The sequence below is a fragment of the Nesoenas mayeri genome, assembly GCF_963082525.1.
Source record: "Nesoenas mayeri genome assembly, chromosome: 18".
Taxonomy (NCBI): domain Eukaryota; kingdom Metazoa; phylum Chordata; class Aves; order Columbiformes; family Columbidae; genus Nesoenas; species Nesoenas mayeri.
This window is the reverse complement of record NC_137566.1, coordinates 10,448,843-10,689,553: the sequence shown is the minus strand read 5'-3', so window position 1 is coordinate 10,689,553 and position 240,711 is coordinate 10,448,843. Positions and strand designations below refer to the sequence as shown.

At 51.2% G+C, this 240,711-nt stretch overlaps 9 protein-coding genes across 25 annotated transcripts; 2 read left to right on the top strand and 7 right to left on the bottom strand.

Annotated features, from left to right (window-relative positions):
- Positions 1–11,414: 11,414 nt before the first annotated feature.
- Positions 11,415–67,967, top strand: GPSM1 (G protein signaling modulator 1; the record flags this gene model as incomplete). Its single annotated transcript, XM_080355852.1, has 14 exons — positions 11,415–11,470; positions 29,210–29,431; positions 29,693–29,828; positions 30,104–30,246; positions 31,089–31,212; positions 32,344–32,459; positions 32,733–32,888; positions 34,614–34,722; positions 37,505–37,631; positions 49,055–49,125; positions 51,320–51,499; positions 65,624–65,783; positions 67,212–67,420; positions 67,779–67,967. The coding sequence occupies 14 exons, from the start codon at positions 11,415–11,417 to the stop codon at positions 67,965–67,967; spliced, it is 1,998 nt and encodes a 665-aa protein (XP_080211978.1).
- Positions 67,968–71,776: 3,809 nt separating this feature from the next.
- DNLZ (DNL-type zinc finger) lies at positions 71,777–74,656 on the bottom strand (the record flags this gene model as incomplete). 2 transcript variants are annotated; one of them, XR_013923012.1, is made up of 4 exons in its annotated part: positions 71,777–72,606; positions 73,048–73,291; positions 73,951–74,090; positions 74,471–74,656. XR_013923012.1 is itself a non-coding variant. In XM_080355862.1 (3 exons), 3 exons carry the CDS (start codon positions 74,654–74,656, stop codon positions 73,120–73,122), a joined length of 498 nt encoding a protein of 165 aa, XP_080211988.1. In that variant the 3' UTR covers positions 73,012–73,119. The 2 variants fall into 2 exon arrangements, 1 of the variants encoding a protein (XP_080211988.1); XM_080355862.1 differs by lacking the exon at positions 71,777–72,606 and having other exon boundaries at positions 73,012–73,291.
- Positions 74,657–75,133: 477 nt separating this feature from the next.
- CARD9 (caspase recruitment domain family member 9) lies at positions 75,134–83,416 on the bottom strand. 4 transcript variants are annotated; one of them, XM_080355853.1, is made up of 14 exons: positions 83,374–83,416; positions 82,361–82,476; positions 81,094–81,267; positions 80,670–80,807; positions 79,914–80,239; positions 79,343–79,522; positions 78,999–79,148; positions 78,408–78,533; positions 78,100–78,291; positions 77,509–77,550; positions 77,103–77,148; positions 75,946–76,013; positions 75,665–75,747; positions 75,134–75,270 (listed from the first exon to the last, which is right to left on the bottom strand). In XM_080355853.1, the coding sequence occupies exons 2-14, from the start codon at positions 82,461–82,463 to the stop codon at positions 75,180–75,182; spliced, it is 1,719 nt and encodes a 572-aa protein (XP_080211979.1). In that variant the 5' UTR covers positions 82,464–82,476; positions 83,374–83,416; the 3' UTR covers positions 75,134–75,179. The 4 variants fall into 4 exon arrangements, with proteins under 4 accessions (XP_080211979.1, XP_080211980.1, XP_080211981.1 ...); XM_080355854.1 differs by having other exon boundaries at positions 78,100–78,270; XM_080355855.1 differs by lacking the exon at positions 83,374–83,416 and having other exon boundaries at positions 81,094–81,317; positions 82,361–82,426.
- Positions 83,417–84,216: 800 nt separating this feature from the next.
- On the bottom strand, positions 84,217–99,403 carry SNAPC4 (small nuclear RNA activating complex polypeptide 4). Of its 2 annotated transcripts, none has more exons than XM_080355848.1 (23): positions 99,184–99,403; positions 98,263–98,303; positions 97,126–97,284; positions 96,857–96,982; positions 96,145–96,223; positions 95,543–95,624; positions 95,192–95,296; positions 94,530–94,602; positions 94,113–94,277; positions 93,766–93,913; positions 93,260–93,366; positions 92,893–92,987; positions 92,086–92,180; positions 91,718–91,803; positions 90,985–91,365; positions 90,239–90,328; positions 89,787–90,024; positions 89,612–89,682; positions 89,188–89,286; positions 88,921–88,948; positions 86,198–88,302; positions 85,497–85,636; positions 84,217–84,728 (listed from the first exon to the last, which is right to left on the bottom strand). In XM_080355848.1, the coding sequence occupies exons 1-22, from the start codon at positions 99,371–99,373 to the stop codon at positions 85,523–85,525; spliced, it is 4,677 nt and encodes a 1,558-aa protein (XP_080211974.1). In that variant the 5' UTR covers positions 99,374–99,403; the 3' UTR covers positions 84,217–84,728; positions 85,497–85,522. The 2 variants fall into 2 exon arrangements, with proteins under 2 accessions (XP_080211974.1, XP_080211975.1); XM_080355849.1 differs by having other exon boundaries at positions 85,512–85,636.
- Positions 99,404–99,632: 229 nt separating this feature from the next.
- On the bottom strand, positions 99,633–104,026 carry ENTR1 (endosome associated trafficking regulator 1). Of its 2 annotated transcripts, XM_080355859.1 has the most exons (7): positions 103,900–104,026; positions 103,587–103,820; positions 102,458–102,531; positions 101,605–101,716; positions 100,947–101,009; positions 100,437–100,576; positions 99,633–100,097 (listed from the first exon to the last, which is right to left on the bottom strand). In XM_080355859.1, exons 1-7 carry the CDS (start codon positions 104,011–104,013, stop codon positions 100,004–100,006), a joined length of 831 nt encoding a protein of 276 aa, XP_080211985.1. In that variant the 5' UTR covers positions 104,014–104,026; the 3' UTR covers positions 99,633–100,003. The 2 variants fall into 2 exon arrangements, with proteins under 2 accessions (XP_080211985.1, XP_080211986.1); XM_080355860.1 differs by lacking the exon at positions 100,947–101,009.
- Positions 104,027–104,233: 207 nt separating this feature from the next.
- On the top strand, positions 104,234–109,224 carry PMPCA (peptidase, mitochondrial processing subunit alpha). Its single transcript, XM_080355857.1, has 13 exons — positions 104,234–104,306; positions 104,381–104,583; positions 104,672–104,751; positions 105,020–105,102; positions 105,375–105,469; positions 105,628–105,728; positions 106,134–106,397; positions 106,593–106,685; positions 106,948–107,066; positions 107,545–107,635; positions 107,747–107,809; positions 108,039–108,183; positions 108,455–109,224. The coding sequence occupies exons 1-13, from the start codon at positions 104,254–104,256 to the stop codon at positions 108,622–108,624; spliced, it is 1,560 nt and encodes a 519-aa protein (XP_080211983.1). The 5' UTR covers positions 104,234–104,253; the 3' UTR covers positions 108,625–109,224.
- INPP5E (inositol polyphosphate-5-phosphatase E) lies at positions 105,851–119,076 on the bottom strand. Of its 2 annotated transcripts, XR_013923011.1 has the most exons (12): positions 118,908–119,076; positions 117,112–118,170; positions 115,863–115,986; positions 115,271–115,368; positions 114,475–114,599; positions 114,216–114,335; positions 113,739–113,846; positions 113,171–113,332; positions 112,486–112,601; positions 111,995–112,131; positions 110,623–110,909; positions 105,851–106,056 (listed from the first exon to the last, which is right to left on the bottom strand). XR_013923011.1 is itself a non-coding variant. In XM_080355851.1 (11 exons), the coding sequence occupies exons 2-11, from the start codon at positions 117,957–117,959 to the stop codon at positions 110,777–110,779; spliced, it is 1,971 nt and encodes a 656-aa protein (XP_080211977.1). In that variant the 5' UTR covers positions 117,960–118,170; positions 118,908–119,076; the 3' UTR covers positions 109,575–110,776. The 2 variants fall into 2 exon arrangements, 1 of the variants encoding a protein (XP_080211977.1); XM_080355851.1 differs by lacking the exon at positions 105,851–106,056 and having other exon boundaries at positions 109,575–110,909.
- A 1,466-nt stretch (positions 119,077–120,542) lies between these two features.
- SEC16A (SEC16 homolog A, endoplasmic reticulum export factor) lies at positions 120,543–147,137 on the bottom strand. 9 transcript variants are annotated; one of them, XM_080355838.1, is made up of 33 exons: positions 146,945–147,137; positions 139,745–143,331; positions 139,471–139,660; positions 138,756–138,898; positions 138,189–138,274; positions 137,162–137,297; positions 136,171–136,369; positions 134,921–135,098; positions 134,040–134,182; positions 133,508–133,569; positions 133,133–133,271; positions 132,644–132,886; positions 132,230–132,327; positions 131,461–131,542; positions 131,155–131,272; positions 130,807–130,918; positions 130,504–130,609; positions 129,889–130,029; positions 129,661–129,774; positions 128,859–129,063; positions 128,429–128,668; positions 127,614–127,702; positions 126,839–126,886; positions 126,513–126,671; positions 126,207–126,284; positions 125,933–125,989; positions 125,166–125,277; positions 124,697–124,834; positions 123,950–124,050; positions 123,526–123,600; positions 122,859–122,918; positions 121,908–121,982; positions 120,543–121,125 (listed from the first exon to the last, which is right to left on the bottom strand). In XM_080355838.1, exons 2-33 carry the CDS (start codon positions 143,257–143,259, stop codon positions 121,057–121,059), a joined length of 7,311 nt encoding a protein of 2,436 aa, XP_080211964.1. In that variant the 5' UTR covers positions 143,260–143,331; positions 146,945–147,137; the 3' UTR covers positions 120,543–121,056. The 9 variants fall into 9 exon arrangements, with proteins under 9 accessions (XP_080211964.1, XP_080211965.1, XP_080211960.1 ...); XM_080355839.1 differs by having other exon boundaries at positions 139,471–139,989; positions 140,098–143,331; XM_080355834.1 differs by having other exon boundaries at positions 139,471–143,331.
- Positions 147,138–152,674: 5,537 nt separating this feature from the next.
- On the bottom strand, positions 152,675–193,259 carry NOTCH1 (notch receptor 1; the record flags this gene model as incomplete). Of its 2 annotated transcripts, none has more annotated exons than XM_080355846.1 (34): positions 152,675–154,147; positions 154,590–154,687; positions 154,776–154,923; positions 155,223–155,518; positions 156,251–156,416; positions 156,677–156,767; positions 157,123–157,339; positions 157,965–158,113; positions 158,885–159,313; positions 160,038–160,609; positions 161,153–161,265; positions 161,374–161,631; positions 161,919–162,051; positions 162,246–162,430; positions 162,670–162,823; positions 162,966–163,167; positions 163,310–163,538; positions 163,948–164,100; positions 164,262–164,381; positions 165,335–165,448; positions 165,713–165,858; positions 166,085–166,277; positions 167,000–167,110; positions 167,422–167,655; positions 168,671–168,784; positions 169,355–169,468; positions 170,210–170,395; positions 170,486–170,641; positions 170,766–170,999; positions 171,157–171,279; positions 174,011–174,349; positions 174,728–174,990; positions 191,474–191,555; positions 193,202–193,259. In XM_080355846.1, the coding sequence occupies 34 exons, from the start codon at positions 193,257–193,259 to the stop codon at positions 152,675–152,677; spliced, it is 7,653 nt and encodes a 2,550-aa protein (XP_080211972.1). The 2 variants fall into 2 exon arrangements, with proteins under 2 accessions (XP_080211972.1, XP_080211973.1); XM_080355847.1 differs by having other exon boundaries at positions 161,374–161,493.
- Between the last annotated feature and the right edge of the window lie 47,452 nt (positions 193,260–240,711).

Genomic DNA, 240,711 nt, shown 5'->3' with positions numbered 1-240,711 from the left:
CAAGACAGGAACCGCAGCAAGTGATAAGTGCCCTAATTGGAGCCGCAGGGTTCCCGGGCAGCCACGTACCAAGTAAACTGGTCCACCCAAGAGACAAGAGAGAACAGTAACGTGAAACCTCAGCAGTGGGAGGGCAACTTTTGGTGAAGTTTTGGTAAAATGGGAGGCTGTGACAGGAACCAGGAAAGCCCAGGGCTGATCCCAGCCTGCTGGGATGGTGGAGGAGCCAGGCAGAGCTGGAACCCACGTGCAGTGACAGGCAGAGCTCTTGCTGCACCCAGGTGATGCTGCTGAGGTCCCTCAGGTCAAATCAGCATCTATTTTGGCACCATTTTTTCTCAGCAAGCTGTTGGAGCTAACGAAAGCCAGGAGAGTGATAGATTGCCAGCGTGTTGTGCTGCACATCTTGGAGTGTTAGACCACAAATCTGTTGAGAGATGAAGTGAAACCGATCGCTGGGCCAAATCCCACTTCTGCAGTGTAGGAAACTCCCAAGTCAGGGAGCCAAGTGTGAGACAAGGGAGATAGGAGCAAATCCATTTGGATTTGTAATTTAGACCTGTATGAGCAAAATGAGCCATTCATGTACAGCTCTGACCTGACAACTCCACAGCTCCAGTCACAGATTTAGGCTCCATGTTTTCATTCATATGGCGTTTATTATGTATCAGTCCTCAAACACCGAATTTCCCCTACAGAGATACTCAGGCTACCGCCTACTGCTTTTAGCAAATTACACTATGGGCTATCGCATACCCAGTGGAGGTTTTACAAAAGCCGTTTTAGGGTTTTTTCTGGAAAGGATATTGCCAAGTTTCTTGCAGCTAAGGATCTGCCAAGAGAGGCTGCTAACCCACCGCATGAGATTATCCCACACAGCGCCCATTGTCCAGATATGAGTCTCTGCTTTTCCCAGCCAGCAGTTCCTGCTACCATTACACTTGTGTGCGTGACAATGAAGGGGGATGCACAATGATGAAGGGAGATGCACGAGGATAACGGAGGACGCACAACACTGCAGCAGGTCGAGTTGCAACCCGGTTTTCTGGTGCTTCTGCAACACAGAGGCAAATGGGGTTGGTAATTGCTCAACCCCATACAAAGCTGTTTGGAGCCTGGAGGCTGGTTTGACATGGTCCAAGCTGCAGGTTCACCTCCCAGAGGCTTCAGTTTCCGCCCTTGGGCACTGTCGCTGTTTAGGAAATATTTAAACCAATAACCCACAAGGCCTAGCAAAATTCAGGAAGTGCATATGTATGTGAACCAAACCCAGAAATTCCTCCTAAGTCTCTGTGTTTTGAAATAGCTGCATATCATGCAGCTACACTTTTGCACCCAGCAGATACACTCCAAGGCACATATAAGCGATAATTCGCAGCTGTGGCAGACACATTCCCTTCTTACTCTTCCCGGTTTGCTCTGTGTGCCTGGCTTTGCGAGAGCGTTGAGTTCCCTCACTTTTGGGAAACATGACCCGCTAAAAGGAAAGGAAATGGTACTTGTTTGGTTTTGACTGGTGGTGGTTGCATTTTTTTTCTCCCAGTGCCTGACTAAGCAATTTACATTGTAAACCACTTTTCACAGCAATTCTCAGTTAGCAAACAATCGAAGCACAAATTTAGACTTCGCTTGCAAGCTGGATGTGACATACATTTTATAATAAGCATATGGTGGGAAGAGGCAGTTGATTAAAAAAAAAGAAGTGTACTGCTCTGAAGTGTGTCAGCCCAGGGCCAAGTGCTGCACCCACTGAAATCTGTGACAAAACATGAGCTGAAAGGAAAAGGGACAAAAAGAGATAAATTGGGACTTGATTTGAACCTGCAAAGGGCACGGGGTTGCCCATTACATATTTAAGTCATTCTTGAGGGTTCTTATCAGCTTGTAAATCAGCAGCAAAATAAGACTGAGATAAATGGGCTGACCCATTAACAATTCCATATCACAGCTCCCAAGATAAGACACAAATTTCTTCCTCCACGGGTAATGTTGTAAACCAGCAATAATCATGTAAAACACTCAGAGACCCAGAGGGACAAGCCTGACCCTGGCTGCAGAATTTTTGCTGGTACCAATACAGACACACTTCCTTTGTAGTGATTACAGCCAGAAACACAAGGAAATATTAAGCTCATATTTTCCTGTTGATGTCCTTAAAAACCAACAATAATGTGTGTCAGAGAAGAACTAGACCTTGGGAATATCTGAATGTTGTGCTGCATGCCAAACAATGTCTGGAAAAGGGCAAGTGTTCTCTTTATATACTAAATATGTATCTATCATCCAGTTATTGGGGAATGGGTGTTAAGATAAGAAATGACTATCCATGGCCTATTTGGGTGTTTTTCCTATCAACAGGAGACCATGTGAGTGGAATGTGAAGTGCGGAAGGGGGGGCTGCCCGCACTGTGCAGCTGGAGGAGGGAGAGCGTAGCATTGCCATGGAAACCCGCTGGAGGAAACCCGGCTCGCCAGCTGCATGGGAGGATTTATAGCACCGAGCTGGGACTAGGCAATTTAAATCAACAATCTACAGGTAAAATGGCACATCTCCTTGCACACTGTCTCCATGCACTGTAAAATGAAAAAGGAAGGGTAGGTGGGTGGGGAGAGTTGCAGGAGTACAAAGTTATGAGGTGTCTTAAAGCCTCATCTAAAACCCATAGAAGAGGATGCAAAGATTCTTGTGGGTTTTGGTGAGGGCTGGGCCAGGCACGCAACAAGCAGGCACCTCTTTGTTCCCTGTACCCCAAAACACAGCAGTGGGCTCAAGGATGCACCACAGCGGTGCCCAACAAACTCAGAGAGAGGAGAAGCAGAGTCCACTCCCTGCTTGCAGGGTAAAGGCCCTCAGACTGGCTTGTTACACCTATAAGTGACACCAAGCGTGCTATAAGCCACAAACTGCTTCTGTAACAAGAGAACAGATGAGTGAGGAGTGATTTACTGTTTTCAGATTCTCCCATTTATTGACATTCAAGTACAGCAATATACGGAGTGGTATGAGACAACATTATTTTCGCAGTGCTGCCTTCATTAGCAGACATCACCAAGACCTGGGTGACAGTGCCACATAATCCTCTCCTGGATCAGACTCCACACATCTGGTGCTGCTCCCAGCTAAGGGCAACGGTTAAATCTGATGTACATGGAACTGACATTGTGCTCATTAGCTCCTACAGAACTGCATGTGCTTAAGTAACTTGCCTTGTTGTCATATCCAGTAACAAAGCTCAAAATCTCCTGATTTATGTACCCCGGGCTTACTGTGACTGGATTTAAATATGTAGTTTAGTACAAACCTGGGTATATATGTGATGTTAAATATAAGAAGGAAAATTCCTTTTGAGCTCGAGAATAGAGCCTCCTTGTCAGCAAAGACTCAAAGCCCTGTATATTCTCTAAGTGTGTTTTACTGTGTTCCACAGCTTTTTATTTAAATGCTACTTTGTTCTGCTTCAACCTTTCAACAAAGCATCAAACAACTACCAAGAATGACAGGATTTCAGCCTCTTCCTTCAAGAAGAGTTTTATGTTCGAAATCCAAGTAGTCCAAACAAAATCTGGTTCCACTTCCCTTTTGTGTGTTTTCCTCTGTAGAGCTTTCCCTGGACCTTCAGTGCTTCCAGAATCCCTCCTGCCACCTTGTAGTTCTTTATCTCCACGCAACAATGCGCAGGCCATTAATCTCAGACCTGTATCACTTGCAAATGACACAGTGAGAAGCTTATCTGACTCCCTAGGCAGAAACTCTTGGGCAGGCTAGGACGTTGTGGTGTGTGCGAATGCACCGTGACAGCTCGTCTGGATGCAAAACATCTGTCTTGCATCAGAGCTGATCTGCTCAGTCCCGCTTCAGTCACCAGTACGGGTGACTACGAGAGGTTATGAGAGTAAAAGAGCTTTATATATCCCTGGGGCCATTGACCCTTTGCTCATAAATTCACCCAATTTCCCCTTGACTGTATTTGCTTTACTACTAAGCGCCAATCCAATATATTGTCAATGGAGAAGCAGCAGCGTAAAGTCAACACAACAGACTGTCTTCTGCCTTGTTACGCTCTGTCAAGTCAGGTTGCCTTCAGATTTGCCACGGTTGCATTGCTGCTCTCCCCCGGGATGCCAGGCAGCACAGTCATTTAACCTGAGATCATTTGCGACTGTGACTGGAATTTTTCTGTCTGGACTTGTGGGGTTTTTTTCTGTCTCCTTGGATAATAATTTAAACCAGCAAATATATTCCCCCATTATTGACAAAATTAATCTATATGGAGCTAAGTGCAAAGGAAAATAGATAATAGCTGCACACCCATCTCCAATGGAAAATAAACATAGCATATGTTCGGAGGCTGAACTCTCTGCTGATGTGAAGTGGTGCAGCCCTGTGACAGTAAATAGAGGTTATGTAAGTAGAGAAGCCGACCCTGAGGAATTTCTGTTTGCTTGCAGCAAAGTTGGTAGGCATGTTACTTCACTGAAAGAAAGAACAGGCCCTGGACAGCTGAAAATGACAATTATTAGGGAATGAGCCCCTGTGAGCAAGGACTGTCACCACGATGCAAGAATTGGGTAGGAAAACCTGGACTTCATGAATTGTGCTATGTGGCAGAAAGGTAGTAAGTTTATAGACCTCAGTGAAACAGCCCGGACAGGAAGGGTTCCCACGTGCCCCTTTTATGTTTCTGTGACAACATCATTAACAGCTCTGGAAGTCGAAAGCAGCAGCCGGGGTGGACACTGCCCTGAGCAGCAGTTTCGCTGCTTTCACTCACCTCCTTTGCTTTCCCAAGCAAAACTGAGGGGACGGGATTGCAAACATAGACTAACACTACACATTGCACCCCGCAACCTTCCATTCCGAATCAGGACTCTGTTCATTTCCAAGAGGCCAACACAGCCTTCAGGCTGCAATCAACAAAGGACACAAATATTTGATCTCAACAGACAACTCGAGCAAACATTAATATTCATTTCATCCCTTAGGCAACACAGGCTGTTAATCACATAGTGTGATCGATACTGCAGTACACATTACACTAAAAACACGACTGTCATGTCAGCCTTAATGTTGAGATTTGCCAGTCCAGGGAAAATATCAAATATCAGTAGACAAAACTGATCAATATGTAAAGCAAGACAAGTAGTTTTACAGATAACAGAGCAGATTGTCTAATTAGAGTTCTGACATAACGCAGAGTAAACACACTCACTCAGCGGATGCTGAACCTGTGTTTGAACTGCAGCATATTTAAACACCATTATTCCAGATACCAACTAATGGAGGGTGCACCAGTTCCTAAGTAGTTACTTGTTCCACTGTTTAATTACCTACATTTAAACATCACATCTTATTTCCAGTCTGGATTTCCTTAGCTGCAAGTTCTGGATGTGCCTCTTTCTACTTACCTAAAAAGCTTCCTATTCCCAGAAAGGTTCTTGTCTATGAAATTAACTGTCACCTGAGATTCAGTCACAGCTTAAAATTCACTTAAGCAAGCTCAATCAATTGAAGTGCTGATTCAGCATCCCTCCTGTAGCTGATGTTTCTGTTCTTTGCTTTGTGCTCTCACTTGGTTTGTCGCATCCTGAAGCCCCGAGAGCCTTTTCACAGCCCCTTTATTTCAGCAGGTGCTTTTTCATCTTGTTCTTGTCATCAGAACTGGAAATGCAGAGATGTTCGGCCGTGCTGGAACACACGCTCCATAGCATCCCAACCTACCAAACAATCCAATCCCACTTCTCCCATTAATTGTTACTGTTCTTCCGAATTTCATTTTTTACATGAACTTTACCATTAATGGCAGATCATTGATAAAAATGTTGAATAACACTGTACCAAGAGTAAATCCTTTTGGACACATTAGAAATTCCTCCATCAGATAATTACTTTTAGATGCATGTTACCAAATTTTCCACTCATTTAACATAAGCTACATTGATTTTGTTGAGTACTATTTTTAACAGAATGTCATGCAAGATTAAGTCAGCTGCTTTGCAGAAGTCTAAGTCTATTATGTCAGCAGAATTATCTTTATTAACCTAATTTCTAATCTCCTCGAAAGAAAGATTGCAAGTTTGATGAGCAGTTTTCTGGAGCAATGGATTGACATTCTGCAGCCCTTTTGACTGTGTCCCACATTACCATGGCATCAGTATTGGACTAACGAGGCTAAAGTTACTTGAGTCATCCCAGTTACTTTTCTAAGATACTTCATTTCACTATTAGTCTCTCTTCAGGCCTTTGAAACTTTCCTTGTGTTCTGTTATTTGCTCAGAAATCAGCATTAATGGTGCGGAGTGTACTGCGTGCCAGCCATCAGTGCTAAAATGAGCATTATTACTTTTAGAAAATGCTGCTTAATGTAGAAATGTAGAAAAAAAAAAAGTATATCCTGCCATAAACACTTAGCAGAGTTGAGCCGTAAATGGTGATATTTTCACATTGGTTTTCATTGCTGATCGAGAAATGGGTTTAGACCTGAGCCTGTGTGGTTAGACTGCAGCTTTGGTTAGAACCAGAATGTGCTTCCTGTCACAAGGGGCTGGTTTGGGGGCCAGGGGGATGCAGGCGGGTGCTGCAGGAGCCTCTGTGACCCGGCGGGGTGGCTGGTGACACGGAGTCACTTCATCTGCTCCTTCTGACGCCCCGAGCTGGTGGTTGGTTACCCAGAAATAAGCCCTGTCAGTTCCACAGCGAGTGTTTGCAAAGCCCTTGCAGAAGCTTGACTAAACAAGCAATTAAAGTGTAAATATTGGCAGTCTGTTCTGAAAACAAACCCAAACAGGCTTGTTTGTAATTAACGTCATTAGCAACAGTTACAATTTAAAAAGGAAATAAAGCCCCCTTCAAAGGTGAAAATGTGTATTTTTTCCCCCCAGGCTTTCAATTACAACAACAGAGTGTTTCTTATGTCAGTTAATGCTAACAGGAAGTTTTCCCAGACTTCCAGCAGGAGAAACAGATTTTCGTCTGTTGACTATTGGAAATTGAAGCTGGTTAAACAAACCCATTGCCATCATTGTAAATATGAGCCGATCATGACTTGGAGCTCTGGGGTATTCGCCTGAGCAATGAAGCTTTGATAAAATGCCTCCAAGAAAAGCTCTCTGTTACCGCCACTCCAGTCTTCCAAGCCCACAAAAAGGCCAGAATATTTCTGCTGAAGCACAAGAGAGACTCCCATCCCCTTCTGGAGCTTTGGTAGGAGACCTAAGAACACCTCTTGGAGTCAGCACCTTGCAGGCTGTTAAATTCTGCAGGAACAGGAGCGCACGTGCCCTGAAGCAGTGAGAAGCGATGGGAATTTACCAAGACATGAAAAGGCAGCAGAAATCCATGTGTTGCTCGAGCATGTCCAGCTTGCTGCAAACATCACGGAGCTGCCTGGGGGCACGTGAGAGGCAATTAATAATGCCAAAGCTGTTCACATCCCCCCAGCTGCTTATCCAGTATCATCTCTCTTGGGTATCACAGTCAGCTCCAGATTTCCCTCCAGGCCCATCGGTCAGACTGGCTCTCAGGGAATTTGTGGCAAAGCTGAGCTGAAACACCAACCACACCAGTGGGATTCCAGGAAAGGAGGAAGACGAGGGTGTCTGCAGACTCAGCACCCTGCGCTGGGGCAGCGCTGAGCTGCAGTGCCAGGGCAAGCTGGGCCAGTCTCCCCAGCAGGTTCATTTAATGTTGTTGTTTTAAATAACAGGAACGGCCAAGTGCTCCTGCTGAAACCCGTCCCCATCCTCTCCCAAGCTTCCTGGATGGCTCTGGGCTCTTCTGAGGAGACCGTTGTTGAAACTCATGTAATTATGTTTAATGAAAATCCCAAAGCCAAAGCAAATGTTCCTGGTTCAGACAGGCTGTGTGTGGCCCCAATTTGCACACCAGCCTTTGCACCCTCCAGGGGCATTTCTATTATTCCCTTCTTTTCTTTAAACAATGCTAACTCCTCTCTTACCCATCTTCACGCTGTTTTCAGGCTTATTCAAAATACTTTGCTCACAGCTCAGTAACACATTTAAGATCTTCAGACATGAATTCTTATTCCTTCCCCAGGAGGGCTAGGTAGACATTATTTTGTAATCACTTTGCAAAAACACGGTGCACGGTGATGGTATTTACTTACAGCTGCTGTCAGTAAGAGCTGACAATTACAGTGCCAGTTCAGCAGAGATTTCAGCTGGGGTCTGTCAGCTTCGGGAATTGAACCGCAGTGCTCCTTTTGCACACAAACCCCAGCAGAGGCCACCAGCAACCCATGTTGTGAGCCGCAGGAAAGCTTCCCTGCTAATTAAGAGAGGTCTTTGTGTTTCGGAGGGAGTGCCTGACTCCGTGTGTCTGGATGATGAAGACATGGAGGCAGTAGAGGAATGTTCCCAAGCCCTAGCAATCCTTAAATGACTGGCCAGATTTGCTGCTTGACCATCACAACTCTGTGTTACTGTCTCGCTGTCTTCCCTTCAGCTTTCTGTGCCTTGTTGCTTTCGTGGTTGTCCCTTCCAAGCGGTGTGAAGTGTGACAATAGTTAGAGCTCTTTCGTGTTGTGTCGTGATAGATTTGGACATCAATTTTTAAAAGAAATATTAAAAACTGCTCAAGAAGTTTGAAGGATCCTGCAGTCCTGTTGCTTAGCGTTGTGATATAGAGACCTTGAGTAACTGAGAGGAAGAGGATGATGTAGGTAATTTGACAAGTCTCGCTCTTTATTAGGAATCAGTGGTGCCTTAAGACTGCAGAAACAAAAAGCTGTTGGAGGTGCAGAGATAGGTAATGTCTGACTAACTAATGTGACCCCTGCATCTCCTGTGATGGATTCTAGACTGAGGATTTTGTATCCTACCCCTTTTTGTATGATCCATTTCTCCTTTATGCTGCTCTTTGCAGCAGCCCTTTTCATGTTTAAAGATTACTACTCCACCTCCTCTTGATCTTATCTGAAAGGAACAAATCAATTTCTTTACCTTTTCCTCATAGGTCACACTTGTCACATTCATCTGGAGTCTTTCTATTAATAATTGCTCCACGTCCTTCCCAACACATGACATGCTGTGGACACAAGTCACCAGATGAATTAGTGGCATTTTTAAGCTATTGGGGTTTCTTTTTCTCTGTACTCTTGTAATTTTCCTGTTTCATTGCAGCTGAGGTTTCATTGCAGCTGACAAATGGATCCGAATTGTGGCTTAGGTCCAAGTACTTGCAGGGAGCTTCTTGGCATGAATATGTAGGGTTAACCAAACCCAACCCACAGCAAAGTAATTGAATTATTTCATCTAATGAATTCAAATCTATTGTGACCTGTTTACCACTTCTACAGAAGAAAAAGAAGCTGAGTTTGTCAGATGATAAATTGTCCATTGAAAATTCATGGATTTTAAGGCCGAAGGGGACCATTATGCTCATCTTAGTCTGACCTCCTGCATAACCCAGGCCGTGGAATTTGACCCAGTGATTCCTGTGTCATTAAAGTCTGGGTGACCCATCTGCCCAGAGCTCTGTGGAATACTGTATGTCTGGCTAGAGCCCAGATTGGAAGCTGGCCTCCACCCGCCTTTCTTTTGCTCCCCTTTCCAGCATTGTTTCTCTAAAGGCCAGTTCCTCCATCTGCCCATATTCATTAAACGCTGGGCCGAGGGCAGCCAAGCCCCCCTGTCTCCTGCGGTTGAGAAGGGCTGTAGCCAGTAGCAACAGCAGCTGGTTTCCATCTTTTGCACTAGTATTCTTGACTTCAAAAGGGGTTAGCATGGAGGCACAGATGGGCGCACCCCTGGAAATACCAAAATCTCTTAAGGCTGCACAGTTACTCGTCTCCATGTGCTTGTGAGCAGCTGGTTGCACCAGGGTGTTTGCTGCTCTCAGTAAAACCTGGCTGGTGTGAGGAGTGTCCCAGCCTGCCGCATGGGTTCGACTGCAGTCCCTCCAGCGGCGCTATTGGAGCTGATTGCTTGAGGGCACAATGGAGTTCCTATTTTGGGGTGCCATGGCATGTACCTCGGACACCAGCGTACCTCCCTGGGTGAGGAAGCAGCTCTCAGCAGAACAGTTTCAGCTTTCTCTGCTGTGGTTTATCTACGGAATTGAGACAATTCCTAAGCTAAGACACAGATGCAGTTTTGTTTATGGGGTTTTGTTTTGGATTTAAATGCCCAATCAATTAGCTCTTGGGGAAGAGGCTTTTGTGGTTTGCTAGTGGGGTGTTATTGATGATGTGTTTTCCTGAGCAGGATCTCTGCTTGCTCTTGAGAGGGGTTTTTGTGCAGGTCCCCAGGGTGAGACAGTCCAGTAAGTAAGGCATGGCTCTGAATTCCCTCTGATCACAGGGCTCTCGTGTCTGCAGAGCAAGCTGCTAGAATCTGCTGAAAGCCACAATTTATATCTGTGCTTCTTCAGGATATCTGTGACAATAACGACGTTTAATTTAGTGTTGCTGGATAAATGGCACTAATTTACAGACAGGCTTCTGCTGAGTGACTGGCTCACTAACTTTTACAGAAACATCTCAAGCCTTGGAAAACAGAGGGAGCTGGATGTGGTGTTTAAAGATGACCTGCATCCATCTCTAAATGTGTCTGACAATAAATAGTGAAGGCCCGAAAGTTCACAGTTAACAGAAAGCAAACTGCTGTGGGCCAGAGGGAAACATCCCTTTTCCTGGTGAATTCTTCACTACCAAAGACAGCAGCCAGGCTTTGTTTTGTAGCTAAGCCAGCCTGTGCAGACTTACCGGGAGAGCACGGGCCTCTGTGGCTTCCCCCGGTGACTCAGGTGAGGCAGACACAGCTGTGCCAGCTGTGCTGCTCACCCTGACTGCCTCCAGGTGTGGGTGTTTACTCGCTAGGACAAAAGAGCTTTCGCTAAACAAAACTAGAGACTTCTTATTGTGAAATTATGTGGCTACATAGGGTGTGGGTCAGAAATCAGTAATGCTATGCCACAGCCTTCATGTTATTATGCAGGTATGGTGTCTGTACCTTGTTGTGTGTATGCAATTGCTGTGTTTCTGTCTTTCCCTGCTGTGGTAGCTCTGGAGGTGAGTGTGGAGACACTAATCACACAATGTTAGGGATTGGAAGGGACTGATATGCAATGTTAAACACGGGGGATAAGTGTGCCCTGTAGCCCACTCTATTGCAAGGGCTGCTCCGATGCTCCCCTGCACAGCGATGGCAAAGCCAGCCCGGAGGCTGCTCAGCCCCGCTCTGCCCGTCCCGCCGCGGCCCCGGGGCGGGCGGCAGCGCCGAGCACGGCGGGCCGGGCGGAGGAGGAAGGGCCGCTGCCCGCCGCGGGCTGACATCAGCCGGAGGAGGGGCCTCCCCGCGAGTTTCTTTGCTCGGTGCATCACTTCCCGCCGCTGCCATACTCCGCTGCCCGGTGCCGGGCTGCAGCCGCGGCGGGCGGCTCGGCGGGGCCGGCGCCCATGGCGTGTCCCGGCGGGGACAGCCCCGGCTCCGCCGCCCGCCGGCTCTACTCGAGGTGAGCGGGGCCACGGGGGAACCGGCCCCGGCCCCTCCCGGAGCGGCGCCCCCGCCGCGGGCAGCGCGTCCCGCGGAGCCCCGGGGCCGCTCGGTGGCCGGAGGGAGCGGGGAGGGGCGGGAGCGCCCGGCCAGGGGAAGGGAGAAGCTGTTGCACGGCTGGGGACCCACCAAGAGTGCGAGAAGGCGGAGGGGAGGGACGCGGCTTTTCCTCCATGGGGCAGCTCCTGTTCGTGCGGAGGGTGGTGGGTGCTGAGGTTGCTGGGAGGGAAACTGTGGTTTTCCTTGGCACCGGCCCGGAGCGATCAGCTCCTGATGGTGAAACCTGGTCTGTGCCGGGCGTTTGCATGGGAGGCTCATGATCGCACTGCAGAGACTTCAAGTCTCGGCTTTAAAATTGGGCGCTACAGAAATTCACACAAGGCTGGGAAAAAAATAGCTTCAGGCTGTCTGGTGTTAATGAAAATACCGTATCTCGCCTGTTCTCTTCATTTAGATCAAAAATATAGAAGTCTAAACTGGAGTCAATTTGGGGCCTTACGGCATTGCTTGGCGCATTGTTGTTTATGCTGTTCATCCTCATTGTGTTTTATTTCTCCTCTAGCAGCCAGAAGTGTAGAGGTAATGCAGTATCTAGACTAGAGAGAGAAAAAAACAACTTGAAGTATATGCAGTGTAGTAGCTTTTCATCAGTTCTCTTGGCATGCATTGCAATAATTAGCATGGCAGCTAGTGGGTTGTCTAGTTTAATGAGTATTGGTTCATTAGGACAGCAGGTGTTTCTTGTTTTTATTGTATTGTGTAGCAGCTCCTGGGAAAATGAAAAGAGAATGCAGAGTTAAAACCATTGGTCTGCCTAACCTGGTGGAGCTGCTGAGAAAAACACTCGCTTGGCTTTTAATCACGTTGGATCTTTTTCTTTCTTCCTCTTTTGTTTTTCTTGAAAACTTTTTAGTGAATGTGCTTCTCCCATGGCTTGGTCTGGGTGGTGTGTGCTGTTAAAATCCCTGCAGTGTTCTTCAGGCCTTGGCTGTGCACGACCATGGAGACTCTCTGTCTTTACTGAGCTATTAACTGGATTGTAACTTCAAGTTTCTTCCTTAGTTTGTATCACAGTGTAGAAACTTCTAGCCTGACATAAATTACTCCAAACTCCATGCAGTAGGAATATCTAGGGTGACAGGTGAAACCTCCGGTGACTGTTTGGGTGGTAAAGCCATAATGACTGGTGTCAGCCTTCCTCACTGTATTATTGTTATTATTTTGGTTAGGAGCAGTAACTCAGGTGTAAGACCTGTAGAAGGTGCCTGTGCACACAGGGAGTGCAAGATCCCTTATCTGGGGGTGGTGAATTCTTTCTAGGAAGAGGGATGGGGTGGAAGGAAGCGTGTCACAAAGAAATGAAAAGTGTTTGTTCATTTCACTATACCCCTTGATATTTCCCTAAATTCAGCCCCTCTTAAACAAAGGCATCTATTCTGTTGTGCTCGCAGCTGACAATCCGTGTGCTGATGGGGCCAAACTCTTCTATTTAGAGACCAAAGTCAGGAGTATCTCTGCTGCAGCAATAACACACCATGTGCAGTTTTGGAGAAGGAGTCCTGTGCTGCTCGTTACATCAGCTCTTGCTAACCTTTCTGGTGCCTTTTATTTCAATGCTGTTGCTACGGCAGGACTGTGAGTCTCAAGGGGAGGCTCATTGGAAGTCCAAAGCTCTGGAAGCAGTTGAGTAGTCGTGAGTCTCTGTAGGGTCGGCACATCCGCGGTGACCAGCGCCTGGTGTTGAACGCAGGATCTCCGATGGGGCTTGGGGAAGCGCTGAACTCTGTGACAATGCTCTGCAAACCTGAGCTGAGCAAGGATTACGTGAGCCTAAGCTAATGCTTTACTTCCCAGGGGGTTTTGATCTGGTACTAATTTGAGCCCATCCAGTTCAGCTGTGTGTAACCTCTGAGGACTTCTGTTGGACAGAATGTGGGCTGTGGAAGCTGTGAAACACCTGCTCGCAGCAGCTCTATAGTGCTGCAATCAGACTAGAAATGTATAAATCTGACATGAAAACTTGGCTAAAAGCACATCGTGTTCCTCCCTCTGGACCTCCCTTTCCCTTCCCGTGCTCTGTGTTCTCTTGCAGCGCCTCATCCTTTCAACAGAGCTGTTGGCTTTTGTAATGTTTACTAACTTCTCTTGATTGTGGCATAAACAGTCTCAGTCTTGCTCATTAATGTCACTACAGTGGGTACCTGACCTGAATGCGCATCGGGCAATTAGAGCGCTCTGAGCTCCACAGATCTTTGTGGAGAAGGCAACTTTCTCTTATTCTGATGGGAAAACTGGGATGGAAGAATTGTTGGCCTTCTGACATGCATGGCAGTGAGAGAGATGGTAGCTCAATGTGGGGGTTAAGACGGGATAAACCAATGTTTGCAAAGCAGATTGGGAAGAAGGTCCAGCATTGAGATATTCCAAGGGATTGCAACACCATGAAATATTCCAGTTATTTTCCAGGTGCTTGTACTTGCAAAGTAGTTTCAAAACTTACAGTCTGGACTTTATATAATGTTGGAAGCAGTGTTGCGTTTTGTTCATTGAAAAGGAAAAAAGAAAGTTACACATTGCTTTCTTTTAAGATACAATTAAATACCACCTCCTAGGAAGATGATGTTTTCTATCTCCCTATGCACGGACATGAAAATTAGCAGCACCAGCAGTGCTCGTTTTGGTGTTCATTAAGAATTTTACCGAACACTCAAGTGAATAAGCCTTGTGGTGATAACTGCTGGGCTGGATTTGAGCAGCAGTGTGGTGACAGGGAGCTTTGTGCCTTCCTGCCAAATCCTCTGAGCCTCAGGCTATGGAGAGTTGACTCATGGGAGGGTGGCAGAGTGTGATTAGCTGGTTCTGTGGGACTGGAAGGGGCTCGTGTGAAGGGATCGCCTTGAACTTGGTGGATCGCCTTGAACTTGGTGAAGGTTCCTCCAGACTCTTGGTATAGGGAGTGAGGAGCTGGCAGAACTGGCCTGGGGTGCTGGTGCTGCGGGCAGCTCTTGGGTGGGTGGGAAGTAGCTCCTTCCACATATTTTCCTTCTAAAAACATGTGGAGTCAGTGCAGGTGACTTCTATTACATAAGCAGGACCTACGTATAAAATATAATGTTTATGTGATATTTTTATATATATATATATATATATTTTTTTTTTTTTTTTTTTAACCTGTTTGAGCTTGCGGGCTGTTTCACCTGCTGTTTATGTCTTTGACCTTCTGGCACATTTCCCCTGTGTCCCTATTCTGATATTCCACATTGTCACAGCTGTCCTCTTCTTGTCTTCAGGTACAGATTTTCCTGCTGAAAATGCCACAGTGTCACGAGTGCTGTGACTGGAGATGGTCTATCCTGGATGGGCAGGTTTGGGAGCAGGGGCTAGTTGGCATCACAGTGAAAATGTGGTGTTCTCCACTGCCAGAAATCCAGGAATGACCCCTTTTTGTCTCTCTCTACTCCATAGATCAAACCTGAAATTGCTTGATTATTAAATCTAAGAATGCTGTTGTAGAAGTTTCTAAAATATCACAATTTTTCTTTCGTAGGCCTATGCAGTCAGTGTCCGTTAGACTGAAGGATGTGAAAAACATGCCAAACATTTCTAAAATAGCTGTGCTGCATAATAGGTGGCTTGAGCAAAAAATTATATGATAGCTTAGCACGCAGTCTTGGTTTTGTTGACATCTGGTTTGGGACATTTTGAACAACTCGCTCGTAGTTTCAGCATTTGCGAGTAATGTGGTCATCGGGACGCGGAGCCAAGCAGAACATGGAGTCTCCACCGCAGCCGGGAGAGGGGACGGTGGCTGCTCAGACCTTGGCCTGGGAATCAGTGTCTGCCTTTGCTGCAGGTTTCCCCAGGAGCTGGGGCATCCTTTTTGATCTTCCGTGTTTCACCTTGTGGAATGCAGCGAGAGCAGCTCTTTCCTTTTCCCTTTGGTGTCTGATGTTAAGCAGGTAGGGGATGTGCTTTGGACCCGCACAAAGCCATCTTCATCTTATTTCTGACCTCTAGGTGCTGCTGCTGCAATACAAACAATTGTTGCCTTCAGGATGTTAATTTGACTTTTATGTGCAGGTGTAAATCACCTGGAGATGATACACTGTTTGTGTGGGGGTTTTTTCTTCCCCTGTGCTGACTTGTACTTCACTGACTCAAGTTGTGCCAGACCTGCTCGTTTTGCCTTGTGCTTTGGGTTTAGAGCTGTCCCTCAGAATTCCTTATCCTGAGATACTTTGCATTGGATAAGGCATTTGTGGCCAGCAGACTTTCAGGTGATGTCCACACTTGCATTCAGCCTTGCTTGAAGAGCAGGTTTGAACCCCGTCAGCTCTTATGCTGCAAGGAGCCACCAGCAGCAAGTTTCTTGAAGTGGAGGGATATATCTATTGAACTCTTGTTCTGCTTTAAGAGCAGTTTTGTCTCCAAGCTGCTGATCAAGTATACCTAGTTCCACCCTCCACAGCCCAAATCCTGCGCTGTGTATCACTTTGATCAGCAGCCCAGCTTCCAGAATTCAAAGCCACTTCTCTGTTATAGAAAACATGCCAAGCACAGCCATGCATCTGGGCATCCGCAGCCTGACCACAAAGTAGGGCTGTTGAATCCTGGGCTATTTATATTGTCAGTGGGAAAGCTTTCCATTGACTGAGCTGCTCCCTCCCTAAAGATTCTTTTAATTAAATGTTATTTGACAGATATGACTTTTTAACTGGTCTAAATGGGATTTTTTTCCCCACTGAAAGCTGATGAAAGTAGGAATAATCTTGTTGGAAGGCTTGCATGCAGAGTTGTGAGTATCTATCATTTAATGAAGTAAGCTGATGAGAGTGTCAAAAAAACCAAAAGCAACCAACCAAAAACTACTCAGCTAGAAAGGTACCAGTCCTGCCAGCACTCGGGGACAGGGATGGGGACAGGGACAGCAGCTGCCAGTGGCTGGGAGGCAGCAGCTCTCTGAACAATGCCCAGCAATTATGCAACTGCCCAGGGAAGGAAGTGAAAAATTGTCATTACAATGCAGTTTCAAGGGCAATATTAAATGAGCAATTTGTAGTATAACCCTCTACTTAACTGACTTAACATCTCCTAGGATGGAGTGGCATGGTGGGCAAGGGCAATAGCTGTGGCCTCTGCTCCCACCAGGAGTGGAGCAAATATGGTCTCTTTTTAGAATAGAATTTGAGGGGTTGGGCTGAGAGCCCTGAAAGTGGGCAGCTGAACCCGAAACAGGTATAATGGTCTAATCCTGCGAGTGCCCAAAGGATCCCTGGTCTGTGGAAGCCTGGGGAAGGGGAAACAAGCACGTGCTGAGGAATCTCGTTGATACCTGATTGCTCCCACTGGAATAAGGAATGGCAATCAAAAGATCCCTCTGCAAAGCCTTCGATGTTGGAGGAGCAACACAGCCCCCGAATGAATTCTAACTTGGAAGGCTGTGCTACTCTCTGATCACAACCTTCAGGGTAGAAATAAATAGTTTAAAAATCTTCTGCTATTCCCAGTTTTCTTTAAACAAGAGGATTTTGCTCAAGGATGACAGGCACTGGAACCACAAGTCTTTCCTTTCTGACTCCGAGATTAGAAATGATATATCTAAAGAAGCTTTGCCTTCTGCTGCGAGTCAGTAGCTCTGTGCAGCTGCTGAACCTGAAGGAATTTTGAATGAAGGAAGTTGGAGTGTCTTGTTTCCCCTCATACTTTACTCTTTACATTTATACCCTCTGGAGCAGCCAGAGGGGCTCTCCTCTGGGAGCTGGGGACTGGTACATCTTTCCTCCAGCTGCTGCAGGAGAAATATGAAGAAAATGGATTTAAAACAACTTAATTCACTGTAGAAGCCATTTCATGTTGAGCCCTGGCTCCTCCTGAGAGCAGATGTTTTGTCTTGGAAGCTGCTTTTAAAAATGCATGGCTAAAACTTAGTGTCGTGAGTTGATATATGCGGTTTGCTCTCTGAGCTGCAGAAGGTGACACTTGCGTGATGCTCCTGGGATGCAGCTTTGAACACACGCTGTGTGACAGGATCCCCTGCCCTGGGGATCCAGCTCCGTGTCCCTCCCACGCTCTGGCTACTGGGGAGCAGACCCAGATGACTCTTGCAAAAGCAAATAATCACCCCTCCGATCCCCGTTCCTGGACACACATCTGGCTGCTGATCCATGATGAGACCTGGGGCAAGTGATTTGATTTGCAGTGTCGCTTGTGCGCGCCTGCCCCATCCAGCCCGTGGAGGAATGACTTTTGCTGTAGGGTGGCAGCAGACTCGGCACAGCGAGACCAGCTTTGCTGTGGAGCTTCCAAGTGTTGTGGGAACACAAATAATTCATAGTTGTATGGGTTCCCAGGGGAAGCTCCAGCGTGCTGCTGGGACAGGCAACTGGTCTGTGCGTGCATTGATGTTTCTCCCTATGAAATGAAAGCTGTGCATGTTGATGGGCAGAACAGAGGGGTTTGCTGTACAAAATGGCTTTGCCAGGTTATACATTTCCATGGCTTTTTTGGCACTCCTATGATACTGCAGGTCACTGGGCTGTATTTGCTTTTTGGTGGGTGTCCCAGCAGGTGCCTTTTGTGACTGTTTGCCCCATGCAGCACCCGGGGCCTTGGCTGGTGATACCTCCCTGCGCACTTTGGTGCAAATGGCTACGATTTCCTGTGCTCTGGCTCGGAGCAGCTTGAGTCCAAATTAACTGTGGGGCAGGTTTTTCCTGTGATCCCCGCTGCAGAGTTGAGGTTGTTTTTTCTGTGCTCCATCTGTGGAGTATCCATTCATAGCTGAGGAGAGCTGGAAATTACTGATTAATATTCATCTCTCTGGGGCTACTTGTTAATTACTGTTATTCATGGTTTGTGTTACAGCACTGCCTGGTGTCCCGTGCCGCTGTGCCAGACTGAGCGGGTCCTGGAAGCGTTATATCCGTTCCAGGGTTTGAGAGTGCTTGGTAAACATCAATATTTTATTGCAGCCTTTCTGGAAAATGTTGTGGTTCTTTTCAAGGGTGGGAAATTGTACAGTCTTCAGGATGAAAGAGAATATAGATGGCAAAGCTGGGAGCTGAATGTCCTGACTCCCACTCCTCCCTTCAGCACTTCTTTACCCACAGCGCAGTGAGGTTAATTGTGAATTGGAGACCTTGGGTTTGGCTTTTGTTGAACTAGACAGGGCAGCGCAACACATGCGTGGCACGATATTACAATGGTTCTGCTGTTCTGCTTAATGTGGGAGGGAGCAAAAGGTTGTTTAGAAGGAAGTTACCAGCTGGTGAATTAAATACCGGGCTCACCTTGCAAACGTGGTGGGAACACTGCAAACCACGTCCCCCAGGAGAGGAAAAGCAGCAGCCTGGGAGGCCATGGGGTCTGCTCATCATGAAAAGCCCAAATCCAGGTATCGGCTTTTAAATACACGAATAGCCCTGAGTTGATAGAGTGGGCAGGCACTTGTGACTCTGCATAGTTATCTGTCTCTCAGGTTTTGAAGAGAGAGCAGTTAATTCAAAAAGGGAGAGAGGGACACAGAGAAAAACGGTTCCTGTCAGAAAATTGCCTGCCTGCATCACATAAGAATTGAGTGGAGTTCCTGGGTCCCTGCCCTGAGGGGTGGTTGTCTGTGGAGAATGGTGAAAGATGGAGAGAGAAAAATGCACATCTCAGTTCCTGCAGTTGGGCGGGAGCTTTGGGGATGGGCAGCGGGTGCCAGTGCTTTGGGCAGGGTCCTGTCGCTACTGTACTCCAGCTGTGCTCTTGTAATCGTAGCACAGCTGATGTGGTGTCAGAAAACAGCCCCTCTTTTACCAGTTTGTATGGAGAAAATGGCACTGGGGATTGTACCTTGCTCCAAAACACAGAGGCCATCAGATCTGACTTGTTTACTGGCCAAGCTTTCTGCAGCATGAAGACAGGAATATAAACCACCAGTGACTAAACAGATGAAAATATCTCACATCGTAAGCAACATGTGTTTCTCTTTCCTTTCTGACAAATAAGGCTGCCTGATTTCAGCAAGGAGTAGCTTGCTTGGGCCAGTGTCTTGTGGCGAGTGAACTGGGACTTATATAGATACATGCAGATGAACGTCTTGGAATTGTGAGGCTCCACATGTGCCTTGAGGCATTTCCTGGCCTCCGAGTTCAGCCGAGTGTCTGGGCTCCTGCACTGGTCTAAATAATAAAACATATGAGTTCACTGCAACACACCCAGAATGTTAAGGCTGTAGCCCTTGGCCAGCTCTTGTATCAATTGCTTCCATCAGGGCTGTAATCCAGGAAACTGCAAGTATGAGCTCGTTGGGCGCTTGAAGTCTGTGGTTTGGTGCTTTCCTGGGTGAAGGCCCCGGAGAAAGGGAGGCTGTTGTGTTATCTGCGTTCATCGCTTTTGCGTGCACCGCCAGGAGCTGGAGTGTGCCAGCAAATACCAGGAGATCCTGTTCGACAGGGAGCGTTGACATTGTGTTCAGGTGTCTACAGAGTTAACAACGAAATGGTTGAAAATAGCCGCTTTCTCCTCTACTGTTCTGGAAGAAATTGAAAACTCATTCTGCAAAATGTACATTTCCTTCAATGAAGCCATTCTTTGGCATTAGTATTTTTGGCAGAGTTGTCATCAGTCATGCCATTGACTGCGCATTTTGCAGAGAGCTCTGTGAGAGATCAGCAGTGAAAAAAGAAAACCCATGAAACCTGCATGGGCTCCAGAGACCCTGGACTCCCGCAGGGTGTCCTGCTGTGCCTTGTGTCCCCAGGAAGGAGCAGCGGGGCCAGGTGCTTGGCTCTGTCTTACTGTGGGGCTGATGAGCACGTTGGCAGGAGCAGATGTCTCTGTTACAACTGTGCTCGCTGTGACCAGACTGGTCGCCACCACAGCATCCACAACTCACCCTGACCCTGATTTAAAGCCGAATATGCAGTGACACAAGGATGAAGGGTGGACAGAGAAAGCCTTTGGCTCCTCACCACTGAGCAGAATTACATTCTCCAGTGATGGAAACCTCTCTGAGAGACCTTAGGTGAGCGTATGATGGGTGTGATTTCAAGGGGTTGTTTGGGGTTTGCTGAAGCAGGGTCAGGCTCCAGCTGTGCTCGGTGATGCTCCGAGCCCATGTGCAGAGGGCAGGGTGGCTGGGCTAACAGCAGCCTTAGGGAAGGAGGTGCTGCACAGACCTGGCTCCAAGTGACAACTGAGTCATTTGCCAAGGCTCTGGGAGCTGCTTGCCTGAGGCTAACATGGCACGCAGACAGGAGACGTGAAAATCTGTCTATCTATATGCACACACAGAGGAGAGAAAAGTAACAGCTCAAAACATGTGACTAGAATTAAAATTAAAACAAATTTTCCCAATTAAAGTCGTGTGTTGGAAGATGTAACTGCTCCTGAAAGGCTCAGAGAGGCTGTTTGTGCAGCACAAATGCAGCCGCTCCATGATGCCCTGGATTGAAACAGGCAGGCTACCCCGGCACGCAATCCGTGTGGGAAGCGGCGTCGTTCCTGCGTGTCAGCGGCTCCCACTGCCCTTACGGGTGAAGGTAAGGAGCTGCTTCCACCCGTCTCGTCCTCGCTGCCGCCCGTGCTCCCGCAGCGTGTTTCTCGGCGCAGCCTGCTGTTGTGTCTCTCGCTGCTGGGTGAGGATGTCTCTATGCAGGAACAGAGATATTTTTCTGCAGACATGCATTATGTAGTAGTCGGGATAAATGAACTCCCTTGATTTGAGTACGTGTTTAACCCCGATGCTGTATCCTCCCTCCTTCCACCAGTATAAGGGAGGAGGGGAGCGGTGAATGAGTCTGGGATATTCTGCTGGAGCTGGATGTGCTGTGGACCTTTACCCCACTTTGTGAGGAAACGTGAAGCTTTTTGGCATGGAAAAGCTTAAAAATCGGGTGCTTCATCCATTTATTCCCTGTACCAATGGCTCAATTCCAAGAAACACGTAAAAGACCGTGATTTTCTTAATTCTTTCATAACAAGTTTTGCAATTCACTTAAAGGCAAATCATTTTATGGACTTACTCAAGATTTTGTGATAGTAAAAAAAAGTATTGGGGAGATCATTAGCGTTCTTGCTGTATCCAGGGAGACTTTCCAAGAAACGAAATGCTTCTACCAGTTCCTCCTGTGGAAGAAAAGACCAGAGTCCATATCACAGATGCAAAGATGTACCATGCTTTGATGTATGTGACAAATTCCTATAGCGAAATATAAAATAAATAGCCCGCTATTTACGCAGGTGATTGAATTACACTAATACCGCGGTGTCGGAGCAGAATCTGGTGTGTGGTGCTGTGTCGGGGAAGAGCAGGGTCTTATCTCCATGCACTTAATTCATACAGCTGTTCAGTGCAGCGGTGCTGAGGGTGGATGTTATCTGTGGGGCTGTGCTAGGGCAGAAGCGCTAAGAATCTGGCAAAATGCGGCGGAGGACTGAGCCACACGATCCTCTGGAAGAAGTGAAACCAGCTTGCAAAGTGCTGGAGCGGAGGGTTCCCCGCAGAGGCAGCAGACGCCCAGACTGTGCCGCACAGTGCGAGACGGTGGGTCTGTTCTTGGATGAGCAGAGCGCAGTTCTCACCTCGTGTGGGAGCTGTGTTGCTGTGAGGCGATGGCCTGGCCTTCTGGGGACCCTGCCACGCTCTGATTTATAGGCTTACAGACTAATCTGATGGCACACAGAGGTTTGTTTTTTTTTTTTTTTCTGTAACCCCATGAAGAACCCAAAAGTGCTCTTGCTGCTGTTCTGTTGAATCAGGGTTTTCACGGAGGAGTTGCAGAAACTGTGTCTAGAGATGCGCAGGACCCCTGGCTGATATCTGAGCTCTCGGGAAGCCTGCGGTCCGTGTTTCTTTCAGACAGATGTGGAATATTACCTTTACAGAATCCAGAGGGCTGCCCCATGGCTGTGCAGCCACCGGGGAGAACAGCAGCCTCCTATGCCTGAGCTCTCGTGCTGTTTGCCAAGGCAGCCTTTGAAATGTGTGCATGTGTCTGGGCGGATTGCTGATTTTTAGAACCACTTAAATGTTCAGGGAGAGCATGACAATGCTTTTAACAGCCCTTGGAGCACGAGACAGCTGCAGAAAAACAATGAAGAATTGGTGCAATCTGCTCTGCTACGGTTTTGCCAACCAAAATCTGTTCTAGTGTCTGGCGTCACTTCCAGCCCGGGTGTGAGCTCTGCCCACCTGCTCTTGGACACCTCGGAGAGCACCGTGGCTGTTTTCCTTTGTGATTTTCTCTGGTTTGGGCACACAATCACTGAGGTGGGAACTATCATGGGCTCTCACTGGTGTGCTCTGACTCCATGTCACCATCTTCACTGGCTTTACCAAGTGGAAGTTTAAAAAAGGAATTGTTGCCTGTTTGCATTTGCTGAACTTCATTGCTTTGCTCCTGCTAATTGTTCTCCAGTGAGTTCTGCAGCAAGAGGGCCAGGTTCATGCTGATTCTGTTGCTAAGATCAGATCTAAACCCCTTTCCTGTGCAAGTGTTGGTGCTGCGGAGCATCCTGAGCCATCGTGAGCCTCGGGAGCTCAGCACCTCCCTGGCTCAAAGCCTGGATGGCCCAGGAGCAAATCTGGGGTGTTTGTTTTCAGCCAGATCCCAAAGGGCTTCAGTCTTGGACTGAAATCCTTGGCTCGGGTCTGAAGGGAAGCAGATGAGACAAGAAGGGAACAGAACCAAATTAGCTGAAGGCTGCTGGGGAGTCAGTAGAGAAACTGTGGTGTGAGCTTTGTCACCATATTCTTTTGCCCCTCCTCGCGATGATGGTTTGTTTGCCATGCCCTGAGTGTGGATCCGTCGTTGACATGGGTAGGACAGAGGAGTGGGTGCAGCCTCGGACTGCTGGTGCTGGGCAGATGCTGAGGGGCTTGGGATGTGCGTATAGGGGGGACAGGGTGATGGGATGAGCAGAGGTGTTTTCCGTTGTCCGGCTGGGTTTAAATGCAGTGCAGTCCCTAGTGTTGCTGGGACTTGGCAGCAAATTTTCACTCTGCAGTTGTTTTCCTGCTCCAAGGCAGGAGCAATTGGCAGGTGGAGAGAGGAAGAAGGGGGTGCTGCAGTTGAAGAGGTTTCCAGGCAGCTTGAATTGGGGAAAAAACTTGAGCCTGTGGCCTCTGCATTTCTGGGAAAACAAAGTTTGCTTTCACTTGGCTTCAGAAAAGTACTCTGGGTATGCAGGAAAGGAAATGTCGTGAGGCCCCTCAGCCTGTGCAGTTGCACAGCAGAACAATTGTGCTGGGTGGCATTTGTGGAGCTGAGCGTGACCCTTCCCGCAGCTGGGGGTGGCAGGACCCTGCGACAGGCATTGTGCTGTGATGCCTTAGAGTCAAAGCTGTCTCACAGCTCAGGTCCGGGGCTGCACCCTCGTTTTGTCTCACCTGAGCCGGCACCGCTGTGTTGTAGCTCCGTGATGGTCCATGAGGACTTGTCTCCAGCTCTGATGGAGGTGACAGGAGGGGCCAGGCTGCCCCCCTCATCCCAGAGGTGGAGAGAATAGGGGTCTGAGTCTGGATGTCTCCTGTCTCATTTACAGTGCTTCTGAATTTGGAAAGATCCACCTAACCAGACTCCAGCCGTTTTCAGTAACAAGTTTGGCATCAGTGAACCCCTGTATTTGTTGAAAGCAATACAAACTAAATAGTATAAGTAAAATGGGTGATAAATAAATTGCCTGTTTTCATTGTATACCTGCTGATAAGCTGACTATTTATTATTCTGCTGTATACTGTAATTGTAACCCAGAGTGTTTACTAGACGGAGCAGTATACTGATTTAAATCACAGCATATGTTTTAGTGAGAGGATATGTTGACCTAATTGCCAAAGCAATGTTACAATGAAAAGCCATTCAAACGGCATGTCCTCTCTTGCCCCCTGGTTTCTGGAAGTGACTGAAGGAAATAACACTTCACTTCTGGTGAAATCATCCCCAGAGTGTCGTTTCATTGCAGTTTGATGGATTTTTTTATTTCACTGAAGGCACTAGCATCGTACATGGGAGCAAAATGCTCTTGGAAAACTCAGGAAGTTTCTCTCATTGTGCTGAAATCACTGAGTTCATATCAAGTATCCTCAGTGTCCCCAATGCCTCTACACTTACTTTCCTTTAACTCAATGGCAGGTGGTGGTGGTTGGGTTTGTAACCTGCTGCTGAGCCATGCAGAGAGATTTGGATCCAGGCTTCTCTCTTACTCTTCTTGAAAGTGGATTTTCCTGTACAGTTCTTCTTTTGAGGCATCTTGTTCAATTCATCTGTTCAGTGGATTTTTTTTTAAATTATTTTGGGAATCAGAACATGTTTTTATGAATTAATTTTCAGATAGGTATCTCCTTAGACCCTGGAAAGTATTTGACTCTTATAATTTAAGTGCTTTGAAAATGGGCATCAAGTGAAACTGTTACCCAGGACAAAATGAAATTCACATTTGCACCTTAATCCCATCTGAGCTTTCTCAAAACCTGCGAGTTAATTACATTGCATCATGATCCTTTGATATTTGAGTAATTTTGGAGCACAAAGTCTTACATTTGTGCTCATTGCCTTCTAGAGGTTTCACTCCTCAAATGACACAGAAAAATCTTCATTGTGTTCTCTACTCTTCCTATGGGTTAAGCTATATTTGTGGGCAAGATTTGGGATATGGATTCAAGATAACTATTAATGCCCCCGGTTTGCACCATCCTCGCAGATCAAAGCCACCGAGGTCGCTGTTCTATGGGCAGAGGGGTTGGATGCAGTTGTGTGGGGACACACAGGAGCACTGGATGACTTTTGCTTTCAAGCATGCAATGGGGAGTTTGAATCTGAATTTCTGACAATGACGCAGCTTGTTGGAGCCATTATGAATGGAAATAGGGTCTTATTCAGCTCTGCTAATAAGAGGGTAAATGCAACTAAATACAGCTGTCTTCCTTGCTGTCATTTGGTATTTATTAGCAAATATGCAGTGGAATTGAATCCCGTGTAAGTACTCTGCAGCTAATGGTAGATAGCAATTAACTGAAATGACTACTGTTGAGCACTGATGCTGCCATCAGCGGGTGGAGGAGGAAATCTGGAGCCAGCGCGCAGACCCGGCAGCTTCCAGACCTCCCTGCAGTTTTCCCCTCTGGGTTCTGTTTCATGCCCTTATCAAAAGACTGCAGTGGAAATCGCTTCAGCTTGGTTCTCCCTGGAGCTCTGGCTTGAACAAACATTTCTCAGGCAGTGGTGTGTCTGTGTATGTATATATATATGGCTTTATTATCTGCAGCTTAGGGCAACTGAAAGGACTGACAGCAGTCTGAGCAGTGAAGGTGTGTGAGGTGGAAACTCTGTCCCCTCCAGATGTGCTGGTGGCACAAAGCGGCCTCTGCAGCACCTCGTGTGCCTCGGGAGATGGGAAGGAAACTGGCCTGGAACTAATTCAGGAGCTGGGAACGACGGGGCGCAGCATTCATTGCTTCATCTTTGGCCTTTCCAAACAAAACAGGAGGGAAATTTTATACTAAGGGGGGTTTTTACTACTGTTGTCGTTTCTGATAGGGTGTTTTTCCACCTTATCTCCTGTCTGTGAGCTTGGTTTTTATTCCTGATTTTAGAACTACAGCAGCTCTGATTGGGAATGCGTTTTGCAATTGCCCCCACTCATATGAATCAAATACCTATAAATATCTTTTTTTTAAAGGCAATTTCACCTTGCAGGCAGAAAAAGGTTCTCTTGCCCTGTGAGCTTTACAGTATTTAAGGCAGCAGCCGACTGTTTCCTAGTTGTGTCTTGTGACATGATTGTTTTCTGATGGATTAGTTGTCAGTGTGGTAAGTGCTGGGACCAAGACAGTCCGGGCAGGGCAGCCCTGCGTGTGTGGGAGGGAGGGCTGGAGTAAGACAAGCGTAATTGCTGCATGCGATCTGCTCTTTTCCTGCCCAAGTGGACGCGGGGCTGCGCTGCAGACCCGGGAGGTGGGATGTCACTGTGTCCTACTGCGGCTCCTGTGGCCGCATCTCCTGGGTGGCAGGAGCTGTGGCAGCCTTGAGCTTCGGGTCAGCGCACAGCCCGTGGTCCTGCAGAGCGGCTCTTGGCTGAAGTCAGGCTGTACGGTTGTTTTCCAGCCTAGCAGGGGAGGACTACCGCCATGTTATCCACACAGTGTTATGCTTTTGGAATATTTGGCAGGGGAGACACGAAGATTAGAGGGAGAGCAAGGTGTTGGGGGGGTTGACTGCAGCTCCAAGCTTCTGAACACACATTGTGCAAAGTGTTCCCCCTCTGGGGACCTGTATCATCACCCAAGTCATAATTATAGCGCTGTTTTGACAGCAATCATGGTGATTGTTGTTAATGGCACTGATAACACCTTGTGTTGTTAGTTTCATTTCCTACTTGGCAGTGTTCTCAGCATCCCTGGTGCTGCACCCTTGCTGCCTTCTCTATATTGCTGTGCGGCTTGAAAATATTTGATGTGTAATAGTCCTTGCATTTTGCCTGTGCGCCTTTTGTAAAGGAAAATTTTTGCTCTTTAATTCTTTCAGCCAGCTTGCAAGGCAGCCAAGAGGCAATCTGTGATACAGACCATCATTAGCTGCTATCTGACAGTGATGAATGACCCTGGGAAATCTTGTTGTTAAAGGCAATGTCTGTTCTTCCTGTTCTTCTCAGCTCCTTCTGCCTTCAGATCAGTTATCCTTTAAAGAAGTTGATGGAGAGGGAAGGTGGCCCTGCCCTATGTTGTATTGGAAAGAGATGTTCTCGTCTCTATCACCAGATGATGGAAGGTCACCCTTTTCTGGAAGCCACCTTTATTGCTATTTTACAGATTATGTATGTAACCCAAGGTGTGGAGGAGCTGTGGGACTTGCTTAGCACTCAGCTGGGAACCAGTGCTGGGACTCTTTGCTGTGTAGACCAGCACTGTTCTCATTGCTAGATTACAACTGGTGTCTTCAAAACTTTATTATTCCTTGGCCAGACTTGACACAGTCTGTCATCTCCACGCATTCACAAGAAAACACTTCACTATACATGTTGTAGTCTTGTTTTGGTGCAGGACTTGATCATCTGGGAAGGTCAGACCCTCCTGGCTGCTTATGGTGAATGTGCAGCCTGGGATGTGCCTTCTGCCAATATTTGGGAGTTTTTGCTGATCTGGAGGTATATACAAATCAGTATGAGTGGTCTGCACTGATTTAGGGCGAGGGTGGTTTTTAGAAGTGGATTGTGTTTCTATTAATAGAAAATCACCATCCTTGACTATTGTCCCTTCACATGGCAGTAAAGGCTTGGCAGAGCGTGGTGCAGAGAAAAAACCTTCTCTCCCTTACGCTTGTTTGCTTTGGTCCCAAACGGAGCAGTGATGTTAATTAGATAAGTCAGCTACTCTGCAAAGCAGCCTGTTCAAGGACAAACAGATTTTAATTAAAGGCTCTGTGCATTGGAGGGTCATGTCACTGCCTTGTGCCTGAACAGTTACTATGGGAACACCAGGAAAGCACCAGCGGGTGTGAGTGTGTGCAAGGGGGTGTGTGAGCGTGTGGGAATGCAGGTTCCAGGGCACAAATTTCACTTCTGGTTATGTTTCCACTGGCACATATAGAAACCACTTTTGGACATTTATTATCTTTTTTTTCTAACCCTTCCTTTTCTGGCTCTGAACAAAGGGGCTGTGTTTTTTCTGAGCAGATGCCCACCTCTGACCTAGATAGTTTTGACTTTTAAAAACACATTGGGCAGAAACGAAAAAGCCAAAAAGAGCAAAGAGAAGCCTCTGAATAGATGAGCAGGAGCACTGTGTCCATCTGCCTCGTGAAGGGGGTGGATTTGCAGCAGGCGAGATGTTCCAGATGTGAGCTTTCAGACACATGAGAACTGGAGGATGCACATGGTCTAACAGGGACAGCTGTGGCTTAGAGAGGACTCGGTGGAGCCCTCAAAGGAGCATGTTTCCTTTCTCCTGTAGCAATCACTGGTCTCGCTCCTCTCTGCTGGGTTGCAGAGTCCTCGCTGACAGCACAGCTTGCACCATTGCCAAAGGTGTCGAGAAATGCAGGGGAGGAGAGCGAGCCTGGGGGCCGATGTGCAGAGCACCTGTGGAAAAAGTGACAGCAGGAGAGTTAATGAAAAGCAGACACTGAGCACTGGAAGCTGCTCAGCCAAGAAATTCTGTGCAGTCCGGGGTTTGCTCTGGTGTCCAATAAAAACGTGTTACAATTTGGCTACCCTCTCTGCTACCCTGGGGAAAGGGAATGTGGCTGCTGAGCTGAGCACCCCCTGGAAGAAAAATAGATGCTGCGTTACTCTTGTGATGCGAATGTGCATCCCGAGAGCTGGGAGGCCAGAGCTGCTTGTCTGGTTCTTACCGGCAACCCAGGGGCTGCCTTTGGCCACTTGCAGTCTGTAAATCAGGATGCTGCTGTGGCTCATGCCCGAGAGGCTGCGTTCTCCGAGGGGCTCAGTGCCCACTGTGTCCACGCTGCTGAGCTGTGCCGGCTGCGCGTCCCAGAGTTATCAGCCAGTGTTTGACATGGGGCTGAACGCACACGCAGCTGCTGCCTGGAGGGTGGCTCTTTCCAGGCTATTTTTTTTTTTTTAATAGTTGTTTTTCTTCTTTTTCTTGTGCAGTAAATAATTAAAAATGTAGAATGAATTAAACTTTTTAACCGTTGCATAGCAGCGTGGGTGCATTGCAGCCTTAACTCCTCTAGAAATTCTCCTCTCTTGGCAGGATGGAGGCGTCCTGCCTGGAACTGGCCCTGGAAGGAGAGCGCTTGTGCAAGGCTGGGGACTTCAAAGCCGGGGCAGCCTTCTTCGAAGCAGCGGTGCAGGTGGGGACGGAAGACCTGAAGACTCTCAGTGCCATCTACAGTCAGCTGGGCAATGCTTATTTCTACCTAAAGGAGTATTCCAAGGCCCTGGAGTATCATAAACATGACCTCACCCTGGCCAGGTATGCATGTCAGCAGTGCTTCATCCTGATCGGGCACAAGGCAGGTTCTGTGGGGTCTGAACCCCCAAGAATCTCTCTTCAAAATGGAGAAAGCTTCTATGAAGCACTGCAGCCAGGCGTGCGTGCTGGGGATGGCTGGGTGCGGTGTACGTACCGTGCGGTGCTTGACGCGCTGCAGCTTCAATTCTGCCTCCAACAGCTGGTGAATAAAAGTCTGTGAGCTCTTCAACACCTCTCTTCATTCCTCTGGTCATATTGTAGAACCATTGGGGACCGCATTGGAGAAGCCAAGGCAAGCGGCAACCTCGGGAACACATTGAAAATACTTGGGCAGTTTGATGAAGCTGTTGTGTGTTGCCAGAGACACTTGGACATTTCTCAGGAGCAGGGAGACAAGGTAATTGGTTCGTGGCATCCAAGAGGAAATATTTCCTAGCTTTAAAAATAATCTGTCTGCAAGTCAGTAACTGTGCTATGGTGAAGGTGGGCTTTGGAAGGAGATGGAACCGTCATGGTTCTCATGCTGCTGACAGCAACGGGTGCCTTGACAGTGAAGATGGGAAAGGAAGATGTGGGCCTCCTGGCTTTGACCATCTCTGTCCAGCAATGGAAAGGTTCATATTGGGATGTGAAGTATAGTATCTTGCTGCTCAGTGTTGTTCTTCCCTTTAGGTAGGTGAAGCCAGAGCACTCTATAATATAGGAAATGTTTACCATGCAAAGGGAAAACACTTATCGTGGAACATGGCCCAAGACCCAGGCTACCTGCCTCAAGAAGTCAAGGAGACGCTACAGAAAGCTTCAGAATATTATGAGTAAGTATTAAAGGTTGTGCAGTGCTTTCTCCTGCAGGGAACAGGGTGGTCAGGCATCAGTGATTGTGAAAATGCACACAGGTAAACCTTTGAGCTTATCCTGCTCGGATCATAAACTGTATTTGTGGTGTTGCTGTTCTGCTGACAGCTTGCAGGGTCTGCAGGGTGGCTGAGCTCTGATAACCATTAGGTTAGCAATAGCTGCATGGGGTGCAAGACAACAGGTTTTACTGGGTCCTGTTGGAAGCCTTTCTCGTGGGGGGTTTGAATGAGAGTGTGGGCTCAGCATTGTTGAAAACTGGGCCACTGAATGAGATTTTGCACATTGTAATGAATTAGGAATATTCCCTTGAGATGCAGAGTGATGACAGCAAATTAATCTCAAGGAAGGTGAGAGAGGGACTGCAAGCTAAAATTCATCCTGGCATTGCCTTGGTAAAACTCGGTGTATTTTGAAGTATGATCATGCAATTAAGTTCGATAGTCTGCTCCTCCTCGGAGCTGTTTGGAAGCTCCCGTGGCCCCTGCTGCTCTCTGCTGGCCTTGGCGAGAACAGAGCCTGCCGTGTCTCCATAACTGGGGCCATGCATGGAGTCCCTCACCCGAGGGAAGAGGCTTTCACCTGAAGTCCTGATTGTCCTTCTCGTGGATCTGTAGTTTATCTTGCTTGTAACATCCTTTCCTAAATAGTTTCAGAGGTCACCCTGCCCCACATGCCATGGGGTGCACAGGATGGGTGGCTGGGGCGGGGAAATGCTTTCTGCAGGGTTTGCTTTCCTCTCTTTACAAGTGCAAGTTCTTCCACTGTGTCTCACCAGACCTACTGCTCTGACTTTTTTCAGGAGGAACTTGTCCCTGGTGAAGGAGCTGGGGGACAGAGCTGCGCAGGGCCGTGCTTATGGCAACCTCGGCAACACCCAGTACTTACTGGGCAACTTCAGTGAAGCCATAGCCTTCCACAAGGAGGTAGGGAACTGCTGTGCCTTCTTCCAGGAGTCAGGGGCTGCGCCTGGGAAGCAAAGGGACACATTTGCCCTCAGCTGTTTTTTCTCCCTCCTGTTTCACCTGGGGGTCTGGCCCTGCTGTACTAACTCATGCTGAGCACCGTCTTACTCCAGTCCCTGTCAGCACCTAATGAGCAGCATGAGGGAAGGGTCCTGTTGGCTTGGAAACCAAAGGAGGTATCAAAGGGCAGATTGCAGCTGGCCTAGCAAGGCTTTTCTACTCTTAATTTGTGTTGGTCTAGATTTTAATAAATTCAAGCCATGAATTTAATTAAGCTGCTGAAGGAGCTGTTGATCAGAAATAAATGTTGCTTGTAGAACATAATAACTCCCTGTAAAGCTTTACAGACAGGTGAGGTGACACAGTCCCTGCCTCAATTCAAATGCAATTTAGCTTGTAGTTCAGAGTACATATCTGCTTCCTTGCAGTGGAAGGTGCTCAGCACCTTGGAAACTCAGCCCTGTCACAGCTCTTCTGATTTCTAAGTGCTGGAGGACAGCAGGCAGCAGTGCTTTGGGAGAACAGTATTTGGGGGTGCTACAAAGTGGAGGGTGAGAAGTGGGTAAGCCTGGGGAGCAGGGGGTGTGAGAGGCAGGACCAAGGTGCGGGCAGGGGCAGAGCTCCAGGGAGCAGCTGCAGCGCAGTGGGTGAGAAGGAACATGCACACGTGCTTGTGCATTCTGTGGCACAGCACCACGCAGAGTGACAGCCTTGTTCCTGCTCTTGTCTGCTGATCAACCACATCCCTTCACAGCCTGACCTACAGCTCTCCATTTGCCTCTTGGTTCAGCTGCTGAGGTATGTGCATAACTCCTTTTGCACTTTAGCTGGAGAGATGTGTACTGATCAGGCTGGAGTAGGAGTTAGAAGAGGATGTGACATTACTCCCACTCTTCCAAAGACCCTTCCTGATCCTAAACTGCAAAAAGAGGGAGAGATTTCCTGCTGCCTCCAGCCCTGGTAGGCATGTGCACCACCACCTTGCTGGGTGGGGAGCTTTGCAAAGCAAGAAGTTAATCTCCCAGAAGCATTGCTGTGTAACTGAAACCTGGTGGTGGCCAGACTGTACTCACTAATCTTTGTCTGCTACAGCGCCTTGCTATTGCTAAGGAGTTTGGGGACAAGGCAGCCGAGCGGAGAGCATACAGCAACCTGGGCAATGCGCACATCTTCCTTGGGAGGTTTGACATCTCTGCTGAGTACTACAAGTAAGTGCCAGGGGCTAAGGTAGACTCCGGGCAGATGTCCCCTGGAAATCCTGACCTATTGCAGTGAGTTCAATGGCTCAGGAGAATGTGACAAGGGACTTGGAGACCAATTGCATGTGTGGTGCTCAGCAGTGGCAGGTGAACAGCCACCGGCCAGCCTGCGCTGTGCCACAGGCATCCACTTCACCACAGCACACGCCAAAGTGGTGATTTTCCTGTCGCAGAGGTGCCCCACAGTGACCAGATCTCTTCATTTCCACCCATTCCATGCAGGAAAACACTCCAGCTCTCCAGACAACTTAAAGACCAAGCAGTAGAAGCCCAGGCTTGCTACAGTCTTGGAAACACATACACGCTGCTTCAAGACTATGAAAGAGCAATCGAGTACCACCTAAAACACCTGGTGATAGCACAGGAGCTGGGAGACAGGTAAGGGGCTGCCTCAGGAGAGGATGTTTCTGCTCTAGTGGCTTCAGACCCTTTCTTGTTGATTTATTCTCTGCTGCTGGGGCTAAACAGCAGTTACATGTATTCTTGAAAGTCTTTAGAAATGTCTCTGAAACCAGGCCTTAGTTCAGTCATCTGTCAAAAAAGGTAACGTGATTGGCACCTTTATTGTGTGGTTGAAACCTGGAGGTTGTGCCCTTAAAGCTGTGCATGTGTGGGCTGAGTGTTCTGATAAGAGGAACTTAAAGAAAATGCTTTGTATTTGGCATTTTGCAATGTGGCTACTGCTATTTTATCCCAGAAGGGCCCCTCTAAAGTTTCCTCAGGTTCACAAGAATTGCATCTTCCTTGGAAACTGTGTGAATAGGACATACATACATACATATTTGCCACTTTGTCCTGTTGCTCCAAGATGATGCTAGACACTTCCATGTAGAAAGAAATGAAATTACATAGAGAACGTGGTGATGTTATATGTTGCTTCTTGATTTCATTCCTTGTTCTTTAGGAGGCTTGGCCTCTGTTGGTTCCTTTCTCCTGGATACATACTCTGTCATCCTGGAGCCTTCCTGCAGCTCAAGTGACTTTGCAGCCACCTCGTACCGTGTTGCTGCTGCTGGCTCTTGGGAAGCTCGGTATCTTCCACTAGATGGAGCAGAGACATTAAAATGGGAGCTCTCTGGCAGTCTCCGGGCGGTATCTGCTCAGGGAAGGTGTGATCCCACCCCAGGGTGAATCATGCTGTGGGGGTGCAGGCCTGTGGGCTCCCGCATTTCTGGGAACACACCCCATGAGCAGAAGGTATTGAATAGGGTGACAAGAAAAACGTTTAAATGCTGATCAACCCGCCCAAACCTCTGAAAAGGGAGTTGCAGTCACGCTGAACCTCCCCCTGCGCCCCCATGTGCTTTTTTTATCCCATCACCCCCCACATCTGCTCGTTTGCAGAGCTGAACAGGCTCTGAGGAGCCCTAGGTCTCTGCCTGCTTGTGCAAGCAGGTGCTGAAACCTGCTCCAGAGATACCTGGGTGTCTGCTGGGGGCTGCCCCGGGGCAGGTTTTTCCTTCACCTGCTTTCTCTGGCTTCTGAAAACAAGCAGCAGTGCCCTGGAGGCCTTGTGGAAATAGGTCGCTATTGGCTTGGCTGTCGCACGCGGTTTTAGTTTGTGTGTGCATCCTGGGCGATGCACTGCTGGTGTTTAGCAGGAGAGTGTTGCATTCCTGCAATGTTTTCTCCTTGCCATATTCTTGCTAATTTAGCTCTGGGCTGTTGTTGAACTAAAGGGCTGGATGTTACATGTCCTCTTGCTGCATTGCGCACCTCTGGAGGGGAAGCCTTGCTGTGCAAGGTGGAAGCTGCACAGGAGCTCTGGCGTCTGCTCTCAGGCTGATGCTTGTAGGGGAAGACAAACCATTCTGGGCCCTTCCAAATGGAACCAACCATTCCTAAGCCCCCCTACACTGCTTTGCCCTTTGCCACTGTGGGTGCAAATCTGCTGCCGAGGCTATTGCTCATTCCCTGATCTTACTGACCTCAGCATGCAAACTGTTTAATATGGACAGTGCATTTGATTTTCTTTTTCAGAACACTTCTGTAGCTGAAAACATAACTAGGAGGCCTGGCTCTAGAGGAGGAGGCCCTGAAAGGGCTGCTGTGCTGCTGGGTTCTGCCCAGCATTTCTGCGGTTGACGGTTTCCTGTTTTGCAGGGTGGGAGAAGGAAGAGCCTGCTGGAGTCTTGGAAATGCCTATGTCTCTCTGGGGAGCCATGAACAGGCTTTGCACTTTGCAAGGAAGCATCTTGAAATCTCCCAGGAGGTAAGAGAAGCTGATTGAGATCAGAGGGGATCAGTCCTCTCTGTTGAGAGGCTTTATTTTATGCCAATAAGTTGTATTAATGTAGTTCTTCTCTTGCTGTGACTGCTCTGGAAAGCCCTTGTCTATGTGGTGTTTCAACGGTGTCTTTAGGAACTGTAGAGCTTGGCTGGAAAATATTATTTCTATGGGAGGCTCCCAGCCTTCACTTTAATTCCAGATAGGCTGTTTGCTCTATGTTGCTCTTAACCAATATTCCTAGGTGAGAAAGGACCTGGGCACTGGTTGTCCAGTCTGCTGGCCAAGGTGTTTTGCACCCAGCTGGAGGGAAGGAACTCAGATACCTCTTGGTGTCCGGTCTGGTAGTGAGACTCCCCTTTCCAGAGCACAAGGCTGCAAGATCCTGACTGATATGGCCCTTGTGATTCCAGCTGTGGTCTGACCCAATTTGCTGGCGAGTTAAGTACCTGGAGAAAACAAGGGGTTTTGTGTGTGCAGCCACTCTGGTTTTAACAGATGTTCTTGTCCAGCTTGTCATGGCTTCCCTGGTGCAAAAACATGGCGTTTTTAGGTGGCTCAAAAGTATGAAAAGCAAGATTGCCATTGTTTGCTCTTTCCAGTGTGTTATGAGGAAATCGGCCGTGGCCTCTTTAGTCTTCCCCAGATGAAGAAATTGCCCTAGTGAAGCACTAATTGAAATCACCACATGTAAGTGCTTTGTGTATTCTCCTGCCTGTCTGTTAGGTTGGCTAAATCTTGGGATAGGGCTGACATAACCAGCCTAATTATGTATTTAATTATACTTATCAGACATGCAGAAGAAATACTGTTCTTTGGCACCGTGCATTTTAGGACAAATTAACTTTTCCAGCGTTCGTCTGCTCGCAGTGTTGCAGCAGCGGCTGATTACTCAGAAGCAGATGGCAGCTGGGTGATGTGCAGTGTGGATGAGGGGGGACAGGAGCAGGAGTGGTCCTGGTGACTTTTGGGGGAGGAGGGGACACCCCACAGGGTGGGGGTTCACAGTGCTGTTGTCATTCTGGGGTGACACTGTGATTACAGGGCATGTCAGGAGCAGGTTACTCATGGCAGGTGGCTAATAGACTCCCCCACATCATTAATTATGGAGCAGTGCAGAGACTGTCCATTTGTGAGGAGAGCCTGCATTAGCTTCTAGCAGCTAGCGATTCTGTTCTAAGCCTAACGTTTTATTTTAGCCTTGGGAACCAAGTGAGCTGCTTGTGTTATTGTGGCAAGTGCCAGCGTTTTGCCCAGGAAAAACCTGGTGAAGTTAAACCTTTGCACACTGTGTTGAGCTCACCTCCCATCGCTCTTTCCCCCTTCTACCTCCACGTAAATCTGACAGTGACATTTGAATCCAAATGAAATCTGCTCAGGGTACATTGGAAGCTGCTGCAGGGTGATCAGAGGTTACTGAAAAATTTCTTCTGGAGTGAAGGATGTGTGTCTAGAAACCCTGCGAGCTGCCCCAGCTCTCAGACACACTCTGCAGTGCCTTTCCTATCTCTGTGTGTCACAGCGGGCTCCTGGGGAGCTGAGACATCCCAGCTGAGGGGAGAAAACGGGGCTCTGCTGTGCTGAGCGTGGTAGGTCCTGCCTGGGATCATTGTCCTGCCGGTGTGTTCCTCTGATGTTATGGAGATGATCTGGAGTGAGTGGAAGTCAGGGAAGCATTTAACAGGGCAGCAAGGACTATGAGACCAAAGCAGGACATAGTAATTTCTCTGGAGATGGTGTCAACAGCAAATCTCTTGTAACTGGCAGGGGATTTATGCTTTGTGATGAGCTGTTTGATCTTGCCTGCCTTTACTAGTGCTTGGGACTTTGTCATAAATAATGTAGAGATTTATGATTTTGTTCTAGGATGGCTCATGCTGCAGTCTATCTCCAAGGACCACAAAAGAGCTGTTTGCAGGGTATTTAATAGAGAGTCAGACCCCTCCGAGGGAACGGCCAAGGTCTCCCTCTGTAACAGAGGCTGCTGTTCCGGAGATTAGAGGCTGTTTGAGTGACCTCGCTGTGCTCGCTGGTGATGTGCAGCACAGTCATTTTCTTGTTTGGTTAAACTTCAAGGAGGGCCCAGCAGCACATCCTGTGATTCCCAATTTTAAATAGCAGGAGCCGTTGGACAGATCTCTTCTTGAGAATGTAACATTGGCTTCCTTGGCCTCGGGCCGGTGAGAGCTGAGAATCTGGAAAAAGTTGGACTGCAAGAGATTTTGGAGTCTTGCGTGGGTAGATCACTAGGAACAACTCAAAGCTGCACAGATCTGAGCCAGGACAGGAGGGCTTTCGGAGCATCCGTGCCCTGAGTGTGCTACTGCCCACATGGCTGGTGGTAATGTGGCTGGCTGGTGCCCAGTAACTATGGAAATGCTTGAGGAAAGGGGCTGAGAGTTTTGGGGCTCTCTGCCAAACTACGGGATGGTCCAGATGAGCATGTTTACCTCTATCCAATTCTGTAGCAGTGGGCGGGCTGTGCCCCCTAAGTTCGTTGACTCTGCAGAAATTCCAGAAATGCATCTTGAGGTGTAGCCAATCCACAGCCCACCATGAATGGACCCTCTCCCAAATTACTACTGACAAACAGTTTTGGTGAGTTGCTTTGCTATTGAAAGCTGGACTGTATGGTCCCTCCAGGATGTCTCCAAACTTGCTTCTGTGTGCTTGCTTTGATATGGGACTTGCAGACCCTTTCCTAGGGGCTGTTTGCTTAGAGCATGTTGCCTTTTAACCAGCTGCCCTGTTGGTTTGCACCTTGCAGATCGGGGACCGGACCGGGGAGCTGACAGCACAGCTGAACATGGCCCAGCTCAGGGCGGCGCTCGGCTTGGGCCCCGGGGACGAGGATGTGGGCACAGCTCAGCGCTACTCTGGCTACGAGGCACAAGGTGAGTTTCTGGGCTTTGGCTGGCATGAGAAGGTGTTTGCAAGTGGGCAATGTGGGAGGAAATCTGAATGCCAGAGCCAGATGAGGCTGTTGAGCGCCTTTACCAGAAAGGATGCTGTATGTTTGCTCTGTGCTTTCCATAAGCTGCAAGGGTAGGGAAGGATCTGTCCCAAAAAGCGTGCAGAATGAGTTAATAGAATTAATCTGCGTTGGGAATGAAGTTCCTTGTGCCAAGCAGAAAATCAGCTTTTGTCTCTTTTAAAGCTCTGCAGGGCCCTTTTAAGTGATTTGACTGATAAAGCAAGCTTTCAAAAGGTGACTGGCAGGGATTTTTGTCTGCTTGCACTCTGATTAGCATCCAAGGAACAAGCCTACAGCATGGGCTGAAGGCAGGTTGTGAGCGTCAGCGTGCTGGGTTCTGCCTCAGCCCTGGAGCACCTGCAGCGATGCCCAGCTTGGAAACAGATGTGGCAAGGCTTGGTCACAGCAGACGAAATGGCTTTATTCACTGCACTGGGTCATCCTGCCTCTGCTCTCCAGGGAGCAGGAAAGCACAGCGAGTCCTCGCCGCAGTGTGCTGCCAACCTGATGTGTCCCCAGCCTGGGGACCATCCGTCTGTCCTGGCACTGCCTGCTGCAGACATCCCTGGGTGTCCAGCATGGGCCATTTCCAGCTGGTTGCTCTGGTGCTGTGGACAGACTTACTAATTCACACAGATGAAACCACATCCCAGGAGGTGCTGTCTGATTAAATATGACCTTGTTAGTGCAGACAGGCTTTCTCAGGCGATGTGTTCTCTTTCCAGTTGGTAAAACTGATGTAGAGAAGATGATGCTCGGGCTGAGGGACGCTGTTCTGGGAGGGAGGAAGGCTGGCTCTGCTGTTTGCTCTCAGTATTGATCTCGAAGGTGTAACCTGCCGCACCAGTGCTAAAGCTTTTAGTGAGAAATCCAGCTATGGATGAGGGAGCTGATGTGCCCAGCTGTGCTCCATCAGCTGAGCTGTTCCTCAGAGGCCATGTGGGACACAACAGCTGCCCCAGCCTCATTTTTCACATCAGGTCCATCTTTATCACGGAACGGTTGGGGTTGGAAGGGACCTCTGGAGATCACCTGCCTGTGTGTATGTGCTTTTACACACACATCTCAGGTGGGGAAGGTGCTGCCCCTGTTACAGAGAGATCTGGAGAGTGGTTGGGGCTGCAGGACAGCCTGTGGAGAGGAGCCTGGCTCCCTTGATTGCTCCTTGGCTTTTATTTTGGCTTCAGCTCTTATTCTGAACTTCAGCGGAGGATAAGAGAGGCCACCAACATGTCTCTGAGCCCTTGAGAAGAAAGCAGATGTATTTAATTGCTGCCAGGAACTTTGGTACCCTACTGTGCACCTATTAAATGATTAGAAAAGCATAATTATTTATATTATTAATAGCAGCAATTTACAGCAAGAGGAACATCTGTTTCTGTAACAGGAAGCAGGTGAGAGAGCTGGGGTTCAAGTTGACTTCTGAACCAGCCGTACCTTTTGATGTCAACAAATCTTGTGGTGAGGAGAGCTTCCACATTTTTTTACCTTCAGATTATTTTCCCTGCTTAAGGTTATAAAATGTCCACATATTCATTAGGATGCTAAAATCATCTGTAAGGGCAGGCATGTTATAAACCACACTCATTTCATCAAGTGAGTAGAATAAAGCTTCATAGCAAACTTGAGTTCTGGGAGAACCTGTACCATCAGTTGGGAAACCCTGAGCCAGAGCGTCGGACTGTGATGTCCTTCGCAGGTTGCTTTTGCTTCTAAGTCTTGGATATTACCCTCCACTGAGGGCCTGAGGGAGGAAACAGTGTCTGATACTTTCCTCTGCTGTTTTGGCTCCTCTTCCTGAGCCATTTGTGATTTTTAATTAATATTCTGAGAACAATTGGACGTCAGAAGACAAAGCTGGAGGCCCGGGAAGTGGGGCAGTGCTGCAAAAGTCTTGTGAAAGCAACGACCTTGTCAAGAAATGCAAACATAGAGAGCTTAAAGCAACAAACCAAAGCAAACTAGAGAGTAGCTAAAACATGAAGCAGATAAACAGAGGCTGTGTCTGTTTCTCCAAACACCCAAAAATGTGGCTCTGAAAAGTGGTCTCGCCCTCTTTCACATAATACAAGTGAAGGATGGAGTACTAGTAGGTTTTTGCTTCTGGAGCAAAGTCAGGGAACTCGCTGTGCCTGTCAGGAGGGTGTTTTGTAGGGGTGAAAGCACCTATGAACAAGAAGAGGTGCCTTCCACCTTGTGAACAAGGTGGGAGATGCCCCATGGTGCAAACACCATGCAAACAGCCCCACTGCGGGCTGTGGGGTGGGAGCGCTGGCTGTCCCATGTCACCCGCACTGGCCACCCTTTTTGGGATCAGTCTGTTTGGACTGAGGCTTCAGCATCTGCTGAGCAAGGAGCGGGCTGTGCCTGGTGCTCAGTGGGCAGCAGGGCACCTGAACCGTTCCTAGACCGAGCCCAGTGGGTGACCGGGATCTCCAGCATATGCTGAACGGCCTTGCAGAGTTCCCCCTTCAATTCCTCCTCACCACCTCTCCCCTCTGGACCGACCGGGCAGCTGCCAGCGGGGAGGGGGCGCAGAGTGGGGAGCTCACCCACCATCCGCGGGGTGGAGGTGCTGGATTGAAGGCAGAGAGCAGCTCTGGCCAAGCCTCGGTGCCTCTCCAAAGTGAAAACTGACTCTGGGCTGCTTTCCCTTTGCTCTCAGCAGCGTGTCAGCCTCAATCATCATCTCCGACAGCAGCGGTTGTGTTAGGAGACACTGAGCAACATCTCTCCTGGCAGCTGGGTGCAGGTGTGGGGGATGCAGGTGTTCCAGAAGGTGTTGGCATGTAGATGCACTGGAAGCTGGTTCCTGGCACGGTGTGTGTGCTGTTTGCTGTATGCAGACAGTGCTGCCCAGCCACGCTCAACCGGCTCTGAAGGCAGGAAAGGACTCGGCTGTGAGCCCGGCTTCCCCCGCTCTCAGCACATCTGCTGAGAAGGGGTTGGCAGAGGTGAGGCCGCTTGTTTGGTGTTCAGGAGCCGCCGTGCCGGGCGCTGCTCGTCCCTGTGAGAGGCAACCGCGCTTCAGGTTGTGTCCTCAGCTGGTGAAGTGGGCAGCTGAGGCTGGGCGGGTGTGAAACCCCACTCCTCCTGAGCAGTCCTCAGCTCTGTGTGGTTTTCAATGTGAGTCTTTGCGTCCCCAGTGCAGTTTTGAGCTTGCCTTCTTCACAGGAATTTTTGAACCCTTGGATCAATTAGACAGGGATAGAAGAAATCTGCTTTCATGTTTCCCAGCCTGTTTGTTTGCTTGGTTTAAATATCTTTGAAGTATCTAAGAAGCGTTCAGGGCTGCTGAGACACGCCAGATTGACCAGCCCTCTGACACGGAGCAGGAGGCAGCGGTGCTGCCAACCCCTGCCGGCCTGTGCCTCGGGCTATCCCTTCTCTGTGCTTTGCTCAACCCTCCTGCATAGGACTGTGTTGGGTGACAGCCGAGAGATGTGGCCCTGTGGGACCAGTGTCCTTCTGTCAGTGGGACAGCCCTGCTCACTGGGATGTAATTTTGGTGTGTGCGTAGCATTTGCTTTCTGCTCAGCAGATGAGTGCAGGGGTCACATCGCTGGTGGCTTTGGCAAGGAACTGCCCTGTTCTTGCCAGGCTGAGTAAGCATAGCAAATGCAATTGCTTAACATTAAATATCCTCGATTATATTTGATTTTTCCCAAGAGCTGATGGGCTGCAGCTCAGCCTTTTTTCATTTGGAAAGCGAAAGCCTGAGACTGTGCTGGTTAATTGTACCAGCTTATGCAGGGTTTTGATGGGTGAGGTTGAGGACTGAAGCAGAGCAGGTTTTGGCCAAGTGGAAGGCAGGATGCAAGGTGGTCTGGGTGCTTTACTGTGCTGTGATGGATGCTCAGGAGAGCCTCAGCTTCTGAGCTCAGAGCAGCGCTGGTGCAAACGTTCCCATGTGCCTCCCAGTAGGAAGGTGTCCAAAAAGACCCGAGTCTGGGGCAGTCCTTGCTGTGATGCTTAAAGTAGCACAGCAGGAGAGACAGGAGTGCTGCTGGCATGGGGACTGCTTGGGTGAAGATTTAACACTTCTAAAAGATGCCTCTTCATTATCTTTGTAATGAGTTTTTTCTCAATCTGAGTAACCTCTGCTGTTACAGCTGTTAAATCATTCCAGCAGCACTGATGGGGGGATGAACCTCTGAGTTGTTTGGATTTAGTCTGAGTACTTCAGCACTCAGGCTACCCCAGGATTGGCTTTATGAAACTTTAAAATATTCTTCTCAAACTGCTAAGAGTATTTAATGTTCTTCTCTCATCTTGCTCCTTCCCAGCCTCAGTGTAAAGTACAGCAAGAGATCTCTGCTCACGGCAGAGGAAATATCTCGATGCTGGAAAGGAGGGTGGGGAAGAGGCCAGTTCTTAGAGCCTGTGGTGGAGAAGGTACAACGTGGCATTTGGCAAAACCACCCATTAAATCAAGGGATGTGTTGTTGTGGAGAGGGCTCGCTGTTTTGGAATTGTTGGTTCTTTACACAAACTCCTGCCCTGGGCTGGGAAGCCCCGGGTTCGCTCTGGCTGCTGTTCCCGGCTCCTGCAGCCGTCCCAGCCCCGCGCTGTGCTGTCTGCTTCCAAAATGCACTTTCCACAGACAGTTTCCTTTGGTAGCCAACGTGTAGGAAATGCCTGTGATTACCATGATCTTCTGTCTGACAGCGCAGTATTACTATTAGGAGCAAGACACCTCTGCTTACTGTTTTTTCTTGCAGAGAACTGAGAAGAAGTCAATTGTCTTTCTCTCCCAGGTAGAATTATTTTTATATCTCATAAAGGTTTTTGTATGGAGGACCATGGTCTGCTTTGGCACTTCACCAAGTGAGGCAAGGCCATGATCTCTGGATGGTCCTTGGGAACCACTCTCCTTCACCCGGAGGCTGGGACAGGAACCAGACCTTTGCTCAGCAGAGACCTGGCAGCTTGTACAGACAGAGCTCACGAATTCAGCGTCCAGTGTGAACAGCCATGTTCCAGTAGCTGCAAAGTGCTGCAAGCTGGTGACTGATTCCCAGCAGCGCCCAGGAGGAGGGATCAAGTACATTGCCCCTCTTTGTAGAAGATTTTCTTGCCACTGTTTGACCGCTGCAAGGCTCTGATGTGTGGTGCTCCTTCCCTTGACCCCCTGAGTCAGCCTGGAGGACACAGCTGCTGTAATTGGGCTTGTCTAGCTGCTGGAGATGTTGCCCGTGTTAATTACTGTGTGTCACTTTCTAGCTCAAACTCAGTTTCTCTTTGATCTCTGCTTGTTCAACACAAGCTAATAATGGGAAGACTGGAGGTTGTGAGGCTCTGCCATATACTGGCAGAGAAAATCCTGCTCTGAGAAGAACGCCAAGTGTTCCTGCCAAGCCTTTTGGGGCTGTTCTTGAATTACCCCCGAGGTTACGTGCTTCCTCCACCCGGTTCAGTTTATCTCCCAGAAAATCCTCCTGTCCCCACAGCTGTTGATGGGACCATTGCCTGGGGAGGCTGTGGTTATAGAAGGGTGCCTCTAACATGGCTCTAAGCTTCCCACAAGCTCCAAGGCACGGATTTGACTATCTGGTAGGTGTTGCGTGATGAGGTGCTCTGCATTTCCGGATCCTGCAAATACAAACCTAAATACTTCATTCTTTGGCCTGAATTGCCAACGCTTTATTTGCAAATACGCCATATTCCAGCCTTAAATAGAATAGAATGGACTGTTTCAGTTGGAAGGGACCTTCAGTGATTATCTAGTCCAACTGCCTGACCAATTCAGGGCTGACCAAGTTAAAGCAGGTTGTTAAGGGCAATGTCCAGGCTTGGGGCCTCGACCACCTCTCTAGAAAGCCCATTCCAGTGTTTGACCACCCTCTTGGTACAGAAATGCTTCCTTTCTCAGTTGGAGAAGAGCTAACACCCATTGCTGTTGGGAAGGAAACTGGAGTCAAAGATCTACCCAACATCATGGCAATCAATAGTAGTTTGAAAGGCTGCAAGACACAAGATCACCTCATTCTCAAATACTGCAGCTTTCCTGAGCTACCTTGGTTTTGTCCCCACTGGGGGAAAGTAACTCCCTTGTGCCACCTCTGTCCCCAAGGAGGACATTTGCACCAAGTCTCACCTCTTCACATGAACGTGAAGGTTCTTCTGATTTGTGGTCCAGAGCATCTCTTCGTTCTCTGTTCCCACCCGAGAAGCCTCTGAGCGAGCTGCTCACCCTGCTGCAGTCAGGCAGCACCAAGGGGCTCCGGACGCCGTGTGGCCGTGCGATGCTGCTGTCACCGTCAGCCACTTGTTCAGCTGTCAGACTGGATTCTGGAGGATGCGGAACTCGGCTGACACATACACAAAGCATCTTCTGCCAAATCAGGCACACGAGCATCTTGATTTGGAAGTAACTTCTCTTTATTACCGTGTATTATATATACTTTTTTTTTTTAAAGGATCAGTTTTGCCACAGAGAAAAAAAAACAAAACAACAAACCTGCAAAATTGTTATTCTGGAGAGGGTTTTTATAGTGCTCAGGGCCTGTCTGGAAGGCTGATATTTGCTCAGCTGTGTGCTGTCTGTGTGCCAATGAGCACAGTGTGTCAGAGCAAACATGCTGGAGCCTGAATCTTCCCAGCAGAAGAGGTTTCATTCCTGTCCTTCTGACTCGCGGTTCTGAGGATGGAGAGTTGGGGCTGAAGGGCCTTGCGTGGGACCGAAGTGTTCCTCGGGAGGTCTGATGTGACAGCACACTGGAAACAACCTCCCCACAGCTTCCCCTGCTGCTTAGCTATGGGTCAGCTTTATTATTTTCATGTGTGCTATCGTTTCTGTTGTGAGCTATAGCTGCTTGTGGCATTTTTCTGGACTGGGCAGCCAGAACAGCCCTCAAATAGCTGATAGGGACAAAAATGTTTTGCCCATGTAGCTGTATCCTCAGAAACAGAAGGGCCAGAGCTGTCAGGATTCCCCTGGTCCTTTTCTGTCTCAAGGATGAGCAGATGGTCCTTCCTATGGATCGACACACAACGGCTTGGTGCTGGGGATTTATGGTGCAGTCATCATAAATAACTGATATTATTTGCTTTCTCTATTTAGAGAAAAGTATTGTTCTATCCCAGTAACAACTGGGAAAACAACTGCCAGCATTTATCATGCGAGTGCTGGAAATAATAGAGGTCAAGTGGATTTATAGTGCCAGAACCCATTATGTGTTTGAAGACTAATTAAAGTCTTAAATGAGATGCTTGTCCTACTGGAGGCGGATTTTTTTTCCTTTTCTTGATGCTGTGCTGCTTTCTTTTTTGTTTTAAATCCTTCCTCCTTTGAAGAGCTTGCTGCAATAATGGAGCACTAGCTTGACAGAGCTTTCCTGATTAGATGTCAGCAGAGCATGATTTGAGATGCTCTGTGTGCATTTGGATTGCTGGACCATATCTCTGCTGTCACTTCTGAGCTTGGTAGGGTTTACAGACCAGTCTTCTACCCCACACAACTGGCTGGCTGGTCTAATTTAATTATATTGAGCGGTATTTGGAGTTATCTGCCAAATTCAAGGTTCTCAAATGCTGGGGTCTCTACAAATGTGGGGAGGCACTATCCTGGGCTGCAAGAACTCACCCAAAAGACGAGCCAGTATCTCCAGTTAATACAGGTACAGAGAGGAATGACCTTTTCATGAAAATACAGCAAGCGTTTATGCCAAGATTTGTTGTGTTCTCTTTGCGGTGCAAAGCTTGTGCTCCGGGGGTGACCTCTGCCCAGCTGGGGGCTGAGGCAGAGCGGGGTGATGTTGGCCGTACAACCTTTCCCTGTTGGTCTTCTGTGGAGTGCGCTGTCAGGTTTAATTCTGCTTCCTCTGGTACAGCCACCCCAGAGGGATACAACGTGTTCCCAGCCTGCAAATAGAACTGTCGCTCGATGGCTTCGGGGGGGTTTGCTTCGGCTCGGACGGGGATGGAACAGGCAGCTCTCCACGCTGCTGGAGAGGGGGGAGAGCCCAGGAGTTATCAAAGCACATGTCAACTTGATGAGAGCCCCTGGCAGGGCTCCCGGAGTCGCTGCTACACATGTTCTGCTCGATCTTGTCAACTCCGAACCCTTAGGAGCACCAGTCGGATATGGAGACTGTTCACAGAGGAACACGACTCTGCCCACACTGTCTTACCCGCTTTGCCCTACCGCACATTTACATGGGATGATTCCATTACCACCCTACAATAAAACACTTCCTTGCTAGGAAATTTTTGCTATGTGAGCATTTCTCCTATAATTGCACCCTGAAAACCGAGGACTTGCTCATTGGAGGACCTGCCTTGTGGCCCAGGAATTGAGTCCTTCCATCTGGAGAGGGAAAAAAAGAGGGTCTAGATGGGTGTTTGATGTGAATATGTGGGGTTAATTTCCCAAAGACAGAAGAACAGAAAGTGTTTGCAAGATGAGGGGATGTAATGGGGCTGGGGGAAGCAAGGATCTCCTCCTCTGTGCAACCAAGTGCACGAGTGTCCCCCTCTACTCTGTTGCAACAAACTTCGCTCTCCCTGGAACTCGTTGCTCCCTCTGGGGCAGGGAGGTGACCGCCTCATCGACTTTTAAAATACGAGAATGTGAAAACGGTTAAACGCACCTCAGCAACCAAATTGCCAAAGCAAAAAGGGAATAAAAAAATAGGCCCTGGTTGATGGTGGTATTGAGATCATGGGCGGGGGAAAGAGATTTTGAAAAAAAACATTTAAAAAAGCAACAAGGACCCTGAGCCTGAGCACTGAAAAGAACAACATCCGAGGAGCTCCGGGAAAACAAGGCATGAATGCAGCCAGTCAGTAGCGTCGCTCAGCTGATGTTCACAAGAAGGTTTCAACTTGCTCTAGCGGAGACCTCAGTAAACCTTACAGACAGAGACAGCATTTAGAAATACCCCTGAGGTTTTCCGTTACCCTGCAGTAGGCTTGGTAAACATGCCAATAAATACTGGAGAGAGAGGAAAAAACCTTCCAGAGGAACAGACACAGGTTTTCAGCTGCTCAGTCTTTTGCATCCACAGCTGCTGCTGTTGATCGGCACCGAGGAAAAAGAGGCAGAGTTGAAGTTTTGCTCGGTATTAGGCAGCGCTGTGGGGGTTACTGGGAAAAATAGCTTGGAGGAGGCTGAAAATTGTATCTGGAGCCATCTGAGGGAATGTCCTGGTTGGAGACAGAAAGTTAATGGGACTCCTTCTGTTGTGGGGTGCTTGTGAGTATGGAAATCCCTCTGCTGTCCTGGACGATGGGTCTGTGCGGGTTCCTGAGCTGCGGAGGGAACGGGAGAGGCTCCCGTACGTGGGGTGGGAATCGCTGCCTGTGCCAATCTTAACATCTGTGCTTCTTAATTCCTTCTGGCTGCTCATTTCAATGGTCCTGCGTGCCACAGCTGGTGGGGATGGCAGAACGAGGGGCTTTTGCGGGGCCAGCGTTTGGCCCTGGCACTGGTTGTGTTTCCTTTAGAAAGCAAATAGCTCAGTTGGGTGGCTCTGAAGTTGGGTTTGTAACTCCTAACTTCTTCCTCTCTTCGCTCACCCGAACGCGAAATCCACACGGTAACAGGAACAGCAGCATCAAAACAGCTGGGAAAGACAAATTGTTCTGCGTGTCCTGGTTGCTGGGATAGTCGCAGCTGACTGCGTATATTAAATTAACAAAGGGGAAGGCAGGCTTTCTCAGATCAGAGATTAATGGTTTCTGGCCAGCGGTTTAATGTACAGAAGCACCTGAGGACGGAGGTGTATAATTAACGACTCTCTAGGCTGTTGGAAACAATGTGTGTTTATCTAATCAGGCACACTTTGCTTCTTTCTTGCTTTCCTGGAAGTGGCTGTTAAAAGTCTCTGTGACGCACGCTCACTTCCAGATGCCAGCCTTGTCTCTTGGGCATTGCTTTGATACCCAAACGTGCCACCTGATGAAGCGTTTGTAGGTGTCTTTTATTCCAGACCCACCTCGCTGCTCTGCACATCAGACCGTAGGTTATTCTGCAGGGAGCCGTGAGCAGCCATAGCGATGTTCGGAACGTCACCGTGCGTAACCGGGAGCCACCGGGCACAACCCACCGCTGCCGCCCCTCGCTGAGCTCCTGCCCGGCCGACGTGGCACCAGCCAAAGCCTTTGGTCAGTTGGCAGCGTGGGAGGAGACCTGGGGCTGCTCCGTCCCCATGCCCACGGGTTGCTGGTGGAGCGACGAGAGCTGCTGTGGGGTGTCCCGTGCATCCCGCTGAGCTGCTGCAGGACTTCAGCTTTGTGCAAAGAGCTCTGAGTCTGTGGGTGCTGCTGTAACAAAAGCAACGGCGCTGTTAGGCGGTGGTGGGAAACTGGGGAATCTTTAGGTTTGGCGAGTTTGCTGTTGCAGGAACCACACGAAGCTCCGTGGTTTCCGTTCTCAGGGCTCAGCACGGGGATGGGTTTCCATTCATATGTGTTCATCCATCCTCCCCCAGGGTTTCCCCCAAAGCTTGGAAGTTGTCATGGGACCTCAAGGGCTTTCATTGCTGTATGTTGAGTGTTGTTGGTGTGGATGTCATGTGGCGCTCGGCTAAACCGAGGGGGGCAGGAGTTTTCCCAGGCATGGTGAAGACATCCCAGGGCCGTTTTGTAAATCCTGGCTGTTAGGGAGCAAGGCAATAGCAGCTGGAAGCAGGTTGGAAGGAGATGTGGAGTTCAGGGGAGTTTGGAAAGCAGGAGTCAGAGCTGAACTGTGTTTCACCCACTCTGTTATTGCTAGAATACTACATTGACATGAATTTTATGAAATCTCAAATAAATATAATGAGTGCTGCGAAGTTTTCTGATTTCTCTGTCAGCTTCAGGGCAAGGTTTTGCTCCCCTTAAGGCTGAGCCTATGATAATTAGAAAATATTTGCTCTTTCACTTAGTTTTCCAGCCCTCATAACCATAGAGAAAAGCTCCAAGCTGCATCCCAGATACATTCTTTAAATTCAAAACATGAAGATAAAGCAACAAATCCACGCATTTGCCAAAATATATTTTTGTGATGATTTTTCTCAATGTCAGTCCCATGAGTTTTGTTGTTTAGAGTGGGGTTTGTAACTCCTGGGTTCCAGAGATGTCGGTTGAGATCAGGGTCACAGTGTGGCCCAGCCTCTGGTTTGATAGCAAACGCTTCATGCAGCCCTGGCTGTGCTGTGATTGTGTTTTGAAAAACACCCAAAACAACAGAGAAAAAAACCCGTGTTTGAATCTCAAGGACAGCACAGCTGCAGCATCTCGTCCTTTTGACTTTGTAGTTAACAGGAGCCGAGGGTCTGTCCTGGTTTGAAGTTTATCTGTGTGACATTAGGGCTGTCAGTGAGTGACACCCTCTTGATGCGAGAGTGCGTTGTTTTGCAGGAGCCAGGCCAAAGAGGTTCCAGAGGATCAGCATGGACAGCTTAGACCTCCTGAAGTTCCCTTCTGAAAAGGTAAGCAAAGATGTCTGGCCTTGGAGATTAAGTATCAGTGGGAATCTGTAATGGCTTGTTGACCGGCTTCATTTGCAGGGAAGTGTGCAATTAGCAGATATCACTGGAGTCAATGGGATTAACCAGAGAGGGTTTCTAGAGAGCCTGGAGAAGAGGAACAGCTGGTCTAACTAAAAAGGCACTTAACAACTGAAAGCTGAAAAAGCCTCTTCTGTGCTTTTCTGAAAAAGCAGCCCTTTATTGAGAGGATAATCATTAGCTTTTTAGCCCCTTTAGTGGCTGGTGGCTGATCCCAGTGCTGCGTTAGCCCAGCGGAGGCTGCGTCCAGCACAAGGAGGGAAGGAGAGGTCAGAGCAGGAGCTGGTGAGTCGCAGAGGGTTTGTTCCAGGGGCTCTGAGGACCGTCTCTGTTCTGCTTCGCAGCGGCAGATCCAAGCACATCAGCCTTTTCTCAGTCTCCCCAGGGCAAAGGCTGTTTCTGCAGTCAGCTGGCAGTCACTGAGCCTTCCCACCTATGGGAATCATTTATGTTTCTCAGAAAAGCCTGCGCAGGATCGCTGCGGGCACTGGTGCTGCCGTGGGGTCAGTCCTGCCCATTCCCAGAGCAGGCGGCCAGACCAGCAGCCCTGTTCCCCCCTTTTGGAACGTCATTGGCACAAATGATTTAAGTTCATGCTGCGCTTTCCAGGCACAGCTCTCCTGAGTGTCCCAGGGAGCATTCCCCCTTTTACAGAGGCATCACAGAGAGAAAAAACACCCAGGTTACAGGCAAGTGCAAATGGTTAATGGGAAGCAGCCTGGGGCTTGCAAAACCAGTTGAGTGCCTGAACATCCCAGTAAGCGCTGGGAGGGCCTGACAAAAACTCCTCTGTGTATTAACTCTCTTCAGGAGTTAAACTCCAAACGCTCTTATGTATTTTTATTGATTCTTCCAACAGCCCGCTGTCTCTTTTGGCTCCTATATGCTCTAACTCCATCTCTGGAGCGTTGGTGACAGTGTCAGGGGGGTGTTCTGCCCTGTGTCCCCATTGGAGCAGCGTGGCCCAGAGGACTGGCAGGGAGAGTTTTGCTGATGTGATTTGCTGCTAATGCTGCTGCTTTCCTGCTCTTTGCTGTAAAAGTTGAGCCTCGTTCGATAATTCAGGCAGGGTTATGGGATTTCAGGGATTTCGCAGGGAAGATGGAGTAAACAGGAGCTGTGGGTAGTCCGTAATTGTCCTGTTCCCCTTGCAGTGGCCTTGTAGGCTGTGTACAAGTTCACCTCTCCTTGTAAGAGTGTTTTGGATGCAGTTCCCCTGCTGCAGCTCCAAGGGAGAGGTGATTACAGTCATGGGAAGGGGTTGTTTGCTTCAGGCTGGCTATGGTGAGAGCGATAAGATTGTAAAGAATAAACCAGTGGAGTGACCTGTGATCTCTGCAGCGCCCTCTCGTTATCATCTCACCCTCTCTGCCCTTTGTCTCTGCCAGCGATGACCTTCAGCTCAGCAGGGACCCCTGTTAGTGCCCAGAACAGTAGCTCTTGGCCGAGGTCTCTGCACCGAGACGTGTCAGGGCAGAGCGACCCGCCAGAACTCACCCAGCAGACGGGAACGCTGCTTCCCCATCATCCTGCGCTCTCCAGCCTGTGCCTTATGCCTTGTTTTGAGCTTCTCTGGTTTTACCTCCCAGCCATTGATTGCTGTTTATTCCTCTCTCTACCAGACTAGAAATCTCTTTATCACATGCTGGTTTTCACCCTGAAGGTGCTCACGCACTGTAATTGAGTCATCTATTCTTTTTGTCATGAACTAAACAGTTTGAGGGCTCTAACTAAGGCAGTAAGGCATTGTAAGGCAGTTTCTTTCCAGATCTGAAATCATTTATCCATCATTTTATATGCCTGTAAATAAACCAGCCACGCTTCTACCTGCGTACCTGGGGTTTTTAGGGGGTTTCTGCTTCTCCCTGTGGGCAAGTTGACTATTGTGTGTTGTTTGGGTGATACTTCTTCTCCACTCATTAAAATCTCACACTGCAGTGACAGACAAGGTGTCCTCATTCAACCCCTCACATGTCGAGCAGCAACTCACACCATCTAAACTCCACATTAACTTCTCGCTTCTGTGCGTCTCCTGTTCTGTGGCTACTTGGCAACAGATCTCCACATAAACCTGAGACAGGCAATTTGTGCAATGACTGTTTCTTGCTTTCCCAAGGACCAAAATGGGGACAGCCATCACGTGGGAGACCTGAAGATCTCTGGAAAAGAGTTCTTGTCATTACCTGCAAGGTCAAAGAAATACCGGGAGCACCAATCCAGTTCAGGAAGAAAGTCCCAGGGGTCAAATACATCACCGCTGGATACCAGTGAAGTCCGCGTCCAGGTGTCACAGTCGGTAGGAAGATGTTTTTTCCTCCAGTACTGATCTGGGAGTTTCTTATATGCTTGTTTGTACCTCATTTCTAACCTGATATGGTGTTGGATGGAAAACAGAGCCTGTAACTACATTTGCTGTTGACTGTTTGGGGAACTGTGGGCAAATCATTGTGCCTTTTTGAGCCTCAGCATCACTGTCCATTATACAGAACAATTGTACCAACCTCCATCATGAACTGGTTTATGAGAGCTTGGTGTTTAGTGGTGGTATTTGTAACCTGTTGAGGGACACAGGTCTAGACCTGAACTTTCCTGAGTTTGGGACTGTCAAGATGTGATGCCTTGAATTCCAGAAGAACACAGCAATTCAGAGCCCTTGCTGGGTGGGGCCTGATTTGATCAGTCTCCCTGGGTTCCTGAGGGGTGGGCTTGTTGCCGTCAAGAAACAGCCCTTTTGGGGTTTCTGATGAGCAACTGAAAATGCTGGTTTTCTTTGCCAAATCTGGGACCTTAGATCCTATTCCCTTTCATCTCATTGGTGGCCTCCAGAGTGGCAATGTGCACAGTGGTCTCTTTGAATTCATCAATCGTTGGGGCAGAAGTGACAGAAAGTCATTGTGTATGAGCTTCTCTTTGGAAGCAAGTTAGGTGGAGCTGCTACCTGAAGAGCAGGAGCTGGCCCTGCTGTTGGTGATTTCTGGCTTACTGGCATGGAGCAGGTCCTGTGTTGAGTGTTGAGGAGTTGTGCTTGGCTCTTGGGAGGGCGGTGGGGATCCATGCCCTGGAGAGCTCTCCATGAGCCTTTTTGATGTCTTCAGCCGGAACAACTGAGCTGTTTGTTAGGCTGTTATCTTCTGGTTGTAGTGATGTCTGTTGTGACATGCAGCAAATACAACCTACCGGGAAGGTGTCCTGCAGCTGTGTTGGTTTTGTTGTCAGTCCTGGAGACAGGGATCACATCCATGAACCATGGCGTGTTCCTGGATCGTGGGAGGGGGCTTGGAGAAGTTCGAACTCAGTGATCTCAAGTGAGAAGCTCCAGGTTCTCAGCTTGTCGTTGCCAGGAGATGTAGCGTAACAGCAAAAATTTAATGATGACATGCGTGCTTAAAAGTCTTTGGGCTCTTGCTTTATACTGAGACTGTACCACACTATCACAGCCCTGTGATCATTCAGTGATTCCAGATGGAATAAATCCAAGCCAAGGAAGACAGACCTATTTTTTCCTAGCAGTTAAGAAAAGTGATATAAAGTGTTTTCATCCTGGGTGAGAAAGGGTCTGAGCTGCAGAGCTCGGGATGAAGCCCGTCTGTAGAGCGGGGATGCTTTAAGTGTTTCTAGCACAGAGCCCTCTGTTTCTGTTCTGCGGATCACGGGGAGAACATGTCCCGCTGTACCGGGCTGCATGTGCGGATGTACACATCCCTTTTTGACAACAGGCATTCCTGATTTCCACTTCTCTGACCACTGGAGAAAGGATCTTTACACTAACAGGTTTTTTTTAGGCAGCTCTGAGCTCATTCTTCATTCCCAACAGTGCTTGTGGAGATGTTCTAATAGGAAAAGCATTTCCTACTGCTCACCGGTGCAAACATGATCATTGGGAAGGAAAACAAAGTTCATCCGAGCTAGAAAGGAGACAGCAGCACAGGGGCATCCGAGGCAATACAAAGGCAGAAAGGAAAAAGACAAACTACTTCTGCCAGAAATAAACTTGTATTTTTAACTCAGACATTCAGCCAGAAACCAAACAAAAGTCGTGCTCCATCAAGAGCAAGGCGAAAAGCATTTCTTGGGAGTGTGGCTGTGTCTAAGAACGGGCCCCGTGGGACATTGCCAACCCCCAGTGACCTGGTGACAGTACCCGTGGGGTTTTGGGGAGTGTCCATGAGGAGCAGGTGAAGATGGACACACCCCAGGGGCAGGAGGAGCCTTCTGGACACGGGTGGTTGATGCTGTTGCTGATTCTGATGGAAACCTGTGAGCAGAGGAGGCACATGTGGCTCCTTCTGCCCTTCAGGGGGAATGCAGAGCCCTTGCAGAGTGTGGCTGGGCTTATTTGAAAAGCCCTAATTCCCATCCATATAAGACTTTTAAAATCAAGTGTAGCAAACTCCACCCAAGATGGCAGAGCAGCTTTCTCTGGCCAGGCTGTTCAGACAAGAAACCCTGCAGATTCCTTATTTTCTGAATGCTCAAAGCAAAAATCAGTAAACAGCAAGTCCTTAATTAGAGCTGAGCTCTCATGGTTGATTTAAGGTGCTTTAATGGGATGCGACAATACCCGCTGTCCCATCAGAAGGTGAGAAATCATCTCCTGGGGATGCCCAGGAGAAAAACTCATCCCAGCGCTCCGAAGACGAGTGATGTAACCTCTGGATAAGTCCTGCTGACACTGACCTCCTTCCAGAGAGGCCTTTCTGCATTGGGCAGGTCCCTGGGATGGGAGGTCCTGTGGCTGTGGTGGCTGAATCAGAGCTCTGGGTTCGCTGCCCGTCTCTGCCACCCGCTGCCTCTTGTTTATCTCCCTTTTCCCCATCTGCCTGATGGGTGATGCTGCCTCCCTGCCTACCCCGGGGAGGTTACAGAGGCGTGATGATGGCTGTAAAGTTGTTTGAGCTTTGGATGGCAGGAGCTGTGGTGGTGTTATTAGCATTGGTGATGATGATGCTAATTACTGAGCTGCTGGGAAACTCCCCGTGGGAGGAGGCGAGAGAGGCAAGGGGAGGCAGGAAAGTGAGCTCGGGGATGGAGAGGAGCCTGTCCCTGCTGGCAGCTCTGTCCAGCCCTGGGAGAAGGCTCATCTTGTTGGCAAAGCCGTGGGGATGCTGGACTGGATAGGAGAGGCCATGGCCCAGGTGCTGCGTAAGGTAGGAGAACACGTCAGGGCCCATGGCAGGTCCCTCCGTGTGGCTTTAGACCTTCTGCTGCTGCCATGCAAGTTGCTGGTGTTGCACATGATGGAGAGCTGGTGCAGGAGGGCTGCATCGCTGGTGGGGCAGAGAGATGGGCTTCCCCACCCCTCCCAAGGCTTCCTTACCCCTTTCTGTCACAGCAGAGCCTTGAGCAAAAGTAGCCGCGTTAGAGCTCAGTCCCTGTGCCTGTAGTCACGGGTTGCTGGATCCAAGTGCTCCCTGGGACTCGTGCACTGCACACCTTCTGAGTTTCCTCCCTTTTAAAAGGAACATCAAAGCAGAAGGGTTTGTACCACATGAAGCTTGCACACATCAAAGGCTGGCTTATAAATTTAACCCCCCTGCTCCTCTGTGGAGAAAGGTCATAAAGCTCCAGCTCTGGATTGACTTGGTAACAGCTGTATTTTAGAGGGATGGGGTTTTTCTAACACTTCAGAAATATCAGAAGTTTTGTGTCACTCACCCCCCTCTCTGAAAAAACAAAAAGGAGAGGGTCTGTGTAAGAAATGGGATGTGTATTCCTGAAAAGACTGTCTGGGGAGGGGCTGGGGACCTGCCCAAATCTGGGACTTGGGTTTGAGGTCAGCACCAAGCTAAAGTCTCTGAGGTCAATGGGACTGTGCATGTACCAGAGTTCAAGGGCTAAAGCACTTTCTTAGGTCAAGGTCCAACAGCTGGAGCAAAATCCAGGGAGAGAATTAAGGATCAAACCAAATCGTCTCCCCTCCTTGGGGATCTGTGCCCTGGTTCTGTTATCTGGACCCTCCTCTTCCCAGGGAGCGCGTCCCTGCTCCTCAGACCTGTCCTTAGCAAAGACCATTTATAGTCAAGACAAAGAGGAGCCGCGTTTGATTACAGTGACAACTTGCAGAGATGGGTTGCTGATGTATTTAGACACCGAACAATTTGCGAGCACACTGTATCGCCAGACATTCCCTAGGACAAATGTTTTTAAAAGACTTTTTTTATGGTTACAGTAAAAAACACCCATAAAAGAAGGGAAAACATCATAGATCATCCCCCCTCGCCCCAAATGCAGATCACCAGAGCTCTTTTTATGGTCTTCTCTCTCATGATTTACTGGTGGGCTGTCAGGTTGCGGGAGCGATGCACGGAGCAGATCTCATGGTTGAGCCTTGGTCTGACATCCAGCTACGAGTGTTCTGGTCCTGGTGCCAGGGGCAGGGAGCAGAGCTGGGGGGCAGCGTGGGGTCCATTGCAGAGCCAGGCAGGAGTTCCTGCCCGTCCCTGCCGAACCGTGTAAGGATGTTGGGTCCCCCATCCATCCCTGTGACTTCACCGTGGGTGCGGACTTGGCCGGGTGGGTGCTGGAGCTCAAGGATAAATACAGCCTTGGTGGCTTCCTCCAGACACTTATGCTCTGGCCCCAAAGAGTCTTTCCCTGGTTGTCGTCTGTTGTTTGAGAGAAGGTTAAACTGATATTTCCTTGCAGCCCCCCTGGAGCTTGAACGCAGGGGGTTCACCAGGCAGGCTGTGCTGCTCCGCGCTGCATGTGCGTCATCTCTCTTTCAAGATGAGGTGTAACCTCTTTGTCTTATTGATGTGTAAACTACCTCAATGCCAGGGCAGTGAAAACGCACGCCCTCCTTTATCTCACAGCCTTTATGTTTTGTTTAACTGCATGGGTGTAATTATACCATTATAATTGGTCAGAGTTTCTGGTGTAAACGTGCTCCGAGAATACAAGAGCGAGGGGGATGGAGAGGAAGAGAGAAGACGGAGTCAGGGAGAGGGAAGGCGGCTACTGCTAAATTAGAGACTGTTCCTATGACACCTGGGGGCTGCTGTGCTGCTGTCAGTCCTGTTGGAGTTGAGCAGGTAAACACTGAGCCCTGGCTCATTTTGTAATGCTTTGTCTTCCTGTTTGGTTTGCGGGACCTTCTGTGCTGCTTCCAGCAGACACAGACCTGGGGGAGACGCTGCGCTGAGAGATTTTCTAGCTGGAGGCACGATGTGCTGGAAAACTTCTGAAGGGCTTGAGCCTGGCAGGTATCGGGAGACTTTTCCAGGGATTTGGGCTGTTTGGTGACCTGGTTGCCTCCCCAGAGTCATCTTAGATTGTCTGACCTTTCTTCCTATATATCTTTATAAGGTTTTTTTGTTAAGCTCCAGGGCCCTTTACTTGAGCTGCTCTGACTCAGGTGGGCTGGTTGCAGAGATGCTGCATGAACCAGGGCAGATTTAAAAAGCGTTCTCCCAAATCTAGAGGTGCAGCAGGGACAGCAGAGCCAGAGCCAAGACTCTGGGCGAGTTTTGGGGTGCAGAGCCCTGGCAGACACTGTTCCTCGCTGGGACTTTGGTGGGGAGGCAGGGAAAGAAACGGGTTGATAGAAAATCTCTGCAAAGAGACGGTGGGGGTAGGCAATAGCGTTCTCTGGCTTGCACTGCCTCTGCTGCATTCGTTGCCTTAGAGGTAAATTATCAGTTTCTTCCTTAAATATTAACAGCTGCCAGGTAATGAATTCCCCCTCTCTGTTTTATAATGGCACTAAAATTGGGATTTGCATTGGTTTTATCTGTAATTATCCAGTGAGAGTGTGTGAGAGAGGGGGAGGCACGGCAGGCTCTGCTGCAGGCAGGTATCGTGCCGGGGGGACCCATCCAGGTTGGACTGCATGATCTCCAGAGGTCCCTTCCAACCCCAACCGTTCTGTGATCCTACGAGCGGTTCTGTGAACCTCAGCACGACCCTTCGTGACGGCAGCTCCGGTGTGCGGGGCCGCACAAGCGCTTCTGTGAGGCTTATGGCTTTACCATCCATCATTAAGTTACTTTTTCTCATGGAGAAGGATGGGGTTGGGGGGTAGGGTAGCACACACAGCTGGACTAAACCCAGAATTACCTGCCAGGCTTCTCAGCATCCCAAGGAGAAGCTGGTCCTGGCAAGGTGTGGCTGAAAGGGTGCGTGGGGAGGGAGGCTGGTTTTGGAGCTAGAAAACTGTAAGGAAGAGCTTCTTACCAGAGGAACCTGCTCTAGGAAGGAGGTAAAAACACAACTGGTTGTCCAAGGTCCCCCAGCAGACTCTTGTTGGAGGTTACGACACAAGGTCTGCAGGCTGGAGCTGACTAACCAAGCTACCAAAATACATCCTTCTTCCCTTGACTCATTGTAACTGAATTTTCAGTTATTGGCACTTTGAAGCCATAATTGAAGTTTGCCTTCCTCCTTGCACAGCCTTTTCTCCCGGCAAATTGTCAGCCGTCAAGTGGTATGAGACAGTAAAAGAGATGTTACGCTCACCATTTCCTAGAAACTGTCACTTTAAAGAGAACAATACTAAAAAGAGGGATGAATCAAAGCCAGATCCAGAGCAATAAAACTCCAAATGTTTGTGTTCCCTCAAAATCTGGAACTCTTCATTCATTTCTAGGGTTTCTGTTGGGCCTGGGGCACTTTGTACATTCGCAGTTCCGGCCTCTCACATTTAATAAACTGCACATTCCAGAAGAGCTTAAAAAAAAATTATAGTCCAGGTTCTCTTTGGGTATAAACCAGCAAAACTCTGCTTAAATCACTGGAGCTGTGACGACACCAGATGACACAGGAGCCTCTGGTGACTGGGGATTCTCTTTGGTTTTCTTGCACGGCTGTCTCTTGCTGGGGCAGACGGAGCTGCAGGAGGTGCAGGCAGGTCCCAGGGGATGGGGAAGGTCTCCCCGCTTTGGCCGTCGCTGCTGCTGCCGCTGGGCAGGACACAGCCCGTGTCCAGGGTTAGTGTGGCCATCACGAGCCTCCGCTCACTCCTCGCCTTCCGCCTGCGTCCACGCTCCCATTAGCAGTGCTATTTTCGAGCCTCCCAAGGCGATTAACACCAATTAATCTAAAAACGCCTAAATAATGGTTTTTCAGAGCCCCTGGCTCCTTCCCATTCCCCTTGCAGCCACAGGAGTCTGCAGCCCGACCCTGGCACGGGGCTGAGCCCGGTTCGGCGCTCACATGCTGCAGGGGCTGCTGGGGAAGCTGTTTGCTGAGATGTGCAGTTAGAGAAGGGCCCTAAACGATCCCATGGATCCAGCTTTTCCATCCCGTGTGTCCGTGCCACAGAGGCAGCTGCAGGTCCCTGCAGTGCTCGTTACACTGGAGGAGGGGAGAACCAGCTCCTGCAGCGGTGCAGCCCCCTCCCAAGAGCCAGCAGAGGCTGGGACCGCTGGGCATGCTCAGGTGCGGGATGCGCAGCTCCCCTGGGATGTGCAGAAAAGCCCCTGGAGGCTTTTTTGCCTGTATCTAAACCTATTTGCATCCTGCTGTTCTCTGGGCACCGTCATGTGGAGCAAATCAGCCTCCACATCTTTGCCTTCCCCAGACGGGGTGTAGTTTCGTCTTGCCCTGTTAAGCAGCATCTACCAGAGCAAGAGCTGCTTTTTGCTGATAGGAGAAGCTATTCTTGTCTTTGCATGTGATTTTTGTCTTACCTGTTTAAGCGCTTCTGAGAAGGGCTGTGTCTGACCATGGCTGAAATGGCAAACCCGCGGGTACCAGCCCCGGGACCCTCCCTGCCCCCAGCAGCACCAGGATTTCGTGTTTTGTGGGGTGTCTTGCATAACAAGGCCTTGATCTTGAGCATGGCCTTCAGGCATTACTGGAAAATGAGTAAATAATAATTAAGATTTGGGCGTTTGCTGCAGCGAAGGGTGTTTATGTGGAGGTTAGGTGTGCGTTATGGGTGCTACTGCAGGTGGGTGTGTGCGGATCCACCGACGACCTTCACCCCATCACCACCACCCCAGTGAAGGTGCTGCATGTATTCATCTGCTTTTTAACACAGCGCTGTGCTGAGAGCAAGTAGGTGTCTAAATAAAAGTACGTTTCAAGAAAGCGGCTCAATTTTGGCAATCCAGAGACGAGCAGGCTTTTTTTGCAAAGCGTTTTCGAAGCAAATTGTCGGGAGGTTCCGATTTCAGATGCTCCGAGAGCAGTGTGTTGTGGGTTGGAGGGCACAGCTGATGGGGGAGCGGTGGATCTTCTCCATCGCTGAACAGGAGCGTGTCCTTCCCCACGTTTATAGACACCTGTCTCCTCCATCACCACCTCCTACTCCTCGGTGGGGCTGGAAGTGGGGAGCTCTGGTGGGTAAAGTAGGTGACTGGGAGCTGAGTGCTGCTTATTAACCTTGGCTTCTGTGCTAATTAATCAAGAATATGGGTTATATCGTTTAAAGCATTGGAGTTATTTCGGCTGAGCAAATTACTGCTGCTCAGCTGAGACTCAACAGCTGAGCGTGGTCCTAGTTCCACCCCCTTCCAACTGCAAAGTGAATCCCTGCAACCTGTTTCAGCTGAAGCCTTGTGCTTTGCTGCTGGGTGTGTTACGGGGTGCACGGACAGGTACCCCAGCTCTGAGGGGGGGGGAGCATCGGTTACGCTCCAATAACTCACTGTTTGCTGGCATCTGCCTATAACCTGAATTTTTTTTGAGCAAGTACTTCATGTTCGCTCTCATTTCTGGTATTTAAGGGATTCTCCAGTTTTTTTGGAGGGCAAAATTGGCCTCTGGAGCTTCCCATCTTCTGCCATAGAGCAGACTGACTGACCTGGAATGAAAATGCTGCCAACATGTCTCCTTGGTTAGTAATGGAAGCTTGAGGTGCTAAATCTAGACTTGTGTGTTTATGTTGAATGGTGACAGGGAAACCCAGCCTGGCATGGTAAATGCTGTCAAAACCTATGTGGAAAAGTTCCTACATTAACTGCAGGGTTTTGCTGTAGCTTTTTGAGGACTGTTTGAATACGCTGACAGATAAATTGCCTCCCAAAGAGAAACCAGAGGTAATTTCCATGCCGTGGATGCCCTGGTCTCAGCAGTGAGGGCTGGCTACCTGACCCGTGATCTCAGGGTAAGTTACCGTGTAGCTGGGGAAGAGGTATAAACCCAACATTAATACGGTTGTTGCACAAAGTGGCCCAATCCGAGCACGGTGACACCGGATTTGGGGCAGTCGGATCCGTGCTGCAGGTGGCCGAGGTGTCAGTAACACTTCAGCCAGACACACCATCTCAAAGCGACATTGTCACCTGCTATCGATCCAAAGGAATGGATTTAAGGCGCGTGTGGCAGTAGGGCACGCTCCCAGCAGGTCAGCAGTTGCTGTATTAGGGAAAGAGGGAGCGTGGGCGAGTTATTTTGATTTTGTTTGAAACAATAAAACCCAAGTTATTTGAAATCTTACCAACAGAACCAGCTTTTAGCACCGGCGTTTATAGGGGTGAGTGGGCGAGTTGTTTAAAGGAAAAAAAGATCTTTGAAAACAGTCCAAGTGAGGGTGGTAGTTTCATCCTCCGAGGGAAGCGCAGCGCTCGGGGGGTGTGGGGTCTGCGCCAGGGTTTGTGGGGTTTGCAAAGCAACGGGGGGCACACGGAGGACACACGGAGGGCACACGCGTGCCCAGGGCACACTCGAGGACACGTTTGCAGCTCCCAGTGTGGGAGCTGGGGTCTGAAACTGCCGGTGGTGTCTGTGCGGATCATGGACACCGCGCTCGCTGTCCTTTGCTGCATCCTAAACTGGGGTGCAAGACGTCGTTTCCTCTCGCACTGACCTCTTGTGCGTGGGCTCTGTTCCTGTGTTATACCCTCCTCAGTTGCTGTAGCATTTTTACAAATTAAATCACAAGCTAAATTGAAGTTTAGCGTGTGAGCTCCCCAGGCAGCAGCCCAGTTTGCGGCTGATTCCCAGTTGTCTCTTACCTTCCATGGCCAACGGCACCAGAACAGAATCGGTGCGCCGTAGTTGCCTTTTGCCCGCCCTGTCCTGATTCCGGGGTTTTGCAAGGTCCTGTGTGATGGAGAACAGCCCCCAAAGCTGCATTTGTTCAGGATAAAGAAATTTCCTATTTTTGCAATGAAAGGTGAGAATGAAGTGTAAGAGAACAGCGTGGCCAGGGAGGCACGAGTGCCACGGGGGCTCTGTCCCCACTTCGCCCCTGCCCGCCAGGTGCTGGTTGTCAAGCTGCTTCTCTTTCCAGTGACCCCTTTCACAGCCACAAATTCACGTTTCATGTTCACATTTCACAAATGGGAGGTAAGAAGAGCTCTTGGGCTGTTGCATACCATTTCTATCTTTCCATGTTTAAAACCTCATTGCAATTAGAAATTTCCCTCTGTTTGGCAGTGGTACATTTAAATTAAAAGATGTTTGTGGCCGAGCATCTTTGGCTTTTGCAATAGGTAAAAAAAAATGGTGTGTCTAATAATATGAGGAGCAGCGGGACTATCAAGAGCTAAAAATGGTCCTTCAATATTTTGGTGCTTTAAATCTGAGTGATTATAATGTGTCTGTATGTGCACAGGGCATTTACTGTCGTGGTGCGTGTGCCTGTAGAGCTGAGTGTGTTTGCAGATGTAGTTTAGGAAAATTGGTCCCAATCTATTTTTAAGGTAAAGTGTGTGTGGCGGGTAGGAGGTGAGGAGGTGGAAGGAAAGCTAAATATTCACATAGCTCCGCTGTGTGTTTAAGAGCATCATCTTAATAACACGGGGATGGTGGCAGCGAGGTGAGGGAGAGCGAGCGGAGCCCACCCCCTCGTAGCAGGGCAGGGGTGACGCGGGAGGAGCGTGACGAGCGGGGCTGGGGCTTTAAGCCGCATCTCGCGCCGGGTCAGCGGTGCTGGCAGCGCTCTGCACATGGCTGCGCGCTCCGCATAAATCCCAGCGCCGGCAGCCGGAGCGGAGCCGGCCGAGCTCTGCGGGCGGCAGCTGAACCCACGAGCGCCGGAGCTGAAGAGCATCGGAGCGGCAGCCCCGTGTCCCAGCCCCGCGTCGCCAGCGGTTCCTGTGGACATGTAAAAGCCGGAGTGTGGGAAGCGCTGGCTGCTGAGCTCAGTGAGTACAACTCGGGTTGGTTTGTGCTTCCCTTCTGTCCTCTGAAATGAGAGGCTACATCAGGGGTAGGAGAAGGAGGGGGATGCAGAGATACAGAAGAGAGATTTACTCGGGCCAGGGGTTGGGTATTGCCTGTGTGTGCTTGTTTATTTAAACTTTGTAGGTGGCTTCAGTTTGAACTTTTTATTATTAATATTTTTGCAACTTTGTGGGAAATAGATGCAAGCAGCACACAGCCTGCTCGCGTGTGTGCCGGTGTCTCGGAGCAGAGCTGGCGAGGGCGGCTGGTGGTTCCACGCTGGCGGGGGCGGTCGGGGTGTCTCTGGCCAGCCCTGTCTTTTTGGGGGTGCTGAGGGGCCGGCGTTGGAAGGGAAGTGCCGTCCTCAGCAAAGGCCGGGCGAGTTTAGCAGCTCCTCCGGCTCTAAAAAGAGTCTTGTCAAGGAGCGAAGACTCCAGCCGAGGTGCTGGTGGCCAGGGACCAGGAGATGTGCTCCCCAGCACAGAGGTGATGCTCCAGACATTTCAGCTCCCGGTAAAACAGGCTGCGGCTTTTGGCCGGGGATTTGCTTCCACTCCTCTCCTCTCCTCTCCTCCAGCCCCTTTCTCTGCAAACCTTCCCTCCGATGCTTTTCCCCAGGTGAAGCCATGAGGTGGGGATGTTAGTTCAGGTGTCCCTGCGAGGGGAGGGGGTTTGGGGTGCTGGCCCCCATGGAATGTTGCTGCGGGGTGAGGTCCTGGGGTGATGTGGGGATAAAGCGAAGCCGTGTGTGGGCACTGGCGGGACATGGGCAGCTGGGGATGAAGTGCTCCAGCACTGTCACCATCACCACCCCAGCTCTGCCTGGGGATTTTGAGGTCATCTGCCTGGAAAAGAGAGGAGGTGAGCAGTTGTGATGTGTTTGGTTTAGAGAGGGAGAGACAGATAAGGCATAGCACGTGGGCACAGATGTGATGGAATGAAAATCTGCCAGGCCCTGGGCAGATAAGCACCTGCTAGAACAAGGGGCACAGTTTTTCCAAGAACTGTCCGCAGCTGAGAGCTCGGCCCTGGAGACTGATCGCTGGGTCGTGTCCCAGCTCTGCCACTGCGTCACTGAGGGACTTGGACAAGTCACTTCATCTCCACATTGTCTCCACCCTGAAATAAGGTGGGGAGGAGGAATCGTGGACACATTTAAATGCAGTGCTCTCTGAGGGAGTAATGGTGAAAACTCCTGCTGCCGTCCTCACCTCGTCCCTGACCCGGCACACACCCCAGAGCCAGATCACCTGGAGCAGCAGCTTCTGAGCCGGATCCGCTGTGCCAGAGCTGCCGGGTCCTGCGCGCAGGTTGGGCAGCACCAGCCCCTCGGAGGGCTGGACAAAACCGCAGCGAGCCATGTGTGAGCTTGACAGCTCCTTGCTGCATCGGGGCAGGTCTGGGAGAAGTTGAGCCCGCAGGAGCGAAGGGACCAAAGGCAGGTCTGCGAGAGAAGCTGATCTGACAGCGGAACAAGGTTTGGCCCTTTGCGCAGCAAAGCAGAGCTGCTGCCCAGGACCCACTGAGGGATCCGGGTCTTGGGCCCGTGGTGACCGGTTGTTGTGTGTCTGTGCTGTTGTGGGACTGTTGCTCGGTGCCGTTAGGGGATGTCCTGGCTCTCAGGAAGCCTCCTGAGCGTCCCGGACATGCCAAGCGCTGGGCACGCAGAGCCCAGTAGCAGACGGTGAGCCCCGGGCTGTGCCTGTGCATCCATCTGCCCTCGCAGCTCAGTCCTCATGCCAGGAGCAGACTGTGAGCAGAGGGAGCCAAGAGCTCCGCGTCGTGTCGTATCTGGGCATTTAAATTAGAGAGGTGCAGGCCGGGGGCAGCGCTGGAGGGAGCTGGCGTCAGCGGGTGCTGCTGCGCGCCCCACGGCACCCAACATCCCAACACCAGCTGCTCTGTGTACCAGTTCAGAGCATCCTGTCCTCTCCTGGGCGTGTTTCGAGCAGGGATCCTGACACAGGAGAGCGCGGCGTCCCTAGCAGGATGCGCCCCGGGAACCCGCGCTCTGCTGGGGCTCTGCCCGCTGCTCCTGCCCAGGCAGAACTTGGGAGGGTCTGCGGCTGCTCCCATTGACTCCGTGCGTTTGCGGGGAAGCCGAGGTGTGAATGAGCTCCTTGCTTCCTTCTCCAGCCTGAAATTTGGGTCACACAAGCCAACACAGCAGAGCAGTGATAGATGGAGTTCATCCTCCACTCCAGCCCGAGCAGGCTTTGATTTCCAAGGTGCAACTGTTGGTGGTTCAAAGGGTCTGTCTGAGCCGCTGTGTCATTAGCGGGCTGGCACATGGAAGGAGACGAGAGGGGTTTTTCCCTTCCATGCTCAGCTCTCACATTGCTAATGTTCCTCTCTGCCCGCTGCTAATTTTGACACTGCCCTAAATAGAAGCTGAGTGCATCTCATCTGCTTCACTTAGCACACGGGAAAATTGTTTCCCTTCATTTATTGAATCCAACTTGTGGCTGTAACCCTGTCAGCACGAGGCGTCCCCCAGCCTGGAAGGGCTTCGTGTCCGTCTGTCCCGGTGCAAAGCGGCACCGAACGTGTAGGAGAGGGACGGCTCCTGCCTGCCTGGGACGGGCTTCACTTCACGAACCGCCACGGAGATGCCACCTCTGCTGTTGATGATGTTGCTGATTCCTGGCTGTCCGGGGGGTGTGCTGCTCCCCCAGTGCCCCTTCCCCACCCCGTGCTGGAAAATAGCTCAGCACAGGCAGACTGGGGGAGTTTTCGGTTGGTTTCTCTTGCGGTATTTTTTCCAGCACCTGGTGGGAGCAGCTCAGCACGCAGGGGCTCTTCCTGCGCCTGGCAGGTGCCCCTCTTACTGCTGTTGAATTGTATATCCCGTTCTGAGCGGCTCCTTGGAAGGATCTGTTCTCCAGAGCAGGACTCTGGGTTCATTTTCCAGCACGGGACGCGCAGCCCCTGGACTCTGAAAAGCTGCCTTGAACGTGAACCCTTCTGCAGCACGACTTAAATATATCACTGTCTAGAGCAAGGTGCTTATTTGAGGCTCTCGTGAAAGAGTTGTTTTGTGAAAAACTGTAATTTTGTGTCATTTGCAGCTCGGTGACTGTTCCGAGTGGTGTGCTGAGGACACAGCAGCACATCTCGCTCCCACGCAGGGGTCTTGATGCTTCATGATGCCTGTGGCCTCCTCTAGGATGGAGTTTGATTGTCACCGAGGGTGAAATAACCTCTCCCTTGTTCTCTTGGCAGAGCCGGGAGCACAGAGGGAGCTGTGCCTGCCCTGAACGGAGCAGGAGAGGGCACGACGTGTTGCCCAGACCATGCCAGACAGAGCGATTGGACACGGGGAGCTGTTTGGAGCATTCTGACCCTCTTCTGTATTTCCCTGTCTTTCCAGAAGATCAACCGGACCCCTTCGGATGAGGAATGCTTCTTTGACCTGTTGAGCAAGTTCCAGAGCAACCGGATGGATGATCAGCGCTGCCCGTTGGAAGAATGCCCGTCCGAGGCTGCAGAGGCGGCTGCCACCCCGGTCCCTGCGCTGGAGGAGCGGATCTGTAAGTACCGATGTGTCCGTCTGTCCCTGCTGCTCCTATGGCCTGGCTGGCTGCTGTGTTTTTACTATGAATCTTGTGATGTTTTCCCCAAGCCTGGGCTCCCCAAACTGAGCGGTTCTTTGGCAATCTGCATCATTACTTAATGAGGAAAGAAACATTCGTATGTTAATGGTTGCTGAGAGAAAGGCTGGGGAATGTGAACTAAGGCTTGGAGAGGAAACTAGCAAGAGAAATGCAGAATGTACTTGGATTTTTTTAGTATTGATCTTTAGGTCTGGATCTGTGAGGTTGGCAGGAGGGGTTTTGCCTCTGCCAGCGCGTCCAGGAGGACGATGCTGATGTTTGCTGGGGAGCTGGGGCAGGCAGAGCGCCGGCACGGGCTTCCACGGGCAGGTTAAAGTGTCACCAGTTTTCCTCATTGCGTTGCCATGGAGGAAAAACTTCTGGATTTTGTAGCATTCTTGGATGCTGTGGTGTGATAGGTGCTGTGGAAGAGGAGCCAGCAGGATGGGTAAACAATAGGAAGCTGCAGAAGGCAGACAGCTCGCCCGCAGGAAGAACAGGGATAAATTGAGGAAGCCTCCTGACAAATAGATGGGACAGGAAAGCCAGGTTGGGTCTGTGTTTGCGCTTCGGTTTCATGTCTTTTTTTTTTATGATGTGGTGTTGAGGTTCTTTGTTTAAACCAAGCTGGAGAAAAGCACTAAAATGCGCAGGTCACGCTTGCGTGCTTAAGCACCATCACAAAGGGCTGAAAATACACTTCATTTGAAGGGATGGTTTAGTGGGTTGCAAAGGAATGGGGAGTGCAGAGTGGAGACCCCTGACAAGAGCCACAGTCTGGGGCTGCGCGGGAAGCGGGTCCGGCTGCGGCAGCGCAGGCTGGCGGCGGAGTGGGTTTTATCTTCTAAGAACCAGCATCGCCTTTTCAAGACACTCCTTTCTGATACAGAAGTGCATTTGACTGTAACAGCTGTGTAATTTAGGGGACTGAGTTTAAAACGTGAAGCTTTATAAAGAATGTACAAGTAGGCATACGTTCTGTTCAGCTCTCATCTGGTCTCTGAGCCTTTCAGACGTGTTATTTTCAAGGTGTCTTTGGGAGCTGAAGGGGAAGAAACTTGCGTTCACATCAGTGCAGAGATTTTGATGTATTTCTGCAACTCCAGGAGCAGGGGCTCTACAACGAGCACGTTGTGTTAGGAGGCTTGGGACACCCTCTGCTCAAGTGCTCTGTGCTCCCTGGGACAGTAACACCAGTGGGGTCGGGTTTCTTATCATTTTCTGTTGCTTGTCCTTGTCCTGGGCGCAGCGTCTGTTGTCCGGGAGCGTTTTGCTGCCGGGAGCCAAGAGGCTCTTGGCCCTGAGCGCTGCCCGGCCACGCGGCGTCCGCAGAGCTGACGGTGCTGTGTGCCCCTGCTCCCGCAGCCCAGTCCTCGCTGATGGCATCTCCGCAGACCGAGGAGTTCTTCGATCTCATCGCCAGCTCCCAGAGCAGGCGGCTGGATGACCAACGCGCCAACGTGGGCAACCTGCCCGGCCTGCGGATCACGCACAACAACCTGGGGCACTTGCGTGTGGAGGGGGACGCCCAGGAGCCCGGGGACGAGTTCTTCAACATGCTCATGAAGTGTCAGGTACTGCAGGGCCGATGCGCTGCCGAGCTGGAGAGGGGGGGCCCTGGTTTCTCCCCAACTTGCCAATGCCACCCCCTGCTCCCAGCTGCCCCGCGGGGAGGGGCTGTGCCCAGCAGCTGCGCCCACAAGCCCTGGGCACCCCGGCGGGCGCTGCCTTTGCCTCCATACCCTCTTTTAACCCTGTACTGAGGGCTGGGTGTCGTCACCGCTCTGCGAATGAGAGCAGCTGAAGAACCCACCATCCAAGCGGTGCCCGCTGCCCTGACAGGAATGTGCATCCTTGGGCGCTGCCCACAGCCTTTTATTTTTACGACAGAACTTTTTTATTGGTACCCTAACGCCTGTTCTCCCCGTGCAGTCCTCCAGGATAGACGACCAGCGCTGCGCACCACCCGACTCCATTCCCCGCGGCCCCACGATGCCCGATGAAGATTTCTTCAGCCTCATCCAGCGCGTCCAGGCCAAGCGCATGGACGAGCAGCGGGTGGATTTGGCCTCAGCCCAGGAGGAGGCAGCAGAGGAGCAGCAGAGGTCCGGTTCCAGCTAAGAACCGGGGTTTGGCTTGGGGGGGTTCTTTTGATTTCATTTTGGTCTTAAAAAGTTTTTAAAAGGGTAGGGGGTTTCAAAGCCGAGCGCTGCCCCACCTCTCAGGAGCTGCACCTCGCCGGGCTGCTCTGCGGGGGCAGCGCTACAGGAAGACCCATCGGATGGGGGACGGTTTTTAAACAAGGGGGTTTTTCAGGACTCATGGCCACTGTAACAGTGGGCACAGCACGAGGGAAGACGCCTTGGGCAGCCCCTTTGCTTACTACCTAAAAATCCAGGAACTTGTGCTGTCAGCCAAAGGAGGAGCCCAGAGCGGGTACTTAACTCCAGCCTTTTATTGCCACAACATTTTTGATTTAAAGGGGAAAGGGAAGAGCACCTTTTCCATGTGGAAGTCTTGCCTGCATCACGAGGTGACACAAACTGCTCTGGATCCTTCCCTGGAATGTCTTGCTCAACTTTCTTCTTTCTACAGGAGGAAATGAGCCCAAGTCAGCGGCTACACTGGCCCTTTTAAACCTCACCCAGCTGCAGTCACGGTCCCACGCACCTTCAGGTTTATTTTAGGTTTGCTGGGGACTCTGCTGCGAGCCCTGTGACAGCCCCTCGTGTCCCCAGCTGCAGGTCTGGCACCTCCCGTGCTGGAGCAAAGCCTTGCTGAGCTGAGCTTTAGTGGGATTTGCTACCTCTAGAGAATAGCGGCGCAGCAAAGCCCAGCCTGGGCTTGGGCCAAACCCTGAAGAGCAGCCGCCAGCTGTGCAGCCCGGGGCCGGGAGTCCCTGCCCGTCTGCTCAGCACGAGGCAAACGTGGGCGACTCGTCACTTCTGGTGCCGCTGAGCCAGAAGTGTCATGCAGGTCTGTCCTGCGTGCAGGTGAGTGCGCCCGAGGCAGAGCCCGTGTTCTGCAACGCCGGGCTTGGAGCCAGCAAAATCTTCTGGCCATGACTTATCAGGGGGGCGAACAGAAGCATCCTCTCCTCCCTTTGTGTCCGACAGCTGGCAGGATATGAGCCCTGCCCTCCCCTGGCTCTCCCCAAACCAGTGCTGAGCTCCATGTCCCTGCAGAGCTGCTCTTGGCCAGGTGCTCCCATTTTGCCTGATCTATCTCCAATAAATGGAGCGTCATGAGAGTTCCAGACTGGGTCAGTTCCACCCCTAGACAAGGGTCTACATTTACTCTAATTCCTTCCCCTTTTGGAACAGTTGGAAAAGCAAACCCCGAGAGGAGGGGAGCGTGGATTGAACTTCAAGGAGGTGGAGAGTTTTTTCTTTGCTTGACCAGACAGTCTATCTTGGACTTCAGAAACTCCAGTAACGAGTTCTGCCAAAGCAGATGTGTTCCTATAGAGAACAAAACAGCACTTTCTATTTGAAATGCGTTTGATGGAAACGTTTCCAACCAGCAGGAAGATTTTTAGACCAGTGATGCTGCTCGTTGGGCACTGAACCTGCCTGCACTGACCATGCGGAGCGGTGGCTGCGGCCCCTGCCCTGGGAGCTCTCACGGACGGCTCGGCCTCCTACCCGGGACAGGAAAACATTGAAGATGACTTGACCATCCGCAGCTCCGGCCTGTGCAGCTTTCAGCCAGGTAGTGAACTGGAATCTGACCGTTAAGCTTTCAGAGATGTTAATTATTTGCCATATACTTGAATGTATGAGCTTATTTATTTTTTACATGTGCTTTTGCTAATGTCATTTTAATGGGGGGAAATTTCCAACCCACAGGTACTTTTTTTCTAAAAAAATAATCTGCCAAATTAATTAATATATTAGAAATGAATACAGCTCAAGGGGAACGGGGGGTGGGGTTTGTGCTTAATAAATATTTGTGTCTAAGCTTCAGTGACAAAAATCCATTTGCGTTATTTCTTGGCCAGCCTGCAGAGCCGCTGTGGGGGTGGCCGGTGGTCTCCTGTGGCAAACAGCACATGTGCGCCCACCTACACATCCCTTTGCATTGAGAACACACAGCTCCGCTGCCTTAAATCCCAACATCTGTCTGACCGTGGGGCTGTGGATGGACACAAAACCCTGAGCAATGGCCCAAGTTACCAGGACGACAGGGCAGACAAGCAGCCCTGCTTACAGAGAAAAGCCCGGCTTTTCTGCCAGCTTGAGCCCTCCTCTCAGAACATGGCCGAGTTTTTCCTCTCAGGCCGTGCCTTGGGCTCCGGCTCAGCCCTGTGTTGGCGCCTTCTTGGCGCCTTCCCCACAAGACGTGTCTTGTTTCCCCGGCAGCAGCGACAAGAGGGAAAGGGCAGCGAGTGCTGCGCAAAGCCCTGAATCAGCCCTTAGTTCAGATACTCACAAAGCAGTGGCGGCAGCGTGAGCTCGGTCCAGCACAGCAGGGGTGAGCAGGCCCTTCGGCTTTGCCAGAAAGTGGGTCTGAGAGCACCAGAGTTTGGATCCTGAACCCTGTGAAGGATAAAGCCAAGTCGCAGCTGGTCTTCCCACGCCTGGCTGACTTGTGCCGGCCCCAATCAAAGATTAATGAGGAGCCACCAGTTCATTCTCATCAGGGACTCTCATGCCTCTGGGTGCCTGGACACAAGCAGCTCTGTGCTGGAAGTCTCTGTGTGACATGCAGACAGAACCAGCCCCCCAGTACACAAAGGGGAGCGGCTTGGGCTCCCAGGAACAGGTAAAATCCCTCTGAGTGAGCGATGGGGTCCAACCTGTGATCTCTCGCTTTCCTCAGCAGCTGGGGAAGGGAGCGCAGGCTCTCCAGTCCGTGTTCCCCCTCTCAGAGCACCTACGAAACAGAAAGGCTCTGGAGCAGGAGGCAATGGCTGCAACTGACCCGCAATGGTCGCTGCTCTGCTGCACCCGCGGCAGCAGACACGAGGCTGTTCCAGTGCCAGCCCTGGCCAGAGGGACGTGCTCGCTGGCGCTGACATCCACCGGAGGGACGGGAGATCGCCAGGACTCGCTGTTAGGCCCTGGATTGCGGAACGCTGCTGTAGCAGCTGTAACATGCGAGTTACTGCAGCACAGGGTGCTGCCCCCGTGCAGGACCTCTGAAAAACAAGCAGCAGAAAGACAGGATAGTGCCCCAGCCTCCCTCTTGTTTGGTTCTTCCCCACAAGGTCCCCCTCTCGCCCCCGTTCCCAAACACCTGAATCCTACCCCTAACCCTAACCCTAACCTTGACCATAACCCTAACATATGTTTAACCATAAGCCTAAACCTCACCATATCCGTAACCTAAGCCTAACCCTAACGCTAAGTCTAACGCTAAACAAACTCTAATCCTAACCCTAAACCTAACCCTAACCAAACCCTGACTCTGACCATAACCCTGACCCTAACCCAAACTTAAGTTTAACCATAACCCTAAACCTCAACCTAAACCTAAGCTAGGCTCAATCCTAATGCTAAGTCTAACCCTAAACCAACCTGAACACGGGCCAGAACACCAGTAACCCCCAACCGGCCACATTAACACAGGAATTCAGTCGCACTACAAAAGAAGGATTTGCTCAAAGAGGCAGAAAACAAGAGGCAAAGTATTTGCTCTTTTGCAGAAAAGCCTTTATGGGCAGGAACCAGGAAGAGGATCCAGCCCTTAACAGCCGCACTGAAACGCTTCAAGGAACGTGAAAACAGCTTTACGTTGCTGCTTTGTCCCCAGCCCCATCCCACCAAGACTCACCCTGCTCGGCTGCACCTCCAGCTGCTCTCCCCTGCTCCAGGACTTCCCCGCACTTCTTCCCCATCTTGACAAACCTCCGGTTCAGGAGAAAAGCGGCGTCTCCTCTTCCCGGTCCCTCATCTCTGGCTAAAGCAAGGTCTGCCGGGCTCCTGCTAGACAAAGCGCGCTCACCTCCGCCCCGTTTCAACAACAGGCACCCTCCCCGTGACACACCGTTTTTTCAGAAAAATCCCCTTCAAAAGGCAGCATAAAATTCCTGTTTTACGTGCAAACTATTCGCAGCAAAACCTTCAGTGTGACGTGCAAATTCCCTCATGTAACTGCAGCGCCTTCCCAGCTGACAGCCCCAGAATGGTTTGTCATGAGAAGCACCAATTTCTTGCAGTGTTACCCCAGCCGTGGCATTACCCCACGTCCCTGGGGACCTCACAGCGCCCAGTGCCAGGGGACACCGCGCTGAAAAAACACTAAAAACCACTAAAAAATCCACTAGCAGCCAGCACAGACAGACTTTGCTACAGCTTTTGCTATAATGCAGCAAAAATGAGCAGCACCTCTCTGTAGTGGGGTGAGTAACAGGTGAGAAAGGTAAGAACAGGATAAAAAACACCCCAAACCTCAGGCTGTAAATTGTTTCCACGGCAACGCAGATCCTGCAAGAGCTGCTCTGTGCCACCCCAAAGGCACGAGCACAAAGGAAGCAGAATGCTGATTTTCAGGTAAAATGTAATAAAAGACCTGCTCTTGCAGCAGTGCTAACAGGGGCCAGCAGCTCCCAACAGCGTGAGCACACGGCAATGTGTGCAAGATCCTTCTTGGTTAACACGTGGGTCACTCCAGCATCCTGTCATGTCACCAGGAGATGAACACGCAAGCCAGTGAAGATCCTGCCTCTCAATCACAGAATCGACTGGGTTGGAAAAGACCTTAGAGATCAGCAAGTCCAACCCTTAGTCCAACTTCAGTCCAATGCTGCTTCATCGCTCTGAAATTTCATAGCAAGAGGAAAACATGATTCTTTCCTGTCACTCTGATCCGTGCTTGTAATGCAACATGTATAAAAGCACCCAGAGCGCTTCAGGTGAATGAAGTAAACTCATTAAAACACTCATTAATCCATGCAATGGCCTCAGTGAATACTGGGCTGATTAAGAACCACAAGCACCTGGACACGCTTGGCTGAAGGAACTGGGTTTGTTCAGCCCAGAGACAATAAGGCCGGGAGGGATTTTACTGACAAACTAGCGCACAAACCAGCGCTCCAGACACTGCCGAAGCACCGACACTCGACAGACAGTCAGCAAAACAAGCACCCGGAAAAATATCTACACCTCTAAAAACATCAGCTCCATCAAAGGCAAAACTCCACGAGACAAAGACACGCAACAGAGAAAGACCAGTGCCCGAGTTTATTTTAAACACAGACCGTTGAAATCAGGGAATAATAATGGTTTAAGAGTCTCTCCGGCCACCAGCAGAACGACACCAATCCCGTTGGTCAGGTCTGTCCCTTGCCGCCAGTCTCCGGGGGGGATTCCCCGCTTTCTCCCTCGGGGGGCTCACCTGGAGACCCGGTATCAGCGGAGCTTTCCAGCAGCAGTTCCAAGGCTTCCGCGCCAGCCACGCGTCTCACCTTCTCCCCTTTGGCCGCCAGGATCTCCTCGATATTCCTGAACAGCGATTTGAAAACCAACAGTGACCGCGCAGCAAAAGCCGGAGCCAAGAGTCGAGCGCAGACTCGCTCTTCCACGCTTTGCTCTCCGGCTTAAATCCACAGCGAACCACGCACGAGCAATACCACGGTTATTTCTCCATAAAGCATTCGGGAAGCAGATAGAACCACCCAAACCTTCCGGGACTATTTTGATCCATTGGGATCAATGACTGCGCAATTATGGATAAACAGAGATTTTTAAAGGTATCTAAGGGAGCTAGAAATCATTGAAACGCAGCAGCACGTGCATCCAGACATTTAAAACAGCCAGGGACACCTTGTAGTGATTTAATAAACCTGAGGGAGAACAGAAGGACCCACACGCAGTAATTCACCTGCTGGCACCACCAAGGAGGGTGTGTATCACACAGCTGCTGCTGCTTTACACGGTTTATTTGAACCCCACGCAGCAGCTGTCAAACTACAGATTATAAACCTGGCTTGTGTGCTTTAAGAATCCAGATGAAGCGGAGAATGACATCCAGCAAAATCTCTGGTTTTCTCCGAACCGCATTCTAAAAGCATCACAGAGGTCCCACACGAGCTGAGGGGCACAGTAACGCCGGTAGCGCGGCAGCCGGGCCCTGGCAGCACGGGGGTTCTGGGCTCACCCACCGCTTTCCCTGCAGGTCGGAGAACCAGCCCAGGTTGTCGGCGATGACGTGGTGGCTCCCGCAGCCCGCGCAGGTGACGATCACCACCCCGCTGTGGTACGCCAGCTTGGAAATGGTCTTGGCCGAGCGGGTCTGGCACACCTGTCAACCAAACATCACGATTTATAACCGCAGCTTCTTTAAGAGAAAAGTGTTTTCTTTACCTGTTAAAAGGTTTATTCCCCCTCCCTCAGCTCCGTTTCAAGGCAGCTCAGTTGTGCCGCGGTGCCGTGTAGTTTGTTCCAACGCGCTCCACGGGCCGGACACAAGCGTATGAGCTTTCTCAGATAAACTACAGCGCTCACGGAGTTCTAGTGCTCCTGACGTGCCCCATGTGAAGCTTCTGGGTCGGAGAAGATGATCTCCAGAGGGCCCTTCCAACCCCAACCACCCTGTGACTGATTCTGAGCCCAGGCCGGGGCCCGTTCCGCGGGAGGCCCCGTTCACCCCAGCGCCCGCCCTCCCGCGCCGGCCCCGCTCACCTTACAGGTGTACACCAGGCGATAGTGCGCGGACCGCGGCTGCCCCGGGGCGGCGGCGCTGCAGGCCGTGCGGAGCGGGGCCGTGCGGAGCGGGGCCCGGCGGGGCGGCGGCGGGGGGCGGCGGGGCCGCCATGGCGGAGCGGCCCGGAGCAGCGCCCCGGCCACGGCCCGCGCAGCGCGCTGCATGGCGCTGCATGGCGCAGGCGCACGGAGGGGGCGGGCGCTGAGGCGGCGGCAGCCATGTTAGGTGCGGGCGCCGGACGTGTTAGGTGTGGGCGGCGGCCATGTTAGGTGCGGGCGCCAGCCGCGTTGGGTGAAGGCGGCGGCCATGTCGGGTGTGGGCAGCCGCCGCGGGCGGGGCCCGGCGCTGGCCCCGGTCACTGGCGGGAGCCGAGCGGCGCCTGCGGTCGGTGGGACGCGCGGGCTGTCCCGGTACAGACCGGGGCTCCTCCAGCACCCTGCGGGACCCACCGTTAATTAACGTACAGCCCCGTGGCTTTGGGCAAACTTAAACAACGTTCAAGAGCCGAGTTTATTGTATTTGTGCGGCGCACACCCGGGCAGCGCTGCCTTCCCCAGAGCGACATGGAGGAGGGGACAGCACAGCTACACAATCCAGCCCTGCTACAAACATTAACATGTGTGTTTAGGTGTTTTTGAAATCGAATTGGTTCATTAAGAGAGAACTACAAGGGCAGGCAGGTGCGGCTCAGGAGCCCTCGGTGTCGCTGTTGTCGCTGCTGTTCTCCCAGTCGGCCTCGTGGTGTCGGTCCTTGGGGACCCTCCTCATGGCTCTTTTTCTGAAAACCAAATTTGTTATGTCTTTAGAAGCCATTTTCTGCAAACAAGTGGGAGGTTCAGTTGGTATCAATCCATTCAGTGAAATCATCTCAACTGATGAAGACGAAATCTTTCAAACTCATTAAAACAGCAGCTCTTTGGAGCGCTCTCCGCTCCCTGCCGTGGAACCATCTGCACGGTCCAGGGTGTGTGTGATCGCTGCCATCCTGGCCACCTCTGGTACTAAACCAGGAGTCTCGACCAGCTCAGCGAGAAGCACGAGCCTCTGAAGATGAGCTGTGATGAATCTGCGCCCTCCCTGAGCCGAGCTTGGGGACGGGGGTCAGAAAAGAGGAAATACAACAAGCTAATGAGTTAAGTCACACAATATGTCTAATTTACTGAAGTCTAGACCTTCGGTATCGCTCGAAGCAGTCCCGCATCCTCCTCCGCTCCTTTTCCGCCAGCTCCTCATTGGCTAAGCCACACTCCTTGAACTGCAAAGAAATCCAAACAAATATGAGCGGGATTCATTCCTCTGGAGATCAGATCAGCGTCAGCGCCGGGGAGCGCAAACCTGCCCTGCCAAGGGTTTGAGGCGTGTGTTCTGCGTGTGGCCTCTGCGGGGTGAAAGGCACCGACCACCCCCAAAAAAAGGTAAAGTAGTAAAGAAGAGCCCAAAAGGATTCTCTTACACTTGGTGACTTTGGAGGCAGACTGATCTCTGCAGTGCTAAATTGCTGGGTTTGTCCTTCAGGGCGATCTTGTAAGAGAAGGAAAAACAAACAAACAAAAAGTCACAGCTTTAGTCATAGTTGCCATTGCGAAGTAACTTCTCCCTCCAACCGTTCGTCAAACGGCAATGGCTGAACGGTAAGAGCTGCACAGAGTCAGCAGCAGAACTGAAACCAACCCCCAAAAAACACTGGGGGTTCAGTGCTGTGATCAATGCACGAGGCACTTCTCACTTGGACCCTGACCCGGGGCGATGGAGCCCCCGCTCAGGCTCAGAGAGACACAGCAGCTTTCGAGCTCCTGCTCAAGCAAAACGAACCTTTGCAAAGCAGCACCTCTGCTCAGCATCATTAAAAAAATAGTAATAAAAAAACCACATTAGAAATAACGTCAATCATTATTTTAACCATAACTTGTCCCCGTTTCCCAACAACTAAGTTGTGTGTATCAAGGCACTTCACATCAGACCAGATTTTAGTGAAACTCCCCATGTAGTGGTCAGGTATTGTGATATGTGTTTTTTAGCTGAGTGAGGTAGAATAATAAGAGGCTTTTGGGATCAGTGGCATTTAGCTTTTGTGAAAAATCTCCCATCTCAGTGAATGAAAAGATCACTTAGATCTTCCAGGAGATCAAGCCAGAATATTTCTTCTACTGTGCCAGTTTTCTTCCTTTCTCAACATGTTTTAAAAGCGAATTTCAAGTTCTTAGAAGAGCCTATTAATGCCTTTCCACACTGCTGAGTCACTTCCACCAGGGATGCCACAGAAAAAGAACCAGTGACAGTGTTAACTACGTGGTTCTGCTTTTGCGAAAACAGCCTGCAACGGCAAAGGGAAGAGGGGAGGGAGAAATCCCTGGAGAAAGGCACGCAGGCCAGCTGAGGTGGAAGGATGTTTGAAGTGGCAGAATGCTTTGATTTCCAGGTGCTTGTTCTGCAGCATCTCCAGCTGGTCTCACTCGGGGTGCCAAGCGCACCGCACTGAGAAGCATCTCTCACAAACCGAGTCGCCACTTAGGCTACAAAACCAAACCCAGGAATGTCTTTTCCCGTCCCTTTGGAGCACTGGACCATCCTCTCAAGAATTCGACACTGTTTTCCCAAGAAAAGCCTTACTTTTAGTCGGTTGCGTATCTTCATCTAGATGACTGTGAAGAGTGAGCTATGAGACAGAAACAAAGCAAGAACATGAGAACTGCCCCTTGGTCTGTCTCGCAGCAGCCAGGAACAGATGGAGGGACAGAAGAAACAGGAGCAACTCAGAACAATTCAATTCCCCTGATTTGCTTAGATTCAACAAATCTTGCTGACTAACCCCATTATTGTGTCCTACACTTAGAAATCTCAGGACACAGGGAGATTCTGTCACTGGTGTATTCTGCTGCCTCTGTAGTTTTTGATACTCTGGAGATGAGCCTGAGGCATGGATGGCAAACTGCTGTTACCTGGGGAACTGAGCACACCTGAGGAATCTGAACCCATCCCCAAAGAAAGTAAAAGGTGAACAAGGCGCCCTACTCACTTCCTGGGAATCTCTGGAGGAGGTATCATCCAGGTCAGAGGTCTGAAATAAAACCAGTATGAATTAATCATTCTTCATACGCAAGGAAGTGGTAGTAAGGGAATATACAGGAGACTGAAAGCTCCAGAAAACAGAGAAGTGTGGACTTCCTCCCTCCTACGCTCCTGTCTGACCACTTGGAGAAAGCACACGAGATGCCACGCTAATTAAAAGCCCCTGTATACCTAATTTAATTCCAAAAACTTTAGCACCCTCACACCCTGCTCCCATTTCATCCAAATGGCACATACACAGTCTCTAAATAGAGCTCACTCTTTGGTGGTTGAGTTTCCCCTCATTATCTTAGGACATGCTCCAAGCACAAAAAGCCTCAGCGTGCATCAGTCCAGCTTTTCTGCGCCTGGAACCAGGGTGAGGTAACAGGATCCATCACGCTGTTCATTTTTCTAAACTCGGTGTTTGCATGGGGATGGTTTCCCACAGAGCCGGCACCGAATCCAAACCGCTTTGGTGCAAAGGCCTCAGAACGGCCACGCTCCGGCCCTACACAGCTCCTCAACCCACCCCACGGATGACAACCCACAGACGTACCGGTGTGGGGAGCTCCAGCTGCAACCTCTTCAGTTTGGCTTCAGTAGCCAGTAACTGACTCTCCTTTTGGAAGAGCTGCAGTTGCATTTCGTCACATTGCTCCCCCAGCTCCCGGATCTGCTTGCGGTGCGTGTCCCTCTCCACCAGGTTCTTGGAGTACTGCGTGTAGAACTGTTCCCGGGTCAGGAGCGCCTGGCGTGAGGGACAACGTGCCACGGCACGTCACACAACAGCACATTCAGTGCAGTATCTGCCCACTCCGAGCAGTGAAGCAGCGATTAGAAGCTCCCAGAGGAATGTTTCATCACCTGGTCTCTTTCTGCAGCCACTTCCTCCATCTGCTGCAAGACAGCTTCAATCCGTTTTTTGTACATCTGGGAGTCCTTCCTCAGAGACGTGCACTGTAGTTCAAGCATTTCTTTTTCCTCCGCGTACTGTCGAAACAAGGTCAAAAACACCCTGTTTGTGGGGGAGAGCCTGAGCTGGACTCTCCTCCACTTCTGCTCTGCGCCACAGATCACTACAGCCAGACCACGCAATGCCAACACCCAGCCTGACCGTCCAGCTGGGGCAAGGCCAACCAGAAAGTTGGTCAACATGACTCGGTGAAGTGCTGACATGTTGGACTGACATGTACCTGAGCTGTCAATCGAGATAAAAGCTCCCACCACCCTCCAGGCTGAGGCAGGGACTGTTAAATAATGAAGCATTAACAGGTAGCAGTCAATGCCACAGAATGCTAAAATATTAGCGTGCCTTTTTCAACAAACTGTAACACAGACACTAGAGTAGCAGCAGCAGGGATTGGTGCTGAGCAGCTCCGCTGCTCCAGAAGCAAGACATGGCAGGTGCTTCATCTGCCTGTCCTACCCACAGAGGCTCAGGACCACAGCACATACTCTGTCTTGGAGTGCCTCTGCTCGCTGCAGCTCCTTGCGAAGGCTGTAAATGGTGTTCATCAGCTCCCGCCGTTCTTCTAGCAGCTGGCTACAGTCCTTCTCCAGAGTCTCGCTGGAGAGGCTCTTCTCCAAATTCTGTTCCCTGGCAACCTGCTGGACAAAGAAAGAAGTGAGATACAGCAACCATCTAACTCCATATTAACGCCCTCCCCGCAGCCCCGTGTGCTCTATTTGACTCGGGAGAACAAAGCCAGAACTGACCCACACAACTTCAGAGCAGCCCCATCGCTTCCCTGGCTGCTACAATCACTTCTCAGGAGTCCATTTCCAACCCCCCCACCAACCTGGAGAGTGTTCTCCAGCTCCTGGTTCTTGGCCAAGAGAAACTCCTTCTCCTGCTGGATCTCCCACATCACCTCATGGCTCGGACGCTGCTCTATGGCGTGCTTCAGTTTCATCGTGTGCTTACGCTCCAGCTTGCAGTCATCCTCAGCCTTCATGAGGCTGTGCTTCAAGTGATCGATCTGCAAGAAGGTTCAGAGCTCATCAACAACAAACAGAAAACTCTGGCATGCACAAGCAGTTCTCTCTCCATTCCCCAGGCAAACATGGGGCAAGTTTCTCTCCAGCTTTGTTTTCCTCATGTTGTTTGGTGCTCTGGGGACCAGAGTCCTGCCTGTGTGCTAAATGGATACAAGAAGTTGCTCTTTTGAGAGGGCCCAGTCTTGAATGATGGGAAAACTGTTAATTCTTCACAGAACATCTTGAGCTGTGGAGCACCAGACATGGCATCTGCTAGAGAACATGCACAGAACTCATGCTGGACTGATCCAGACCGCTCTGAGCAAGGGCACATCTGGTACAGCCTTCCAGGGATCAGGTAAGAAGCAGAAGCTTGAGAAAAAAGTGACTGACCTCTAGCATCAGGTCCCGGTTCTTCATGAGGGCAGCGCTCTTCTCCTCGCTCTGTTTGGCGTAGCTCATCGCCAGGCTGTAGTTCTCGTCCTTGCACTTGCGCAGCTCCTTGCTCAGGCTGTCCCTCTCCTCCTTCATCTTCTGCGCCCGCTCCTGGTGCTTGTGGAGGAGGCTGTCCCTCACCCACATCTCCCGGATTGTGTCCTCTTTGGTGCGCAGCCACATGCTGAGCTCCTGGGCTTTCCGCCGCTCCTCCTGCACGGTGCTCTGCAGCTTCGTGATCTCGTTCATTAGGAGCTGGCTCAGGCCGGACTCCCCAGCGGTGTCTGTTTGGTGGGCAGGAATCAGCCATCGCTGCCCTGTTCTGCTCCCCGGACACACGTACAGCGCCGGTTCCCACCCGCGGTCCCTGCAGCTGGGGATCATCACGTGCCACGCACAAGGACACAAAGCCTGAAGACACGTGTGATTGAATTACCCCTGCTGCTTCCCCCCTGCTCTGTGCCTTTATACCCCACAGCATCACTGACAGAACAGAATTGATCCGTGTGCTTCCTCCTCCACCCTCCTGGGTCCAGCCTGTGACACCAGACAGCCCGGCCGTTCTTGCCACAGCCTTTCCGAAGCACACAGGGAACAATGCAGGGAACGCTCCCGATTCTGCTCACCGGAGTTGGGGAAAACAGAGCTGAATCCCCCCTTAATTTGCACGGCAACACCAAACAAAGAGCTGTTTTTTCAGAACACAAACATTACCTATAATCGTAGAGAAAACCCTGCTGGGCTCCTTGCCTGTTATTTTCTTATACAGTTGTGGATAATAAAGCTCAAGACTCTCCAGAAATGCCTCAAAGCCCTTGTGTCCTGTTCGCTGAAGAATGTCCAGAAGAACACCTGAAATAGTAGCAACAGGATGTTCTATTGATTTATTTCTCTCTTTACCTATTTCTGACAGAACAACATCACATTCCTGCTTTCCCTGCAACGATGCGCTGGGGAAAAGGAAGGGAAAGGGGCTCCTGAGCAGCGACTACAGTGTTTGTGCCTAAACATAGGCACGTGGTGACCTAGAAGCAACGTGTTCCTTCAGGTCCAGATGGTCAGCACCCTGTTCTGATCTGCTCCCAAGATCCAACAAAGCACAGGAATATCTACAGAGGCGAAGCTGCACTGCACCCACCTGCCTTGCGCTTGCGCATCACCAGGCTGGGGTCATTGAGGACTTGTTCCTCATCATCATGGTTGATCACTTTGCACTGGCGAAGATAAGGCGTTATACGGGAAGGATCGATCACGGAGATCAGCTTCACACGGAAGTTCTCCAGGTTATTCCAACATGTCTCATCGTTATCTTCTTCCAACATGTTGGTGAGTGAGAAGGATTGGTGAGCAGTGCTATCTTGTCTTGGAAAAACAAAACCAGAAAGCAAACAAGCAGACTCTGAGCCTCCTAGGGGTGGTGCTGAAACCAAGTGTGTTAACAGCCCAGGCGTGAAATTCTGAGAAACCAGAAGTCACCAGAGCTTGAAGGTGCCCCTCCAACCAGCTGAACATCCCCCCGATCTCACTGCTACAGGAAAGTGAAACTATTTAGCAACGGGTCCACTGGTGATAGGCAAGACATTGAGAGCCCCATGACCAGGGGAAAATCCAACTAACTCTAGATTCCCAACAGCGTACCCCAGGAACGGGCTGTCGAATCTCACTGACTTCACCATGGGTTCTCCAAATGCTCAGCTGTGCTTACAAGTAAATCTTTAATCCAAATGAACAATACAAAAAGGGTTGGAACACAACACAAGATAAGTTGATGGCAAAATGCAACTTTCCAATTGGAAACTAAGCATGTTCTGAAGAAGTGAAAACATCTTTAAAGCTCTTCTAATGAGCTGTTGCCTCTGCATTACGAACAGTTCACTCTTCCATCTCCCAGTATTCAGGAGATCCTTGTATTTTGTCTGACCACACAGTCACTACATCTAACACCCGCAAAAGGCTCCATGAACACCCCAATGGCGACAGCCTTAACTGGGTTCAGCAGTAATCACGCAAAAGCTGGTTTTCTGTGTGCTTCATCCATAGACAGAGAAGTCAGCTGCCTCACATCCACCTCACAGATCTCATCTGTGCAGCTTCAGCAACTGATGCTCACAAACACCCCTGTGTGACAAACACACAGCCTGAGAGGCCGCTCTATACCCAGGCTGCTTCGCCTTTGGAATACTCGTTAAATGTTACATTGTCAGTTAACTTTAACGAGCTGGGCTGACACGGAGCTTGTCACTTGTCATGGAGAAAATACTTTGCTCTGCCTGACGTCAAACCAGCCCCAGCACATTACAAGAAATGCGTTCCCCTGTTGATAAACACCAGAGCCTCCCCTCAGAGCTGTAAAATAAAAACAGTTTCCCCATTAAAATAAACCATTCTGCATTATATGGACCAACCTGAGCCTGTGCAGCCAAAAGCCTCACTCATCTGTGTCCTGGCTCTGAGAAAACTTGTCTTGGGCGCAGCCTCCCTTTCTATTCTGGTAAGAGCAAAGATCATTCCAGGAGCAAAACTGGTTTGAGAAAAGAGAAAAGGGGAAACTACTCAGCTGTACTCTGAGACGGGAAAGGGAAGGAAAGAAATAGAAATTAAAAAAAGGGGAAGCCAGAGTGGGTGATGCGGGAGAAGAAAAACACTGGTCACATTGCGACTCGGCAGCATCACTACACATTGATTTTAAACTCATTCTGCCTGTTTTCCAGCTGCAGTCCAGAAAGATTCTTCGTGTAGTGGTCAGAAAGGCTCAAAAGTGCAAAGATCACAGGCGTAGGTCTGTCCAGCTGCTTTTGGGGGACAAAACAAGCTGGAGTTCGAAGGAAGAGGCTCTTCAAATGGCCCTTCAGCTGCTAACATCTTCATACAGGGAAGCAACCACCAGCAAAAACGGCCTCTCAGTTTAGAGTTCAGCCAAAAGGAATGATTTCTATAATAATGCCTCTAATTCTGGATGTCCTTAAGCTCCAAGCATAATTATGACAACTCAGTATTTTGAGGGAAAAGGAGTCAAGTCTTGGCAAAGCAAGGAAAATAACCCACGATTCCCAAATTACAGGCTGTGGCTCTAACGATAATTAAAGGAGCAGCACAGCCAGCAGCACTGTGCTGATTTTAAGCATCAACATCATACCTTTGACTGCCTCCCCGCCTTCCTGCAGCCCTGAACTGCAGCTGCAGCAAGAACTCACTAACAGTCTGTTTTACAAGTCTGGAGAACACACGCTCTGATACCATGGCAGCATGACACATTTTCCCATTAGCTTCCCACTCTACTCTTTGTTCTGCTTTTGAAGTTTCTGGAGAGTTCCTCCATATTATCATTAGGAGTGGGGCAGAGATGCTCAGAGATTCTTTAAGCATGTGCTTTTGGTTAGGCATTAAATTAGACTTATACTAAAAAAAGATACAGTACCTCTCAGCTATGCCCTTGCTGAAGGTAATCAGAACATCTGCTAATTGACCAATCTTGCCTCAGGAGGTTTTGTTCTATAGTAACAGATCAGTTTAATGCTGAAAAAGAACAAAGATAGCTGTTTTTTATAGTTGTACAAACTTTTTTGCACAAGCAGTAGGATTACAAGGGCATTTCTTGAATGGCATTTGCGAAGGAAACCATCATTTGATACACAGATCACTTTTACTGCCAGGGCCTCACAGTAACAGCCCTGTGGTGAACAGCACATAGAAGTGCATGGCAGAGATCTGAACTTCTGGGAAAAATGTTGTCTATACTGGCTTATGCAAAATAGAGCACACTTCAGAAGGAAAACCATTTCACCATCCTTCCTTTTGCTTCATAATGTCTTGACAGCCAATTACAACCACATGGGTACCCCCTGCCCCAGCTCTCGTGGCAGTTCCACCTCCCAACTCCCCACCACACTCCCTCAGGTTTAACCAGTGCAGTGGAATGGAGCTTCCAGCAGCACTTTCCCTCTAGACTTTATCAGCTTTGACTCAGCTAGCCTTGCACATCTCTGTAAGATAGAAATTGCTGGTTTATGAACGAAGAAATAAGTTTTTGTTAAGCAATTTGCTAATGTTTGCACAGGGCAGGCTGTGGAAGAATGAAGAAAGAATCCAAGCCTAATTCACTCCTGCAGTATTAGCCACATGCATATTCATTTTCTGCATTCTCCCTGGTTTTCATGCAGCTTGCAAACTTCATTTTTCTCATTAGCAATCACACTCATACACACGTTATTAAAAGCACTATTTACCCCAAAAAACACCACACAGAACACATCAGTAATTTTTAAGTGAGAAAAATAAAACATCTGTATTTCAACAAACACTCAAGACTCATTTTGATACAAAATTAATCTGCTGCTTCTCCAGCAGTATTCAGTCATTCAGCTATCAAGCCAAAGCACTGTCACAGCACTAAAAAGCCGCTCAATGAACAACATATTGTGAACATGGATAAGCATTCACATAAATAGGCGCTAGCACAAAAAGGAAATAAATAACCACTATTGCTGGTTCCCCCAGATCTCCAGCAATCTTCCCCGCAAGCATCTGTGCCAGGTGCTAGTTGGAAAGAGAACAGAATTGGTCTGTGCCTGGAAGACTTCCCTCCAGCCACTTTGCTCCATGTTTTGCAACTTGTCTAAAGACGCAGACTTTGTTGGGTGATGGGGAAACCAGTCCAGCTGTTTTCCTCTTCCCCGGGTCCCTCTAGTCTGTTGGAAAGTGTTCCAAGTGAATAATAGTGCAAAGAGTATCTCCTGCTGCCGGGCAGGGAGGCAGACTGCATTCACACGGCTCCTGGAACAAAGCACAACAACTCCTATTAGTCACAGCACTTTTCTAGAAGCTGCCGGTTCGGGGCTTCTAAAACCAATTTTAAAGGTAAAACCCAAACAGTCTCATCTGACAACTACGTTCATCAAGCACCACTTACGTTTATTTAGTCTATTTCTCCAAAAGCCTCAACATATATTGACATTACATGCTTGTACCCTATAGAAGCTTCTATTATACATCTAGATAAATGAAGCCATACAAAGGGAAAAAACAACCCACAAAGTTGGTCAAAGATCAAGTGTTAAACACAAACTCCAACGAGGTACCTACTTGCTCGCTGGAACCTGGAGCAAGGATTTACTTCAGCTTCTGTTCCAAGTGTTCAGCACACACACACAAACTCTCCCGCCCGCAGCTGCTGCCCGGGCTTTCCTGGCCCAGAAATCCTGACCCTCTATTATTAAACGAATCTTATTTTAGCAGCCAAGTCTGCAGGGTGCTACCAACCAAGTCTAATATCAGTAGGCAGCAGCACGGACTAAAAGGCTGCCAAATGTTTGAACTTCCTGACTTTTGTATATAATTTTATCATGCAGACATCAACTTCCTTCCCCATGAAAGTTCAAGTAATAGCTTTAGCCTGTGATTAATGGGTGATTGTAGAACTCTGTGTCCTCAGGGAACAAAAGTTGAGATAATTTCAGTCCTTTCCTAGGGCCATGATTCATTGTCTAGGCTGTACCACAGACATTTCAAGTTCTCTTCTTGGGCAAGAAACACAAGACTCACAGAGTAGCTACTAACACATTTCCTTCTCATATCCTCCTCCTTTTCCTGAAGCGGGTGCTTCTCCTGATTTGAGGAGCATCAGCCACATCGGTGCTGGAGTCCCAGACAGATGGTGCAGCAATCCCTTCAGCTCCTGTGTCCTGCAACAGAAGGAGGAGAGACTATCAACACCATGTGAGTTCGCATCACTGCAAAGAACCCTTGCAGCCAGCTTTTTGTTCTAGGCAGCTCAGAAAGCTTTCCAAAACAGGACATTATGGCTTACAGCGATCCTTATACTTAATGATCTCTAGTCATATAAAACAATTAAGGAGGAAGCCTTCAAATGGCAATAGGAGCAAACACAGAAAATTCTCTTCATATTATTTGGTTTAAAGGACACATGCAATTAAAAAAAGGGCCTGATTTCAAAAATACAAGAGTCTGTGCAGCAGATTAGAAACTGTAAGAAGAAATGAGCTTTGATACCCACTCCTAGGTATCAAATATGAACATGAAACATGGGCTTTTTGCTCATGAGTCCTAAGGAACTCCCAGCTGAGCTACAGAGCTTTTCCTTTTATCAGCTGCAAACCCGTGCTTCTTCAGGACCACCTTTCTGCTACATTTAATTAACAGTGGGGGTTTCACCCTGGGTTTCAGTGGGAGCAGTATTTAGCTGGCAGTAACATCCTGCTTTTATTCCCTGCCACCTGTTTTACCTGATTTAGTGCATCAGCATCATTGTCTCCAGGCTCATCAGCAACTGTCCCATCCAGCCGCACACCTGTTAACTCATTCCCACAGCTTTCTTCCTCAGACGCTTCCTTCTCACTCTGCCACTCTTCTTCATCACTCTCTTCATAGTGCTTCCTGCTGCCTGACAGAGTTGTTATCACTTTTGGAGGAGGCAGAGTTGCCAGTACAGCTGGGAGTGTAAAGGCTGCCAGGAATCTGGCTTTCAGCAGGAGGTAGGCAGGGTTATCGCCAAGTTCCCGCTGCACCAGTTCTCCAATAGCGTCCAAATCTACCCCAGTGCCCCCATCCTGACCAGTATCAGAAGGCAGAAGAGAGGCTGCTTGCTCTTCTAGAGCTGCTTTCTGCAGAAGTAGCCTGGAGAGGGTTTTTAAGTTGCACAGAAAAGGTGGCAAATAAGGCAACCTGGTTTGCAGGGATGGCACCTGGACACCTCGTTTCCCACTCAGCCACTCCTTCACCACCCCCTCATCTTCGAGGGAAATCAGGCTGAAGTCAAGCAGGTTCTTTTCCGCACTGGACGTGGTTGGCTGGGGTGGGGTGTCAGCTGCCTGCGTAGTGGGTGGTTCGCAGGCAATAGGTGTATTTTTCAGTGCTTGTGCAGCAAAACCACCAGTGTTTCCTGGAATATCGTTACAAGGAACTGGATTTCCCGTCTGGAGCACAAGCCCTTTTGGGATGACACTTGGACTGGAAGATGATCCATTTGTTGTAACGGAGTCATGGCTCTTTCCCAAGCTAGAAAGACTCAACGCAGGTTGGGAATCAGGCCCCTGAGTGCTTGCAGGCGGCTGTGTTTGAGGCAGCAGCACAGCACGCAGGGCTGGAGCACCAGCTGGAAGAGCAGTCTGAGCCGGGGAGGAGTCAGAAGCCTCGGAGGAGCCATCTGAACATGCAGGTGTTGCAGAAGAAACGCTGGATGTGGCGCATCCAGCACTCTCCGAGGTCACGGGTACAACTGTGGAATGGTTGGCTGTCTTGCCTAAAGGTGCTTCTCCGGCTAACTGGGCACTCGGTGCTTTTGTCTCTGCACTGCTGGGCTGAGGCGTGTTTGCTGCCGCTGGTATAGGAGGCACCCCCGAGACGGAGCCGTTGCTGTTGGAAGTCACAGTTGTCTGACCCTGATTTGTCACAGCAGGAGCTGGCAGTCCTTGGGGAACACTCACCACGGTTTGTACAGCGGCGGGGAGCAAAGCCTGTGGCGTCACAACCCATGTGAACGGCAGGATGCTGTTGGGAAGCAAACGTGAAGCAGTTTGTGGAGTTACAAGAGCAGGCAAGAGACTGACTGGCCTCTGCTGGGGCCCATCACTGTTCAGCTCACAGGCAACTGGTGTGGAAAGAGACAATTTGCTGGCGCCAGACTCAATGCCAACAGGCACCACTGTAATCTGATGTGGCACAAAAGCTTGCTTTTGCAACACTACTGAAGCTGAGCTACCAGCCAGGACCTGACCATTGCTCCCTCCCGGATCTGGGGCCTTCTCTGCTGCAACTGGATTCAAGCCTGGAAAAAACCCTCCCTCGGGGCTGCTTTCTAAAGCTTGCTCTTTTATTTCCTTACTGGATTGCAGTTCTGGCCCTTGTGAGGAACCAGGGCTTTCCCCAGTTTCTGGCACTGATGAGGAATGGTTTCCAAGCACGATAGTGGTAGAAGTTGAAGCCACAACAGAAGTAAACGCTGGCAATGGAGCTGATGCACACTGTACTTGGCCATTCGTACAACCAGCTGCTGCAGGTTTGTTCCCTGCTTGCGTAGAAGGAACGATTTGCTGTTGTGGGTGCTGGATTATCAGTGGTCTGGAAACCAACATCTGTGGGGCAACAAACACTGTCCTTTGCATGGCTTTCTTAGCCTGGGATTCTCTTAGCCGCTTCTCTCTCAGTAATTCCGAGACAGTTTTAGGCTTCTGCCTTTGCCCTTGGGCTGGAAGCGTCCCCTGTGCGGCAGGAGCGCAGCTCGCCAAGGCAGCACTGGTCTCCTTCAATTTTGAGACAACGGGTCTCCTGACAATGTTCCTCGGGACGCCCCTTTGGGAGCTGCTCTGAGTCCAAGACTGTGACGGATTGCCTGTAGGGGAGAGGACATAAAAATTAAAAGAAGAAAGGATTGAACAGTATTTCCAAAAGCCATACCTTACCTAGTAAGCATCAAGTACACTGCAGGGGAAGTAGCAAAATTCTTATTTGTGAGTCTTCCTACAACAGTATAGTCTGGATTTAATCCAGCCCCATCCTGACATCCTTCAGGTAGCTCTGATGCAGCAAGATTACTACTTGTTCAGCGCTGATGTAATTTTCCCTGGAAATCACAAATGGGCTAGGAACGCATCTTAACAGTGCACAGGAGGAACCGCGCTGCTCAGCACTCCAGGAACAACGACCTGCGGTTCTGATGGTGCCAGCACCTTCACTACAGCCAGCGCCTTGCTGGAGAAAAGTGTTAACAGCGACAGCCTACAGAACTGCTGGCCCAGCACCACTGGTCCCCCAGCCCTTCGGTATTTTTTACAGTTCTTACCAAAGGGTAAGATATTTAGCCAATAACTGAAAGATCCAAGAGCTAGCAGAAACGACAATGTAGTTTTGTTCCAAAAATTCTCCTTCAGTTATATTGGTCATTAATGTAATGGTGATGAATTATGTGAAAGTTCTTGCACATCATAGAAATAAATGTTCTGTTATGTACCTGAAGAAGTCTCCGTATTTTGGGAAGCCTGCCAAAAACAAACAAAAAAAGAAATTATACTTTTGAGATAGCTAAAGATCACTAAAACAGCACAGATGTGAATCAAGCCCACACCGGCCAACATCCTGTACATTTGATTGTGCTTCTGAACCAAAACAAACTTGTAACACACACACAAACAGCACCAGCGGCCACACGCAATGACAAATCTCTACTTGAGTCAAGAAAAAAAGAGGGAGAAGCTTAGGAACAGATTGTGTGCAATACCTGCTGGGGGCTCCCTGCATTAGCACTAAGCAGCTCTGCCTGCCTTTGCCTTCTCTCACGAATAATCTTCATGCAGCCATTGGTATCGATCTGGAAGAGCTGCAAGGTGAGAATTTCATTAAAATTTGATTGAGAACAAAAATGTGCTGGTAGAGCCGGCGACAATACAAGATAGATGAGAGAAGCTTTGCATGCAAGATTCTGGGGACATTTTTGCACTTACAGAAATAAAACTCACAGTATTAGATTCTGGATACAGGATTTCTTTGAGAAACAGCATATGCAAGCCATGAGGTCAGATTAATTCAGTAATTGGATGATTATTTAAGGAACAAAGCTAAACCACTTATTTAAGCACCAAATACAGAAATAAAGATTACCACTGTTTGAAAGCAGATAATGCTACCAAGACAGCAAAACCTACCTGAAGGAAAAGCGTGAACATGGGAGTGCTTGCAAGACTGACCGTCTTAGTCTTCTCTTGAATAGACTCAGCTGGAAAAAAATCCAACATTAAAATCAGCTGGGCACTCACTGCCAAGATGTCAGAAAACAGGGACAAAATGCAGGGCAGTTCTGTCCCTGATGGTCACCACTACCTTTTGTCTGATGAAAACCCAGGTGCCCAGTCTGGAAGGTGCACGGCAGCAGCACATCGCCCACCCATGGCGTCACCGCCATGAGAAGCCTTCTGTCAAGGTTTAATCTTCTCAAACGCCCTCTCTCTTGACGATAAGTTTTCTCTGTGATGTTCTGCAGCCCTTGAACCTTCTGCCCAGATGTACTATCTCCAGACTTTTTTGTTAAAGCGGTGGGAGATTTTAGCATCTTGGCCAGCTGTGCGTGAACAAATACATAGTTAGAGTTGCAGTTGGGAAGGTTCTACTATAACTAGTCCCAAGACAAACTATTTATGGGGCAGTCCTATGAGCTTTTTCTCTTGAGATTACAGTGCAAGAAGATACGTGACTGGATCAAAAGCCATTTCCCACTAAGCACCGCCCGGTAGTACTCCCATCACAAGAGCAGACAAGACAGAAGAGGCACTTACAATCCTCCTCTGGAAGCACGTGTTATTTCTTAATGCTCTTCTCACATTCTCCAGGCTAACCCGTAGCACTTGCTTTCCACACCTGAAAGCCTTAAAGCAAAAGCATACAAGAAAATATAAAAGGGAAAGTATTTCAGAGAAGGTTACTTGCACTGACTATAAACAGAAGGTACAAAAGTTTTCAACATCCCTGCTGTTGGAAGTATCTTATTAAATGAAATCAGCCCCGAAGTGCAGATGCTTAACTTACCTTAGTCCTTGTGCATTATCACAATATCAAATCTCTACTTTGTAAAAGCCTTTGTGTGCCAGGAGGGTTTGCACTGTTTCAGTATTTGATTAGGAGTGAAAACCCAGCTCAGAATCAGATACAGATGTGTAAGTAACTTAATTCTCCCAAACTTTAAGCCCGTACACCCTAATCACCAGGGCAGGGAGACACCACTGGCCAATTCCATGAAGATGTAAAAACAAGTTTTGTTTCTGTGACAATACGTGGAGGAAAGAACAGAGCTATTTTCTAGGTAATGTACAGGGAGACAGTGCTAGAAATTTCTGTTCAATCCCACAGCTCAGTTCCCAACAGCACCCCCCGATGGCACAGCGAGAGCAGCCAACAGAGGCGCAAAAAGGTTTTGCCATCCAACTCATCACACGCTCTATTTACTGCAGCAACTGAGCTTCCTGGTCATTTCTGATCTGAGCTCTAATCCCATCAAGAACAGACTGAGAATCCCAGGATTCACCTTGTTCATGATTTCTTCTGGATTCCTCACGACGACGTCTGTCGAATAGGGACGTGCGATGCCCCTCAGGAGGGTGTTCAATTCTGACGGTTTATCAGCAACTTTGCTCTTGTCTCCTATTGCACTTGGAACTTCACTCGCAGGAGAGAAAAGGGATGGTGTTTGATATCTTCCCTTGTTTGACTCCTGTGTATTTGTCTGTGTTGGTATCCACAGATCAATGCTGGGAATTGCACACTCCTCCTTCTTCTTCGTTTCCTCCTCCTTCGTCGTCTCCTCCTCTGAACTGTCTGTTAAGTCCAGTTCTACGTCCTCACTGCTGCTCTCTGAAGAGCTGGAACTCTCTTCCACATGTCGGCGTTTTGTTGGCCTAGATTTTTTCTGCTCAGTCAAAACCAGCACAGACAAGTTTCAGGCAGTGTTCACCCTTCACTTGCAAAATCTCTCAAGCTTCACTTCTGCCGAGGTTAACTAAACCCAGCACAACTGACAATTGCCTTTGGACCCAGATTTTTATTGGTTTAGATTCTTGTATGCAAAGAAAAAGCTGCAGATAAAGACAAGTGTGCATTAAGAACTGGTGCACATGGAAGGACAAACTGAGTACAGCTGTCGCCATCGTGACACACTCAGGTTCCCAATTTTTGTATTGATTTTACAGGATTTTGCTTTTAGTTTAGAGAATCTTAATTAAAGAGAAGGGACTATGACATAGCAGGATTTTGTACAATACCTTAGATCCAATCATGAGTTTCCACTTGCTCAGACATTGGGAGCCAGTCCGATGTGGCAACTGAGAAGCGATTTTACTCCAGTGACCTAAAAAGGATGGAGAGTAGCACATACCTATTAATGCGACAAACTGAGCTGTCACAGCTCTGACTGCTAACACAGCTACAGAACTCTTTACTACACAATCCCGCAAAAACTGAATTTCTAGGAACAGACTACACGATCTAAGGAAGGCTGCAAACACCAGTACGAGGCAGAACCTCCTAGTATCAGCTGCAGGGCTTCAAATAAAAAGGAGAAAACTTAAATGATATATTACTTAATAGCACTTCTCTAAGCTTCAAAAGTTCAAGACACAGAAACACTTACCCAGGCCATGCTTTTGAACCAGTTCAATTAGCTGCTCCTCTTCCTCTAAACTCCACTTGCCTTTCTTGACATCATAGTGCAACGCTTTTAAGTACCTTCAAATGAAAACATCAAAGTAAGGAAGATTCAATTCTGTTTGTACAGTTCCGATCATCACCACACACTTCGAGGCTGAACAAAACCAGCATTCTTTATCAGATCTTTTATTTTTGTTAAGGGTCCCATTCCTACTCCCTTAATAGAGCACAGTTACAATCTCTTTGTTCTCAAAAATATCAGGCCAAATGATTAGGAACTACAACAAGCAGCTGTAAAACAGGTCAATGAAATTAGGACATACTGTACTTGAAGTCTCATGAAGTTGAGTCTGAAAAAGGCTCAGCACCTTGTTATTGGTGCTCAGTTACAGCAGTCACTGATGAGATCGTTTTCACACACAATACAGGGATGAGACCTTCCCTCCCCACACGCCCTCATTCACGCTTTATGACCCCTTTGCTTTATTCTGAGCAACAATCTTCCCAACTTCTAACTCCCAGACAATTATACTGAGCGAGCAGAACGCCACAGGCAAAACACACTGTTCTCTCTGTTAAACTCAGTTTCAACCTATAGACGTCTGTAACTAGAAATGCCGGGTTATGTGGAGACAATGTTAGTGACTATATTGAGACCATAACCACTTTTTACAAAACAGTCCTTAAGGTGACACTGGTTTAAGCAAATCAAACATATTTGTAAAATAGGTTGCACCTTGGCTCTGCGTAATAAACTTGAAAGCACCGCTGCTACAATTAACGTACTTACCGATCTCTGCACTGGGCATCGCTCCTCCCTGGCACTTCTGTCCGAATTTTGTACCAGTCACGCTCTCCATACTTCTTAACCGCAGCCAACAACATCTACAGTAATCAGACAAAGCAAGAGTTGAAATTCTCATCAGTAATAATCCTAATAGGCCTGAGACTGAAGCAGCTGTATTTGTTTTCACTGTGTTGTAAATCTCTGAACAAAAGTGTTTAAGAGCTTCTAAACGCTCTTGACTTGTACATTGCCCACTTTGGTCCATTTTACGTTCCTTTATGCCACTGTTAAAGCTCAGACGTATCCAGTCATGCACCATCTGCCCGCTTCTTGCACCCTGCAGTTTTAGGCATCAGAGAACACAACTTACAGCATCTTCCCTTGATGTCCAGGGTCCTTTCTTCAAACTGGGGTCCACGCTCTTTGTCCACCGGTAAATCAGCTGAGCTGAATCTCTTCCTTCCATGTAATAAGCAACTAGAAATGCAAAGGTATCTTTTAAAGTCTGTTGCAAACCATGTTTCTTCCTTAACGTACATTGTAACTGTGATATTTTCAAGCAGCAGATTGCCATAAGCAGCATTTTAATCAAACGCATCAACAAGGGATGTTTAGAAATCAGAGTATCTGTAGTTTCAGACGAGCCACAGTGCTGTTGCACCTCACATTGATCCCATGCTAGAACAGTAAGGTGAAAACACAGAACTGTGACTAGTCTGGTAATGGAGACATTCACAGGAAATAAAACTTGATTAATTCCTTGAATCAGAGCAGGCTGGGTGCTCTAGTATGTAGAAATATCAAGACATGAGCCTGGGAGAATGAAAAAAAAAAATACAGGTAAATGAGAGGCAGTTTTACTTGTAGGTCACTTACTTTTCTTGTACGGGATATGACTTCCCACTCTCATCTCTTGAACAAGCTCTAAAAGCATTTGATCTTCACCTTTGGTCCACTCTTTCCTTTTCAAATCTTTGTTATAGACTTGATATTTCTGCAAGCACTGGAAAGGTGTCCTGTTCGTCTTAATACAATGAAAAGAGAGATACGTGGATAACCGGTTATTTATGAAGGCAAGAAGAAATGGCTAAAGTACCAAACTTGTTGGTACTGTTCTTGAATACTTCCCAGAAAATAATTAATTAGCAGTAACATTGCCTTCTGAAAACTGACATGAGGCACATTTAAGTCAGAATGAACTGACTTGTCACCTCAGACCTTACCCCCAGCTCCTGGGCTATGGTCTGCCAGTCCAGACAACCGTGCTTAGCAGCGATTTGCTTCAGCCTCTCAATCTCCTCCTCAGTCCATTCCTTTTTGTTGATGCTTGGATGCTCCGAATTTTGCCAAAACCTCCTCAGTTCTTCTGAACTACGTTGTCCGTCAAACTAAAAGAAATAGCAAAAATCTGTTTTGTCTTGTCACTGGGACTGAATCACCAGGACAGACAGGAACACTGATACAAGGAATGTATTTTGTATTCCAGATACGCCTTATTATTAAGCTTTCTAGAATTAAATCATCAAATTCAACAAGATGAGATCATGTAACAGTGGATGCAAACCAGACCAGGTCAGGTAATTCTCGAGAGAACGGACACAGGTATCAGAAGTAAAAAACCAGCTGATATCCCAACTTACATGGATGTTTGAAATTTTCTCCCAGTCATGCTCATCAAATCTGTTTCCTAACAATTCACTTTCTGGGAGTTGGCTAAAGCAGAAGGTACAAAGAGAAAGAAAAAAACACATTAAATCATTAATTAAACACTCGCTTTGTCTTCCTGATCTTGCTTCATCTTATTCCTCCCACCTGTTACTGATTTCCACAAGAACCAAACACTTGCTACCTCAAAGCACTGGACTATGTCATAGTCACTTTGTGCAAAACAATGATTCTTATTGAAAAACAATCCCCTACAAGATGATGCTGGTTTAGCAAGAGAAATTATCAATGCAATATCAAAATTCATTGCTCCAGATGTCTTGATGAGCAAAAGCCAAGGACTACCGAGCTCTCTGCTTCCCTGTTGCTAAATCAACAACTATTTGAACCAGCACCTTTATACTGGGTGTACATACTACATTTATATCAAGACTGAAAACACGATTCTTAGTAAAGAACTGTGGAGATGAGACCTCTACAGAGTTTGAATAGCACTTGATTTTTTGCAAGCAACCACACATAAAGCTTTCTCCAAATGCCATGTCTAGAAGTACTCAAGGAAGGAGGGAATTTTCAGAGGTAAACTCCAAGAACAGATTTTCATTTTCACCAAGAAGACAAGAAGATGACTTCTCACTTAATTGCCTCTATTTCTTGCTCCACTTCTTTGATTTGCTTTTCCAAGATCTGTTTCTCCATTTCAGTCTTGACTTTATCCAGTTTCTGATTCCAGTAACTCATCCTGTTCAAAGACATTTTTATCATTACTTAATATCACGAGATGGGAATGAGGTCAATGGTGTCAGAATACACATGGCAAAGACGGTTTCCCCATCGGTATCATTCTTTCCTTCAAGTTTATTTCCACACTACACAAAACTGTTGTTCATCTAGGTTTTCCACACCATGCTGAAGGAAGCTGGAATCTCTCCTTCCTTCATATATAATGTTCTCATCAGGAGAAAAAAGATCTTTGCACGGTACTTACTTCATTAGCTTTGGCTGAAGCAGGCGCTGCAAGCGGTCGCTTGCTATTGATTGCTGCAATAACGTCTTCTCTTTGCTTTTCCCTAAACCAAACAAGGTAATCGAGTGTTCAGACATGAAAGAAGAGACCCACAGCTTTCAATACCCCTGCTAAAGTATCTCTCAGGTCTTCAGTAAGAGTTCCCCACCTAAATCACTGGTGTCACATCTGATTTGTGCAAGTCGCAGCCTCTTGCTCAGCTTTAGTTCCAAAGAAACCTGAATAAAGACCATAATGCAGGTGCCTGCAACCACCTAGAGCTCTAAATGTCCCCGGAACTTCTCTCATCTGAGCGCTACCCTTGCACCATCTCACTTGGTTTTGGAGCGCTTACCGGAGCTGATGCATCAAAACAAATGCAAATGAAAGAAGGAGGTCATTAATCACTCACTGAAACAATTTATAGAGCATCCTATTTACCTTTAACTACTTTTTTTTGTGGAGTCCAGTATGAAATATCAGAACTGTTGATGTTTAACTGCAAACGGGGGGGAACTAACCATATGAATATATACATTTGTTATAGCTCTACAGAACACTGAACAGCACAAAGAGTTACTTACATTTTGTTGAAATGAGTTGTTCGAAGGATTTTATGCCCTGAGCTGCCTTTTCCTTGGCATCTTCATTGGAAGGAGGGCCCTGATGAAGATTAGAGGGGTGAGATACACCAGAAGAGTCAGACACACAGAAAAAGTGCCCTTCTTAGAACTCCAGCATGAACAAAGGATGTGGGGACAAGTATTATGCACGTTTGTTTCTACTTAAGACACGTTACCAACTCGAGTAGGAATTAATAGTGAAATTAGAAGGCATTGCTTGGCTATTACATTAATATGTGCATGGTGACAGTTGATAACTTGGCTACAACAAAAAGTAAAGATCTCTTTTTACTAGTGACCCTTTAAAAACACATGACAAAACTAGTGATGTTTGCCTCAGAAAGTCGGTTTCCAAGACAATCAGATTTCAACAAATACTTTAGACAACAGTGTGGAATTGGATCACGGAGATGAAGACAAACAATCAAAGTGAAGTTGAAAACAAGAATGTTTAAGTGGCTGGAACACACTCCTCAAAACTCACTTTCTGACATCACAGCCAAGGGCCGAACAAACATTTCCAAAAGAGAGTAAATAAGCAACAAGTGATGAAAAAAAAGGTTTCAAACCGAGGAGCGACATTTACAGTTACACAGCTGAAATGTAACACAGTTACAATTTAAATCCATCATTGAAAGATATAACAATATGTAACCTAGTTACATTTACTTACAATTCCTGTTGTTTTATCCTTGAAGTATGGCTTCATAAAGTGACCCAAAAATACATTTGCTGGTAGATTTCTACCATCTCCTGCCTTTGCCATTTTTGGACCACCAAGCTCGCACATAATCTCCTTCTGCAACACAAAAATTAAGCAAAAAACTAAAATACAAGATATCAAACACCCTGGGGGTAGTAATTTTAGTGATAAGAAAGCATGGAAACATCAGTAAACCCAGAGAAACACAGGAATGAATATTTTACTGCTGCTTTGCTCACCTGCTGTTCTTTGTTTTGAGCAATGAGAAGCTCGACTTCCTCAATCTTTTCCTGGATAACTTCCTGGTACACATGGTTCATCTGCAGACAGGTTTCTGGATCCTGTGGCAGACTGCTTTCAATGTCATCGTCACTACTGTCAGCTTCTCCTTCCACTTCCTTGAGTCAAATAATGCATTTAGGGAAAAGGGAGAATAACCATTGCTTTAAAAGCGGGTATGTAACAATTATTTTTGTAACTAAACACCTCTGTTGTCTTACAAAGCTGATTTTCAAAGGAACTGGAGGCACAGAACTGTTGGTCTCTTGCTGGCAGATGTTCTGAACGCTCCCAGAGGCCGTCACAGCCTCCCCCAGCTCATCAGTTCACCTGCTGCTGTGTGAACCAAAGCCGCACTCCAAGCCTTGCCAACGCCTGATCTTGTGCCATCCACTGCACAACTGTAAGTGAACTGCACGATACTTTACACTGGAGCTCTTACTTGCTAAATCTAGACCACCCCTTCAAATTTCCACCTCATTTGTGCTTCTAGCTAAGCAATTCTTCCCTCATGCGGTTTATCACCCTGTGCTTCAGACACAAAGCGGGACTGGCTGCTCCATGGAAGTCTCCCAGCAGATTTGTCTTGACAAAATACCTCCTCCTCTCCTGTGCTCTACAGCTGTTAAGACCGTTCTCCACTAAACCTTTTTTTATATAAAGTCTGAGAAAATATTCTCTTTAAAACAACACCAAAGGTGAAGAGATTTGTGAATGTTCCCATCAGGTACAAGCCCAGTATTCTTCAGGTACAAAGAAGGATAGTATTTTTTGGATCACAAGCTGATGATTTCTTGCTCACACGCTCTGTGACCTCCCGCAGAAGCCGCTGTGTTTCCAGTGACGGATCAGCAAGCACTAGAGCAGTGAGGTCTCTGATTCCTCTCATTTGTTTTCACGTGAAGAAATGTCTCTGTTACATGTGAATAACAATGTCCTGGGCAGGAATAACTAAATCTTCAGTGTATTATTAATCCTCCCCAAGCTACAGAGTCAAGCCAGATGCCTACATTCCCCCAGAACAGAATGAAATTCCCCTTCCTCCCATTCTCTTCAGTAGACAAATAGGAAGATATGCTTAAAGAGAAAGCAGTTACCATTTCATCATGAGAGTCTGAGCCATCATCTTCACCGTCATCTGTCAGACAACAAAAACACAAAAATGCTGACTGCAGTGGGATATAAAAAGGAAAGCTTCAAAACCAAGACTTTTCAATTAAAGCATACAGAATAAAGCATCACGTAGTCTCTCAGACACGACCATTAGTGTTTTTGGACACTACCAATATTGTCAAGTAAAAATCCTATTTAGTTACAGTCCGTGCATGTAGTTTTTTGTTCTAGAGTAGGAAAAAAAGCGCAGCTCCTGATAACTACAGCAACGATCACGCTGCATCTTGGTCCTGCACATCACAGCAAATTACAGACTCGTGAGTGTGCAGCCAAGTGAACGTTCCAACCCAATCGACCCCATAAACCTTGACCGCACCGAACAGCCTTTCCACACTACTCAGCAATATCTGGGTTTGCATTCGGCCTGGCTGCATATTCCTGACATGCATGATCAAAACACCGGTTGATGAAACAACGATGAAGCCACCAGAAGCACAGATGCCCCAACTATCAGCATTCCCTCTTTGCTTTGAAAAATTGATTTTAGGAGGCACAGGCAGGTTGTGAAACGGAGCAGCTCACACGGCAGAGTTTGTGTTGTCCGTACAGCATGGAAACGGCTGCGATTTAACTCGTGACAATATCTGGAGGGCTCGTTCCCCCTGCCCCGAGCACAGACCTCCATCACCAGGCCTGACAGCCCTGGCTCCCTCCCCCGCCATGGGTTTCACCACAAAAACAGGCAAAACGTGGGTGCAGGAGGCTCCTCCCTGAGGGGACGCCTCCAACATTCGCTCGGCAGAAACGGCGGGGCTAACACGAAAACCAGCCCCGCGTGTGAAGCGGCAGAACGGTAACAACGCAGAAGCAGCGGGGGAGGCCGGAGAGGAGCGGGCGACCCGTACCGGAGCTGAGGCTGGAGTCGGACACGGTCACCTCAACGCTGGTCGCGCCGGGCTCCAGGCTCCGCTCCAGCTCCTCGATCTCCCGCCGGATCTTCTCCCGCTCCGCGTCCAGGTCGATGCCCGCGGGGACCAGCGTGGGCTGAGCGCCGGGGGAGCGGCGGGGCCCGGCCGGGCCCGGCTGCCGGGACATGGCGGCGCCGCGGGCTCCCGGGCCTGGGCCGCAGCGCCTCACCGCGGCCACGCCCCCTCACCCTCCGCCCAATCACCGCTGAGCCTCGCCGCACGTGACCCCGCGCAGCCAATGGGGCGCGCCGACAGCGCCGCGGGTCGGGGCTGGCGCACGAGCGCGGTGTGACGGCGCCCCCGGGTCCTCCCGCCCCGGGGCCCCGCAGCGATCGCACAACCGGCTCCGCCGCCGCCTCCGCGGCCTTTAATAGCTGCACCAAACCCGTTACACTGCGCCCGGGGCCTCGCCGCGTTGCGCGAACCCCCGCCAGCCCTTTTCCCTCCGTGGCAGGCGAATAATGGGGATGGAAAGGCAAAGGGGCATCGCAGCCAAAACCTGGGGCACTTGGGGGGGTCTCAGCCAAAATCTGGGGTGCCCGCAGGAAAGTGGGGTGTGAGGGGGTGGTCGTGGTCCCAGCCCGGCAGGACAAGGACGTACTCTGGTCCATTCGGTTCTCACGATCCAGAACAGCCATTTCTGCAGCAGCGCCAACAGCTTCGCACCTTGTCACAAGGTGGAATGTCAGAAATTAGCCTTTTTAACATGATTCCTGCAGGAAAGCCAAGTTCTCCATTTGAGTCCGTTGTGTTTGAGTCACTGCCCGTGTTCCGACACTTCAGAAATTCTGTCTATTGATTTAAGGAGATCGGCAACGAGCTGCAGCGATTCTGCGCCGGAGACCAGCTGCCTGTAACGGGGAGAGACGCAGCGTCAGACTGGGGCGGGGATGGAGCAGCCGGGCGGCGTTTTGGGGCTGTTCACCCACACAAGGGGTTTATCTGGACTGAAGACTTCACTTCTTAGAAGTATAAGGAAATAAGACTTACATGTTCTAGTTATTTTTATTACATAAACCTGGAGGAAAATACACGCCAAATAAGTAAGAACACGGACTAGCTGATCTGGCACACAGAATACAAAAGCCTGAGTTTCAATCCTAAAAAAACAACCCCAGGGACATTTAGTCGCGGTCTCACTATTTAGACGAGGATCTGGGCCAGCGTTAGGCGAGGTTAAAGCCACTCACCTGATGGAGGAGCGGGAGTTGGTGATGACCGTGAGCAGGTTCTGGAGGGCGAGCTCTGCGTTCTGCTTCACCACGGCCAGGCTCGCCGACTGGCCCGACCGCAACGCTTCGTTCTCCGTCTTGTAATTCTTCAGCTGAACCTGCAGATGACACAGACAAAAAAATCATGTGAAAATAAGCCCAAAACTCCAGTGGGTCCTTTACAACTAAAGCAACTAATGAACGCGCTCATACAGCAACTTATTAGGGGGAGCAAAAAACAAAGACGTCCCATAACCAGGCAGCCTAGAGAGAATGAAAGTTCACCCAAATGGTAAGTGAAGTACCGCACATCCCAGAGGAGAGGTTAACAGCCTGTGTAGAGCTGAAATGGGCTGGTCTAGAACGCTTTCTGCAGCATTCGCTAGGAGAAGTGAGGCATAATGTTCAATATCCTTTTCACAGGCTCAATTTCAAAATGTTTTCAGCCTCGGTACATTCAAGCAAGGCCTTAAGAATCCTGCTTCCTACCTGAAGTAGTGCGTTTTCCTGTTTCAGTTTTGTAGCGTTGTTTTCTGCTTTAACAGCCCGTTTCTGAAACAGGATAAAGATTATTTACACCGTATCAGTGCTTAAGACACAGCAGGCAGTTTGAGCTCCGATCCCAGCAGGTAACCTGAAGTGATGTGGTTTGTGTTACACCACGTCTTGCTCCAAATGCTTTACAAGATGGGCACAGTGCACCCAGTCACATCTGATGAGCTGTTTCCTCCCCATTTTTCCTTTCAGCTATCTCAAGTGCAGCTCACCACCTCCAGCTATTACTTCTCTTTTTTTTGTGGACAAGAGGAAAAGGTGCTCAACATAAATAAGGAAGCAGGAAAAACAGCTCTTAGGTCATGTAAGAGGTGTTTTCAGAAGGCTGCAAAAAAGCAATTGAAGGTCTTGATGGATCTGAAAATGGAAATTCTGCACAGACCTCCCTTATTGCAGGTGATGAAAGGAGCTCTAGACTGGGATGCAGTCTTGTTATAAGGGAAGATTCCAGACCAATTCAGAGCTGTTTAGTGCTCGCTAAGGTGAAGCAATTGCCTCAGCTTTGCCCACTCTCCTGGGGGAGGAAGGAAGAGAACCCCACAGTTCCAACCATGAATAAGCTTCTGCCCCTGTGGCAAACACCAACACTTACAGTCATCAGCTGGAGATTTTGCTCCACATGCTGCACCATTGCTTCTAAATCCCGCGCTTCTTTTTCTTCTTTAATTTTGTTTTCCTCCAGTTTTTTTTCAAGCTTCCTCATCCTTAAAAAAAGAGACAATGTACAGTGAGCACTTGTAACATTGAATACTTTAGGAAGAAAATTCAAGGGAAGGATCAAGAAGTTTGTTCTTTGATGTTATAAGAAAAAGAAAAGTCTTCCCACAGAACTATGCTGTAGCTCTGAGGATTTCTTTGTTCAACACCCATTAGCTTTAAAGGGAACTATACAGCTGAATGCAGAAAGGCCATACAGAAAACAGAGGTGTTCACAACACGGTAATTCTGAAACAAATGTTACCCCATCACCATGAAGTACTGGCTGCCTCACCAGAGGAGCAGCCCCGCACAGGGGATTCAGCCACCCTACATCAGTCCCTGGGTTGTTTAACCTCAGGAAATTCAAGTGTCTCAATATCAAGTTGCTCACCAGCAAAAACAAAAGTGCTTTTCCTGCTTCCAAGGAGAGAGACTAAGACTCAGTATTTTGTTAACATGAAGTTTTATGAAATGCACCCTGTCAGGCCATACCCTCATTTTCACTAACCACCTAAGCTGCACAAAGCATAAGCCACACAAACACACTTATCAGATGTCAGCTTGCTACTTACTTTCCAAGCCTTTTTCAACAAGCAAACCAGGTTTGCTAAAGCTTTTTTAATAAATAGCATAGATTTCAACTACATTTTTCTTCTTTAAAGATGTTGACTGTTTCCAGTGAGCACCTCTTCTAAGACAACTCCTTGCTTATGTGGTTACTTTCCCCCATACTGTGGCTTACGCACTTGTCGGCTTGAGTTTCAGAGAAAATCTGAAGCTTATTGATCTTGTTTCTCAGACTGGCATTCTCTTCTTTTAGCTAAAAAAATAAAATCTTCCATTAGAAATGAGGGCGTAGTTTCACACCACTACTAACAGTCAAAGACCAATACCAATAAGAAATATTCAGCTTTAACTGTAGTGCTGGAATGGAAAATCTTGCACTTTCTACTACATTCGAGGTTACTTTCACACCTAGTTTTCCCATCTCAAAACCATTTAACATCACTAACCCTGTGGGGCGCAGAAATGTGTCACCAATCAACCAGTGCAGATGTGACTAGGCAGATGCTGTTATTTCTAAATTAACACAATGTCAGGGTGAAAAGCCTGAGGAAGTCACCCAGGTCATGCCCAAAGCAGCAGGACAAAGGGACTGGATCTAACTCACTCTGTGGAGCAGTTTTTCAGGTCTATTTCTCCTCTTCAAGCTGCTCTAACAAGCTGCCGGGTACCGCATAGCCCGTGCTGACAGTACGATTTATTAACACAGAGTTTCTGTAACAACCTTGTAAGGAACATTCAACGAAGAAATGTTGTTTTTACAAAACTGGGGACCTGGCACCTGACCCCAGCAGGGGAAAGGGCTGAGACACATCAGACTATGAATCCTTAACGTAAAACAAAGCCTCTCCGAACTAATGCAGGAATGCAAACTGATTACTGTATTTAAAAAGTTAAGCTGGGGAAAGGGTAACCGAAGAGCCAGGAATCCATATTTTAAATAAATCGATAAGGGGAGGGGGCTGTTAGAATTAGATGAATGAGACAGATAAACTGAGGCAGGGTCAGGTGATCTGTAAACCCTGAAGCACCAACCCAGGGGAACAGGGCAGGGAATTTGCAGCCGGGATTTGGTGGGGATATAAGCGGGGGCTTTTTGCCCTATTCCGTGTGCCTGCCTTTCGGTACAACACCTGGTCTTGCAAAACCGTTATTAAAATACGCTTTGCTGAGAGATCCTGCCTGGGCCTGTTCTGTTGGCAAGACGCTCGTGTTCTACAGCCTGATGGTCAGAGCTGACCCGGCAGCACCCGGAGCCCGGTCCCGTGTGCCCCCCGGGCAGGGCGGCGGGAGCCCGGCCGAGGTTCTCACCTGCTCGTAGCTGGGCTGGAACAGGGACTGCCCGCCCGGCCCCGGGGCGGCTCCGCGGGGAGCGCCCGCGCCCTCGCAGGGGAAGGAGCCGGCGGGGCACGCGTGGGCCCGCTCCACGGCCGAGGGCCGGTAGCTCCCGCTCCACTCCTCCTCCTCCTCATCATCCTCGTCCTCCGCCTCTCCGGGCGGCTCCGGGAACGAGAGGGGGCCGGGGGTCGGGCCGGGCAGCGCCGCCTGCGAGGGGAGAGCAGAGCTGAGGGGGCGCGGGCGGGCGCCGCAGCGGGGTCCAGCCGCGCCACCGCCCGGGCCCTACCTGGCAAGTGCCGCCCGGCTCCTCGCCGCCGCGGGCCTTGCTGCGGACGAACTCGCGGAAGGAGAAGGGGTTCGGCTCGGCTGGGCCCGGCACCGGCAGCCCGCCCGCCGCCATGGCGGCCCCGCTCCTCCGCGAACCGGGCGGGGACAGGCCGCGGGGCGGGGCCTCGCCTCAATGGGCTCCGCCTTCCCTCAGAACGGACCAATTAGCGAGCGACCGCCACACCCTCACCCAATCACGTCCTTCCCTGAGTCCCGCCCCTTTCCCCGCCTACCAATCCCGGGTCCCCGCCGCTGCGCAGTGCCGCCCGCCCCGCCCACGCGTGACCGCGCCGACGCTCCCGGTGACGGCAAGATGGCGGCCGCCATGGCGTGGCTGCGGCGCGGCGCCTGGGGCCCGGCCCGGCGGTGAGCGGGGGACACGGGGAGGGACGCGGCTCCGGTCCCAGCCGCGGGGGAGGTGCTGACGGCGGCTCCCGTAGGTGCGGGCTGGCGGCCGGTCGGAGCTACAGCGGCGGCGGCGCCTACCCCAGCGTGTCGCTGAGCTGCCCGCTGCCCGGCGTGCCCAAGGCGGTGTTCGCGGCGGCCGAGGGCCGGGAGCAGTTCGAGACGCGGGTGACGGTGCTGGAGAACGGGCTGCGCGTCGCCTCGCAGAAGAAATTCGGGCAGTTCTGCACCGTGGGCCGTGAGTACCGGAGCCCGGTACCGGGGAGGGCCGGCGGTGACACCTGGGGGGTGGGACTCACCCTGAGCTCTGCTCCTTTTCACACCAGTTCTTATAAATTCGGGATCAAGACACGAAGCGAAATACCTCAGCGGCATCTCGCACTTCTTGGAGAAGCTGGCGTTCTCCGTGAGTACCGTTCGCACCGTGTGAGACACCGTAAATCTGCACGGCAGCGGGGGGTCTGAGCTGCTTGAATAGACGCCGATGGCATTCCTGATTAATTATTGCGATCATAACTGTATTTTGAAAGCGCTGCTTTCACCTGCAGCGTTAAGGAGTATTTAGTGAACCATTTGGCTTAAAGATTGTAGAAGATCCTTGTTCTGGGCTACGCTGAAGGGTTATAAACAGTTATGGTTTTATTGATTACTAACGCTGGTATTTTCCTTCTCAGTCCACAGCTCAGTTTGGCAGCAAAGACGAGATTCTGCTCACGTTAGAGAAGCACGGGGGCATTTGTGACTGCCAGGCATCGAGGTATGACGCCCTCTGTGCTCTGTTATCTGAGGGCTTCTAACACTGACAGGAGGTTGAGCTGCTGTTTGAGGTGTGTGACAGTCAAAGCCACTTTTTCCTTCTAAACAGCAGAAATCCATTTGTGGCAACTGCACAGAAATGAACTGAAAGGGTTATAAAACTTCTGTTTCCTTTTGAAAGTATTTAGTGATTGCGGTTGAGCAGCTTTACCTGTGAATTCGTGATGCACGTTCATTGAACGCTCTTAGACATGATTTCTGTCTGTGTTGCAGGGACACCATCATGTACGCGGTTTCTGCTGACGCCAAAGGCCTGGACACAGTGGTCAACTTGCTGGCTGATGTTGCGCTGCAGCCCAGGTTCTCAGGTCTGGGAACACAAGTCTCTGTCCCAAAAAAGCCTCCCCATGCACGGCTTGCTAGATTTCAGAATTCTTCATTAGGTCGTGCTCATCAAGAAGTTATTTTGTAGCAATCGGGTATTTTGCGTGGTGGTGGTTACCTCTGGCTCTGTCTCTTATTCTAGATGAGGAGATTGAGATGACGCGAATGGCGATACGATTTGAGCTTGAAGACTTGAATATGAGACCTGATCCCGAGCCGCTCCTCACGGAGATGATCCACGCGGTAAAACACTGGGCAGTCTACGTTGTGTGCAGTCCCCTGTACGAGACGCGCTGCATTCTCTTCCTTGGTTTTTCCTGAACTTCAGGGTTTATTTTAGACTATTCTGAAAACCAATTTTTCTGTTATTCAATTAGATTTCAGTGGTGAGAGGGAGAATTTTGCTGTCACTCCACTTCAAAATCCTACACAAGATTTTAACCTAAACTAAAACTATCTATAACTTCTCTTTGTTGACACGGGTGACAACATGTTGTTGAGTGATGCTGACGTTAGTGAAATAACACTCGGCCTTTCCTCTCTTACGTGTCTCAAACAGGGAGGCATAATTCTAGAACAGAAAGAAAAGGTTTAAATGAGGGGGGGTGATGTAATATTTGTTACTTTAATGCATCTGTTTCCTTTTAGGCAGCGTACAGAGACAACACAGTTGGACTGAACAGGTTCTGCCCAGTGGAAAATACAGACAAAATCGATCGGGAAGTCCTGCACTCGTACCTGCGCAACTACTACACGCCGGACAGGATGGTGCTCGCCGGGGTGGGGATCGAGCACGAGCATCTGGTGGAGTGTGCGAGGAAACACCTGCTGGGCGTGGAGCCCGTGTGGGGCAGTGGGCAGAGCAAGGACGTGGACAGATCGGTGGCTCAGTACACGGGAGGCATCATCAAGGTAAAAGGGAGGTGGAGGTGGCAGATTTGGAGTTGAACTGATTTCTCCGTAGGCTTTGTTCTTCTAAAATCACACGCTGTTCTTGAGTATGAGCCAAAACTGGCCATGACAGCCGTTACTTCTATTGGGAATGTATCAGGTTGGATACAACAGAGGTAAAAATCAGTCCTAATAATTTGTCCGCCCTTCCCACAGGTTGAAAAAGATATGTCAGATGTGAGTCTGGGCCCTACTCCCATCCCAGAGCTCACCCACATCATGATTGGCTTAGAAAGCTGCTCATTTTTAGTAAGTATTAACCTAAAATCCTTTGGTTTGAGTGCCCTGTACTCGAAGAATCCCAGAATACCGTCTCACGCTGTAAATGTCGGCACTTTTGCTGCTGATGCTGAACATACAGCCAAGCAGCTTTTTCCCTGTTTGGTGAAGACACTGAACTTTCTGCTCTTCTCATGCCTTGTTTCTTCCCGACTCATTTTCTCCCTCTTTACTGATCCCAGCCCCTCAAAAGCTCTGCTGTTAGCTGGCTGAATTTCTTGTTGTGATTCAGGAGGAAGATTTCATTCCCTTTGCCGTCCTGAACATGATGATGGGAGGCGGTGGCTCTTTTTCAGCTGGAGGGCCTGGCAAGGGCATGTTCACCCGGCTGTATCTCAATGTGCTCAACAGGTTTGTTTGCCTTTCTGTTGAAGGGACAGCAGAAACAGTCGTTAGCAGGTTCATGTGGAAGGCTTCATCTTCTGAAAGCCAGCACCCCCAGGTTTCACATCTGCCTGTTCTCCTTGAAACCTGTGGGACTGATTTATTTTTTGAGAGGGTGAAAGTGAAGGGCAGAAGTGACCAGGAATCCTGTCTTCCTCTACTAGACCAATCCATCCTTTAATCAGGGGATATTAACAATATTAATTAATTGGCTCTAGGTACCAGCTCTGTCTTGCTCTGGGGTTGGTCTCGAGGATGCAAGCGAAGGGAAGGGAGTAGATGGCACATGCAGAAATTGTCAGAGGCAAAGGATTAACGATTCTCATTGGTAACGCTGAGAATCCTGAAAATGCACTAGGAGAGGGGACTCATGGTCCGTGCTTGTTAAATTTTTACATTTAAATTATGTTTTTGAAATTTGTAAATACTGTTTGTATACTCGCAGGCACCACTGGATGTATAACGCGACCTCTTACCACCACAGTTACGAGGATACAGGTCTTCTGTGTATACACGCCAGTGCAGACCCAAAACAGGTAAATAGTCCTGTATTCAAAGACAGGTGTCCTTCAAAAGTAATCACACCACTTCTTACCAGACGGAATAAGCATTGCTCTGATCTCCTTCCAATCACCTGTTTTTCCCAGGTTCGAGAGATGGTGGAAATCATCACAAGAGAATTCATTCTAATGGCAGGAGCCGTAGGGGAGGTGAGCAGCTTAACTTTGGTCTTTGAGCTGAAATATCACATTGCACTGGCCTGGCTAGAATGAAACTTTGTAGATAAGTATGTGAAGTATTTCTGTAAAAGAACATAGTAATTTTAGCCGCACATTCACAAAGAGGAAGGTGCTTCCAGAACTCTTGTGGTCTCTGGTATTAGAGAGCAGCAGCCAGGCTCTTTTTGAACATCTCTTTGTATTTACTGCTCGTTTACAGGTCGAGCTTGAGCGAGCGAAGACGCAGCTAAAGTCCATGCTCATGATGAACCTTGAGTCTCGGCCAGTTATCTTTGAAGATGTGGGAAGGCAAGTGTTGGCAACAAACACAAGGAAGCTGCCTCACGAGCTCTGTGCCCTCATCAGTGAGTAGATGATGCTTTTCCTGGCCTTGACTGAACCGTAGGTACAATCGCGGGTAGGGGGAGCAGCTTAGAACACTCCAAACTCATCTCAGTTGCTTGCAAGCTAGCACAAAGCTTATTTTTGTCAGAAAGAAGGAATAAACCAGCATGGTGGAGAAGGTCTAGAGTTTGGTTTTCTGAGCACGGCATCTGACTCAGCGTCATCATAAAGACGCTTTGCGCTATTTAGAATGTAGTTGTCGCAACTCTGGCTTATTTTTTTTCCCTGCAGGTCAGGTGAAATCTGCTGATATCAAGAGAGTGGTCACGAAGATGCTTCATAAGAAACCAGCTGTGGCTGCACTGGGTGACTTGACGGATTTGCCCACTTACGAACACATCCAGGCAGCACTTTCCAGTAAGGACGGGCGGCTCCCTCGGAAGTACCGGCTCTTCCGATAAAGACTTGCTTCTTTTTTAAGGAAAGTAGACTGACGGTGTAACTTAAGTTTCTGGGGAGCTCATCTACAGAGATACTATGCATAATGCTCCATGGACACTGTCTCTAGAATGAACGCGATCCTGTTCTTCAGGTTTTTCACTTGCAAGTAAACTATGCTAAAGAATAAAAGCTCTTTTACTCCAGAGTTGGTACACAAATGGGAAATTATTAAAGGAGTTGCTGCTGCTGCACCTTGAACTCGTACCTGCTTTCTCCAAGTTGTCGCGATCAACAAAACCACAACATTTAGAAAGCTCGTGATCTTGAAAGTGACTGACCCTGCATTACACAAAGAGCCATCAAACTAAGTACCATGTGTCTGACATGCTGAAGAAATGGAGACCCAAAAGAGAGGAATAAAACATTTGATTTCTATAATCCCCTAACATACAGGCTTCCAAATGTAGACAGTTGCATTGCAGCACCTCACTGGCTAGATGTGTATTGTACAGAGTGATCAGACTGGGAGCAGAACGCTGTGAGGCAGCTGTTACCGGCTTTATCCCCAAACCTTCCCTCATGCAACTGGAAGTCAACCTGTTGCATTGCTTCTTCTGGAACCCACGGTATGGATCTCCTATCCAGTTGTGTATGTTTGTAAGAAAATAAATGAGACCTCTAAGTGAGTGGAACAAGTAGTAAGAGTTCTGAAATTCAGCAGCTAGGGGCTAGGTGTCTTGAATTGGCAGGTGAAACGTGCTTAGTTTGTTCAATGCAAATGATCCCAAAGGAATCTGCCCTGCTTTGCCAGCTGAAGACAAACAGCTCAGGTCCCCCAAACTGTTAGCAAGCGTCACACAGTCAAAGAACTCCAGTTCTGACAACCCTGCAACAAGAGCTCGTTCTCATTTAAGGTATTGCATTAATATGTTTTTATTCCTTTAAAAAGAAAGGAAATACCTGATGGCTACAGACAGGTCAGTGCCTTAAATGTTCGTACCGCAGAACAGAAGCTCTGTCTCGGACAGGTTGCATAGTTAGCAGCGCTTCCTCCAAATTTGCACGGTGTTTTATGTACTGAGGTGATTAATGATCCACCTGATCTGTGCCCATAAAGTATTAGCTGGACTTGCACTTCACCAGTGCCACACTGGCCCATGTAGCACATTTAGCCTTAAGACAACACTACTTCAAAAATAGCAACTTATTCACAGTTCACTGAATTGGAAAAATAAAAAACCAAAAGGAATTAACTGTCATCAGAGATAATGGAACTGCGTTGATCTGACTTGTGCAGGTTCTCTGCACGCTGCCCTCGTTTACTCACTTGACCTCTCCATCACTTTGCTGAAGCATCACACAGTAGCTGTACTCAGACCATTATTTGCACCTTGAGTGTCCTCAAGGACACCAAGTGTTTATCCCCCTGGGGAGGGCAAGTGAGTCAAGGAAGGGATTGTTTCAAGCAGTCTCAACAGCCATATACATGGTGCGAGCGATTGAGATTTACCCCCTCAGTAACAGAAGGCCTATAGAATAATTATTGAAAGGCAATGTTTCTACACATCAAATGTACAGTAGTACATTAGTAGTACATTCACACAGGTCCTGCTGTTGAGGACCAAAAAAGCCCAACACAGGAGCACCATCCTTACACAAAACTGCCCAAGTCCCCCTAACTGGTCCCTGTTATGCATTTTACAGAATAACCGTACACTTAACTACAGATAAGGAGAAAAAAATCCAACCTCACAATGTATGTAAGCTAAGCAGTCAACCCGAACAGACAAATGAGTGTTTCCACCTTTCTGCAGGCTTTTCTTAGGTCCCCTGGCCCACTCATGCCAGTTCCAGAAGCTGTGCCCTCTGTGTGGAGTCATCTTAGAACCAAGACACTGCATCTGGTCGCTTCCAAAGACAGTACGGTTAAAGATAAATCGGTCACATCTGTTGGGATGGATGTCCTAAATAACTGACTCCATTTTCTCCAGCAAAAGTACTTGAGCTACAAGGATTACCTCATGCAAATGAATCCAGGATGAGGTTTAAGACATTCTTCACAAGCCACAGTAACTGCCAGAGGTGCTTAAGCACACGATTCCCTGCAGAGTTTGTTGAGCCTGAAATCCTCTTTCTGGGCACCTCTAACACAAGCACTGCAGAGTTCTCAGCTCAGGAAATGCTACATATGCTGCTGGATCTTTGGTCCTTTTGCTCTTGCCGTTTCTGAAGTTCCCTTGTAATCCGCCTCTTTATTCCGATTAAATAGAGATCTCTGTCAAACTGCCCCGCAGCGAGCGGAATGCTGCAACACAAACACAAGCGATTAGATCAGAGCACAACACTCTTCTTGTTTGCCCAACATTTCCCAACTAGTTCATAAAACAAAGGCCAGAAACCTGATTTTTACTTCCTTAAGGCATTCAGCTACTGCTGTGGGAGAAAACAGATTAAACAAAGTCCTTCCACAGCAACAAACTAAGGGTTTTCACAATACCTTTAAATGAAGAAAATGGTTGTAAAAGGCAAACATACTTTCAATTTAAGCACAATCATGTCTGCACTTGTAAGGGACATACATGGAGGACATTCTTTATGACCCTAAACTAAAACAACTATAAAAATTGTAAAGCTAAAGTAGCGTACTGTTAACTCGGAGTATTTTCTAGTAGGTTTCATGCACAACAGCTCTTACTGTGGTCTGTTCTAGAGGCCAGAAGGAAACTCTAGCAGCTCAGCCTCACAGACTCTGCAATACTTCTATTTAATGGGTATTTAATACCCATAAACAAACAAACAAAATACAATTCTAATTGCACTGCTGATCAAGTGCTTGGAGAAATCACTGTTTTCTAAATACTTGGGTCTTGAAATCCCTGACACTGCTACTCATAGAAAAGAGACTTAACCAAATTTGCTAAGGAGTTCTACTGGCACGACAGCCCACAATGGGACATTAAAAACCATGGAGGATCTCAAAATACTCCACAGACGTACAGCGATGTTGAAATGCAGCTACCACTGGGGAGGAAAACCAGCAATGATCCCAAAAGGGAAAGGAACAGAAGAAGGAAAACCTGCGCTGATAGGAAAAACTGAGGGCTGTATCTCAGATAAAACACAGATTTACAGTCCACTGCAGTGGACTCCGTTTATCTCCCTCAGGAGGATTAAGGGACCTAGCAGCAGGGATTTCAGATGTCAGCGCAAGGTTTAAGCGCTCTTACCGCCCTGAGCACTGAGAGCACATATTGGGTAAAAACCAAACAGGCTGCAGGGATCTACATGGGATTAACTGTGTGTCAGGGACTCTCCTGGGAGGACAAACCCCCCAGCAGGAGCCACTGGAGCCACGTGCAGTCATACAGAGCGGCGTAACGAGGTACTAACTTGTCTCTGCCAGGCCTCACTTTGACACGAAACAAGGCAAACACAGGCCGATGGTCTGACGTTTTGATCACAGGACAAGACGAGTACTTGACGGCGTGGATGTCATCCTTGTACCGACTGCGGTACACAACTCGGTCCTGAGAGGCAGAGAGAGGGGACACTGAGCGTTAACTCCTTTGCACGTCCACCCTGGAAAGAAGCACCAGTTCACAACAGACAAATCCATTCATTTACCGCACTCCACGGAGTGAAATTAAGTGTCCTGTTCTTGAAGAACTAGCGGCCTGTACTGAACTCTCCGTGCGCTCACAGCTTCAACAATCCTTTCTTCCAAACCAGTTCTACATGTCCTGTTGCCCTTATGCAACAGATCTCAGCACGACTGTATCTCCCACAGACCAGCCGTGGCAAGGGAGCTTTGTCACGTAGGTGAGAACCCCTGTTGGAGGCAGGTAAGAGGCTGAGCGTGCTGCCTCAAAACCATCCCTTACCGTGTAGGATGGAGTCCTCTGCTTGGAAGTGGTGTCATAGCTGTCCTTTCCTATGTCAAACTTGTAAGAAGGACGGAAATGAATGTCGGCCTCCTGGAACCCTTTAAAAATAGACCCTGGAAGGGGAGAACAGCATGAACAACAAATTTCTCCTTCACAAGAACGTGGCACACTTTCTGCCATTATTCAACACCGCCTAACTAATGCTGGCTTGGAACTGCAGTCACGTACATACGTGACTATAAAAACCTGGGCTTGGGCTCCGGAAAAGGAGCAAGCTCAAGTTCTTACATACCGAGGATAAAAAACAGCCTGTGGCTATTTAATTAGTGGCTATTTAAACAAAAAACATTTGTTGGATGCACCTCCCCTTCCATTGAAGCTCATGATGCTTTACAAATGCAGGTTATTCACATCTAAATGCCCCAGACCCTGATGTCCAGTTTTCAGAGGAACGGGATGAAACTGAGCAGTAAGAGATGACACTATATATAGCAAAATGCTACAGCAAAATGTCCCTTGTGCAGACTGCCTCTGCATCGGACAACTGCTGACTTCCATTTTTAGGGAACTTAACAGCAGAAATCAGTGATGATCTCTAGGAAACAGGGGTTTGGCTGTAATTATTTCTATGCATAGATATCTCTGCTCCTGGCAGCCTGGGAGAAAAGCAGCTGTCGCTCACCCCTGCTCATTTCACTGATGAGCTGGTCGTACGCCAGCAGCTTGGACACGTCTGTTTCTGGGTTCTGGTTCAAGATGGAATCCACAGTCTCGCGATCCTTATTTAGCCGGAAGTTGAAGTCACCAAACCAGAACACCTCATCAAACCGAGTTGTGACATCACCTGCAAATTCAAGCCAGAAATGTCAGTATAAAGGGAAACGTCCTGAAAACTTCTGAAGGAAAAAAACCAAATTCCAAACGTTTCTTCCCTGAATCTCCTTTTGACTTTTGAGGGAAATTAAAGGATATGATGTAGCTAAAGGCGCATTAAAATGAAACTCAATTCTTTTGAAGTGAGAGCTGCATGATGCATGGCTTACTGAGAGTGCTGCTAGATTTGTTCAAGGAACAGGCATAAACTATTTTTACTACCAGGAGATATAGTACTTAAACATGTTGTCTGCCTGTGACCATCAAAAAGTGTGGTAATAAGAAACAGTGATAATATTTGGCAAACAATACACTGACCTGTGGATATGAAAACTGAAATAATATTCTTTAAGTTTTGAAATAAAGTTATTTCTTACTAGAACTGGATCGATACGGGTTTGTGTCTGGAACATTCTTGGGAAGTGTAAGGGCTTGAATGGTTTTATTGTAGTCCAGTTTCCTCTCATTCACCTTACTGTCCCCAGCTGAAAGACAGAAATCCCGTTACTGCCAATGACACATCGCTGCCATTCAATTACCATTTTTGGTTAAAACAGAAGCTTCCAAATGACATCAAACACATCCCACATGTAAACTGTAACACTCTGACCCAGGGAGCACACAGACTGAAAAATAATGACAGAAAGTGTGGAAAAAGAGATACAATTGTGCAGAGTTCATTTCTGCTTTTCTAAACCAAATTCTTTTGTAAGGGAAAGTTCTCCGCCCTTATTGTCCTTAGCTCAGCAACCCTGCGCTTTGACTTCAGTCTGACCTGCTCCTCTATCCCCCTGCAGTATTTTTTCCCTCCTCCCTCAATGAAGACACTTCTAACGAGATTGTAAAGGTCTCACATGTGAAGTGGGAGGTGATGAAGAGAAAGGAGGTCCCAAAAAACGTGAAGGAGATTCCCAGCGCTCCCTTGGTTTTGATCTGAGATACGATTCGAGTTGTCACCGTGGCATACTCCACTTCTGGAAGGAGAAAAAGAACCCGTTTTTACGGAAGAGCCTCTAGAGACGATGAGCAGGAAAATCAGGAGAGAAGGACAAGATGCCCGATGGCAGCGGCCCTGGTACCTCCCCGCTCTTCAGCTCCTTCTGGACCACACACCTGAGCAGAACCAGATGAGGTCCCTCCGGATGAAAACCGACATGTACAGCACCCCGTGAGCAGCGGAGTAGAGCATGACGTAGTGGGGACCCAGCGTCTCTTGCAGGCGGATCTCCCACTCTCTTCTGCAGGAGAGAACAACAGCTGGATCACAAGGACAGCACGAGAGACAATAACCAGGAGAGGAAATCAGCGTCGTGAGAACAGAGCAATCCCTCTGATAAAGAACAGCAAACAAGCATAAGCGAAACCTCCGCTGCCTCGTCAGTCTGGCGTGGAACTCCACACATAGCATGCAGCAGGTTCTACATGTTGGTGAGAGAATTACAGCACCAAGTAGCTCACAAATCTGAGGAAAAGAGAATCCCACTGGGAGATTCCCTAAAGAAGCAGAGTCTGACATGAGGCTTCAACCTGCTCTTCCAGGGCCACTCAGACAGACTAGAAATTTGCAGCAATGTCCTGTAATGAGCACATTGCTGCTCACGCTCACAAGCAGCCCCCGGGGGAGGTCACCGCCTCCCACATCTACGGTAAGATGCCCACAGAAATCAGCCCAGAGTTTTGCTATTTGCTCTCCTAACAACACGACCAAGCTCTGTATTTACAGGTTTTTATGACATTTTCCTCTAAAACCTATTTCCCCTGGTGCTCACACAATGGATTTCAGACTCTTACTGAATGAGTTGTTTATTGAAAATATTAAGGATATGATGGAGACTATTTCCAGACTAATTAAAAACAAAGTAATTAGTTAACAATAAAATATGACGGTTCTTTACATTGTTTTTGCTACCTGTCTGGACAGCCTTCTTGAACCCCAATGACATACATGTCCTGGGCATAGTCAGCTTCTGTGGGTAATAAGAAATCGTCTAGATTCATTGGAAGTTCCTATTATTAAAAAAAAATTAAAAAGAAAAAAGATATAATAGCAGTATTAGCTATGCAAAGGTTTCCTAGAAAAGTATTAGAAAAGCTACAAATTCCACAGCATATGCAAACAATTCAGGCTCCGAAAAATACATTAAGTGATAACACTGAAAATTCTCCTTCCCAAGGGCAGATTTCAACTGCTGCTGCTCCAGCAGTAACTGAGATTCCACAGCTCAGCCGTGTGGGCCAGTTACGTGATGTTTCTAACTTCTTCACTTTTTACCAAGCTCACGGGCTGTGTATGGAACAGCCCAGGGGTTGCTTGTGTCCAAGCGTATCTTCTTGGTCACCCGTTACAATCAGGCTTGAATTCTCAGAGCCTTGTAATTTGATAAAAACAATGAGCTCAGGTTGACAAGGACCATAGTATGAACAGAACAAAACCATCACACCAGCCCTGCAGTAAAGATGGGCTAACTGCCAAAAGACTTGTGGAGACTTTGTGCACATACCTTCTGACCCTGCATGTTCCAGGTGGCCACAAAAATACCAATATTCCGATCAGGGAAATATCTGCTGAGTTCTTCTGCTCCCAGTAAGGCACCGCTTGCCAGAAGGCTGCCTTCCAAATAGCTCCTGCGAACACAAGACCCATAAAAGAGCAGCTAAGGAATCAGCATGACAGCTGCAATTATCATTTGTAACGCTTGCACCTTGAGTTAATCCAAGATATACCTTTAGCTCAAGAAAATAGCATTTAGTCTTCAAATATTGTTCTGCTTGTCTAAAGTTCCATATGAAGTTCCAGCCCTTATAGAGACCTCATGGATCACATGCAGGAAAACAAAACTATTGTCATAAGGCAGACTTTTCAAAGCCAGGACATGAGTATGATGGCGAGACCAATGCCACACAGGTTCTGTGATGAGAAGACTGAAACCATCAAAAATCTTCAGTCTCCTGGCACCACAGACACAAAATGAAGAGACTGGTTTGATATTTGAGTATCTTGAGGAAGCTCAGTTGAATTAAAACATGAAAACAGATCCAGTATTCCCAGCATTCTGGCACCAAGTGGCCCCTAATCAATGATTCAAACCACATTCTTCCTTCAGTTCAGCTCATCAAATTAGCTTTCAACTAAATGATTTATTGAGTTTGAGGTCTAAAAGAATATCACATTTAAAAAGGACAGATCTGCTCCTCCAAAGAACACACCACTTCCAAAAGCAAGGGGTATTGGCAAAGGACTGCAAGTTGAATAAGCATTTTTAATCTTGCTTAAGCCCTACAAATAATGATGAGAGCATGATGCCCGGGAACACTGCACAACCCAGTGCTCCACCCAGCTGCTCACCTGACTCCAGTGGCTTTGCAGAGGGAACTGAAGGAAAACCCCTCATGACAAACGAGTAACAACCTATTTTGGGGCATTTACACCAGTTAGTAAAGCTTTAACAGTTTTTCCCAACTATTAGTAGGCACAGCTACTGTTTCTTAATTAAAAAAAAGGTTACTTAAGTATCACAAGCAAGCTGACAGCAAATCAAACTTGTATTTATGAAAAACAATACCCAGCTGAAAGGAGCGAATATAGAACATCTGTATTAATCTCTCCTCTTCAAACTGTCCTCAGCCTCCACAGCAGCTTAAACAACACAAAACCACCATTGTGCTTTACCGATGGGCTGGAAGTTCCCAGGGCAACTGTCTCCCTTCTAACACACCCCAAACTTTGCCACAAGAAACTGGGGGACGTACCTGCTTCGAACATCCTTGGAGCGAATGGGAGTGAGCAGACTGAACGTGGATTTCATGGAGTCTGTGGAGCAATTATCATAGACCATCCCATTGCCGTGTAGCCTGGTGTCGCTCAAGCTGCTGCTCACCCTCCCAAACTTGTGCTGAGAATAATATCGGTAATCCATGCAATCTGAGTCAATCCTATTAGCTGTCCTCAGGGTGTGAGAGGCCACATTCAGCTCCAGGGGTGGCAGAGGTCGAACCGGTGTTATTTGGGACAAGCGGGGTTTGCCGCTGGCAAACGCTTTCCCCCGCAGGAGCCCCCCAAAGGCACTGGAGATCTCGGAGGCTCGTTTGCCCAGGTCGGAGGTGCCTCCTCTGCTCTTCCCCACAGGACCGGCTTCCAAGGCATCCTGTGAGCTGTGCAAGGAATTCTGCGGGCAGCAGGGGCTCGCCCTGCCCCTGACCGGAGGGCTGAGGGACGCTTCCTGCAGAGAACCGTTGGAGGAACTTGTCTCGTTGGGATCAGTCAGACTTTCCTGACTCGTTCTAAACCGCCTCCACCTCCTCCAGCTTTTCTCATCCAGAGACGCAGCGCGTTCCAGCCGGGGTTTCCGAGGAGGCCTTGGGGTGAATGATTTAATTTTCATATTAGCTTTGAGCTCAGCCGGAAGAAGCTTTAAGGTTTCATTTAAAGAGGTGCCTACAGTTGGAGGATCTTCAAAGGTAAGCAGCCCGTTGTCACCGGCCTCCTTCTTGGCTGCTTTGCCAGCTTTTTTAGCGTGCAGGTCCTGTACCGCTCCACCCTCCGTGCTCGGGGTAGCACACACCCCGGAGTGCTGAGGAAATCCGTTTGGAGTGCTCATTCTCCCCCGTACCCAGCTACGGACACAGCTCCACAGGACGAGTTCCTCGCAGCATCGATTCCTTCCCTTACTTACTCCATAGATTCACAGAGCTTCAGCCAAGGCAGAGAGGCAGGGAAGCTGAAGATAACTCAGTCTGTAGCTGAGAGCGAAGGGCAGGTGTATGTGCAGGGAGATGCATTGTCTGCAATAATCCCAAGAGGTGGGATACCTGGATTTTCCCGAGGGAAATATAGAAAAAAATAAATGTTAAGCTGCAAAATGTGCCCATTAATCAGAAATCAAGCTCCTCACAGGACCTGCCTCTAGAACAATTCAAACCTTAACATGACCTTGTCAGAATACCAATGTTTTCTTCTTTTTATCAAGACCAGAGCAGCGAACTGACTTCCTAACTGCTGCGGGCACCATGGCTGCGTGCTGACTTCTTTAAGAAAAGCTTATGTGTGCTGTTAGTATGAAAGGAAATCAAAACTGCACATAAATCGTGGTTTGCTCTGCTTGCTGTGCAGTGAGTCACCAGCGCAACCGGCCCCCCCGGGCTGGTGCCAGAGGCCAAAAAAACCTCCAGTGATCTCAGGCCGGGAAATTTCCAGTGTTCTCAGCCTCCACCAGCATCTCACAGCGGGGAAATCGCCGCCACCTTCTCTTGTGCACCAACCTCCGGCCGAGAAAATATCCCAGGCGCAGTTTTAGGGAAGCGGGATTGGGGTTCCAGGCAAACTCGTACCCACGGGGGAAGCACCTTGTTACTCTGCAGTTACCACAACCCACACTTCCCCCTGCAGTGCCGCTCTCTGCAGCTCTGTACCGGGAGCACAAATCCTGTCATAGCCATTTCTGTACCTGAGGGACGGCCCTGCCGCCCCTCACACCCGCCTTCCCCGGCCCGAGCAGAGAACGGACCGGACTCCCCACAGGCCGCCCCCTCGCTGAGCGACCACCGACCTGCGGCTCCCGCTGCCGCCGCGGCGGAGGCTCCGCTGCGCTTGGCCTCGGCGGCTTTTCACCCGCTGCTGAGGGCTGGGACGCGGCTCCTTCCCCATGGGGCCTCGCAAAGGAAGGGCTGGAGCCGGCAGGGCTGGAGCCGGCGGCGGCCGCCCCGGCCCCGCTGTGCGGCCTCGGCCCGGCCGTGGCAACGGCGGCGCCGCTGGGCCCGCCCCGCGGACAGCGCCTGCGCCCCCTGGCGGCCGGAGGACCGAACCGCCGCCAGGGGGAGCAATCGATCAATCAATCAATCAATCAATCAATCAATCAATCAATCAATCAATCGCGTAAAGCCGCGACTCACGATCCCTTCGCTCAGAAGTCACCAGATTAAGGCGACAGTTCAAAGCGAGGCATTTTACACTTCCCAACAATTAAAATATTAGGTCCACAGCTTCAATTTCAAACACTGCAATAAAGACACTAAAGCACAGAAGGGTCCCTGCGCTCCTTCCTTAAACAAGATTATTTCCAAAGATACAGGAGAAATTCCTTGCCCAGCTTGCTAATGCAATAACCACAAGAAAAAGTAAAATGTGAAAGTGCTCCAGAGCGCAAAATATTTTATTTAAGAATTTACAGTGTCAAATGTTACACTTAGGAAAGATAAGGGGCTCCCCGCTCCGAGGAAGCCGCGGGGAAGGCGGTTGCTTGGCAGTCTCTACTGAAAGGAGAACAGAAGGGGCCGCCTGGCTGAACCAGAGCAAAGCCAAGTGTCTGACTGGGTTTCAATTATAGAAAAGTAAACGACACCGACTGCTGCTGATCACGGCTGGAATTGAGTATGGACCATTATGCAAAAGTTTCTAATCCCCCCAAACAGCGTTTTACTTCGGTTACATACAAACCTTTTAGGACAGACGTAAGGCTATCGAGATGTCAGAAAGGTGGTGTTATTTGGGGAAAGAAAAAAAAAAAACCACAATTGGGGACCAACACTGGAAATTTCACATTCACATTATTTCTATTCAGGGGCAGAAATTCAAGTAAAAGCAAATAATTTGGTGGTACATTCTAAATAAAACATGACCTAATGATTTAATAAATATTTAAAGTTTATTTCTCTCTTTGCAGATAATTCAGATTCATCAGTGAATATGAATGTTGCATATCATGGTTTTCAAGATTTCCTGTATTTAAAATCTTTACGTTTAAGTCCATCGGTAGAGGTCTAATCCGTCTACTTTTAGTACGTTTGAAATTCAGCTGTTAGCTAATCTAAGACCTTGGGCTTTTTTAGTAATGGAAATTCAAGAAGAGAGTATTATGCAGATTCTGGCACTCAACAGGAAGAAACTTAAACCACTTTCAAGCTGTTACCACCTTAATAATATGGTGCCAGCAGTTTGAGAGAAAGCAAGTAACTGTATTGCACTTAAAAGAACACTCACTCGTCAAACAGTACAGCGTCAGCTATTATACAGAGAGCTTCTTCCAGACTATACAATTTGCTTTACAAGTAACCTAAAACCACAGACTACATACATACTGGGTAAGATCCAAATCAAATCAGCATTAGATTACAGTCACAGTTTTCATTCAATATAGGTCGATTTATTTGGATGAGCTGTGGCCCCGTCCCCCCCACCCTCACCAAACATTTCCCAGGGGAGCATCTCCCCTTTCACACCCCAAACCCCAGCCCTGGGTGATAAGCATTAATTGTGCATGGTCCTCTTAAGGCCACAGAGTGTTCCGGTACAATGTGGACATGGTTCTTTCCCCCGCTGGGAGGGGAGCAGCCTTCAGAAATTAAGGAATCCCTGAAACTATGTCTTTGAAGTTCACACTAGTAGGTTTAAAATTAATTTAAGGAATAAATTGCCTATGCAATTTACAAATAGTTTTTGTAACAGACAGCAACTATTTCCTCCCTTGTGTCTATTCTTCATCACAGCAAAGCTATTTTTAGCCAGTTTTTTAAAAAGGAAAAGTTACATATATTTCATGTTTGGTAATGATTTGCGTAAATGAGGTGCAAGGAGGGAGACCCATGAAAAAAAATCACCCATCATTCGACTGCAGCCAGTACTGACACCATGTGCTGTAAGATCGAATAGTTCTTTGTATACTCAGAAGGTGAGAATTCCAAATATAAAGCCATTGTATTCTACTTCAAGGTCGGATACTTCCTCTGGCCAATTCTTCCCAGCCTTGAACTTCCAGTGACTGCAGGAGACTGAAAAGGGGGAACAGGAATAAAAAATAGTCTGTAAAAGTGTCATACCAGAGACAAAAATACAAAAAGATGGCAATAAAGCTTTGAACACGAACCTGTCAAACAGGTCTATGCGCACATTTAACATTCTACATGCAACAGTCCAGGTTGAGTTAGCAAAACATAAAATCAAAATGCATGCAAGACGAAGACTCTGGCAGGTGATGTTTGCTATCAAAGCTCAACCACCCTTCCGAGGCAGCAGATTTTCACAGCAATACACATTTAAACGCTTTTCATCTCTGTGGCTCTAACAAGGGAAGAGAAACTCATTCTGCAGCAGCAAAAGCCTTGTTCTATGTGCAACAAGCCTCGCTGTAACGCAGGTACCCGCCACAGCGAGACGGCCTCTTGTGTCACACAACCTTTTAACCCCTCACACTGGGTTTCAGAGCAGATGAAAGTGATTGCGGCATAGCAGCTGCTCGTTCCATTGACTTTATCTTGCAAAATCACCAAATGCTATAAAGGCAGGGAAAGCTGGGGGTAGGGAGCGGGGGAAGGAACAAAGACTATGTTCAAAAGGCACCCAGGAGAGGAAAGGCGGAATTTGTCCTGATTATTAAGGCTACACCAAGTTACTTATTAAATGTAGGTGTGGCCTGCAGTCTCTTAAAACAAGAAGGTTCAGCATGACTACGATTTACTCAAGCAACATTTCACTACTTAGTTCAACTGTCAGGGCTGGCAGGTCCATGGTTTTGTTCGAGTTTGTTCAAAGCAAAGAAGAGGCCTTTACTCACTTGTGCAAATTGAGAGGGGTTGTAGAACGGTACCGTTCCTGCTGCAGGTCCCCCCGAGGGCAGCGCGGCGGCAGCCTAGGAGACAGATAACACCCAAGTTACGGAACTGCAGAGCTTCACTGCCCCGCCAATAGTTTGCTTAGTCATACAGAGAAAATATTCACAGTAATAATGCTGACAATATGGACAGCACAGCGTAGTGTAACAACTGCAAAAAGTGCTGGTACGGTTTGCATCCATATCTTTCATATTGCTTGCTTAATGTAGCAACTGGCAAAACAACATCGCATGCATTAACTGTAAAGAGCTCTGAAAATCCAAAGCATGCAAAACCAAAACAAGACACCAGTGCGACTTCACTGCATTAGTACCTTCTGCTTTTGTTAGTACACCTTAGGGCTCGCCCCCAAATAAACATTTGTGTTAAGTTTTGCTTTACCAAGAAATAACAGAAAGAGTTTGTGTCAACCCTTTATGGTGACCCCCTCAGTACTGGAACTTACAGCAGAGATGAAGCATTCCTTTAATTCCTACAGGGGCTTTTGCAGATTAAACAGGCAAAGATAATATTACTGATTTGAGACTGGCAGCAGCAATGACAAGGTTTTGCTTGGGTGAGTCTTTCAAGGAGGTTTTTTGGGTTTTGTTTGTTTAAAATCAACTGACTTCTTTGGCTGATCTACATTGTTAAGGGAATCTCTTAGGAACATGAACAAAACCAAAAAAGCATGCCTGGATTACATGCATTCTCATAAATAGAAAAAAATCTGAAGGCCCTGTTTGAGTGTTAAAAGGAACACGACATCATTAGTCACTTTTAATGTTATTTCTGTGAAATGAGAAGAGGGGAAAATGACTGGAAGTAGCATTAGTAAGTATTGGAGCAAATGCAAAATAAAGAGGAGAAAAGTAAATAAGTTAACATAAATGAGAATAGCCAGCCACATGTACCTGATTAAAATGCTGGCTTACTTCACGTGATAATGAACTCATTGAACTAGAGCGCGAAAGCTACAAAACAGCAAGAACACACAAATACAAAAAAACACAAATAAAAAAGTCGTCATGCATGTCACTGCCCCAAGCTTTCAGTTGTTTTATTTCATTCTAGAAGTCTCACTGCCAAAGGTTAAACCAACCTCAAGTTAAAAAAAAAATGTAAAGCCAGAAGTTAGTTTAAATCAAAGGGACTTCTTAAAGCACAAAATTATGTAGCTATAGAAAACATTTAGTAGGAACAAAGGTAATGTTACTCTGCCTGGCACACAGCAACCTGCTCTTCTCTTTGTGTCTCACACTGAGTATTAGTGAAATCATACGCATGCACCAAGGCAAGAGACCCTCAAACCGCTACTGGCATTTTACTCTGAAAAAGGCTTGTAAAAGTCTATTTCTATAGAAGAAGGAGATCACACCACAGAACATAGGACATGGAGGCTGAACTGATCGTGTGGACTCTGCTCTTTTCTGTAAAATTTGACACAGTCATGGGATTCCATCCTGGCCAGTCACCAGCAACTGAACCAGTTACTTGTTTTAGATGGCCTGTGTTAAGTCCACTATAAATTTATGGTTAAAATATGCTGCAGAAGTCATTAGCTAATGAATCGAGCCTTACCTCGCCTGACTGGGAGCCATCAGGGTTCGAGACGGGAAGTCCAGACCCAGGAGGAAGGACTGCAGAGTTTAAATACTAAAGAAAAACAAGGCACTTTTATCTTTGTTACTGTGATGCCATTTCACATTCTGCTGTATTGATTCCACTGAAGCAAAATGTTGCTATACACCAAGCCAGGTGCAACATGCAGTGTACGGCTCCTTCCTATGTTCTTGGTCCCTTCGGTCACTTTTCAGGGACTTCCCACTTCCATTTTCACTTGTATTTGCCTTCTCCAGTTTTTAACTAAAGTGTAGGGATTATGTTTGTGTATAACAACAACATGCTTTGTATGTACCGTGGCTAAGAAACAACTACTCAGAATGATGAGGACTTGTTAACAGGAAGTTTGAACTATATAAACAAACCATTCTTTCCAACCCACCTCTGGTTCCACAGCTGCAGCAGGATCTGCGTTGGTCTGATTTGCAGCTGGCGCGTGTTCTGGCGCACCACTGCCTTCCATCGGCTGCGCTTCTCCTGGAACTACAAATAAAGTGGGATTTAGCCAGACACACCATACTAGGGCGTTTGATTTCACAGAATGACAAGCAGGGACATCAGTAGAACTGAATTTCTACAATATCAAGGTTCTCCCAGGTAAAAGGTAATTTAAAAAGGGCAGTGTCAATGCCTCTAGACGCCCCAGTCTCGTTACACGTCTGCAAGCAGGAGATGCACACAGTTCATACAGATAATCTTGGTGCAACACAGCACATAGCAAAAGCAGAAAGAAAAGTTAAGTGTGCAGTATTTCCCCAAATAGCAATTCTGGAACTAGGAACAGGTATCAGGAGTGAGCACAAGATGCTGAGCAACACAGGAACACTACACAGTTCAGATTTTGCTATTTGCATGGCCTGGCCACCCTGCAATGGGGACAGGGGGGAAAGGCAAAAGAGAGAACCCCTTTGCTTGCAGCGTGCAGAGCTGGGCTTTACTAATCCGTTTGTTTTGCTGCAGTTCCCAGACTAACTCTACTTCCAAAACAAATCGGAGTTAATAAGATGGAACATTCTTAAATGTTCACTGAAGGCTACAAAATACACACACTGTCAAAAGACACTTAAAGAACTACATAACCATAAATAACCATGCAACCTCCTTCCAACTCTTTCCACTCATGACACACCTGAGTTTGGAACAAACACATTTGCAGGAATTGGCATTGGTGCCAAGGGGGCAAAGAGATCTGATGGCGCCGGAACAGCACCACTTGACTTGGTTCCACCTGGATTCAGGACATCAACATAACGGGCTCTGCTTCCGGCTAAAACAGAAAAATCCAGAAATAACAGAAATAAACCTTCTGCTCGTCATCACCGTATCTGTTTCAAACAGTCTGCTGCAAGCCATCTTTCAGAATAAAAAATGCTCCAGGGATACAAATGATAATAGCCAAGTCACTGCAGAGTTCTAACAGCAATCACAGTGTAGACACTCAGCACAAGCAAAGCCAGCAACAGCCACAGCTCCATGATATCACCAAGCTGCCAACTGTTCCCAAACAACCCCAGAAAAGCCAAGGCTTCTGTCTTTGTGTTTTATGCAAGAGAAAATGTGAAGTTTTCCATACTTCAAGCACCAGTGTTGTCTGTTACCTGCTCTTCTGGAGAACATGTTGACAGGGGCGCCGGCTGGGCCTCCAGGTCCAGCTGGAACAGCCTGAGGAACTTTAGGAAATCCTGTTGGAGGTGGCGGGGGAGGTTTACTCTGCAAAGGGAACAACAAGATAACCCAGCCACATTACTCACAGAGTTTTAAGCCAAGTATTTGTCTGACTTCTCCTTTTCCTTACCTATGCCAGAGCACATAAAACTGGGTATACAGACACACACCTTGTAGTGCAGGCCAGCATTGCTCATACACCATCTGGTAACTATCCTAAGTGGCACTGCTACAACCCATCTACACTCACTCTAAAAGGAAACACTGTTTGGAGACAGATCCTTGAATTACAAGAATGGACAGGATGTGTGATTTTCTTTGCTTTACAATGCATTACATATTCAAAACTACAGATCCTTCTTTTTTCCCCTGTATTGTTTGCAGTAGATCAATTAACAAGCAATTGCCTAGGTGATGTCAACCTCTATAAAGAGATACATTGGACTAAGTTTACTCTAAACTCCTTTGTAAATTCAATCACAGTTACTGGATCCACACAGGGAACCAAAGATACAAAAGGTTCCATAAGGGCGTAGACTATAACAACATGTAAGCTGTTTCTTAGTTTCAAAATGTTGCACGTTTTAGTCCAAATTCACTAAGAGGCAACTCTTAAGAGCCAATGACACATTAAAGTTAATTGTGTGTCAGTACAGGTTTCAGTTTTCCACTTGGAGAAATAAGATACTGAGATTTTTACCTCTTCTTCTGGTTCATCCAGATTAACCCAGCGTTGTTTCTGTTCATCCCAAACAATCTATGAGGAAATCACAGTCAACGGTTAGGAGTTCAAAACACAGCTCTTCAAACAAACAAAAATAATCTTGTAACAATTTTTTTTAAAAAGCCTGTCTTTAAATAAGCATAACCTTGAAAGTTTGACACACATTTGTTTACTTGTCAAAACAATGTTCATCTGTCATCCATGGAAACTCATTAAAATGTATAAAGGTTTTTGTGATTAGGGGCCTTACTGATTTGTTCTTGTCATCCGGAAGGTGAGCTTCATTCTTGCCTTTTCCCATCAGCCAGCGAAGCCAGTTTCCACCAGTCTAAAAATAAATTCATCTATTCAGTTAATTATCTCAACTCTTGTCTTTACGGACAGATCAAAATAAAAAGTCATGCAGCAATTCATTTTCTGTTAGAGACTCCAACTCTGAGCCCACAGTTGAGCCTAATAAATAGAAACAGTTTAGTCAGGACCTCTTAAATCAGGACCTTGGATGGGAGTTACCACACAGACTAACAGATCTCCTCTAGCTTCTTGGAAAGTTTACCTTTCTTGGTGCTGGCTCCTTTTTGGTTTCTTTTTTAGCCTCTTTCCCTGCAGGAGCAGAGGGAGGAGGAGAGGGCTGGTTTGCAGCAGAGTTGGATCTCTCTCGTCCCACAGAATGAGCAGAGGACTCTGACGTTGTTCGGGATCTCCGTCCATAGCCCTATATTACAAACAAGTCCAAAGTTGGCACTGCTGAAGTGATGGATTGCATTTCATTTTGCTAAACAAATTCCTTCTTTGGGAAGTTATTAAGAGATACAAAAGCACATCAAAAATTTAACATAAATAAGAATGAAGATTCAGTGAAAGAGCCTGCTGGTGGCATACCATATGTGCTGAAGACTGAGATGCGGATCTGGATCTTCGTCCTGGTGCCTGGTTAGACATAAAGCCAGGACATGCTTAATAAGCAAACAGCTAAATATCTGACAACATTCACTTTTTATCACAAATTCCCACACGATTAAAGACATCCCAGCTGGTTATTTGGGTACTTCTATCTCCCCTGACATGTGGGCGGTGCAGAAAAAGAGCTGAAGTCTGGTCAAGTAACTGCACTATCACATAATCAGTCCATTAGGAAGAGATAAATCAGGGTAACCAGCCCACAAGAGGAAAGCAAGAAAAATGCTGCACCAAGCAGTCACTGCTGCATTTTTTTCCCCTCCAACATTAGGTTGTTGTTCTAATGTTTGTATAGCAACTCAAAAACAAAAATTAAAAAAATAAATACTATGTATTTCAAAAATGGGTTTGGGATTTTGATAAACACCTTCCACATTTCCATTTATGACTGAACTGTAGTCAATACTACGCTTTTAAAACTAAGTCACAGAACTGTCTTTAGGACCTGCTTGATGTATGCTACAAGCTCTTCTGGCTATGAAGAACCATTCTGGGAGATGGAAGAGGAAGGCAGGGCAGAAAAAGATTAATCTAACTCTTCAGTTTTATTTTATTCTACTATTTCTTCATTATTTATTATGAAGGGGAAGGATAGCAGGGAAGAAAAACTAAGCTTCAAGTCCAAATACACTCTCGTGTTTGCAAAGATCTGCAATGAAGCTGACAATTGTGGAGAAACGTATGAAATGAGAGATACCATGCTGGCCATTCTGCCATAGAAATCGTCCTCTCTCTGTTCAGGGAAAGAGTTTTGTGAAGGAGAGTCTGGGGCAATTCTCTGCATTCCTTAAAAAGCAAATTAGATTATGTTAGCTGGGAGGAACAAAACAACATCACCACCACCCCCAAACAAACCAACAAAGACATGCAAAAAACCAAAACCAAACAACAACAAACACACAGAAAAACCCCCAAGCCCCACAACACCACTTTAAAGGCAAAAATCTTCACTAGTTATGAACTGTGTGCTAGAAAGCGCCTGGTCATTTAACGAATGTGAACTGCAGTTGCTGTGATTTTTTTTTCTCCTGCATGGGTATTCTATTTGTTGTAAGCAGAGTCACAACAGGCTCTGGGCTGCAACCAGCACTTCGGGGCAGCTTGAGGTTCTCCCCATCTCTAACACAGCTCTGCCAAACCTGTGCCTGGTTCTGCTGTCACAGAATTCAAACTGATCAGGGTCCCAGATGTTGATATCCAGAGGCAGAAAATCCCTGAGCCTCCAATCACAGACCCTGCAAACAGAACTGCCAACCCCAGAGCACTCAGTGATGATCTGTTAGGGGCTAAGTGACAATCTGCTGAGTCTGACCTCACTTGTAAACTAAACCAAATAAGCAGGATGAATACTATAACTTCCCACTGATGTTTCTGTACCATTAGATGGTATGCTTAAACTTCATAATCCAAGACTTGACTTACTATTTTCTAAATATTGAATATTTTGCAGTATTCCCCAAAATATTTCATTCCCCCTACAAGGAAGGAAAGCTGTTTACTCCAATCCCAGACCTGTTTCCAGGTTTGTCTGCTCTTCTGTCCGTGGTTCAACTTCTTGCGGTGGCCCTCCCGGTGGTAGCGCTGACCCTAAATACACTGGTGATGGTTCAATTCCATATGGATTTGAAAATCCTGGAGGTGCAAAGCCAGGTCCTGACTGAGAAGCCACTGAATAGAAAGGGACACTTTGGACAGGTTCCTGGTCACCAGGAGGAATCATCGCAGCTGACCCATCAAGGACAGCCTGAGGTACTGCAGCACATAAAAAAAGTGAAGAGTTATAACTAAACAGAAATTTCAGCATGTGAACCTTTTACCTTACGAATGACACAATGCAGAAGTGAAATCACACTTTTTACCACCCCCTGAAGCTGTTTCTTATACCAGAAACCCAAAACATTTTCTTTTCTCTCTGTCACAAAGAAGAATATGAAACACTAACCTGAAGGCATCAGCTGCACACTTTGCATCTGTTGAGCCATGTTGGGTAACAAGGATGCGAACAGGGGATTTTCAGCACCTGGACCCATGTCCCGGCCAACTCCTGCTCCATCGCACTGACTGGCACGGTCTAATTCAGAGCTTGGAGTACTACAGGCGTATGGTGGGGGGGTGGATCTGTCTGTGTTATAAGCTATTGCACCCTCCTACATGAAAAAGCAAGATATTATTAACCATACCAGACATTAAGTTAAGATTTACTTTGCTATATGTTCCATTGGTTATTAAGTCAAAACGACACATAGGTTCTTTTCAGTGTTTAGTCAAAAAATGAGTTGTCAGGCATTTGCAGGCCAAGTTCAAGTAAAACATTTAAAGGTGTTTGTTTTTAAATGGAAGCTTAGTTAATTAGCTGAAGGTTCAAATTTCTAACAGATCTCTATCTGTTACAATCTAGCTACACTAATTCAAACACAGCTTTTCTAGGGGCAAGCAGATCCTTTGCTTACAGTAGTTATTGCAGCCTCATGAGCCTCCCATTTCTCCTTGCATTACAGTTCTAAGAACAGACTGTCTCACAGAATGTACACAACCCTTTAACAATTCTGTATTGAATCTTAGGGCGCTGAAGCGTGGTAAATCCACTTGGTTTAAATCATAACACTCGCACTTCACAACATGAATATATCATAAGGTCACTCCACATGCTTCTGTAATTAGCGGCATAAACAAAACCATCTAAAAAATTGCATTTACACTAATCCTTAAGGAGAATGCTTCACGTTGAAAAGTCTGTTCTGTACCTTGATCTGTCCATCCACATGTCGAAGCCTTACTAACCATGAAGGTTCTATAGAAGATTCCTGCTCTGGCTTTTCTTTTATCTGTGGGTCAAACAGCCGTAGTTGTGATGACATCTAGAGAAAGGAATCATTGTAAAGTTTCAGTTAACCAGCTGACAAAGGGGATTTCAGCCACAGCTTACAACCTACTCTATGAAGCCACAAATACTTTATTCTTCCTTATGTTACCTGGATTAGCTGGCCAATAAGCACAGGTGAGTAGTAATGCGGATCTTTAAGGACAGTTCTAGAAATCACTTCACAATAATGGAAAGCCTGAGCAGCAAGTCCCATCTCAGCCAGTCGGCAAGCATAGATGAATTTGAAAACCTGTAGAATGCAAGCACGTGAAATAAACACAGTGGCAGGAACATTCTTAAAAGTATCGAATGAAAGGCAGTTTGTCATTTCAGTGGAAAGCTCAGATATTCCATTACCACATCTACAGCGTGCTGGAAAAAATAAAGAGGGAAGAAGCATCCAATTCTCCTCTTCCAGCCAACGCATCCAACGAAAGTTACTATTTGTCTACAGCTAGTGCCAACACATTCTGCTGGATTTTTCCTTTTGGAATATAGTTATGATAACAACAAAGTTTAAAATTCTGAAGTTCAGAACGAACAGATAAAAATGCGAAAAGAATACGTAAGTGACAATAGGCAACAAGCCATCTTGCACTAAGTTATCCACGAATGTTTCATGTTACAATGGATAAAATGTTTGCTGTGCTGAATACAGCAAATAAGAGATTAAAGCCTTGTATAAAACCTGCCACAAGAAAAACAAAGAGAAACAGCTCTTCACCTGGAAATTGGGCAAGCAGCCAGGCTGAGTTCCCAGTGACTGTGCATATTCATAGGCTTCTGTTCTTTGAATGGCTTCATTGGTGGCAAACTTAAAAAACGGCAAGCTATTTGAGAACAGGAGAGGAAAAGTATTATTTACCATTAAGATTATACATGCTGACAATAAATAAATAAAGGCAATCAGAAATAAAGTCAGAAACACAGCTCTATTAGACATGAAAATATCGATAACTTCTACTCCTCAAATGAGGACAGGGCATCATATTAAAAAAAATTAAAATAAAGAAAGGGAAAGCCCAACCTATGATTTGATCCAATTAGGACGAGCTTTGTTGTTTTCCTTGTGTAAACTCCAAAACCAACTTGGGCCATAAGGTAACAAAAATGAGCAGCATCCAGCAGGCCTTTGGAAGCTGTAGAGAAACAAGCAACAGAACTCAGGATAATTCCTCTTGGTGGCACACTGTAATTCAGTGTCCCTTACTGTTTTGGCTTTGCATTCAAATATCTTCCCAACACAAACACCCCACAGAAAACTGTTCTACTTTACATCTCACACAGCAGTTGCTCGTTTAAAAAAAAATAAAAATAAACTGAGTAATTAAAGCTTTTCCTTCAGTCATCCCCCTGTTCATTCCACAAGAGTTACCAAGAGTGTCTCCCATGGTAGCAATGGTCCTGGATTCCAAGTCCACGTTATTGGTCAGGTTGGATAACACCATTGCTAGATGAGGCCTCCAGTCTCCCCATTTCTCATCTCCACAGCACTAAAATTAGAATAATTACCAAGTCAAATCAGTGGCTGTAGCTCTGTGTGCATGTTTCCACCTAAAAAGGACTAAAACAGCTTATCTGATAATTCTAGGAGAAGCACATGGGAAGATTTCTGTTGTGAACTACACTGCTTACCGCAGCACCTCTTCAGTCTCAGGTGCAGCTCACACTGGGCTCTTACCGTGGACGCAGCCGGCATCCTTCCCGACATGAGCTGGTACACAGTCTGCAGAGGGTCATTAATTGGGAGACTGTTGGCAAATCTACAGAGACATTACACAGAAAAACAAAACACAAACATGGGGTGAGCAGGTAAAACATACCTGAACCTAATTTAGCTTAAGAGAAGGAAGTGCTGTTTGAAAATACTACACCGAATAAGCGATTGCCCAGTGGATAACATTCCAAACCAGAACATGATTGTTAAGTGGATCTGCCCTAGGTCAGTCCAAATTAGGGAAAACCTCAGCATTCTCCCCATGCCAGCTGACAAGACCTAGTATATGATTTCACAAGCTCAGGAAGCTGAGATAAAGTTCCTCTGTCTACAGACAAAGCATCCATGAATACATCTGCTTCTTTTGGGAAAGGAGAATGAAGGGTATGACAGAGTTACTTGGCTTTAACAAAGGTGACAGCTGGGGTTTTGCACAGTGTTTTCAAGGCATGAGTAACAGCACATGTCAAGCAAGCCCACAGTGACACTGTACAAATACCCCTTAAATGGAACAAGGGGCACAGAATAACTTCTCGGGTTTAAGATAACTAGAAGGCCCCAGAATAAAAGGTAATTATGATAACTGAATCTACGGGTAAAATTAAAGCACAATTCTTGCATAAGCTACTGAGGATAACTCATTATTTTGACATTAAGATGTCTGAGCACTAAGTGTCTACCTCATTAGCAGGACAAGTGGTCATATTGTACTAATCAACAAGCAAACCAGTACCTGGTCATAACTCTCGCGTGTGTTCTGCTGTCCATTTTGCTGGCAAGTAGCAGAGCATGACCCCACAAACCATGCTTCATGGCAGACTCCAAAGCATCCTATAACACAGGAATTAGTTTTGTGGGAATAGGTTAACATACTACTCAGATAAACAATGACTGTTTTACAGTAGCACTTTGGGACTGTATTTTTAAAAATGTCTGTTTGGATCACATGAATGTAATTTTGTTTTATATTATGAACTGCAGGGCATAACATTTTTCCGTATCAGTGTAATGCAGTGCCATGAAATTGTAAAAGTGCACTGCAAATAGCAAAAATTATTCTAACCGATGTCTAGAACTTTAAGATTTGTGAAAAATAAGTAAACAAAATGACACGTGAAGCATTTGAAACAACAGTATAAGCATTCACCTTCTTGCGGCCATAAAGCAGTAGCTCTCTGAATCTCTCTGTCTCTTTCTCAAGACTGTCAATTGTGGTTATGAGACTATCAGTGAGAAACGAGAGCTGGGCTTCACCAGATTCTTCTTCCACTTGTTCCAAAGCCTCATTAGTGAAATCGATCAAATTTGCCTCATTAGGGGACTTCCCAGGAAGCCACACCGTTTTATGATCTCGAAGCAAAAGTTCAGCCAGGTCTGTTCCCACAACAGTCTAAACATGCAGAGAAAAAAACAGAATTAAAAAATCCTTTATTTCAACTTTGCCTTTGTTTTATTTGTCACTTCAATAAGATGTGAATATCAGCACTTCTGAGCGCCTGAGGACAAGTGACCAATTTAACTGTTCCATCAAGCTGGGAACTATTCAAAGTCGATACATGCATATTACTGTCTCTTCCATAAATACTATTTTGTGTATAAAGCATTTTAGGATAAACACTTGAGTAGTGAGACATACCCCATTCTGCCTGCACAACAGTACAATGAAGTCCCAAAGCAGACTTGCAGATTCTTTGTCAATTAAATTTTCATTTTTAAAGCACTGTGTGGCTTTATTTTGTGCAAAATTAATAACATCCACTTTATGGGTGTCGTCCCTGAGGGGAAAAAAAAAGAAAGAAGAATCACATGTTTTTAGTGAGACAAACAAATATTCAGATCACCACTGTGATCAGTATGAGGAACAAATTTAAAGCTCACATTATTTAAGCAGGTCAAAAGCCACAAATATTTTAAGTCAGTTTAAATCCTATAGTTTGCAGACAATTAAAAGTTTGATGAAGAAATGAACTCAGAATGCATAAAGGTATTTCTGAAATCTGTAAGAACATACTTAGCAAGAGGACCAGGAAATGCTCTCATCTCTTCTTGCTCTGGAGAATGTTGTAACATAGTCTAAAACACAAAAACAGTAAGAAATTCTTATAACCACGAGTTTTGCAACCTGCACAAGGGTAACAAATGTGGGAATCTACTTTACATGGAAGTCATTCTGTAGCAAGATATAAAAATCTGTCTTATATCTCCTTAATCGTAGAACCATTTAGGTTGGAAAAGACCTTTAAGATCATTGAGTCCAAACCCAACACTGCCAAGCCCAATGATTTTCCTGATGCTGTTCTAGTACTTGTGTACAATTCTGCTCCCTCCTAGGGATATTTTATTCATGACTACATCATCTCTCAGGAGCAGAATTTTTAAAGTTACTGGTTTACTTATGATTACAGCGCCAACAAATAAATATGAAGACACATGACTGACGTAAAAAAACAGAAGTCAGGAAGCTACAGATGCAAGTTTCCTTCTCCCCTTCCAGAAAAAATGACCTGTATTGAACCACCTCCCTTTTTCCTGTGAGACTTTACCTCCATGCTGTGTATTTCCACTAGAGCAGGCTGGCCTTCCGAAGGCAGGTTTGGCAGCACTTTTATTAAGAAGCCCCCAGGGCCAAACCTGGCACAGATATGAGGCACTGAAAACTTCTCAGGCGTTGAGGGCCTTAAAGGTGCTGAAGTGGGGAGAGAAGATAAAGTTAAGAACAAGTAGCTGGTCTGGCAACCACGTAAATGTGCTGACGTATTTATCCAATTCAGTAATTCTCCAGTACTAGTGGAAAAAAACTGGCATTCAATTTGGCTGAACTTTACACACAACAATTAATAAAGATCTTCTGAATGTTTGCAACACTAAGAACAAAACTAGACTACAGAACTTTAAAATCCACTTATTTTCTCAGTGCAGAGGATTTGATTGTCTAAGACACATTTCTGCGATCTCCATACAAACATGACACTATCTTCAGAGTTAATGATATACTTCAACATACTCTGGAAAAGCTTTCCCAGAGAAACAGTGTTTTGTTCCACACTGAAAACTGTGGAGAAATCTAAAGTTTAAGTTAAACTTTAATTATATTCCCCATGAAGTACAAGCAGCGTAGTTAAAAATCTATCTGAAAAGACATTTACAATTGCGAGTGTGCAGTATTTAATAGCAAACACTGTCTAGCTACTGCTGCTGTTCAGCGATATAACCAGGTTTCAGCAAGCAAGAAGTTATTCTTACACTGGAAAGGAAATGAGACTTTGTTCGTGTGTAATTACAAAGTAAATCAGCATTTTCCCCACCCCTTGTTAACAGGTTCAACAAATAACACTACAAACACAAACCGAAGTGCAAACTACTACTGGTAGACAACCTCACAAGCACGGTGCCGTCCCTCCTCCCACCCCGGTGGTGCCTATACCTTGTTCTACTGCTGGCCATCCCGGTTCCGCCGCGTAGCCGTAATCTGTAAAAGGCTGTTGTCCGTCAAAGTTAGCAGGGTATCCGCCATACGGATAATCTGTGTGGAGCGACACTGCCTGCGCAGTAGTTTCATAGGCATTAGCCGTTAGATCGTGATTACTTCTATACAGCTGGCTCTAAATAGATCATATTAGTAATTGTTAGCAGAGGGCGGAGTTACACAAAGCAAGTGATACTGCAAGCGTGACTCAGGACAGCATCTCATCCCAGCTTCAGTTCTTTATACTGTTCATAAATGAGGTTTATTACATCCCTGCGTTTGAGAACGCTGCCCTGCACGACACCTGTGGCAAGTACGGTCAGTTCTATCACGACAGAACATCTGTGTGCTGGTGTCCAGAATAAATAACACTCTAGAAATGACTTAAAGGTTCAAATGTTGCTGTATCAGCCACTACGGATCAGAGTCAGTGTTCACCTCCACTGCAACGCTTGGACAGAAAATCTTAAACTGAGATTTTCTTAAATCTGAATGTCTAAATGACTTTGTGTGCCTCAAGATTAACATCTAAATGATCTCCAGTACCACTTCCAATACTACTAAATGAATTGGAGTTCAGACTGGAAAACAACCTAAACTTCCAAGAAATGCAGCAACACATGAGACTACAGCTAAAGTGATGTATTCCGCTAGCAAAAGAGTATATGTCAAAATTTCCCAAATATCCTGTGTTTTTCAAGTGTTTGTACTTATGGCATAAGCAGATGAGTAATCAGTTAGATTTGGGTTTTCCTTTTAAAGCCAAAATAGCATCATACAAATATAGAGTTAGTCTTCTAACACATGCCAAGGTCAGTAATATCATTCATGCTCATGAAAAGCAAAATGATGTGAAACTGAAAGCCAGACGCATTATCAACTACAGCCGAGTGCAGTAAGGGCGAAGTTCTCACAAACAACAAATGGATTCAGCAGAGGCAATTCTCCATTTCTGTGTGTGTGGCAACTTGCACAGCTGAGTGCTGATTTTGGTTAAAGTTCTCTTGACAACTGTGATAAATATTAAGTTCAAAACTATATTACGAACCAGGCTTAACTTACAGAATAAAAGCCACGTATTTTGAAATACATGTTCCCCAAGCTAAACCCAGAAATATTTCTGTATTTCTAATGTTTCTCCCACCCTGAACACAGAGAAAGACCCAACTCAGCTGAAAGAATACTGGATGTGATCATTTGAAACTCACTTGCTGAGAGCGAGAGCTGAAACTGCTCTGGTGACTGTGAACGCTGCGGGAGCTCCGGAGACTGTGCCCAGAATGCTCACTGTGGACACTGCGCCTATCGAAGTCATCACCATAAGGATCTCTGTGAGGTTCAGAATCATCATCAAAACTTCCAGCAAAGCGAGGATCATATCTCCAGTTATCTTCATATCGGTCATATCTGAAGAACGAAGAAACACACAAAGTAAAAATGAGCATAGCCACCCATAACCATGAGGGAAGTGACTTCACTGTGTACCTGGCAGGAAGAAAACTGTACCTAACTTCAGACTGGCTTTTAGATTAATTACTAGATTGAGGAGTTTTTGTTCTCTTTTTAGAGTAAGCAAACTGACATTTCTCCAAACTCAATCAGAATACTCAAGATCAAGATCAACGTCGTACTCAGAGTCTGTTCTAGGAAAACCCACAGGATATTCACCTGATCTGAAAACAAGTCCTACTGCCTTAAATCCTCAGAATGACCTGACAGCACATTGGTTTTACCTCAATGGCCCATGTTAAAGCTACAGAAAGGACCAGCAACTTCTATCTGTGAAACATGCAATACTGCATTTCAATAGCCTCCTACAGGATGCATTTGCATTCCTACAGAATACTGAGATGATTTTACTAACAAAACTGCATGATACCCTGAAATTCTGATGCCTAATACAGCTACCACAACACCTGATAAATTCTGAAGGCTTTGGGGCAGATCTTCAGCAAATAAAGTCATATTTCTGGTAGTGCACAAGCAAAGCCACAGCCTTTTTGCCTTAACACTTACTGCCATAACTTAATTTTCTGGTGACACATGTGACTACGGGGGACTCAGTCCTGAAGAAACCAATACCAGGTTTTCCACCTGCACTCAGACAGACACACCGGTTCTCTGATCACCAGCACCAAGGCCACGCACTGCCCTGGATCTGCAAAGAGCATTGAGATAACATGGACTGAACGGACAAACCTGCTGCCGTATGGATATCCATCTCTCTTCTGGTACGGGTTATGTTCAGCATCATACCAATACCTCTGGTCATAACCTCTGGGGTCTCTGTATCTGGGGTCATACGCTGATGGGTAGTGGTCCCAGCGACTTGGATCTTTGGAAAATAAAAATAAATGGTTTAGGTATTGGAAGCTGTTGTCTACAACCTTTTTCTAGCCCTTTCTCTTTAATTATACACTGATTTGGTCTTGAAATCATATAGCAAAACCAAAATAATGTACTTCAAGCTATATAAATATGTCCACTCATTTTCAGTTAAAACAAACAAACCCACAATTAAAAAATCAATGTCACCCCTTTCAGAGAAACATGGTTATTATAGTCAGCTAGATACTCTTGAAGGTACGGTGTTCATCATCAGACAGACAGATCTAAAAATTTAAAAACTCGCTTGCAACATGATTACTCAATAAATATAAAGAGAATCTTAGTGATCAGTCTTCACAGAGTCGTGCTAAATGTCTCAGGATGTACACAGATGTTGCTTAAAATCCTCCCAGGCACTAGACAAGCAATTATCTTCAGATTCACAACAGCGGTGTGTCTCTGTGAGCATTCACATAATCATGGACAAAACCAAATTCTAGTCATGAGTCAATTTCTGTTTACACCCCCCTGAAATCTGCCTGCAGGTTACACACCAAGGATATACCCCAGTGAATGACAGGCTTGCAACACATTGAAGAAAATGATTCTGTAGACTTACATGGTGTGTTTTCATAATGGAAAGGCAAACAGAAGTCTGGTACTGAGGAAAAAACCTTAATTCATTTTCTATTTACTACTTCTACTGAATAAAACCCATACAGTGAGGAAGGCTTGGTCTTAAGAACTCAAGTAGGCCCAAAGATCAATTTTCAGCAAGAATAAAATTATTCTTACTGGTTGTGGAAAGGATATCAGTTTCATTAACATGTTCCCATAAATTTTTGCATAAACCTGAAATTTTGTATATAAAAATTCAGAGTTCATGTTGACACCTTACCTCCATAATCATACGAGTTTGGGTAATAACCTGGATAATAGTCACTCCATCCACTTTTTGGATAATAATCTTCAGTATAGCCTTGCCTGGAAGAAAGCGCACAGGTATAAAAAGTTACTATTCCTCCTTCAATCTCTCCTAAAGTCAGCAAGAGATATGAAGAACTACATGCAACAACTCATCAGGTGGAGTTTCATACTTAAAAGCATTTACAGGAAATCAAGGAATCATAAAATTAAGATTTCACAAACCAATATAGCACTAATGTGTTGTGTGCAACAAAAGGCTGACAGCCCTTACTAAATAATAATTTAGTGATGTTTGTAAATGTTACATTTTAAATTTGAAGACTGATCCATGAGTGAACTACCAACAACAGACAAATACTACAAAGGTTTCCATCACTTCCAGATAGATAACTGGGGTTCTTTCTTGGAAACCTGCAAATTCACCCACCAGATAATGCCACAGTAACATTTTGTCATTAATTTGAAGTTCACACAAATCACCTATCCAATAATCATCAGGAAACAGTAATATCTGGAAGGTGATTTACTCAGTGCATACCTAGAGGAAGGCCGGTCGGAGCAATGACTGGCTCTGGAACTGGGACGTTCAGGCTCAGCATAGCGGTAGCTCCCAGGCTCCACGTACGCTGTGCCGCTCTCATAGTGTCGGTACCGCGGGTCGTACTGCCCGTAGCTGTCATCCTAGAAAAGAGATGACCTGTATGGTGAGAGGCATCGTCCCTCCAAGAATAAACCTTTAGAAACAAACAAGTCACCATCTACACCACAACTGTGATACCTGGAGTGATGCTGATTAACAGACTACAGCACAGCTGTTGATACCCATTGTGGCAAGTATATTCAAGTCTATTAACATCCTACACTTCAGAAAAAAAACATTATGTCTGGACTAAAGGCAGTTCAACCACTACGCTGGTCACTCTGCTAAACTGTCAGTAACTCAGGCAGCAGACGAGAACCAAATCTGAACACCCAGGTAGCTGAGACAGTTGTAACTGCCAACTTTTTCCAAAGAACCAGATAAACTGCAATCAGCTGGCATCTGTGCAAACTCAAATCGCTTTTAGTAACTACTTAAAGTTTTTATAATCTTTGTATTGTAAGTTTTGTTACTGCTACCTGGATTTTCCCAACAATTAAATACTTAACATGAATTCTATGCTGAATGTTGATCAAGACACAATTGTTTAAATTCATAGTTCAAAGATGAAAATTACTGATACACACTGACAGCAAGGGACAAAAAAATTTACCATGTAATAAAGATGAGCTGCTGTTCTGGGGTCTGCGGGAGGATAAGGTGGCGGATACGGAGGCTGGTAAGCATCATAAGGATGTCTGTAGTAGTAGTAAGGGTTCTGGGGTGGACCAAAGGCCTCCTGAGGGGTCTGCGGCAGGGACGGACGCTGCAGGTCTTGCTGCGCACTTGGCGTGACCGACTGACTGGTGGTAGACGGGGTTGTGGAGGGTGGAGCACCCGATGGCCGCCCAGACGCCGGCTGCTTATCAGGACTCATTTGATCGTACCTTGTTGGCTGCGCTGAACTCGCTTCTTGGGAACCCGCGGGTTGCGGATGGTTATTGAGCACCTGGTTCTCTTGCTGCTGCGACACCTGCGGGACTTTAGTCCCTGTGGCACTCTGGTAGTTCAAAGGAACTGAGGATGGCCCAGAAGATGGTGGCTGCTGCATCTGAGCTGCTTGCATTTGTGGTGGAGATGGCAACACTCCCTGTACAGCTCTGTCTGACACAGCCTGCACATCTTTTGTCACCTGTTGATAGAAATGTTGGTTGTCATGCATCTCAGGACCCACCTGACCAGCACCACCAGCTGCCTGTTGAGGATATACTGGACCACCAGAAAGTGATTGATTATGCACCTGTACAGAATTACTTGCACTGCTTTTCTCCAACGTCCGTGATACTGTGAAGTCGAGCACTCCAGCAGCTGCTTCTTTGCTATTTGAATGATTTGCAGAATTATTAGCCTGTACTATAGAGTTAACAGGGGACACTAGTGCATTTGCACTTCCACTGGGGAGATTCGTTCCAGGAGAAACAGATGAGTTAGACCCTGGCTTGCTAGCAAATTCAGGAACAAAACCTTCCATATTAACATTCTTTTGCCCTTCTGGAGCCAAATTAGGTGGAGTTTTCATAAGCAAGTTTGCAGGCTGATTAGAAGCAGTATCAGAGGAATTAACAGGGCTTTGTAATAAATTATGTTTCAATAGACTAGTATTTGGAAGTGCATTAACTAATAGAGATCCAACTTGCATTGCAGGTAATGGCATGTTTTCCCCAGAAATTATCCCGCCAGCATGCGATGTTTGGGGACCCATTGCAGGCTTGTCCCCAACCTCAGAGTCCTTCATTGGCTGATTGTTTTCATTGCTGCTGAGCTGATTAGATAGAGAAGTAGAAAAATTAATTGGCTGAGCCAGGTTATAGCTTTGATTAGGCTGAGCAATCAGGATAGGCTGATTTTGCAAAGACTCTGTAGGTGGAGAAGACAACAAACTCGCATAACCGGAACTTGCCTGAGACTGAAGTGCCTCCTCTTCTCCCATTTTGGGAGGATTCTCAAGATTTTCAGAGGATATATTTCCATCTTGGGAAAGCTGCACAGGAATAGTCCCTGGTTTACTTGGCTGCTGATTTGACGGGAGTTCTTCTGGTGGTTGAATGACTTCCACAGTTTGTTTGGCAGGTACGTACACTGCAGGAGCAGCAGGAGCCAGAAGAACATTTCCCCCAAAATTAGGTAACTCATTATGAGCCCACAAAGTTGTCGCTGGGCTATCACACTTCTTAACTGCCCCCTGAGCTCTTGTTGAGGACCTTCTCTCAGATACTGATTGCAAGTTTTCCACAGTAGGTCCAGAGTGCAACATATTTCCAGCTTCCCCAGTGACCACAAGGGGCAGCGGGTGTACCTGAGGCATGAAAATAGTTTCCAGATTATCTGGTGGCTGTTCAAGATTGCCTGGAGATGCGACCGGCACAGCTGTATTCTTCTTGATATTCTTTTGGTTTGAGTGGTTCTCTCTTAATTCAACCACCATCTTTGCTTGGTCAATCTCTGCAGGTTTGATACCAACTCCATGGGACCTCACAGGTTCAAAAGAACTATTTGCACTTGTATGAAATACTCCTGTAGGCTTAGGAGGACTCGGAGTTGGAGGCTGGGATAGATTACCATGGTAGTTCAGGTTTAGCTCACTTGAATCACCTCCCAAAGGAGAGGAGTCAATCTGTTTGAAAAAGATGGCAGAAGATTCTTCATCAGGCTTCCCACTTTCCTGCTGAATAAATGTACCGACTTGCTCTTGAGGCCTTGCGGAGCTAGAAGCACTTCTATGACTGATGTTGCTGTAGTTTGAAGATACACTGTCTGGTCGGACAGGGTGAGGTAATGAATCAGGTGCCTCCAAATTTGGTCCTCCTTCAGCATGGCTCACAACAGCATTCTTGGGAAGTGCATGACCTGGAAAGGATCCATATCTGTAGAGATCAGGGCCTGCAGCTGGGGGTGCAGCACTGATGTTGTGGGGTTCGCTCGGCAGCACTTCTTGATTCTGAATGCACTCCAGGTTCTCAACGTTTTCATACTGTGACCCACCATGCCCAGACGTGTCACCTATACGTGTCTTGTCATCACCAGCAAACATAGAGTGCTTAGCGGCCTGTGTTTCCTGCTGACTTACAATTTTAGGAAAGTACTGGGCATCCATTCCTCTTTGTACCATCTCACTGGCTGAACCTGTACCAGTCTGCGCCTGAGAGAGAACATTAGTTGCAATCCGCTGCGGATGCATTGGTGGGTGATACAAAGACGCTGAATTTGTCTGACAAGCATCAAACTCTGTTTTCTCAACTACATAATTTTTTTCAGATGAAAGTATTTCTTCATTTTCTGCCTCATCCCCTTTGAAAAACATGGAGAGAGTTCCTGAATCTCGATCTGCGGGAATAGGTCTATTTGATTTTCCAGACATATCTGGAGATTGGTTTTTAGGGTTAGTTTCCTGAGCTGCGGGAATGACAAAACTGGAGTCTTGCAATGGTGGCTGTGGATAAAACTGTTCCTGGTATGGTTGATTTAACCAAGCGTTAGTCATTTCTGCGTTATGCCTAAACACATTTCCAGGCTGGGTGCTGTTCATGGGGTGACTATTTGCAGAGCCATTTCTCCCATTCTTTTCACAACCAACAGATAAAGGCGCTTGCATGATATTTTGTGGAATACCTTGGTGTATAGGAGCCTGCTGTAAATTTGTCTGTGGAGGAGGATGAGAAGTGCTAACAGAAGACTGAGAAACGTTCTGAACATCAGTCTGAGAAGACAGCTCAGGATGGGGCACAAAATTTCGAACTGGAGACTGCAGGTTACCCGGAACAGGCCTCCACTGAGACACAGGCTGCTGAGGAGGTGGAGGGAAGAGTGTTGTGGCATTGGGTCCTGAAGGAACATCACTTGGATCTCTACTAACATCTTGTCTGACTCCAGGTTTGTTTGACGCAGACACCATTCCAGGATGCACACCAAGAGAATTTTCAACTGCTGCTCCTGTATTATAATGCAATGGTACTGCAGCCCCATGGAGTCCAAGATCTGCATTTGGATGCACCTCTGCAGTACTATTTATAACATATCCTGGGGACGGTGAAGGAATTGGAACATTAGAAAATGAACTGGTGTTTATTCCTGGTTGAGATACAGGAGCTGATAAAGACGTATGCGGTCCATGAGGATTGTCCCCTGCATGCGACGGTGAAGCATGCAAAACAGCTGGCTGCGGAAACCCTGCCGGGGAAGAGCTTTGCATAACCAACACATTGCCCTTGGATGGATTATCTAAAGGGGAACCCTGTGGAGTTTGTCTGCCAAATGCAAAAGGGTCTGTCACAGGCTGCACTGGGGCAGCTGGTGCATTTCCTCGTTTACCGAGCGAGCTGTTTCTCCAATACATGTTCCGGGCGATGCCTGCAGGAGGTGGAGCTGCGGCTCCCGCTGGAACAGGCTGTGGAGGCTGCTGCATGGTGGCCTCAGCAGGTCAGATGCTGGGTGACAAACTAGTTGTGTGTGCCACAGACAGATTCCTTCTTCTACCCTGTTAAGGCAAAATGACAAGTCAGTTTCCTCTCTCACAATACATGCAGCACTTCAGCAATTTCTATTTTAGAAACAAAGTTACCCAAAGAACTTGAAGTGAAAAATATCTCTCCTCCAAAATGCATTAAAAAGGTACACATAACATTGTATTTCTAAATCCAAGCCCAGTATTAATGCTGTGTGGTAAAAATGCACATTCTTTAACATCCTCATTAACAAATAGCTCAAAGATAGAATAATTAAACACAGTTCAGTTCTGTACAAATGTTAAAATCTGAGGCTGTTAAAGCACCAGTGGTGTCACATTTTCCCAAATTTGTTTTAAGGACAATTATGGCATCACAGACAAGACACAGCAGCAGTCAGCCTGCAGCAGAACCTGCAAGCACTAGGGCAAGCTCAATTTAATTAGAATGAGTTGAGAAACTATTATCTAGCTCTAATTCTGTTAGAGACAATCTTCAGCTCTGTTGCAGCATTGCTTGATGTGAAGGCACCTTTTTTCAGGTAAGATGAGGAGCAAGCATCTCAAGAAAGAATTAATCAGATGTTATTCCCCTCAACAGAACACAGTCCTGTTTTGTTTTAATAAGGAAAACCTTGTGTAGGACAGTAGCGTTATTTATTTTGAGAAAGGCAACTGGGTTTTCATCATTACTATTCTCTCTTCTAGATGAATCCCTCTTAGTAAAGCTGTACTTAAGAATATGAAAGACAATCAACTTCTCCCACCTATTAATTAACCAGCTTTCTCGCTTTAGCACTAGTGAGACTTTGGCCCAGTGTCAGAGGGTTTCAGGGTGGAAAGGACAGGCACACAAGTATTGCAACTCTGCCAAGAACTCCAAACAATACCTGTTGTGAATTTGGTACACAGGAAGTTCAGCAAATTATAAGAAACATGTATTTTTCAGTTTTATCAACACTTAACAATGCGGGGCAGGGAGAAAAGCTGAAAAAAATGGAGTTGTTCTTCAGAACGTGCCCAGTTCAGCTTAGTGAAGTTTTAGCAGCACGTGAGTCTTGTTTTCTAATAGTACACAACAAATACGGTTGACATGGTGTAGAGTGAAGTACCCATGGCAATTGTGTCACACCAGATGCACTTCTGTTTATAGAAGACAGACAAAAGCTGTGAAAGTTTTAGGTTTTCTAAGATTCAGCATCTTGTCACTAATATCATGGGAAGCCAGAAAAGTCAGAAGTTGATCATCAAGACAAAATTTCAATAGCTATCAAGAAGTTCAAATGTGAGACACTTCTGGTTTCTGGTCAACAAAAATACATATTGAGTGACCACTGCTTAACACCATGTATTCCATAAAGGTTCAGAACTAAAAAGTTTCAATGAAAAGCATACTGACTGGTACCACATGTTCTATACAGACTATGAGACATCGGTAAAATCTCTTCTGCTCATCATTGCAGAATCCAACAGTCCTACGAATAATCCAGGTCCCTCTTCCAATGGCCTGAAGTACCAATCAGAATCTCTCCATTTCTCTGCATATCTATATATTTCATAGCCATGTCTTAAGACTTTGTAAATTGTTAAAATGGGATGGAAGACCAGAAAAGCATTAAATAGAAAGCTTCAATAGTTTCATGCTTTAGTTACATCTGTCTTCAAAAATTCTTTTCAATTCACAGCTGCCTGTTGCATTCCTATCAAGGAACATTTCCAAAAGGGTTTTAGCGCTTTGCAATCTTGTCTCCTACAACGAGGTGAAGGTTTCCCAGGCGGCCACATTCACTACCAGCATGTTCCCAGGGAGCCCTGACCAAATGACCCCCTCAGCTTCCACACACTGAAGAAACTCCAGCCTGTTCTGGACATTCCCAGTTATTTTTCACCATTTTTCTCTACTATATTAACTGCAGAAAAAAAACCTTCCCTCCCCACCTTCAAATAAATGGATGGGTTTTTTTGCAACACACTGACTATTTTTACAACTTAAATACTCACTTTCAAATTTCTAATGCAGACTGCGCTCCTCACAGTGTCTTATCAGATGTACACAAAGAAAAAATCCCTAATACTTTACCACATTTTGGTAACACCCAGTACCAGTAATTAGCTAATTAAAATAAGTGTAGAGCTCTGCTTTAAAGCGCTGGCTTGCCATTCCTATAACAAAGTCTCTAATGTTGTGTTGGAGAAGTTCAACATGAGGGTATCAGATTCCTTACAGAAGGAAAGTTAATATTAACAGACTGCACACAGTAGTAAAAGCATGCAAGACTGGAAGAATTAAAGCCAAATAAAATGAACATGCCCATGTCACCTAATTTAAACAGAAGATACCAATTCGGTGATACTGACCCTCCCTCCCTCCAGTCCAGTATTCACAGAAATGCTGATTTGAAGAAATAGATAAATGAGAACTATCTATGTAAGTTAAGAGCAATCCATCCCTGTTTTATCTAGTTTAGAAATTCTTAATGTTCAGCAGGTTCATTAATGGATAATGCAGAGCAGCCTGCTAAACATTAGTTACCAGAAATAACTATTACAGAAGCTGTTTCCAGATGTGCAAGAAAATGTTACCAAAGAGAAACGTGACTGATTGAAACTCCTCTGTGATAATTTATCTGCATGAAGGAATAAATTATTTGGGGCGAATTAATTTAATCCTATCTCTAAGGGACATAAGCTAAATAATTTACTGTTAGACAAGAATAGGTATGGCAACAAAGCAGGTTACAGAGTACTAATATTAATTCTCATGTGTGCCTATACATATGTGTACACACTTGTTTGCATATGTGTGTATGTTCCAAACAATAAATAACGTGTTAACACACACTGAATCCTAACAACAAGAATAATGTGAATAAAAAATGCCGCTGGAATCTAAAAGATAAGAATAGCTGAAAAATGAGATTTGCTTTTTTAAAATGAGTATCTGGGGCACTAGTTTTTTTCAGCTTGTTTTTCTGTGCAGACACCTGCACACATGCAGATGATGCTCAGACTGATCACATTCTACATCTTTAGTACTGCTGATAGTCCCCTACCAGCTTTCTGATAAACACCGAGCACGTTTACAAGTGTTGTTCAGTGAAAAGAGCTTTTTTGGGAGTCAAAAGCAGAGAGTTTAACACGATCCACAGACAGCAGGACAAACCATTCTCATTTGTTGTGGATGGAGACCCCGCCGGTCCCTCCCACCAGCGGGTCCCGGGCACTTTCAGGCAACTGCCCCACTGAATCAGCACCAGTTGCTGCTCCAGTCGAGCCCGGACCCGCGACACGAAGCAACTCGAAGAAACAACCCTGAGTTGCGACAAGTCTCGTGTCTCAACAAGGGAAACACACGATACGGGACGTGAGGCGATACTTGTGGCCGCAGGACCTTTTTCTGTCCCCCTCCACACGGAACACCCCTGGGACAGCCCGAACCCGCCGGGAAGGCTCCAGGGACTGCGCAGGACCCGCCGCTTCACCCCCCGTGCGGCACCGCGACCAGGGCCCGGGGCCGAGACCGAAGGAGCACTGGCCGCCGCCAGCGCCGGGGCCCGCACCTCGGGCCCTACGCTCCACACGGGATCCCCGCCCTCCGGCTCTCCCCAGCCCCGTGCGCCCCTTCCCTCCGCCGCCCCCGAGGTACCTGGCAGCCCCCGCGCCGCCGGACGCCGCTCAGCAGCGGCCGCCCCCCCTCACGGCCACAGCACCGGCCACCTCCGCCGCCGCCATCTTGGCACATCCGGCTGGGCAGTTCCGCCGCCGACGTGTCACGTCGCGTCGCGCAATGACGCCACGGCGCGCGCGGGGGCCCGGCGCCCGTGTTTGTGTTTCTCTCCCTCCCGCCGCCCTTCCGCCTTCCTTTAAAGGGAAACGGGGAAGGGCGGAAGTGAAAAAATGACACTAAGGGCGGAAGTGGCCTCGGTAGCGCCACGGCCCGGCGCAGGCGCAGTGCGGGCTCGGTGGTCACGGGTTCGAGTCCCGGTTGAGGCGGCGGCGGGCCCGCCGCGGCACCTCTCCAAGGCGCCGTCCGCCATGGGCTTCGCTCCCACCGCCCGGGGATCGGCGGAGCGCGGCCCGGTGCGGGCCCTGGTCGCCTCGGGAGCCTTTGAGTGTCGCGGCTGGCTGCAGTGGCGAAGGCGGCCGCCAGGGCGGGACAGAGGACCGGCGGTCGCGGCAGAGGGGACGGGACAGGAGGTTGTCCCCCGCTCCCGAGTCGCTGAGGCTGAGAACGAGAAAAACTGCTCTGTTGGAGGAAGAGGCGAATATAAGGAACTGTTACTGTCGCACAGGCCTGCAGGAGCTCGATCTGCGAAGGGACATTGTGTGAGGAGACATTAACGGTGCAAACCCGGGGACGGCTGGTGTGCGGGTGTCCGGACGCTGCAGCGGAGCAGATAGCAGGATATCAAACAGCTATTGGCAAGAATAAAGGTTTTACCCTTAAAGATTTTACCCTGTGGAGCGTCTGTTTCATGCAAACACGAAGCTTTTTAAAGGGGAGTCCCCGTTTAAACGTAGGACACGTCTCATTTACCGCACCGATACTGTCACACTCTGCACCCAATGACGAGCTGTGGAGGAGAAAATACAAACAACCTAAATAAACATCTTAATTAAGGGTCATTATCAGCACAAGAGCTATTTCTGCACGCCGGATCGTTAGGCCGGGTAATATCCTCAAAGCCCAGCCCAAGCGGGGGAAGCAGCACTTTGATGCTGGTGTGGGAACCAGAGGCAGGGCTGTGATTTTTAAAGTGCCTTTTATCTCTCTCTTTTGTAGGAACGTTCTTATAAACCAGCTTGTCAAATACCAGTTCCCTGCACACACGAACAGCAGACAAAGCCCTGGTTCTTCCTTGATGTTTCCCCTGACAGGTGTAATCAGGGGAAATGTGATTTTCATTAGCCCGCTTGTCTTTTTAAAAATACATATGTATTCTGTAAATACCATCAACAGCTTGCCTCTGTATCTATAGTTATATACATAACATATCTAACCCTCGTCTTTTACACATACATAGACAACGCAAACATTAATGGTGGGCTCTCACCTCTGCTGTTCTGATAAGTATGTGATTGTGAAGAATTGTCTCATTAAGACGTCCAATTCCTTTATACCCTGAAGGTTTCTCACTGATTTGCTGTACTCAGCAAACACAGTCCATTCTGGACTTGAGAGTGACCCTTACAAATAAAACGCTTGCTGCTGGGATGGGGACAGAGTGAATCCTTGTCTCCTACTTCATCAGCTTATTTGGGGTACAATAAAAATGATACTGACCTTTTCCCATTAAATTCAGAGTGTTTATTCAGCCTTCAGGTTGTGGGCAACCACAAACCAGCTCTGCCCCAGCAGCTCGCTATTGAAAGGATTGTTCTCTAAGTTTAAAACCAGGGAAAATGGCTAAAGGAGCATTTCTCTTGCAAGTATCAGTATTCTGTATCAGGTTAGCCAACTTGGACAAGCTGAGCTCTATTTATTTACTCATTTAGTTGCTGTGATTATCCAAACTACCCCAGCCACATTAACCCATGTGCAATTTGAGAGAGGCTACACCTGAGATGAATTTGGCTCCTTTCGTACATTCTTAAGGGGGTGATTTGAGCTGCAGCAACAATTTGGCAATCAGGGTTCAAGCAGCTGTTCACAACTTTCTGAGCAAACACCAATAGCCTGGAGGTAAAAGCAATACAGAGTAGCAATTTCTGAATGTCCCATCTAATTGAGCAGGAATAATGAAAACAAAGAATAAAAAAACCCAGGCCCTCCAGCATGTAAACAAATAGTGCAGATGCACCAATTCCTCATAGCATCAACATACCTGCCATCGGAGCAGCTCCATGCTCATCTTGTTTTATGCAAACACTTCTGAACCCTCCCCTTGGCGTGGGATATAATTTCAGTGCTTCTCAGCCTTTTTCACCTGGAATGCTACAACATCTGTGCTTGCCGTGACCCCTTCATCCCTCCGCATCTTCTGTTGATGTGAGAGCTTGAAAATGAGCTCCCAGCATCTTTACTTGCAGGAGATCGAGATGAGCTGGTGGTTGGACAGGGTGGGTTGGTTGGAGGGGTTTGGGGAAAGGCAAATCCCCCTGGACAGAGAGTTGGTGCCCTGGGTGTGGAGGGGGGGGTTGTTGAAACTGGGGCCATTTCACTCATTTCTCATTAACTTTGCCTCAATCCCAGCCGGGGATCTGTGACCCCACAATCACCTCATATACCTGCTCAGCAGGAATGAGGGACTGGCAGGAGTTTGTGGGTCACCACACCAGAGTAATTTGGGAACTAAATACTTAAACGGTGTATCCTTACTCTTCTACTGTTTAGAAAACCTTTGCTGACTTCTTCATTGAGTTACCCTGTGGCCAATTTATTACATGCTAATGCAGACCTTTTCGTTTTGCCTCTTTCCCTGGTATTTAACCCCCTCTTTCCTCATTCTGTCCCTCTAACCCATCCTCATGGAGAATTACTTGCTTTGCAGCCCCTCACTTCATAAATGACCCACCTGCATTTAGTTGCCTCTTGCAATGTCATGTTATTTTGCACATCGTGATAACCCTTTTTTTTACTCCATTCCAGGCCAAATTCCCACCTTGACCATGAGCGACCAGAGCGTCACACACTGGACCAGACAGCAGAGTCTCCTGTTGGCACGAGCATCTCCCGGTCCCACGGGGACACGCTGTTTGCAGCCACCCATGGGCACAGGCGCTGGGACGTGCACGTGTGGCAGAAGCCTGGAAGGATGGGATCACAGCTGGATGTTGCCAGATGTGATACACATGCATGAATTGCAGTGCAGGGTGATGCTCTTCATCCCCAGATTGGACACAGCTCAGGGCCAGAGCACATCTCGGGAAGCCGATCTCCAGGATGTCTCTCGGGGTAATGAGATCCTTGCTGGTGACCCACAAAGAGGGATTTATCCTTGGTTAAAATACCCCTTTCCAAGGAGTTTGCGGGGGGTGCTCACTGGCACATTGTCTCCCTGATCTCTGAAGGCGCCGCGTTTCACTGCTGCTGGGCGGCGCATAAAACGCTGCTGCGGCAGCACCGGCTTCTGACCAGTTTTACAGCAAATATCTGGTGGCCCCGAAACTGTCTGGGGCTGGATACCGGGTACATGCACACACATGCCCACTCCCGCCACGGGGTGGAAAATACCAGCATTCCAGGAGTCACCGGGCTTATCTGACTTGGGAGGAGGTTCATGGTTCAGCTATTTATATCCAGTTATTTGCGGCCTTTGCAGCTGCATTTGGACTAGAGAGTCCCTGCGGGGAAGAGAAAATTAAATTACCTTAAAAATCTGGAGTGCAGCAAGGACGGCAAATGTTTCCACACCATGTTTGTGCCGCAGCATAAAGGGCCACCTGGGCAGAGCCTCTCCTGCCTCAGACCAGACGGCTCAAGTCAGAGAATTGTGCAAGTTGAGGAGAAAGTTTCCTTATCCAAAGCCCAGCTCTGAGCTTTAACAGAGAATAAGACGTCAGGAAAGTGCCCGCAGTATCAAAAGGCAGCGGGTATCAACTCCAGGTTCCAAACAATCCATAACAAAAACACTTAAGTTCCAGTTTTAGTAAAATCTAGATGCCCAGAAGCATCATTTATTGCAAATCCGTTAACCAAAAAAAATACATCATTTTTGCAAACTACAACTTTGCATGTAGATAACTTTATTACAGAAGATATCTTTTCTTAAACTACACTCTAGTTTATAAAACATAGGAAGATTCAACACCACGTGATGTTTTCATCACTCATATTAGGCACGTCACAATAACAATGGTCTGAAATGTTAACTACGATGAGTGCTCAGCACGGCGCTGTGTCTTGAGAAATATCCATTTGATTTGGTGTTCTAATAAGAAGGAGTGAGGAAAAGGAACCCTTTTCTTAGGTTTTCTTGATTAACTGCTCTCTATTTGCCTGTCCCATACACATATCTAGTCTTATGGTGCCTGCTTGCCTTTGCCCCCGAGTGAGTGATATTCCAACACCTCTACAAGGTGATATATTTATGATATATTTAAGACTCGCTCATTTAGATTTTTGAAACAAAATCCACCTTTTCTTAAAAAAAAAACCAAAAACCAACCCCGTATTTACAAACATTAAATCTGCCACAGGCTTATACTATATTTTACATGATACACAGAAAGAGCGCACATCAATATATAAAAAGATGCGCCACTCCGGGCTAACAAGAACCAAGTGTTAAGGTTTCACGGCACAGACTCGGCTGCGCTTGGTCGTTCGCCCTCCCGTCCATGGGTCCAGCATCCCAGTAGAACCAGCAGCGTGTCCCACTGGGGCCGGACACGGGGGAGCGTGTGGTGGCAGCGGCAACGATGCTTCGTCATCTCACTCAGGTCGTTAATAGACACGCCTTCTCCCAAACAGGCCGGCCATCCTTAAAATAAGGATGTGGTTTAACAAGTTTATATTGGCGTTTATTTCTTAAACAGTTGCTCAAATGCAAACACGAGACAAAAAAAAAAGATATTCAAAGTAAAATTAAGCCTCCTTTGTGTATAAACTCCAAAGTTGTGGGTTCGGTATATACTCCGTAGTTATGGGTTTGCTCTCGTTAAAAGTTTGGCAAATACGCTTCTTCTGGTGGGGGATAGTATTCATGTTTTGTAGTTTGTTTGTTTTTTAGCTTAGAACCTGTTCTTACAGGTCTATAATCCTCATTCTTTTTTTAGATCATAAAAATCATTTAAATATATATTTTTATATATATATAAAAACAAGAGAGAACAAACATTTCTATCATCAAGGCAAATGTACAACTATATAATACTGAAATTTAAACAAAGATTCATGACTGGTACTATAAAATGTCCTCTCAGATAGAAAAGCAAAGGAAACATTTTAAAGTACATTTCAAAAATCTGCCCATAGTCAATTTTTTCCCCCTAAGGAGTGGCATTTTCAGTCAATTTTTCCTTCCCCTTTTCTTTCTCACCTCTGAGTTGAAAGAGAAAAAAAATAAATTAATGGCATTTCAGAATGACAAATCGCTGCTTATAGCTTTACATAAACATTTCCTCTCAGATCCAACACAACGAACCCCCCAAACAAAAGAGAATGTCCTATAAAAACCTAATTTTTTGATTTCTTGAAACGCATTGAGTTCTTAACAATAGAACATATAAATAAAAAGGCAGTGTTTTCATGTAAAATAAAAAGTACATAAATAAATACTAAAAAAAAAAAGGAATTAATTTGTCTTTTTTTTTTTTTTATAAAAACATATTTAAAAAGGATCCTTTAATAAAAGCATCCAACGTCCTTTTCAAAAAAGATCTCCCTCGAGCTTCTAACTCCTGCTGAGCACCAGCGTCTCTGAGCCACCGTCTTTTACTTGAAGGCTTCGGGGATGTGTCCCAGCTGTGACTGCATACTGGTGGGGGGGCTGGAGATGCCCTCGGACCAGTCGGACACGTTGGAGTGAGGGGACGAGCTGGACCACTGGTCCGGTGACTCCGGAGACGGCGTGAGGAAAGGGTGGTCGGGCACCTGGAGCTGGTGGCTGGGGGTGTTGTCCAAGGGGGAGGAATAACTGTGCTGGGAAGGTGGAGTTAGGAACTGGGTGGTGGTCATGGGCTGGGCGAGGGAGGACGGCAGAGATGTGGGCAGCATCTGGGAATCTTGCGGCAGGATGGTGTGGACGGCCATGGAGCTGCTGCTCACCGGCTGCATGTCGGGCTGGCTCAGCTCCGTCCCGAGGAAATTTTGGCCGATGTGGCCGCTGGTGTTGGAGCTGGGGTTGTGATGCTGCGGCGGCGGCTGCTGCGGCGGCGGCTGCTGCTGGGGTGGCTGCGGCGGCTGCTGCGGCTGCAGGTTTGGCTGCTGGAGCTGCTGCTGCTGCATCTGCTGGAGCTGCTGGCCCTGCATCAGGTGAGGTTGGGAAGCCAGGCGGGTGTTTGGCATCGCCTGGTAGCTCATCATCTGCGATAAGCTTGTGGTGGGCAAGCTGTTGTGCAGGGTGGTCATCATGCCGTGTTGAAGGTTTTGCGTCTGCTGGTGTGCCCCAGGTTGCATGTTGCCCCTCAGGGGGTTGTACTGGTTCTGGACGATGCCGTTCTGCAGCCTGCTGAGCCACTCGCACTGCCCGTTCAGAGCGGCCGCGCCGCCCACCGAGAAATTCATCGGGGCGTTGCTCATCGCCGTGCTGGGGCTGGAGACGGGCAGGTGAGAGAGACGCGGCGGCACCGAATCGAAAGCCATCCTGCTGGAGTTTCCCATGGCCATGTCCTGCTTCCCTGCCATGTTGAGGTGGTTGATGCTCATGTGGGCGTCAGGCATGCCTGGCAGGTGGTTCAGAGGCATGGAAGGGGACTGCTGGAACGGAGAGGTCATCAGCGGAGGGGAGGCAACATCCGACAGGTACCCATGGGGCGATTCCAGCGAGTCCACTGGAGACAACACGCTGGAGTTGTCCAGCAGACATCCTTTTCCATCTTGTGACTTTTTCCTCCGGGCTTTGAGGTCTTTGGCATCCTTGCCGTTGCAGCTCAGGCCCTTGGTGCTTGGCTTCCTGGCCTTCTTGCCCTGGACAGCAGGTTTCAGGTTGCCGATGTAGCTGTTGGGCGAGCAGAGCGGAGGGGACAGCGTGGGGGCCCCCAGTGGGCCGTTGTGCAGGGGTGGGCTCCGCACCAGGTTGTACTCGTCCAGCAGCCTCACGATGTCGTGGTGCATGCGTTCCTGGGCGATGTCCCGCGGGAGACGGTCCATGTGGTCCGTGATGTCGCGGTTGGCAAAATGGTCCAGCAGGACCTTGGCGGTTTCATAGCTCCCTTCTCTGGCTGCGAGGAACAGTGGGGTCTCCTCCTGGAAACCCAACAAAGATGGTTAAGTAAGTTCACAGATTCTCCTGGTTAGCATCCTGAGCTCCATGCCCAACACCATGCAGTTGAGTGGACTGTAATGGCCTCTCCTCTGGTGAGGTTTGACTGCTGCTTGTTCCTACCCTGCCATGTCCTTATACTGATATCAAACCAGGGACCCAACGAGTGACCCAGAACGTGCGAGGAGATGGCCACACTAACACTGTGTCATTCTGCTCATCAAGCACTGCACGGCTCCTCAACATCACTCAAAGGACCAAGTCCCACAGTGCTTCTTTGAGCCAAGTTCAAGAGCTTCATTCCCAGCAGAACAATCAAATCAGAGTCTGAGTGCCAGACACTGTTGTATTTTAGGCAAAAATTACCCTTTAGCAGACTCCCCAAATGGTTCTTTCCTCACCCATGTCAGCCCAGGAGACCCCTACCTTATTGTTCTGCATATCCTTATTGGCACCGTTCTTCAGGAGGACAACTGCAGCTTCAACGTTATTCACAGCAGCTGCCCAGTGCAGCGCTGACTTGCCTACAGGGGAAGACCATGAAATACAAGACGTATTAGTGAGTGGTAAGAGACACAGCAAGCAGCCCTTTCCTTTAGTCACCTGCAGTACCTAGATCATCCACGGCGTTAACGTCTGCATGGCAGTTGATGAGATCGTCCAGCATCCCCTCCACGGCCAAGCGAGCGGCCAGGATCAGAGGAGTGGTCCCGTCGTGCATTCGGGCGTCGAGGTCGGTTGCCCTGTTCCTAATCAGGATCTGCCAGGGACCAAAGCGCAGGACACCAAATGTCAGGAGGGACAGACAGAGTCCTCAGACCCCAAGTCTCAGGACCTGCAACTCCCTTTCCAGAGGGTCCCTCCAGTCTGGGGATGTGGATCCCGACGGCAGCTACAGGGCTGCTGCTTTGCTGTGTCCTAAGACAACCAAGGCTTTGGTTTTCATGACTTTAACTTGCCAGGGCAAGTGGGACACCCTGCGTTAAGCTCAGCTGCGTGACCAAACTCAACACGTAACACCAGGATTTCCCCAGAAAACCCCAAGAAAGGATCAATGACCTGGAAGACGCCTTGGGCATCGGCAGAGACGGCGGCATGGAGGGGTGTCCTGCCCATGTTATCCTGGATGTTGGCATCGGCGCTGGCTTCCAGCAGGCGCTTGGCAGCGTCCGAGCGGGAGTAGCGGGCGGCCAGGTGCAGGGCCGTCTCGCCGGTGCGGTCCGTCTGGTTGTGTAAGCTGGCGCCTTGGTAGATGAAGTCCGAGATGACGGCGGGAGCATCGTCTTCCTCTTCGCTATTGCCGGTCTCCAGCCCTCCTCCGCTGCACGAGGCGATCATGAGCGGGGTGAAGCCATCTGAAAAACACAGGGGAACTCGGTGAAAAAAGAGGCTTTTTACCCTCCTCTAATGCAGGCGGCTCAGTAAGACGCTCTGGTTGCAATAGCTTATTCTCGTGGGTGCATCAAGACTGATCTCCTGACTGGTTCTAAACATCAAACACGAATATCCTTCTTCTGATATAGATCTGAAATTCCTTAGTGGTATCTCACCACTCACTGCTTTTCCTATTTTATCTCCTAGCTTGCACACTAACACGTAAAGTACAATGTATAAGGTTGGTTGCTCAAAGCAAACTTGAGTACAGTACAGCACAGTCTTAAATATTTCTATTATTTCAGAGGACAATTTCACAGATGTGAAGAAGACTAAGTGTTTGTAATAATTTAAAAACCTATTAACTATTAATATAGTTAAAAACCTGAAAAGAAGATTGTGAAACATGCAGTTTGGTGGGAGGAGAGGAATTTAGGAGCGTCAGAGAGATAAGCTGGATGAATCAATAGGTAGTTCTTCTGTGTTCTCTGATTTCCATCTCAACAAAAGAGATCTCATGGAAAGCAAAACGTGACAGGGTCTATCTCTAAATCACACACAACAGCAACCACGCGATGCAGAACACCTGGCAGCAACTCTATACTAGAAACGGGGACAGGTAGGGCTGTCTGGGGCTGCTCATTGCAGGGGTGAGGGAGGATTTCGGAGGAGCTGACAAGCAGCGCACACGTGATGAAAGGCGTCCAGCTTACCGGGACCTCTGACATTGACATCCATACAGTCGGCATCGATTTCCCCCTGCGGCGGAGTGGGCGCCATGGACGAGATGCGCAGGTCAGCGGCGTCCAGGTGCTGCTGGGTCCACTGCCTGTGGTCCGTCTGGTCGTCCGTGTCGGGCAGCATCGCCTGCTCCTCGAACTGCGGAACGACCGCGGGAATGAGCACCCAGCAAAATGCACGAGTCGGGGTGGGAGCGGGGCGCTGAGCTCCAGCGTGGGAAGCTCTACGAGTCCCCAAGGGGCGTTTGTCACACGCAGGATTGCGCAGGAGCTGGCAGCAGCGATGTGCGGTGCAGACGGGGTCCCCGAGGGTCCCTGCGCTCCATGCTGCTCCTTCTGTGACAACACCCAGCGAGTCACAGCTCGCAGCACCAAAAGGGGACGTGGCAGTGAGCTTACCCTGAACTTCTTGGTGTCCAAGGTCTCCTCATCGCCCCACTCATTTTGGTTGTCGTCCATCAGCGTGCCGTCGGAGGCATTTTTGAGAGGTCTGGAAAAACAAAACCAGACAAAAAATCAGCTCCTCTGCAGGAACCACTCTGTGATGGGCTGTGTTTATATATATGCACAAACTGAAGGAAGACTCAAGAAGGCAATTTCCAGGAGGTTCCCCTCAGGTTGCCTTTCATTCTTTACCAAGGGTAAACAGACCACAAAGCATTTCAAAACCTCCTTCAGATGGGAACACTGTTTTCCCCACGCAGACCTTTAAGAAACCTAATTTTTCTCCTTCCCTCTACAGCAACATGATGCACCGGAGAACAAAACTCCACTGGGTTCTTTCAGAAGAGCCCCGAGCAGCCCCGCTGTGCTGCGTTTAATGGGTTAGCAAGGAAATTACTCACTTCAGTCCCACAGAATCCTCCCCGAGTGGTTCTCGTCGCTTCTTCTTGCTCGACTCCGTCACTTTGAAGCCTTCTGGGAACCAAAGCTGCCCATGCTCCCTGCGCCGCTTACGAGACACCAGCACCCCCACTCCGATGAACACGAGCAAGACCAGCGCAGCCACCACCACGTACATAGGATACAGCTGCGAGTTCTTCGCGGGCTCGGCCGTTTCACCTACAAAACAGTGGGGCACAAAGAGAGGCTGAGACATTAAGCTGCATAGCAAACCAGTGACAGAGTGGAAATGAAGGAAAATTAGTTAATAGAGGTACCTAAGGCTGATCTAAATCAGCACCCCCCCTCAAATAAGGTCATTTTATAAGCTATTAATCAGAATTGCAAACTATCGGCAAATTCTCGGCTGCACAAGCCAGTCTGCATCAGGAGACAGCTTCACTTTTTTCTCCTTTAAGGAAAAGGATTAACAAACTTCAAATCATTGCGCTTGCATTGAGCTGTTAAGACAAAAGGATTTAGGGGGGATTTTCAAGATACAAACTTCAACTCCTTGCATGTCACTGATTGATTGGAGCTGGCTGGATTTTCTTTCTCTTTTATTTTTTTTTTTTTTTATAACTTTTATAGTGATAATGATTTTGAAATAAACCTGGAATAAGCAAAAATAATAAACTGGTTTTGTAATTTTTTTTTAAGAACAGACTCAAAGGAAAGAAAGAAATGATGCAAGGTTATTAAAACCAGACTGTTCTCCAGTGCGGCCAGCTGACGGATAACTGAACATGGATAAGGCTGGCAAGTTTTGGCTGTCTCTCCTCCCCAGCTGGCCAGTCGTACTTACTTTTAACGGCTTCTATTTTGTAGGGTATGTTCAGGTTGCCAAGGGAGGCCAAGGCGCCCAGGAACGCCGCCACATCGGTTGCGCTCTGGAAGCACTGGGAAGACGACTGGATGCACTGGCGGTTATCGATTTCCAAGTACACGATGGATCTGCGTGCGAGAGAAGAGTCAGTGAGACCCACGGAGCGATGACCACACTGACAAGACAGACGAGCTCGTCTCCCTCCCCTCGTTAACCCCTGTCGGTGGGAATTAGCAGGTGGGACCCCATCTCCTTGTTGCCCGGTGGCCCCAGCCCTGCAGCTCACACTCATGGGCTACTGGATTTGCCTCGCTGAATATAACTCAGAATGGAAGGGAATCTCTGCTTCGCAACCTCTTAAAATCACTACAGTATCTTCAACAATGCTGTTTGGGAACCTTCAGATCTTTTCACATCAGTTTCACTGCTCTAACTCCTTTGCGTTCGGTGGCTTTTGATTAAGCCCGCGGAGAGGGAGAAGGTTGGATCTATATGTTTATATCAAAGATCTCCGAACACAGTTTGCAGTAATTGAGTTTTACAACAAAGCTCTAGAAAGCGTTTCCCAGGGAGAAACTGAGGCTTAACTTAATGACTTCCTGAAGTCAGACAGTCGGTCAGGCCAAGCTCTGCTTCCAGGTCCCACCCAGCCCAGCCCCGGCTCCCAACAATACGCAGGACTCCTTCAATCGTGAGAGTCGGCGCAGCATTGTATCAGGGATTCCTGAGCGATCACTCGCTTTTCCCACATGAGAGCAAAATCCGGTTTCTGTTCACACAGAACGCAACGTCTAAATACAATTATCTGGCCTACATCCTTCCCTTTATAGCGTGTTACTATTATCAACACACAAAACAAATACCGCTCCGTGGAAAAGGAACTCACTGGTCCCCCTTACCCTCTGATGTCCATCTGATCCAGCTCTCTCTTCTGCCTCCTGCCAGCCCTGGAGTAGAGGCTGCTCTTCACTTTGTTGATGACAGCACTAGACATATCTGACCAGTCCTCTGTCGACCTCTTGATGTAATGCTTTTTCAGCTCCTCCTCATTGCCATAGTACGGAAAGATCATATACTCCCCCTTGGCGTTCTTCTTGAAGACCACATTGGTGTGCAGCACGCGGCTCAGCTCCCGCAGGAAGTTGAAGGAGTTGTTCTTGAGGTTCTCGGGGGTGATGAGGACCACCACCACCAGCGTGCCATCCGCCAGCTTCTCCGGCATGTTGTTCGCACAGTCCAGACCATCCCATTCGCACTCAAAATTATTGCAGCCCTGGTCACAGTGACCGTCGGAGAAGTGATCTTTGCAGTACTGGTCATACAGAGGGCTGGGCGGAAGAAAAAGAAAGGCAGAAGAATGAATTAGACCAAGTACTGCGCATATTACCTGTATCTGCTGAGAAAATAAGTGGTGGCCCACAATGACCTCTCTCGTACAAATATTCTTCATCTTGATAGACATTAAGCCAGTTTACATAGAAGGCAACTGTTTCACGCAGTGCTGTGAAGCGTTCACCTCTGCAGGTGAAAGACAGCAGCTGTTCAATTATAGGTTGCAATGTAGATGTCAGAAAAAGGGAAAAATTAGTGTGACTCAGAGAAGACATGGGGACACAAAATAGTTACTCAGACCAGAGTTTGTCCAGGCATCTGGGATTAAGCTCCTGCTGTTGCCAAAGACAATGTTTGGTAAATGCCTGGATGTTCACATCATCATGTTTTCTGGCTGCTCTTCCATCTGGGGTCTCCCTACACTGAAACTCGCTGTGTTACGACTGACATTTAGAGAATTCACTTCCATGGCGTGATACAGGCAAGGACAGGAAGCCATCTGGAATAAACCAAAGCTTCCAAGTGTATATAAACTCAATAAAACCACAGGGAACTGTGGTTGCTTGAGTTGCAGCCCCAAAGGCAGCAGAACAGAATGCAGAGAGTGAACAACAGGTCTGCACTAAGGAGTTTTAGCAGAGGCAACCAGAAAATACCCCCAGACGATCAGTATGGAAGCCGTGGCTTTAAAACAAGAAGGTCAATAAGAAAGTCACTTACTTGCACTGCCCTTCGTATTTCTGGCAGTCAAACCCATCGTACAGGCAGCCGGCGTTGTTGCACTGGGAGTCGCACTTGCCGTCGTTGAAGTATTTCCAGCACTGCAGGGACTGGGAGCAGTTCTTCCAGGGGTCGTTGAAGTTGAGGGAGCAGTCTCCCCCGTCCCAGCCGCACGCGTGGTTGTTGCATTTCCCATCGCAGATCTTGTTGCCGGCGTACCCCGCGCAGACGGCGATCTCGCACTTCTCCTCGATTTTGGGTGGGATGATGTCCTGCCCGATCCCACCTTGGAAATCAAAGTCGAGGATGTGGCAGTTGAGGCCGTTGAAGTTGGCGGGGCAGTTGCAGCGGTAGTAGGGGGAGGCGTCGCCGAAGAACTCGCAGGTGCCCCTGTTGTAGCACGGGTTGGGGGTGCAGGGGCTGCTGGCCGGGTACTGGCACTCGGGACCCGTGAAGGCCGGAGCACACATGCACTTGGAGCTCTTGTGGATGGAGATGCAGGTGCCGCCGTTCAGACAGTGCAGGTTCCCGCAGGTGCGGGAGTCATTCTCGCAGGTGGCACCCACAAAGCCCTGGGGAGGTGACAGTAAGGAGGGAGTCAGAGTCACAAATGCTGTCCTATGAGTAGCCTAACATGTGTGCATTCTGGGAAACTCAGCATGAACCCGGTGAACCAGGGCACGGCTCTGGTGTGTCCTCTGAAGCTAGTGATGGGCAAGAATAATGTGGAATGTAAACACTCTTAGAGCATCTGCCTCAAAATGAAAGGAGCTCTTCTTCATAGCTGCCTGTTCCACCTTGACGTGGTGCGAATAATGGTCACCCAGGCAAGAGCCTGTCCTGCAGGGCTGTGTGTGGTACCTGCAGGGCTGTGTGTGGTACCTGCAGGGCTGAGCTGCCTCCTCGTCCTTCACCCAAAGCCAGTCTCCTTGCAAATGAGGAGGGACATACAGATACACCTTCTTCCAGCAAGCACCCAGAGCAAAACATCTGCCCCCTCACACCTGCTCCTGGCTGTCCCAGCTGGGGAACCCTCAGAGGCTAAACTGTCTCCTGGCCTGTCCCTTTCCCATGCAACACCCCATGCTCAGAACTGGAGAGGATCAGGTACCTACCGGGGGGCACTTGCAGATGAAGCCACGGCCAGTGTTGCTGGCAACTGCGCACGTCCCACCGTTCCGGCAGGGTTTGCCTTTACAGCCGTCCACCACGGTGTCACAGCGTCGGCCTGCGAGGGAGAGGAGCGCGTGAGGGGCAGAGGAAGGCGTGCAAGGTGCTGGGAGCGGCTGGGGCTGTGGGGACGGGCGCGGGGAGCTGTGGGGGACGCGGCGCTCACCCGCGTAGCCAGGTCGGCACTCGCATTTGTAGTCGTTGACCCGCTGCACGCAGTTCTGGGTGCCGCGGGCGTCGCAGGGGTTGGACAGGCACTCGTTGACGTCTCCCTCGCAGCGCTCCCCTACAAAGCCAGGGGGGCAGATGCAGCTGTAGCCGCCCACCCGATCCGTGCACTTGCCATTGTTAAAGCACTTGGGCCCCAGGGTGACGGGATCAAAGAAAGGGCTGCAGTCATCCACATTGATCTCACAGTGCACCCCTAGAGAAATGGGGGAACAACCCACACAGCTCATCAAACAGTATCGGGGTGCCCGCTGGTCCCTTTGCGTGACCCGTCCCTGTGGAGGGGCTGAGCCTGAGCGCCACTCGGGCAGGGGACACGCAGCACCGCGCGGCCAAGGCTGCGTGGCCTTGACGGCTAAGCTCGCCCACAAACACAGAACTCTACCGTTGCATTTGCTTCTGCTAGCCCGAGCAGCTAATGAGCAGCTCCCGAGGATATCCGCGCTCAGCCCACTAATGTGCCAGCCTGGGGAATTAATTTACCTTGAGTTCCTCTGGGGCAGGAGCATTTGTAGGTATTGATGAGATCAATGCAGGTTCCTCCGTTCTGGCATGGGTGAGACAAGCACTCATTGATCTCCTCTGAGCAGTTAACTCCATGATATCCAGCCACACACTGCAAAGGAGAGAAGAGAATGGTCAGAGGGGCTGGCGCAGCTCCCACTCGGCTGCAGGAGCGGTCAGCAGCCCGGCGTCCACCGCGGGACAGGGGCATCGAGCCAGCCTGAAACTGGGGCAGCTCCTTGGGCAGCAGAAGGGCAGTAACTGCTGTCTTCTCCCTGTGCATCTCTGTCTCCCTGCAGCACCCACCTCGCAGGAGTAGCCTCCCAGGTAGTCCGTGCAGGTGGCTCCGTTCTGGCAGGGGTTGGGGGAACACTCGTCCACCTGCTCCTCGCAGTAGCTGCCGGTGTAGCCGGCCTGGCAGCGGCAGAAGTGAGTGTTGCCAGTGTCCACACAGAGCCCCGAATTTCTGCAGAGATGTGCTACGTCGATACCTGCCAGGAAGAGCAGAGTGAGACGCTGTGACCTTGGTGACACCCACGTCCTGGTCACCGCATGTCCCACCGGGGATCGCAGCCAGGACTGCAGCCTCAGGGAGTGCACATTACAGCAATCCTTGAGATCACTCCGGTTGTGCCAAAGATCCCCATGAGAACTGAGCGAGTCCCTGCGCAGGGGGCACCTGGGGATCCCACCCTGGCCCTGTGAGGCTGTATCCATGGCAGGGACTCACCTTGCTGCTTGGCAGCCACCTCGCAGGAGACACTGGGGACATCGCAGTAGAGCCCTGTCCACCCGCTGTTGCACTCGCAGCGGTACAGGTTGTTGGTCTGCCAGCACTTGCCTCCGTTTTTGCAGGGAGAGGAGTCGCACCAACGCACCAGGTTCTGGAGGAGCAGAGCAAGGGACAGGGGTCAGGACCCAGCAGTGCTTCTGCAGCCATGGAGACTGCAGTGACTCCCCGCACCCCCATGGCCAGCATGCAGGGACGGACATGGGACAGCAGCCCACAGCCCAAGGCTCCTCTACCTGGCAGTTGAGCCCTGTGTATCCCTGGGGACAAGTGCACTTGTACGTCCCGTAGCTGTCCTGACACGTGCCCCCGTTCAGGCACGGCTTGGAGTCACACTCGTTAATGTCGTGCTCGCAGTAACTGCCCGTGAAGCCGGGAGGACAGAGGCAGGTGAAGGTGTTGATGCCATCCACGCAGGTCCCACCGTTGAAGCAGGAGCTGGGAACACAGACATCATGTCCCAGTGAGTCACAGTTGATCGTGTCCCACACCAAAGCCCCCCAAACCAGCCCAGGGCAGCACAGGGACCTCAGCCCCTGGTTCCAGCCCCGACAGAGACTGTGCCCACATCGGGCTGTACCTCTCTGTGCAGTCAGGTGTGTTGTTCTCGCAGTGGATGCCGCTAAAGCCAGAGGGGCAGGTGCAGGTGTAGCTGTTGACGCAGTCGGTGCAGTTGGCACCGTTCTTGCAGGGGTTGCTGGCGCACTCATTGATGTCCTCCTCGCACTTCGGCCCGCGGAAACCAGCCAGGCACTCACAGAAGAACGTGCCGACACCATCTGAGCAGGAGCCACCGTTGTGGCACGGATCTGGAGAGGAGGGATGTGAATGTGAGGATGTGACAGTCCAGCCTTGCTGTCCCGTCCCCACACGTCCCCTGGCCACACAGAGGGATGGGACAGAGCCCACAGACCAGGCAGAGGCCAGCCCAGCCCCGCCGGGGGACTGGGAGCAACGATGGCACATGGGACACACTTGCTCACTGCCTGCACGTCACTCTCCCCCCCCAGTGTCCTTCCTGCCACCTCCCATCTGGCCTTGGACTGACGCAACTCCACCAGCAGGTGCTCGAGATGCCCAAAAGCCCGAGCAGGGCTCGCAGCACAGCCTGGAGCAGCGGCTGGGGCTCGCCTGTCCACGGGGAGCAGGATCCCAGCCCCAGGAGGGGCAGAGAAGCCGATGGCTCAGGACCAGGCTGAGTGTGGTCCCTGCTCTTACTGGGCTTGCAGTCGTCGATGTCGGTGTCGCAGTTGCGGCCGGTGAAGCCGGTCCTGCAGGCGCAGCGGTAGCTCCCGTTGGTGTTCTGGCAGGTGGCCCCATTGCGGCAGGGGCTTTTCACACACTCGTTGATGTCGATCTCACACGTCTGACCTGCAGGACGGAGGGGGACAGGGACTGTGTGGGCTGGAGGCACTGGCAAAAGCCCCGAGGATCACGGTGACATCTTGGGTACTGTTTGCAGCAAACCACAGGCGATGGCTGTGTCTTGCCCACCCGGCTGTGGGCCCCGAGGCCGAGCGCTGTGCCCCTACCTTGCCAGCCGGAGGGGCAACTGCAGGAGAAGCTCTCGTAGTCTTCCGACTCCCGGCACTCGCCGCCATTCTTGCAGGGACCGCCAGCGCAGGGGGCCAGCACGTCCTCGCAGGTGGCTCCTGCACAGGCACAAGCACCCGCTGACACCCAACCAAACGGACGGGTGGGACAAGACCCTGCTGCCCCATCCCCTGCCCTGGGGTGCTGCCAGTCCTGGGCTTCTCCACTGCCCCAGGGCAGCCCAGCCAGGACCAGCTCCTCCACCCCCAGTCCCCCATGACCTTAGTCCCCCCCAAATCATTTAAGTCCTGGCAATCTGGGCTGCACTAAAGTGCTGCACACTTCCCTTGGCAGGGAAGCGCTGCTCGGGGTGTCTTTCCCCTCTTGCACCCCCGCCATGTCCCTCTCAGCCGCTTTTCCTGTTTACGTCCAGCCAAGGGACACGTTCCCTCCGAACCCTTATCTTCCCTGTCAGCCAGTATCTCCCAAACTGGCCTTTGCTATTTTCCAGAGCCTTCCCCTCCCCGCCTGCCCCGTCCCCATCCCCCCCAGGGGTTTCTATGGCCACTGCCGAGGGCAGGAAACGGCTCACGGCTTCCTGCAATTGTGCACCGGCTGCCGCTCTGTGCGAGAGGAAGCGGGAGGCCGGCAAACAGGAATCGGCTCAGCAGAATTCCCCGGCCCCTCGGCCTCTCCTCGCTTTTTCCAGCACGAGCATCGTGGCAGGAGAACGGGGCTGCCGGCAGCGCCGACCCCCTGGGCCAGCGGGGTGTGAGTGGGGCGGTCGCTGTGGCTGAGCCACCTCCTCGGTGGCCTCCAGGAGGAGAAGGAGGAGGAAGACGAGGGAGGAAGCCTTGGCTGGCCACTTCCTAAAGCTCCTCCAAATTTCCTCCATCTGCAGCGTGGCACATGGAGGTGGAGCCGCGGCCATGGGCAGCCCCACGGCGGGGCAGAGCGACGGAAGCCTCCACACTTGGTGCTGGCTTGTTGCACATGCAAAGGGACCAATTTTCTGTCACAGCTGAAGCGGGAGCCCCAGCAAGGGCATAGGGGGTTCAGGGAGCCCCCTCACCTGTGTAGGGCAGGAGACAGTTGCAGGTGTAGCCGGCAACGTCGTCGATGCACGTGCCCTGGTTCAGGCAGGGGTTGGAAGCGCATTCGTTGATATTGGTCTGGCAGTTGGGTCCTGTGTTGAGAAAAACAGATAAAAGCGACTGTGATGGAGGTGTGCTGGTGTGAGGGGGCTGTGGGGACATGGGAACAGTGGCAATAGCCCACCCATCACCCTGGAAGAGCCTCCTGCTCTCAGCTCCAGCCCTGCTGAGGGTCCCCATGCCATGCACTGCCACATCTCCCACCCAGAGCTGGGGTCTCCAGCAGCTCACAGAGGAGTCTCCCGCCTGTCCAGTGTCATGGGGACCCCCACCCAGAGCTCCTCGGAGTCCCTTACCGCTGAAGCCCTCCCTGCAGGTGCAGATGTAGCCGCTGGTCATGTCCTTGCAGGTGCCACCGTTCATGCAGGGGTTGGATTCACACTCATTATTGTTAATGTCACAGTTTGTCCCACTCCAGCCTGGGTCGCAGTCACACCTGTAGCTTTGGGGGAAAATTGGGGCATAAAGCACAGTTCTGGTCCAACGTGGCCCTCCTGGCTCCAAAGTCCAGGCTCCCCACTGTGTCCCTGAGGGGAGACATCCCTTGGGACTAGCACAGAGCATGGACAAGCACCAGGGGCAGCTGCTCACCCTGTCTCTAAACTTAACTTTGCTGGTGGCCCTTCGGTCCCAACAGCCCCCCAGGGTCCCCGCACCCTCCAGCCTACCCGTTCAACCCGTCATGGCATTTCCCGTGGATGCAGGGGTTGCTGTTACACTCGTTCACTTCAGACAGACACTTGGGGTCGTGGAAGCCCTCGGGGCAGATGCAGGTGAAGCCATTGATGCCATCCTTGCAGGTGCCCCCGTTGTGGCAGGGGTTGCTGGAGCACTCGTCAATGTTGATGTTGCACATGCGCCCTGGGAAAAGGGGTGGGGGGATGTGAGGAAATGTCACCCCATGGGATGCAGGGTGGGTGTGTGCCACCTCCCGGGGGGGCACCCACCAGGCAGGTCCCTGTCCAGCCACCCAATGAACGGCTGCTGGAATCTCAAATCTCCGGGCACACGTGGGGAGCAGGGCTGCCCCCCGGGTAGGGTGACTTCACACCCTTCTATCGCCTGCCTAGCTTAATTAAACACGACTGGGAAGAGGCCATGCCCTGTCCTTGTTTGGTCCAGGAGGGAATAACGAAGGGAGCCGGTTTCAGCCTGTAACCCTACCTGCCGCGGCTGACAAAGCCGGGCTTTATTTTGGTTCCCGGCGGGCAGGCGGACAAGGGGCCGCGCGAGTGGGGAGAGGTGGGGGCTGCTCCCATCAAAGCTCTCCGCCATTTCCAGCAGCGATCAAACAAACCAGTCGGACGAGGCGGCAACCCGATACCCATGGGAGTGGGCGCAGCGGGAGTCAAATTCGTGGCACCAGACACCCCTTTGATTTCGGATTGAGCCGGGGTCACCCTCCTGAACAAAGGGTGCAAAACCTCCCGAAAGCGGGATGGAAGCATCTCCCCTCTTGGCTGTCCCCTTGCCCTGGCTGTGTGGGACACCCCCAGCCACAGGCATCCCAGGACTCCCCATGGCAGGCTGGATCTGGACCAGGTCCCCAGGGCACCGTGGTGGCCACCATGCCCTGCGCTCACCTGTGTACCCAGGCTCGCAGGTGCACTCGTAGCTGTTGATCTTGTCAATGCACTTGCCGTAGTCGCAGGGGTTGCTGGCGCAGTCGTCCAGGTTGATCTCGCAATTGGGCCCTGGAAAGGAGAGCGGTGCCATTAGGGGGTCCCCAGACCCCCTGAGGAGGCAAAACGAAGCTCATCAGCACCGACCGCTGCTCCACAACAAAGTGCCTCCACCGCAAGCGGCTCCCCAGCTCCCGGCTGGGGTGAGGTTCCCCAAACCGGGAGAACTGGCCCTCGCTGAGGATGCCCCCGGGCCAGCCCCGGCACCAGGGCGGCTGCTGGCGGTGGCCCAGGGCCAACCCGCCTGAGGACGGGGATGGGACTGGGGTGCTGTGTGGCACAGCCAACCCGCATAGAGCCCCCGGGGGGTCCCTCCTGCGCACCCGTGGTCCCTTTGAGGCAGAGGCAGTTGTAGGCGTTGTTCCTGTCCTGGCAGGTCCCCCCATTTTTGCAGGGCTGGCTCTGGCACTCGTTGATGTTGATGTCGCAGCGGTGGCCTGTGTAGCCGGGCTGGCAGAGGCAGGTGAAGGAGGCGATGCTGTCCTTGCAGGTCCCATAGTGGCACGGGTCAGGGTCACACTCATCGATGTCGATCTCACAGTGAGCGCCTGTGAAACCTGCCACCAGCGGGAGGGACACAGGGTCAGGATGGGACACATGGGGTGAGAATGGGGGATGAGGGGTGAGGATGGGGGACACTCCTTCCCACCCTGGCTAGGTGTGGGGCAGTGCATGGGGGTGATGTGACCTGCCCACCCGCCCCGCCATGAGCCCGGGACCCCTGGGAGCGACACGCACGCAGGGGAGCACCCCAGTGTGCCGGCGGCCGGGCCGGTCAGCCCCCAGCTTGTGGGCTTTGTCCCGGGGCGCACAATGACCCGCATTAAGCCGCCTCAGCTCAGGAGTGGGGCCCCGCGCTCGCCCGCGGTTCGTCCTGGAGTGTGCGGGGGGGCCGGCCACAGGCACCCCCGAATAATAACCCCCCCAGCAGATCCTATTCTCCTGGCCGGCTCCCTCCCCACTGGGCTGGGGGTGGAGAGCCGAGGACAAAGTACAGCTTTGACTAGACCCCGCCAAGCCCACATAGCAGCTTTTCATCGGGGCTTGGCATTAGCAAGACACTAATTAGAGGCCATTCAGCTGGAAGATTTCTGGCGGGAGCTGCTCCACAAAAGAGCCACTGTTTGCCACCGGGGCTCAAGTCATCATTTTGTGCAACCGCTCCTTGGGTTTCGGTCGACGAGCCCCCACAGCCCTGCACCTTGCGTCCCCATAGAGGCAGCTTTATTCCTTCCTTCCTGCCATCCCCCTCGCTGCCGCCCATCGCCCAGGCGGCATGGCTGCTGCGGGGCCACACCTAATGAGCACTGGGCTCGTTAAGCCCAGCTCAAGGGACAGCAGGGCTCAGTTTGCTCTGCCACCGCTTGGGAAAGGGACAGTCCTGTCCCTCAGAGGCACATCAGCAGGGACCGACCCTGCTGCTGCGGGGTTTGGGGACCACCGCCCATTGCAGGTGCTTGGGGAGGTGGGCGCTTGTTAATAATTTGGCAATTTATGGCACATCATGGGGTAGAAGGTTGTTTGTTCTTGCCTGTCAGGGTGGGACCCCCTGAGCCCCCTGGGACCCCTCACCTTCGGTGCACTCGCAGCTGTAGGTGTTGGGCCCGTCCACGCACTTGGCACCGTTCTTGCAGGGGGTGCTGGCGCACTCGTCGATGTCGAACTGGCACAGGTGCCCGTTGAAGCCTGGGATGGATGGAGAAGTCACGTCCCCGAACTCGCCAGGCTCCCCCCTCCGCCAGGCAGATCCCGCCGGGCCCCCCCCGCCTCCCGGCCGGGGCGCCGGGTTTCCATGGGGATGGCTGCTGGGGGCCCTGAATGCGGGGCTGCGACCCGCCATTGAGAGCATCTTATTTACATCTCTAGAGGAGCAAAGTCTCTGAACTTCAAAACCTCCTTTCACAGATTAACCGTCTCCCCATTCTCCGCTCCACCCCGTGACTTTGACACCGCATTCAAAGCTGCTGGTGCGGCCCCCGCCAGCCCTCCTTCCCAGAGAGGGGCCTTTTCAAGTGCAAAGCCACGGGGTTTAATCCTCCTTCCCCTCTCCCATGGGCCGGACCTAGAGCAGCATCGCTGAGCGGGGCTCAGCCCCTCACCACGATGGGGGAATCCCCCACCAAAAGCGCTGAGAGGTGCTCAGCCCACTCTCCCCATTTCAAGGGGTTCTGGAATTTAAGGAGCCCATTTTGGGCTCTGAGCCGGGATGCATCATGGCTTTGTCACCACGATGGCAGTGGGATGGATGCCACGTACCAGTGGGGCACTCGCAGTGGAACTCGTTGATCTTGTCGAGGCAGTTGCCATTGTGCAGGCAGGGGCTGCTGGCGCACTCGTCCGTGTTGATCTCGCAGTAAACCCCCTCGTAACCTGCCGAGAGACCCGCCACACCATCAGTGCCGTGGCACAGGGCCGGCACGACGCATGGAATGAGCAGGTGACACCAGGACGCATTTGGAACGCCAGCTTTACAAAGGTGGCTCAGGAGCTGTGCTACAGGTGGTGGGACCAGAAGCACAAGCTGCTCCGTGGTTGTCCACCTCTCTGCCCTTGGCTTGATCAAAGCTGGCAAGAGGAGTCCAGAGCAGGGCTGATCATAGAATCATTTTGCTTCGAAGACACCCTTAAAATCATCAGGTCCAACCATAACCTAAATCTAGCACTAAACCATGTCCGTAAGAACCTCCTCTATAGGTGTTCTACACCCCTCCAGGGATGGTGATCCCACCACTGCCCTGGGCAGCCTGTTCTAACGCCTGACAACCCTCCCTGGGAAGAAATTGTTCCTAATATCCAATCTGAACATCCCCTGGTGCAACTTGAGGCCATTTCCTCTTGTCCGGTCATTTGTCACTTGGGAGAAGAGACCAACACCCTCCATGCTACAACCTCCTTTCGGATAGTTGTAGAGAGCAAATGGTGCCCAACTCTCACCCCTATCTCCACATTGCTGTGGGAGACCATGCAATCTTTACCAAGCTCTTTCTTTTTGGTGCGGTCCCCGTGGCTCCTCACCCAAACCAACACCAAGCTGAGGCTCAGGGGCACCCGGAGCCCTCCTGCCACCCGCACCCATCACCGCGGCAGGGGTCCGCGGGGCCGCCCACCCACCGGGCATGCAGATGCACTGGAACTCCCCAATCTGGTCCAGGCAGGTGGCATCGTTCTGGCAGGGGTTGGAGAGACACTCGTTGACATCAATTTCACAGCGAGGGCCCGAGTAGCCCTGCAGGCACTGGCACTGGAAGGAGCCCTGGGTGTTGATGCATTTCCCTGCGTGCTCACAAGGGTTGGCTCCTGCAACACACAACCACAGCTCACAGGACACGCTCCCGGCTGCACCGGCGCTTTCCCAGCTGCTCGTGCGAGCTCAGCCCCGCTGCTCACCCAGCGAACACTCGTCCACGTCCTGGTTGCAGGCTGGCCCCATGTACCCCGAGGGACAAGTGCAGATGGCTTTGCCGTTGACGGGGTTGGTGTCGCAGTTGGAGCCCTCGTTGCAGGGGTTGCTGATGCAGGCGTCATCGAGGTGGCACAGCAAACCTGGGCCGCAAAATTCAGGCGCACGTCAAGGGTGATGGGTACACAAGTCATGCCAAGACTCAGCTGGGAGCCAAGGGACAGGTGGGGTGCTGCCACCCCACTCCAGGATGGGACGGGACCTCACCTGTGCGCCCGTGGGGGCACTCGCAGTAGAAGGAGGCCACTCGGTCATGGCAGGTGGCCCCGTGGAAGCAGGCGGCCATGGCACAGTCATCTATGTTCTCGCTGCAGTCCTCGCCTGTCCAGCCATTGACACAGACACAGTTGTAGCCGCCGTGGTTGTTGTGGCAGGTGCCTCCATTCTGGCAGGCGTTGGGCATCAGCTGGCACTCATCCACGTCCTCGGTGCAGTACTGACCTGCCAGGGGACAGGGCACCATGTCAGCTCCTGTGGGTTCTGCAGCGTTGCTGAGAAGCAGGACAGCTGTCCCCATCCCGGTCCCCTGTTCTCCTCAGGGCGGGATCCACCCTCCCAGCCCAGCGCTGTGCCACCCTGGCCGCAGCAGCGGTGTTACCTGTCCACTCGGGTGGGCACTGGCAGTTGTAGGTGTTGACACCATCCACGCAGGTGCCTCCATTCTTACAGTTGTTGCCCGGACAGTCATTGATGTTCTCCTCACAGTTCTGGCCTGTGAACCCTGCACAGAGGAGACATCTGCCGTGACACCGACCCACCAACTTGCCGTGCCACTGCCCCAGCCCCCTGCCACCCCACCGCCCATGGCAGGATGATCATTATCGGGTGTCGAGTGTGCGCCAGGCGCTCCCAGCCCAGCTTTGAGACTGGTTTCATCCCCAGCCCTGTCTCGCCTCTGCTGGGGCTTGGTTCTGCCGTGCAGGTTTCCCTGCCAGGGCACCATCCTGGAGCAAACAGCAGCGGCTTCCTCCGCGCATGGCAGATGGGGCATCCCCGGCCTGGGGCTTGTCTGCCAAAGCCCCCGGCTCCGGAGACACTTGCCCCAAGCAGCAGCAGATCCGGCTCTGTGGCAAGCCAGGATAAACCAGAGCTGCTCCCACAAAGGCTTGCAGCACCTGGTGCTGAATCACCAGCTTTTAACTTCTCATGTAAAGAGCCTCAGCAGCAGTGCTTTCCCTGGGGGGGAAATCCAAGCCCTGGCAGGACGACCCACCGCCCCACGCAGTGCTGGTCCCAGCCTGCTGCTCGCCTGGCGAGTCCGGCTGCTCAGGTTTGTGTTATCACTTGCATCGTGCGGCACGCGTGGAAACCACACCACCCCGGCCTCTCCAGCAGAAATGAAACAGCCAGACCCTTCCCAGGGCACCTGCCAACCCTCCTCATCCCCCTCCACCTGCCACCTGGGTTAAGAGCTGCATTTACTCTAAGACCCCAAAGCCCTTGACCCAGCCACCATCAGGCGTCACCTCCCCTGCCTGCCCAGGCACTGAGGATCAGGACGGTGATGCCAGCCCAACACCAGCTCCCCGCTGTGCCGGCATGTCCCGGCAGCTCCCCAAACTCCCCCAGGCGTTCTGCAGGTCCAGACCGGGCTGCTCCCCGCACAGGCAGCTCACTGCTCCGCCATGGGAAGGGACTGCGCTGCCCAGGCTCATCCTCCACCGGACCCCAGACCCTGGCCCAGATTGGGGTTTTCCCCTCACTCTCTCCAAAAGACCATATTTTCCTTTCCCCTGCAGCCTCAGCTCCGTCACACGAGGAGCAACAACAGCTATTAATGATTGATGGTAGAATCCAAAGCAGATAAAGTTGCTTGCACCCCATTTTTAAGCAGCTGGGCTGAGACTGAACAGCAATAACTGGCAATGTCCTAGATACCAGGATTAACTCATTTTGAACCATCTGAATGAGTAATTAGTACCGCAATTACTTTAAACTCAAGGTTACATTCTACAGCGATGGCATGATAAAACAGATGAGATTAGTTTAACTTGAAGAAACTCGGTCCGACCAGGCCTCTCCATGAATGAAAAGGGGACATTGTTTCAGGTCCGCTGCGCCGCATACCAGCGTATCAATCACCCTCTTATCATGAAAAACGGCCCCCGGTCCCCCCTGCCTCCGCCTAAAGCCGAGGCAGCTCCTGCAGCGAGCCGTGCCGGATGGCAGGGCTGCCAGGGGACCCCCCTGTCCCCCGCGAGCAGGGGCTGTGCTGCCCCGCAGGTGGCAAACCAGCCCGAGCAGCATGTAGATCTGTGGGGAGCAGCCCACGAAGCCGCAGATGGGCGTGAAAGCGTCGGTGCCGTTGCGGTAGGGATGCTCCCTCGGGGCTATACCTCACCTCGACGTGCCCGACACTTGGGCTGCGCCGGGGAAAGTGCCTCGTCAGCAGAACAGCAGGGCAGGACCAGCTCCTCCTGCCTGTCCCTGCGGCAATGGCGCTGCCGCTGAGCATCCCCTCTGGCTGCACCGGCTCATCCTGGGAGGAAAGGCTTCCTTCCCTGGCTGCCCGGTCAGCCCCAGTGCTGCCCCTAAGGATGGGTGAGCAGGTGCGGGGGGAAGCAGGAGATGCTGCAGGATCCTGTGCATTTGAGATGCTTAATGGATATTTTAAGTTATTGCAGCCAAAAGCTTTAGGAAGGGAACTGATGCTGTGAGCCTGTGTCGGAGATTAAGATAAGACTCCCCTGTAGGGATCACGCATCTTTCCCCAGCACCAGCAGGGGCACGGAGCTGCACTGCGTGGGAGCCGGGCCCGGGTTGCACTGGCAGGAAACTCAGCTATTTCGTTTCTCCAGGCGGCCACGCTCAGCCCCTTCCGCTCCCTGCCCTGACTGCGCTGCCGACCACTGCCCCAAGGCAGAAGTGAAAGGGCTTGACGGGGTAAGGGGGCCCTTTCACAGCTGCTTTTTCCCCCCGCTGGGTGCTGAGCTCCTGTACAGGGTGCTGGGCTCCTGGGACAGGTCCCCTCCTGCAAGAGCCCTTTGTTTCGGAGGCTGTTATTCATCCGGGCTGCTCCAGCACTTGCTGGAGGGAGCAGCAGTGAGCACAGAGAGGGTCTCCCTTCCCCAACTCCCTTCGCACTCGGAAACTTTCCAAAATAGCTATTCCGGGCTAATTATTCCATTCTGGAAGTGGATTAAGCTGAAGCGGAAAAAGGCACTCGTACTCTGGAATATGAGCATCCGCACTGGGGCCTCTGCTGAAACAGTTGTTTTGGAAGAGTTATTTTGGTGAATCACCAAGTATAAAAAGCCCCCAGATGATCTCCCTTCTTTGGGCATCGCTGCCCAATGTCTTCTCAAACACACGTGGCACAGCGAGCCAACAGCTCTGTCCCTCACAGAGCCAAAATTCAGGGGAAGATTGGGCACTACTTGTTTAAGTGGGGGGCTAAAAGGGCTGCAAGATGGTCCCTGGTCCCCGTCCCCCGCCTCAGCAGCAGCCCCTACCTGGCAGGCACGTGCAGTCGTAGGTGGTGTCTCCGATCTGGCGGCACGTCCCCCCGTTCTGGCAGGGCGACGGGTTGCAGGGCACGTAGAGGTGCTCGCAGTTCTGCCCGGTGTACGCCGGCTTGCAGGAGCACTGGTACGTGCCCACCTCGTTGGTGCAGCTCCCGCCATTCTTGCAGACGGGTGGCGAGATGTTGCATTCGTTCACGTCCTGCTTGCAGTTGGCCCCGTGGAAGCCGGCGGTGCAGCGGCAGATGTAGTGGGCTTCAAAGGGGACGCAGTGGCCCCCGTTGGCGCAGGGGTTGGAGGCGCAGGGGTCGGCCTGCTGGCAGGTTTTGCCTGGGGAGGGCAGGGAGGGAGGATGAGGATGCAAACTGCAGCTCAAGCACCTGGTAGGAGCAATCTTTGTGCTGGGGTGCAGAGCTGGTTCTGGGACTGTGTTCACAGGGGGTGCAACTAATTCCCCCCGACCTCTCCCCCTGTAAAACCCTCCCCCGTGCACAAGTCTTGCATCTCGCCCAGCCAGGGACCCCCAAGCTCCTGCTTTGGTGTGCAGACCCCCCCTCCTTTCTCCCAGCACTGGAGCAAGCCGAAATCAGAGCCAGCATCCTTCTCCATCCACGAGGGTTTTCCAGGAGCAACCCCTGGTGCAGGCTGCCCTTCCACCCCCCCGTCCACATCACCACATCCCTGTGCCCCGCGGTGACACCCCCTCACCTGACCACCCCGGCGGGCAGCGGCACTTGTACTCGCTGAGCGTCAGCAGGTCGCAGGTGCCCCCGTTGCGGCAGGGGTTGCTGATGCAGACGTTGTCACGGGGCGTCAGGCAGAGCTCGTCGGTGAAGCCCAAGCGGCAGGCGCACGTGTAGTCCACGGTGCTGCCGCGCACGACCGGGGTGCAGGTGCCGGCGTTCTTGCACGGGGAGCTCAGGCAGGGGTTGGGCAGCTGGCACCGCTCACCCACGTAGGCACTGCTACACCTGGCAGGGGGAAGATGTGTCAGTGGGATTGGCCCTGAGGGGTTGGGGACACCCAGCCACCCCAGGGACTGGCTCTGGGGACACCTTATTGCAGCCTTTCTGTACTTAAAAGAGGCTGATAAGAAAGATGGGGACAGGCTTTTTAGCAGGGTCTGTAGCAAAAGGACAAGGAGTGATGGTTTTAAACTAAAAGAGGGGAGATTCAGGATGGACATGAGGAAGAAATTGTTGCCTCTGAGGGTGGTGAGAGCCTGGCCCAGGCTGCCCAGAGAGGTGGTGGATGAACATGAGACATCCCAGGCCAGGCTGGATGGGGCTCTGAGCAACCTGAGCTGGTGAAGATGTCCCTGCTCGTGGCAGGGGCTGGACTGGATGAGCTTTGATTTTCCATTCAACGCAAACCATTCTATGACTCTATAAACACCCCCTGAGCCCAGTTCTGCACCGCATCCCAGCATGGCGGGTTTAGCAATTGCCAGGCTCTGCCTCGGCCGCTCCGGGATGAGAAGAGGAAGATGAAAGAGGTGCTGGGAACAAAGGCGTCCCCCATCGAGGGGCCTGCGCCAACTTGCAAAACCGCAGCCTCCAGTGCTGACGTCCTGCTTCTCATCACAACATGCTTTTTCTGCTCCCCACCGCTTACCAGTCCCTGCCCCACCAGGGTGATGTTTATCCTTCCTCTATCCTAAGAAATCACTCAAACACAAACTCGGGCTCAGCGCTGGCTGGTAGCAGGTGGAACACATTCCTGCTCCTCACAGCCAGCTGAGATCTTCCCCGATGACAAACCCTGTGCAAGGAGAGGAGAGTGGCCCCGGCTGCCGCGTCCCTCTGCGTGGGGGCTCTGAGAAAACGGCCCCCTGATGCGGCCACCGGCTCAACCATCTGTCACCATTGGCTGACAAGGCTGGAGCAACTGCCTGCTGCAGGACCGGGGTGACGGGGACATGCTGCGAGGACAAGTCCCGGCGACACTGAGCAGGACATGGGGCTGGCAAAGGACCCTGCAGAGCGGGGAGCTGCCCCCCAGGAAAGGGAGGACAGAGCAAAGCTCTGCACAGAGAGACCGTGGGCACCCAACACTCAATGAAGAACCTGGGGACAAGACTCTCCAGCACCTCCCCAGCACAAACCCTCCAATGCAGCATCTCTTGCATCGTGCCTGCAACACGAGATGCTGCGCGTTTTGTCCCCAAGCAGCTCTGCTCACATTACACTGCTTCCAAAGGGAGATTTGCTGCCCTGGCTGGGCTGCGCCGAGCAGCTGTTGCGAGCGGGGCATGGGAGGAGCGAGGAGATGCCGGCACGCTGCCGTCCCGCACCGCGATGGCAATGCCACCGCAGCAGAGCGGGACACGCAGCGCTCAGCTCACAACCATCACCACCCAAACTGGTGGGACCTTGTGTCCCCAAGCCTTGGGCACAGTCCTGCGAGGCTCCTGCGGCAGGCAGCCCCCCTGGGGCAAGCAGGGGGTCCCAGGGAATGTTGCAGAGAGCACCAACCGCAACCTCCACCCACCTACGAACCCCAAAACAAGAATGTGGGCTCCCCGGTGAAGTAGAGCCAGCAAACCCCCATCCTCTGCCAGCTCAACCCGCAGCCGCCGTGCTTTGCCGCGCCGTGCCGGCGGCAGGACCACGTTTCAGCCCCGCTTCCCCCTCTCCTCTTCCCCCACTTTTTTTTTTTTTAACCCAATTCTAATTTCATTGTTGGGAATTGTGTGAGAATTTGTCAGGATTCGGAGACATTTTGAGTTAATGAGACGGCATTATCCAGGCCAAATGAAAAAGAAAATGTGTATAATAATAAATCAGGGCATCTGCTCGGCACACAAAGGGCGGCGGGGAGCAGGTGTGCATCCTAATGAGGCAGAGCAGCTGCCGGCGCCCGCGGCCGATGCCCGGCTCGCCGGCGGCTCCGAGCCCGGGACGCCGCGGCCGTGGGGCGATGGGCGCTTCTGGGTGGCTGCGCCGCAGCCCCGCGCGGGGGAATGCGAGGGGCTGGGGGCCGCGGCCGCCTGAGAGGGACCATTGTGCGGGGCCAGCCGGCCGGCACAGGCACGCCGCCGGCAAACCGCTCAAGTGTGCAGTCATCTGTTAAAATGCATCGCGCTCCCTCCCTTCTCCCCGCACCACACACGCTTTTTTTCTTAAAACAATCCTCCGGGCTCTGCCGGCGGCTGGCTGGACAGGGGGCGGCGGGAGATTCTCCAATGGGAGAAAAAGGCGGAATGAAAAAAAAAAAAGAATAAGAAAAACAAATTGATGCTGGACAAAGAGCCCCGGGGCAGCGCGGGAACCACCGAGTGCGCGGGAACCGCCACGGCACGGGATTTGGCTCCCGGAGCGGGATTTGGTTATGACGGTGCCGCCGCGGGCAGCTGGGACTGGGAGGTGATGCTGCGCACCCCGGGCTGAGCCGGTGGGGCGATCGCTGGGATTGGGGTTCCTGCACCGCGGGGCTTAAATGAGGCTGGAGCGAGGGGCGCGGAGCCGAGAGCCCTCCCACCCAATTAGTGTTCAGACCGTTTCCAATTTCAGTGCTGCAACTGGTGGTTTCGGCTCATGGATGGGAAGCCAAGCCCGAGCCTGGGCATGGTTATTAGCCAGGAGGTTAATTAGCGATTAGAGGAACTCTCCTGGGGGGCAGGGAGCCCCTGCCTGAAGGCACAGGGGGCTGCCCCCCACCCAGCCGGGCTGCTCCAGCCTTTTGCTTCAGGAAAGCCCTCGAGTTTTGTGGAGTTTGCAGATTTATTTTTTTTTAAACTGCTTTCTATTTGTTTAAGAGCTGGTTTATGGACACAATCAGCTCAAGGAGCGAGCGGAGGGTGCGGCAGACGCCGATGAAGGGCTCGGCACGGGTCTGCCCCAGCCCAAGGGGCCGAGCTGGGCGACGGGCACACGCGGGCAGGCAGCATCGGGGTACACTTGTGAGCTGCATTTCTCCTCCCTGCGAGATGGGTATTCCCAGCTACTGAGCAGTACTGGTGAAGCAACGCTTCAGAAAAAATGCAATAGAACACAGGCACACTACAAATCCGGTATGGTTCCTGCTATAACCCACAGAGGCGTTCGCATCTGTGCAACACAGACGTGCTGTGGATACCCGGCGATTCCCAAATCCCAACCAGAGCAGGGATGGGGACAGCCCTCACAGACTTGTCACACACACCGTGGCAGCTCTCGGCTCGGGGAGCCCCCTCAAACTCCTCCTCGCGCTTTCTAAGGCATCTCAGTTTCATTCCAGGTATCAAAGCAGAAGCTCCGTCTGCCGGTCGGGATAAGGCTCTTGTGACAGTGACAATCCTGCTCAGCAAGAGCACAAAACAAGGACACCAAACACCCCTGCTCGCGTGCGGCAGCGCCCGGGATGTGCCCACAGCAGCTTTGCACCTGGTGGCTTCGACACTGCTCCTGCAGCATCCACAGATGCTTCTGCACAGGAACGATGCGATTCCTGCCCACATTTGCAACAGCAAGTCTGAAATGAAGCAGGGAATGGCTGCAGACTGAAGCCACGGGGTGAATTTCACTGTTTCCCCCCCAGCGTAGGTCCCAGGGCTCACTGATGGCTCGAGACTCTGGAGCTGCATTTAAAAACCCAGCAACCACAACAGCTTTAGAGAGTCCCGGCTGCAGACGAAAGCCTGAAGACAAGCCTCTCATGCAAAGCAAGAGATCAAAAACCAGGTGAAGAATAAGGCCAGCCCAAGACGTAGTTATTTTTCAGCTCTCCCAGGTCTGGAAAGGCTGGATTCAGCAGAGCCAGGTTCAGCTCGCAGCCGTGCTGCAACCTCATCATGCATCCACCTAATTCTCCAGCGGCTAAAAACCTCTCCTAAAGTTCAAGCCCAAGGAGCTAAGCTTTATTTTCCGTAAAAAAACATACCAGTGGGTGGTGGCGTCAGGGTTCCCAGGTGAGCAGACACGGAGGATGCGACGTCCCCGTGGGCTCAGCCAGGTGAACATCACCCTGTGGTTTTTCCTTTGGCATTTCCCAAGCGAGGGCTACCCAAACCAAACCCCAGGCAGCTCAAGGAAATTAGCATAAGAGACATTAAAGCTATGCTTTAATTATATATATATGTGTTGGCAGAGGACAGGGTGGGTGCTCCAGGAGCAAAAACAGCTCCAAAGGGCCATTAGAAACCGACTTTGAGGTGGTGAAAGGCGGCCGAGCTCCCGAGGAGCTCCCATGAAATCCCCGGAGAGGCCAGTGCGGCCGCGCTCCCAGCCCCACGCGTGACACAACAAGGGCTAAAAATATTGGTGTCTCTCCCTCCCCTGAGCACACAGCTGAGAAACGTTTCTGTTGACTCATTAACCTGCCGAAGAGGCACCAAACCCTCCAGCCATGACCCACCCTGCTGTTCTAGACAGTGATGGAGGGCGACAGACCCTGACCCCAGTGATGGCCGAGCCCTGCTCCAATGCCCGATGCTCCCACTCCCAGCACCGTCCAAGCACAAGGAGCAGGTCAGGACAGACAGTCTCATGACTTTTCACTTCTAGGATGTTTTCTACATGACCTAACCAAGGGACTGGGGCTGTCACCGAAGCCCCAGGCAGGAGAGGGGACAGCGATGCAGCAGCTGGTCCCCATCCCTGCAGATGGGGATGCTGCATGTGCTCCTTGCAGGTGTGAACACACCGATTTACAGCCCTTGAGCGTCTGGAGCTGTGGTACATCCAAGTGGCTTTTTGTTTCGGGGGGTCAGGCAGAGGCTGGGGCTGGATTCCCATGACACCAGGCTGCGACGCATCTTCCCCCTCCACACCAGCCCTGAGCGAGCACCCGCACAAACCACTGCGAGGGGGAGGCACAATTAATAATGCACCGTGCTCCCAACCCATAAATCTCCACCGTGATTCATGGGCGATGTGAAGGGTGACGGAGAAGGCCTCGTCCAAGGTCAGACAGCGAGTCCCGGGGGATGGCCTGGGAATGGGAACAGCGGCCCCTGATTCCCACCCCACTCCCAGCTCCGAGCCCAGGCCAAATCTGGATCAGCTCGGCATGGGCACGTGCATTTGTTGTGTCTGCTGCACATCCTCCACAAGTGACAAACTGCAGCCCAGCGCTGCAGTGATTTCAGCAGAGCTCCAGAAAACCTCGTCAGATCCTATAATCCAAAGCACGAGTGAGACGCAGAAGTGCGGGAGAGCCCACAGGCTCTGCTGCCACGCCACTGCCCCCCTTTGCTTTACACATGTGCTGCCCGAGCGCTGCAGCTCTCAGCCCCACCAGCAGCGCTGGGAGAGTCGGGGTGCCCGTCCCGGCCCCCACAGCCCCGCAACGGGTGCTCCGTGCACGCAGCTCCGCGCGCTGCTGGCCCTTTGTTCACTCCTTCCCTGCTCGCAGCGCGCGAGGCTTTTCCTCCAACCCACCAGCAACAGGTTTTGTCCCTCCGCAGCAATGCGGGCACTGAAAGCATCCCGAGGCAGATGTTTCTGCGACCTCTGACCCAAGACTGTTTTCCTTTCTGTGCTAAGCTGCCATCTGCCACGGCCGGCACAGATGACACCCAGGCGCTCCCGCAGCCCAGCCCGCCCCGGCACGGCTCCCGCACGGCGGCACAGGAGCTTTGTTCAAATTCGGGATGCGTCAGCCCTGCACAAGCGCAGCTTGGGGGCTGGGGGGGGTTCAGAGGTGCGGGGGGATGATGCGGAGGTAAAACCCACCTCGGGCTTAAAACGTGCAAAATAAACCAATGAGCAAAATGAAAACCAGGTGTAAGCTGGAGCACGGCCACTGGACACGCAGGGGCTGTCCCCCATCCCCATCCCACAGTGGGGACAGGTCCAGGGGGCCGCCCCCATGCTGCGGGAGGGGACGGGAGGCTGGCGGGGAGCCCCATCGCAGCTGCTGGCCCCACGTCCAGCCCACCTCTTATCTGCGCTGCTATCACATAACCTCTTCCTCACCCTCATCTGCTGGAAGCATAAACGGCCGCGGTTGTTTTCCCCAAGGTACGAGCACCGTGGGAAAGCTGAGGAAGGGCAGCTCAGGTCTTTATTCAAGCCCCATTTTGGGGGCACTTGAGACTAATGCGGCCGGGAGAGTCCCCGCTGCCTCTGGGGCAGCAGCAAACCCAGGCGCTGGGTGCAGGGTGTCCCCTGCCGGGGGAACAGCCCCCACCCCGACACCCACCCCCAGGCTGGCCTGGGGGGATGCCGCTCTCTGCCCTGCGGTACCCACGGCCCAGAGCAGCCACCCCAAACGAGCCACCCTCCCTGCACCCCAGAGTCCCTGGCAAAGCCACCCCAATGAAGAGGTGGCTCAGAAACCACGTCTGTGACCTTGCATGGTGCAGAGGATCCCCAGCGAGGGACCATCACACCTGCAGAGCCCTCGACACCAGCAAACACACTGTGTGACCAAGCAGACCCCTGTGCCAGCCCAGTCCGGACTCCATGGAGCAAAATAAGCGGCCAAACGTGAGCAGGACGCTGGCATTTCATGTGTTTGCTGGCAACAAGACAGGGAAGGAGAAATAGCCAGCAGCTGAGCCTCCCTTAGGCACACACAGGACCGCAGCCACCGCACGCTGCTCCCGGCTGTAGAGCGGTGACACGACCCTGTCCCATGGTCCCCACACCTCTCAGGGTCACCATCACCCTTGGGCTTACAACTGGGAACCACAGCCACCTCCCTCCCCAGCCCCAGCAGCGGCAGAGCCTGGGCGTTATGCTGGCTTGCCATCAGACATCCACACACAAGAGTCACTTTTCCAGTTGTGCCAGTGGCTTCCCGGCTGGCACAGCCCAGGAGCACCACCCCAGCTCTCTGCTGGAGTTACACCCTTCCCCCTAAGACACGTTTGCTCGGTGCCAGCCCGGGAGACTCAGATCTCCCGCAGCTCCAGTCCAACCAGAGAAAGGGACGGTGCTCGGGGATGTCTCCATGCCACTGAGAGATCCGCTTCTTATTCCATCTTCCCATTCCATCTTATTTCATTCAACGCCTCCCATGTTCCTGCACGGAGCATCATCAGGGACCACAGGTGTGCCCGACTGCCTACCCGGGGTCAGCCCACCTCGGAAACACCCCACCGAGCACAGGAATGTGCTCCGGAGCCAGAGGAAGGCAGACAAGCTTAGAAACCTGTCCGGTTGGGAAAGCGGAGCTCAGCATTCCGCACTCCGGTCCCATCTCCTGCTGCAGCATTGACACCCTGCTCAGGGTGGCCCAGCTGGAGGAGGATGGGTGCAGGGAGATGGGGAACGCTTTCAGACACTGCCGTTACCTCCCTGGGGCTGCAGGGTGGAGGGGGTGGCAGAGGGTCCCCCCTGCCCTTGCAGGGGCTGCCAGGGGATGCTCAAGCCCCCTCCCTGCAGCAGGCACAGCCGGGCTCACCGCGTCTCACCTGCAGCTTGGCTCTGTGGTTTCTGGCACACGAGTCCGTTAAGAAACCAAAGGCTTCACCACGGCTCCCAGGAGAGCCCAGGCGGTGCAGACAGAGCTTCCCCTCACCCGCGTGGGGCACCCTGACCAGCCACTGCACCCCAAAGCTCCCGCCGGCCCCGGCGCCAGCACAGCCCCACAAACACCCCCGGCAGCCGCGACGCGTCTCCCAGCACCAAAACCCAGCGCTAGACCAAACTGGTGGTTTTTTTAACAAAGTTCCATCCAAGCCCTGCTTTATTAAACACACCGGGACACCGGCCTGGGAAAAAAACAGAGTTTCACACAGGGAGGGTGGTTGGCAAAGCAGCAGGTTACTTCAAGTGACATCAGGTTAATAAAGCAAGAGCAGATCTCCAGTCTTGTTTAATTAAAAAAAGCAAAGTGCAATCCGAAGTCTTTGATGTGTTTTTTTTGTTCCATTTCATTTTTGACCTAGCCCAAGCCATCTAATTGAGATTTTAAGACCCAGACTTTCATCTGGAGAGAAACTAAAGGAATTCCCAAAGCATGGACGGGAGTGGGGAAAGACGTGCTAGAGCTCTATTCCTCCTACCAGCACAAAGCAGAAAGGGAAAAAAAAATGGCTTTGTTTCTTAAGCAGACATTAGTCAGGACAGTTTGGGAATCAAAGTTCCCATTGTAATGAAAAACAATATAATCCCATTACTAAGCAAAGTGGCCAGGCTATTCACGGGGTGGTAACCAGCTACCTGGGAAGGAGCTGCCTTTCAATGGAGCTTCATTCACAATAAACATGAAAGATGTCGAAGGAAGAGACTAAGACAAAACTCGTCTCATTCCCACCCTCAACAATGGCCGCTATGAAATATTTTTGTTTTCCTCCCCCAGTTAATGGTTTTTATATCCTCTGCTGGTGTAAATCCGTACGGCCTCATTGTCCGCGGGAGCGACTGCCAAGCTCTGCTCTCCCGCTCATCCCGCTCCTTCTCTTGAAGGAGCCCATTGATAGGGTGACCATGAAGGATGTGCTTCCAGTGGAGCATCCCCAGGGAACGCAGCCTGGCTAAGGCTGGCAATGGTCCTGCTGCCCACCCGCAAGGCAGGGACAAGCACCCCGGGGCAGGGACAAGCACCCTGGGGCAGGTCCCCAAGCACGTGCCCGCACCAGTGACTGATGTGCCGGTTGGACACCATGAACTTCCCCGGCTCTTTTCCTCCACGGTGTTGCCCAGCAGCTCTGGCATTCGAAAGCACCCACCACAACTGCTCCCTGTTTTGACTTTTCACTTGTGCTTTCCCTTTAAAATGTTGTATTCTTTAAGGCAGCAGACGGAGAAGTCGGAATTTGGGGTAGATGAGGAATTTCCACCTCCCCAGGCCACCTGCCAGCCCAGCATTATTGGTAATGGGGGGCACCCTCCCTTCCCCATCACTTTTGGGGTAAATGTCCATTTTCACCCGCTCTGCCCACACTTGCTGCCTGTGCGGGGCAGTTTCACTGTCTTGCTCCCGGGAGCTCTGGCACACACACAGTGTCACCATCTCACCGAATGATGATGAACTCTCATTATTTTTCTCCTTTTCCCCCTCAAACCAAGTTCTGGCTAAACACTGCGCTGCCCGAGAGCCAAATATGGAAAACTCCCACCCGGGACATGCGTGACCCCACCATCCCACTCTTCTATTCCTGAACATAAAACCTAAGATTAGGATCTGAACAGCCACCAAGAGTTTAAACAAGCTATATTTAGCTCCAATATTTATAAACAGGAGGAGAGGGGGGTTCTGCAGAGCACACGGGTGTCCCTGCAGCACAAACCCCACAGAAAGCCAGAGCAATTCACACCGGGGCTGTTTCGGTGAGACGGAGAGCGAAGATGACAACGGACGGACAGAAACGGATCCACCTCCCCGCAACCTCACAGCCACCAAGCTGTTGGTTTCTCTTTGCAAGCAAAGCAAAGCTCCCCAAACCAGTTATTAGCAACAAAAACCTCCCCCCCTTGGAAACCGCAGCCTGAGGGATGTAAAGCACCCCCAAGCAGACGGGTATCTATCTGCTCCTGGGATCTGTATCCTGGCATTTCTGTTGCTGCTGAGTTTAACCAAGGAAATGGCGAGGGAGGGAGGGAGGGAAGACTCTGCCTCTGACACCTTTTGCCGGCAGAAATCCCTGTGTCAACATGACGCCCTCGCCGAGGGAGAGGGGACAATGGTGGCGGCTCTGCCCTCCGGCCGCAGCGTGCATTCCTGCCCCCCTTCCCTGGAAACCCCCCTTTTGTGGGGAGCAGCAGGCCCTGTGAAAGGGCCGTCTGTCGCCCTGCCTTTTGACTCGGAGGTCTGTGTCTAACATTTTAATAGGGGCCAGGGAGAGTCCCCCCGCCTCCTCCCGGGCTGCTCCCCGGTGGGGTCACTCTCCCAGCCCGCCCTGAAGCCGCTGCACAGGGCTAGAGCGGCTGATGGGCAGCAGGTACGAGAGCCGGCAGCACATCCCACTGTCCACAGCCACATTCCCTACCTGCCCCGAGAGGGGCTATTCCAGGGGTTAACTGGCCAGGAGTGACTTTGAGAGGGACTTTTTCTGATCCCCCTGTGCAAGGATGCACCGACGGGGCGGGAAGGCTGGGGACACGTTCTGCTCCACGGCTGCTCATCGACAGCAGATAAGTTCCATCTTAAAATAAATCACTGCATGCTCAAACACTCAGCCCCCCAGGCAGTGATGCTGGTGGGGAGCATAAAGTCCTTGGGGTCCCCATCACCCTGCTGATGGGACAGACCAGGTGACAAAGTGAAGACCCTCCTCTCGGTGACAGTTGTAGCAGACACAGGTAGTGTCACATCGTGCCAGGAGCTCCGGAGGAGGATGAGGAGGAATCAGCAAGGCTCAGCCCTTTCAACAGCCTGGGACTGATCCTGCACAGCCCAGCACAGTCCCAGCAAAGCCCAACACGGCCACTCACAGCTACACTGACTTTAGATAGAGCCCAAAGCAACAGGTTCCCCATCCCGTGGGTGCTCCTGGTACTCAGCCCTCCCTGCCCCCCACTGCAAGGCCACCTGCCCCTTCTATTAAATAAGGGCAACATTATACCATCATTAAAACTTAATAAATCCATTTCCCATATAAATACCATTAAATTCAGATTTTGGGGAAGGGAATTAGGGTGAAAACTTGTTAAAAGAAAACGACTTCTGCGCAAATAAATTTTTGCAACTTGACTGAGCATGAAAGTTTCCCATTAAAATGCAACTCTGCTCCCTTTGCTGGAAAAGTGCAAAGAGCCCAATAACCAAGGCCTAAACATTAACTGTTTAACTGACTTTTCCAATATTAACTCCAGACTGCAGAGGGGGAAGGGGAGGATGTGATGGGTGAAAGCCTGAAGCAGACGTTAATTCCTGCTGGGCGAGGGACGCACATCCAGAGCACACACATCCAGAGCACACACCGCTCCCGTGTCACCAGCGTCACGTTCCCAACAGCCCTTTGCAGATACAGATGTGGGACATCACCTGCCACAAGCGATGCCCGGTGCACAGGGCAGGGTGCTGCCCCATCAGTTGGACTAGATGATCATTGTAGGTCCCTTCCAACTGAAAATATTATTTTCTGGGGCAGAGCTCCCCACACAGCCCAGTCAAATGTCTTCTGCCTGTCCTCAACCCCTTTGCATGGTCCTCATCCTGCACTGCTCACACCTAGCACTGCATTTCCCAATGGGCACCTCCATCACCTAAATCACCCCTATGAGCCGGGATGAGCCTGGCAGGTTGTGCTGCTCCATCTCACACCAAGACAGGGTTTGATGTTCAGATAAGCAACAGCACATGAAGGGAAACCGAGGCACCAAGCAGACCTCACTTGACATACATGGAAAGCTCAATACCACGTACTGCAGGGGCACCTACCGACATGGGGAGGTGGGAGGAGGTGACCTGACCCACTGGACACATGCTGGAGCTCTAGATGGTGGAGCTGCAATGGGTGCAGGCACCACTGCTCAGAGAGGAAGGTAAAGTCCAGACAAAGGTGCACAAGTCTGAACAGGCACCATCACACCTTGGCCAGATGGCCAGCTGGAAGCAGGACTGAGCCGCTTCACCAGCAAGGCTCAGATTGTAAAGACTGGAGTGTCCTCAGGTGGGGAACTCTACCTGTCCTGGGGCTCTCTGAGCAGGCAGGTGGGACCTGCCATGGGCTGGGGTCACTGAGACCTGGAGAGGTGCTGAGAAGGCTTTCCAACATCACATGCAGTAGATGTGCAAAGAGACCTGTGCTATTAAGTAGATGTGCAAAGAGACTATTAACTATTAACAGCTGGAGCTTCCTAAGCCCTTCAGACCCCGCTGACACTGGTGGTGCCAAAGCCCTGACCCTCACGTCTGCTCTGAGCAGAGATACCCAAGCAACAGAAACGTAACGTCTCCCCTGAACACCATTTCTACTGCTCGTTCCAGATCTTTGGCCAAGGAACCCGGCACTGAAGGACAGAGCCCTTCTGCGGATAGATGGCCTGGGAGATGGCAGCAGCAGGAGCTGGCTGGACACAAAGCCACACACCTGCAGTGCAGCAGACGGACCACAAACACCTTTTTGACTCCTGGGATAGAGACAGGACTCAGCCAAGACCCCACTACAGGTCTGCTTCCCCAGGTGGGGCTAAATTGTATCCCAGAGGCTCTTCCACTCCACAACCTCAATACATGGTGTAAAACTTTCACACGGAGTTTGGCGACAGGTTGAATATGGTGGAGCCTCCATCCAGATCCAGAGCTTACCAGCTCCTGGTAACTGCACCCCGAGGCTACATCCTGATTAAACACGCCGATGGTCTATAAATTCCACATTCCACTCATGTACACATGCTGTTACCATTCAGGACACCTACTAACACGAGCAAAACAAGGGTCAGCACACCTCCAGGCCTGGAAAAAGCAGGTTCATTTCCAAACAATGTTATTTTAAAACTTGCTAACTGCCTGCTGATTATGTTATCCAAGCCCTTAATTGGTGAATAGCTTGGCCTTGCAATGACCAAGCATGTCTCCCTCATGCTACATACAATAAACCACAATAGCCTTGGAGGTGAGACCAGGGCGTGTAGGATCAGCTAGAACAAATGGACACATCGTGGCTTCCAGCAGGTAGGCAGACAGCAAGTCAGAGATTTTGGTGGAATAAAACGTACTCTATACGATGATGCCTCATCCCCTCTGGATGCTGGGGAGCCCCCAGGCAACCTCATCTCAGCAGCATCACCCCACGTCTCCTGCTCATCCCTGTGCTGCAGGTACCGCTGAGGGACCTACCAAGATAAGCCCTGAGTGTCACCCGTGTTGGCCCCTGCCCAAATGCAGTACAACCCTCTGGCCATCTCAAGTACCAAGCCATGAGAAAAATCGAGCAACAAACCACCGCCCAACCAATAAAATCCAAAGGCAAGTTAGCAGGAGTCAACCGGACCACCTGAGACAACTGATAACCATCAAGACGCCTTGCAGAGAGATGTTAACGGAGATTCTTCTAGAAAAGACATCAGAAGTCCTGCTGCTGTCCCCGTGACCTCACCAGCTGGGCTCCTCAGCAAAGTTTCCCTTCCACTGGAATCTGCAACAGGTGATGCTTTTGTATTTTTAATCTACCCTTTTACCCATTTCCACCTTGTTCTTTCCGAGAATGAGATCAGGCTTCAAAGAGCCATGGAGAGTTCTCAACATGGCTGAATCACTGCTCGGCTACTTCTTTAAGAGCTTCCTCTGGGTGATTGTTCAACACTCCACCCTCTTCCTCTCCAGCATGGAGACTGCATTTTTTTCTTTGTTATTATTTCATGGAAATAACGTTGGGTTAAAGCACATGAGAAAAAAACCAAACCAGAAGAAAACTTCCGCCCTTTACAATGAGATAACAATGACTGAGCAGTTGAATAACTCGAAGGGCACAGAGAACCGCAGGGCTCGGATCCCTCCTTTGCCTTCCTGGTTGTCTCCTGAAAGAGTTTTGAGCTAAAATAATCATCTCTTACCACTACAGTCCCCCTCTGAATGTTTCTTCCAAGGTTTCTGGCTCGCTGCCCATGGAAGCTGGTGGTGGCGATGGGCACCGGCTCAGGAGCCATCGCCCTGGCTGAACTACAACGCCGCGCTGATTCATAAACAGAGGAAGTACTTTAGCAAACTGACTTTTCCCCCTTTCCAGCGCAAGCCTGGTGATTAATTTAACTTATTCTTTTCCTTTGGCTTCTCTAGGCAAGAGTATGACGACCCAGGCGCAGACTTTAATGGAGAAAGGCTGGTGGAGCGGGGTTGGAAACTCAGCCCTCTTTCATGCCATCTGCTTTTAACTAGCGGAGCAAGGGAGGTCCTGGGAATAAACGTCACATGGCACAGCAAGCTAAAATCAGCCCCGCTCGTTTGCAGGGATGCCAGTCAAAACTATGGTTATCCAACAGTCTAATTAGGAGCTATCACTAGAAGTCAAAACCATCTTTCGGAAAACCTTCTCATTTTGCCTGGGAAAATGCCTTAATGGAGGGCGAGTTACTCTTTGGGAAAGCTGCAGCTCCCCAGAGCCGAGAAACCACACATGGAACAGGGCATCAAGCACCGTCTGCTGGTCCCAGCCCTCTGCAGACAAGATCTTTGAAAGCTCCAGATCCGGTGCAAGTGCCACACGTGGGACAGAGATACCCCGAGTCCCTGCAAGGTGCACAAAACTCTGCTGCTCTTCCAGCACTGAAAGACCCGGCTGCCCCTGCCAAGACGAAAAGCAGCTCCAAAGGCGGCTTAATTAGGCCGCTTCTGTCATGAGCCCTCCCGCCGATCAAATGCTCAGTCCTCTCCATTCAATTACAGCCCCGCGCGCCCCGGACTGCCTGGCAAAGGGACAAGCAAGATAAGGCACCTGGAGTTCTACAAACTAGCGCTGTAAAGTAATAAAGGCAGAGAAAGTTCCTCGTCTCGCACCGACGATTCCCTTTCCGTAACAGGGCTGATAACTCGGGTTTGGTGTTATCAGAGTCGTCTTCACGTAACCCAATGAGCTCTCTCCCGCCACAAACGCCAGGACGCTTGCCCGCTGGAGTAGCGTCTCTCTCGTACGCTATTTATTTCACTCCACTTTCTAATTGGATTTGTGGGGGCAGCACAATGGGGCTTTATGGCCAAACTTTGTTAAGTGCCAGGCCGAGCGGAGATGTGGCCAGTAGCCAAAATGGTGCATTTCACGCAGGCGCCAAAGGGCAGTGCCAAGCTTTGCTGCGTCTGGTATCTGTGTTCTTGGCTCTGCTTTGTTTAAGGAGCTTGGAAGCAAAACTCCTCGTAAAGAGAGATTCAAACAAGTGAAAAACCAGGATTTTGCGAGCTGCTATTGGATGCCTTGGAAAGTTGTACCTCCTCCGGTCTAGCAGTACCTCTAATATCTGCCCCCATCACCCAGGGAGTGTTCCCTGCATGGGACAAGCGCTTTAACACACCGAGGGCACACACCTTGCTTTCCTGCAAAAATAACTCACATGCACTCGCGAATCAATCCCAGTGTCCGCAGCCAAGAGAGAGGCGGTTATTCACAGCTAGCAATGAAAAAGTTCTTTAAAGTTAACTTTTTCCCTTAAAAAAAAGTCCAGCTCAAGCCTACTCTGGAGGCTTTTCCATCAAATAGAGCTCGCACACATCAGATCTAATTAGATTCCATCACCATCTGTACATGAAATGTAAATCAGGAGTTGCAGAGACTTAAGAAAAAAAGGGAAGAATGACCACAAGGAAAAGGAGGGGTGTAAGGTTGGGGAGGGGGTGGAGGGTTGGGCATTCTGGGAAGCCATACATGATTAGTCACACAGCATTAATCTGCCTCCCTTAACAATAGCTGCCGAATTTCGACCGAATCCCAGCTGTCGCTCTTTGAATGAAAGAAAACAAGATTTAGAGCGTCAAGCGTTGGTAAGGGCTTCTGTGCAAAAAAAAGTGGCGTGCATTCATTAGTGGCTCACAAAGGGACCCAGCCTTTGTCCATTAAATTGCTCATGTGCCTGATTGATTTGCTGATTTATTTGCACCAAAGGGTTGGGGGGCTCAGCTTGGAGAAGGGGGCGGGAGATGCCCAGCTACTGGGCAGAGTAACGGCACCCAGGCGCATTTGCAAAAAAGCAACGCACATTGTCAAGGGAAATTGCCATTCAACAGGCTGAGATTGGAAATGCCTTCAGGTTCCTCCTCCGAGGACTTCCTATTTGGAAGTTTGGGGTGGGTGGGAACGTCTCCCCGCCTGCTCTCAGCTCAGGCCACGTTCAACAGGCAGAGGGGAAATCTGGCCGGAAAACAGAGCCTTGCCCATTCACATTTCTTTTATGGAATAGTTTTAAAAAGGGAGACGGAGTCTTATTCATTTCTCTTGGTTATTGTTCCCTGGGAGCCTGGAGTGAATCGGCCATCGCTGCGGTGGGTCGGTTGGTCCTTCAAAGAGTCCCAATGCTTTACACATCCGTTCCCCCACAATCGGCTTGGAGAAAGCTCCTGCCCGGGTGCCAGGGCCCGCCAGGAACGCCGGGCTGGACCGCAGCTTGGCACCGGCGCAACTGTGGGAGGAGGTGGCCCCGCTCCCCCGCCTGCCCCGGGTGATGCCCCGCAGCCCCACCGACATCAACGTGCAGCTCCAGCAGCCACAGCCACACCATGAAATCCCTCTTGAACGTTATTGGAGATGTACTGGACACCGCACCACAAACTGCCAGGGTGCAAGGGACTGAAAGGCAACGCTTCAGGGCCAGGAAGGAATAGCTGGAAGACAGACAGACAGACAGCCTCCCTCCCTGCCCGACGGTCCAACGAGCGCCGTGGGCTGGCCCTACCTCCTGCTCCATCAGCAGGGCAGTCTGCATAGGTTAACACCAGCAAAACATGGCCCTTTGCCCATGTTTTTCCACCCAGCTAGGAACAAAGCCCGATCCTGCCAAACTCGCAGCGACTCCTACACGAGCAGGTTATTCTTGCCACTCAAGGAAAGAAAACGCATCTTGCCCTATTAAATCCAGAGCCTTCAAAGCAAAGTCAACATGCATGTCAATACTTTGGTCGGGGGAGATGAAAATCCTCTGGCTCCTCCATACTTACTGGCACACCTCTGTCCCGTTGAGAAAAGTTTCACACTTGCCCCCGTTGAGGCAGGATTCAGCAAGCTGTGTGCACCGTAAACCTGCAAACAGAAGGCAAGTGTTAGCTACAGCACAGGTCCCGGGTGGCAGCGGGGGGGGCTGCATCCCCTAGTGTCACCCGGACCAGGGACGGGCTCCACGACACCCTCGGAGCAGCCTGGGGCGATGGGGGCTGCAGGGTGATGGAGGTGAGCAGGGACCGCATGGCCCCAGCACAGAGAGGCTCACCTAAAAATAAACTCAGGGTGGGCTTGAAAGTAGGCTCTGCCTTCTCCTCCAGCAGGAGGACTGACAGAGAGAAACCCCAGAGCAGGTCCTTGAGTGACAAATGCCATTTGGGAAAAACCACGTGCCCGAGGGCCTATTAGTTACCACTAACTCAGTAATGAAATGAGTGGCCCATCACAACTTGCTATGAGTAAACGTTTCATTGTCTGGCCCTCAGAGCCAAATTCTGCACAGTTACCACAGCAACTTGCTGAAAGTACCAGAATCGCTTCCGATTTCCACCCTGACTCGCTCTTCCCCTTCTCTGCCCTGCTCGCTCTTCACGGTAACTGGTTCTGCGACACGTGTGTGCAGCCAGAGCAGTTTCACTCTGAGCGATTCCAGCTTCGCACCGCCACCGCCAGAACCAAACTTGTCCCCTGGACGGCTGCCAAGCCCCGGGCACCCCGGGGTCACCCCGCAGCGCTGGAGACTCTGTCCCCAGCCCCGCGTGTCCCACGGGGGATGGAGTGGGGTGCTGGGAGCAACTTTCTGCAAACTTTTCCTCCAAGGGGCCGGGTGCCAGGCACGGCTCTCAGCCCGCGCTGCCCTGGTGCGGAGCGAGTTGAGGGCAACCCCGCTGCCTTCCTTTCCCAAAATCCTCCCAGGATACTCCTGCTCCGGAGGAGGCTGCTCGCTCGGCCTCGATTCGGGGGGTGCATCGCAGGGCCCCGGCCCCCCGCGGCGCGCTGCTCCCCGCTCCGCCCCGCACCTCCGGGTCACTTTTAGGGCTCTTCACCCCGGCCCCGACCGGCCGGCTCCGACAGTCGCCCAGCGCTTTGCGGCGAAGCACCCGAACCCGCCCCGGGGCCGGCGCCGGGGGGGGCCCGGAGGAGACCCGGCTGACTTTCAAGAAACAGGAAACCGAGAAAAATTTGCAAAACGGTCAAAAGCTCTCGCAGAACAACAGGCAGGAGCGCGCCCGCCCTGCACGCCGAGCCCGTCCCGAGCTCCGGCTCCCGCGGTACCGAGCTCCGGTTCCCCCAACGGCAGCGAGCGCAGCTCCCCGCAGCACCCCCCAGTACCGACCTCCGGTTCCCGGCGGCCGCGAGCGCCGTTGTCCCGCCACCTCCTCCAGGACGCGGAGCTCCGGCCCCCCCGCAGTCCGGCCTCCCCGACCCCCCCGCGGTGCCGAGCCCCGCTCCCCCAACGGTTCCGGCCCCGCTTCCCCCGGCGGCGCCGAGCTCCAGTTCCCCCCGCGGGAGCTGAGCTCGGTTCCCAGGCATCCCGCGACACCGAGTCCCGGTTCCCACGGGGAACCCGCGTCCCGGACCCCCCGACGGCGCCGCGCTCGAGTGCCCGCGGTGCCCCGCGGAGCCCAGCCGGGACCGGGACCCCCGCCGCGCCCGGCCCCGCTCTCAACAAACTTCCTGCCGGGCTCCGGGGCGGCCGCTCCGGGGCCCGTGGCGGCGGCGCTCACCTCGCGTCAGGGCGGGCAGCAGGAGCACCAGGAGGCCGGGGGCCAGGAGCCGCTCCATCCCGCTCTGCTCCCGCCGCTCACAGCCGCATAGATCCGCGGGGCCTCGGCCGAGCCGGTGCCGGTATCGCGCTGCCCCGCCGGGAACCCCAGACACACCGCGCCCCAGCGCCGAGCACAGCGACTCCGAGCGCCGGCGCCTCCCGCGGCTGCTCAGCCCCGGCGGGCCGGGCCGGGCCGGGCGGGAGGGCGGGGGGGGGGCGGGACGGCGCGGGGCGGGACGCCGCGGCACGGCCGGGCACGGCACTGCACGGGATGGGACGGGACGGGACGCTCCTCCCTGCCCAGCCCGGGGGGCCGCTGCTGGGAACCCCCTTCCCGCCACGGAGGGGACGGGAGTGCGGCTGCGGGGTGCGCGCAGCCCCACGGGGAGCCCCAGTGCAGCCCCCCATGCAGCTATCAGACGCCCCAATGCAGCTATCGGACGCCCCAGTGCAGCATCCACATGGAGCTACTGGACACCCCCAGTGCACCCCACTGTGTGGTCCCCACAACCCTGCCATGCAGCCCCCCATCCCCACTGCAGCTCCAGCACAGCCCTCCTGTGCAGCCACTGCAGAACCACAGCGCAGCCCCAGCCACCTCCATGCAACCCCCCCAAGCAGCCTGCACATGGTCCCAACGCAGCCCCTGAACACTCTCATTGCGGCCGCAGATGCCTCCAGTTCAGCCCCTCGTCCCAGCCTTGCTGCAGCCCCCCCATGCACACCCTGCGCAATCCCAGTGCAACCCCAGTACAGCGCTCTCCCAGCACTGGTGCAACCCCCTTAACCAGCCTCAGTACAGCCCCTGCACACCCCCCCCAGCGCAGCCCCCATAGCCCCTGCAGCCCTGTGGGCTGCAGCACCTGCTCAAGGAGGACCCAGGCCTGCGGCATGAGCACGTAAACTGTGGGGACACACGGGAATGGGGCAGTTGTAAATGGCCAATTTCACCAGGGGACAAGGATTTGAGCTGAGCATCCCCTGGGGGTATTGGAAGAACTGGGCGCAGGGTGCACTTGGGGGCACGGGTGGGATTCACCCTCTGACCTGCACCACGGTGCAGGTGTGCACAGGTGCGCCGAGCCACTTCCTACCTGCCTTCACCCTACGTGCAGGCAGCTGCCCGTGGAGCTGGGGTCGGATGTTGTTTGTTTTGTGCTGTGAACTAATGAACTCGCAGGCAGAACCCTGGCCAGCCCATGTGCGGCATCAACAAATAAACAAATAAAATAGGAGAAGCAAGGAAGCCAAACCTGGGAGGCAGTCCAACAACCCCCAGACGCGCACAGGCTTCCCGTGCATGCGGTGCTGCCTGTGGGTCCCTGTGCCCTCATCCCCATGTCCCCAAAAGCCCTGCTGCAGTCCCCAGCCCATGCTCAGTTGTGGTTGAGCCTGGCACAATGAGCTGCCCCAGAGCCTGTGGGATTGGAACGTGGGGATGTTCCACCTGAAACTCAGCCAGGTCCAGCCTGGAGATGGGCTGAAGCATTTAAACTTGTATTTGCCGATGTCACCCGAGAGTGGTGCCTGCAGGGGGGTGCTCAGCGGCTGTACCCACTGAGTGTCACCACTGGAAACACCCCGTGTGAGGGTGCTGATGGAAGGTGCTTCCTCGCGGGGCTGCGGGGGCCAACCCTGCTCAGCGAGGCTCACTGCGACACAGGTCCCCTGCGTCACACCGCGGCAGCCTGGTGTCTGCGACGGCAGTGCTGTGCTGCGGCACCTGCAAACAGAGGAGGGGGAGAGCTCGAGCACAGAGAATTTGGAGTACAAACTGCACCTAAATGCCATCGCACCCTTGTGTCTCCCCCTGAGCTTCTCCGAGCTGTGGCTGTTGGATGTCATCAGATGGTTCTTTTCTAGCTCAAATATTGGAACATGCAGGGCTGGCTGCTGGCCTTTGGCTGAAAGCTTGGGAAAGAGAAAGGGCGGCGAGGGTCTGCAATGAGTTAATGGGAAGGAGGTGACACCCCTGTCATCTGTGTCTCTCATCACAGGACACCTCTCCACTAGCCCCTAGGCTCATCCTATCCCATGCCAGGCCCAGTGTTATCCCACTGCTTCCTGTTGTAAATTATTTCCAGAGCAAGTGTGAAACAATTAAACAAACCGAAAGGCAGAGTCTGCTCCCCAGATCAAAGGAGCGAGCCCTGCAGCGGTACCTCGCTCCCGTGCTCTTCCCTCCTTCCCTGCTCCTCCCGCTTTCATCGCTTTGGGCTCCAAACCAGTGCCCTGGTCCAGGTTGGGGGGCCAGGGGTCTGAGCAGAGCACGGTGCCACCTGAGGTTTGGGTGCCACTGGGAGCTTGAGCCCCCTCGGAAACCTTAGAGCATCCCCGAGAGATGCCACTTGATTCACTCTTTTGTGGCGGACCAGGGGCAAAGGCCAGACCATCGGCACGTTTCGAGAGCAAGAAACATTGCCAAAGGCTGTCATGCCTCTTCACTGGCATTTTGTACCCTTGGCAGGGAAGTGGGTACCTCCCTGTTTATCCCTGCAGACACGAGTGGGATGGCAGCAGCTGGGCCATGGGATGTGTCCCCTGCCTCTGCTTGGCTGAGCAATGTCCCTGTGCCACCATGACCGTCCCACCATTTTCAGCCCTGGCTGGAGGCAAAGCAGCCACGAGGGCAGCCTGAGGTTTCCACCGCTCAGGCTTCTTTGAAGCTGGAAACTTCTGCTCCCTTTCTCCATCTTCTCCCTTTCTCCCTCCCCACCAAAACCCAGCAAGCAGGGAGCATCTCAGCTCTACCCGCCTGGAAATACCGGCCGTAGCTTTGTCCGGGCTTGTTCTCCACGTGCAGAGAGCACTGCGCATTCAGCTTAGCTGTGATCATGGGTTTGTTCCCCGAAACTTAAGAGAGCTCCCCCAGCCCCACCAGACAGTGGTGGCCATGCCTGGGTCCATAGGGCTGTTGGGGTCCCCACTGTACCTAAGCCATCTGGGGACCTAGGGGTGGTGATGCCAGCAGGACCAGGTGGTGGGGACCCTGGCACTGGCTGCTACCAGGTGTCCCCGGCACCAGGTGCTGTTGGGGTGCTGGGCACCCATAGGCCAAAAGAGCCCGTGGGAAGCTGTGTGTGAGCCCTGGCCCTTCTTTCCTCTGCACTGGGGAGGGTCTGTGCACAGCAGCCGTGAGCAAGGCTGCGGATAAATGCAAACACACCCGTGCACACGGCTGTGCAGCCGTGCCGCCTCACCCCTGAGCACAAAAGGTCAAATAAATCTATTTATTGCCATCACCTGGGGGCTGTGGGGTGGCTCTGCACCGGGGTTTTGCCGTGGGGGAGGCAAAAGGCTCCTCTCTGGTTTCCCATGGGCAGGATGGGGACACGAGCATCTCGCTGTGAGGATGACTCCTCCAACCAGGAGCTGCTGTGAAATGTCCCACTTTAATCTGGTGCCGTCCCTCCCCTGGTACGGGGGGATCTTGTGCAAGATCCTCACAGGGAACCTCGTTGAGTTTCCTTCTCCCAAACGCCTCCCCCAGAGACTCCTATCAGCTAAAGAAAAAGCAGAGAAAGGGAAAAGTCAGCACAGAGCATAAATCTTTTTGCAATAAGAGGAAAATGTGACATAAATCCAAAGAAACTTTTTATTTTGAGTGGTCTTCGGGGGTTAAAAATAATGGGATTTTAGGTACTTTTAAAAATAGCATTTGTAAAAGGCTTTAATAGAAACCTTGGCAACTGTCCATGTGATTAGTGATTTAAAAACATAAAACCTCCACACATGTTTAAAAGTTTTAATAAGTTAAAATTAAATGAGTGAAACTCTGGGAATATTTTTTTGTTACTGCAAGCTAAGAAAATTATGTCTGTTAAGCAAAACTTAATACAAATATAAACAGGTAATGCACATCTGTAAATTATTTTCATGTCTCCAGGGGCTGGAAAAAAAAACCTAAGTGAGACCAGCATTCTTATATATATTTTGCCTTGACAGCTCAGGAAAAAATTTGCCAAAAACCAGAGTTAGAGCACTGGGCTGGCGTGGGAAAGTTGGTTTAGTGAGAAATTTGCCCTAGGCTATTTAAATAAAAACAGGCGTTTTTTTTCTTAATGGCAAATGCCTGTTAAATACAACCAAGGCGGCTTCCAATCGCCTGAGTAACTAGTGTGCCGATTCCTCCTTGACACTTTCATCTCTTTATCATCACAATCGATATTTTGCTCTTATACATTTAGTGCAATAAAAACAGGACCGATAAGGCAGACATCAAACTGGATCTCTCCTGCTCTCCCCACTGTGCTCGGTTTGGCATTCCTCCTCCGGCTGGGTTTCGGAGCGGCACGCAGGGTTAGTGCTGGTACACGCACCCGCACCCTCGCTCACGCTCTCTAAAACAGCAATTCTTAGTAATTAAGCGTGAATCAAAGTGGGTAGAGCATCCTGGAAAGTCTGAGCAGATAAAAACGCAGCCGGTCATGGAGTCTGCAATGTAAAACTATCCCAGCCCAAGCTGCCCCATAATGGGATTAAGCTGTGATTCCCCAGGGCACCAGAAAAATGAGGCTGGATTTGAAAGAATGGTCTAAATCCTGATGTATTTTTTTTCTTAAATAGCTGAGTGGAGGATTGTGAGTGCACGGCCATTGGATAAATCACACCAATTGTGCCGTCCCGCCGGCAGCACGTGCCCATGGAGGATGATTTTCCTCCTGGCAGCGCTGTGGGGATCGGTCCCACCAGGGTGTCTGGGATGGGGACAGGACAGGGGACAGAGGGGACAGCCAGCTCTCGCTGCCATCGGTGCCACACGTGTCCCTGCCCCAGCACGGCTGCTGCGCCCGCGCTTGGCACTCGCCAGGTTTTCCTCCTCGCGGGCTGCTGAAACTGGTTTTAATTGCAGGGTGGCTTCTGGCCATCATTTCTTGGTGTGTAAAGTCAGTTTAGTAACTCTCACCCACGGGACTAGCGACGGGCAGGGAGACGTCCCGGAGGAGCGGATTTCCCCGCACTGTTTGTACCTGGGTGAAAGGTGCTGCTGCGCTATTGCGCTATAAAATCTGTGTCACGTTTAAAATAAAATGCCTTTATGGGCTGCGAAGGGAAAGCAGGTGTTGGGCAGGCGTCTCTTGGCCCTGCCCCGGCACTGCCGGCCCCTGCGCTGCTCTTATCCACCCCCATAAAACAACCGAAACATTCTCTGTTGTGTAAACAGAGGCCGATGGGGTTTATGGGGCTGCGGGTGACGATGTACCTGGCGCTGAGCCCGTCCCTTCCCCGCAGGCTGGCTCGGGGTGCGAGTCCCCCGGGTCCCTCAGTGCGTGTCTTTGTCCCCTCTGTGTTCTTGCCTTTGCCTGCGCCTGGTTGCTGCAAACCCTGTGTGTCCCTGTCCCTTCCCTCGCCTGGGAGCACCGTGGGCACCCAGCATGGGGCTGGGGGTGGCTCTGCACCCAACAGCTCTCACCCATGGGGGCACACAGGCAGTGACCCCGGCTTTCTCGGAGCACAGCCCCCAGCCCAGCCTTGCCCGCAGCCCTGGTGCCATGTGGGACATGTTTTCACCCTGAGTTTCACATGCATCTTCTTTCAAAACCATCTGTTTCTTTGCTTTTTCTTCATTCCTCCTTTTCCTGCTGAGGTACGTGGGACTTTCCATCGTCTCAGCAAAGACTGCTCACCAGAGTGTGCGGAGGGGCCAGGATCAGGCCTCCTCTGATATTTACATTCAATAATCAAAACCCATCACTCGCAGTAGTGAAAACGCAAGCACGATTCTCTGCACACAAGCCTGGGCATGAACCTGATACCAGATTTCTGGACCGCTGCGCAATGCCGAGTGAGTCTGAGCTGCGCTGGCATCCCCGCGGTTTCACCCGTCTCCGCACCGCTGGGATTCGCCTCTCCCAGGGCAAGCGCTCAAAAAACACATCATGCCTCACGGACACTCGCTCCTTGCAGGCTTTGGGGCAGGTTTTTTGGGAGATGTTGCCCCCGGAGACCCAGGCATGCCCCTTCTCGCTGCGTTGGCCTGGGGGGGGTGGTTTGCAGGGTCCTGGGATGACACCGATGCCGGCAGGTAGTTTCAAGGGTGTTTTGGTGCCAGCTCTGTTTTCACAGCAATGGGATATGGGGCTTGGGAGCTCCTGTGCCAGGCTGAAGTCAGCTGAAATTCTTAAGCGATTACAAAAAGAGGGTGAACAAGCACTTCCCGCACTGCAGCCCTTGCCGCTTGCTTCGTTCGTGGATGCTCCCACCCGCAGCCCCCTCTTTCCTTCCATGTGGAAACGGGAAGATTTGGAGATGTTCCACTTCACAGAGTGGCTGCAAACCAGTTCTTTCTCCCCCAAAAACACGTGCTGGGGGAACCACACATCTTCTGTGCCCATGCAGGGTGTTTTGGGCTATAGGCACTAGGATGGCAACCCTGCTGCCAGGGTGGTGTGGGGGGTCCCGTGTCCCCCTGCCGTGGCTGGGGGCATGTGTGAGGGCTGCTGTTGGGGAACGCTTCCCACCCAGCTCTGACCTTGGTGCCTCCCAGCAAAAACACCTCCTGGAGAGGGGCCAAGCATAATAGCCGGTTCCTTCTACTCCCTTCCTTCCCAGGCAGCCACATTATCACAGGGCTCGGCCGTGAATCAAAGCCAGGCACACGAAGACGAGAACCAGGAGAAATTGGTCAAAAGATGCTGTTTCCGCTGGGAGAGGAGAGGCTGAGGGGCACCGGCTGCCTCCCCAGAGCCATCTGCTTTATCGCGGGGTGTCCCATCGTGGGAGGACCCTCCTGAACCACGCTTGGGTGCACACAGGAGCCCCAGGAAAACCCCCGTCATGCCCAGCACATCCTGGTGCCCTGCCCTGTGCCGCGGTGGCTGTGCTTGGGTGCTGTCGTGGGTCTGCAGTGGTGCCAAAGGGTTTGGAGAAGCCTCTCAACCTCTGTCCGCTGGCAGCCGCACGTGAGCGATTTATTTCCTGGAAAATCATTGCAGATTTTCTTTAGAATTGGGTTGAAATAGAAATTAACAAAAAAGACCCTGTGATGCCATGATCCTTCATCCCCTTGTGGGGTTGCCTCCATGGGGAGGGATCCCTCCTGCTTGGCAATGGCTGCTCCTTTGATGGGACGGGGGCTCTTGCTTGGACTGTGTCCCCTTGGGGTCCTGGGTAGCCCAGGTGGCTTCCCCCATCTCCGCATATAGGGACAGTCCCTGTGTTCCCACGCCGTGGTGCAGGCACAGGGCTGGCATGGGTGACACGCTGGGAACTGGAAGTGCCAGCAAGGTGTGAACCCTCCCCTACCATCCCAAGCCACCGACATCAAAGCCCGGTGACCTTTCAAGTGCAGCGGCTCTTGCACAGAGCAGTGAGACTCACAGCCGGGAGGAAACCAGGAGTGTGGGGGGATCTGTGCCCCCCTGGCCAGCAGCTGGAGGGATGTGCTGACACCCCTGCCCTGGGATGTGGGGATGGGGTGATGCAGCCCAGCAGGACTCTGGTGCCACCACCAGCTCCCCGCTCCCGGAGGAGCCTGTTCCCCCCGGGCAGGGCTCTCGCTGCCTCCTGGACTTTGGAGCGTAGGAGCTGTGCGGCAGCCCCAGCGCTGCCGAGGGGACTGGTGTGTTGGCTCCCTCCCACTCCGGCACTGCGCCAGGCTGTGCCCCTGTGGCACACAGGCTCTGCCACGGCCCCGTCAATGCTGGAGCTGCGTTGAGAGCTACAGTCCCCACTGCACCAAGTGGGGAGCTGTGGGCACCCGGGAGATGATGCTCCTGTGAATGTCCAGCAGCAAAAACACATCAAAGCCCGTCCTGATGGCAGCGAGTAAACAGGAAGGGAAAGAAAGACAAACACGGCTTCTTGCAACTGTTGAGGGAGAAAAACAATTTGCTCTCCAGGCGGGAGAAGGTTTGCTGCCCTCTCAGCTGCTATCCTGCAGAGAAATGTGGCAAATGAGCCAAATGAGCCAAATGAGCCAAAAGGGCTTGGGACCACCTCCCCCAAATGCTGCTGGGTGCGTGACTATGGGGGGCTGAGCCCCACTGGCAGGGGATGCAGTGGTCGGGGTTGCCCGTGTCTCTCCTGCTGCCCAGACAAACTGGGGCACCATACCGAGAGCTCTCCAAGCTCAGAGCAAAGTGATTTTGGGAAAACTGATGGAGAAAGGGCTGAGCGGAACGGCAGCTGCACTTGGTTTTGTAGCAACAGCTCAGGACATCACAGGCTGCTCCCTCACCCGCTGCCCTGGTGCCTTGCGGCATGGTCGCTTCCCAGGGCTGCCCGACAGGGCTGGTAATAGGATTAGGGGCTCCTTGCCTGGTCATCCCATCCTAATCCCGCCGGGAGGGGAAAAGTCAGGCTGGGACAAAAGGCATTAGCCATCCGCGCCTGGTCGTGGTCCGCTGACCTCTGCGCAGGCGGCAGGGACAGGGCACCGGCCGCAGACCCCTCGCTGCTGCCACACGGGTGGTCGGTGGTCGCAGCTGCTGGCCGGGTCCCTGTGTGCCATTCACCGGACTGGTGGCACGTGCGGCCACATCGGGGTCCCCAGCGCACAGGGCGTTGGGCACGGGAGAGCTGGTGCTGGTGCTGGTGCTGGCACGGCTCTGCTGGGCGTCAGCGGGACAAGCTGATTCACCGCCTCGGAGCAGCTGCTGTCCGGCAAAGTTCCTGTTTTCCAGTGAAATCCCCAGCTCTGTGCCTGGAAAAAACAAGTGGGAGCGGAGCAGGTGCCTGGCCCTGTGCAGGGCGGCCGCGAGGGCTCGGTCCGACTGTCTGTTGTAAACACAGACCCCAGAGCTGGACCAGTCCATACGCACAAACCGATGAAAGCAAATTCAAAAAACTGCCCTCTGCCCCCCAGTGAAACTCCAGACTCAAGGGTTTGGGAGGGAGTCAAACCCTCCTGCTTTAGAGCACGTGCCAGACTGAAAAGCTGGGAAAACCAAAATGAAACTTTCCATGGGGAGGGATTCACCGCCTTGTACCCTCTGCCCTCCAACCGGCACCACTGGGACCTGCCACACCAGCCTGTGGTGGCTCCTGTCACCACCCGGGGTCCCTGGGCCAGCCCAGCAGGTCCCAGTCCCTGCAGAGTCCTGGGCAGCACAGCCAAAACCACCTCTGCACCCATGGGAGATGAGCCAACAGGTCAGACCTGGGCTGTCTCTGCCAGCGGCTGCCACTGTTCAGGGGTTATTAAAGCACCTCTTTGCATGGCGACATGGGAGCAAAATGTGGTGACACCCAGCACGGCACCGCGGGGACACGGGGGTGGGCGCGGGGGGAACGGCACCGCGCGAGAGCGGGTTTGGCTTTAGCCTGTGTGGCTTGGGTTTGCTGAGCGGGATGTTTTTTCAAAGCTGCACTTAAGGGAGGAGGTTTGCCAACGGAAATATGTAACTGACTGTAAATAATAGCTTTTATCTGCAGCGGGACCCGTGAAATGAATAAGCTCCCCGGCAGCGGCAGGGCAGAGCCGGCAGATCTGTGCAGGTGACAGCGCAGGGTGTTGGGTTACAGGTTCCCCGTCACCGCCAGAGCCCCCCGATGACTTGTGACAGGTTCATAAGCTGAGAAATGTGATGCTTTGCAAGGTTCAGTAAATATTAGGACTACTCCTCCCTCTTTCTGGGGCAGGTTTAATAGCTAGGATAATTCATGAGAGCACAAGGCAAAAAAAACACATCTGGGAAAATAGGACCTGTTAAATAGAATCCATTAATAACGAAATAATTGTTCCCCTGCATGTGATTCAGACAGCTGCCTAATTGTTAATTACCTTGATGTGAGAATAACAGGTAATTACGAGGCTACATCACGAGGATTTGGCTTTTTTCTCTTCTTGCTTCTTTTCTTCTGGTGGGTGCTGAGCCGGAGCACGCCCCGGCGGGTCACACCGGGACACGGGGAGAGTCGCTCCCCAGGCAGGGTTCCTCCCGTAAGGGTGAGCTGGGAGACCCAGGTCACAACCAAGTCCTTTAGCTATCGCTGCTCTTAGACCCCCAACCCACAATTATCCTCAGCTGGGGACCAGCCACCTTCCTCATCCATGGGACCCTGCCCGCCTGGAGCCCAGACCCGGCCCCGCACTGAGCAAACAAGGAACAAAAGTTACGGGTGACCTTGGCTGTCAGATTCCCCAAGATTAATTTATTCAAGAGACATTCTTGAAATATTTTTTCCCTTTTGTCTGTCACAAAATGCGCTTTCTCTACGAGAGCACAGAAACACACACACATGCAAACACACAAAGGCTTGCGGAGACCAAGCAAGTATCCGATAGAGACAGGACTCTGCCTCAAGTTTTTTTGGAGCAAGCCAATGCTGTTTCTTCTGTGCAAGGGGAGCACGTCATCGGGGAGCAGAGATCTCTGCAGGATGCAGAGCTGATATCAATCCCAGAGAAGGTGACACATCTTTTCCTTTAGCTGCCCGGCCAGGGGGTGTGGGGAGCAGGAGCCGCTGCGGGGGCTCGGGGCTCTGGGGTTACCCAGACACTCCTGTCCCAGCCATCCCATCGCCCTGAGCCGAGACACTTGCAGCATTCTGGACCACGCAGCCTCTTGCAGAGCCCCATCCGAGGGACAACAACGCTCCAGCAATTGCTCTTTGCCCTGCGAGGGTGAAGGCGATGGGGAAGCATGTTTGCTGGCAGTGGTGCTGTGCAAAAAGCACTCAAGAGATGGTGTGGGGTAGGACTTGTCCAGCCCAACAGCCCTGGCCACGTCACGCTGCCAGCAACGTGCTGGGGAGGGAGGGATGCTCTCCTTCTCATCCCGGCTTCCTGCAGGCAAAAATAGCGACGGGCCCCGGGTTCCTGTATCTCATGTATTTATAGTGTGAACAGCTCAGTAATGCTCTGCCCTTCTGGCTCTCACCTGCGTTTCGGGGAGGAAACACCATCTCCCTGCCGTGCATTCGTGCGCGTTTTTCACACCAGAGAGGCCTCGGTGCTTCCCACAGGCACCAATAAATCACGTCGCTGCAGCGGGACCTACGTGACCGTGTCCCCTGCGCCGGCTGCCGGGCACGGAGAAGGTGCCGATCCTGGGTGGGATGTCCCGTGGGTGCAGTGGTGTGGGAGGCACAGGGGTGCCCAGCGCTGCCCTCCAACGCCTGCGTTTGCACAGCAAGAGCAAAGTCTGCGGGATGACAAGATGCTTTTGGGAAACTAAAAAGAAGCAAGCGTGCAAGCCACCAGCCATGCTGGAGGACGATGCCGTCGGTGTGTTCAGCTGCCTGGGGACCCGCTGGTGCTGGCGAGGGTAGGGCTGGCACAAACCACCACCCGCAGCAGCGACAGGAGCTTATTTTTCTAAGTAAATCACCAAAGAGGCTAAATATACATTTTCCATTCAGTTCCCCAAAGCAGCGATAGCCCGGAGCCTAAAAATAAATCCCTTTTGATTGTGCCCAGGCCAGAATTAGACTGCCGCCAGACCGAGCCGTGTTCAGCTTCATCCCAACCTGAGCCCTCTCTCTCTCTCTGGGCTCCTGGCCATGCAGGACGGGCTGGCCCCATGTCCCCCGTGTCCCCCATGTCCCCACCTTCCCCGCTCCAGCCCCGGAGGTGCCGTGGTGGAACATACCAAGCAGCAGCAGTGAGCAGAAGAGTTCTGCGACCAGCGCCTGGTGCCAGACTTATCTGCTGGAAGATCTCGAGTTTTGCAAGGCTTTTCCCAGTCTGAGGTGTCCCCAGGTGCTGTCCCCAAACCCAGCGTGTCCCCCGGCGCTGCCTTCCCCGCTGCACCACCGGACTCCAGCCCTATTTTTGTCTGGACCCCAGGGGTTTTGCCCCTGCTGAAGTGTGCAGGCAGGGTCCAAATTCTGCTCCTCCATCTGATGGGTGCCAGATGTGGGGCTTTGGGGATGCAGGGGACTGGGCTGAACCATGTGTGCCCAGGGCAATGAGCTCTTGACCACCCCAGCCAGACCCAGCTCGTCCTTCCCTCTGCTGTTCAAGTCATAACCACTGTTACATCTCAGTGAAATAACACATCTGAAAGAAAAGGGGGGAAAAAAATACCCTCAACCCTGTAAAACTGAAATTGTAGTTCCCCTGGGATGCAGCGTCTGAAATATTCCCACAACCTTTGCATAATGCATTGCTCATGTCAGACCTCGGGAGACAGAAATTAATAGCTAACAGCAAGCAGGCATGGCACACACGTGGGCTTTCCTTCGCTCCACGCTCCCAGGGGCTCCCTGCTCTGGGGATTCTTTTCCTTTACATTCAGCTCAAATAATTCTCGTTTAAAGGCACGAGAAGAAAAAGACCATAGAGGAGTCAGGAGTGTTCGTGCCAAACAGGAAATATTCAATAAATGTTTATCCTCCGACACAATGGTGGGGTTTCGAAAGTTTTGTATGGATGCGATTTAAGGCTGAGGGGGCGGAGGGGCTTTTCCTCCCCCTCTAGATGAGCGAGAGCAGAGTTTGGGCTCTGCCTGCGGCACCAATGTCCCCATCTGGGCAGCTGCTCCCCACTGACAATGAGACCTCGACCACACCATCTCCTCGATTGCACCAGCACTGGGTTGGGACAGAAGTTAATGACTCCATCGCCAGCCAGGACACTGCCCCGGGCGGGCTGCTCTGTGCCTCAGTTTCCCCGCCGAGCCCCCCTGTTCCCGGGAGCATCCCGCAGAAATGGGGCCGCGCTAACCAAGCCCCCTGCAAATCCGCTCCTTCCCTCCACTTCCCCGGTCCCGGCAGCTTTTTCCCAAACCTTCCTCCCCTCCCCCCCAAAAATGTGAAAAAATAGCTCCATCTGGATGCTGTTTCCACCCAGGCACAGGCCCCGGGGCCGGGAGCCAAGAGAGCAGCGCCTGTGAACGGCAGACGTGGGAGCCGGAGAGGATGTGACGGGGAAGCTGTGAGAAAAGCTTGAGGTCGGCAAACCTTCGGCCTCGCCGTGGGAGCCACAATCCCTCGCAGGACAGGGCTCGGCGCGGTGGTGTCTGCCGGTGTGGAGCAGCCCCGGGATGCTGCATCGCTGCTCCAGCATCAATTCCAACGCTAAGCCCTCCAGCCACCGCTCCGGGCTCCCCAGGCTCGGCCGTGGGCTGCCTTCCCGCTTCCCAGACTTCCCACGCCAACACGTGTTATTTATGACCCCCAGGTTTTCAAATTCAACATAAATCAGCGGAGGCGGCAGCGGAGGGAGCAGGAGTCCCACCATGTGTCAACCACCGCAGCAGGACGGGGGACAGTCCCAGCCGGCGTGGGAGGAGTTAAGCTGCCCAGCGTGGGGAAGCCACCTCCATCCTCCAAAATACAATCGACCAGGAAATAAACAGGAGCTTGTGTTTGTTTCAGTTCACAAGTGAAAAATAAAAGGATTTCCTGCGGGCCGGGGCGCCCGGGGTCCCGCAGCCCGGCCGCCGAGCCGCCCGTCGCCCCGTGCCCATTGTTCGCCCCAGCTCTGCCGCGGGGGACATTGTTCCCTCAAAATGTCCCATCAGATAAAGGAGCTGAAAATGGGTCCCTGGGCTGTGCCAGCGATGAGTATTGCATGGCCATGAGCACTGCTGAGAGCAGAATTTGGGGTTCCTGGGGCTGGCAGGCAGCGGGGGGTCGTATCCTGCTTTATGCCCCAGGACCAGGATGACAGGCCGGCAGCAACACCCTGGCATTTTGTGGGTGCTCCCAGCACCCAGAGAGTTCCCCCAAGCCCAAGTGGGGCTGCAGCTGTGGGTCAGACCCCGACTTGGGGGTTTGAGCAGCCAAGGGGTGCGGGGAGGTCTGGGTGTGGCACAACAGGGCTTCACACCCCCTCCAAGAGACTTTCTGGCTTCCTCTTCTTATCAGCCAAATCTCACTGAAGCAGTAAAAACCTCACGTTTCCTACTATTTGATGAGATTTGCTGACTGTAGTGTCACAACAACCGTACCAGATGAGTGGAAAGAAAAGAAACGCTCGAAAAATAACCCTGCGTGGGGGCACGTGGGAGCGCTGAGCCCTGACGGCCGCGGGGCTCCCAGCCGGCAGAAACCACTCGCTGACGCTGATGCTCCTGGAAAGCAGCATCCAGTCAGCCCCGCTGCCCTGACCCGGGCTGGGGCACCCACAGGGTTTTGCAGGGTTACTGGTGGTGCTGGTGGCGGTGGTGGCAATGGTGGTGGCGGTGGTGACAATGGTGGTGGTGGTGGGCTGCACACCTCGGTGTGAAGAGCTTGGTGGGGCTGTAGGATGCTTTCACTGCCGCCTTGATTGATGTGTTAAGAGCATGTGAACACAAGGGAGGTTTTGCATTTCAAGCCGTTCCCCACCTGCTGCCCCCCTGAATTGGGGTGACAACACTGTCAGGGACCTGCTTGGGGCCCATAAGAAGCCCGTGAGCCTGGGATAAGCATTTTGGTAGAAAAATTGTAATAAGAAAAATAAGAATAACGTGGGGGCAGCTGTCAGCCTTCGCTCCCGTCCTCAGCTGGAGCCCAAGATGCTCTGCAGAAACACGGCTGCTGGTGGCAGCTTGTGATGCTCACGCTGGGTTTGTGCTGGGGGTGTCAACGAGCACCTAGAAAAGCTGGAAACCATCCCTTGGAGGTGACGCAGCGGCTCCCCAGGGCAGGGGAACACCGTGGGGATCTGCTGGCATGGGGATCACCCCACGGGAGAAGAGCCCTGGGGAACCAGGGCAGCAGCATCGCCGGGGTGAGGGATGCGGGGGGATACGGGGGGATATGGGGGGATGTGGGGGGGTGTGGGGGGCAGGATCACCGCGGCAGCTGTGGCAGCTCTGGTGACTTGCCGGGAGCTGAGGGCTGCAAGTGCTTCCTGCGATTTGGCCCTCGGTGAATAAATAACCGCACACAGAAGCGAAGGCAGCGAAGGATCTCAGGCAGAATAAATATAGTTCATAACTTCTTTTTTTTCCCTTTGGTCTGATCTCAAGCCCTTTCTGTTTGTACTCTTGCCTTTGTTTAGTTCTTTTTTTTTTTTTCTTTTCTGCTGTGTTTTTTTAAGCAGCATTTGATGGCAACCTCCCAACGACACGTTCAGGCTGCTGAAAGCACCTCATTTTGCTGTGGCCGGGGCAGCAGCTTTCATTGATGGTTCGAATCACTAGGCAGCCTCTGGGTTGGAAAAAGACAACAATACTACGACACTCAGAGGTCTTTCAGAGCAAAACTTGCCAAAAAGGGGATAAACTTTTTACTTTTTTTTGGCCTTTGTCAACTGTAAACTAAAACCTCTCTGGGTCAGAATCACATCTCGGCTGATGGGATCGCGGCTCTGCAGCCAAACCCGCAGCCGGCTGCCACAGGCCTCTCTGGTTTCCAACTCACTAAATCAAGTGCTGAAGGCGGTCTCTGGTTCACCAGCGCCCAGCTGGCATTTTGGGAGGTTTTGCTTCACCGGTGCAGGTAGCGGCCACATTGGAGCTGCCGATGCCGTGCACACTGTGCTCTCACCCCCACTATGGGCTGCAAACTGCTGCGTCTGGCTGGGGTTGATTCACTTTCAGGCATTTCCCCCTTCCCACAGCTCCTTTGGGGGTGTTTGTTGGTTTTCCTCGTCAGCAAAGTTAAAAACAGAAAGGCAAAAATGTCTCCTAGCCAGTGGTGCGGCGATGGGACACCCCAACCCTTCCCGCTGCTCCTGCCTCCTCGCTGCCGCTCCTCCTTGTCCTGGCGATGCCACAAGCTTTTGGGGGGTTACAGGGTGTGCAGCTCCAAGAATGGCCCTTGCGCAACGCCTTGGTGTCCTCTCGCTCCTATTTCAGCACAAGGAGGGTGTCCCGGGGGTGGCGGGGCCAGAGCTGTTGTGCACATGGGCTGTGCTGGGACGGGGCTGTCCCGACTGCTGTTCGCAGGCAGGCGAGAAATTTCGCACCCATCGGCAAAGTGAGGCCTCTGAGGGGGAATACAAAATATCCAGAGGGGTGTTGGGTCTGGGAATGCTCGTCGCAGGAGCTGGAGCAGCCCCAGTCCCCTGCCCTGCGCCCCACGGGTCCCCAGCCCAGCGGTGGGAACGTGCAACCCCCAGGGACACCAGTGCAGACAGAGGGGAGCAGCCTCCCCCGCTCGGAGGAACCGAAACCTGCCCGATAATGGCAGGGAACTCTCCCCGTCACGGTGGCAGAGCCGCCACCAGCCTGCCCACCCCTTGCCCTTCCGCGGCTGGTTGGGTTCTTAGAAAATCAAGTGCCAGAAGATCCCAGAAATTGGATTTTGCTCATTGCAGCTTTGCAAACAAATCCGGGAAGGATAATAACAAAGCAGCCAGCCCCGCTTTGGTGTCCTTTTGCTTCATTTTTCTTGCGTGGTGCAGCTTTCCACTACACATCACCCACAGCCCCTCCGAACGCAGAGCAGGAGCAGAGGGAATGAGCTCCGTATCAGGGCTCCCTGCTGCAGGGGAGCACCCAAGAGATGTGTCAAGGGTTGGTGGGGTTGAGTGTCTGCTCCTGCCCTCCTGGACCTGCTGCCTCCTCCCGGACTGTGCCCTGCAGGGCTGGGGTAGATCTGGCAGCCCAGAAGCCCAGCAGCCCATCACCTCGACCTCAAGCCTGCAGGTCCTATCCCACCATGTTCACACTGCGTCATCTGCCAGGCGAGGAAATACTTAAAGAGAAGCAACATGGCAGGGAAGGGGAGAAGTGGCACCAGCCGAGCCCTAACACGTTACGTAGATAAGGCAAGGAATCTTCTGGGACAAACCTGTGGGAGCAGGGGGGAGAAGTGAGGGGCACCCCCATGGGAAAACACATACATGTTCGGGCAGCAAGAACAGAAGTGCTCATTACTCATGAAAAAAAAAACCCACAGAAGTTCTTTTCAGGCATCAGCTTCCAGTAACAAAGCCAGATTGATGGAAAAAAAAAAGTGCTTTTATTTTTCATTCGCCAATCCAGAAGCTAAAAAAAGGACGCAAAGAATAACTGGGGGAATGTAAAGAGTCAGCTGAGGGAGCTGGGGTCCCAGGGGCGCTCAGACAATGCCTCCTGCCCCTGGGCTTTTAATTATTGTGCTCAGGAAATCAAACAAGCGTGCTATTATTTATTCGGAGGAGGCATCAGTTTCCGTGTGTTTTACAGGGGTTTGCCTGGGCAGCCCATGGGCACGGAGGGACGATTCCTGCTGAGGCTGCTTAGTGCACAAGGAGGGACTGGCCAAGCTGCTCCGGGGTTGGCATGGGGCAGGGGGTGCGTGGGAGAGGAGCTGTGCTCCCATCAGGCTCCTGCTGCCCATCTCAGGGTGCTGAGGAGGTGAGCAGAGTTGCAGCTTGACCCCAGTACAGCCCAGTTGCCCAGTGGCTCAGTCAATGCCGGGAGCTGGACTCGGACCCCCGGGTCTGAGTCGGGGCTGGGAGGATGCTCCCCAGCCCACCGCTGCATCCCAGAGCCCATTGGGTGGGCACTGGGCACACACCGAGTGTTCCCCTGCTCCCCATCCTCCTCTCCTCCCCGCTCCCCCTCCTCCAGCCCCACCAAGCCCCAAAAGGAGCCCTCGGTATCTTGTGTGAGTTGCAGCTCAAGTGAGTTTTATTCAGCTCCACTAACCTTGGCAGACAGACCCCAGGGAAAGGGACAAAAGGACAATTGTTTGCAGCAATTTTGCCCTCAATTGGTTTCCCCATCAGCTTGCAGAGCGGCACAGCCAGCCAGGCACTGCCTGACGAACAGCATTAAATTCAACTCGCGCTGCTGCGAGCGGGGCGGGGGGGCGGAGGAAACTGAACTTTTGGGGCCCGCTTCTTTCCACGCACAAAATCCGAAATTGCAGTAGGGAAAGAGGAGGAGCCGAGCTGTCCCCGCAGCCCTGCTCTGGGGGCAGGTTCTGCTGCCACCCGTTCTCTCTGCCACTCGTTCTGCTGTCCCCCGTCACCGTGTCCTCATCCCGTGCCAGGCTGGCTGCTATGGGGTTTCTGCAGGAACCCCAAACACTCCAAAGCATCACTGACATGAGGTCAAGGCTGACAGAGACACTTCCCGGGCTCTGGAGAGTCTTTGGCTATAGAGGGGCCATTGGGGTAACTCAAGCCATCTTTCCGCACGCCCACAGTCCCCCCCAAGCCTCCCCATGGCCGAGGAGTCGCTTGAGCAACCAGCACATCTCTGCCAAAAACACTCAGTTTTAACTGCAGGGATCCCAGCGAAGGGAGGGTTTGAGATGTCTTTCCCTCCTGCTCATCCTCCCAATTCCAGCCTGAACCTTCTCTGATCTCTCCCTGCTGCCACCACGCCTGGCTGGGGTTTGGTCCCTCAGTGTCCCCATGGGAGCAGGAACACCCGCTGTGCCACCCCCATGAAGGGAGCAGCCCAGCCGTTAGCAATAGGGAATCGTCTCACGTTGCTAAATCAACGCAAGCCCAGCCAGCCGTGGAGGTGTGGCACAGACCAACCAAACCGTCCACCACCCAAAGTCAACCCGGTGCCAGCACCACAGCCGCCCAGCTGCCCCACTGACATGCACCCCTGGGGACAGTGGGTCCCATGGGGCGAGGAGGGGGTGCTGCCTGGGAAGGAGGCTCCTCACTAGCCCCAAAACCCAGAGCTCTGGCACCACAGCTCTGGAGTTGGCTGTTGCTGGAGGGACACGGGTAGTGGGTGTCTGAGGGGGGCAGGAGCCGTGGGTCAATTGGATTTGGGCATCTCTCCCTCCACCCTGGGATCGCAGTTGCTGTAAAGCCCAGTCTGAGATCCGGACTGTAACGAATGGGTTGGTTTTGGCCAGCTCCCAGCTGGAAACCTGCCCGCACCGTGAAACCAGACTGTCTGCAGAAATCTGGTGGTCAGTCTGGCTCGGAGACCTCCGGGACCAAACCACCCCTTGCCCACGCACCTCCGGGGGCTGCACGGGCTGGTTTGGGCAGGATGGGGAGGCCGGGGGGGCTGGCTGGGACCAGCCCAGCTGGGACAATGAAACTAAGGGAAACCAAGAAACCCCAAGAGGGTTTCTAGTGCTCCCAAGTGAGACGTGAGGACCTGCGCACAGGCGGCATGGTCCCCTCCCCATGAGCCCCAGGGACATCTCTGCACATTTGAACTCCAGGCGAGCAAGTTTTGGGTGGCTGCATTTTAGTGATGGGGAATAAGCCCAGACACATCCCTGCAGCAGGAGGGCGAGGGGAAGAAGCGCCATTCCCCAACCACCCTTTGCTGTGCTGTGTCCTGGCTCTGCGGGATAGGGTGGCAGGTGGATGTGGGAGCATCTGCGGCTTTGGGGTGTCGTGTCCCCGACCCCATGGCCCCATGCTGGGGAGGTGGGTGTGTGCAAAGCTCACAGCTCTGCAAGGGGAACCTTGTGGGCTGGCTACAGTGGTGGTGAGGAGCAATCATAATTAACGTGGCCCCGGAGGCCAAATTCCTTTCCTGGTTCTGGCGGCTGGGAGCTGGGTGGGAGTCGAGTTGGGGGGCTGCCCAGCTCAGCAGCAGAACCCAGAGCAGGAGGGAGCCCTTGCGCAAAACACCCCAAAATCCATCTGCTACAGCATGGCTGGGCTGAATCTCGAGGTATCTGACACTCAGCATACTGAAAGTGCCCGAGAGACACTTTCTGTTGTTTATCTCCAGTGTAATTAGGTAATTAACAAAGCAAATATATTTCAGTTTCTATCTTCAGGGTTGGATTTAGCATTGTGTTTGCCCTCGTTTCTGGGCTCTGTGAGGAGCATGAGATGAATCGGGGTGTGCAAAGGCTCCCAGCCAGCACTGCCACTGCCCTGCACCGCAGCAGGTACAGCCGGGGGCCGGGGGGGAGCCCTGCTGGGCTGTGCAGGGCTGAGGGGGCTCAGCAGCCACCGAAAAGCCCTGATTTTCCATAAGGTCTTTGCTCCCATAATGCTGGCCACACGAGGGACAGGTCCTTGGGACAGGGCAGTGTCTCCAGCAAGCCCATGTGCCTCGACCTGGGAGTCAAGGGTTTCTCAGGCCATCCAGGTCCCAGCACCGAGCCTTTGAACCATTTGCTCCCTTGCCCCGGGAGGAGCAGGAACTCCTCTGGCTCTGCCACAGCAGAGTCTGCAAAAAGACGTGCCTGAAAGCTTTTGCAAACTTGGCTCTGAATTCCTACAGAACAGACTTTTCCCTGCTTAGTCCCACTTTGCTTGTCCTGTGCAGAAGGGGAGAGGTGGGAAGCAGAGCCTTGTGCTGTCCCGAGCCCATCACTGATGGAGATTTTGGGGAGAGAGGATCTTTCTTGCCAAACCACTTTGCATCAACAGTCAGCCCAGACTGCTTTTGCTGCAGGGACTGGCAAAGGGAGAGGCTGCGGAACAAAGGAGGAACTTCTCCGCACATACCACACGCAAATATTTGCCATAGCAGCAGGAACAAAATAGCAAATTAGCAGCAAATGAAGTGATCCTGTGCTTGGTCCAAGTTACCCGGCTAGGAAAGTCCCACTTTAACGTTGCACACGGGCAGGTGAAACGCATCCTTGGAGCAGCACAGCTGCCACCAGGTCAATGTATTCCTCCCCGCCGCTTCCTTCCCCAACGGCTGCTCAGCCACTAGCCCCCAGGAAAGGCAGGAGGGGCAGGGGCTCGGCTGTGCAGCAGCAGGCACGGAGGGGCCGGGGTTGGCAGGGAAATGCCATGGTAACCCGTCGGCGTGATGCTGAGCACCGCGCGTCCTCTCCGTACTGGGGCTGGGGGAAGAGAAGGGGACAATGGGGCTGCAGAGGCAGAGCTGCCTCCCCAAGCTGTCCTACTTTGCTGCTCTGCCCCATCTGTGAGCCAACAGGCACCGGCCCGGCTTCATCCTCCGGCTGCTTGTCCAGCGGGGCTGGAATCCGCCCCCCCTGCAGGCAGCGTGCGGGAGTGGGGGGGCTGCCCCGGGGGACCCTCACAGCCGGTCTGTGGGGATGCTGAGGGGAAGCATCCGTGATAAACACGAATGGCGTTTTGGCTGCTGTAAGGGTGTGCAAACAGCCCGCAACGAGCCAAGGCATCTTCTTAGGACTGATATTTCTCTCTTGTGTTTCTTTGCTTTTAAGCAGAGGCACGGACACGCAGCCAAGCACACGGCCAGCCGGGTGGATGCCAGCCCAGGTGCCAAGCCCCAGATGGAAAAGTCACCTCCAACCAGCCTCCCAATCCCCAAAAGTCAAGAAGACAGAGATTTTCCCATCGCAGATCGCTGCTTTGCCAGGCGTGAGCAGCCGTGGCTCACACCTGCTCCGTGCACGGTGCCGCCGCACGCGTGGGCGCGGGGACCCGCCGTGGCCATGGGGCTTCTCCTACCAGCACCCCCGAGGTCCGTGGGTGCGGGGTGCTCCCCATGGCAGGAGGAAGGAGCCGGGTGATTTGGGAGGCTTGCACGCCCCGGCAGGAGCCGCACGGGGTGCAGGAGCACGCCCAAATCAAAGGGAGAATTTAATTAAGTTTTCCAAGGGAGCGAGATAGTGAAACGAGCAGATCTGGGCCCTCAGTGGCAGAGACGGGGCGACTCCCTCTGTCTGCATCGGCATGCTAGGGATCATTTGCATTTTTAAACAGAGCGGTTTTTAATTGATATTGTGCTTGGATAACACAAGGAAGGAAAACCGTAGAGGCTTTTTCATGTCTGGGCCCCAGCTCTCTGCAGAGCCGCGGGTCCCGGGGAGCCTGGCTTTCGGGTGCTGCCAGGGTCGGGGTGCGATCCTGCTGCCTGCGGGGATGGAGCGGGGCTTTGCACGCCCAGAGCTCAGCATTGCGCAAGAGGAGGATGTGGGGAGGTTTACGAAGCACATTTTTGAAGTACTTAGGGGTAAACATGAGCCTGTGGAGCGGGTCCCAGCAGCAGATCACTCCTTGCACACACACACACAGCGCCCGGCACCTTCGCTGCCTGCTGGCAAACAGTCCAGCCTTGCATTTGGCCGCTCTCCAGAAATGCTCAGGTCTCCCCTTCCCAGATATCTGCGGGAGGGTATTCTGCAGATATTTGGGTGCACCGGCTGCTGTGAAGGCAGCCTCACCCTGCCCATGCTCCACGCCGCGAGCGCCGGGGCTGTGCCAGCAGCAGGAGGGGGAGAGACGGCATGGGCACCCTCGTCAGGAAAAGCCATTTGAGGAAACGACACCAAATAAATCAGGCGGATTCATTCAGATCCGATTCTGTCCTGGAGAAAGGGACGCCTTTGTGGGGAGCGGGGCGGCCGCGCCAGCCGTCCACCTGCCCCCAGCCCGTGCCGCCGGCTCCGGCGCCAGCGGCAGCAGCTGGCCCGGCCACCCTCCCCGGCGCCTGCCAAGGGTGCCAGCGCGGCCCTAAATGCTCCTTTTGACGGCGGCTGCCAAGGGCCAGGATGAGGCGGGGGGATCAGCGCTCCCGAGCAGAGCGTGGTGGGGCTTGTGAGGTGCTGGTGAAGGTGCTGGCGTGTTGCACCCCAATCCAGTTTGGCTTAGTCGTCTGCCAGCACCACCATTCATGGGGCAGATGCTCTGTCCCCTCCAGAGCTCTTTTTCCCCGTTACTATCTTTAACCGCCCCACCAAGGACAGGGGGACGCAGCCCCCCACCATTTGCTCTCATTCTCGGGATGCTCCACGTGCCGCAGAGCCTGGATCCCAGTGGGTGCTCCCAGGGGGGCTGGGACGAGAGGTTCATCAGCCTTTGATCCGCCCCACATCTCCCCCCGGTTTCCAGCCTGGATTCCATCCCCGAGCACAGCTGAGCATGGGACAACTGAGGCCGCATCCTTCCCGGGCGGCAAGTGGAGGAGCGAGGAGCCGCTGCTCATTTTCCTTCGTCCTCTGGCTGTTCCCAATGTTCTTGTCGCGGTTTGGGGACCCGGAGAGGTCGGGGAGCCGGGACGTGCCGGGGAGGGAGCTTCCCCCTCCACCCCACCAGCTGTGACACCCGGGAGCATGCGCCGTTTCCGGAGAGGAAAATGACATAATTCATACCCAGAATAATTCCCTCCTCAGAGCAAAGCCGGCCCTATCTCCCGACGGACAGCGAGGCCCCAAACCCCGCTCTTGTTCCCTAATCTCCAGCTCAAGTCGTGAGAGATGGCGGGAGAGTGAGGAGAGGTCCAGGACGGTGGTATTTAAGATGTGGATATTGCAAATCAGTGCCGGGTAGAGGGGGGGTAACAGCTCCAAAGATGACAGAGTCCCTAATTACATATGCTTAGCCAAGATTTTTGGCAACGGCATCAGAAAGGAGCTAAAGCTGCCTAATTCCTGCTTACCCTCAAAATAGCCCCAAACAGACACAGCTGAGGTGGGGACGTGGCCCAGAGCCACCACAGGGGCAGCAGCTGTGGGGGTGGCAATGCCAGGGGACCCTGTCCCCAATCACACCGGCTCCAGGGGTGGTGGGTTTTGGTGCCGGAGCCCCCTGCCCCCCCTGCATCTGTGGTGGGACGATTCCCAGCGGGGCCGGGCTGGGGCTCCGTGCCATGGGGGGCTGCGCCTGGTTATCTCCCCAGCGAGGGGCCTGGAGCCATCAAGATCTGCTCCAAACAATCGCTTCCTTTCCCAGGCACCTTCCAAAAAGAACAAAAAACCCCAACAATAATAAAAGAAAAAAAAAAAAGCTGAGTTTTCCCAGTGCTGCCGCATTTCCCTGCCTTGTGTTTTCCTGCCCCCACACATCTTCCTTGCGCAGGGACCGTCCGCAGCTGGGGGTCTGCACAGCTCCAGGCTCATCCTTGGGGCTGGGAGGGGGATTTATTCTGCTGTGAGCTCGCACGGGAGCATCCGTGCTCAGACCTATGGGACCGGGCGAGCAAAACCCCGATGGGTCACCCTGGCACTGTGACTATGGTGAATTCTGCAAAACAAGGAAGAATCCTGCACACAGGGACAGGGCTGGTGTTTTGGGAACCCTTATGCAGTCCCATTTTTATATCTCCCAGATGAGCCCAGCACTCAGGTGACTTTAATAACGACATCCCCTTGCCAGATGTTTCCTGGTAAAAAGGTAAAAGTCGATCGATTTTGGGGGTGGACTCCTCTTTCTCTGCTGCTGGACCCCAGTGGGAGCATGAGCAGTTTGGGGATCTCTCTGTGTTTCACTGCAGAGTGTGACAGTGGGGCTGCCAGGGATGTGGGTCCCATCCTGGGATGGCTGTGCCCCCAACAAGAAGTGCCAGTTCCCAGGGCTGGTTGTCCCCAGGGAGCCCCAGGGAGGCAGATGTGGGGGCTGAACCCAAGCAATGCCGTCTGCCGCAGGGACTGGCCACAGGGACGTGTCCATAATTCACGGCAGCTCAACCCGAGCCGCTGGTGAATGTTCCCAGGGCTGCGTTTGTCACTGGGGACAACGCCAGCATCCGTCCCCGGCCCCTCAGCCTCACAACCTGCACACTGACCTCCTGTGAGCGATGTCCCCAGGTGTGCACACACACCTGTTCTTGCACATGCACCCGTGCCATACCATGTGCACGCTCATGCACCTGCAATCCTGCTTTTCTCTTTCTTCTTGGCTTGGGCAGCAGCCGGGGTGAGGGATTCAGGCACCACTGTGAGATTTTTTGTGACTTTAGGGCTAAACTCTCCTCTCAGCAGGACACGAGGCACCCACAGCAGGCTTTAAGTGTATTGTGGCAGTGGTTTGCTGGCTCCCAAATCGCTTGGCTTTGCAGTGCACATGAGAAGCGTGTTCAAGGGCACATGTGAACATGGCTTTAAGGGAAGCCCCGAGACTGCTTTGACTCTGGCTGTGCCGTGGTGCTGGCTGACAGGCTCCCCCAATGGGGTTGCCTACAGCCAAAATGAGCTGGGACCACCAACACCCCTTCTTTTTGGGGGCTACCGCCAGCCCAGGAGAAGCATCTCATTGTTTTACCCATGCACAGACCAGGCTGGGGCTCCCCTGATTTGTCACTGTGCAAAGTCCTGGTGCTAATCAGGGTAATTAGTGTCAGGTGAGGAGAGGAGCCGTGGGCTGGGGGGGCTCTGGGGCTGGTGAACCGCAGGTTCCGCTGGCCGGTGCAGGGTGGAGGGCTGCGAGCTGCCCACAGGAAGCCAGAGCGATATCTCCCCTTGGCTGCTATCTTTCTCTCTTGTACTCACGGTTTCCCATGTGACAGGGCCAGGGCAAACCAATGGAAAATACCCCATTTTTCACCCTGGGGGGCTTTGTGTGTGTGTGGTCCCCCCATGCTTGTGTGTCAGGCTGTTCCCTGCACTGTTCAATGTGCTTGGGTGAGTCTGGGGGCTCTGTGCTCGTTTTGGGGTATCCCTCTGGCTCAGCTCTGCCCCACATTTTGTCCTTGGTGTCCAGGGATGAGTCCTTGGGCTGTAACACCCCTTCTGCCCTGCTGTGTTGACTCGTGGCCCCCCATAGGCATCCTGGGGTGCAGCGATGCCCATGGGGGTCTCCCATGGGAGAAGATTCATCTCCCCATGATTCATTGTCCCTCATGTGGAAGCCGGACCCATTTTGGTAGCACATGTTCCTGTTCGGGAGGTATTTTTTCCCCTGTCTGCTGCACACGGGATTGCATGAACAATTGCATTTCCCCTCCGGGCTTTCACCACCAGCTAATTACAAGCAGGGCTCTCCCAGCTCCCCCCTGCTGCGGTGAGTTGGGCTCCCAGGGACCACAGCAAGGCTTTTCCTCAATATTTTGGGCTTCTGAGGGAGCAGGACTGTGGGTGTTCCAGAGAGAGGCGTTTGTCCCCTGCAGGGGGCCGGGATGGACACACCACGCTGAGCCGGGGCGATGGGCTCAGCTGCATCCCAAGGGAGCTGGGGATGCTCCCAGCTGCGGCAGGCGGTGCTTTCTAAGGATGCAGGGTCAGGATCGGCCGTGTCTGACCCGCCGCCTCGCCTGGCAGTAATAAAAACCAGCATTTTGAATCTGCAGCACGGGGTGGGGAGGGTTTTTCCGAACCCCTGGGCCAGGGCTGGGTGCCAGTGTGGGAGTGGGAACATGGCTGGGAACCTGCTCGGGGGAGCCCCACAGCACCGGCACCTGCCCCACTCCTTGGCAGGGGAAACTGAGGCACAGGCTGCCCTTGGTGCCCGTGGTGGTGAAATCAGAGCCAGGCGCTCACTCTCACTGCAAGCTTAATACCTTAAGTTTCCCTTTTTTCTTTACAAGTTGTTTTTTTTTTTTCACATTTCAACCCCCACCCACGGTTTTGCAAGCTGAGGGTCTTTTGCAAGAGGAAGGAGGGGGAAGTTTTGCAAGCGCAGAAAACCTACAAGTGCCTTTTGAAACCGAGCCTGACCTCAGGGCCCGCTGCCTTCGCCCCTCGCTGCCGCCTTCACCTTTCTGCCCGGAAAGCCGGGGCTGAAGCAGCACTGAATTCCGAAGGGCCATGAGTTTGCTTGGTCTCAGCTGCGCTCAGGCAGGGAGGGGACTCAGCCACCTGGGAGCACTTTGAGCTGGGTCATCGGGAGGTGGCGAATGCAAAACCCCCATGCTTGGTTCTATCTCCCTTTGCTCTGCCGGAGCCCCTTTGCACCCCCGGGCCGGGCAGGGGGGTGTGATGGATGCAGCGGTGATGCTCACGGCATCTCACTGGTGTGAGCCTGGTTCCTGTCCCACGTCCCATCCTCCTGTAGCCAGCCATGCTCTGGAAGCACTCGGTTACCTAATAGGAAGGGGTGGGTGTGGGTGTGGGTGTGATAAATACGCACAGATAATTTTACTTCAGGGTAAGTCAATAAATTACTAAAGAGCCTTTGATTGTGCTCTCAGTGGTGCATGTTGATTCAAAAACCTAAGACATTTAGCCTCAATTATGTCTATTTGTGTGTCTTTCCTGCCTCGCTACTCCGCGGCGCAGGGGAAATAACCCTGCCTTGTCTGCGTTCCCACACCTCTCCCACCTCGGCCTCGCTCCAGATTTCGCTCCTGTCCCGATAACCTTTCCACCGGCGAGCGGGAGAGGATCAGCTCTTGGCATGAATCCTCCCTGCCCTCGGCCAGCGTTTTGTGCTGTCTCGGATCAAAAGGACACGGAGCAAATGCTCGCTGTGCGTGAGGCTGGATGCGGCCGGGCGGGGGGATGTTTCAGAGCCAGCCAGGGTTGTGGTTTCCCCTGTTCCTCCTCTGGCACGGTGCTGGGATGATGGGGAGCCTTGCAAAAACACCTCCACACTGCAGGAGTGCAAACCGCATTTCCCTGCGCCTGCCTGGGGGAGACTCTGGCCAAGCAAAGGGCCATAAGGCCAGCTCCTCTCTGCATCTCTGGCACGGCACCACTCTCCCCGGGCAGCCTCTCGGCTGCGTGTGCTGGGAGCAATTCCCCGCAGGGGTGGATTGAAGTGATGCTCGGACCACACAGGTCCCTTAAGCCGCCGAGGATTCGGCTTCAAACACAAGTTGGCATCGGCGCTGCTGCCGCGTGTGCTCGGTGGCTCGGCTGGGGACGTGTAGCCACGCGAGGGAACAACTTTGCTGCGCGGGAGGGCTGGTGTTGTTAGAGGAGTGAAAGACTGCTCTGGCATCAGCTCTGCTCTGCTCCGGGGCGATGTGCACAGAGCTGCTGCCTTTTCGGGGTGTCCCTGGGACCCCGCTCCTCTGCCAGCCCCGAGGCAGCTGGAGGAACCTGCTGCAGGGACACTGCTGCTTTTATTACATCAGCAATGCACAGTCAGCGTCTGGAGTGGGAGTTCATGGTCAAAGTCCCTTCTGCAATGGATGGTGTGAGCTGTCGGGCCCGTGTCAGTCAAAACGAGCTCCTTCCATTGGGAAGACACTTGCTGCTTTCAGGGGAATCTCAGCAGAGGGTCATTAATCACGGGGCAGGACAGAGCTGTCTGCTCCGTGCTGGGCATGGGTTTAGCACACGTGCTGGCCGTGGATTTGCCATTCCAAGCACTCCGGGCCAGCCCGGGAGACCATCCAGGTGCTGCTCCATGGGTGTGCAAGCCAGGTAGGCGATAGGAACTGGGGATTGCTCTGGAAACCAGAGGGCATCATTTCTGTTTCTGGCCTGACTCTGTGCATGTTTGTGCATGCAAATTTGACAGTGGCTTTTCAAGTGCAAATCTCCTGTGAAAACAAAGAGGAGTCCCGAAACTGGAGCACATGTTGCATTGAATTAAGCTGTTCTTGCAACATCCACCCAGAAGCTGTGTCAGGATCTTCCTTCCCCCATGCAGAGGTGCACCCAGCACCTTGTTTCTTTGTGCTCCGCCACCTATTTTTAGCTTGCACAGAGGAAGCACACGTTACCCTGCGGTAACCACCCACCCTCAACAGACACTTCTGCTCAGCAGAGTTGACATACAACTTAGTCGAGTGTGTCTGAGCGCTTGGGGCTTCGCATCAGCAAAAGTCATTACCTGATGGGTTTAGACAGAGCAAGGGAATGGGGACATGGCAGGACGTGCTGCACCCACACCAAGAGTCCAGCACCTGTCCAGCCCCAGCCCGCGGGCAGGGAGGGATGGGGCTGTCAGGATACGGGCTTTTACACTGGGAGGCAAAATGTCATCCCAAAACATTCCCAACAGCCCATCCAGCTTCTCCGGGTGCTCGGAGTGGTGGTGCCTTCCCCTGGCAGGGTGTGAGGCCCCTGGGGAAGCAGCCTCCATCCCCTGGGTGCAGGCTCGGCATGGCTTGATGCCCCCGACACCTTCCCGCATGGCTGATCGGTGGGACAGAGCAGGTTCCCGACACATCTGCGGGACAGGACCGTACAGTGCGGGTGACGCAGCTGTGGCAGCATTGTCAGCGTGTCCCCAGCCCCAGGGCTCTGTACGCCACAAGCCATTGCGTCACGACCCAGGGCTATTTTTACCCCCTGGGGCAGGCTCACCGGGTCATTCCCAGTTCCTAATTGCCATGATCATAAATCTCAGCCAAAAGAGGAAGCCTGGGGAGCAGAAACCTGCCGCTGCGAGCAGGACGGGCTGAGCTGCACCCAGGCACCGGCGGCACCGCTGTCACTGGAGCAGGGCGAGCAGGAGGAGAAGTGCTGAGCCCTGACTTGCTGCTGCTCAGACTTGGCATTTCAGAGCTCCCCACGGGGGTGTTTTGGCTGCTGTTTTACTAAGGCCACCACCAGGACAGCCTTCTTCCACCTCCTCCTCCATTCCCAGCCCCTGCCTGCTTGCCTTGGTGCTCCCAAGTTCCCTGGTGCAGCCAAGCTGAGACAAACCAGTGCAGGGGAGCAGCCTCGGATGGAAAAAGCCAACCCCTGATCTCTTGTCCAAAAGTTGCACCACACCCAAGAGTCTGAAAAATCTTCATTGAACAGTTTGTTGGCTATTTTTGTCATTGCCTCTGCCCTTCCTGGCCAGGGCTGAGATCAGAAACAGTAATGGCACAACGGAGAGGATGAGGAGGCCATGTCCTGGGCACAGATGGAGGAGAAGCACTGCAAGATGTTGCTAGCAGGGTGCTGGAGATGGTTGGTCATGTCAGCTTCATCAGACCTTGATGCCCTGGACTTTTTGGGCTGGGCCTGGTTGGACCCCATGGAGGGATCCTGCTGATGCCGCTGGGTGTGGAAGCGGGCTGAAAAAGGGAGATCTGCGGAGATACGCAGAGCACAGAAACATTGCCATCTGCTGACACGTCCAGGCACGCAGTGCTGGACCCTGCCAGGCCACTGGTCACCATTTGCAAACAGCCAGTGTGGGGGACACCGGCTGCCACCCTGGCTGGGCTGATGTCCCCTTGGATGGTGTCAGGACCTGCCAAGGCACAAGGGAGGGTGAGGTGATCGGCACCGACGTGCTGCACATCTTCAGATTGTGGCCACGGTGGTGGAGACCAAGCTCCAACCACGGTGCTGCAGGTGCTGCCACTGCTCACGAGTCAGGAGATGATGGAGGTCACCCTGCTCATCCCGAAAGAGTTAACGAACCTTTACCCTGCTGCAAAGAGCGACTTCAAAGTGTCGGGGCAGCATCCAGCACGGCAGCCGCGTGCAGACGGAGAGGGCAAGTCTTGGTAATTACAGCCTCTGAGGCAAGAGCTGCAAAGGATTTGGGAAAAAGCACACTTGGCTGCAAAGAAAGGTTTTGATTCCCCTCATCTTTTCTCCCCCTGAGCTCCCCGCAGTGCCCTCCAGCTACAGACCTTGGAGATGCGTGTCTTGGACTGGATTTGCTTTGTTTCAAGTTCCCTGGGAATCTGGCACTGGCATTACCCAGAGGAAGGGTGCTTCCACCTTCCCAAGCACCGGGGCTTTGCCACGGTGGGCAGAGGGCTGGGAGCTCCCAGTGCTCAGCCGTGGGTCTGCCAGGCTGGCTGAGGGCAACAATCAGCCCCCAAGAGCCGAGACGCAAGCCCACAGCCTTGTTGGGGCCACCCTGCACACCTCAGACTGCAAATTTATCCTTGCAGGGGTCAGGTACAACACCAGCAAGAATGCGGGAGCCAGGGAGGCTGGTGCAGCTCCTGCTCTCTTGCAGGAGACGCTGAAGGAGACAGGCATGCGGGGACATGCTGCAATGTCCCGTCAGCACCTGTCTCGCAGCAGGATTCAGCCTCCATGCAGGGACGGTGTCAGACGGGCACCCAGTGGCCCATCCTCACCATACCCTGGCTCAGGGACCGAGAGATGAGTTCACTCGGTCTTTATCCCCCAGCTTGGCCTCCCTCCAGCCTCCTCCCTCCCAGCCGGAGGATGCTGCTCCCCCGCGCTCGCCCCCGCGTCCCCCTCGTCCCCCCGGGGCCAGGGGCAGGTGCACACACCTCGGCTTTCCCACCGCTCGCATGGCCCTGGCTGGGCTGCTGCCAGCGAGGGACGGGCTCACGCTCTTGGGGGGTAGGATGGGATGGGGATGGTGTGTTGGGGCCACGAGCAGCCCCTAAATATCCCTGTGAAATGGCTGCTGCAGTGCTAGAGGGGCGAACAGAGGCTGGGGGAGAAACTGGGGTTCCCTGCCTGAAGTGGGTGCATTAAAACCCAAAGCCTGGGTCTGGGCATGGCTCAGTGCTTGGGGGAGCTGCAAAAAAAGCCTCTGCAAAGCCATGGCCATCATGGGGGTCCCTGCAGAGCTGTGACCCCCACAGGGGCTCCACAAAGCCACGACCAGTTGTGGCTCTGTTGCTCAAAGCAGTGACAGGAGGTCACGATGATGCTGGTTCTGCTGGGTTTGCACGTCCCCATGGTGGTTCCTCAGCTGTCACAGCCCCTGGGACCATGCGGGACATGGTGCTGGTGCAGCGGGGCCAGAGCAGCTCCAGGCTGGGAGCAAACCCGGCCGGGCAGGTGGAACATCCCTGGGGGCACAGACAAACCCAGGCACGTCCCGGCTTCTCCTCCGGCAAACAGCACATTTCCCCTTCTCCTCTTGGCTGGCGACCTGGCAGCAAAGGCAGTGTTTCACTTCTATGTCAACATTTGGAAGAAAAAGGGGGGAAAATAGTCATTTCTGTTAAACCCCGGGAATGTGGATGCCCCGAAAACAAACAGAAGCTCTGTTTCTTCAGTGAAAGGCCGTTGTAAATCTGGTTGGCTGCCAAAAAGTGATAAAAATGATTGCTGTTCCGGCACTAGAGAAGAGTTTTGTTGGAAATGTCACCCCCTACGCGTCCTCCCCCCAAATCTCAGTTTTATGAAAACACCATTTTTTGTCAGTAGGTTGGCAGGCAGATATTTGGCCCAGGCCCCCACCAGAGGCCAGATGCACCCAAACTGCAATTCCCAGCCCGCTTCGTGTCATTCACTGATTGACAGCTGTCAGTCACCACTGAGGGGCTGAGTGTGCTCTGGAGACGGGACTTCTCCCTGTCCTGAATCTCCCTGGCAGGTTTTGTCGGGGTATTCCCTGGGAAGCGTCACCCTGTCCCATCCTTGGGTACCACTGTTCACCGCACAGCAACGTGCTCAGTGCCCGGCACACGGGGATGTGGGGTGGGCAAAGTGGCTGTGATGAGTGTCAGGCCACAATTGCTGTGGCATTGCTGGGATGAGACATGACCAGTTCCTGGGAAAAGGCCTCCGTTCCTGGCCAGTGCAGCAGCTGCCTGCAAAGCACAATCCCTGGCCCTGGAGAGTGCAGGAAGGAGGATGCTCTCCCTTCATACTTCACTTTTTAAAGGGCACGGGGAAGAGAGAATGGTTGTGTCACTGGAGATATGAGCTGGACTTGTCAGGGCTCGTTCCCGAATTATTTACAAACGGTGGCAGGTCTCCAGTGAGTTGTTTTCCTCGTGCAATATTAAACTCCCAACCTTTTGTTCCAAGGCATCACCCCGGTGCGAGTGCATCAGCCCCAGCCCCACTGCAGCTGGGGTGGCATCAAGGTTTTTCTTTTTGCAGGGCAGGACAGGGACAGGCAACAGCTCGCTGAGATCCAGCTCTCAGTGTCCCCCTTGCTCGTCCTGGCACAGCGGGCTGGGGTTTTCCAGGTGAACTCATGTGTCAGCTGCTGCCTGATGGGCACCCCGCCTTGTGCCAGTACTGCGGTGACAGGGACAGGGGGGACCTGCCAGCCCTCCAGCCGCAAAGTGTGGCACTGCCAGCATCATTTACTCACAAGGAGGACATGGACAGGCTGTTGCACTCACGCACCTGCACATCAGCTCTCTGAAAAGTGGGTGCTTTGAAGAATGCATATAAATATTTCCTCTGTTCCAGCAGAGGGTCTTTGCAGAGTCACAACCCTCATGGACATGCGAGGAAACAGCCCAAGGGCCGGAGAGGGGCCAGAGCAGGGTTAAACTGCTGTGCAGATGTTCAGGGGCAGCGTAAGGGACTGCCTGGGCTCTGAGCCTCACCTCCGGGCAGCACCCACCTATTTGGGCTCCCCTCCATGCAGCCCCCATCCCTCGAGGTCCTGGCTTGAGGAGAACAAGAGGAAAGGTCTGGGTTGGGCTCAGTGCTGGGGTGAGCTCTGGGCCATGGGGCTGAGCATCGCGCCCGCTGCAGGGACGTGCCCAGGCACGGCTGCTTCCCTGCGCTGCCGCGGAGATCCCACGGTGCGGAGCCTCCTCCTCCGCACGGAGGGGAGCTGGCAGGTGGAGAGCCTGGGGGCACGATTCCCCATCAAAAACCACACGTGTCCCGGCTCTGATAAGGAGGTGAGAGCAAACCTCCAGGATCCGAGAGGAAACATGCATTTGTTGAGAGAGCTGGAGGCAAGAAGAGCGTGCCCTGCTTCCAAGATGCATGGCTGTTGCTTTTGCACACTCAGACATAAATAATGTCAGGAATCACGTGCAGGTTCCCAATTAATTGATAGAGCACCCAATTCCCTGGCTGGATTTAGCTCCCCCTTTTCTGGAGCATCCCCGTGCAGTGTGTAAGGGCTGCCCGAGGCATTGCTGGAGCTGGGGTTGCCTCTCCTTGCCCCGAGCAGCTGCTGCAAGGACATTGATTTTGAAGCAGGCTGTGCCTTTTAGTTCACTCCTGCTGCCTGCGACTCAGTCTCATCTTCATTTGGAAAAAATTCCCCTTTTTGCAACTGCACTTTGGGGACTCACGTAGGTCTGGGAAGGAGCAGACCCCCCTCCAGCTGGCTACATCTGCTCCTGATCCATGTCCCAGTGGAAGCCTTGACAAGATGCTCCAGGATGTCTGTAGGCTTTGGATCATGCCTGCATCCTTCTGGACACAGAGCACAGCAGTGGGGGCCAAGCTGGACCCGGCGGGGGTACTTCAGAGAAACTGAGAGCAAGCCAGAGCGCAGGGAGAGAGCTGGGCTCCTTTGGCCTTTATTCTGATGATAATCAGGCTGAATTCCCCTAGACAACCTCAAGGGATGCAGCACTGAATAGCACGCAGGGACCTTTCCCAGAGAGCTGCGCTTGCTCTTTGTGATTTTCCCTCTCCTGAGGGAGCACTGAGAGGCACAGGGACCTGTCCTGGAGCTCCTGCTCACACCAGATCCCCTGTGTGGTGGCTGCATCCCCAGAGCACGCGGTGGCTCATCATCTGCAGCAGGGAATGGTTTATGCCCAGACATGTCCCACAACCTGCCAGGAGATGAGAGCTGCGCTCCCCGGGCTTGTTTCTGTCTTCTTAGTGCTATGAAGGGAGCACTGGTGGAAGGAGCTGAATGCCATGTCCTAGAGCATCTTGAGAAGAGTCTGGTCCCCCCTTCCCAGGCAGAGATACTGTCCACCAGGATTCAATCTCTCAGCAGGTACTAGAGCGGCCGCAAATGCAGAGAGCCAAAATGAGGGGAGAGTGGGGCTCTGCCCTGGGACCCTCTGATCCCTACAGCATCGTTACCCGTAGCTGAGTGGAAAGGTTATTTCACTGCCTGTTAAAGAAGCAACAAGTTGTCTCAGCTGCTCCTCTAACCAGAGCCCTCTCCCGTGGCCAGTTCCTGGAGCCAAATGCACTGTGAACAGGGAGGTGGCAGCTCCCTGCAGGCACCTGGCCCAGGGGTCCCTGGCCATGGAGATGGAGAGACCCCCATGGGTGACTTTGTGCATTTGGTGCTTTGCTTGATTTGCTTTCAAACTCACTAGTTCTGAGAGTCTATCCTACATCAGCCTGTGGGCTCAACAGGGGATGCTGGTGCTGAGTGGGGAAGGGGCTGGCAAGAGGTGTGTGGAGCTGTGCACGGCCTCAGTGGGCGCCTGCACCCATCAGTGGGTGCACAGCTGAGATGTCGGGGTGCAGCTCGGCCCCTGGCATGTCTCTGAGCACCCATGCCAGCACTTGTGCCAAACACGTGTGTGCAAGCCCGAGCCTAGAAACCTGCCCCATGGAGGGATGGAGGAACCCAAAAATCCCAACTTCACCATGAAAATATCAATCATCTCTAAACATCTGTGCGATGCTGATCCTTCCCTCCCTGCCTGGTATTTTCTCACGCTCCGAAGCTGGCAACAGGCACTGGGAAGCAGTGTTGGAACTTGTCCTGCCGTCCCATCAAGGCCGTTTATCTCCACCATCGAGCCCTAAAGCTGGAAGAGCTGCAAGTAGGGGCAAGGCACGCTCCTGCTTGCCGCTTTCCATTGCGTCACTTCGACACAGGCTGAGCGAACGCCCGAGGGCCAGATCCCACACACACCACCTTGCCTGGTCCTGCAGAGCACAGCAGCGTCCTGGCAGCCCTGTGCTTTGGACGCTGTCCAGTGTCAACCGCATTGATTGACAGGACACGGGGACCCTGATGGTACCCCTGAGCATCACTGGGAACCAACAGCAAGGAACCAGCGTGTGACTGCTCTGCGCCTCTCCAAAAAGTCATCAAGTCTGAGGGCTGCACAGCCAGGGTGACCCCAGATGTGACCCTTGCTGTCTGATGGGAATGGGGAAATCCCTTGGGAGCAGACCTGGCTGGATGGTCCCACTGGGACGCTGGGGACAGGAGGGAATGGCAGCACTGCTGGGGTGGGGGATGACAAAGCACCTGCCTTTGTTGTGGATGGCACAGCCCTGAACATGGCGTGCTCAGTGTGGGATCCTGCTCGGAGCGAGCCTGGTTAATTAACGCAATTACAAGGCAGGCTGCTCCCTTGCCCCTCTCTTCCTGGCTCCTCCATGAACCAATGGGTTTGCAAACGCAGCCGTCCCGCTCCGTACCCTCCTGCCACCGGCTTTGAACACGAACAGCTGAGAATCCTCCTCCGAGTCCCGGTGAGCACCGGCCTGCAGAGCCCCGGCCCTTCGTCACCGCGGGGGCCTCCAGACTGAACCATTTGGTGCCCCGAGCTTGTTCCCGCTTGGGCCATGTTGCCACCAGCATTTGTGGAGACCACAGCGTGATGGTTGGTGCCACCAGGACCACAAGTCCCATGAATCTGACCCTTCCCACCTTTCGCTATGACCAAGCAAAGGAGACATCCCATCCCTCAGTTCCCAGGGAAGCTTGTGCCTCCACCCTGGGGCTTCATGGTGGGGGGGTGTCAGCTAGATGGACCCCCATTTTCACTTGGTCCTGGGCAAGACTGCGCTCTTATCAATAGGAGAAGCAAAAGCTCAGCAAAGCACTATTTGATGCCACGGTGATGCCTGATGGAGCTGCACAGCCACGGGCACTGTGGGGGGGGCAGCTGCCGGTGCCCCCCAGCAGAGCAGAGGTGCCGGGAGCCCTGTGGCACTGCTGTGCCGTGACACACGGACACAGCCGGGACTCAGCAAGGGCTTGTGCCACAAAACAGCACTGGGAGCAGCCCAGACAGGAAACCAGCCCGGTCTCCTACGCACCCATCACCCCGTGAGCGTCTCGTGTGTGGGTGCTCTGCTGTCTAGTAAGAAGGCTGAGCTCCCCACACAGTTTCTTTCCCCAAGATGACACTAGTGGTGACACCAGTGGGGCCTCTTTGACCTCTTATTCCACTGCCTACATGCATGAAACTTACTGGCAGCAAACAGCTCTGAGATTGTCGCTGCCGGGGCGGAGGAGGCTGGATTTGGCCACACGTGCTCCTGCATAGATGGAGCTTCACTGGGCATGAGGCGGGGGCAGCTCGAGGGCTGGTGGCCAAGAGGGCAGGAGGAGGCTTGTTTGGCTTATGCAAAACCCACATGGCCAGAGAAAGCTCTTCTTTGCAAAGCCAAACAATAAAATGTGTTCTTTTGGGATGGGCGAAACAATTTTTTGGTTTGACTTCAAGTTAATTTAAAAAACTAGCAAGCGCATGTTTAAGGAGCATTGCGAGGTGAGAAGCTCTTGTTAAATGGAAAGGCACAGATGGCTGGTGCTTAAAGCGTTAAAAGCAAACACTCAAAATATTTGTCTTTGGCCAGCCAAGTACTTGTTTTTCTAACAGAAAAAATCACCAGAACCCTCTTGGTCCCCCTGGGTGTTGAAGTCCCAGTGGGTTAGCTCCAGGGCAGGCTTTCCCACCCAAAACATCTGAGTTCTTTAAAAAAAGCCCAACCTTAAGCAGTAAAAAAAATAAGCAAAGCGCAAAAGCCTGTTTACTACATTAATTTCCCCTTTTGGTCATTTCCCGGCTGGCCCGGGTGGAACTCTGTGAGCAGAATCCCATCCGCGCCGGGCAGATCGTGGGCTCTGCTGCAATGGGGCTGCTGGGGACTGTCCCCACCTGGCACCCACAGGCTGCGATGGCCACCTCGCTTTTGGGCTGCTGGGTACGGGAGATGGGGTGTGATGGGCAGGAAAAAGAAAACCCAAACCCGGCTGTTTTGATGGCAAGAAACCAGATGTCCTTCATTGTGCGGGCAAGAAGGGAACTACTGAGAAAACGTGATAAGGATTGAGATCGACACCAGGTTTGAGCCGCGTGTGCCAGCGTGTGCATTGAGTTTGCCCGTGCTCAGCAACAGGGGAGCGGTGACTGCCAGGTGCTGCGGGCGGTTGGGGACGTCAGCGCTGGAACGCGAGTTGGACTCGATGATCCTTGTGGGTCCCTTCCAGCTCAGGACATTCTATGATTTTGTGACTGTGAGAGGGGCAGGAGCAGAAGCAGAAGCAGCTGTGGTGCCCAGAGAAAACAGCCCTCGCTGGAGGAGCCAGGACCGGAGAGCTGCAGGGGAGATGCTGCTCTGGGGAGCTGCACCAGGGGACGTCTGCTCTGTTCTGTCCCCAAACTGGGGGTGTCTGGGCAGGACAGGGTGGGGAATCACACCCTGGGAGATTGTCTCATACGAGACCCTGCGCCATCCTCATCCCACAGGGTGCGGTGATGGATCAGGGTGGGGGGCAGGACACAGCACTGGGGCTGCGAGGGAGTTCTTGCCCCCCAAAACGGGCTGGGGGGGGGACATGCCATGCTGCTGCCTGCTCCAGCATGACAAATGGCACAATTAGGGCCGAGGCTTAACTGAGTGTGCTAATTTGACATCTGGCGATTTGATCGGGCTGAAGAAACTGTTTGCATTCACCTTCCACGATGTTTGGTTTGCGATAGGAGCAGAACAGAAGGCGATGCTGCGGGTGTCCCATTCTCAGCCGTTTTATGGAGGTTTCCTATGAGAACAGCAGCGATAGGGCTGAGCTCTGGCAGCCACCCATCCCGACCTTCTCTCCCAGATTTTTTTTTCCCCCTATGTTTAGACTTCACCTCATCTCAAATAAAAAGAGTGATTTAAAACTCTTTGCAATAAAACAATTCAAACAGGAGTCTACGGAACTGTATAACAGGGGAGAGGGCTTGTGTTATTTGCTTAATTACAGGCTTTTGTTTGTCAAGTGCTTGTGGGTGAATTACTTGCAAATAACAGGTGAGTTTATTCATGCTTGGAGCCCTGAGCCCTGAGATTAGAGCTGGGCTGGGAGATAGGAGGCTCGAGGGTGCTCATAGCTGGGGGTCACCTCTGGGAAGTCCCCATTGTCTGCTCATGGAGGGCTCAAAGGACCTGGGATCAGGGTGCTGGTCCCAAACGGGGGCATGAGCACAGAGACCTGCAGGGATGCACTTCTGTTGTGTTGGAGCTGGGTGTTTTGTGCACTACAGTCTTAATCACGTGCAGTTTATCCTTTTATACATTGCAGATAAGGATTAACTACTTTATGGAGTCGGTGTGTAAAATGCAGTCCATTAACAGGAGGGGATGGCAGCTGCCTGGGCTTTGGGAAGCCTGGATTCAGCACATCAATCTGCACCATGCAGTCCTAAGTGTTTCCTGACCTGGTATGTCTGCAGGAGACAACACCACTCTGTAGGACTTCTTACCCACTTTATGATGCAGATAAGGGCATTTTTGGGGTGTTGGAAGGAGAAATGGCTGCCAGGTGTTCTGCTGATGCAATGGTGAGTAGGTGGATTCAAGCTTAGATGTGTCAGATGCTCAGATGGATGGACATGGGATCTGTGTGACCACAGCTGATCTCAGCCACTTTTGGGTCATCCTGCTGCTAACGATGTTCCAGCACTGGGGCATGGGTGTCTCCCAAGCGTGTCCAGACTGATGGAAACAGCAGTTGCCCTGTGTGTGTGGAGCAGGGAAGTGACACCAAGCAGGAGGGATGCAGCCCCAGCCAGAAATAACAAAGTGCAGTAGGCAAACAATGTGCAGGAGCCCCGTCCAGGGGCTGCAGAGAGCAGAAGTCCCTGCGTTCAGATGGAAAAATGTTCCCAAGGCTTCAACAGCAAGTGAAGAAATCCCAATATTTGCAGCCTCTGCACCAGGAAGGAGGGGCACCTAAAATTGTGACCACGTTTCTTGGGCTGTGTCAGGACTTTGAAATGGAGATAGAGGCCAAAGCAATGAGGAATATGTGAAAGGGCAGCAGTCCCACCTGCACCTCCTGCCTGCTCATCCGGCATCTGCCCAGACCCAGCTTGGTCAAGCCCATGTGAGGCCCACAGGGGTGTCCGATGTGCGGGCAAAGGTGTTGAACTCGCTGTGCTCAGCGCAGGTGTTGAGCCAGGATCAGAGGGGAGGCTGAGCTGGTGCGCTGTGACTCACGGCCAAGTCACGCAGCACCCACTTCACCCCGCCGGCTCCCTTCCATCGCCGCTTCGCCTAAATCTGCGCTTGCATGTTGTGCTGGGGGTGATACAGAGCCGGCACGGAGCCACGGGTGATCTCGAGCCATGATCTGGAGTGTGGGAAAAGCTCAATCGCTGCAAACAATCAGAAGCGAAGCCAGCAGCGGCACGCAGAGAGCCAGCGAGGAATTTGAAGGCACATTCCAGCAGGGATGACAGAGGAGGGGCCAGGAGCTGGGCTGGGAGTGCAACAAAAACCCAAAACATGCTGCAATTTGTTTTGGTTTTTCTCCCCCTCTGTCACACCCTGCTTGGCTTTCGAGTAAAGCTGCTGCGTGGCAGAGTAAGGAGCTGGGACATGGGGACCCAGCTCCACCGACCGCGTGTGGCCGGAGTCTCCTGGCACCAACCGCCACCCGGGCAGGACCAAGGGCGATGGCCAATAACCCACGTGCCAGGAGCCACCCCCGTGGCTCAGCACCCATCCACTGGCAGGCACGGCTGTGCTGGCATGTCTTCCTCCTGCTGAGGCTGCTGACTTTGGGTGAGCTGCTTCCCAGCTCTATGCCTCAGTTTCTCCTTCAGTGCAATGGAAAAACACATCTCTGCACCTCCGAGACCAGAAAGGCTGTCAGCTCTGGGCACAGGGTCGTGTCTGTGTGCATCTCGTCTCCACTGCAGGCAGCAGTGCTGGCATGCAGGAGCCACGGTGGCCACCAGCCTGGTGTCACCACCAGCCGAGGGAGCACATCCCCAGCACGGGGGGCTGCAGCACGGCAGCTCCTCCTGGCTCTTCCTGACCCACTTTCTACATCACACAATTAAAGTAAAAGCAAAATGGGGCAGGGGGAGGGGACGCAGGCAAGGCCACCGGCTCTTTGTGCGGTGACCGGCAGCGCGGCCCGCCGGCGGCGGCTGCATGGCACGGGCAGGGCACGGCTGAGGACAGGCGAGCGGGTGTGCTGGATGCTGCTCAGGCTCTGAGAGAGGACCTGGGATTGCCTGGTTTTCTCTTGTCCCCTGCCCTATGTGGGACATGCTTGGGGCTGCATGCTGGCAGTCACCAACAGCCCCACTCGTGGTGTTGATGTCCACTCATCCTCCCGGGAAGAAGAGGTGTGAGATACAGCCAGAAGGCTCGGAGTGGATGGGAGTCTGGAGGGAGCTCTCAGCCCCTCCAACTCACAAATTCACATCCTTGGTGTTCATCTTCATTCCACTCCACCAGCATCCTCCTGCCCTGCGTGGGTGCCTGGTGGGCAGAGGCTCCTTCAGCGGCACAAGCGAGGGATAATTGCAAGAGTGTGCGGGTTGCTCTGTGCCATATTTCACTCATTGCTTGAGGCAGAGCAGCCATCCGGGAGCTAAAAGCATTCAGTTGTTCACTGATGCTTTTCTTTGAAGCCCTCATTCATCCTCCAAGGTCTGTATTGATTGGGGACGCCAGGAAAGCATCTGCCCTTCTCTGCCTTCATCAATGACTTTCCCACATTAATCCACCTCTTCCCTTGATAACTACACTAATTACTCTCAGCTAAGTTGACTCTGGCAGGTCACTGGAGGCTGGGAAGAGCAACCTGCTCCACGGCCCGGCTGGGCTGTGCCTTAAAGCTGCAGATCTGTCCATTGATGGGCCCCAGCACTGGAGGGGACTGGCCATGCTGGGAACATGAACACCACGCCATGGGTCTGACCGTGGGGCACCACAAATTTGTGCTTCTTACCAGGGAGCAAAAGTAACCCTTCAGGCTGCAAAAGACTCAGATTTGAGGGTAGAAAAGAGAGACAGAAAGTGAAGTTTGCAAAGGGAAGGTGACAGTGTGCATGTACTGGAGCTGTCCTGAAGACAATATGGCTGATGAACTCTTGACCATCAAGAACAGTCCCATAAGGCAAGGCTGCAGTGAACAGAAAGAGAAAAGCCTCCAGCTTCAATAGGTGAGGTCTATCACATCTTTATTTACTCATGGGTGATTGCAACACGGCCACCCTGTTCCGCTCCCTGCGTGCCATCTGCTGTCCTGGGTGACGGCGGCAACACTCCATACCCAGGTAAATACCCACGGGTGGGTGTCACACTGGGAGATGAGCGGTGCCGGCCCGCCATGGACACCCACCGACCTCCTTCGCCCCCACGAGGTGCAGGGAGCCATGCCAGCTCTGCCTGCCCTGGGCCTTCTCAATGGGGACAAAGGCATCTGTGGGGACACGGGGACTGGGGACACGGGGACTGGGGCCCCTCCAGCAGCACTCCAGGACAGGGGACCCCCAGGCTGGCCCCTGCGGCCATTTCTGAGGTGGCGCCGCCATCTAGTGACATGCAGCTGGGTTGCCCTGCTCCCCCAACCCAGGGTGGCCTATATCCATGTCCCTGTTCTTGTCCCTCTCCTTGTCCCTGTCACAGTCCCCACCAGCCCCTCAGGGGGAAAACAAGGGGCTGGGGGCAACAAAGCCAGAGGCGGGTGCAGGCGTGGGCTCCCTCCCGTGGGGTGAGGCACTGCAGAAATGCCAAAGTGCAGAACAGTGCTGGTTTATTACTTTTTTCCAAAAATCCCTCAGTTCCTCACCCAGCTGGGTGTCCTCTCCCCTGCGAATACCAACCGCAAGCGTGACGGGACAAGTCCAGAAGAAGACCCGCTGCTCTACAGATGCCCAAAGCAAGGGGCTCAGCCCCATCCCAGCACCCACCCTGCCCAGAGCCACCAGCCATGGCCACCAAATCTCTCCTGTCCCCAGCCTCGGTGGCCCGAAGCCTTCCCACCCCACACTGCTCCTTCACCACATTCGGGACCATCATTATATCTTCAGCTCCTCTGTAACACTCTCTTTCTGCCTCCACTTCTGAAACACTCAACAAAGGCACCGGCTGTCTCGCTGGCTGCAGGAGGGGGCACGGACTGGCCCGTCTCTTGTCCCCCCTCCATTTTCTTCCCACTGGCTGCTGAGAAAAGGGATTCAGCCGTGCCCACTGCATGTGAAAAGCCCCCGCCTGCCTGGTGTTTTATGAAGGAAGAAATCTCCTTGGGAGAGCAGCCAAACGTTCCCAGCCTCCCGCTGGGTGTTTCAGACGGGAGCGCCGGGGGATGCGGGGGGATGGCGGTCCTGCGGGGCCGGGGGGAGAGCGGGGCACAGGGCTGCTGGGCTCTGCGAAAGCCATGGTCACATTGCGCTGGAGGACGAGAAGAGGAGGTGGCAGCCGTGCTCGGGTGGCCAGAGCCTGCTCGGCCTCTGCTGTCTCCAGGGAGGGAGTTTCATGGTCGGGCTGGGGATGCTGAGCTTCGTGTCCATCCCTCGGTACAGGCTGTGGGACGATGGGGTCTGGCTGTGTGTGCTGTGACCTGAGCACTGGCTGTGTCACCGCAGGCTGGGCAGCACCCTGTGTCCCCACCATGAGACAGGCTCCGCAGCACACCGTGCTGGGGACAGCCCCGAGGATGCTGGCTCTGCCGGTCCCTCTCCAACTGGATTTTCTCCTTTATCATCCCCACACTTTCCTTTCCTTTCCTTTCCTTTCCTTTCCTTTCCTTTCCTTTCCTTTCCTTTCCTTTCCTTTCCTTTCCTTTCCTTTCCTTTCCTTTCCTTTCCTTTCCTTTCCCCTTTCCTTTCCTTTCCTTTCCCCTTTCCTTTCCATCTTGTCCCCACACCTTCCCCTCCTTTTCCTTTCTCTTTTCTTCTCCGCACACACCACCTCCAGCACCTTTCCCAGACCACACAGTCCCACACTTTAGAGACCCTTCAGACCCAGCAGCTATTTCAAATGCAGCCAAGAAGCCCCCAGGCTCCAACCCACCAAATCAAACTCGAATTTGCAGCTTGTATGCAAACATAACGTATCTGGACGTTGGGGCTCTGCTGGCACACTGAACAAATAAACAGAAACACATGGCTGAGCCTGGAAGAGCAATAACCTCAGCTGCAGCTGAGAGATGGGCTTGGTGGGAGGCTCTTAACGAGCAGCACCCAAAGTCAATTAATTACACCTGTCTCCAATGGGCATCTCTGGGCTGTGAGGTCCTGTGGCCATGCTGGCAGCAGGGCTGCGCTTGAGGGTTCAGGGGGGAGAAATGGGGGGAAAATAGATGTTTCTACTCTGCATCTGAACTAAAAACTACAAGAACAAAGCCAAACAGGCTCAGCCCCAAAGAGAGAGCCATGTCTCCTTTTCTAGTTCATTCTGCAAATGTTGTGTTCCACGTGAAATTAAAACCTTCCTTCCTTTCTTTCATGAGGGCCGTTTAATATGCTGCGAAGCCTTTTTCTTTTTAGGCTGGGACCAATTTATCAGCGAAAATGCTGCTTCCCAAAAGCACGTTTCATATCTGAAAAGGATGAAACAAAACACTTAGCGGCTCCAGAATTAAACTTTTCATTGGCAAGCCCTAGTGCAAAGTGTTTCAATGTTTTTATTGCATGAATCCTCCTTCCTCTTTCTCTGTGAAGATGCTGCCTCAATTGGAGACATGTAAGCAGCTTTATTAATTTTCAAACTTTGAATTTCGTAGTTGTAAACCCAAAGAAACCTCTGCTCTTAAACCATTCCACTAGCGCAGCTCTCCCACTCCACCTTCCTGTCGCCTGGAGATGCTGCTCCTCCTCGCTTCATATATTTTCTCTGAAACATGTTTCTGAAATTTAAAATAATGTCAAAAAAACCACATCTGGACCCCCAGCACCCTCCCCACTGCCTTTTGCAGCCCAGATGTTTCAATGTGCGACCCCGAGGTGGGGACAGGGGCTGAGCAGCCACGTCCTTGCCAGCACTGTCCGGAGAGGCAATGGGAAACACTGATTTTTTTCTGCACAAAATCACACCCCATTTCCAAATTCTTTTGTTCCTCTGGGTGAAGGAGGAAAACCCAACTCCCAGCAGCTTTCTCCTTTCGCCATCCCCCATGTTCCCTCACTCCAGGGTTTTCCTGCGGGAAAGCCTCAGTTTCCCCTTGTGGAATGGCATGGAGAGCTGAGATGGGTGCTCTTCTGTAGGGAAATCTTTGATGCAAACAGGGTAATAAGTGTGCGAGCAGCCACGGTGAGGTGTGCTTTTCCTTCCCAAGTGTGCTGGGAGAGAGCAGCGCAAGTACAAGCAGCACAGACAGGCAACTCCCCTCCGCCCCAGGAAAGGCACGTGTCTCTTATTTTCACAACTCTTGGTCTTGCTTCCTCCTCCTCCTCCTCCTCATCACATCATGGGGCTATATTTAGTCCCAGACGCTGCAAACCCTTTTGTACAACTCCCGCAGAGCCTCTGGCAGGATCAGGGCAGGGATTACTTATGGTAATTCTTTGGGCTGGGAACACCCCATCCCGTATTAATAACAAATAATGAGGGCAGTTCCTGGAGCACAAGATAATTATCCCTGCCATGCTGGGGGCTTCATTAAAGGTCTGGCTCCACGTGAACAAGCAGGTTTTAGCCGGCGCCGCCGATGAGAATGATCCAAGGAAAACCTCCCATGGCCACCGGAGGAGGGCAGAAGGAGGCAGAGGGATCGGGCCCCACTGAACCGCTTGGCGTCTCCTCTGATCAACCTGTGTGTCCCAGCTTTGTGTCTCAGCTCCCGCGTGTCCCTGGGGACACAGCTGGCCCAGCGTGACAGGCGAGTGGCTCTCGGCTGTCACGTTGTGCCTCCCCGTGCACGGCTTGGGCTGCAACCTCTGCCCCCTCGTCCTGAGGCTCTTGGGGTACCCAGCCCCTCCTCACCAGGGCTGCCTTTTGGAAAGTGCGTTTTCCCACACCACTCATGCACACCGAAGAGAGATAAGGGGTTGCACGGGATGGCTCCTTTCCCCTCCACATCAAAGCCCCGCTTTTATCGTCGGGGTCCCACTGGGTGCAGGGCTGATCGCCGGCTCTATTTAGACAGGCGGGGAGGGGAAGGGGTCAGGGTCTGTTTTGGCCAAATTCTGTGGTTTAACCACCAAGCAGCACTGCCTGCAGCCCTGCCATAACTGCTCTGCCCCCCAGGACCCCGTGGGTGACTGAGCCTTGTCACACAGGTGGCCAGGGACCCGCTGCTGGGGTCCCATTGCCCTGCAGTGACGGGCCAGGGTGAGGAGGGAACTGTGGGTCCGGGCAAGGTTGTAGTTGTAAGCAAAGTTCTTCCCTACTCGATGTAAGATGGACTTGTGGGAGGACCTGGGGGCTTCCAGCTCCAGCAAATGGATGGATTTGGTGTAGAGAGGAGGCAGCAGGGGAGGGTTCAGCACATTTAGGAGGAGGATGAAGCGCAGCGAGGGGTTAAAAGTCAACCTTTGTTCCCCTTCCAGCTCCTCTGGGTCAGAAGGAATCTTCCAAGGTTATCAGCCACAGCCACAGCCATGCTTACGCTGATCCCTGACAGCCGCCTGGGAAAGGGCACACACAAATTCGTGGATATAGGAATGGTGAGGGGGGAACTAAACCTCCCAGCTGGAGGAAGCAGGACAGCAAAGAAAACCCAGGGCTCTTTGTGCAATCTGTCTTGCCAGTGGGCTCCCAGCATCGTCACTGGAGGGCTGGCCCTGCTGTCCACAGTTCCATGCAAATGCCATTGAGGCACAACTCGTGCCTTGAGCCCTTTGCATCCTGCCCATGTTTTTGCACTGTGCCGGGGGGAGCTCTGTGGAGCCCTCTTGGTTCGGTGGGTGTGAGATGAGGCCCAGACTCTGCTGCAGTCGCCTTGTTTTGATGTTGTTAATGTGACAAGTTGAATTAATTAAGTGTGTTTGGAGAAGGCTCTGGCATTGCTCCCCTTTCAAGGGTTTTTACTTCAAAGGAAGGCAAACAACGAGACTATCTCCCTCCCTGAAGTGCCTTGGCGTATCGTGACAAGGCAGCCCTTCTCTGCTGACCCCAGGCCTGGGAAGTGTCCTACCCTCCCATGGCCAGAGCCGTGATGGGGCCACGAGCTGTCCCCTCGGTGTGTGTGGGGCTGGCTTGAGCCCCGCACAGCTCACAGCCCAGGGAAGATGCTCTGGGATTTTTGGGAGCATCAACACCGTTTCTATGCATATGGATAACAAATCTGAGGTCTAGTCCACAACAGCCATGTCACAAACATGCCTGGAGCTTGTCTGCTTCCCATGTGGGTACCCCCCGTCACCAACCAGACCTGCTGTCCCCCAGCTCTGCCCCAACATGGCCAATGGTGCCCTAGGAGGGATAAGATGTGGCTTATCTGTGACATTCAAGAGCAACCGGTTGATGGCTGTTGGTGGGTGACTTAGAACCACACACAGGCAGAGATGGTTATCAGCGGAGGCTCCCTGGGCTGCCATTGCCGAATCCTTTCCCCCGGGGTCTGAACACTGGCAATGTCTTGTAGGTTTGATATTAAAGGTACAGAAAAGTTAAAAGCAAAAGTGGGAACAGGGAGTGAAAGCTCTGCCCACCCTTCCCCTGGGAGTGCACTCCTTATCTAGCCCCACTCCCGTTTCCTACTGGGATAAACCAGGAACGGGTGGATATGATTTCCTTCACTTTGCAACTGATGTGGCCAATGTGGATCTCCCCGTGGGCAGATGGGGAAGAGCCTCCAAATATTCTGTCCCGTGGTGGTTTGAGAATCGGCTGCACTCCGGGGCCACAGCTGCCGCTCCGGCACCAGAATACTCGGGAAAATTCACTTACCAGGGGCCTCTTCGTAGAAAGAAAAGTGGAAGCAGTGGGGGTCCAATTACAATGTATTTAACATTTCTGAGCGGAGTGGGGCCTCGCTGCCTCACAACTGGGTCATGCAATCAGCCCCGAGCCGCAATGTCAAACCGGCTCAAGGATTAAGTGTGTTGTAACTGGAGCCATGAGCCCTGCGCTGGGAGCGGGGGACTGTTATCTGCTGGGATTGCGAAGCGGGAGCAGCGCTGAGCTCTGCTGACCTGCTCGGCCATGTGTGCTGGGACATCTCAGAGGGCTGGATGGAGCGTTTGTGTGTCCTCACATCTATTTTGTGGGAGCTGAACCGCTTTGCTGAGCTTTCAGTGATGTCTCTGAAGGATGGGCTGGTGCTGCTGGGTGGTCTGTTGGGGTAAAAGAAAATATGCTTGCAAAGCTGCCCTCCATCCCTGAAATAGATGGTTGTCACAGTCCCCTTCCGCAAGAATGGTCACAAGTGCTGGGTCTGCTTGGTACCGGCTGATGACTGGTACCCACTGCCCTTGTTTGTCCCCTCCCCATTGCCCTGCTCATGGTTCTTGTCCTCTGGCTTGTCCTCGCTGCAGTAATATGTGTGTGAGGAGTGTCCTGCACTGAAACCAGCTCAGGGAATTGTCTGTGGAGGGATTTCTGCCTTTGACACTGCTGTAATAGATGGAAAATGAAACAAAACCAGCACTGAAATGTCGTGTCAACCCAAGAAAAAAGAGAGTGAAAAACCCCATCATTTTGGGTTGATCAACA

Excerpts from the sequence above, each read along its gene's own strand:
- ENTR1 (XM_080355859.1), bottom strand. The coding sequence starts at position 104,013 with ATGGCGGCGGGCGGGCTGCCGGTGCCGGGCCCAGCCGAGCCGAACCCC. Across the intron at positions 103,821-103,899 it reads AGCCGGGCGGCACTTGCCAG|GCGGCGCTGCCCGGCCCGAC; the intron begins GTAGGGCCCGGG and ends CTCCCCTCGCAG. Across the intron at positions 100,577-100,946 it reads AGGAAAACGCACTACTTCAG|GTTCAGCTGAAGAATTACAA; the intron begins GTAGGAAGCAGG and ends TGTCATCTGCAG.
- SEC16A (XM_080355834.1), bottom strand. The coding sequence starts at position 143,259 with ATGCAGCAGCCTCCACAGCCTGTTCCAGCGGGAGCCGCAGCTCCACCT. Across the intron at positions 130,030-130,503 it reads GCTGCTTGCCCAATTTCCAG|GTTTTCAAATTCATCTATGC; the intron begins GTGAAGAGCTGT and ends TGCATTCTACAG. Across the intron at positions 121,983-122,858 it reads TAAGCCAGCATTTTAATCAG|GCTGCCGCCGCGCTGCCCTC; the intron begins GTACATGTGGCT and ends TCTGTCTCCTAG.
- SNAPC4 (XM_080355848.1), bottom strand. The coding sequence starts at position 99,373 with ATGTCCCGGCAGCCGGGCCCGGCCGGGCCCCGCCGCTCCCCCGGCGCT. Across the intron at positions 93,914-94,112 it reads CCATAGCCCAGGAGCTGGGG|ACGAACAGGACACCTTTCCA; the intron begins GTAAGGTCTGAG and ends CATTGTATTAAG. Across the intron at positions 91,804-92,085 it reads GGTTCAAAAGCATGGCCTGG|GTCACTGGAGTAAAATCGCT; the intron begins GTAAGTGTTTCT and ends CATCCTTTTTAG.
- INPP5E (XM_080355851.1), bottom strand. The coding sequence starts at position 117,959 with ATGAGCACTCCAAACGGATTTCCTCAGCACTCCGGGGTGTGTGCTACC. Across the intron at positions 114,600-115,270 it reads CAAGAAGGCTGTCCAGACAG|AAGAGAGTGGGAGATCCGCC; the intron begins GTAGCAAAAACA and ends TCTCTCCTGCAG. Across the intron at positions 112,602-113,170 it reads CATCAGTGAAATGAGCAGGG|GGTCTATTTTTAAAGGGTTC; the intron begins GTGAGCGACAGC and ends CTCCCCTTCCAG.
- CARD9 (XM_080355853.1), bottom strand. The coding sequence starts at position 82,463 with ATGATCTTTGCTCTTACCAGAATAGAAAGGGAGGCTGCGCCCAAGACA. Across the intron at positions 81,268-82,360 it reads TTTTGGCTGCACAGGCTCAG|AAGATAACGATGAGACATGT; the intron begins GTTGGTCCATAT and ends ACATGTTGGAAG. Across the intron at positions 76,014-77,102 it reads AGATACGCAACCGACTAAAA|ATCGCCCTGAAGGACAAACC; the intron begins GTAAGGCTTTTC and ends TTCTCTTACAAG.
- PMPCA (XM_080355857.1), top strand. The coding sequence starts at position 104,254 with ATGGCGGCCGCCATGGCGTGGCTGCGGCGCGGCGCCTGGGGCCCGGCC. Across the intron at positions 105,470-105,627 it reads GCTGCAGCCCAGGTTCTCAG|ATGAGGAGATTGAGATGACG; the intron begins GTCTGGGAACAC and ends CTCTTATTCTAG. Across the intron at positions 107,067-107,544 it reads TATCTCAATGTGCTCAACAG|GCACCACTGGATGTATAACG; the intron begins GTTTGTTTGCCT and ends GTATACTCGCAG.